The 288,358-nt window shown below is 37.2% G+C and overlaps 1 protein-coding gene and 1 non-coding gene across 12 annotated transcripts; both read left to right on the top strand.

Moving 5' to 3' along the window:
- Positions 1–95,604: 95,604 nt before the first annotated feature.
- Positions 95,605–263,152, top strand: TBL1XR1 (TBL1X/Y related 1). 11 transcript variants are annotated; one of them, XM_054700379.1, is made up of 19 exons: positions 95,605–95,782; positions 179,073–179,147; positions 192,639–192,760; positions 199,648–199,800; positions 208,625–208,748; positions 220,204–220,306; positions 230,020–230,165; positions 231,741–231,963; positions 232,680–232,812; positions 233,454–233,595; positions 236,828–236,891; positions 236,981–237,078; positions 238,065–238,125; positions 246,155–246,276; positions 246,422–246,496; positions 249,799–249,926; positions 250,495–250,660; positions 257,461–257,562; positions 258,405–263,152. In XM_054700379.1, the coding sequence occupies exons 6-19, from the start codon at positions 220,249–220,251 to the stop codon at positions 258,429–258,431; spliced, it is 1,545 nt and encodes a 514-aa protein (XP_054556354.1). In that variant the 5' UTR covers positions 95,605–95,782; positions 179,073–179,147; positions 192,639–192,760; positions 199,648–199,800; positions 208,625–208,748; positions 220,204–220,248; the 3' UTR covers positions 258,432–263,152. The 11 variants fall into 11 exon arrangements, with proteins under 11 accessions (XP_054556354.1, XP_054556356.1, XP_037381019.1 ...); XM_054700381.1 differs by lacking the exon at positions 192,639–192,760; XM_037525122.2 differs by lacking the exon at positions 199,648–199,800.
- LOC119258378 (U1 spliceosomal RNA) lies at positions 234,790–234,949 on the top strand. Its single transcript, XR_005128239.1, has one exon. It is a non-coding gene; the product is annotated as a U1 spliceosomal RNA (small nuclear RNA).
- Positions 263,153–288,358: the final 25,206 nt, after the last annotated feature.

The following is a 288,358-nucleotide window of genomic DNA, read 5'->3' as shown; positions in this document are numbered from 1 at the left end:
TGGGGGGAGAGGCCACAATTAGACAAATTTCAGTATGGTGGAGAAAGTATCACTAGAATAATATGATTAAGTAAGCTCTAAGTCAAAACAGGAATATAATTTATAATCTTGATGCTTCCTCGGTACTCTCTCCATTCTTCTACAATGCTACTGTATTTCTATTTAGGTCAAACGCCACACTAATTCGAAAGTTCTTCCTCCACTCAAAAATACAAATATCATTTCCTCTATGTGTTAAGCTTTGTACTCAGCATAGCAAGCATTGTCTGGGTTTTGATCCCAACATTACCTATGCTATTATGTGTGCAGAGTCCAACACAAGTCCAACAAACATATAATAGGAGTTTTATGAACTCTTGTTGATTAAAGAAATAATGAATTACTGAATGAACTCAGATTAGCTAAGTGAAAAGTCTTTGTAAAGTGAAATACAAAACATACATGTTTAGGATTAATTAGGCATACTTCAGGAAGTTAACATTAATGAATAACTGGGTGCAGGACATCTGCTTTTTTATTTTGTCTTTCTCAGTGCTGTAGCAATATAGCACTTATCAGTCACTTGGAAAATTTTAACTTTTTAAACTCCTGAGTATTGGCAGCAATTGAAAAAAATCAAATCAAAGTGAAGAAACTGGGAAAGAGTTTGTAGGAGTTATTGTACAAAAACTTTTTTTCTGGTCCCAGAATTTTAGCATCAAAATAAGAATTTAAACATGAATTTTAGTAATTCATGTTAGTAATTCATGTAAGTAATTCATGTTAGTAATTCATGTTTCAGAAAATATTTGTAGCATTCTTAGTCATATAGTTGAAAACAAGAAACAACCCAAATACCCATCAACATGATGAAGGACAAAACAAATTAGAATAAATTCTTACCAAAATAAAAAGGAATAACATAGTACAATGTGACAACATGAAGAAGTCTCAAAAAACATTAAGTTGAGTGGGACATGTCAGAGACAAAATAATACATATTGAGTGTTTACATCTATAGAAGTTTAAAAAAAGAGAAAACTAATCTATGTTATTGTAACAATGGTAATCTGGGGAGAAGAAACTGACTGGGAAAGAATAGAACTTTCTAGAAAGATGTAAATGTTGTATATTTTATTTAGAGAGGTGATTGCATGGAAGTATACAATCATCAAAATTCATTGAGCTTGGGCCTCCCCTGGTGGAACAGCAGTTGAGCGCTGGGCTGCGAAGCTGCCAGCAGCCTCTGCAGTGGCGGTTCGATCCCCGGCTGCTGGGCAAGGGTCCCACATGGCACACAGACCTCTCCTGCCACCCACTGCTCCCCTCAGCAGTATATTTCGTCATTCTGCCTATTCTGTTCCCTGCTCTGGCTCTGGTAAATTCTCTCACCCTCCCGTGCTTCTGACTGTACCCAGTGCTTGTATAAACAAATAAATAAATCTTTAAAAAAAAAAAATTCATTGAGCTTAAGGTCAGTCAGTGCTGTATATGAAAATTATACCACAATAAAATGAAAAAAAAAAAACTTACGTTCTAATTATTGTATCTCTTTCAGAATTTTTATTTAAAATATTATCTTGGAATTCTCATCTTCATTTTGCAGAATTTTAAATATGTTTAAAATCTGTATTTTTTTATAACTTATACCACAATACGTTTATACACATGAGTAAAATGTTTAATGCAGATTAGATATGGCATTAAACCAACTAATGTAGAGTTTTTGGCTATGTCAGGCTCTATTCAGAAATTAAAGTGACTCGGCTTGTTATATCTCTTTTTTGTGAATTAGTTCATATGGCAGCACTGGGTTCTCTCTTTCATAAGCACTCAAACAGATTACTGGGATATCAACAGGACATCTGTTCTGAGTTTTTGCCCTTGGAGGTGGTAAGACTTTGTGCTGACTCATTCACACCCTCTCACTCGGCCGCCCATAACCCAACACACATATTTGTAAGGCAGTTGGTACAGGTTAGGGAATTATTCTGTGGTGACTAGAGCTGAAGTTCTCTCTCACTAAGTGTGCTTGGCAGTATGGAAATGAGAACCCTGACCTTGGCCTCGTTAGCACTGTCTTCCAAACAGCTCAGTGAATCAGCCGCTGGCACATATCACAAATAAACTGAAAACATGTTGGGATGATAGTAATACTAAGGTACCTATCCAGCCTTTTCTTTCCCTTTAAGGCAAATTCTCGAACTCTCTAAAACCCAGAACGGCAAGCCTAACATCATGGTTAACCTGCTTTTCCCTTCCGTGCCCAAAAGCAAATATATAAGATGGAAGTATGACTTTTACTCCACAAACAAGTATTTTGAGAATGTCACAATACTTCATCTTGTTCCAAAATCAAAATGCATTTAAGTGTAAGTCCTCATCTTACCGGGCCACCCAGTGTTGTGCAAAAGCCCCCAGGAAATTACCTAGATCATGACATTTGGATTAACTCTCCTTTCTTCAGTTTGTACCAGTCTCCAACCAAGTGTTCATCATCACTGCTCTCACATTCCCTTAAGTTCAGAAAACTCTGTAGATTCCTGCCAAATTTGGCACAGAACTCCCTGCCAGGGTTCAAAGCCCCAGTGTCTAATGTACATCCTCTCTACATACAGCACACAGTCATTCCCCTCCAAGTTCTCCCCCAGGGTGCTTCAAGGGAGCTGGACATGGATTCTGCTATTTGAAGAACAAACTCAAGAGTGCCACTCTTTCTTAGTCTTGGGGTAGAGTTGGGGGGTTGGGGGGAGAAATAAAACAAGAATTTATAAATTAATATCTTTATGCAAACATATGTATATGTTCTAAAAATATTACCAATGTCAATCAATATAACAGGCTTTGATTTAATCAGGTTGGAAACTCAGACAAGGTACATGAATTCAGTTAACCTCATTTTTTCATCAATACAGTGGAATAAACTTTAACTTGACAATTTTGTAAGTCTATTATGAGGACTAAAGTTAATAATAATCTTGAGCCATTTATAGAATCTAAGTGGTTTTGTTATTAATTCATCTATCTTTTGTATAATCTTTAAAAGATGTGGTAGTGTTTTATAATGGCAAAGTGGCACAAAAATATAATGTGTTTTTCTGTTTACAATAGCTAAGCTTTGGAAACAACTCAAATGCCCAAAAATAGATGACTGGATCAAGAAGATGTGGTACATATACACCATGGAATATTACTCAGCATTCAAAAAAGATAAACACATGTAATTTGCAGCAACATGGATGGTGCTGGAAGGGATCATGCTCAGCGAAATAAGCCAAAGAGAAAAAGAAAAATACCGGATGGTCTCACTCATAGCAGGAATCTAGAAAACTTAAATAAGGGACCAGGAAAATGAATAACTATAAGAAAGTGAAAATCAAAATCAACAAACAACTATGAACCAGAGACACTCTATGGGGGTTGGGGGGCAGGGAGGGGAGGGATTGGGGTCAAAATAAGGGGGTTGCAATTGTATGGGAAATATTAAAATAACATTTATTTTTAAAAAAAACTTTAAAATAAAAGGAGGCATGTTGTAAAAATAAAAAATATATATATAATGTGTTTTTAAATAAAGACCCAGCAATTATATCTTGATATAGTTTTAAATTTCCTCCATGCCCACCCTAACTGTCACCTTACAAGTCATACATTTCTTCATTCTTAATTGTGAACAACTTTATTCTGAGTATTTTCCCATTACCCAAGTCCAGCCTTCTATTTGATGGTCCTATATTTGAGCAGCTATTGATCTAACAAATGTTTGGGTTTATATGTCAATTTAAAATTTAAAAGGAAGGCTTCCCTGGTAGCACATGGGGTTAAATCTCAGCAGTATGATGCTATCAGCAGCACTGCAGCACAAGTTTAATCCCTGGCCAGTGAGCAACCCACATGGTGTAGCAGACCTCTCCTTCCCTGCTGCTGCTCCCCTCAGCAGTGTATTTCAGTAGATCTGCTTGTTCTGCTCCCCACTCTGTCTCTGGTGAATCCTCTCACTGCCCTGCCTCTCCCCTTGACCCCACACCTCTGGCCTAGACCCCAGTTTTTATATGCATAAATAAATAAAATAAATACTTAGAAAAAATTTAAAGGACTGCAATCATACACCTTTACCATCTTGTCTTAGGGCTATGTCAAGTCTCATCATAATCTAGTCTGTGGGGACCTTGATCCCACAAGAGATCAAACTGGTCCAGAGCATATAGGATATTATGATGTTGGAATGTGATCAGCAATAGGAGACATGTACATTCAATGCCTAAGACACATACTTGTTAGAGGGTAAAATTTACAACCTGCTAAATCCAAAATTCAGCCACCTAGATGAGATTTCTAGGGACTCATATTCAAAATATAATATTATTCTGAAAAATAATAAGATTCCCTGCAATGTGAAAGACACTTTGTTGTACCTTATACTGACTATAACCAAAACAGTTTTCACTGTTTGGTGAGCCTCTGAGTTTTTAAGCCAACACATGACACATTTGAGTGTGCTCCTCTGATTTATTCAGTATACAACCCATAATGCAGCCAGTTTGAGTGGTGACCAAATAAAAGAAGGGGGTAGACTAAAAAATAATTCAGAGCAAGCTATGCTGCTACACAGGCCTTGTGATCCAGTAGATCCAGCAACTCTTTATGTTTCTGTGATTAAAAGAAATGCTCTATGGAACCCATGGCAAACCCAAAAGGATGACTTGGTGCATATCCTGAGAATTTGAAGGAAAGTGGTAACCTCTTTTCCAGATAATTGTTCTGCTTTTTAAAAAAAAGCAGTCTCTTATTTGCTATTGGCCCATGCAGAGAATGAACATTGCAAATTGAGCTACCCCTCACTGACTGGGTTTTGCGTAATTCAACAGAACACATAATTAGGCACATATAACAATGCTTCATCACCAGAGAAAATAAGTGCACAACTAACTTTATATGGATACCTCTCTGTGAACAAGTAACTGAGGAAGGGTCTAGATTTTCAGGATTTTCTCAATATATGTTATCTTGGAATAGAGCACATAACCACAATCAGGAATATGCTAAAACAAAACAAAAAACACTGGAAATCCACCCAGTGGATAGAACTCTAAGCAATGAATATTATAATTCACTTCAACCAAACTGAATGATACCCAAAGATATGGATGGGCCCACAGTTTCATGGGCATGGCTAATGGGCTGGCTAGATCATCAGGGATTTGCAAAGAAAGGATCAGAAGATTATTTATAAAGTTGTATGTAGATGTGCCTCTAAAACTGGCACAGAATATGAACCCTCCTGCCCATTTATGTGACTGTTACATTATCAATGCTCACAGCGACGTCTGCTACAACAAAGCTCACAATAATCAAGTAAAAGGTTATGTTTCTCCAAACACCCAGGTACTTGCTCAATAGGTTAGTGTATACAAGACATGGCCACAGGAGTGGACACTGTATGTGGGCCCACAACATGGACTTACCACCACCAGTCATGATCTGGTGCCACTACTAAGTGCTCAAGCTGAGACAGCAGAGGCCAAGACTGAGTGTGTGTCATGGTGTCACTGGTGGGGGAGGGGACAATCCAGATGCTGGCTATATTGGACCCTTTCCATCATGGAGGGGCTGCAGTTGTCTTCATTGGAATAGCACATATACTGGACATTGATTTGTCCTCTCTGCTTGCAATGTATTTGTGAACACACCATTTCTGGACTTAGGGATTACCTTATTCACCTTCCTGGTAACTTAACAAATCGTCTCAAACTAAGCAACTGATTTCATAGCAAAAAAAAAACCTACTATAGCAATGGGCTTATCCCTATGGAACTCACTGATCTTACCACCAATACCTAGAAACAGCTTGTCTGAGAGAAAGTTGGCATGGCCGCCTAAAGATCCAGTTTTGGTTCTAGTTAAGAGACTATCCTATGACATGGAATCATTATCCTACGGGAATAGCCAGAATTCAGAATCCATATCTGAAAAAAAGAGGAGAAAATGATAGTATTTCCCCCCCCTATTGCACCCAATAGCCACTCACATCATTTTTGCTTCCTACTCTCACAACTGTGTTAAGAGCACCTTTTAGAGAGGTTAGAAAGAAAGAATCATTTTACCAGGGAAACAGCAATTGTTTTATTGAATTGCCATCTGGCAATTTGATTTCCTCATGTCACTGAACCAACAGACGAAGGAAGTGGTTACAGTGCTTGGTTAGGGCCATTGATTCTGTTTACCTGTGCTGGTTGCTACACAACGCTGGCTGAGAAAACCAGGTCTAATGCTAAAGGGATTCTCAAGGCATCTTAGTAATTTATTGCGTCTAAAAAGACAGGACTGAAAAAGAATTCAGACTTTTCAAGAATTGGTCACCCAACCATTGACCGGCTGGCTGAAGGCAAGGGGAATGTAGAATCCAAGGTAGATAAGGCTCTTATAACTGTGACTTTGTGACCAGTTCCAGAGATAAAGTAGCAGTTATAGATCGCCTCTTCCTTATTTGTTTCCATTCTTCTTTGATTTTACAGAAAGAATGTTGGGGACAACTGACTTAGTGAATAAACTAAAAAAGATAAGTAACATCACTTGGAAATAGCAATAAAGAGTGGCAGAGATTGTGTCTCCATTTTAGGTGGAGAAGATGAAAGCTTTTCACAAAAGGAAGTTACAACTTGCTAGACAGAAGCCTCAAGTTGTTACAATTGTAGTACAGAAGCTTAAAATTGGAAAGCAGAGAGTTTGTGGATAGAGGGTAGCTTTGTTAGCCAAAGGGGGGATTTGTGATAGTTTATTCACCTATTGTCCCTTACCTGTCTATGTTGTATTCTGTGACTCTGGGCCTGGGGATGTGAGAAAGACATTTTTAGAAGCCTTAGCCAGCTTGTTTTAGTAAGATTCTACCAAGAAGGGAGGCGAGAAATTTCTCTTGCCTCTAGCAGCAAGCAGTGTCACTCCAGCACAAATAGACTACTAGGGCTCTAGCATTTTTTGGCATCCCAGGACAGCTTTTCTGGTCCCCCTCAGGGGTCTGTACAACCTTCTCAGAAGCCCCAGCAGCCCAGAATTAGCCAGAAGGCATCCCTCAGAGGTTTTGCCCACAGAGGTCTGAGCAAGAAGAGGTATGGTGCCCTGCTATGAGGCTCAGGACAATTAGGTGTTGGTGTCTTCTGTATCTTCACCTCTTTCAGGATCCTAATTCCTTTTATTGAATGTCTTCTCTTTAAGACACCTAGTATGGTTTCTGTGTTACTTAACGGAAATTTTAAAAGTTGATAATAAAGAAATTTGAACATACGGACCAAATGAAAATAGTTCGTATTTATGAACATCTCTTATTATTCAGAGTTTTAAAGACACAAACCTCCTCCAGAAGTCAACCTCTTCGGTCCTTGAATAGTGTGAAACCTCCATTTCCTGTGGGGTCACAAAACATACGTCCCTTGACCAAGAGGCATTTTGTGTCCAGCCATGCATCTTCTTTCCCTAAGCACGAGCACTGTATATATAGCCCATCCTAGCGCGCTAAGTGCATTCATTAAAGCCATCAGTTTTGAGTGTTGAGAAGCCAAAGCAATGATTTTTCAAAAAAAATTGCGATCTCAGCATGTGCCCATTACACAGAACGCTTTCCACTTCTCAGTTTTTGTGGTATTACAGCAGTGATCCACTTCCTGTCTTCAGGCGGAGGGTTCATGAGGGTCAATCTGTAGACTTACATGTGAGTTTCCTAAGTCTACCAAACGTGGTGATGAGGTGTAACCTGACATGTGTGCCAGTGCTACTTGAGAGAAGTTTTTTTAAAACACGAAGGCTCCTAACAAAGACTACCCTCCCCTGGGAATGTGACATTTACAAGCTTTTTAAAAGCTCCGGAGAATTGAGGTGGTTTCAAGATGAGACAGTGAGCAGAGCAATAACATACTGATATTCTTCCTTTGCTTTTCATTCAATTTCTGTTACCCCTCCCCCTCTCAGTAAGTATCTGTACATTAGGACAAGAAGTTTTCCATCTGGAGGTTTATTTGCTGGCTGAGGTAAACAAAAGCCCCTATAATAAATGGAAGGCTCCCACTACCACTGGTATTTGAATTCTTATTGCAGATAATAATGGTGAACTTTGCTCTCATTTATTCAATTCACCCCCCAGAGATAAAGGCCGCACCTCACAGTTAGTCTTCTCACTGCAGCACCTTGGATTCGGGGTCACCCTGTTACTGCAGACCAGCCATAAGCAAATGCAAGGCAACCCCATCTATCACCTGGCCATGTGGGCCTCCTCTTAGGATATTTCCAACAGGTTCTCATTTTAAGAGACCCTGCCCTCCTCTAATTTGGGTCATCTTACTAAATTATGTTAGTTTTAGGACTTGTCAGGCCACAAGAATCAGAGCATATGAGCAGAGTAAAATCTAGCCATTTTTAAATATTTTGAAATGCAAAAGAGGGGAGACTATGGTATCATTTGAACGTGAATTGCTGCTTCTTATAACAGTTATTTAGTCCATTACCCTATAGATGAGGTAGAAGAGGGAACATTTTCTTTTTGTGGAAACAGCACAAGAATATTGAGAAAGACTTCTGCTGTTTCTTAGGGGTATAAAGGCACTTTGCCTAGATCTTGCCCCAAATGATAAGGACAGAATAAATTGCTCTACTGAGAGTGGTGATTCAAGATTTAGGGGGACTGAAAGGGTCACTGGAGCCCAATAGAAATATCACTCCAAATAGATTTAGTTTCTCCTACTCTCTACTCCCACATTCACATTTGTTATAATTATGTGCTTACATTTGTCTCTTTGCTTGAAGGCAGGAAACATGTCTTATTCATCTTGGTGTGGGCCCAGCATTAGCCAGTGCCTGGCACAAGAGGATTCAATAAGTGTTTATCGAGTAATGATTGAACAAGGGAGGCGTGCTTGGAAACTAAATCTTAAATTAACAACAGTAGTGAACCTGTCTGGATATTCAGAATGAAATTCTTGGCAGAAGTTGGTTCAGAACATTCTTTAGCAATATGATGAGGAATGATAAAGAATCTGAAGGTCCCAGATGAAGAAGGAAAAGGAAAAGGAAGGAAATTAGAAAGGCTTCTTGCTGACTGTATATGCCCCATACCCCCAGAGACCTTACCTGTGAAAGCCATCTCCCAGCAACCTTTGGACCTTAGGGATCCTGGAGCCTTAGGATGTCAACCTAAGTTCACGACTATTTGCACATATGCACATTTGTGCAAAATACAATGTCTTTCCTATCAAGGAGTCAGGTTTTGGCAATAAGAAACATAGCTTAAATACCTACCAGCAGAGAAAAACAAAAACAAAACAAAACTCCAGGTAGCAAACAGTGAGGAAAAAATGAACAGTTGAAATCCCAAAACAACACGCATTTAAAATGCTTGACTATTTGTTATCTAGAAAGAAAAAAAATGCTCTTTTATTTGGGGGCATGCAGGGAAGGCTGTGAGAGCCAGGCTGGAGGCACTTCAGTCTCCTGATACTAACTGGATCTGGAAATGAAGAACCCAGCTATTAGCAGCAGACTGAAGTGCTGTCTAACATTTGAGATCTCTCCAAGTTATGTTCCTTTTCTCAGGATAGGCATCTGCTTTGGATCTGATCATATTCTTGCCAGCTCCTCCCTGAGGCACTGGAGTTCTGTGCCTGTCTCAGACAAGTGATCATGACTTTCAGAAATGGTAACCAGGTTGCCTGACATCAAAGTACCATTGTCTTTGGATCCCCTAATCTTTCATTTGGTTGCCTGTACTGATTAAGGATAATGCACTGGAAGAAATCAAGAGAACTAACTGATGATCTATAGATCTCTTATTCTTTTTTTTTTTTTTTTTAATAGAGGCATGTTTTTTATTATTTATTTATTTATATACATGCACTGTACAGTCAGAAGCGCGGGAGGGTGAGAGAATTCACCAGAGCCAGAGCGGGGAGCAGAGCAGGCAGAAGGACCGAAGTACACTGCTGAGGGGAGCAGCGGGCGGCAGGAGAGGTCTGCGCGCCATGTGGGAAGTGGCTCGAATTGCGGGCAACTTTGCAACCCAGTGCTCAACCGCTGCGCCACCGGGGAGGCCCTAGATCTCTTATTCTTAAGCCTAAATAAATTTGTGGCTAAATACACAAATGATGGGAAACTTTATTATGGGTGGATCAGACTACAGTATCTTAAATCACCGATCAGTCCTGACATCACTAGAGGCAGAACAACTGGATTTTATGTGCCCCCAAATGAGGAACAAAATCAAAGATACCATAATATCACCAGTGTGATATTCTTGCCTATAATTTGACCTTTAGTCTAATCAAGCCTCTAGGTGTAACTGCCAGATAATAAGAAATGCAAGGGAAAGAAGACTGTCTTTATAACCATAAGGATGAAGCCAATTGATTCTTGAATGCAGGAGATTAAATAAATGATCTCATTTCTTCAACAAATCTCAAAATAAAAAATAAAGAGAGGGAGAAACACTGTAGATTAAGAGACTACTTCACACAAATCAACAATTTTTAAAAAAATATTTGAAGCAACTGAAGAAATTGAACATAGATATTAAATGACTCTAAGAAATGTATATTAACTCGTAGTGAGTTTAGATACCCTAAAGGCATTGTGTTTGTGTTTTAAAAGGTTTTACCTGTTAGAAAGCCATTTTTAAGTATTTATGGGTAAAATTATAGCTTATCCTAGGATTTGCATTAAAACATTTCCACCAAAAAGGGGAGGAGGGAAGAATAGATGAAATAAGAAAAGTGGGAATTACGGACTTTGGGTATAGATTATATGAGGATTCATTTGGAGTTTTTTTGAAATTTTCCATACCTAAAGTAAAATAAAAGTAAACATTAATACCAAATAAGGAGATCCTCAGAAATGCAAAAATAATATGACACCAAAAACACCTCACCATGATAAAAAGCTAAAGGAAAATCATTCAAGCAACTTATTAGATGCTCAAAAGGTCTTTGAAATGTTCAATATATAATTCTGACTTTAATAACAAAAATATTGAAAAACATAACATAGCATTTTTGTTGAATGCATTACAGTATCTCCACCTGATAAGATACTATGCATTTGCTAAAACTGATGTTGTGGAAGAATGACTAGCGACATGGAAATATGTTTGTGATGTACTAAGCCAAAAAAATTTTTCCCAAAACAGGGCCTCCCCGGTGGTGCAGCGGTTGAGCACTGGGTTGCGAAGCTGCCAGCAGCCTCTGCAGCACTGGTTTGATCCCCACCTGCTCCCCGGCCACCAGAGGAGGGTCCCACAGGGCCACCAGAGGAGGGTCCCACATGGCACGCAGACCTCTCCTGCCACCCGCTGCTCCCCTCAGCAGTGTATTTTGTCACTCTGCCTGTTCGGTTCCCCGCTCTGGCTCTGGTGAATTCTCTCACCCTCCCGCACCTCTGACTGTACCCAGTGCTTGTATAAATAAATAAAAATATATTTTAAAAAAATTTTCCTACAAAAGTATGATTTCATTTTTACTAATATACATACCAAAATATGAAGTGTAGTTAGATGTGGGTTTGGGTTTGGGTTTGTTTGAGATTTTCATTTTCTTCTTTGTACTAGCTGTATTTTCCAAAATGTCTACAGATAACACATATTACTTTTTTAATAAGGGGAAAGCACACAATGTTATTTTCATTTCAAACCCTTGTGGTTGTTTCTTCAGTTACAAATACACATAAGTGAACTCTCATCTTGCCAACATATCTCCATTTTGTCCAAAAGAAAGTCTAAGAGATGTATCAAATGCCTTGATGGAATTAAAACCCATTATGCTTGCAGTAGTCCTGATGTAATAATGTTATCAGAATAAAAATCAGAGGCTTACTGAGAAGCAGTGTTCATGTTAAATACATTGAACTACCCTAAGATAATTAAAGCATGAGTTGTATTTTAAAACTCTCTTTTATAACTCTGTATGCATATGGCACAAAGTCTGAAAAAATACAAAAATGGAATCAGTTTTTATATGGCAGGAGATTCACGAATTTATTCCTTTTCTCTTTTTTTAATGATGCTATAAAGGACAAGAAACTATGTAGCACATTTTAAGTAATTTGTATCCAAAGTGAATTAAATTGTTAAAGAGATGGTTTTAGTAATCACACCAAAAAATAGTACTTTATGAGATACTGCTTTGCTGCCTGAGTATGAAAAATAAACCTATAATTTCCTTGACCAAATAATAAATTAGTTATTAGAGAATAGAATTAAGCTTTATAATGAGCTATAATTGGCAAAAATCTAATTGTTATTTGTACCATATGCTGATAATGAAGTAAACTAAAAGGAAATCAACCATGCTCCTAAATTGCATGTTTTCCAAAATTCTGTCATTGAGTCTGACACTTTAGTTTCATTCAAAAATCAAATTGAGCTTTTCTTCATAAGTGAATTTAGTTTACTTTCAGCCTAATTATTAAATTTGATGATAGATATAAAACTAATTACAAAAAGGCATTCCACAAGAAAAGTTAGTTTCATAAAATTAACCTTTAAAAACAAGCTCCAGGTGCACTATTGAGCTGAAGGAACAATATTCAGACTTGTTTGAGTCAAGTTTTGAGTAATACCATAAGACTTGTATTAATAAGTATACTTGATTCATTTAATTCCAGTGAATTCAAGTACTTCATGATATAGCCTATTCAATGACTAACCAGCAGCACCACTCCCCTCCACAACAAGTGCAAGCATTGGGACTTTAAAGGGTGCTTGTCCTAATGAGGATGAGTTGAATTACATGCTAATGAAATGCCAGAATAATATTGAGCATTGAATATTGACTTTCCTCCTATATTTAGTTTTTTGCATCCCTGAATATATAAAACTATCTTTAAATGCTCATTATCCAAATGACCAGATTAGACTTGCTATGAGACAAAATTTGACAGCTTATGATATTATGTTCTGTATTTTCTGCTAACAGAAATACACTGGTTCAATTTAAATGTATCTAATTTCTGCATAAATTGTTGAACTGCTCTTTTATATGAATACGTTTTACCCTTTGTTTTCTCATCCTTTTGACAAGGGTTCCAAACCACTGACTGGGGAAAACATATAATACTGAAAGTAAAAATTTATAATACTGAAAGTTTCAACTTGAGCCAAGTTTTGAGTAATACCATAAGGCTTGTATTAATAAGTATGCTTGATTCATTTAATTACAGTGAATTCAAGTACTTCATGATATACCAAAGAATCTAACAAACTGCCATTTTTTCCAGTATTCTTATAAAATTCATCTATGTTCTATTGGCATACAAACATGCAGCTTTGGAGACTAGCAGGAAGGCAGAACATTTAAATCTACTCTTTTTTTCTTAATTGTAATTCTAAAATAGAGTTAGAGATGCTAGTCTAGATGATAGTGTATTATAAAACTTTATTCTTTAGATTTTTTGTTCCCTGCTAAATGGACACACAAACACACACATACACAAACTGCAGTGAATAGAACCCAGTGTTAACATCAATACATTCTTCTAGAGTAATGGATAGTGTCCATTATAAAGTTTTTCACATATAGAATCCATTCACAAATCTTATAAGAAATACTTCTTTTTAATTGGTTGCTAAATTTTCTATGAAAAATTCTCCAGAATCTGTATTTCAATCCATGCTCTCTCTTACCTGAAATTCAGATATTTCTACCTGCCTTCTGGTCATCTTCATCTATGTTATTTCCTACCTGACACTCAAACTATTTCTTTACCCAGAACTCCTAAACTCAGGAAAGTCTATGAAACAATCCTCCAATTTTGTTTATAGTAAGTCCTCATTTAACATTTTTGGTAGGTTCTTGGAAAATGCAACTTCAAACAATGTATAATGAAACCAGCCTATGAGCTAATTGATCTAAATAAGAATTAAGTTCACAAAGCGTATTTCTGGTCACAAAAACATTAACTTCTAAATAAAAATTCAAAACACTTCTAATATTAAACAATAATGCATATTCATTCATTCCTTTCCCAGCCCACACTTATTCCAGTTGGGGGAGGGAGCTCATGTGGGACCCCCCCTGCTGCTTAGGGTGCGAGATGGGAACCGTGGACAGGTTGCCTTTCCATCCCCCGTCGCACTCACACCCACACCCTGCACTGGCTGGGAAAACAGAGAGATGTACCCACGAACCAGTGTGCACAACTCTGGGATAGTGACCGAAACTGGTGCACTGGAGAAAACTCTCACACACATGTGGAGAACTTGCAGACTCCACACAGACAGTAGCCCTGGTCAGGAACTGATTATTTTTTCCTCACCAACATTATAACAAAACAATAAAAAGACTTAAGTACTTACTGTATTCTATTATCAATGGCTTTTTCCTACTCAGATCATTCTTTCCTCTCAAACGTAATATTTTAAAGGACTCCAAACAGACCTCTGTTCTGACCAACATGAAAGATCAGTAACTTAATTTGACCTCCCTCCTGAAACAATGAAAAAACTGAACAAATATGTAAAACAATGGCTCACAAAACCTTGAGCATCAAGCAACAAAGACAGTGATTGATCCCTGAAAGATGGAAGTAAATAAAGTGAACTTCGTGACTGCCTGGCTTTCAGCCTAGAAAAACCTTGCTGTCTTAGCCCAGGGAGGGGATAACCAAGTAGAGCCTGAAGGGCTCCCGGAGAAGGAGACCAAAGTGTGAGGAGACAGAAGTGTGAGTAGGGAAAGTCAAAGACTCTAGAATCATAGAGCACATTATCAGAGAGAAAAGAGCTGGGCATGTGCAAAAGGAAGCCTTGGTGTTCATCTGAGTAACTGATCACCTCAAGCAGGTAAGGAAACTACCTTAGGCCAGTTTAAAAAAAAAAAAAAAAAAAAAACCTGATAACATTGACAGGAAAAGTACTGTACTCTCACCTGAGCTGAAGAAATTAGAAACCTCTTCATTCACAGGGACATCAGTTAGGGTATTCAAAAATACTTTGCACCAGTAGTAGTCAAAAAAAACCAGTCCTAGACTAACTGGTGGTTTGTTGCTGCTTAACAGAGTTTTAAAATAGGCACAATTGAGAACAAAGCTTAAGAATATTTACAGAAATATAAAAATATCCAGGATAGTAAAAATCATGTCTGGTATCCAACCAAAATCTTCAAGACAAGAAAAGAAGCAGGAAAAAATAACCCACGATGGGTAGAAAATCAATCAATCTAAAATGACCCACAATTCACATAAATGAAAGATTTATTAGATAAAGATATTAAAGCAGCTATTATAACTGTATTCCATGTGTTCCAGTAGTTAGCAGAAAGATGGAACACGTTGACTAGAGATGTGGAATATATACAGATTAAAATTGAATTTCTAGAGATGAAAACTACAATGTCTAAAATGAAAAATGTACTAGATGGAATAAATGGCATATTAGACCATTGCAGAAAAAACGCTAATACATACATAGCAATAGAAACCATCTAATGAAGCACAGTCGGATTTTTTTAAAGTATGGAAAAATAATGACAATGGCTTCAGTGAACTATGGGACAACCTCAGGAGAGTTAAATATACATGCAACTGGGATTCCCAAAGGAAAGAGGAAAGGGAAGAAAAATATTTGCAGTAACAATGGCAAGAAATTTTCCCAAATTTAGTGAAAATTATTAATCCGCATTTCCAAAAAACTGATGGAAAAAACCTTAAGTACAAGTCAGATGAATAAAACTACACCGATACCTCATAACCAAATTAATTAAAGTCAGTGATAACTAGAAAATTACATATCTATATAGTTATAGATATGTGAAAGGAGATTTCTTTTTGGAAACAACACAACCTTTAAAGCACTAAAAGAAGAAAAAGTGCATCTAGAATACTCTACCAGTCTCTTTATCTTTCAAAAGTAAAGTCAAAATAAAGACTTTTTCAAACACAAAAGAGTTAAAAAATTTATCATCAGCACACATGCACTATAATCAATGTTAAAAGAGGTATTTTAAGGAGAAGGAAAATTATATTATATGGAAATCTATATCTACACAGAGAATAAAAAGCAGCAGCAAAGGAAACTGCAATAGTAAATATGAAGAATTTTTGTTATTTTTTAACTCTCTTTAAGAGATAATAGATCTCTTTACACAAAAATAATAATGCATCATAGCTATACAATACATTAAGACCTTAAAAGTATGCATATTAATAGCACAAAGCCTGGGAGAGGAAAATGGAAGTAAACTGTGTTAAGGTGTGTGTACTATATGTGAAGTGGAATAGCATCCCATGAAGGTGCATGGAGATAAGTTAAAGATTTTTACTGTAAACCATAAAGAAAACATTTAAACAGTATAATATGGAGAGGCAACTAATATGCCAATAAAGGAGATAAAATTAAATCATAAAAAAATACTTTAAAAAGGCATTGAAAAGGATACTATAAACAGATTGAACAAATAGGTAGAAAAACTGTGGATTTGAAAATATAATCATATCAAATGTAAATAGTTGGAATATGTCAATTCAAAGGGAGAGATTGTCAAACTGAATAAAAAGTAAAATTAAGCTCTCTAAAGACACAGGTGAAAAGTAAATCTGTAAAGAGTAGATCATGCAAATAGTAGTTACAAAGAAAACTGTATTATTTTATTAGTAATATTAATGTTAGACAAAACAGAATTCTGGGTTAGGAACATACCTCAGGAAACAGAGAATTATTTCCTAATATGAAAGGAGTAAATTAATCAAAAGGACATACCAGTCATAAATGTTTATGCAGCTGAAAACAGAGCTTCAAAAATACATAAAGCAGAACTGCAAAGAGAAAAGAACAAATCCACAATTATAAGTAGAGATTTCAACACACTCTCTATATTAGAGAAGTTATTGAAAGTAAATAAAAATGTAAAGGATATAGAACACTTAAATAAAACTACTGGTTAGATTGACCTAATTGACACTTATAGAATGTTCCACCCAATAATAAAAAAAAAATTCTTTACAAATGCATATGATTTTTGCCAACATAAGTCATATTCTGAGCCATTAAATAAGTCTCACCAAATTAAAATTAATTCAGGTCATACAAAGTATGTTCTCTAATCACAGTGGAATTAAATTAGAAAGCAACAAAAACAAATGGAAATCTCCAAATATTTAAGACTGGTGGTAAAATAAAAAATAAAGATAATATTTTATTATGATAATATTTTATTATTCAATTATTAATGATAATAAAATGCAGGGGTAAAAGAAGAAATCAAAGGGAAATAAATTATTTTGAATGAGAAAATGAAAGCATTTTTTAATGAATCAATGAAAATGCAACATTGAGAATACATGAGATGGGGCTAAAGTAGTACTTAGAGGAAAATACACAGCATCAAATATGTATACTTTTCAACCAAATGACCTCAGCTTCCCCCTATGAAACTAGGAACAATGAAGAGTGAACTAAACCCAAAGTCAGCAGAAAAAAAATGATGAATATCAAAAAATAAAAACAATTAAGAGGGGAAAAAAGAGGGAGAAAATCATGAAACTAAAAGTGGTTCTTTTAGAACATCAATAAAATTAATAAATGTGTAGCAGTGCCAATCAGAAAACAGAGAATGAAAATTACTAATATCAGGAATAAGAGAAATGGTATCACTAAATAAAGAGTTTTTTTTTAAATATTTGAAGAATTATATCCAATAAATTTGACAGTTTATTTTTTTAAAGATTTGTTTATTTATGCATACAAAAACTGGGGCTTGGGTCAGAGGTGCAGGGGGAGAAGAGGATTCACCTGAGACAGAGTGGGGAGCAGAGCAGGCAGATCTACTGAAATACACTGCTGACGGGAGCAGCGGGAGAGACAGGAGAGGTCTGCTGCGCCATGTGGGCAGCTCCCTGGCCGAGTATTGAACTCCTGCTGCAGAGGTTGCTGATAGCTTCATAGGTTGCATCTTAACCCCTTGTGCCACCAGGGAGGCTCTAGCAACTTTATTTGTAATAGCAAAAAACTGGAAACAACCCAAATGTCTATCAATAGATAATTAATAAACAAATCGTGGTATGTCCATATAATGGAATACTACTTGACAAGCGCTGTTGACACATGCAATAAAATGGATGAATCTTAAGATAATTATTCTGGGTAAAGCAACTGAGACCAAAAAAAGAGTACTTACTCTGTGATTCCATTTATAGAAAATACAGTCTAATCACTAGTAACAGAAAGCAGATCAGTGGTTGCCTGGGCATTGAGGGGAAGATGGAGCGGGAGGGAATGAAAGGGAAAATGATGGGGAAAGAAAAAGGAGGTTTTACAAAAGAGCATACGGAAACTTTGGAGTGGATGGATATAATCATTTTCTTGATTGTGATGATGGTTACATGCGTATAACATACACAAAACATGAAAACATGCACTTTAAGTATGTGCAAGTTATTGTATTGTACATCAATTTACCTATTGTACATCTCAATTTTAAAAAGGCAGGGTTTTTAAAAATGGCTTTAAATTGATCTTTAAACTGATTTTTTTTAAGATTTATTTTTTATGCATACAAAAACTGGGGTACAGACATAAGAGGATTCACCAGAGACAGAGTGGGGAATAGAACAGGCAGACTGACTGAAATACACTGCTGAGGGGAGCAGCAGGCGAGACAGAAGAGGTCGGCTGCACCATGTGGGTAACTCCCTGGCCGGGGATCCAACTCGGGCTAGTGGCTGTGGATAGATTCATAGTGCTGCGTCTTAACCACATGCACCACCAGGGAGGCCCTAAACTAATTTTTAAACTGATCTCCAATGTCTTGAACTGCCAAAGTCCCAAACTTGTGAGGAAATTAGTATCTTGGAAGTTGAACACCACTGAGCCTTCAGCCGTCTCCAGCCTCAGTCACTCTGGATTGCAGCTGCATGAGGCACCCAAAGTGAGACCCAGCTGAACTCCATCAACTGCAGAACTATGAGCCATGTGTTTCTTTTTAATTCATTAAATATTAGGGTGATTTGTCACACTGCAATAGATAATAGGTGAAAACAACAGGCTTTAAGTTTTCTTAAATCTTTTTTTCTCAGCAAACTCTCTTTCATATACAGAATCTTATAGTTAAGCTGAATACACTGAACAGATATAAGTAAAACTGCTCTGGTTAAAGTGGGGGTGGGAGAGGCAGACTCCCACCTGCTCAGTGGTTCCAGAGGCTCTGAGAGTCCCCTCCAGTGGTTCCGCAAGCACCTTGGTGTGACACATTCCCACGCTTTCTCTTTCCCAGATGGGGAACTGAGGACCCAAAGGCTAAGTGACACGCACAAGTGACTGACCTGTGACTGAACTCTAGATTTCTTTACTCATAATTAACTCTACCATGCTGCTGAGAACACAAAAATATGGGAAGCAGACACAAAATGTCAATTGTTAAGTCAGAAGAAAAGAGCAAAGTAAGTCAGGAAAGCATAATGTGTATATCTTGACAAACCTAACCACAAATTCAATTTTTTTTTTTTTGCCCAAGATGAAAGTAAATATTGGGTATTTGCTGTAATGTTTCCACTAATTGTTTTTCTCAATCTGTATTGGCTATGGGGGGGGAGGGGAAGTTGTAATACATGAAGACAGCCCAGAGAATAAAGTTCAGATATGCTGAATCTGAAATAAAAAGCAATTTCGTAGTTTCAGCAGTTAAATACTGTCCCCTGCGTGTTGTGCCAAGCGAACTGAAGGCCGAGAGAATAGCTAATTCTTCTGATGAGGCCTCTTTCTCTGTTTTTTTTTGCTCCTGGTGCAAAGATGGTACAACAGATTCTGTGATAATGACCTTCATTACAGTATACTGGAAAAAAATGCCCGTTTTCAATTTCTATTTCAGATTTGAAATGATTATGCTCACAAGTAGCACAGAAAACAGATTATAAGGGATACACTTCCAAATAATACAGAGACTTCATTTCAATATAATGTGAGTCCTGAAAACACAGTCGAAATACATTGCAGAATTTGGTTGTAATTTTCAGTGGTTGATTCCCTGAATGATAACAGCAAGAATAATGCTTCCACAGTAAATATTTAAGTGTTGAATTGAGAAGACCTTTTCATTAACACAGGTATGACTTAGGATGGCAGCAGAGCCAAGCCTGTACAGTGAGGCCACCATTCTCCAAATACAAGAGCAATTTTTAGTTCTGACCATCTTCAACATTTTATCACAAGTCGATAGTACTTAGAAATGTTCAGTCGCCTACTGGGTATCTTACCACATTTTTGGGACTGCCATTGAGTTCCAAACTTACAGAGAAAAAATTGGTTTATAGATTTTTCTTTTAAGAGTAGAATAGAGGCCTCCCTGGTGGCATAGCAGGTTGAATTCAGCACTGTGAAGCTGTCTGCAGCCTCTGCAGCGCGGGTTCGATTCCCGGCCGGCCAGGGAAAAACCCACATGACACGACAGACCTCTCCTGCTTCACCCGTTGCTCCCCTCAGCAGTGTATTTTGGTCATCTGGCTGTTCTGCTCCCCGCTCTGTCTCTGGTGAATCCTCTCACCCTCCTGTGCCTCTGGCCTGTACCCCAGCTCTTGTATAAAAATAAATAAATCTTTTAAAAAAATAGTAGAATAAAAGGGGCCTTCCTGGTAGCAAAGGGTTAAGTCTCAGCACTATGAAGCTATCTACAGCACTGCAGCACAAGTTCAATCCCCAGACAGGGAGTTAACCCACATATGGCGCAGCAAACCTCTCCTGTTTCGCCCGCTACTACCCTCAGCAGTGTATTTCAGTCAATCTGCCTGCTCTGCTCCTTACTCTTTCTCTGGTGAACCCTCTCACAACCTCTCCCCAGCCCCCGCACCTCTGGCCTACACCCCAGCTCTTGTATGCATAAATAAATTAATCTTTTTAAAAAAAGAATAGAGTAAATGAATTTAAAGGAATACTTTCAACTTTTAAAACTAAAATTAAAAATCACGCTTCTGGGGCCTCCCCTGGTGATGCAGGCGGTTAAGCGTCGCACTGTGAAGCTGTCCACAGCCTCGGCAGTGCCAGTTCAATCCCAGCCGGCCAGCAAGGGTCCCACATGGCAAGGCAGACGTCTCCTGTCTCGACCGCTGCTCCCCTCAGCAGTGTATTTCATCAGTCTGCCTGTTCTGTTCCCCGCTCTGTCTCTGGTGAATCCTCTCACCCTCCCACGCATCTGGCCTGTACCCCAGTTCTTGTATAAATAAATAAATCTTTTTAAAAAAATCACAGTTTCTGGGGAGGCATGTGAAGAAGGACATGCTTGCTTCTCGGCTCTGAACTTGCACCAGGGACTTACAGGAGACACATGAAGGAGAGACATGTAGAGAAACTTGGAAGAGACATGTGGGGAGGCTGACAATGGCAACCTTTATGTTGATTTGCACTGTTATTTTGCTCTTTTTCCCCCTTCCTATGTTCCCTGACAGAAGTTGCCTTAGATTCATGTTAAACTTTTGGGCCTTAAAGGCCCTGCTTCAGGCCAAGCTTTTTGGCTGGATATTACGCACAGGTAACTTGGGGTGCTTTACTTGGAATCTAAAATCTTTTCTTTCTCTCTTAAAGTTCTACTACACTAAAAAAAAAGTACAACTATTATATAAAAGGTTTCCTTTCAATTCTTCCATCTAATACTGCTTCTACCCAAACCAAGATTATTACGATATCTTGAGTATGAGTTGAGGAAAGTGGAATGCAACATCAATGATGTGAATGACATTATTTTACATTCCAGTATGTGTGATGACATAAAACACAATCCTCTGTTTTAAATTGCTTTTGAAGAATATACATATTAGAAAGGAAATTTTTAAAAAGTTAATAGTTCTATAGATTGAATGAATGAATATTTCATTTTCAAAATAAAATGTATAAGGAAATAAATCATCTGGTTTACATGCATCAGGTGTGGTATTATCACAAATGAGATTTATTACCTAGTCTTTGATTTGTGGTCAAAGCTTCCACCACACTTCTTCAAGTCAATAGAAAATATATTTGTCATACTTACATTTTGAAAAAAAAATCTTAATCAAAATTAAAAGCAACAATGCAAGCTTCTTGACATCCAAAAGAGCCATAAAAGTTTTAAACTACAATTAATACTATGAACTCTTTATGCAAGGGTTGCTTGAGCGTTTTATCAATATTTATGGAAACATAGCCCTATAAAAGAAATTTAGTCACTTGTCTTCAGGTAAGCTAATGTTTAAATCTTTTCATTCTCAGTGGAGATGAGAGATGGAAAATAGAATATGCTAAAGACACACTTCAAACTATGCTCTTTCCCAGTCCCTTCCCTAACAGAAATGTAAATGCTTGGGAAAACTCATTAGTTTTATTAGATAGTCCCCCTCATCTCAAATCCCTGTCCTAAAAACCTCTCATCTAACCATCTTTATGATGATCACCACAAACAAATAATTCAATAATGAAAATTTTTACATGACAACATTTACATGACAACCACTCCTCAGCTAAGACTTTTAAAAATATATGAAATGAAACACAAAAAGGAATTTCTTTCCCATAACACATAAAATAGGAGCACAATACAGATTTTAGATCAACGCATATGCACAGATTCACCAAAGAAACCAAACAGGAAAAGAAGTAAAACCTGAGGGCCTCCCCAGGTGGTACAGTGGTTGAGCACTGGGTTGCGAAGCTGCCCGCAACCTCTGCAGCGCCGGTTCGATCCCCAGCCACCAGCAAGGGCACCACATGGCACAGCAGACCCCTCCTGCCACGCCCACTGCTCCCCTCAGCAGTGTATTTTGTCCAGTCTGCCTGTTCTCTTTCCTGCTCTGGCTCTGGTGAATTCTCTCACCCTCCTGCGCTTCTGACTGTACCCAGTGCTTGTATAAATAAATAAATAAGTCTTAAAAAAAAAAAAAAAAAAAAGAGGTACAACCTGATGCCATATTTCTCAAATTAGTGGCTCAGGAAAGCGAGAGGATTCTGAAAGAAACAAGAGAGAGCTGGTTCAACTCAGCTATTAGCCCTAAGAGCAGGCCCCCAAATCATATTAGTTTCAAAAAATAAATAAAAGCAATCTTCAACCTTGCTCAGAGAAGAAATCACATTGGGTTCAGTAGGAATCAAATCAAGGCATCTTCCACACCACAACAGAGACAAGCCTGAACAGAAATGCCCAAGCAAGAATCAAATGAAAGTGTATGTAATGGGGGCCTCCCTGGTGGCTCAGCGGTTGAGCGCTGGGTTGCGAAGCTGCCCGCGGCCTCTGCGGCGCCGGTTCGATCCCCGGCTGCTCCCCGGCCACCGGAGGAGGGTCCCGCATGGCGCGCAGACCTCTCCTGCCGCCCGCTGCTCCCCTCAGCAGTGTACTTCGGTCCTTCTGCCTGCTCTGCTCCCCGCTCTGGCTCTGGTGAATTCTCTCACCCTCCCGCGCTTCTGACTGTACCCAGTGCATGTATAAACAAACAAACAAACAAATAAATAAATAAATAAAACATGCCTCTATTTAAAAAAAAAAAAAATAGTTTAAAAAAAAAAAAAAAAAAGAAAGTGTATGTAATGGAAGCTGCAAAAACACGCATGAGGAAGGAAGGGGAGAGAGAAGGACAGAATAGATCTAAAACACTTCATTAGCATTTCCTTCATGCCATAGCATCAATGAATGAGAGTAGGAATTCAATTATGTATGAGTTTAAAGATAAAATGATAACAGAATGAAATTAAAAGGAAGATGTAACCAAAACTATATCATCACAGAGCTAGTTGACAAATGAGTGATGGCAAGGAAAAATAACTACCATTGAATATGAAATTTTTTAAGACAAAATATAGATTCAATTCAAAGTGCACTAATAAGAAGCTATTAATCCCAAATAATGGTAGTTGTTGTCTGTGCTGGAGGAACTACAAATGGAGCAGCAGCTATGGTGAAAAATATAATGGCAAAAATCTCCCCTGCACCTGAATCCCAAGTGTACCAAAAACTGATTATGCAAATCAGTTCCAAGAACATTTAATTCAGATGGTTCAGTATAGATCCTACCTTGATTAGCTACTGACCACCAAGGACAAAGAATGAATTTTCTAAAAGTCCAGGAAATCATATTATTCCTGCAATAGTTAAACGTATGTGTCCAGTTGACGGGGCCACATGGTGCCCAGATATTGAGAGAAGCATTATTCTGGGTGTGTCTGTGAGGGTATTTCTGGATGAGATTAACACTTGAATTGGTGGGCTGAATAAAGCAGATTGTCTTCTCTCATGTGGGTGGTCTTTCACCAATTAGTTCAAGACCCAAAGGGAACAAAAATGCTGAGTAAGAGGGAAATCTTCCTGCCTGCCTGTTTGAGCTGGGATTCTTCTTTTCCCAGTCATTGAATTAAAATTGAGACAGTGGCTTCTTGGATCTTGAATTTGCTGGTTTTCAGATTGGAACTTAAGCCATCAGCTTTCCCAGTTATTAGACTGGAAAGAGTTTCATATTGGCTCCTCTGGGTCCAGCTGGCCAACTGCAGATCTTGGGTCTTCTTAACCTCTAGAATCATGTAAACCAAATCATTATCAGACAGACAGACAGACAGACAGACAGACAGACAGACAGACAGACAGATAGATAGATAGATAGATAGATAGATAGATAGATAGATAGATAGAACACTTGTAAGGATCAGAAAAACAAAAAATTCAGACTGTCCTCATCTCATACAGTGGCAGGAGACTAGAAAGTAATAGCCACAAAATTCTAGTAAAAGGAGACTATTACTCAGAAGCATTGATTTAATAAGCATGGTATCTTTCTACTATAAAGACAATGGCAAATATTTTCAAACATAATAAAACTGGGGGAAATGGTGCCAATATTTAACTGTTGAAAAAATGTCTGACAATTAAATCCAAATAAGGGATGAAGCAGAGGTGATGGGGAATATTTCCATTTAAACAAAGAAGTTTATACTAAAACTATGGAAATAGTAAAGAATAGAATCATAAATTTAAATACTTGAAAATAGAAATAGATATAGGTAATAATAACCAACAGCAATTGATAGAAGACATGGAAGAATGACAATATTAATATTTTCATTTTATATCATATAAAATTGGAGGAAAATACCTTTAAATTGTCTTCACAACCTCTTTTATATCTTTAAAGGGATATTTTAGGAAATATGCCTAGAGGAGAAGAAATGTTAACTTGAAGTTCAACAATTTCTCCACTTATGTTTCATTTAATTTTTTTCATATCAAATTCACAGCTTTTTGTTGAGAAACAGCATTTACATCACGAAGCATTTTTACAGTGTCTATTTGTGTGCAAAGAAAGATACATGTCCATCTACTGCAAACTGTGGCAAATTCTGATAGTATTTTGGATGATTCACTCTTGCTTTTCATTTTTTCCTAGAGTTTGATTTATTCTTAAAACAGTAAAGCAGTTTTCTCCTAAAAAAAAAAACAAAGAAACTACTTAATGCTAGTATGCAAAGATCTTAGAGAAATGGAAATATACCCAACTATTCTTTACTTGTTATTTTATAATTTTTCATTTTTAAAAATATCATGTCATTCCCAAGCTATTGTCCTGGTATTAAAAATTTGACTCAGTGCTTGAAAAGGATGACTCAAAATTCTTTCATGTACTTTTCCCTGAACTCTCTCTAAATAAAGAGACTTAGAGAATCTTTAGCGATTAAACAAGCTAGAGCATTTACTCCCTTCCACTGAAAAGACACATGGCTGCAGAGCCTGCATTTTACCTCCACAGTAAATAAGTAATAATGATTGCAACATTTTCTTTAAATAATATAGAATTCATGTAAGTGTGGGCAGTGGCAGTGGGTAGATCCAGGTTTTTGTACAAACTCCTTCGTTGGCTAGACAGGTGACATGTTCTCGCAGGGAACATGATAGGTGATAGGAAGCAGTAATTAGACAACATGTGTAAGTAAATTAGCACATAGTAGGTCCTCAGTAAATGGTAGTTGTTATTACTTTCCAAATAATTAATTCGTTTCACTAGAAGGAATGGCTGGAGGAAGGACAAAATTGAGGCACACTCTAAAACCTCTCAAAAGGGAAGCATTTCCTACTTTCACATATCTATTTTTTTTAAGATTTATTTTTATTTATTTACACATATGAGAACTAGGGAGTAAGGCAGAGGTGCAGGGGGTGAGAAGATTCACCAGAGACAGAGTGGGGAGCAGAACAGGCGGATCCACTGAAATACACTACTGAGGCAAGACAAGACAGGTCTGCTGTGCCGTATGTGGGTTAGCTCCCTAGCCGGAGATGGAACTCAGGCCCCACTGGCAGGCTATAGTGCTGAGACTTTAACCCCTGTGCAACCTGGGAGGCCCTCACATATCTATTAAGTAATTTTTGTCTGTGTGGAACATGAAGGCCTTTCTCAGGGGAGTTGGGCATGGTCAGTTGCAACAAGGAAAAGTAGAAGAAGTCTCTTTCCTTCTGAGCACCACAAACAGCTTGGTCCTGGACTCAAGTAGAAAGGAAGCCTCTTGTTCTTTTATTTCATGGTACCAGATTCGTAGCATGTGTCTAGATTAATTTTTATGAGCCCTTAAAATATTTCATTTACTGAGTTATAAAATACATTCAGTTGCCCAACTTCTCAGAAACCAAGTTCGTGAGATAGTGTGGAGATTTTCCGGGTGAATGAATTACTGAAATGAAAACCCTCTTAGCCCTTCACTGAACCATGGCACTCCAGGACTAACTGCTTCTATCCTGGGCAGCAGAAATGCTCTCCGCGCCATTCCTCACAGCCTGTGCCTCCCTTCAGACCTGTCTCCTTCTCCAGAGACCCTTCCACAGAGGAATCATTCCCTAATAAAATAGAGCATCTAAAGTTTGGATTTTGTGACAGCAGAATGAACATAGGCTTAGTGGAGATTAAATATAAGAAAATACCATGTTCAGGCTACAGGCCCAATCTCCTCTGTTGACAGAGGCATCCTCTGAATCATCAGCACTGAGGCAACAGGCATGAGGGCAGTAAGAGGGCACATTCCTTCTTAGCCTAGGGAGCAAACTCTCCCTTTCTCAGGAGCTGATGGGATGGAGACACATATTATCCCATGATTACTTGGATTATCTTTCCCCTTCGATTTTGATCTTTGTCTTTTAGTATCATTTTGAGAACAAGGTAAAAAAAATCACTTTTTATCACTCTATTGGGCTCCCTGAAAAGAATATGAACTTTCAGTTATATTTCAAATATGACGTGGTCCATCTTCAGGTATAAGTACTAAAGGTCAGGAAATATTTCTACAGGCATTTTGCTTATATTTCTAATACCAGACACATCTCCCTACAGAAGAGTGGACTCTTCTGAGGAACAAGGTGCCGTTTATTTCTTTTTAAGCTATGGAGTTGATTACAACTTTCCAAATGAATTTCTTACCCCCAGTCTTTTTCCTCCAAATCATTCAATGCTCCATTGCCAGTTTCCTCCTCTCTAAATATTTCACTCCGTCATTCAAAAGTCTTCACTGGCTTCTATTGCCTTTACACAAAAGTCCTAAATCTTAAACTGGTAATCAGGACCATACAAATCTTTTCCGATAAAATATTCCTGTAACTTTTTTCGTGTATCTTAGTCATCTACCAAACTCATCCACTCCCTCCTCACATCCCTGCACCCTCATAAATGTTCCTACTACAAATTGTTCCAAAAGTCTGGAACCTCTATTCACTTCTATCTCAACACATCCAAAATCTACCTCACTGATTTTTAAATGAGGGTCTTCCTCACTGGGTTTTAAAACCTAGCAGAAAGAGATCTTAACAGATGGTAAACAGTCCTGATATTTGGGGAATTAACTTCATGTCTCTTGTTATACTCCTCAAGTATGGGCCTAAGTATAGCAACAGTCGCCATGATTTAAGAAGAGCTCTGACTCTCAGCAAAAATGGAACCAACAAGATGTGTGTAGGCCTCCCTGGTGGCACAAGGGGTTAAGACGCAACCTATGAAGCTGTCCACAGCCACTGCAGCATGAGTTCGATCCCCAGTCAGGGAGCTACCCCCATGGCGCAACAGACCTATCCTGACTTGCCCGCTGCTACCCTCAGCAGTGTATTTCAGTCGATCTGCCAGTTCTGTTCCCCACTCTGTCTCTGGTGAATCCTCTCACCCCCCCACCTCTGGCCTGAACCCCAGTTCTTATATGCATAAATAAATAAATCTTTTTTAAAAATCCTTCCCATAAGCTGCCCCTCTTGCATATGGCAGTTTCTAAAATCCAGTTAATGTGGCACTCTTTAATGCCCAATTTGTATTCTGATAACAATATAATTTGACTGCTGGAGGGATTAAATGAGATGATGATGACTATAGAGGTGCTTCATCACTTGTAAGCCACGATACCTGAGTTTGATTCTTCTGAAGTTCCTATATTCACTTAACTGGAAATAAAATTTTCTACTTAAAGACAAAAACTTTTGTCATATTCTACAATTTTCTTACTTTTTTAATACTTTTCATAATGCTTTTTCACAAAAAGGAAAAAAGATTTATTTAATATGAAGTCATCTTTAGAGTAATAGAGCTTTGAACACAAAAGTGAGGTATATGGTGCAAGGGGTTAAGTCTCAGCACTATGAAGCTTTGGGCAGCCACTGCAGCACAAGTTCAATGCCCAGCCACATAGTGCACCAGACCCACATGACACAGCAGAGCTCTCCAGTCTTGCCCCCTGGTTCCCTCAGCAGTGTACTTCAGTAGATCTGCCTTTTCTGCTCCCCACTCTGTTTCTGGTGAATTCTCTCATCACCACCCCCCCACACACACACCTTTGGCCTATACCCCAGATCTTGTATGCATAAATAAGTAAAATAAATCTTAAAAAAGTGAGGTATATCATTTAGGCACAACAATATTTGTAGAATGGCCTATTGTGATATTTTGCAGTCTACGATACCTGGGTGTTTAGAAATCAGTAAGTGAGCAAGACATACTGGGGCTATTTTCAATACTTTTGAACTTCTAAAGATAAGTGTACCAGCACCATATATTAACTTATACACATTAATTACATTGTATCTCTTTGCTTTGGGCTAGAATTATGTCCATTCAGTCTGGCAACTGAATAGCTCATGTTGTTCAAAAGTCATGATTGGCTGTAGATGATACCATAGGCATTCCTCTAACAAAATTAGGCAAGGGGACAGGGGTGTGGTGGGAGTGTCAGACTCTTATCAGGCTGTATTTGCTAAAACCAATAGCCAGAGAAGAACAGACCTCAGGACAAGTTTAGGTTAACAGACAAGGTGAAGGTGGTACATATTGCTTCTACAGTTCTATGCTTACATTACTTCATGTGACACAATTGTGAGTAAGGTATGTATAGTTTTATTTGCTAAGAAAATGGTTCAGAACATATAAAGAAGGTAAACAAAAAGGGGTGTCCTGAGTGATGAAGATTAGTAACTTCTGATTGAAAAACAATCAGTGTGGTGTTTTCCCAGGCATGTTCACAAATACACTAATTCTGACATATTATAATAGAGTTATGAAAAGTTATATAGATATAGATTTTTAAAGGATCTATTGCATTGAGGTTACACTAGGTTTAACAAACTTACTTGTTTTGTTACACGATTTCTGGGACCTGTTTACATACTTGTGCTTTATAAACCTTCAAGGGGGAGGTTAAAGCATATCTCAAATTTATCTTACCAGGGGATTCTCTTTTGAAGCATTTTATTAGGCTAGTCTTCTATGAAACAAACTTTGAGAAAAATTGGTATGGTAAATTCTCATGTAAAGCTTCCTCTTTTTCATTACCTGACACACATAGAAACCTATAAACTGAGCTAGCCCTGTTAGTTGGCAGAATATGTGAAATTACAGTTGCTTTACACACCCACCAAAAGATCTCTTCTACTTCCCGTCAAACCACCTTCTCTCATCAAAGCACCCTTTCTTGGGTTCTTGAATGCTTCTTGCTGTTCCAGAGCCCAACACAGAGGAAACAATTAAGCCAAATGTCCTCAAACACGTTCAGAAAAAGACACTGCTAATAGCAGAGCAGGATGGGCAAATCACCCTGGGAATCTGAAAACCTAAGCAGAAGCAGCTGACAGACAGCTAAACATTTACATTAACTCTCCTGTTGCATTTAATATCCATCCATCTTTTACATGCTACTCCATAATAAGCCCAAGTTTGCTTTCATACAAAATGGTTTAAGTTTCTTGGCAGTAAATAAAATCAACACTGTAAGAAGAAGCACCAACAAAGCTTGGCTGTCCATGCTGCGTGGTTGTCCAGCTGGATGAGACCCCAGCCTTGGGGAGAGGAGATCAGTGAGGTCCCAAGAGGAAGTCAGAGAAGAGAGGGGCTGACAGGGTGGTAGGGCAGCGCCAAAGCCAATGGGACAGACGTGTCAGAGATCAAGCTTGTAATTGTGGGAGGGCTCTTTCAAATCGGGTTTCGCCACATCCCCAGGAAGGGGACCAGCCCTAGGGAAGTAGCACTGCAGGACGAGGTCACCAAAGAGGGTATCCATGCTTCCTCTGGATACTCCATTTCCCTTTCCCACTTCTTGTCAGGCTGCTCTATGCCCACAGTAACCTTTCCCTCTGCTTCCTCTTTTCTTTTCTGTTCCTCAACCTCACTGCTGTTACCCCCTCCACTCTGCCGCTCGCCGGAATGTTGGACTTATCATTGGCTTTGTGTTCCGAGATGGGTGAGTGAGGAGGACCTGGACCAAAATTGTGTCATCTCTTCACAGAGAAGGAAACAAGTTGAGCTCCTTTAATTTCAGGTCAAAAAAGCTAAATGGATGTAAACTTTAATGGGAAGGGGCAAAAAGAATGTTCTATGCCTTTTTTTCTCAGTCTGTACTGATGCCAATTTTCCCCCACTCTGAACTAACAGGTATTGATGCCAGTGTTGAAAATGGCTTCTGGCATGGAGTTTTAGAGATTTTCAAGCTTTTGAAATTGAAGGACTCTTTCAAATCAACTTGTCAGGAACTAAGAAAAATAGTGTTTTTAAGTACACAGATGCAACTATGATGTTCACTATTCAACATCCATGAAAGGATGAAAATAACCTTATTCCTTTCTCCTCACTGCCCCTGAGTGTCCATTCTTTGGGGCTGATGCTCCCTTTCCTTTGGATGTAATTCAGTGACAGTCTCTTTTGGTCCCTTTCAGACTTAAACAGGAAAAAAGGAAATATTTCAATGACTGAATTCCCCCCAACAAGTACATATGTGTTATTAGCCTGACAAGTCGATATAACCGAAACTCTGAGCTCCTGCCAAAGTTTATGCTTCTCCCCTCCCAGATGAGGACAGTTTGGGGCTGGACCCAAGCTGTAGGGAAGGGCTGAGGACTGGTTTGTTTTTACCTTCCCATCTTTTTCTTCTACGTGCTTTGCCAATGGAGTTTAATGGAGTTTCTGACACTCCAGGATTAAAGGATCAGGAGAAAAGGGGAAGACAAATGCACACGAAAAACCTTGCCAAATAGGTGGCACTGTGCTTTCTGTGCTTGGGAATGCTATAAAGTTGACCTCCTCCTGGGCTCATAGGTTGTCACAGTTTCTGGGGACATGCACTCATTTCTATGGACGTTAATTTGCTATTCCTATAACAAAGGTAAGTGAGTGTCTTCACAATGATGACTAATGAGTCTTCCATCACTCCCTACTTTTTCCTACTGAGGTCTTCTTAGCCTCGGTAGCTCTCAGGTAGGACCTAAAGCAACTCCAAGCTAGCTCATCCTAGTCACGGTCCTCCCTCCGCGTGGAGTGCTTCAACCAACCTTTGTTCTAGGTCTCAGGGTGAAGTAAGATACAGGTTCACTAGATCGCCTCAAATTTCAGGAGACACAAATTAAATTCTCCAAGTGGTCTCCCTAAAGCCTGTTCTCTGACCAGCGAGTAAGGAGAAAGTATCCCCTATCCCCTTTCCTTTCTCCTTGGATAAAAGCTACTAACAGCACGCTGACAGTTCTCTCTAAAGAAATCCTCCGGTTTCCATCTACTCTTGGCCTCTTCAACACTAATCCTTTTAAATTCCAAAGTGGGTAAGGGGTCAAGATTGCAAAACTAGTTTTCAACATCTCTGTGTTGGTTCCATGCAGTGATCTAGTTTCTCCTACAGTACATTTAAAGTTCACCTTTGTAACATTCAAACGAGGAAACTATTTAGATGAACTCAGGAATTTGAAAACAGGAGTTAAAAATGGTCAAAGTTTAGCCTCTACCTCCATGAAGTCAGTCAAGCATTTGCAGGAACTTTAAAATGTGTGTCAAGTTGTTCCCACTGACAAGCACTCGTCTGTCCAAGCTCTTCCTATTAGAAATGAGGAACCTGAAGTCTGGGTGAGTTAAAAGAGATTTACTCAGGGTCACAGAATTACAGGTCAAGATGACTTAACACTGACCCTTGATGCCTGCTCCTATAAGCTTACCACCATGTGGCCGTGGCCAGCTCCCATGAATTTCAGAGAAATGTAGAAAATTTGCAAGGATCTGGCAGTGAGAAATCTGGCTTCAAATCTTTGTTCCTCCTCTACCCCCTGAGTGATCCTCAGCAAATCTCTTGGCCTCACAGAGCCTCTGGTTCCTACTTAAAAAATGATATTGATAATAGTATGAGGGTATAATGGGTGATTTATAGGAAAGTACTTTCTGAGCTGTTATTTAGGCAATAGCTGGTTGTTGTTGTTGTTATTATTATTATTATTATTATGGTATGGTGGGGGATCTTGTTTTGTTCAAAATAACCTTAGTCTTGGGATTACTATAAGATTATTAATGTGTGTAGGTGTTTGGTCAGAAGAAATACAAGACCCAAACAAGTTCTAATTTTTTTCATATAATCTTTATGCCACTGTAAGGATACCTACTCACAAGCAAATTTAAAAATATGTATTTTAATGTTGTATTTATGTTATACTAATGCTACAGTATTAAAGAAGAGCAGGGCCTCCCTGGTGGCACAGGTGGTTGAGCACCACACTGTGAAGATGTCAGAAGCCTCTGCAGTGCGGGTTCAATCCCGGTCCGCCAGGGAGAATCCCACATGGTGCAGCAGACCTCTCCAGTCTCGCCCATTGCTCCCCTCAGCAGTGTATTTCAGTCAGTCTGCCTGTTCTGTTCCCCACTCTGTCTCTGTGAATCCTCTCACTCTCCCGCGCATCTAGCCTGTACCCCAGTTCTTGTATAAAAATAAATAAATCTTTAAAAAAACAGCAAAGAACATATATTTCCTCTATATCCAAGAGCCATAAAAACAACTAGATAAACCAACAAATGAAGATTACAAAGCACCATGGGAGGTTACCAGAGGCCCCTGCAAAACAGTGTCCAGAATAAAAGGACTTTCACCTCCCAAGAGGTTGTGGAAGAGGAAGTAACCTTTCTTCAAGGAATCATTCCCAAACAGACCCACTGAAACACCATATGGTGTCTGAACGTCTAACGCAGAGAGGAAAAATCCACACCAGGTGCACCCCCACAGAAGTCACTGGACCTAATTAAAGTCAGAGGCACAGAGAATGGTAGGGTCACATGCCAAGGAGGCTCACAGAGGCTCAGAGGGCAGGTTGCTTGCATCAGAGGGTTCCCCAAGCAGGAAACCCCGCCCTTTATCCTTGTTTGATCTCTTTGGATTGCAAAATATGTGCAATGTTCTGGTCTGACCTAAAAGCCCTTCAGAAAGAGGGAAAGGGGGAGGCTAGAAGAGCCCTGGGGGCTGGGGGGCAGAACCTTTAATCTTCATTGTCTATATTTTTTGAGAGAAGTGAGAGAGATCAAAGGAAAGAACTTCACTTAAACTGGAAAACTCCAGCAGTTACCATCCACTTTCAACTTTGCTGAAGGGGATTATATGACCAAGCTTACATTTGTTTTTATTTACATTTGTTAAGAGCAAGCAAAGCAAGTTTGTAATTAGCTGTGTGTAAGTATAAATCATCAGTGTGTAGAAGACTAATGCTTGGGTGTAGCATAATATAATATAACATAGGTATCAAAGGGTGTGGGGAGTCAGTTAACTCTCTAACAGGCACCCTGGGTCCATTTATTTCTCCTATTTAAAGATATTTCCTCACAGGGCCTCCCTGGTAGCACAAGGGGTTAAGTCTCAGTGCTATGAAGCTATCAGCAGCCACTGCAGCACAAGTTGATCCCTGGCCTGAATGCCAACCCACATGGCACAGCAGACCTCTCCTGTCTCACCCACTGCTCCCCTCAGCAGTGTATTTCAGTCAATCTGCCTGTCCTGCTCCCCACTCTGTCTCTGGTGAATCTTCTCACCACCCATCCCCCCACATATACCTCTGGCTCTTGTATGCATAAATCTTCTTTTTTTTTTAAATAAAGATATTTCCTCACAGCACTGATAGTACCTCTCAACTGGTGTCAAATTCTGACAGGGACAATATGGAAGCCCTTGATGGTCTAGCAGTCTCCATGCCCATGACACCCATAGTGAAAGCTCCACCACAATCACCCTCATTTTGCCATGCGCAAGTCTCCCCAGTATACTTCTCCATGGCACTGGAGTTAGGCCAATTAGTCTTTGGCAACTGGAGAATCCAGGCAAGATGTGAATGAATGTTGTTAAATGGGGGGTGGAGGGAGCAATGAACATTCTGGAAAGTAGCCTTGGCCGATTAAGTCTGTAGTCAGCATCCACTTGCCAAGTTGGGGGCCACCTCCAACAGCCTTCTGGATTAATCAGACTTACTGAGTCACTCCATCCTTCTGGGACCATGAGCCCCTACAAAGGAAAAATAGAGTCTGAACGATCTGTTTCCACAGGGAGGAACCTAGTTCCTGGAACAAAGTACTGGCTCAGTAGACATTGAACTATATAATCAAACAAACCCTAGATGTATTTTTTTAATCCATCCATTCCCCGTCATTTACTTCTTATCTCACACAGGGACTGGTGTTGTACAGACAGGAACTAGTGAGTGAGTGAATGAACAAATGGATGTGTTAATAAATGCATTTGTCTGATTATATATAAAAGCATTTGTATAGCTTGTGAATGTAACAGTGTTTTTTTCCCCTAATGTTGTTTGCTTGAATACGGTGCCATTATTCATTATGATAAATGCACCTTTATATTTGTAAGACTTTGTGCTATTTACAAAATGCTTTCATATGCATTATCTTATTTAATCCTCACAGCAGTGCTGCAAAGTGATATTATTATCCCCACTTTAGATAAGATAGGTGATTTGTCCAAAGAGCACAGTAAACACAGAACTGAACTTGAACCCAAGTTTTGCCACATATACTTAGCAGTCTTTTTCCCTGGGTTGAAGGGTGAGTGGGAGGGCAAAGGTTATATTAATTTGTAAACAGATGCTTGCTCCTAAAGATGTACTAGTGTGCAGCATCCAAGTAGGAGAAGTGGCATCTCTAAACTTTGACAAGTTCTCCCACCAGGCACCTGGCTTGCCGCTGGCTACATCTGGTTTTAAATGTACAGCTGGTCTTATGCCAGGTCAGTCAACATGACTCACATGTGATTATAGCTACTTGATACTAAAATAATCAGTGAAAAGAGGGGAAATTCAGAGAATTAACCGGTTATTATTTTGCCTACACTATGACAATCTTTGCGATTGATTTTCGTCTTTGAGTTGAGTTGCTATATTAATGGGGATACCACAATTATTTCCTTTCCAGTTAAATGTCAGCCCACAACAAGGAAACCAGAAGTTTGAACAGCAGGACAATATTAGAAAAAAACTAGGCCTCGAAATGTGGTATGTTTCCTAAGGTCCCTGGTGCTGTTTTCCGTGCTAATGATCTGTCTTGTTGGCATTGCTGCTGCAGACACACTTAATATCCAAGAACTAGAAGGACATGAGAAATCACTTCAGTAGTTTTCAAACTTTGAAAAAGTGGTACTGAGCACTTTATTGAAATGAAATCTAATATAGAAACCAAATAAACAAAGCAAACCCAAGCAGGTTTGCTTTGGTTGAAAAGGAGAATGTGATAGACCTAAGGGGGTCTTCCCCTCAGAGATACCCAACAGGGATCTAAAACTAGATTAATCCATCATTTCACATGTCAGGAAGCAGAGACCCAGAGGGCAAAATAACTAGGGTAAAGTACTAGGAAATCCACCAACATGGGTCTGCTACTCTGAGTTTCTATGTGGTTCACGTCAGTTTAACTTTTCCTTTCTGCTCGGATTTCAGTTCCCTATATCCTGTCCTAAGTCTATGCACTCACACCTGCTTACTGCATACAGAACCTACTGGCAAGCCTAACATTGCCACCATTGCTTAAAGGGCCCCATATTTTCCAAATGTGCCTGGTCAAGAGTTACGGGCAGATTCTGAGATTCTCTTCTTTTCAGGTTCTGATTCAGTTGGCTTGGGGGTGAAACCCAGATGTTCTTTTCATTAGTGAAGCTTGGGAGATAATTGCTGAAGGGAATGAGCCAAGGAAGCTCTCTTGCAGGGACAGGAATGAGCATACCTACGTGGGTCATGTGGCAACTATATACCAGAGAAGAATTGTTTGTTGTCAGAAAAGTGTTCTCTTTCCTCCATCATCAAGGAGTATCAGTTCAACACAATGAAAAAATGTCAACCAAAAAACTTTCACTTTTGATACCATGAGGTTTTCAAGGTACCTCGCCCTAATAATGTCATGTTTGTCTAGCTGCGGTAGGAAGCTTCATAATGTGATCTCTGCTCCCTCCATGACCACTACCTACTGCTCACCCATTTCTGTCCTAGAAGTCCCAGCATGTCTTTCCTCCTCTTCAGCCTGGGATCCAGGTTAAGCTCCATCCACAGTGCCAAGTACTCCAGACTTAGCATCATGTCTTCTTTATTTGTGCAACACAGGTGTCTACTCCCTGGAAAGAGACCAGCCTCCAATCTACCTTCTAACATGTAAACTTACCCTCCCCACTTACACGTGAGATTTGCCTCCCCCATTTTGTTTTAGGAAAAACAAATACTTAAATGTTTCTCTTTCCAAATCTGGGCCTTGTTTCATTTCCCTTTCAAAAACCACATGGCTGTAACCATCTTTCCACAGAACCTGACTCCACACCCTTCTGCCTTAGTCTCTGATTGCTTTGCTGCTAGGATCCTAGCGTCCTTGAGTCCTAGGGTTCTAGTCTAGACAGCCCTTTGGAATAATGCTGTCTTGGCGATGATGCTGGCCTCAAGAGAGCGGGGTCACAGAGAATATTTGGCTTCTCAGTATCCCATCATCCTTTAATTCCCTACATCATGCCACACAAGGTTACTCTGAGAACAAACTGTCATGAAGATTGGGAGATAATTAAAGGGAATATATCAACAATTGGAGGCTGAATATGATTGTTTCCAGAGACAAAGGAAAGGGGATTTTAAATCTCTATTAGGAATTTCCTTGTGAGCAAACTTTAGATACTAGCCTTACTCTTGAGATCTTCAGAGAGCCCCCCTCCACCATCCTTCACTGCATGAATAGCTACCTTTTACCCATAGAAGAATTGAATTCTTTTTACTCTAAAATTTGTTCCAACAACACCATGTGGCTCCTCACTACACGCGCAAACACACACACACACACACACACACACATGCATGCACATGGAGGACATTCCATAGTACAAGTAATCCATGACAACACTGTGAGACCACCACACATACTGGGGAGTGGGGCACTTGACAGTTCGGGGTAGCCTGCAGGACTCTATATCCTGTTTATTTCAGGGTCACCCTACAAGTGTATGGAGAAGCTATTCCTTTTTTCCCTCTCTCCTGCTCCTCCTTCTGGGTATATTTGGGCCACTTTTAAACAATAGCACATACACAGAACAATAGCACATACCACATGCACACAAAGTCCCAAGAAGAACAAAAATTCTCTTTCCTAAAACCAACCCAATGCCACCACAAAAAAAAAAAATACCCTTTTATACAATTATACAAAGGAATTATAGATTCCTTGAGTCCAATACCCTTGCTATAATCCATGCCTTCTCACTCACAACAACCAGGCTGACTGAGTTGCTCACAAAGTATATTGGTGGCACCATGAAAATGGGATCAAAACCAGTCCTGTGCTTTTTCTATTGGGTTGTGATTTTAATCTCTCCTGAATACTGTGATGTGGGTACAGCACATAAGTCATATTGCTAATTACCTCCCCACTTCCACTCTCCCCTTCCATAGTGATAGAGTATAACTGGGCATATGGCAACTTAAGTAAAGACTATTATATCATCTAGCCACCCTGGCAGCTAGAGGAGGTCATGTGGTCATTGGCTCTGGTCATTGGACTAGAGCAAGTGATATGTGACCATTTTAAGGAACTGCTCTGAGTCTTTTACTTGCTTCCTGCTGGCTACAGAACAGCAAAAACAAAAGCAAGCACCTTAAACCCAGAGATGAACTACCTATCTCTGCATGTCAGCAGAGAAAGAAATAGCACCTGCTTGGTTTATTTCTTTTTTCTTTTTTTTTTTAAATTTTTTACATCATTGTTCATTTTTAAACAATATTTGCTTCCCCCCACCCCCTCAGGTATTTATTTTTTTAAAGATTTATTTTTATTTATTTATGCATACAAGAAATAAAGTGTAGGCGAGAGGTGCAGGGGGTGAGAGGATTCACCAGAGACAAAGTGGGGAGCAGAACAGGTGGATCTACTGAAATACACTGTTGAGGGGAGCAGTGAGTAAGCCAGGAGAATTCTGCTGTACTATATGTGGGTTGACTCCTTGGCTAGGGTTTGAATCATGCCACCATGGCTGGCAATAGCTTGATAGTGCTAGACTTTAACCCCTGTGCCACCAAGGAGGCCCTGCACCCACTTTGTTTAAGTCCATGTATTTTGGGGACTCTTTGTTACAGAAGTTTGGGTGGACCCCTGTCAAACACAGTGATCATGATTGTAGATGCCAGCTTCCTTGAAGGAGACATAACCAATAAGAGGCACAGCTAAGCTATGGATCCAGCAACCCACCATTTAAAGAAGTCTTTGTCAGACATGTGTATTTATAACAGACTAGTGATATCATATTATGAAATGTGACATTTTATTCCATGTCCTTTGGCAGCTTCCTTGTTTAGAATAGTTACTATTTCATCTCCTGTTAAGACATTGCTGTCCTGTCCAATCATCTCAGTTTCTCTCTCTACAGTGGCCTCAACCTAGCCTAAGAGCTTGAGTATGGCACATTTTCTGTGGAAGCAACAATTTCTTTCTCTTTAATAGGTTCAGCAGGGAATGTATAGTCTTGAAACTTAAAGGCAAAAATTTATAATCAACAGGATGAAAGAGGCTTTGCAAATAAGTAGAGAACATAGAGAAAATAGATAATGAATGTTAATTCCTATCCACTCTGGGAATGCAACCAGCTCACTCATCCTTTTCCAACAGTTCAGCTAAGACCCACAAGTGAATAAAAGTGAACTGACCTTATCATTGCCAACAAAAACACTGGGAGGCACAAATTTAATTTTAAACCACCATTTCCATTCCCAACAGAAAGAATAAATCACCTTTTGACAATCCTACACTAACTACTTCCAAAGAATTGATGTTATTCACCCTATTTTTGTATTTGTTTTAATAACTAATAACAAATTCACATAGCCTTTACTATGTACCACTGCCATCCTACATGGTTTTCACATATTAACTCTTCCAATTCTTACAACTCCATGAAGAAGGTAAATTACTTTTCTCATTTTATAGACAAAGAAACCCAAGGCGCAAATGTATTTTACATACTTGTTAGCGGGCTAAGTATACATTAGCAGGCATGAAAAATGCCTTCTTCTAGAGATGTTTCTGTTGAGGGTATGTTCAGTGACAGTTGTTGATGAAGTGTTAGTATTCATATCTTCACTCACCATTTCCCTCCCACCCAAAATTGCACTACAATGAAACAACTTGCTTCCTCAGAGGGAAAAATAAATTATCCAACTGCACTGAGCCTGTACCTGAAAGTCAGATTTCTCCCCGCTGATCAACTGTCTTGTCTGCAAGACAATGGTATCGTCACTTTTTTTTTTTTTAAGATTTATTTATTTATATAAGCACTGGGGTACAAAGCAGAGGTGCGGGAGATGATTCGCCAGAGACAGACCGGATGCAGAACAGGCAGACTGACTGAGATACACTGCTGAGGGGAGCAGCGGTCGAGGCAGGAGAGGTCTGCCACGCCATTGGGAATCTCCCTGGCCAGCTGGGATTGAACCTGCACTGCAGAGGCTGGGGACATCTTCACAGTGCTTCATGCAACACGCCGCGCCACTGGGAAGGCCCGGTATCTCACTTTTAAAGACCAAATCTTAGTGCTGAAAATTTTCTCTTATTCTTTTTAATAAATCTTATTTTTCAACAATAGTTTTAGGTAACACAGTTACCATGTGTTCCCTATCTCCCCACCCCCAACCCCACCCCACCACACACACACACACACACACACACACACACACACACACCCTCTCCCACTGTCGATATCCTGAACTAAAATGCTACATTTGTAACATGGAAATTTTCATAATGTCATTCATCTATTATTATAGTTTTTCCTTACAAACATCTGTTTTATTGCTATATAAATATCCACATGAAGTAGAAAACTAATATTAACCTTTTTTTAAGGAAAAAAAGAGTATTGAAATACTTATCTACCAAATCTGTACTTAATGAGAGTTGACGGTTAACAAAGAACCCACAAAAGTTACATTGGATTTTAGCCATCCCTTCCAATGGAACTTATTTATAACTCCCTGTTTTCTTTGAATAATTCCAAAGATTTTTATAACTTCTTACTGCCAAAACAATACTATTGTGCTGTAGTGTCACATTGTTTTTACAGTATCAAATTCTACCACTGAAATGTTGAAATAGTTTTGCTGCTTATGAATTCAGAGTTGGATAGTCCAAATTGCTTTTCTTTTTCAAATGATACTAATCATTGTCTATGTTCTACATGGCAAAAATTCATGACTTCTTCCATTCTCACCTTCTTCCATATTGGAACAGCAAAGTGATTGATTAAAAAGCAAAAGCTAATTCTATTTCTTAGCAATATCCCCTTGCAGACAGCAATATCCCCTTTTGCCATGTGTTTTGACAAGCAAAATATAAGTGAATGTCATGGGTGGGTCTTTTAAGAAAACTTTTCAAAAGCAGTATAGGTTCACTTAACATATATTTTCTTTTGCCTTTTCTCTTCTTTCTCCCTAGAGAGTGGATGTGATGCCTGAAATCATGCCGTGAACTTGGGCTTGTGGAGCAATAAGCACACACTCAAGATGGTTGAATAGAAGCAGCACAGAAGGTATATGGATTATACTGGTAGCAGGGAGCCACTAAACCAATCTGATAAAGCCCCATTCCAGACATCACACAATATGAAGAAAATCAAAGACTTAGTTTGTTCCAGCTTCTGTTTTGCTGGGCTCTTCTACTCAGAACCAAGTACAATTTCTAACTTAAAAATTGATCAGTTGCAATAGCAGAGGATATAGAGTTTTTCAATGTCTTGAAACTTAAAAATTGGGATAGGTCTACAAAGCATGGTTAAGCAATCTGGTATATAGTCATTAGGTATTTTTAAACAATATTTGAAATCAAACCATCTGCTGATCAATCATTTGAGAATATAATCCAGTTATCAAGATAGACAAAAATAATAAAGCTATCATCTACGCTCTCCACTTTCAGTAAAATTAATTTGGGGGCCTCCCTGGTGGCGCAGCAGGCTGAGCACAGCGCTGTGAAGCTTTCCTGCAGCCTCTGAAGCACTGGTTCGATTCCCAGCCGGCCAGGGAGATTCCCACAAGGCACAGCAAACCTCTCCTGCCTCACCGGCTGCTCCCCTCAGCAGTGTGTTTCAGTCCTTCTGCCTGTTCTGCTCCCTGTTCTGTGTCTAGTGGATTCTCTCACCCTCCCGCGCCTCTGGCGTGTACCCCAGTGCTTTTATAAATAAATAAAATCTTTTAAAAAATTTAATTTGGACATGGAAAAGACATACCCAATGATTTTTTTCTTTGGAAATTGACAGGAAGTACATAAAGTTTTGGGCTTTTTAACATGAAGAATTATTGTGCTCAGGAATGTGTGTGTTATAGTTCACACAGTGAATGGACTTTTAGATTTAATAAAGGGAGCAGTAGGAACCACTGAATTATAGAATAGAAAAAAGTATGAAAAGTATTAAGAATGATGAGGTTTTTTTAATCTATATGTGTAATAGTTACTACTTAAAATGTGTTAATAATGGGCCAAGTTCTGTAGTAGGTATTGGGACTTGAAAGTAGGCCTTTTGACTAATCCCCAAACCTGGATTTTATATCTCTAAATCACTGATCAGAGCATTAGAATCCTATACCAGAAGAGAGGTATTCAGTGGGTTCTTAGATGAATTGTTGACTTTATTCTTTTCTTGTCCCATATCTCTGAGAAATTCTCCATTTCCAACGCATATCCAAAGTAAAGAGATTTGGTGAGGCATTTTATGGGATTAAAATTCTCTCAATGACAGCTCCTCAGCTAAATTGTTTTCATTGCTTTATAACAAATCATCGCACATTTAGTGACTGAAACTATGCCATCTCTCCCCCTCACACTCTCAGCAGGTCAGAGGTTTAGTTTGCACACTAGCTTGTCTGCGAGGGTCTCTCGCAAGCTAGGACCCTCTTCTTAGCTCGCTCAGATTGTTGATAGAATTTAGTTTTTTATGGTATAAGACTAAGGGATAGGACTTGAGGTCTCTCCCCACCTTACACTGTCAAATTAACCCTGAAGTAGACACCTTGTTGGCTGTTAGCCAAGGGCCTTTGGAATCCAACTGTGTCCTCTTTCTCTCACTTGGCAGTTTGATAGCTTCAAGGCTGGTAGAAAAACATTTCACTGACACTTTACCTTAAAGACCTTATTTGATTAAGCCAGGCCCAGCCAGGACAATTTCCCTTGCGACTAAGTCAAGGTCAATTAGTCATCTAATCATGGGCATGATCCCATCACACTCACTGTTCCCACCCACACAGGGGAGGGGATTTCAGAGGATAAATGTACCAAGGGCCAGAATCCTGGGGCCACCTCAGAAACCTTTCTACCACAACAATCCAGAGCATTTTGTTGCTGAAAGGAGTAGTTATAATGGTTACCTTTAATTCACAGTTCTGAAGAGTGAGGCCCATATTCTCACCTAATTATCTATAAATCATTGTCAACTCTTCACTGTCCCAGCCATTTTAAATGTAGGTATTCAACACTTAGGGATGACCATTCCTTCAAACTAGAATAAAGAAGGTGCAAGTATGTCTAATCCTTTCTTTTGGGTATACCATCTGGGGTACACTGCCACCCATGGGGTTGGCACCCAGGAATTTTCTCCTCAGGCAGGTTCTGCCACATGGTTCTGTAACTGACAATAATTGTGGCACCTCATTCATCTGGCTGGTTCTTCAGTGTGGCTCTGGACTTGACTGATGGAATCTTATCCTTTTCTCCAGTCTTCCCAATTATTCCCTGAGTTACCTGATAGTTTTTATTAAATCTATTTCAACAAAAACTAGCCAGAGTGGATGCTATTATTTGCAAACAAGAACTTTGACCAATAAGGTAGTTAACATCAGTTGTGGTAATGGACAACAAACCTTTCAGGAAATGAGAATGTGCTGTTGCTTACTTGAAGTGGTTAAAAGACAGTGCGAACACAGACCATGGCAACAGCAGAAAGAGCAAGTCACATTATCACGTGGTCCTATAGCATGGGAGGGCTATTCACAGCAGGACTCTGAGGACCTAGGTGATTGCACTTGTGCAAGTAGGAAGGCATGTGGAAGAAAAAACAGAAGATCCCTCTGCAGGCTTCTCACTGTTATAAGAATAAAAAGACAGCATAATGTTTTTTTATGTGTCAGCATGGCAAGGCCATGGTACTCAGATATTTGGTCAATATAAACACAAACACACACACACACACACACACACTTTGGTTTTTTTTCTCTGGAGAATTATGACTAATATAGTGATATAAACAGGTTCAAATTTGACCATGACCCGAAATAAGTTACAGCAATAGAACTATACATGCTCTAAAAAGAGTGCCTCATGTGGTCAGGGCTGTTCTGACTGCATACAGTATTATCCTGTGAGTTAGAGCTGAGTTAGAGCAGATGATTTCAGTCTCATTGCTTCTGTTATATGAAAATGAAGTTGTCATTTAGGGGAAAGTAGTACTCCTCGTATCCCTAATAATTAAAATGGAATATATGGGAGGAGTCTGATGATTCATGTTACTCCAGACTCTCAAATTTCACCACCTCCCCATACCTGCTGAAGCAGCTCTTCCTGATCTGCCTGATGAGGCTGTTCCTGCCTTTCTTGAATTCCAGGTAATGGCCTAGACAGAGGCAATTACATTTAAAGGAAATCTACTTCTCATCATTCCCCTCCCCTGAGAATCCTCATTGCCTACAGGCTTATAATTAGAAATTTCCAGAGGCCTACTACAAAATCAACCCAGGAAGAAGAAAGCTGACATAGACAAATGTATACATGCATGCATGCTTTTAAGAAGCAAGATTTTGCTAGTTTACAACAGTGAAAATCTAGGGAAGATATGTGGGGATATATTTGGAAGGAGCTTGTTGCAGATAAATGTTTCAAAAATGCCAGACATCTACCATTCCATATAGAGTTAAATTCGAACATGAATTCAAGTAGTATTGTGACAGGTAGAGTGACATTACATGGTTTTCAAGCTAGGTCATAAAAGGCAATGATTCCCAGCTGCTGTCTTTGGGATCTTTACCCCTAGAATCCAGACTCCATACTTCATGGAAGCGCAAGCACCCACATGAAGAGGCTACATGCGGGTCTCTTAATCTGTGACCTCGACTGAGGTCCCAGGTGGCAGCTAGTACCAGTCACCAGATATGTGAAAAAGTAGGCCTTTACTCAGCAACTACCCACTCAGCTATCAAATCTTTCCAGCTGCGGCCTCCAAAATCATGGAACAAAGATAAGCTGTCTCCACTATACTCTTTCTAAATTCCTGATTTTCAGATTCCATGAGCTTATTAACAAGAAGAAATGTTTTTGGTCACTGAATTTGGGATAGCTGGTTACACAGCATTAGTAAATGAAAGTGTACGTGGGCCAGTTATGGAAAAACATGAATTTAGATTGGGCTGAATTATTGATATGTGTATACTTATTAAATATTCTGGAGTCAAAGTGCTAAGTTGAGTAGTTGGAGGTTAAAATTTTGCTCAATTAGTTCACTCAAACCTGAACTCAGAGGCGGTCTTCCCTAAATGAAGATGTGTTAAGATATTATCTGATATTATGAAGATGAAAAAACACAAAGATTTAGGATAAATAAGAATGTTTGTATTTAAAAATCCTGGAGGGCCTCTCTGGTGGCACGGGGTTAAAGACACACAATGCTATCACACTGTTGCCAACCACTGCAGCATGAGTTCCATCCCCAGAAGGCCAGGGAGCTACCCACATGGCACAGCAGACCTCTCCTGTCTTGCCTGCTGCTCCCCTCAGCAGTGTATTTCAGGACATCCACCTGTTCTGCTCCCCACACACCTCTGGCCTATGCTCCAGTTCTTGTATAAATAAATAAACTTTTAATAAAATAAAACAAATTCTAGAAATATGACTGTATAATTAAGGCTACTAGAAGAGAAGGGGGAAGAACAAAAAGAATATAGTGAAGGACGATGGATGCCTTGATGGTGGGTGTGTCATATCTGAAGAGGAGTGAACCTTTACCTCCTCATCATAGACAGTGCTGTATACCACTGTTACTATAATAAAAAATTAATTAATTGGTGGACATTTATAATTTTCAAACTGCACACACACACACACACACACACACACACACACGGCCCTCAATAGATCCCAGAAGAAACTTCTTTCTGCATACCATTTAAAAACACAATGTTGATCTAAAAATGGAGCTCCCATATAATCCAGCAATTCCACTCCTAGGTATTTACCCAGAGGACACAGAATCATTAATTCAAAAGGGCACCTGCACCCCCATGTTTATAGCAGCACAATTTACAATAGCTAAGCTATGGAAACAACCCAAATACCCAAAAATAGATGACTTGGTCAAGAAGATGTGGTCTATATACACAATTGAATATTACTCAGCAATCAAAAAAGATAATAAACTCATGCCATTTGCAGCAACATGGATGGAGCTGGAAGGGATCATGCTCAGCGAAATAAGCCAGAAAGAAAAAGAAAAGTGCCAGGTGGTCTCACTCATAGCAGGAATTTAGAAAACCTAAATAAGGAACCAGGAAAAAGACTAATTATAATAAAGTAAAAATCAAAATCAACAAGCAACTATAAACCAGAGACACACTAAGGGGAGGTAAGGAGGAAAGGAGGGAGGGATAAGGGTCAAAATAAGGGGGGGGATTGTATGGGGACTATAACCAAGATGAAAATGCACACATTGTGCAAAAATGAAAAATGATGTAAAAAATACATAAAATAAAATTAAATAAATAAGTCAACATCTTTGAAAAGTGTTATTCTCTGGCAAGAGGCACTATCTTGAAAATGGACTCTCTCTGAGGAAGAGATATTTAGTTGACAGAAGTCTAGTAGATGTGCTTAACTTCCAGAAATAAAGTGAACATGACTATGCTAATAGACAATGAGGCCAACAAAATCATCATATAAATAATAGGTGATCTTTGACAGTGCTAACTGGTCATGGAATTCCCAGCACAAAGCATAAGATCTTTTTGATGTAAAATCAAAACAAACAGGGCCTTCCCGGTGGCGCAGCAGTTGAGCACTGGGTTGCGAAGCTGCCCGCAGCCACTGCGGCGCAGGTTTGATCCCCGTCTGCTCCCCGGCCACCAAAGGAGAGTCCCACATGGCACGCAGACCTCTCCTGCCGCCCGCTGCTCCCCTCAGCAGTGTACTTCGGTCCTTCTGCCTGCTCTGCTCCCCGCTCTGGCTCTGGTGAATTCTCTCACCCTCCCGCGCTTCTGACTGTACCCAGTGCATGTATAAACAAAACAAACAAACAAACAAACAAATAAAACATGCCTCTATAAAAAAAAATCAAAATAAACAACAACGAAATAAAAAAGCCTCTAATTGTAAAGAACTAAAGTAAACCATGGGCAGCCATGATAGTCTAATCCAACATTTAGGTTTGTTCCAGATTTGTGTTGTTACAGCCTTGAAGCCCAATGAAGGAGGGAGCCTATAAAACCCGTGAAAAAAGACACTAAGATGACATCACATGTAAGTGATATATAAAACTCTCTTCTGGCCTTCCCTAATGGAATCTTGTAGCGTCAGGAAGGGCACAGTGCAGGTTCTCTATGACCTGAGTAGACGGGTGAAGGAGGAGAGTCCTGGAGCCCTCAGTGGCTTTTCAGGCTTTTATTAGGATTTACCAGGTACACAGCAGGCAGGGGTTCCGGGGGGCCGGGAGGCTGGCAGGCCTCCCAGCCCCCAGCAAGTCTTCACTCCACCTGGGCTCTCTGGCATTTTCTCCTGGCCTTTTCTCTCCTGTTTTGTTCTCTCTGCTTCTCTGCTCCTTTGCTGGCATCCCCATGACACCACCCTTATAGGCCTAGCCTTAGCCCAGGTGTACCCACTTATGCATGCCCACACCCTACTCCAGGTGCCCACCATCAGGCATGCATTCAGGACCGCAGGGTTCCGTCATCTATCCTAATGGCGAGAGGGCAGAAAAGCCTGATACTTTTTTACCTTACCCTACAAATCTGCAGCCATTTTGCAATAATATCTGTGCACTACTAGTGAGAGGAAAACAATTTGGGGGACTATTAGACACTGGCTCTGGGCAACAGGTAATCCATGGGAATATAGGCAAGTTAAGGACTAAGTTCAAGTGGACCCTGTACTTCCACAAAGTGATCTTGTTAGTATTTTCCCAAATTGAATGCAGATCTCAGCAACTGGCAAAAATCCCTGTAGAGTAAGTGATTATCAGGCTTTTCTGCCCTCCCGCCATTAGCATTAATGATGGATCCCTGTGCTCCTGAATGCATGCCTGATGTCGGGCACCTGCAGTAGGGTGTGGGCATTCGTAGGTGGGTACACCTGGGCTGAGACTGGGCTTATAAGGGCAGTGTCACAGAGATGCCAGTAGAGAGAAAAGAGAGACAGGAGAAAGAGAAGAGCAACAGAATGAGAGACCAACAAGAATGCCAGAGAGCCCAGAAAGACTGAAGATTCGCCCCAGGCTGGGATGCCTGCAAGCCTCCTGCCCCCAGCCCCACCCCCAGCACCCCTGCCTGCTGTGTACCTGGTAAAAGCCTGAAAATCCAACGAGGGCTCCAGGACTCTCTACCCATCTGCTTGGGTCATTGAGATCCTGCACTGTGTTTTCTTGCCTCTATAATCCCCATACTTGCCTTTGACCCACAGAATAAAAGCTTAAAGTATGATATAAATGGCTGAATGTAAGTCACTAGAGCTCCCTGCCTTCCCAAAATATTAAATCATAAGCAGTACCACACAGCTGAGGTAATCCTAGAGACTCCTGCCATCATTACAGACTTAAAAAACACACAGGCGGCGACTCTTGCTTCCTCATCTCACTTACCTACTTGGCCTTTGCAGAAGAGAGATGGGTCTTGCAAATGACAAAGGATTATTTTACACTAATGGTGTCATTGTATCATAAGGATACGATCTTGTGGTAGAGAAATCAATCCAGCCCTTGGGTTGTAACTGGAATGTAGTCCTTGATCAGAACCTACACCTTTTCCTTTAAATAGAGAACACTGGGTGCTTTAAATAGAAAACACTAGGTGCAGATTCACTGGCTTCACAGCCTAAGAGTAATATGAACTTTTTCTATGCCTAATTTAGCCCACTGAACATCATAGTGGTCTGTAAACAGACGACTTCATGCTAATGAAATCCAGCATCAAGGAAGAATACATTCATAAAACATATGTGTCAAAAGAGATGATCTGAAAAATACAGATTCATTACTTCAGTAAAATTTCTGGGAAACCAGCGGTCCCAGGCTTCTCAAAATGTCTCCTCTGACATGAAAGGAAAGTATTACATTATGCAACTCCTGTCACTAAGGTAGGACAGCCATACTTGCTCAAATTTTTTTATTTTGAACGAAATATATATGACATTTGGTTGTGCTTCTCCAAATAATTAGGAGCTCCTCTGAAAGTCTTCCAACTTTAATTGCAGCAGAAAGCAATAGAAGACCTTCTAGAACATCTAAAATGTATCCTCAAATTTCAATATACAGGCAACTTTTTTCAGTAAGCAGTAATAACAGCATTCTCTCTTTTTTTAATTTTTATATAAATTATTTATTTTATTTTTTTATTTTATATATTTTTTACATCATTTTTCATTTTTGCACAATGTGTGCATTTTCATCTTGGTTATAGTCCCCATATTATTCCCACTCTCCTTATTTTGACCCCAAACCCTTCTCTCCTCTTTTCCACCCTGTAGTGTATCTCTGGTTTATAGTTGCTTGTTCATTTTGATTTTTACTTTATTATAATTAGTTTTTTTCTTGGTTCCTTATTGAGGTTTTCTAAATTCCTGCTATGAGACCACCTGGTATTTTCCTTTTTCTTTCTGACTTATTTCACTGAGCATGATCCTTTTCAGCTCCATCCATGTTGCTGCAAATGGCATGAGTTTATCTTTTTTGATTGCTGGGTAATATTCCATGGTGTCTATGTACCACATCTTCTTGACCCAGTCATCTATTTTTGGGTATTTGGGTTGTTTCCACAGCTTATTTATTGTTAATAGTGCTGCTATAAACATAGGGGTGTAGGTGCCCTTTTGAATTAATGATTCTGTGTCCTCTGGGTAAATACCTAGGAGTGAAATTGCTGGATCATATGGAAGCTCCATCTTTAGCAGGTTGAGGAATCTCCACACAGCTTTCCACAGTGGTTGGACCAGTTTGCACTCCCACCAGCAGTGCAGGAGAGCTCCTTTTTCTCTATTACCTCATACCATGCACAAAAAACAACTGAAAATGGATTAAAGAACTAGACAAAAGACCTGAAACTATAAAATATATAGAAGGAAATGTAGGCAAAACTCTATATGAGATACACCTCAGCAACATTTTTAAAGACTCATCACCCAAAGCAGTGATAGTGAAGGCAAAGATATACAGCTGGGACTACATCAAACTAAAGAGCTTCTGTACAGGGCCTCCCCGGTGGCGCAACGGTTGAGCGCTGGGTTGCGAAGCTGCCCGCAGCCTCTGCGGCGCCGGTTCGATCCCCGGCTGCTCCCCGGCCACCGGAGGAGGGTCCCGCATGGCGCGCAGACCTCTCCTGCCGCCCGCTGCTCCCCTCAGCAGTGTACTTCGGTCCTTCTGCCTGCTCTGCTCCCCGCTCTGGCTCTGGTGAATTCTCTCACCCTCCCGCACTTCTGACTGTACCCAGTGCTTGTATAAATAAATAAATATATAAATCTTAAAAAAAATAAATAGGAAATTCTTAAAAAAAAAAAAAAAAAAAAAATAAAGAGCTTCTGTACAGCAAAAGAAACAGTAACCAGAACAAAGAGACACCCCACTGACTGGGAGAACATTTTTGCACACAACACTAATGATAAAGGACTGATCACAAAAATCTACAAAGAGCTGAAGAGACTCAACAAAAACAAAGTAAATAATCCAGTCAAAAAATGGGCAGAAGAGCTAAAAAGAACCTTCTCTGAAGAAGAAATGCAAATCGCCAACAGGCATATGAAAAAATGTTCAATATCACTTGTAATCAGGGAAATACAAATCAAAACTACCATGAGATACCATCTTACACCAGTGAGAATGGCACATATTAAAAAAACTAGCAACAACAAATGTTGGCGAGGATGTGGAGAAAAAGCATTCTCTTTTTAAGAAACCCTTGACTATCAATTGAACCCTGGTGGAGACTGGATGTTTGAGAGTGTATACCATGTGGCCATGGAAATTAAGCTACCCACCATGAACTCATCTACCAAGCTATAAAATCAGATATTTCTTGTGTTATTCCATTATCCCTGGGAAATCACTTACGTTTTGAACTGGCCAAGTAGGTCCTGACAGCACAAGTTCAAAGAGCAGGAGACTCATGCTCTCAGTGCATTGACCAATGCCTTGCTGTCTTTGGTCACTCCTATAGGCTCACAAAGAGATTCCTGTGTTTAGATGACTGAGAGGGAAAATATCCCAGGTTAGTGTCAGCTCTGGTGAACATGGCAATATCAAGAAGCACTTATGGGAACACCTATGTTATCGAAGTAGTCTTCTGGCCCACATTGTGCAGTGGTATGTCCATGTCCCTTTCAATGCAGTTCAATCACCCCACCTACATATGTGGACTGCTACATCACAACACCCCACTCAGTGTAGAATAATAAATATTATCAAGGGAAGAAATTCAGAGTACACTAATGAGACTTTTATGTTGAAAGAGATGTAAGCTACAGGCTTACAATAATTTATGGATAGCAGCCAATAATTTAATCATATGGTCAGGAACTCCAGAAGAATAAGACTGGAGGAATGGTGATAAAGACTAATGCAAAATGCAATCTAGACTTTTAGACTATATTAGACTTTGAGAACACTGGTGTCTGCATATATGAATGCTCAAAAAGACTCTATGAATTTCAGGATTCTATGTGAAACTATGGAGAAGTTTTGAGTAGATGTTAGGATGAGATGACCTATGATGTGAATTTGTTCATCTCTTTCCACAGTCACCCAGTAGTTATTGCAGAGTCTCATGAAAATATGATAGTGACTTGAGGGAGTGTTGATGCCTGGTATTAACAATCTACACTTCCTCTCCCCCAGATGTCTGGATATTACTTCTACTGAGTGCCTAGTTTGAAAGTAGTAGTGAATAAACATGAGCCCTGCCATATGGTACCATACCCTGAAAGGGATAACCAGCTAGCTGGTGGCAGGTTAATTACATAGGTGAATATTGGAATCTGTCCTCTTTGAAATTCACTGATACATGCTAGACATGGATTTGTCTATCTTGTCTAACAAGCTTCTGCCAACAATACCATCTGTGGACTTACCAAATACCTCACTTACTGTCACTATAATTCACATAGCACTGGTTTTGAACAGGGATGTTATTTTATAGCAATATGATTAGGACATTACATTGATGCATTTAGGATGCATTAGGATTTCCAACCAGAAGCAGTTAGCTTTGTAAAGCAGTGAAAAGGCTTATTAAAGATTTAGTTTGGGAGATAACTTACAAGGTTAGTATGACATTTTGTAGAACACAGTAGATTCTATAAAATAGGAACCAATGCATAGTGTTATTTCAGTCATGACAGAACAGATAAACCTAGCAAACTAGAACTGAAAATAAGAATGACACTTCCCACTAGTCCCATCATGGTCCACTAAAGTAAATTTGACTTCACATCCTTGCCACTTTCAACTGCATTGGCCTAAGCATCTCAAGGGAAGAGTACTTCCACCAAGAGGCACAACTGTGTCCAAATCACCTGACAAAGCAGACAAAGGGGTTGTTACCATATTAGCTGTGGAACTGAGCATAATTTAAAAGGGATAACTACTGCTCTATGCAGTGGAAACATAGAAGAATATTTCTTTAACATAAACATTTCTAAGTATTTCTATATCCATTAATAAATGTTGATGGAAAACTAGAGCACCCTCATATATAGGCAAAGACTCAAATCCCCGGGAATGGGTTGGATGTTTGAGCTACTCCACAGTAGGTGAAGAACTCCAGATAACTGCGTCAAAACTGATTTAAAAGTGAAAGTTATATGGATGAAGAATGTTACTAACATTGTCTAAAGACCATTTGAAGAGAATGTAACTGATTTTCTGTTTTACCCTTGTTTTATTTGAAATGTTTTTATTGCATTTACTTTATAGTTTAATATTCACATTAAAAATATCAAGGCAGAACTGAAGAAACATAATCATATATATACATATGTAGCACTATATATAAGAATATATATTAGATTTATGTGTGTGTGATATATACATTTGAATATACATGTATATTAAACCTAGAGAAGATTGTTCTAAAAAAAGAGTCTTAGAGTCTCTCCTCATCAGGGAAGAATGTGTATTTTTTCTTGTAAGACAGATGATCATCTTGTTAGGCAAGAACATGGTTTTGGTTTTAAGTTTGGAAAATGGATTTAAGTCCTGACAAAGAGTGGACTCCACTATGCATCTGTCTTTTGTGACTGCTCGAAATATTACCCTTACCTAATGGTTCTTTCCTGTTTTCAAAATTTGATTTTCCCCAAGTGCAATCCACCAAACTACATCTTTACAGACTCTTTTCCAAATAATTCAAGCAGCTACCTGGTTTCTGCCATGTGGCAAAATAGCATCTGCACAGGAAATTCTTCTTTTGATAAAGTGAGTGGCACCAGGGATGGAGATCGTAATGGAGGTTTCCTCCTCATTCCATGAAATGTTCTTGGAACCAGAGGACTAGCAGCAGCCTCCACCTCAGGACAGAACAACTCCCTTATTAGTCCAGTTTTATGGGCTCAGTTATTACTGTTTCTAGAAGTTAATCTGTTTCTCCAATGTTCCCAATAATTCCAAGTAGGAGACCATAAACCTTATCATTTGAACTAAGACACAGTTGGAAGTGAAAGGGAATGCTATTCATTTCAGGGGTAAACTAGCACTACACCGAACAGTAGGAACACACAGTAACTCTAATACTGTGATTTACTATATGTACTTTTAAATTAGTCAAAGTTGACTTGTTCATTTACTAAGAACCCTAACCAAAATACCACTGAATTTTTAGGAGTATAAATCTAGTTTAAAATATAAGTGGAACCTATATGCTATATTGTGTTTACAACATGGTAAAGAATATTCTATTCTACATATTAATAAAGCAAATTTAGATTAATTCAAATTTATGGGATCTGTTATATCAATATTAATTGACTTAATGTAGCCATATCTTGTTGCCTTATAAATCATGACTTACACTGATGTCATATGTTGTTAATAAAGCTACAGAGTGGAAACAAGTATCTTACGATATTTTCATAAATCATGACTCACTGACATATAGGTGTATTGAGTTTAAATTAAATGCTAAATGTAGTATTATCAGAACAGAGTATATAATTTAAGAAGTCTATAAATTAGTGTCCATGTTAAAAATTATCATCATCTATTTAAGTTATTTTATGCTATGTATACAGATATAAAGATATTGTGCTATGCTATAATTACCTGAACTGTATTACTACTGTCAGAAATCCAAGAAGAAATAAATATAAGTTCATTCATCATTGCAGTGTCTTCATTCAAACAATATTACTGAACACTTACTGGCACTTTACTTACTCATTTAACAATTCATATAGACATTGGACTAATAGCTGGGAATACAAAAATGAGTAAAACAAACAATTCTAGGGACACGACTGTAAGTCTAGTAGTCTTAAAAAGGAAATACATTTATCAAAATATAGTACAACATTTTAAACATATATGGCTATAATTAGTGCTGTGAAGAAAAAATGTGTATATCCCCTTAAATGTACTCTGGGACCCAGGTTATGGGGGAGCTAGGGAAGATTGGTTGAGCAAGTGGTATTTGAATGGAGGCCTGAAAATGATAAAACAATAACTAACTGTGGGAGAAAGGGCTTCCCTAGGCAAAGAGAAAAGCCAGTGAAAAGCTGTGAAGCAGAACTGAGCATGAATTTCAGTTCAGAGCCCTGAGAGGAAACCTGTGCAGCTGAAGCTGAGAGTAATGGGTCGTGGGACCAGCTTCACCTAGAGTCTAGTGGGGGGGGCTCCACTCCCCTCCTCCTCTCTCCCCTTATCCCCAGGGCCAGGCACTGATGGTGGGCACAGGAAGGAGGTCTTCCTGAGCCCTCTCCCCCATCCTGGAGAATTGGGAAGGTTGGTAACAACCTTAAACAAAATACCAGGAACAGAAATTGGGTTCTAAGAGGTTGGCTAGTTCAGAAAATCTACCTGAAATAGTAAAAAAAACAAAAACAAAAACAGGGAGAGAGAGGAACACCAAAGGCAAAAGTCCTCATGGGAAAACCAAAAATTGAGTCCGGACATGGAGCACATGAAAGATAGTAATCAAAGATAAAAATGAAGTTTAGATCAAGATGACAGATTGAACACGTGTATCTGCCCATCCTGTCTCTCCTCCTTAGTCTACAGCTTTTTTTAAAAATTTTCACTTATGAAGGATAATTGTGCTGAAGCAACAAAACAAAACAAAAAATTGTCATCATCTGAACAGAAACTTAAGAAGAAACAAAGTGGATGAGAAATGGAAGGGATACCAGTCAATAAAAACAAAGAGAACTCCACCCAGCCTAAAACACAAACAGGAGAAAAGTGCTTAAGTAAATTTGTTTTATAAGCAAAAATTGTTTATCATCAAAATTATCATCCAAAGGGCCTTTGTTTTCACTGTACTCTTGTATATTTGAAATGTGGTGGTTCTGCCTCTATTACAAGGGAATAGTTTCAGAAGCCCAAGGCCTGCTAGGGGGCTGGTACACCTGCATAAACAGCCCTGGGCAATTGATCTCCAATCTGTTCATTCTTACAGTAAGCACTCAGGAATGTGCTGGTGGTCACGAGTTAGTTTGCATCTGGTGAACATTAGAAACTAAAGCAAAGTCTCCAGAACAGTTGAGAGGGATCAAGAGAGAGTAGAAACTTCTGAGCGAATGACAAAAAGGGCTCTTCAGAATCCCGAAAAGTTCTCTCTGTTAACAGGTAATGCTCCCAGCAGCAAGACACTCTCACGGGAGTCAAGTAAGGTTCTCCAACGGGAAGCAGCGGGTGTGCCCTTTGCCTGCAAAACTATTTGAATATAACAACTTCTATCTTTTCTACTTACATTTAACAAAGTAGTGCCATTTACTGAAGTTTTTTGCCTTTCAGTCCACACAATTATATTTATGAAAATGACTTTCTTTAATATTCCTTTAATTAATAAATAAAAATTACTCCTGAGTTGCTGTTGGGAAGGCGTCACAATGCAGTCAAATGAAATACCTCCTAAGCATCCAGCACAAGTATTGGAACAGAACATTTTTTGGTTAAGCATGTGAAAAAATGCTTGGCTTACATTAGGAGTCATGCTGTAGGGATAATACTAAATCTTTAATCACTATCGTCATACTAAATGTGGTGAGTGCTTTTACTACAAGAGGCCTGTGGATGCCAAATACGATGGAAAGAACAGCAGACTTACATCTCCATCTGAGATTTGCTCACCCTGGGACAGAACGTATTGAACAGACTAACATACAAAATCATCTGCCATATTAAATTTTGGGCTTTTTTGTTTCCCCTTTAATGTAATCAAATTCTGGAACATTAAATATGAATACAACTCTCCACTGGAAAAACAAGAGTCGCTCCAGTTATACTCTAAGCTTAGAGGCAACAAATGAAAAGTAGAGTAGTTTTGGTGCAATTGCCAGAGTAATTCACTAAATTGCAGCCTTTGGATAAGCTACATGATTCAGAGCTTTTCCTCTTTCCCTAAAAGTAGTAAAAGGGAGCTACTGCCATTTGCCCCCTGAAAAATGAACAATCTTCCTGGTGCCTGTGTGTGATGAGTGCTCAAGCTTGGAAAGAAGAAAAGCAATGAAGTAGCTCTGATGCTCCATTTTGACAGGAGAGAAAAAGAAAGTGGGATAAGGGAATAAATGAATCAGGCGCTTGTCTCCAGAACTACCTCCCTGGTAGCTAAACACTGCTATTTTATTGTATCTTACCATCTTGTGGATCAGGGAAGTGGGCAGGTCTCACTTGGGTGATTTTACCATTTCTGTACTTCTGCAGAGGTTACTTGATTCTACACACCTGATGCAAACTGGCTTAGAGATTCCAGGACAGACTTACTCACTTATCTGGTGCCTTGATGGGGATGGCTAGAATATTAAACTTAGCTGAAACTGTCATCCAGAGCACCCGCAATTTGCCACCCAGTATAGCCTTCTCCCGGTAGTCAAACTTCTTGCATGGAAACTGGCTTCCAGAGCAAAGAATCCAAGTGAAAGCTATTTAGAGTCTTAAGACCTAGAGCAATGGGAGGAATAGCAAAGAATTTGTGTCCAAGCTGAATCTATCTCAGAGAGTTTCCCCTTAAGGTCATGATGAAATGACTGATACCAGACATACCCTTCTGCAGAGACAACTAGAAGACTAGAAAAATGCATGCAACTATTTTCAGGCATTAGACAAAAGGATGGCAGGTTAAGTTTGTAATCGGGCAGAGAAAGACATAGTCTATAATGGAGGTCAAACAACCCCATGAGGAGTTCTAGTATCTCTGCCTAGATCTAGGCATTGGGTCCCAGCTGAGGGGCATAATCTCTATGAGGCAGCTCACCTGCCACTAAAGCAGTCCCAGAAGGGCTAAAAACTAAGTATACCTTACTGATAGCACTCCTGGAGTTGGGACAACTCCACTGAAGGTGGATCTGAGTGGAGTATTTCCACGTGTAAAATACTTGATGTGATTTTCTTTTTTTTTTAAGACTTATTTATTTATGCATACAAGAGCTGGGTGTAGGCCAGAGGTGCATATGGTAAGAGGATTCACCAGAGTCAGAGTGGGGAGCAGAACAGGCAGATCTACTGCAATACACTGCTGAGGGGAGCAGCAAGCAAGACAGGAGAGGTCTACTTACTGGCTGGCTGGGATCGAACTTGTGCTGCAGAGGCTGTGGATAGCTTCACAGTACTGTGCTTAACCCCTTGCACCACCAGGGAGCCCCCTCTTCATGTGATTTTCTATGTGTCATCCTGCATGGTGTTTATGGAACATCTTGGATATGAGTTTCTCAAATTTTGGGGGGAAATTTGGCCAATATTTTTTTATTTACTTTTAACAGCTTTATTGGACTATAAATAGTCTTCAATAATATATATATATATATATATATTTAAGAGTACAATTCCTTAATTTTTCCCAGTAGGCAATAAGCTCTGCAAATATCGTTTCATTAACCTATCACTCTTGAGAATGCTGTCTGTCCTCAATATCTGTTTCCTGCTTCTCCAGTATGGTCTGGAGTCTGCACCACTTATCCTTCAGCCTCCTGTGCTATGACTGTGTCCTGGCTACGGCGTGTATGCAGAAACAGCAGGTGCTGCTGTTGAAGGAAAAAGTCTGATCTTCACTTCCCCATTTCACCTTCCTTCTAGCTAGTAAACTTGAGCAATATCAAAACCTTAGGAAAACCGGACCTCCCTGGTGGCACAAGGGGTTAGGACGCAATCTATGAAGCTATCCGCAGCCACTGCAGCATGAGCTTGATCCCCAGTCAGGGATGTGACCCACATGGTGCAGCAGACCTCTCCTGACTCGCCCGCTGCTCCCCTCAGCAGTGTATTTCAGTCAGTCTGCCTGTTCTGTTCCCCACTCTGGTGAATCCTCTCACCACCACCCCCAAACCTCTGCCCTGTACCCCAATTCTTGTATGCATAAACAAATAAATCTTAAAAAAAAAAAACCTTAGGAAAAAAAGGATCAGTGAGGCACGAGTTAGTATCCTTGACTCTAAGGGGTCACCTCACCAGTTCTGGAGTAACACTCTTAAACTATAACATGAATAAAAAAAAAAGAAAAAATACTCCAGATAAGACTTCCAGGCCCCAGCCTCCCTGATGAAAAATACTAGCCTACTCTTAAAAAGAAAAAAACTCCAGAATTACTTCTCATTTCACTTATTATTTCTCGTATGCTTTTTCCTACCACCATGGGTACCATAAATATTTATTATATTCAATGATCTATTTATAGAACCTTTCAATTTTTTATTATCCAGTTATCTAGATGCCCTCTATAAGACCTGCTGCTTCCACATTATCAATCTGAAATTATAATAGGGAGAGAGGATGTAACTGCAAAATACCTTTTTATGAGTTATATTTGGAGACCTACACATGTCCTCGCCTCAAGGAGAGATGGGTTAGCCGTCGGGAAAACAGCAAATTTCAAGTCCATATGGAAATCTCCAGTGGTGGTTTGAGTTTCAAGGGGACATGGGTGAGGAGCCCCTGGCACACAGTGGCCCTCAGTTGGAGGGTGTTGTGGATATTTGAGTAATTTTACTGATCCCCCTACTTCCACGATGAGCCCTTGAATCTGTCTGCCAAAACAATCATTTCTATGATGAAAATCTGAGCATGTCACTTTCCTGCTCAAAATCCTTTACCGGATTTCCACTGCTATTGGGATGAACATAAAAAATCCTTATTGTGTCTGCTAACCCTTTAAGGATCGCCTGCCTATTTCTCTAACTTTCTGGCTTCCAACTCCTCCTCACTCTCTGAGTGACCACCACACTTGCCTTCCTTTAGTTCCCTCAAGGCATATCTCCTTTCCCCCTAAAGAGCCTTTATGCAGATTGTACCTTTTCCTGCAAATATCCTTTCCCCTCATCCCTCCTTCAATATATTTAACACTTATCCAAATGCCACATTTTTAGGCAAGTTCCTTGCCTGGAACTTCAGATTTATTCACGTTTCCCATGCTACACACTTATACACATAATATTTCATTGAACGTGTCAAGCTGTAATTAATTACCTGTATATTTATAAACATATTTGACTCAAGAATAGCTCCCTTGTTGGCCACAGGCTCATAAGAGTCAAAGCCAAGTTTATTTCACACACCCTCTATCACATGGTTTATGGGGGGACTTAATAAATATTGGTTGAACAGAAATCATGAGGCATGGGGTATGATTTCTAAGACGAAGGTAAAAGGTGCTTTTACCTTTCTCCCTATCTTTCCCATTAGTCTGCTGTGAGGACCTGGAATCCTTTCCATTGTCTAATCTGATGAGCCGATATGGATTATCTTCTGGAATTTGATTGTTGAGCCTGAATTTCATGCTTATCAGGTTCTATTTCCATCTGTAACTTCCAGCTAGAAACAATGTGAGAGAGCAATGCCCCTATGTAAATTTTAGGCAAACCCCTACTTGTGCACATAATGTTCTGAGCTGCAGACTCCCTTGTGGAAAGGGGAGGAGAGGCCTGCTGGAGGAGAGGTGGCACCATGCAGTGGTTATGCACCCCGACTTTCAAGACCCCAGTCTCTGCTCTTAAATCTCGGTCCCCCACTTAGGAGCTATCACTCATGGCCAGCTTTCTGTCCTCTCTGTAGCCCAGTTTTCTTAACTATAAATGAGAGGTAAGTATTATGTCCCTTGTAGGCTTTTGAGGATTCAGTGAAATGCTTTTTTCACATTTCAACTTCATTTGGCCAATGTGTTCAGTTGTAGTATTGCGGTAGAAGTGGTTGAAGAACTGACAGCCCTTGATTGACTCAAGAATCCTTGGCCATCTTTCCATCTGGAAAAGGTGTCCTGGTTCTGCCTGGCTTAGATCTTGGGCCACACTTGTAACTGCGGAGCCTCAGAGGCCTAACTCCAGAAAGGAAGGAAATTCTGCAGGCCAGTCCTTGACCACAGAGGACAACCACCACCCCTTCTCCAGTTGTGGTGGGGCCCACTCTTGGACACCCTGGACATCTGTGTGAGAGAAGCACACGTAGTCATGGCAACACTGGCCTGAGATGAGAGTGACTGCATCCAGCCTGTCTCTCCAAATACTAGGACGGGAGTCTAGAGGGAAGCCCAGCTGAGGTGGAACAGACACTCTGACATCCACCTGACAGAGGACAAGTGTTTGTAGGTTAAACGTGTTACATGGAAAATGATAGTCCCAGAGAGGTACCTAGTCTCAGTAGTCAAGTCTATGTACCTGCAACATCAGAGAATATAAGTCAGGTCTACCCTCTTCTCACCATTTTTAACACATTGCTTTGGGCTAAAAAGTGTGCCACTTAGGAATGTCTTGTTCTCAATAGATGTCTTCCAGGAGCTGTAAACAGAGAGCTATTTTATCACCGCAAGTCTTCTCAGCAAGTTCCATGTGCAAGGCCTAGGATGGGTCATTTTAATAAATGAAATGGAGAGAAGCAGTTAATTTAATCTAGTGAATATTTACTGAGAATGATGGAGACCGCTGGCTATTCCCATTATCTGTGCTCTTGTCCTCCTCAGCAGGCCTTGAATCTAGGAAGGGTTACAAGCAGAGTGATGGGTGGCACTTTCAGTCCATGGCGATTCAAGACAAGCATTGCACTCTCTTACCCTTATCTGAGGTGATACTAGAGGACCCTGACATCCATCCTGAAGTAGAGTTTCCACCTCCCTTCTTCAATTCCAATCCAAGGTTTCTCTTTGTTATGTGAGTTTAAGTTGGAGCCCAGGCAAAAAGTTAGTGGGGCCTTATTACAGGGAAGTTTGCTGAATAGTTTTATGTTTAAAACTAGCTTTTGATATTGAAGCTGTCAAGTCATATTAGAGTGTTTTGTGAGCAAAAAATAAACTTTTATTGTATAAAGCCAGTGGGACATGGGGGTTACTTGTTATAGCAGTCAGCCTCCTCCAAATAACACCCAAGGACTGGACCAGCACTCTGAACAACTTAAGAAATTCATTTCATGGAAGAACGAATAAGTTCTCTTGAAGACACAGAAATAAAAAGAACCAAACAGAAAAGGAAAGAGAAGTACGAAGGAAAAAAAATGAAGAAAGACTTCGAGAACTATCTGACTCCATGAGGAAAGGAAATATAAGAGTTATAGGAATTCCAGAAGGAGAGGAGAGAGATGTAGGAACAGAGAAAATATTCCAGGAGATAATTGAAGAGAACTTCCCAAATGCGAAGAAGGAGCTGAAAATTGATATACAAGAAGCAAGAAGAACACCAAACTTCCACGACGAAAGGAAAAACACAGCAAGACACATAATTATAAAGCTCCCAAGAATCCAGGACAAGGAAAAAATAATGAAGCTGACAAGAGGGAAGAAACAGATAACATTCAAAGGAAAACCAATCAGGCTGACATCAGACTTCTCTGAAGAAACACTACGGGCAAGGAGAGAGTGGAGGGACATAGTCCACAGACTCCAAGAAAACAGATGCCAACCAAGAATACTCTATCCGCAAGCTCTCTTTCCTCCATGAAGAAAGAATATGGACCTTCCCAGACAAAGAGAAACTCCGGAATTTCATTACGAATAAACCCCCACTCAAAAAAATACTACAAGGAATCTAAAGCCAGAACTCAGAGGACGAATAACAAACGAAAGAAGACAAAAAAAAAAAGTTATTAAAAGAATAAATGAAATCAAAGGAAAGACAAACATAATGGCAAATACAGATGCTAACATATCAATTTAATCTAAATGTAAATGGACTAAACTCTTCAATAAAAAGACACAGAGTTGCAGCTGGATTAAGAAACAAAACCCAACCTTTTGCTGTCTCCAGGAAACACATTTAGCTACAAAAGATTAAAAATAGGCTCAAAGTCAAAGGATGGAAAACAATCCTACAAGCAAATGGGCAAAAAGAAAGCAGGAACAGCTATACTTATATCAGATAAAACAGACTTCAAACTCAAAAAAATAAAAAGAGACCCCAATGGTCACTACATTATGATTAAGGGGACAATACTTCAAGAAGAAATAACACTCATTAACATATACTCACCAAACGAAAGAGCACCAAAATATATCAGACAACTGTTGTCCTCTCTGAAAAGACATCAGAGAAACACATACGTAGTGGGAGACTTCAACACACCACTATCAACAATGGATAGATCAACAAGACAAAAAATAAGTAAAGAAACTAAAGCTCTAAATAAGGACCTAGAGCATTTGGGCTTAACAGACATCTATAGAACACTAAACCCAAAAAAACGGAGTACACATTTTTTCAAGCGCACACCGGATCATTCTCCAGGATCGATCACATACTGGGCACAAGACAAACATCAACAGATACACCAAGATTGAAATCATACCAACCATCTTTTCTGACCACGAAGGCATCAAACTAGAAATAATCATAAAAGAAGGCAAGGAACTATCCTACCTCATGGAGATTAAAAGCCACACTACTGGAAGACCACTGGACTAATGAGGAGATCAAAGAAGAAATTAAAAATTCTTTGAATTGAATGACAAGGAGGACACAATATCCTAAATGTATGGGATGCAGCAAAAGCAGTAATAAGAGGAAAATATATAGCAATAGAAGCTCACATCAAAAACAAGAAAGAACTCAAAGAAACAACCTAATCTCGAAGCTCAAAGATCTAGAAAAAGAACAAAAAACAACAAAAAAACCCAAATCCAGTAGAAGAAAAGAAATAATAAAAACCAAAGCAGAAATAAATGAAATTGAAACTAAAAAAACAATCCAAAAGATCAATGAAACCAAGAGCTGGTTCTTTGAAAAATAAATAAAATAGACAAACCCTAGCCAGGCTCACAAAGGAAAAAAGGGAGAAAGCACAAATACACAGGATCATAAATGAAAAGAGGAGAAATCACAACGGACACAGCAGAAATCAAAAGAATAATCAGTAACTACTATGAACAGTTATATGGAAACAAGTTCAACAATCTAGAGGAGATGGACAAATTCCTACAACTCTACAATCACCCAAAGCTAGATAAAGAAGAAATAGAACACCTAAACAGACCAATTACAAGCAGCGAAATTGAAATGGTAATCAAAAACCTCCCCAAAAACAAAAGCCCAGGACCTGATGGATTTACAATGAATTCTACCAAACATTCAGAGACGAATTAGTGCCTATCCTTCACAACTCTTCCAAAAAATTGAGAAGGAAGGGACAATACCAAACACGTTCTATGAAGCCAATATTACACTAATACCAAAACGAATAAGGACAACACAAAAAAGGAAAACTATAGGCCAATCTCCCTAATGAACACTGATGCAAAAATCCTCAATAAAATTTAGCTATCAGAATCCAACAATGTATCCATAAGATAATTCACCACGACCAAGTTGGATTCATTCCAGGGGCACAAGGATGGTTTAACATCCGAAAATCAATCAACGTTATCCAACACATCAACAAAAAGAAATATAAAAACATATGATAATATCAATAGATGCTGAGAAAGCTTTCGACAAAGTGCAACACCCATTCATGATAAAGCCCTTGAAATTCTTGGGATACAAGGAACATACCTCAACATCATAAAGGCCATCTATGACAAGCCAACAGCCAGTATCATTCTCAATGGTGAAAAGCTGAAAGCAATTCCATTAAGATCTGGAACAAGACAAGGATGTCCACTCTCACCACTGCTTTTCAATATAATACTGGAAGTCCTAGCCAGAGCAATAAGACAAGAGAAAGACATCCAAGGAATCCAATAGGAAAAGAAGAAGTCAAACTATCACTATTTGCAGATGATATGATAATATACATAGAGAACCCCAAAATCTCCACAGAAAAACTAATTCAACTCATCAGTCAATTCAGTAAAGTGGCAGGATACAAAATCAACACGCAAAAGTCAGTAGCCTTCCTATACACAAACAATAAATCTGAAGAAGAAGAAATCAAAAAAAACCACCCCTTTTATTATTGAAACAAAAAAAATCAAATATTTGGGAATAAATCTAACAAAAAGAGGTAAAGGACCTATACAAAGAAAACTATAAAACACTGTTAAAAGAAATAGAAGAAGACACAAAGAAATGGAAAGACATCCCCTGCTCATGGATTGGAAGAATAAACATTATTAAAATGGCCATCCTACCAAAAGCAATATACAGATTCAATGCTATTCCAATCAAAATCTCAATGGCATTCTTCAAAGAAATAGAACAATTATTGATGAAATTCATATGGAATCACCAAAACCCCCGAATAGCCAAAGCTCTACTGAAAAAAAAAGAAGGAAATGGAGGCATCACACTCCCAGACTTCAAACTATACTACAAAGCCATAATCATCAAAACTGCATGGTATTGGAACAAGAACAGACATACAGACCAATGGAATCGAATAGAAAATCCAGAAATAAACCCACAGATTTATGGTCAACTAATCTTTGACAAAGGAGCAAAGACTATGCATTGGAGCAAAGAAAGTTTGTTCAATAAATGGTGCTGGGAAAACTGGGTCGCTACATGCAAAAGAATGAAGCTTGACCACTACCTCACACCATACACAAAAATCAACTCAAAATGGATTAAAGAACTAGACATAAGACCTGAAACCATAAAATACATAGAAGGAAATATAGGCGAAACACTACGGGATTTGCACATCAAAGACATCTTTACAGACACATCACCCAAAGCAGTGATAGTGAAGAGAAAGATAAACAGCTGGGACTACATCAAATTAAAGAGCTTCTGCACAGCAAAAGAGACAATAACAAAAACAAAGAGAAACCCCACCAACTGGGAGAACATTTTTGCACCCAACACTAATGATAAAGGACTGATCACAAAAATCTGCAAAGAGCTGATGAGACTCAGCAACAACAAAGAAAATAATCCAGTCAAAAAATGGGCAGAAGAGCTAAAAAGAAACTTCTCTGAAGAGGAAATGCAAATGGCCAACAGACATATGAAAAAATGTTCAACATCACTTGTAATCAGGGAAATGCAAATCAAAACTACCATGAGATACCATCTCACACCAGTGAGAATGGCACATATTAAAAAAACTAGCAACAACAAATGTTGGCGAGGGTGTGGAGAAAAAGGAACTCTTCTGCACTGTTGGTGGGAGTGCAAACTGGTCCAACCACTATGGAGAGCTGTGTGGAGATTTCTGGACCTACTAAACATAGAGCTTCCATATGATCCAGCAATTCCACTCCTAGGTATTTTCCCAAAGGACACAGAAACATCAATTCCAAAGAGCACCTGCACCCCTATGTTTATAGCAGCACTGTTTACAATAGCTAAGCTTTGGAAACAACCCAAATGCCCAAAAGTAGATGACTGGATCAAGAAGATGTGGTACATATATACCATGGAATATTACTCAGCATTCAAAAAAGATAAACACATGCAATTTGCAGCAACATGGATGGAGCTGGAAGGGATCATGCTCAGCGAAATAAGCCAAAAAGAAAAAGAAAAATACCGGATGGTCTCACTCATAGCAGGAATCTAGAAAACTTAAATAAGGGACCAGGAAAATGAATATAAGAAAGTGAAAATCAAAATCAAAACAAAACTATGAACCAGAGACACTTTTTGGGGGTGGGGGGCGGGAGGGGAAGGATTGGGGTCAGAATGGGGCGTTTGCAATTGTATGGGGGAATATAAAATTAAAATTTAAGATTAAAAAAAAAAAAAGAAATGGAAAAAAAAAAAAAAAATAAATGTTATTGAGCACTTTAAAAAAAAAAAAAAAAAAAAAAAAAAAGAAAATTCATTTCAGACTGAGGTCACCCTGTCCATTGTAACCATAGCTGCTGTGCAAGTCTCAAATCCTCGCCCAAGATTACTGTGATGTCTGCAAAGTTGTATTCTTATGCTCCCCTCTGGCTCTGATTTCTTGGCTTTGCAAAATTAGAAGAGTTTATTCATATTTTTTTCTATTCCCAGCAGCATCAACTAACCATGAAATGCAACCTCTACTCAATTTCCACCTCCTTCTGCCTGCATTCTTCTCTCACATGCTTTTGTTATTTCATTGACTTTACTGAATGTGCCCGGTGCAGTGAGAAAGTGAAAGCATTTACTTTGTACCATCTATGGAACTTTAAAGAGAACCACAGTTTTTCCTCAATCTTTCAACTCTACTCCCAAAACACTAGAAGAGATAACCCTAGGCCTCACTTTCTTCTTCCTAACCCTCTCCTTACAATTGCCCTAATTTGAGTACACCAAATTTTCCTCCCTACAGTGTGTAAGTCATCAGTTTTAATTTAATGAAATCACTTCTAAACCCAAACTCACTTCCAGATCCACCTTTGCAATGCCAAACCATTAAAGTCATTTTGGGTGCAAGGAGGCTCTCCTTGTTTCAAGATCCTTTTAATAAAGACACAAAAAATAAGGTTTCCCTGGTGGCATAGGGATTAAGTCTCAGCACCATTAAGCTATCTCTAGCCTTGGGGCTTGTCTCACCCACCGCTTTCCTCAGCAGTGTATTTCAGTAGATCCGCCTGTTCTGCTCCCCACTCTGTCTCTGGTGAATCCTCTCACCCCTCCCTCACACACCTCTGGCCCACACCCCAGTTCTTGTATGCATAAATAAATAAAAAAAGTTATTCTTTTTCTTTTTTAAATTTTTTTATTGTTTATTCTTTTTCAAATCTTTTTTTAAAAGACACAAAAAATACAAATCGCTCCCATAGGAGATGGATAGTCCCGTGGAAAAAATAAGACAAATACACAAATTACTACAAACCAGAGTAGATTATTACACCTCACCAACCAGCTACTCCTTTCACACCCTGTGGGATTCTGGGGAAATAGATGATGGAATGGTCCCTCTCCACTACATTTACTAACAAAGATCTCTAAGTTCTGGGAAAATTAAAAATCATTTTCCCTTACAAAAAAAGGGAAAGATCCTTGATCTATGGCTTTTTAATTTCATGACAATCTTCTCTGTCCCCAAGGAGAGAGAAATTCCCTAACTCTCTCCTCCAAGTCTAGAAATAGTAAATTGAGGCTATACAACAATTCTAATTCAAAGTTTCTTTTTGTTTTGTGAACTTAAGTTGGAGCCCTGGGGTTATTTTAATGATATTTTCTTTGTTGTATGGTATTATGAAGGTTTTATATTTAATACTAGTTTTGTTATCGAAGCAAGATAAATGACTCCCAGTAACAGTAATCTATGGTACTTTGGTTCTGCAATATTACATTCTAAGTAAAGTACAATGCAGAAAACAACTCACCATTTTAAATGTCTTCAACAATAGTTTTATTTGATCATATTACTGATTCTGGGCCAAATGGTTTATTACATCAGATGATATAAATTAGAATGCAGAAGTGAATATTATGCAATTATAATAATCCATTATGGGATTGATATTTGATAGAAAGTGTTAATTCACTTTGTTAAGTATCCATTGAAAATGCAGATGCTATCATAGAGTATGATCTCTGAATAAAAAGTTCATATTTTTATTATAATCTCATCGTTACACGTGTCTGTGTCTTAATTGATAAATTAAAATAGCAAAGCTTTTTTATGCTTAAGATGATACATTTTAGGTCTCAAAATCCTCATGTTCTCTTTTGTCTTTTTAGCACTCCGAGAGATAATCTTCATTTTACAGCAGTCATAAAGAAAAGTTAAATGTAGTTACTATTTACTTTCAAAATATGTATGTTTCCTCTCTGAATCACTGACTTTATTCCTCTTATGGGCAAGATGTAAATTTTTTTTTTTTAATAGAGGCATGTTTTATTTATTTATTTGTTTGTTTGTTTGTTTATACATGCACTGGGTACAGTCAGAAGCGCGGGAGGGTGAGAGAATTCACCAGAGCCAGAGCGGGGAGCAGAGCAGACAGAAGGACCGAAGTACACTGCTGAGGGGAGCAGCGGGCGGCAGGAGAGGTCTGCACGCCATGTGGGACCCTCCTCTGGTGGCCGGGGAGCAGCCGGGGATCGAACCAGCGCCGCAGAGGCCGCGGGCAGCTTCGCAACCCAGCGCTCAACCGCTGCGCCACCGGGGAGGCCCAAGATGTAAATACTAATAAGAAACCGAGGCGCGTTAGAAATGTTTTACCTGCATTTATTTAAGAATGAGAACTGAAAACACTAATCTGATTTCAAAGTCTTCTCTATTAGCTTCATTGAAATGATATTCAGCAACAAGCTGAAAACAGATTTTCGTTGAACCCTGTTTTTCTACCTTTGAATCAGTATATTTTTACTCTCCCAGAAACAGCTGCATTTCAAAAAACAACTTATGTTAGTATATTCCTTGCAGAGTTGGGCATGCTTTGTAGAGTTAGACGTGCCAACTGGACATGTAGAGTTGATTGTGTGTTTTCCTAGCATCTATAAAACCATCTGAAATAAAATCATCAATTTTAGAACTACGAGTGACTTTGGAGTCTTCCATTGTAATCCCATAAGCTCACTTGTCACTTGCCACATGACATCTATTTGAACATCAAGAAAAATTTTAATTGGGCTTTGAAACAAAAGTACAAATTTTTAAGCCAAATTAATAGAACAATTGGTAAACTAATAAGAAACAGAAATTAACTTCTTTTATTATGTCAGTTTCAATTTGCTTTTTTTAAAGATTGAAGAATTTTGCTTTTTAACTACCTTCAACTACCTTTGTTCTCCCAGTGCTATTACACACAAACTTGGGGGTTGTAAGGAAAACTGCCTGGGGCCCAGGGTGATGGGAAGGGAAGTACAAAGGCTGAAGGAGCCACAGCAGGAGAGGGCCTTGAGGGCAAACTGGTCCAGTGGGTCCCAGCCTACAGCACATCAGAAGCACTCAGGGAGTTTGTGAAGACACAGATTCCCAAGACTTGCTGACAAGATCTACATTCAACAGTGAAATATCAAACCCAGAAATATTGATTTTCTTGGGTAATCCAAATGATCAACTGATCTGTTGTCCCTCCATTTTAATCTAGTTCCCCCATTTTACAGATTATCTAAAATGGCTTAATCAAAATTACTCAGTAATTAGAATGGAGATTTACATCCAGTTATCCCATGGATGATAAGTAATTATTTTAATTAGTAATCAGAATTGAGATTGGGATCCACTGTCCATGGATTACCATATCCTTGTTTCCTCCATGTGCTTGCTTGGGAAAGAGAAGGATGAAGGGGCTGTGCACTGACCATGGTGAACAGGGGCCTAGCCACGTACTATTACTTGAATAGTCCTGGGATCTGTTCTGAAGAATTTGTGTCAGCACAATGGAATATTACTCAGCAATCAAAAAAGATAAACTCATGCCATCCGCAGCAACATGGATGGAGCTAGAAGGAATTATGTGAAATAAGTCAGAAGGAAAAAGAAAAATATCAGATGGTTTCACTTATAGCAGGAATATAAGGGAACCAAATTAGACATCAGTTTTAAAAAAAAAAACCCAATAACAATACAAAACACAACAAAACAAAAACAGACAATTATAAACCAGTAAAATCCTGCAGGGGAGGAAGAGGGAGAGGGATCAGGGGGAGGGAAGGAGGAGCACAAGGGACCGTGGTGATGGTGCATGGGTGCATACCAGCCAGTGAGGGTCCCACATGGCGCAGCAGACCTCTCCTTTTGCACCCGCTGCTCCCCTCAGCAGTGCATTTCGTCAGTCTGCCTGTTCTGTTCTCCACTCTGTCTCTGGCGAATCCTATCACCCTCCCATGCATCTGGCCTGTACCCCAGTTCTTATATAAATAAATAAAACAAATCTTTAAAAAAAAGAAAAGAATTTATGTCAGCGATATCCCTAGGATAAGTCATTGTTTGGGAAAATTGGAAACAAATTAATTAACCAACAACATGCTATTTGATACATAAATTATACACAGGTGTATGGAAAAAGTGAAAAGATGGTGTCTTTAACACAGAAAATGTAGTTATATTTTGGATGTGTCATTTGGGAAGTGAATTTCACAATATATAGACACACAGGAAAAAAATCTGAAGGATATACATCAATTCATTGACTCTGGTTTTCTCAGGGAGTGCTTTTCTCATTCAGTAGTAGAGAGATATAAGAATCTTCTAAAAAATTTGCTGATCATATTTCACATATTTTGACAACAGTTACATATTGATTGCAATCAACATATAAACACAAGACACTCATGTACAAATCCAGAGGTTATATGGTACTAGAGGCAATATTCAACCTCAGCAAAATTATGATGATGAAATGATCATAGTTTTTTAACCCTGATACAGTTTTCTGTGGGTTCTTTTTTCTGTGACCTGTAAAACTGGAAAAAAAAAAAAAAGCATAATATATATATTTAACTTAATTGTGTATTTCCTAAATGACTGTATTTATGTAAAGTCTCTCTTTCATAATTCCTAGCTTATAAACATTAGGACTACAATAGATATTGGTTTCCCTTTCCCTAAGGGATTTGATTGGTGGTTTAGAAGAGATCATAATATAAATGTATAGTATATTTTTATAGGGTGAAAAAAATAAGCGCCTGTAATTGACCTAATATTAGATCTACAATCCACCAAAGACCTTGCCTTCTACTGATCTATTAATAATTTAGCTATCGTGGTGTACAAAGGAAGTGGTGTGTATTTACATAGAAAATATTGAAACCTCCTTTGAAGACAAGGTTATATGGTCTAGCAATAAAAATGTGTGCATATGTAATGTATTACTATCTTTTCCGTGTTGACTGCAGCTCTAGTAAGTCAAAGGTGGTTATTTCTTCTTGGAGACAAGGTTATGATAAGAACATTTGTTGATTTCATGTTTCTGAAATTGTCGCTGACTAGTTCTGTGATCTTGGGTAACAGAAAAATGTTAAGTTCAGGGTTCAAAACAAATCTGGTACCCTCTATAGAAAGTGGCTCCACTTAAATGTCTGTGTATCTATACAATTTTAAGTATATGTATAAACATGCAATATATGTTCATAAGCTAAATATACACAGTTCTTATAATGTCTTCATAAGCTAAGAATTTCAGAGTTCGAAAACTAAACTTATCACTCTTTTATAGGCCATCTAAAAATAGAGTATTGTTTTTTGTTAAGTCAGACGCCCTGGAACATTAAAAATTAAACATTAAAAATAAAAGATGACAGCACAAGTTATATTTTTCATATTCCCGGCTTCTTACTGCCTAGGATTTTTCTGCTAATTTTCTAACGGTAAGCACCCATGCTTACCCCATGCACCTGCATGTCATTCAGGTGATGGCCCCAATAGTGATAATAACTAATATTAGTCGAGTATCATTTGTCAAGCCCTGTGCTAAATATTTTACAAGTATTAACTCATTAATTCTTGATTTTATTGATGAGGAAATGAGGCACCAAAAGGTTAAGATACTTACCTAAGGCAACTCAGCCAGATAAAGGCAAAGCCAGGACTTAAACAGTGTATTTAACTCCAGAACTATACCCTTAATGATTCCCTGCACGGCCACCTCTTCTTGGGATTGCTGCCAAGCCATGAGGAGAGAGACCAGGAAGTTCTCTTGTATTCTCATTTTATTCACAGAGCCTGGTTCTGAGTATGTATTCAATAAATATCCTTAAATAATGAATAAATGATATTGGTGTTTCTCACATCACTTGCAAGGTATTTTGCAAGAGATTTGTTACAAATGATAAAATACCAAAGTTTGCAATCTGTCAGCTTTGAAAAATAAAATAGAACAGAGTCAAGTGGGAATTAAGGCCATTCATTCATTTGCCCTTTGATGTCGTAATAAAATGCAAGCCCAATTATCTCAGTGGCTTAACACATAGGAGTTTATTTATTGGTTACAACATGTCTTTTGTAGGTTGAGCAAGTCAGCAGAGCAGTTGTCCTCCAGTCCACAGGCTGCTCCCATGTGGCCCCACTATCTCAAGCAAGGGCTCAGAATATAACTACATGGTCAAGCAGGTTCTTACACCCTAGTCTGAAGTGACATGCAAATCACAATCCACTTCTACTCAGAAGTTTTCTGCCGGGACTGGTGCATAGCATGAACTAACTGCATAGGAGCTGCAAAGTTCAGTCTTCTTTTTATAAAGGAGAGAACTGCATATAGCTGAACCCCAGCATAGCCTTCGAGAGAAAGAAAAGAATAGGAATTTAGTTGGTGCTGGAATTGCTCATAACATTAGAAAGGCCTGTTGAAGTATGTCACATGGACCAGTGTTGCCTCAGGAGTAGGAGAGAAATAAATAGGGAGCTGTGATTAAAATGGCACAGGGGGCAGATGTTATTATGTCTCCTTTCTGCTCATGAGTTGGAGAATTTGTACAGTCTGTCAAACACACATACAGAATGAAGAAAATTATCTCTACTATATATAAACAAAACACTTTTGATGGGTTAAAGAGCTAAATGTAAAGAAAAATCTATAAAAGTATTTTCAGACATACAAGAGGATATAATTATCCCCCTAGGCTAAGGAAGTCCATCTTAAGCAAGACAGTATAAAACCCATAAGGGAGAAAGGGTGATTTTTAACTACATAAAAATTAAAACTTGTCTTTGAGAAAAGACACAGCAAAACTAAAGAAAAGTTGATATATTTGGAGAATATAATTGTAATCTGTTCAACAGGAAAAAAAAGGAATTAACATACAAAATAGATAAAGAATCCTAAACATAACAAAGAGGAGGGAAATAATGCAGCACAGAAGAAATACCAAGTGCCAATAAATAATATAATGATGCTTTTTACCCCAGTATTAAACAAGAAAAAGCAAATGAAAATGAGATACTTTTAACTTCTCAATTTGGCCAAATGATCAACATGATTAATAAAAGTCTGAGAAATGCTATACAGAATTATAATTTCTTGTGGAATGTTGGTAGGAATATAGATAGCGATACCTTTCTTCAGGCTATTAGGCAGTAGTTATTAAAATGCACATTCCCTTCAACCCAGCAATTCCACCTCTAGATTTTTATCCTACAGAAATTTGTATGTGCATAATGATGCATGAGCAACATGTTCATAGTGGGAAAATGAAAACAACTTAAATGCTCAACAATGGTGGAGTAGGAAGTAAATTATAGCACTTCGATGCCTAGACTGTTACATGTAGCAGGGGAAAAAGGCATGCAATCAATGTAATTAGAAAAATCAGGGGAAAAACATAAAAACAAAACTCCATGAGAGAAGGTATGATGCTGATATTTTTTAAGTGTTATGTGAACTTAGCAATTGGTAGACTGGAATAAGAAGAATTCATTATAATATTTTTTGCCTCTTACTAGTGTTGTGACATTGGAACAATAGAGAAGAAAACACATCACATTGTTTATCTCTGTAGTGAACAGTATTTACCCAGTCATGATAATGTAAGTGCTGTTTATTACTTTTCATCTTTTAGAGTCAACCTACAAAGCATTAAAGACTTAATTAAAGTTATAAAAATTCAAAATGTTACCAACAAAAATTGTTACCAACCATAACAATATAACAATAAAAGTAACTGGAGTTATATGGTTGCCGGAAGGATCTGGGAAGCAAGATGTCTGCCAGGGTCAGTGGGCTAACAGCCTCATCTCTCAGGGTGGAGAAACGCTGTCAGTTTTGTTTTGTTTAAAATGTTTGTAATGTGAACATATTCTTTGTGTACTTAATAATAAATTTAAATTTTGTTAATTTCTAATTTTTAAAAAGAAAACAAAGTGTGAGGATAATTTTTATAAACATTCAAATATCTATTTAAATATCTAGGTACACTCATGGATATATTTTTATTTGAATATCTGGAAAACTCTATTTTCCACTTTAGAGTAGAATCATTTTTGAGTCCAATATATTTTAAAAATATTTCCTAGTAAAATTCTATGGGGCGGGGGGAGCAGGGAGACAATCATTGTTTAAAAATGAACAATGATGCAAAAAATAAAAATAAATAAATAAAATATTTCCTAGTATATCCACATAAAGAAGCCAAAATATCCCTCTTTAATTTTCCCATCCAGAACAATGCATATTAAGTGACATGTTTGAAATTCTTATAATACTATAATATTAGTATAATGTCAAATAAGAGAAACAGAACAGAAATATCCCCCTAAGATGATCTAAAAAGCATTTAATTATCCAATATAATTATTTCTTATATTATTATGTTAACAGAAATGCCAGCTATCTTGGTTCACAGATAAAAGTGGAGTCATTATAAAAAGAACTCTTGACTTGATGATCAACTATTTATTTATTTACTATGGAAAAACTCCTTCATGTCTTCCACTAAGTTTCTGTGATATGTATATTCCAATTTCAAATAAATGAAGGGGAAAGTTTTCTGATAGAAGTGTGTTAATGAGAGCTTATTCCTACTCTGACTTATTATTTGTTCCCTTTGTATCTTCCCTGGGGAGCAGGGTGGTGCCTGGCATATCCTCACACAAAGCATCAAAGAGCTTCTGCCTCCTAGAGTCTGGAGGCCACTGGAAACCCTGCTGACTTCACAGTCTTGAGCCCTGGGGGGTGAAATGACAAAGGCTGCCTATCTCCATCAACAAAGGGAAAAGCCAAAGGCAGTTACCTTCTTCTTCTGCCTTCCAAATCTCTCACCAATATGTGAGGTACTAAGGCCCAATTGTATCTGGCAATGGAATATAAGAAATGTTCCCAGGTTTCTAGTCCCTGCAAAATAAGGGAGCAATAAGTATAAAAGTGGTCAAATACTTATAGACAACATCTGGCCCATTTGTGTTAATAATAAGTTCATACAAGTAGACTTGTTTGACAGAAGTAGCATTAAATACTTATCCGGAACACTACTAGTTGGAGATAGCTGGAGAGGGGAAAAGGAGAGGATGAGAAAGCTTGACCTAAACTGGATGAAATGGGCTTATGGGGTATTTATTATTGATCTGGTATGGTCCATAAACAGGAATATTAAATCATTAAAACAGTCCCTTAGGACACCACTAATCCCAATTAGCACAATGCTTCCTTCAACCAGGGCATTCCTCTGTTCAACCATTTATTCATTCATTCATTCACTCATATGCTCTTCATTTTAAAAGTTGGTTTTTTGTTACTTGCAACTGAAAGCATTTCTAACTGAATCAAAGAAAAAGTGGACTAAAGAACTCAGGCCTGAAATGAGAAAAGACCACTTGTCTTTAGAAATATGCATGCCTGAAAGGATAAGCTCATTTTCTCATTAGGGGATGGATGAGGACCTGAGTGCAAAGAAACTGAACCTAGATTCTGAGTCAAGGGAGAGTCCCAGAAAAGAAATAGAAGAGAGAAACTTGATATTTTAGGTCTGCACTGTCATAATAATAGTATACTTGACCAAGATAAGATAAAATTAATTTGTCTTGACTGGATGTATGTTGTAATCAACCTGCTATCAACAGATGCAAAATGGGCACAAGAAAGGTTTAGCAGTAAAGGGGGCTTCTGTTATCAGGGCATCTCATTGTACTAAAAATAAAGTATCTGATAAATTAGTGATTTGCTTTTCTGACAGTGTTACCTCTCAGAGAGTAAAGGAAACAATCAGATGAAAGTACTGCTTTGTTTTCAATTCTTATGAGAGCGAGAGAGAGCACCCAGGTCACCTTCCATTGTGTGATATCGAACGATGTCAAATATGCTTCAAGACACCTGGAAATTAAATTTTAGGAAGTTGAAGAGAAAGATAAGTCAGGTACAGAGGCTTAAATTCTAAGGAAAAGATTATTTTAAAATACTTCTGAAAAATGAGATTTCAACTCAACAGGTCTGTACTGGTCATCAGCAACACAGGACAATCGGTACCAGGAGCTGTAGTTCTCACTCTCAAGGAATTGATAGTGTGGAGGGAGGAAAACAAACAGCACTCAACGGCACAACTACCATTCATTGAACATCTATGTGAAAAACAATATAATTAATAATTTACATATAATATTTAAAATATTTACAAATGCTCTTCTAGGTAGATATCCTCAGTTAACAAAGATTTAAATGTTTAGACTGGTTAAGCAAATAGCTCAAAGCCTCACAGGTCATGAGGAAATAAGCTACAACCCTATTCCTCTTGATGTATTGAATCAGCTTGATCCCAGGGGCCTACTATGGCAAAGGGAAGCTTTGCTCTCTCCTACTCTCTGCCAGGTATAGTCGAGAACACCAAGTGTTCATTTGCATGGATTTGGCCTTTGAAACTACCAGCTTTTAATAGGTAATTACAAACGAATAAAACTATTTCCATCTTGGAAACTGGAGTACCTGCTAAACATCTGGTTGGAAAATTTATTACTTGAATGAAAGATGAACCATTATCAATCTTCTCTGTTTAAAACCCTTTTTTCTGAACTGTCAGGAATTTGGGCAAATCATCACTTAGGATACCACTGTTTAACGACAAAAGTGTAAAAAAGATTTATCATTGTATTCTAGGAGAAGTTATATAAGTTTTAAAAATAGATCAACTCTTTAATGTTGAAAACAACTTAGTGGGCTAGTGTTTATTAGCCTAAAATGTTAAGATGTAGACAAAATTATAACCTAAGAGTTTTCCTTTAAACACTTAGTAAAGGCCTCCCTGGTGGCGCAGCAGTTGAGCGCTGGGTTGCGAAGCTGCCCGCAGCCTCTACAGTGCTGATTCGATCCCCAGCACGGGCAAGGGTCCCACATGGCGCTCAGCCCTCTCCTGCTGCCGGCTGCTCCCCTCAGCAGTGTACTTCGTCATTCTGCCTGCTCTGCTCTACCCTCTAGCTCTGGTGAATTCTCTCACCCTCCTGCGCTTCTGACTGTACCCAGTGCTTGTACAAATAAATATATCTTTAAAAAATAAAAAATAACTTCTTTAAAAAAATAAATATTTAGTAAAATAACTAGACTCACTAAATATGGTGAAAACTTGCCAATGACATACCAATTTTGTGTGTGTGTGTGTGTGTAATTTGAGTGAAACAAGCTAAATACTTTCTTCTCAAAGGCAGTTAATTCTTGACTGAATTATTAGAAAATTTAAATTATACTACACATGTATTTACCTATGTAAATTCAACTTACATGTTTTACTTAATGGAGCAGCAGACCTCTCCTGTTTGTCCCACTGCTCCCCTTAGCAATGTATTTCAGTAGATCTGCCTGTTCTGCTCCTTCTCTGGTGAATCCTCTCACTCCCTGCACCTCTGGCCTACACCCCAGATCTTCTATGCATAAATAAATAAAAATCTTTAAAAAATAATTAAACCAATGTTGTCAGTAGCTGTGGGTAGTCTAGAAATTATGTCTTCAGCTATTCACTGAGTTATATTAAGATAGCAGAAACAAGAAGTAGTTTTAGCCAAAGGATTTCACTGAATTGAAAAGCAGCATAGTTACATACTCCCTGTTTCCTATAAATTCCTAGAAGGGGAAAAATAGCCAATGAACTGTACATGAATATTACATTATAACAATACCAGTTTTCCTGAAAGTTAAAGGGAAAATTATCCACCTTTTCTTTCAGTGGGAAAAAAAAAAGGGATTATGTTTAGAAGTCAATAATGATGAGACTTGGTCCATTTGCATCTCTTTATATGCAGAAAAATTAGAGAAAATCGTAAGTTACATGTAATTAGTTATTTGATTCAGACAGAGAAATAAACATATAGAATTTTTCAAAATTCTCTCATTACATACCAGACTACTGTGCTATTAGGTTAGGCACAGCACCAGTGGCATGATTTGAGGGTAGCTTCCATCACACCCCTTTGGGCAAGCCCTGCACCTTGGCACAGCACTAGGTCCCAGAGGAAAAAGGTGTATCTAGGTCTTATTGGTCCAATCAGAAGAGACACAAAGGACCTGGGTGTGCTGACTGAGGTTCTCAATGGTCCTATCATTATGTGTGAGAAGGACAAAGGAAGTAGCCCAGAAAGAAACTTTGTTGGGGATGTGGGAGTGAACATAAATGCAACTTCAACTTGGCCTTCTGGGCTTTGTGCAATCTAGACAGCACAGATCTGAGGCTGCATAGTGCACGGCCACATCTTCAGTGCTTTACAGAGGGAGTAAGATGGTGCTTCTCCTGCACAAAATGTGGCATAGGGCTACTCCTGCACTCAGCCAGAGAGCATTTAGATGATCTTGCTGGCTTTCCAGGAACATAACCTTATTTGTCTGCCAAAAATCTGGCCTCAAATAGACCCCTGGATAATACTACTTTGCGGTTCTGATAAGAAAAATATTCAATAATTTGCTCTCTTCCCACCCCCTTATATTCCTTTTTTCTACCTTGACCCTAATTACTCCTTGACTTTGAATCTCAGGATGTTAGAAAGTCAAGGATCCTTTGAGATCAAATCTAGCAGCTTCTTGCTTTCTGCATGATAGAACTGAGACCATTTTGTGATTTCTGCCCCACTTAATTCTTCTGTTATTTGCTCACATTTTTCAGCAGTCATAGCTCCTGGAAAATAGAGCTAGAAAAATTTGCTCATTGGAAATCTTGCTCTGTGTAGCCCCATACTAAAACTAAGAGGTTTACAAAGAGAATGAAAGAAAATGAGAAACCTGCATGTCATGAAAATTTAAAGCCTGTAGGCATTCATTATATCCTTTTTTACCCCCATATAAAGCTTTTATTTCATTAGTTAAAAACTTCTCTGAGAATAGGAACTGTGTCTTTAAAAATATTTTTTAACATATAGGGAATCTAGCATAGTATCATGAATGCCCAGGAGTTTAATAAATATCACGTATTGATGATGAGCTGGTGTATCCTCTGGCCTACCAGCAGTATCCCACATAATCATCCCAGACAGGTGAGAATCCATCCTGCGTTTAAAGACCTCCAGGGAGTGAGAATCTAAAACTTCTTCCATAACTCATTTTGGTGTCTAATAAGCCTTAGCATCTGCTGGAAGATTCTTCCCAAGAAGTCGGCATTTAGGACTATTGCAGAGTTAACTGGAGTCCCCCCTTAGGCACTGGAGCCAGTCACTTGATATACTAGTAACCATCCAGGGGGCATGCTGGGTACTAGTGGGGAAGGTAGTCATATGAGGAAGAAAAAAATGACCGAGATTAGATTTCTTTCCTGTTCAGAGGAAATACCATTGTTACAAGTGATCTGAATACTTCACTCCCTTTGCAATGTGTGTGTGTGTATGTGGTTGTGTTCATGTGCACATGTGTGTATGCATACATGCGTGTGAAAGGGCTTGTCGGGGTGCAGAGCTAGAATGACAAGAGGTGAAGGAAGGAAGAGTTAGCAGAAACCTAGCAACCTTTCAGATCAAATCAGACTTAGGCCAAGGATCCAAATCAGGGCTGGAAATCAAAGCTGATGGTTGAAGAGAGGAACTGCAAATTTGGTATAAGCCTAGGGGAGGAAGTGGGTGTGCAGAGTTGGAAGGAAAATAAGGACTGAGGAGGTGAAGGTCAGAGGAGGTAGGCCATTGAAATACCTGGACTAGAAGGAATGCCACCAAGTTTTGCCTCCAGGAAAATGGTGTGGCAAGATCCATTTGAAAGGTTACTTTCAGCCTCATGGTTGGGATACAGGCGTGGGTTTCTCTCCACCCCATACCCATGTGCTGGACCAGGGGAAGGGCAATAGTATACTATGATCAGAGGGGAGGCAGTTTGGTGTCCTGGCCTCCCTAGTGGCACCGGGATTGAGATCCAACTGGCTAAAGTATGTGCAGTCAGATAGATCTGAGGATTCTGGTATTCATTTCAGGTCAGATCAGGAATATCCAAGATAAGTTTCAAATTCTATTGTTTTCTGACTGGAGGAGAGAACATAACCTGCACTTAGCTAGCGGCTACCCTTGTGGCTACTAAGACAAGGTAGGATGAGGATGAGCACAAGAGGAGGGAACTGGTACCTTAACCACTACCTAGTAATGTGTCACATAGATTGAATGTAGGTTGGTTTGGGTGAAAAACACCCTGTGTCATCATGCGTTAGCCACTCTTTCTTTGAGTCCCTACAAACAGAGAAGTTGGTTGATTGGAGAATGGTGGGAAGCAGTGGATTTAAAACCCAGCGGTTGAGCGCTGGGTTGCAAAGCTGCCAGCAGCCTATGCAGCGCTGGTTCGATCCCCGGCTGCTCCCCGGCCACCAGAGGAGGGTCCCACATGGCGCGCAGACCTCTCCCGCCGCCTGCTGCTCCCCTCAGCAGTGTACTTTGGTCGTTTTGCCTGCTCTGCTCCCCGCTCTGGCTCTGGTGAATTCTCTCACCCTCCCGCGCTTCTGACTGTACCCAGTGCTTGTATAAATAAATCTTTAATAAACAAACAAACAAATAAATAAATCTTTAGAAAATAAATAAATAAAATAAAACCACAGGAGAGCTTAAGAAGCCCTCATGGTATTGAGAGTTTGGCGAGGAAGAGTGGGTAGAAGGGAGTATGAATCATAAACAGTGGTTTGTAAGCCTTTCTACCGACTGTCAGCCCCTTAGAATAGAACAAACTCCAAACACGTGTTCTATCCCTCGTTTCATATTAGCCCCCACAAGACATTTTCTATAGCTATGTAGGCATGTGATGTTATTTTGCTTAAATTATAAATGATTTATTTTATGAATGTGGAATCACAGGATCATTGTTGAAGAAAATAATCTCCAGATAAAAGAAACAAATCTTTAACCTGTCCCCTAAACTCCTCTTGACCTTCTTCATTCATGTGTGTTTGTGTTTGTATGTATTTACCGGGATGTCTGTTTCTGATAACAGCATTGTCTCTAAAGCAAAAATTTTGGGCCTCTCTGGTGGCCTAGGGGTTAAGTCTCATCCTTATCACCCCAGGGGCCTGAGTTTGAGCCCCTGCCAGAGAGCTAACCTACTTAGGGCGTAGCAGACCTCTCCTGTCTCACCCACTGCTCCCTTCAGCAGTGTATTTCAGTAAATCTAAATCTACCTGCTCTGCTCCCCACTGTCTCTCTGGTGAATCCTCTCACCCCATGCAGCTCTGGACTATATACCCCAGTTCTTCTACACAAAAATAAATAAATAAAATCTTAAAAAAAAAATAAAGCACAAGTTTTGAGGAAATTTCATTTCAAAAACTTAAATTTAAATCCAAAGTTGACCAGTTCCCTAAATACCATCACTACTTTTCTTGACATTTTCAAGTTTATCTGGAATATAGCTGTGGAAAACAATTAAATAACATTTATTAAACTTTGTGGGTAGAGTGGGTCTTTTATAAACTTTCATTTTTTGTTTTTGTGTTATATGTGCCTCTTACATTAAATCAAGTTGGGGCAGCACATTTAAGGGGTTCACCAAATGCAAGTCTGATCTGCCTATGACAATACTGAGATTTCCATAACACTCTATTCATTCAAATATTTTCTCTATAAATCATAGGGATATATATTTTTTAATGTTGAGATTATGTAATTTAGGAAAGAATGTTCTCTCACATACTGATTTAGGTCTGAGAAAATGCTAGAGGGAGGGCATGGGTGTTACCTATTACTAATATTCTAATCTCACATTTAAAATAGATTAGAGAAAAAAAGGACTTCTTCCTAATTTAGGGGGTGTCTTATAATCCTCTTTTAAAAGCATATCTCAGGGCCTCCCTGGTGGCACAGGTGGTTGAGCACAGAGCTGTGAAGCTGTCCGTAGCCTCTTCAGTGCTGGTTCAATCCCCGCCAGCCTCGGAGCAACCCAAATGGCGCAGCAGACCTCTCCTGTCTTGTCCACTGCTCCCCGCAGCAGCGTATTTCGTCAGTCTGCCTGCCTGTTCTGTTCCCCGCTCTGTCTCTGGTGACTCCTCTCACCCTCCCGCACATCTGGCCTGTACCCCAGTTCTTGAATAAATAAAATAAATCTTAAAAAAATAAATAAAAGCATATTTCAATGTTTCCACCATAATACTATTAATGGTGAAGCTCATGTCCCTGCCGGCTGACTAGGGTAAGAATTGGGGGTGGGGGAAATCTTAGGAGCATGCCTTAAATGCTCTGCCCACAGCTCAAAAGATCTCTAAAATTTCTTTTTTATCTTAAAATTCCAAAATATCTCTTAGTTATGCTATAAAAATACCTCCTACACACACAAACTACCCATGAATAAGTTGACCCTTTAGAACAATATACCAAATATATCCAATAGCTTTGTTTCTCATACTTCTATGAATTTATCAGAGAATAGGTTTACATCATGTTTGTACAGTGTTTCATTTTTTTTTATCACTTTTATAAGTAGTAAACTTCTTAAAGATCCCAAACAAAAAGTTGGTCTATTATTCCAGATGTGTATCATAAAATTGTGCTCACCTTGAATGCTAACTCTGTGTCCTGTTCATTAATAAAAAAAACAAGGATAATCTTTGTCATAAAGAAGCTCAAGGTCTAGTGAATAAGTAGACTATAAATCAAATAATAAGACAAATACAAACAAAATGACCACCATGATAAGCACTATGAAGGAACAGAGTCCTGTTATAACAAAATTATATGAATAATAGGATTTGATCTTGTCCAGGGATCAGGAAAGTCTTCCCAAAGAGGTGATGTTTGAAATAAGACTTGCAGTAAGAGAAAAGTGTAGACTTAACCAGGGAGAGGGATGGTGTGGGTGCTGGCAGAAGAGAGAGGAGAGTGTTCAGGCTTTATGGTGGGAAGAAGTGTGGCAGCTGTGATGAATTGGAAGAAACTCGGTGTGGCCGCAACACTAAGTCTAGTTTAGGGTAGATGAAAGATACTGCTGCGGCCTCCCTGGTGGTGCAGTCGGTTGAGTGCAGCACTGTGAAGCTGTCTGCAGCCTCTGCGGTGCCGGTTCGATCCCCACCAGCCTTGGAGCAACCTACATGGCGAGCAGACCTCTCCTGTCTCACCCGTTGCTCTCCTCAAAGGTGTATTTCAGTCAGTCTGCCTGTTCTGTTCTCCACTCTGTCTCTGGTGAGTCCTCTCACCCTCCCATGCATCTGGCCTGTACCCCGGTTCTTGTATAAATAAAATAAATCTTAAAAAAAAAAAAAAAGATACTGCTGCTTGGTCTAACCTCCAAATATATACATGTTAATAGGGTTTAAAGAGATCTTTAAGATAAACTTTATTTTAGAACTTCCAAGTAGTAATTGACCTAGACTACTACAAGTAGATAATTATTTATAATTTAACCCCCCACAGAGCAAGTTCCTAAAGTTTATTGTGGGGCAATTCTCTAATTAGTGTTTCTTGGTTAATATGTAGTCTAGTTGGCCTGCCTTGGTCAACACAGGAATGCTTATCAACAAGATTTCAGTGAGCTGCCCAGGTAAGGAGCAATGCAATGAGTTCAGGAGGTGTTTAAGCAGACCCTAGGCAGGATTTGTGGAAGAGATGAAATTGTCTCCAAGAAAATGTTTCCCATTTCTGTCCCAGCCAGTAGCCACTTTGAAGTCACTATGCACCAGAATTCAACGGGGTGTTTATCTCTGTCTCTCCTTTCTTTATTATTTTCTTCCCAAACTTGATGTTCCTATTGAAATTTTTTCTGTCCTTGTCTTATATCAATAACCTTCCCCTGTATTCCATTATAAATAGTCTCTCTGAAACATTAATTCATGCTAAATGTGTTGGAAAGTTCTAATAATTATTTGGAAATCATGGCTTTCCGCCAGTTCTTAGGTTAAAAAGAAATGTTTCATAAGTCCCTCCCCTCTCCCCACCTCCTGGCTTTAAAACCACACTCTGGTGTTTTTTGTTTTTGTTTTTTTTTTTAATAGTTAAGTGGTTAGCAGTTCAAGGTCAAGGTGGGAAGAGGAGACTGTTTTGTGTCGGGCTATGAGACAGATACTTTTGGGTAGACGGTAGGACAATTAGTTATTCCTCTAACAAATATATATAGTTGCTTGTTTCCACAGCTGAACTTCCTTATTACATGGCTGTTCTCCTTAAAGGAGAGATTATAAATGAGAGTCAAATTTACTAAAATGTTTGCTATCTTCCTGTTGAGGTACACTCTTCCCAAAGGTGCTGAAACATTCCATTTCAGGGTACTGAGAAAGAAAGGTTGCTCTCTGTTTCTCTTCATTGCTCTGCAATATTGTCTTGGGCATCAGTTCCTAAATGGAATGTGGCATGAAACATAATTCTTGCAGAGCTGCTCACGGGTGCAGCTGTGCGTGGCATAAAAATCCCCAGAGCGCACCTTCCGGGAGCCAAACAGAGTTAGACCCGAGCACCTCAGGGGAGCATACCTCAGATTTCACGAAGCATCTCCTGAATCAGAATTCCGTGCCCCTTTCCTCATCAGAGTGCCCCTCCAAACCCTAAATCAAGTTCAGTGGCCAAAAGACTGGAGGAGGACAGGAGCAGACTCAGGGAAATAGGAGAAGTTTCAGGTTATTGTTTTTAGAGCAGAAGTTGGCAAACTGTAACCCACAAACCAAATCCAGCCACAGACTGGAACTGCAAATGTTTAGACAGTTTAAAAGAGTTGGGGGTAGTGGAGTGGTGGTGTACGACACAGAAGAACATGGCCTGTAAAACCTAAAATAGGATCTAGCCCTTTATAGTATGAGCATGTCCACCTAGCTTCAGACTCCTCCAATCTCCCTTTCTCTGCCCTCATTCCTCTCTTGCTTGGCTCCTCTGTAGAAAGAAACCTGGGCTCAGGCCTAGGCTCCTGGTTTGTTGACTCAACAATTAAAGGTTAATCCATGTATCAAAGGCAAACCCATTGAAGTGGTTACCTTTTCCCAGTGGAGGAGGGTCACATTTCCCCATCCACCTTCCCAAGACTTCCACCGTGTGCTGAGGCACTGCCCAACCTCAAGCTGTGGGTAACCCCGTGTAGGGTAATGTAAAAGTGTCAGGCTTTTCTGGCCTCCCGCAGGATAGATGATGGAACCCTGAGGTCCTGAATGCATGCCTGATGGTGGGCACCTGGATTAGGGTGTGGGCATGTGTAGATGGGATTCACTTGGGCTAAGACTGGGCTCTTAAGGGCAGCGTCACGGGGATGCCAGCAAAAGAGAAGCCGAGAACCAAGCAGAAGCAGAGAGAACGCGAGAGAACGCTGGAGAGCCCAGAAAGAGTGAAGACTTGCTGGGGGCTGGGAGGCCTGCCAGCTTCCCGGCCCACCTGCACCCCTGCCTGTTGTATACCTGGTAAATCCCAATAAAAGCCTGAAAAGCCACTGAGGTCTCCAGGACTCACTTCTCCTTTACCCTGTCTGCTCGAGTCATAGAAAACCTGCACTATGTGCCCATTCCTGCCCCTGACACCCCGTTCTTTATGTCTGGGAGCAAGCAAGGGTTCCTGTTGGCCACCTGCCAGCCAGGAGCTTCTGGAGATCCGGGGTCTTGTGTATCCTCTGCAAGGGCAGCAGAGAGATCTGCTCCTTGGGGAGGCTTTGCGTTATGACACCTGTACTTCTCTGGCAGGCATCACCCAGCCTCCAGGCTCAGCTTGTGACCCAAAATGCTCTTGGTTGCCAGTCCTTCAGCAACATTTCTCCCAACTCCACTCCCAGGTTCCCCACCAGGCTTGGGTGTGCTTGGGACTACTAGTGAAGAACATGGACTCATTCACCTGGACAAAAAGCCAGTTGACATTTACCAGCTAGGGAAGCTGCACAAGTTACTTCATCAGTCTATGTGATTTGGTTTTTTCATCTGTGGACAGAGGATAATAATAGTTCTTCCCTCATCTTCAGCAGTGAGGATTAAATGAGTTAATCTGCATAAAATCTTTCCGAACAAGGACTAACCTTGTTAAAGCACTCAGTACTAAAGTACTCAGTGCTAGCTCTTACTACTATTTGATATTCTGAGGTTAAGCTGTGTTCTGTGCTGGTCTTGGCTCAGATCTCCACTTCCTCACGTTACTGCTTAAGGTGACATCTGCTCTAAAACTTGGGACAGGCCACTCCTAGAAGGTAGGGAAGATAGTGAAACAGGTGCAATTGGCGTCTCACCTCCCTTTCCTTCATATCTTTTATTATATACCATCATAAAGACTAAAAATACCTTGCTTTTGTGTAGAGTTTGTGGTCTGCTTTCACAAACATTATTTAATTCGATGCACACAACAGCCCTGTGAAATAGCTGGCACATGGTAAGTACGTGTAAATGTTGACAGAGTCAGACTGCCAGCAGAATTATCTTGCATGACTGATCGGTTAGTGGCCTTGTAGAACTGATTGATAAGTATTTTGAATATCTACTTTGGAGCAGTGGAGTTAATGAGGTCCTTACTGAGGGCACTCGGTTTCTGAGCTGTTCAATGCCTTGTCTTGAGATCATACACACTGAAGGTAGAGCTGCATATGGAACCCAATTCTTCTGACCTCTACACTAGTTCTGTAGCTGTTAAACCTATCACTACACATGGTTAATATCAAGGTGGCTTCATTTGATTCCAATAATAGTCTTGGTGCAGATATGCACAGTCTTCCAGGCTGATCACAATATTAGTAGGTTGTATAGAACCAGATAAGGCCCCATACCCTGGAGTTCTCTGCAATCATTGCTAGCACCTTTTTCCCTAAAGCACAAGAGACTTAAAAGGGTGTGGGAAGGAAGTGAATGCGCACAAGATGCTCGGGGAATTCCCCTCTTTTTCCGGAGGGGATTTGCCACAGGACACAGTTTTTGTTGCCCTTTGTGCCTGCAAGAGCAGTTTCGGTTCTGCTTTGGGGGAGGGTGGCAACTGTGGAGTTCTGCCTGTGGCGGGTGGAATAAATCAGGGTAAGGGGAAATACAAGGAAGCCAATTTGGTTTGCGTTGCCTATATAGGTTTTGATCTCCAAAAGCTACAAGTACAAAAAAATAAAATAAAATCATTTACCGAATACAGTTTGCTAAATGATGTTCCACAGATTTCTAGCTTTTGCAGTATTTTTGAAAGGTGTCTTTAAAAAGGAGTTTCAATGAGTTTATAAGACTTTGCTCCTGCAAGGTTTCTTAGTCTTTAATATGCTAATGAGCATTTCAAATCTCTAGAAAGTGGACATAAAATGCGAGATTTCCCAAGTTTCTTTAATGTTGGAAACTTCTACTGTGTGCCCACTATGACTGGAACAGTTTGAGAAATCTTGATATAAGGAAATGAGTGCAGTTGTGAAAAGAAAATGGCAGTTACCTACCAAAGGGGAGAATTTGGAGCACTCTTCTTATAGTCTGCTCACTACCCAGTAGCTATAATCGGGTGTGTGTGTGTTTGTGTGTTAAAATTACAGTCAGCCACCTATACAAGAGAATATACAAGTAATTTGTGAGAAATGTATCCTATCAGAGAAAATGAAAACAATTCAGAATAAAATGTAGTATATACATTAGTCAAGTCCAGCTATGTGTCTCAGCACTCAGTAGTCATTTCAAAGAAATAAGGTGCTGCCAGAATCTGTGGACATGTACTGTGGCAAGGCCCCCTATTTGAAGGTGAGCACATAGGGTTCTTGGCATTATGGGGGTTTGGCATTAAAAGTTGGTGCTGACACGGTGGAGGGCTCAGCATGTCTCACCAGCTGTAAGAAATGCTGTTCTGATAACCATATCTCCAGCCAGAACTTCTCAGGACAACAAGCCACTCAGCATTCTAAAAAGACAGTCCAACTCCCCTGCAAGGTAGAATTATTTATTTAAAGCCACAGCTTCCTATAGCCACAGAAAAGCCTACGGTTAAGCAAAGAGATAAGGTAAACCCATCATTCTATTATTTTAATTTTATGTTTCAAAATAATATGCATATTTGTAAGATAATTCGACATTTTAGAATGCCTAACAGGTTATCTGTATGATGCCAATTAAAAACATCTAAATTAGATCTGTGATTGATTTAAATTTGTGATTTCAGCTGAAAAGATAAGAGAATCTTATTAAATCAGTAAACATTTTAGTGATGTTCAAGAGAACTTAAGATTCATCATATTTTATAATTAGTTTATCAAATTTATGAGCATTATTTAACCACTTGTGATTCTTTTGTTTGTTGATCAACTGAAGTATTTAAAAAAGAAGATTGAATATATTAAAGATATAAATGCAGTTTAATAATTCAAGGGAATATAATTAACCAAATTGTAAATATTCTCATCAAAGAAAGAGATATATAATTTGAAATTCCAAACTTAAGAGAAAACTACATTTCCAAATGTGTAACAAATGAGACTAAATTAATGTACATTGTCTTCGTTGCCTACAAGATCTGTCTACAAGAACAATCTATACCAAAATGACATGTGGTGGCAGAGGAGGTGGTGGTGACAGGTAGGAGTGTGTGTGACAAAGATCTTCCTTATGTAAACAGTAGATACACTAATAGTATCAGAGGACAACCTAGTGACTCCAACTCTGATTGCAACCAAGTCTGCATTAACAAACATTTTTTGTGATTCTGATCTAGAAAGTGTGGTACAAGTTGATGTGACTAAGAAATGGTTCCTCCTTCAAGCAGTTTCTCCTTTTATCTACTTTGCATTTCTCTGTTCTCCTCATTCACCTGAAGACTTTTCGGAAAGCACTTTCTTGCTTGGACCTGCTTAGTTTCACTCAGTGGAAAAGCAGACACTGCACTCAGTCTAGAGCTGAAATTTTTATTTTGTCATTTGCAGCATGTTCTTAGATGAGCTCTTTGGTCTTATTACTTTAGTTTACTCATTTATCAAAAATGGAGATAATTAAATTATTTACCCCTTTAGGTTGTTGAGAAAATGAGAGCCAGCAACTTAAAAATGCTTGGCAACATGCTCAATAAATAATAATAATTAATACTATCTATGGTTTCCATCAATGTGCCTGCACAGTTAGAATGTCACCTTATGTCAACCTATGATGAAAAATGTTTGACCTAATGATGGCATCAAGTACAGAGGAGAATTAACTTTTGGGTCAGGAGCAAGTCGAGATAATAAAGAACTCCCTCCCCCCCCCCCACTTTTTTTTAAACCTATACTCACTCTCCCGGTCAATTGTATCTAGGCATAAGATTTCAAATATAGGGCCTCCCCAGTGGCCTAGAGGTTAAGTCTCGTGCTATCACCAAACAGCCTCCTATCTTGCCCGCTGCAATATACTTCATTAAATCTGCTTATTCTGGGCCTCCCCGGTGGTGCAGCGGTTGAGCGCTGGGTTGTGATGCTGACCACGGCCTCTGCGGCGCCCGTTCAATCCCCGGCTGCTCCCCGGCCACCGGAGGAAGGTCCCACATGGTGCGCGCAGACCTCTCCTGCCGCCGCTGCTCCCCTCAGCAGTGTACTTCGGTCCTTCTGCCTGCTCTGCTCCCTGCTCTGGCTCTGGTGAGTTCTCTCACCCTCCCGCGCTTCTGAATGTACCCAGTGCATGTATAAACAGAACAAACAAACAAACAAATAAATAAAAAAAAACATGCCTCTATTAAAAAAAGAAAATCTGCTTATTCTCCTCACTGTATCTCTGGTGACTGATCTTACCCTCCCTCCGCACTTCTGGCCTACACTCCAATTCTTCTACCCCTCAAAGATTTCAAGTATCATTATATTTCTAATTTTGATATCTCTTCTGCAACCCAGATTTGTATAGGTAGCTCTCTATTCAACATCTTCATGTGGAGAGTTGTGAGAGACATCAAACCCTGAAATAAGACTTGATTTTTTTTCCTCAAATTTTATTGTCTTGCAGTATTTCCCAACTTATAGCAACTCCATTCTTCCTCTTGTTTGATCTAAAATCTTGGAATCACCTTTGATTCTTTCTCTAATATACCTTATAATTTATCCTGATTTTCTCACTTAAAATGTACATAGAGCTTAGTTTTTTAGCATCCGGCCACTATCAACCATGCTACTATCTCTCGTTGGGCTTCCCCCTCCCCCCCAAAGATTTATTTATTTATTTATACAAGCACTGGGTACAATCAGAAGCGCGGGAAGGTGAGAGAATTCACCAGAGCTGAGAGCAGAACAGGTAGATTGATGAAGTACACTGATGAGGGGAGCAGCGGGTGGCAGGAGAGGTCTGAGAGCCATGTGGGACCCTCGCTGGAGGCCTGGGATCGAACCGTTGCTGCAGAGGCTGCGGGCAGCTTCACAACCCAGCGCTCAACCACTGTGCCACCGGGGAGGCCCTCTCGTTAGGCTTGTTGCACTGGCCCCTAGCTAGTCAAACACCTTCCCTGGTACACTATTGCAGTTGATTCTCTACAGTGGTCCCTTTAAAACAGAAGTTGAATCGAGTCACTTCTCTGCTCAAAACCTTCTATTGACTTTTCATGTCCTGACGAGAAAAAGGTTTTGCACATCAGACCCTTTCTTCCACCTCCTATGCTTACTTCATATCAGTCAAATCACATCACTTTTATTCCTAGAATACAACACACTTGCTTTTGCATCTGTTCATTTGAACTTGACAGTCCCTCTGCCTGGAACACTTTCTGACATTTGCACACCCCTAGACTGCCCCCTCCATTTTCAGCATAACAGAGCAGATTCTCTAAATGCCCTATCAAAAATAACACACACCCATTTCCCATCTGATTTTTCTTGTTTGGTACTTCTATCTACCTGATTTTCTAGAAGCCAGCAGGTATGGTCATGTGCCCAAGTTCTGGTCAGTAGAGTATGAATGGAATCGATAGTATAACTGTCCCCAAAGAGGGAACCACATGCTCAATAAATAGTAATCAATACTATCTTCTATTCTTCTTTCTGACCCCCAGTGGCTGGAATTTGAATGTGATGGCAGGAGCTATAATAAGTCATCTTAGATTACCAGCTAGAAGATGTGTTTTGAAACAGTAGAGCAACCTGGGTCCTTGATATCTCACCAGCTCTGAAAAGCTTACATTTGAATGGCTGCCCAAGAGACTTAACACTTTATCTTGTCTAAGCCATTTTTATGTAGCCTTTGTTATAGAAGTCATACTATAGCCTAACACAGACAATTATATTTTTGAAAGTCTGTCTGCCCTCCCAACCTGACACAGGACTGACACAGGACTGGAATGTAAATTCCAAGATAGTAGGGGCTGTGTTTGGTTCACTGTAAATAGCCTTTTGAACAGTGCCTGGCACACTACGCATTCAAATAAATATTTGCTGAATGAATGAAGAGTGAAACCATCACTATAATGAAAGGCTGTGAGTGAAGCTCTGGGGAAGTACATGGTTGGTCAGTATAAGTGATTGGTATAGCAATGTGTCTCTGTGAGGTTGGTTTTTTGTTCTGCCTGAATCACAAAGGCAGGATACAACCTGCTATTTCCATCATCTGAGAGGCATAAATACTTGTAAGATGGTTGTATGTTTCTTTTGTAATTTAAATGAGGACTCTCAAGTAAAGTTCATTATAATGAAATCAGGTCACAGAGTCATGGAAAACTGTGACAAGGTTCACACTGATGAGGAAAGGTCACAAGTCGAATGCTAAGCACAGATGGAGAAAAGGAGCTTGTGTGCTGAGATCTTGCAATGTGTGGCCAAGATGTGCATCAGTCCGGATGGCAAAAGCTGATAGCTGGAAGAACCACAGAATTGCACATGTTGAGTCAAAATGAAACAGAAACATAGCACAGGGTATCAGCAAGACCCTGCGGGGTGAATGCTGCAGATAATAAAGCCACTGAGTTCCTGGGTGAGTAAAGAATATAAAGAGTCACACCAGCATAATATTTTTGGTATCACATACCTTCTTCACGTTATTAAGCTTGTTTTACACACTTTAATTACATAGATCAGCTAATATAAACAGCTTAAAACATTGAGGTGGCTTTAAAAATACATACAGTAATAGGATTCTATAGGCCTGGGATTAAACCACCTTAACTTTAAAATGTTCTATCTCCTAAGTGATGAAAGTTGCAAAGGTGTAGGCTATCTTGCCATACCACACCCTTGGGTGTAATATTACTGAAATGAAACAAGTCAAGATTTGTTTAGTCATTTTATAATATATATGTAACTTCTGGTAACAGTTACTGGTGTGAGGTTTCTCTTTGTTGAGCAATGAGCTAGAAAGTTCAAGAGAACTTTCTTAATAATGTGGTTCTTTGCTTTAAAACTTTTTAGTAACATAAATTTCTCCTCTCTAGAAACATATTAACATTTATATTCAAAGCATGAGGGCAGTTTTTAGATTAGAACAAAGCACTAGAAATTAGTAACAATAGTTACTTCTTTCCCCTTACATTACTCTGTCTAAATTATTGCTTGAATTTCTCTGAGTCCTGTGATCTTGTAATATGTTGGAATGGCTAGAGGGTGAGGTGGCCGGAGGGTGAGGTGATAGTACCTGTGACCTTTGTATGGTAGCTCATTTACTGGAGTATTCCATGGTGAAGCCACACTGTCATCTCAGATAGGTTTCAGAATATAGAAATCAAAATGATCAAAATTATGGTTTCATTTAAAAACCCCTTCGCTGAGAGAATTGAAGCTTTCTCACATTGGGTACTTTTTATGGTCCAAAAGTACTTAAAGTTTCTCTTCAGTGAGCGGGGTGGATGTACACTTCACTGGAACTAGCTGAAGCACAGGTCCCACCTTTGGAGAGTTTTACCATGACATTCAAATAAAGTAAGTCATGCACAGAAATACCTTGTAAACTACAAGGATGTAAATAAATGCATGAATTATTATGATCATTATGGTAATATCAACTCCTGTGAGGAGAGGAGGCAGCTTGGTGTAGCGTGGAAGAACTTTGGGCCTTCCCTTGAGACGGGAGGGACAGAGGTCATTTTGAGGTAGGATAAGTCTGGCGTCCCAGGTTTGGAGATGGCCTTGTTCAGATCAGTGGTTACGTTTTTTAAGAAGCCGCTGCTTGGAGAGGACCCATACATTCTGGCACAATGTGAAACTTCAAAAACTAGGTCAATAGATTTGTTTCCTTGGGTGGTTCGGATAATGAATCCTAATTGTACTGAATGAGTTTACCGAAGAGAAGATTCTATTTAGTGAAATACATGCCATTAATCAACTATTAAAAATATTTTATAAAGTAGGAAGATAGACTCTCATTGCTCCTGAAATACAGAGATTTTACACAGGTTGCAGTCCGGCAGTAAATAAGCCTAAGCTTTCGAATCTTACTGAAATGCAAAACTCTCTGTCTTTGTGCTGTTTCCCTGTACACTCAACACAGTGTTTTGGAAACCTGCAGTTATCTAAATTCCCATCGGGTGACATTGTTTAATCTAACATTCCCTCTTTTATATATGAAAATAGCTCTAAGGACAAACCACGGAGATGTTTTGAACTCTTTCTGGTGGTTGGGAGGGAGTTTCCAATCCCACTCCCTTTTCTCAGATAGTTTTCACGTGCTCCCTACCCCCCAAGTTTGTCAGGGAAGGTCTCAGGCTGCTCCCCTCCCCCATAAGCCAGGGCTCCTCTGGGGAAAGAGCCTTTGACCTTGGCCAAAAGCACCTGTCTAACCACTGAGCTTATCAGTCCCCCCACCCCAAGTCCACATGTGCAAAAGTCACTTTAAATCAACTTTTCTTCTCCCCCCACCCCCCTCTGGTGTGAACATTCAGCTCTCTGATACAGAGGGGAAAAGGTTCTTGCATTAAAATAGTCATTACACCTATTTCCAAATATGATGATGAAAGCATGGACACAGAGCCCCCCACCTTTTAAAAAAGGCTTCAACAATGTTATTTTACTGTGAAAACAATAACTGAAAATGACAACAAAAACATTTTTTCAGGTCACCTCTTCAAATGCTAACTGCTTTGTACGGTCTAGGCACATGCACAGGTTTGAACGACCCCCACTCCCGCCTTTTGAGGGCTTTAGAAAGATTAACAGTTGTTTCGAAAACTGAGAGGAGCTTCCCCTTTTGAAAACAATCGGCTGGCCGCCCTTCCTCCATCAGCTCGTCACGTTCCTCTCGCCCAAGTCCTCCATGCCCTGCCTGCTGGTGCCACCCCCATGCAAAAAGTATACAAAGTGGATAAACTTCTCCTGTCGCTGCTGCCGTAGAGGTCTAGTTGGTAAACATGGAGTTCCATTATTTTATTTCCCGAAAGGAGAACCGATCGACCAAACCTTTCCAACAGACCCACCAGACGATAAATACCACCATATGTTTAATTCACAGTACATTTGGGCACAAACACTTCAACTGCAGCTTTGTGTTTCGTATCAAAACCCTTGCCTGGTGCGCCTGTGTTTTCTCTGCGGCTCCCGTGCTCGGGATTACATGCTGAAAACCGCTTATGACAGAGAAAAGCACCTTTCCAGGTACGCTGCCGCGAGACAGATGTGTTTATGCACACAAAGGTGTGTGCAAGCTTCGCACAAACAAACGTCCCTGTGATGCCTGCGCCGCGCCCGCCACAAACCCCCCTCAGCCCCCCCTCCAGAACCCCCCCTCAGTGTGCGCGTCGGGACCCCCCCAACCCCCCTTCAGTGTGCGCGTCGGGACCCCACGACCCCCCCAACCCCCCCTCAGTGTGCGCGTCGGGACCCCCCAACCCCCCCTCAGTGTGCGCGTCGGGACCCCCCAACCCCCCCTCAGTGTGCGCGTCAGGGTGCCCCCAACTCCCCTCAGTGTGCGCGTCGGGGTGTCCCCGAGCACGCGGGAGCCCCGCCGGCCTAGTCAGGAAAGTTAACCGGCGCGGCCCCCAACCCCCGCCACCCCGGGCCGCGGCGCGCCTCCCCGCCCCCACCGGGCCAGGCCGCGCGGCCCACCCCCAGGCGCCCGCACCGGCGGCCGCGGCAGCGGGGGCGGGGCAGGCCCGGGCCCCGGCGGCGCCTGGGAGCGCCCGCGGGTCTTTCTTTATTTTTAAAAGCCAGCGCCGCACACGCCCAGCCCCCAGCGCGGCCGCGGCGGGCGGGAGCGCGAGCAGCGAGCGAGGCCGGCGAGCCCCCCCCACCCCCCCCCCGCGGCGCGCCGCCTCCTCCCCGCGTCCGCGCGCCCCTCCCCCCGCCCCTCCCCGCGCGCCCGCCCGGCGCAGGCCGCTCGGGTTTGTTTTGCTGCGCGGCCGCCGCCGCCGCGGGCCTCGCGAGCTCATTTGTGCCTGGCTGGTCCCCATTCCTCTCTCCCCAGTGTTGAGTGTCTGAGCCGTTGGCTGCTCCGAACCGTTTGGCTCTTTCCCTTAGTAACAGCTTTTACCTTCTGCCTCAATTCCTCTCCTCGCTCGCGCCCTTCCCCCGCGCGCGCCTCCCCCCGCCGCCGGCCGCGTGCGCCCCCGCCCTCCCCCGCGGCGGGAGCACCTCCGCTCGCCACCTGGGGACCCGCGCCGCGCCCGCCCCCGCCCGCGCGCCCGCGCCCATCCCCCGCGCCCTCCGCTCGCCGGGGTTATAATTGCCTCTCACCCCCCGGAGGGGTTATTTTGGGGGTGGTTGGAGGCGGCGGCGGCGGCGGCGAGGAGGGGAATTTCCTTGTGCCTCCATTCCCGGGAGGGGGGAGCGGCGTCGGAGGCCACCGTTTCCAGGTAAGCGCCGGGGGCCGGACCCCGGGGTGGGGGCGGCCGCGGCCTGGGCCGGGGGCGCGGGCGGAGGCGGCCCTGGGGGGGCGCCGGGCCGCGGGGGGGATGGGCTGGAGGGGAGCCTGCATTTTTCAACTTGACCCTTTGGGGAGCTGGGGCCTGGGTGGGGGAGGGGAGGGAGGGAAGGCGTTTAGGGTGCCCCATCCCCCCCTTATGCCTCTCTCGGGCTGCTTTGAAACGCTCACGTGCCTGCCCACCCCCTCCCCTTCCCCGGCCTCGGGGGATCCTCACCCTGAATATGTTGCCCCCGAAAATGTGCACCTCGGCCTTCTCCCCCTGTCCCACCCCTCGTGCATGTACACCCCCTTTTGTGTGTGTGTGCGTGTGTGTGTGCGCGCGCGCGTGTGTGTGTGTGTGTATGGGGGGGGGGAGGCTTTCAGGAACGAATTTGCAGCAAATTGAATCAAGGAGCCATCATGAGGCCGACTCCTTTATCGCCTATTTTTAGCAGAGGAGAGGGAGCTCTTCGGTGCATGTTATTTTGTGAAATCGCGGGCAGCAATGGCCATCTGCGGCCCGGCCCCGGCGCGGCGACCCCGCCGGCCGGCTTTCGGGGGGCCCCTGGCTGCTGTCGGGGTGGCGCGTCCCGGGCGGGGGCGCCGGGCGGGGGAGGGGCGCGCGGTGTCGGGGCCGCACTCTGGACGAGCGTGTTTGCAACTTGGTGCTTCCCTCCGCCGGAGGGGGCTGGCGGGGCGCCTCCTTGGAGTTGGGCTGGGGCGCGTGGAGTGGGGAAAGTTGCCGCCGGCTTCCTGGTAAGTTTTGGGTGACCCGGACTCACGGGCGTTCCTGACAGTGCAGAGGCCACGTTGTGAGCTCGGCTCCTCGGTAACTTCCTCTTCGCAGTCCGTGTCACTTTCGCGAACCTAAGCGGACTTTTCCAGGAGTGGAGTGTTCATCTTGCACAGCAGCTCGAGGGAGCCAGGCGTGTGCTCACATGCTCAGTGTCGGTGGAAGTTGCTAGTTGCCGAAACAGGCAGCATCGCTTTGCAGTGGCCACCGAGATGAAATTAAATGGAGGTGGTGAAAATGGGGTGTTTCATGGGAAATCTGGGTGGTCTTGGTTCCCAAAAAATGCTCCCGTCGTCGTCTGCTGACACTCTCTCAAATAATTTGGTTATTACCAATGACAAGCGTCGGGACCTAGTTGCAACTCAGTTTCCGCAGTGTCTGAAGTTTACTTACAACCTTGGACTCTGCAGGCTCCAAGATGAAGAGTTTCCGTGCCTTTGTGATTTACATTTACAGTTGACTTAGAAAGTTTGCTGTTGGTTTTCTTGTTGTCCAAACAAGAATCTTAGTCCGGTCTAAACTTGTTAATAAAATATAGTGGGTGAAGCGATGGTTCTTTATAGTCTGAGTGGTTATTCCCCCTTCCCCCACCTATAATTAAGGGATCCACCTTCCTTCCCCCCCCCCTCCTTTTTCCCCTCCCTTAAAGACTCCTTTATCAGATGGAATAATAGAAAAGGCCGTCCTGGTGTTTTAGCCAAATTGCCATAAATATCCTGGTTGCACATGGAAGATGACACAAGTCGGTGACTTCTCGCCTTTCCCAGTGTGGTTTTCATTTTTGTTAAGTAAGATTCATGCGACATTGGTGTATTTCAGTAATCCTGACTTCCTGGGACTGTGTGTATTCACCGTTTTGATAAGTTTATGGTCTAGGGAAATAGAGCAGCTTTGTCTCCATGAAAACGGTGTGTATGTTGAGTTGTATCATGGGAGTTTTCATGGCAAGCAAGCTTCAGACATTGAGGGTTCTAGAAATAGCATTCACCTGTAGAGGAAGGGTGGCAGAAAGAAATACATCTGAGAGTGGCCAGGCTTGTGATTCATGTTTATACATTTTGCTTTTAAATTGAGGTTTTCCTGTTTGCTTGAAATATATTTTTCCCCTCCTATTCTGCTGTCCTGCACTGTGTATTGTATGTAATCATAACCATTAAATCTGTAAATAACTACTATTTTCTGCTATTTGAGTGGTTAGAATCAAACCTATGGGTTACACTGCTAATCTGTATGGGGGATGAAAACTATGTGCATGGAAAAAGTTTTTCTTTCATTTAAGGAACTTAAGAGATCTGTAAATGGCATAAAATCGTTGCAAAGCTCACCGTCAGTTTAGGAGATGTTTTTCTTCCAACATAGACCAGTTTGGGATACTAATATGGGAGACACCTGTGGTCAGTGGAGTGGCCCCTTGTGGAGGTTGTAGTTTTGCTTTAAAAGAAATGTTAGCTATTTTAATAACTTTTTAAGTGTGTCCAGGAATGTTTTTGTTACTTGTGTTCTCAACATCTAATTAAGGATTTTCATGATTACCATAATACATACCTAACAAGAGAATAAAAAGTAACTGCTTCCTGTGTATTGGGAACCTTTCAAGCCAGTATGCAGAAAGGGCAGAAGCTTCATGTAAATAAATATAGGGGTTACTGATACAGAGATGAGACTAATGGACCCTTTGGATGACTACTTGTTGAATAAATACATCTGTTGTGTATGGAAATTAAATATAAGTGCAAGCTTGTCAAAGGAACAGCAGACAAAGGAGCCCTCCAGTTGACTACAGCAGTATTACTTCGGAGAGTTTGACTTGCTACATCTTGGTGAAGTTAGTGGAAATAACTTGTTGGGTTTAATTTCTGTTATTTATATAAGAAAGAACGGAGAGGAATGTGAGTGGCAGTAGGTCAGAGAAGTGAGATGGCAGAAGTGTTGGCACAGCCTGGGGCTTTGTATTTTTCTAGTACAAGAGTTTGACTCATTTTATAAATACTTACAATATAAGTTACTGAAATGCAGAAAAGGAAAGTAGTTAACATGGAGACATTGATACAAATCCAAGAATTGGCAGGAGTTGGGTCTGTTTTGTACAATACCCTGATGGTATCTCCAGGTTGATCTACAACAGAAATTTGAATCAAAATAAATGAAAAATGAGTGAGAGAGATGCTGAAGAGGTTTGCTGCTCCACTTCCTCTGGGATTGAACTCTGGAAGCCTGCAATTAACTGCCCCATTACCAAGAGCCAGGAGAAAGGGACTCTGCTGGGGCTATGCTTTACAAAAGGTGTGAGATGTTTTCTAAGTCATAGAAGTGGGTAGTATTGGACTTTGTGAATAATGGAACAGAGACATGTGGAGATGTTACATCACTTGTTCAAGGTGACACATGATTGATTAAATGATGCGCTAGGATTGAAACTTTGGTCTTTCTGGGCCCTTATTCATGTTTTTTCTAGGTGACTGTGGTGGTACCATATTTTCCCTCTTGTATTGTCAGTCTTGTATGTGCATGGTCTTGCAAAACTAGTGTTTCTCATCAAGTTTATGATTCTGTCGTTGTGCGCTTCCACTCAATGGGTCAAGTTATAGCATGGACAGATGAAATTCATAGGGCTCAAACATTTTTGTGCTTTACCCTCTAGAACTGTTTAATAAGATGTAATCTGCCTGTCAACTGCTCTATTTCCGACTTCAGGATTGACAGTGGTGAAGCAGCCTGAGTACTCCTGGCAGAAATAGGAAAATGTGGTTCCATATCTACAGCTAAGAAGAAAAAGCAAATAAGTTTTATGCCTAATTATCCTCAGAGTACGTACTTCTGAAAATATGAAGAAAAATCTTTTAAGTCCTTTTGTCTAGCATAGTGATTTGGTTAGTGGTCCTTGAAGTCAACTACCCAGGTTCAATTTCAGGCACCCCCACTTACTGGATAAGGGGTGTTATTCTGTGTTTCACTTTTCTCTGTGTATTGGGGACAGTCAGCTTCCTAGAGTTCAGAGGATTGAGAGACTCGTATGTGTATGGCACTTAGAAGAGTGCTCAACATACATGTAGGATCATGCAAAAATGTGAACGGTTTACTGATGTTGATGAATTTGGTTTTCAAGTTTGTGTCTTTGTATTACATTTTAAATGCTTGTTATAATGGAGGGATAATGTCTTAGAAAGAATTTGGCAGTTTTACTTCCTGAGTTCCAGGGCATAATACTTGAAATAAATGTTTAATTTTGAAGTTGTGATTTAAGGCTTACCACATATCTTTAAGCATTTGATTGGATTTTAATACTAAATTGGAATACTATCAAGTTATACATGGTTAGCATAGGGTACAGTAGTGGATCTTTTGTATGCCTTTGTTGCTGTTTTTTAGTCACCTGGACTTGGACTTTCAAAAATCTCTCCCACCACTTGAAATATCATAGAGCTCTTTTTAAATAAAAAGGGAATTTTGTTTCTTGAGGTAGGATCCTACAGTACCTGGGATCTGCTTTTTCAGATTTCCGTGCTTACTTCAAGTAGGTTATTGTTTTCTCTGGCCTTGACCTTTCTTTCATCTGTGTTCTTGTTTCATATTTTCAGTTGCTGTCAAGACAGTTCTGCTTGGAAGTTGTAGATCTCTGAAATATCTGTGAGCTTTGTCTTATTTCCACTTGCCCTTTTTTTTTTTCTTAGCATTCTTATTTTAGCAGTAATTTTAACTACTAATAGAATTCTATGTGTCAGAACCTGCATAGATGCTTTGACAGGTAACAGTGACAGTCTGAATTGCTGATATCCTGATTTTAATGATGAGGAAATGAAGGCTCAGGTAGTAAGGGGCACACAGAGAGGTTTTGGCCCAGTGTCCCTGAGTTGTAGGCCGGTGTTCTTTACTAGCAGTTTACTGTCTGTCTTCTCAGTGAATGACTAAAAGAATAAACGGTTTTAGGTGTGGGTTGTTGCAATAATTTTCTAGTTGGTTGCCTTCAGTAGTCTGTTTTCTCCATCCTATCTTTTGTAACAACTGACAGTGTCATTTATTAAAAATACTGGTTTCCTCATGTCTCTTCCCTGCTGGAGGAGAACCCATAATGGCTTCGCTTTGCCCACTGGATTGAGTTCATTGCTTTAGTTTGGCTTTTAAGGCTCCTGTTCAGCTTTATTTCCCGCTCTTCCCCGACTGGAATTTTTTTTTTTTTTAAATTTTTTATTTTTTTATTTTTTTTATAGAGGCATGTTTTTATTTATTTGTTTGTTTGTCTGTTTGTTTTGTTTATACATGCACTGGGTACAGTCAGAAGCGCGGGAGGGTGAGAGAATTCACCAGAGCCAGAGCGGGGAGCAGAGCAGGCAGAAGGACCGAAGTACACTGCTGAGGGGAGCAGCGGGCGGCAGGAGAGGTCTGCGCGCCATGTGGGACCCTCCTCTGGTGGCCGGGGAGCAGCCGGGAACTGAACCGGCACCGCAGAGGTCGCGGGCAGCTTCGCAACCCAGCACTCTACCACTGCACCACCGGGGAGGCCCCCCCCCGACTGGAATTTTTAACTGCCCATCAGACACTGCAGTTTTGCCATGCGCTTTTCACCTCCACTTCTGTACAGGCTGCTCCTTCTCTTTGTCCTTTAGTTTCAGTCCCACTTTTTCCATGAAGTCTTTTTTGGCTTCCTGACTTGAGTATATTTCTTTTATTGCTTATAATGAATATCATAGGCGGCATAATCATTGACTGTTCCATAGAGAAGTAGATATAGTTGTCATGGTATCTATTATCAGTTTATCTGTTCCCCTGCAGTAGATTTTAATGGTAAAGCTGTGAGGTATTCCAAATAACCCAGGGAAATTTACTCTGAAGGCAAATAAGTTGGTATTTATTTCCATTTATTCATTGTCTGTCCCATTAGCCCAACTACATACCACATTTCTTGAAGGAAAGAACCTTGTTCCTTATAGTGTTTACCAGAATTCTTGATTTTTGTACCATATCATCTTCATGTTAAACTGGATTGTTTCTACAAGGGCCCCTGTTAAAATAAGAATGGTGACTGCTGATGTGGGGGAAGCTTCTCTTTCACTTGGGCCTTCAAAATTTTAGGTGTACTGTAATCAGCCAAATGTAATTGTTAATTTGAATTTTAGTACTTATAGTGTTGACAAGGAAGGGGAAAAAACCTAGATCCAACTTAGTGTGAAATGGAATGGATAGTTTTGTCCTCTTAATCCTGGCATAGTAGCCACAATATTGGTGAAAAACCTTGTTTAGTTGGGAATCAGTGTCACACTGTTAAATTTGTTTATTTTTTTGCCAGATACAATGCAAGTTAAGATTTTGTCCTTTATTTTTTTAATCTCTCAGACTTTTTTGCTCATTACTTTCTCATTAAGTGTGCCTAAGTAAGATTGTATCCTAATTCTCAGTATGTGCGACGGTATTGTGACCACAGTGGAGTTTCATTTGAGTCATTGCTGTGAATGTATTAGCAGTCCATATAGAGTTTATTATTTAGTCTAAGTGAATTTGATCTACCAGAACAATGTCATCGTATCTATTTCCTCAGTAGGTTTTAATGGTAATGTTGTGATGTATTAGTGATGTATTAGTTCCAAACAACCCGGGGTAATTTACTCTGAAGGCAACTAATTTGGTATTTATATCCATTTAAAAGTTTCAAGTTTTAAAATATAGTATGAATTTTATATATTTTTTCCAGTATGATTGTATTTGCAACTAGCAGTGAGTTGGATGTTACCCTGCTTTCTTAACTCAGAATTAATACAAACTGTAAGGATCATGCTGAAAGAGCAGCAATTTTCATTAAACATGGAAAGAGAATCCAGATTAAGGAAGAAGTTTGGGAGAATTCAAATACTGTACAAAAACGAACAACACCGTAAGAAAATTGATAAAAGAAAAATTAACGGAAAAAATTTTCAGAAATCGTTTTGAAATTGTGGATCCTGTCTCACTGTTACAGACTGAATGTTTGTGTTCCCGCCAAAATTCACACGCTGAACCCCTAACCCCATCTTCCCATGTGATGGTATATGGAGGTGAGGGGTTAGAAGGTAACTAGGGTTACATGAACTAATGAGGGTACAGGTCCTGGTCTAACAGCGTTAGTGCCCTTAGAAGACAAGACAACCCGAGAGCTTCTTGCTCCCTTTGATCCCACAAAGAAATCATTTGATCATACAGCCAAGAGAAGAGACCTCAAAATAAAACATCCCTGCAAGCACCTTGATTTTGCAGTTCCCAGCCTCCAGAACTATGAGAAGTAAATTTGTTTAATCAAAAAAAAAAAGGGGAGGGGGAAGAAAAGGTTTATGTGAAATGAATAGTTTGAAGAGTAAAAAAAAGACTGGATAATGAATGTCTTTAAGTTGGGGATTTGCCACCTATTTCCTCTATCTATTGAAAATTTCTTTTGGGAAGTAAAATTTAAACAGAAATTGGGAGAAGTCATTACAGATGGTCATTCCAGTATCTGAATATAATAGCTTTTCTGTATAGGATATTGTGTTCTGAACTCCCCAATTTTTTTTTTTTTTATAAGGGGAGGTGATTTGAATAAGTATACATGTTTTGTTTGGTTTTTTTAAAGATTTATTTATTTATTTATACATGCACTGGGTATAGTCAGAAGCACGGGAGGGTGAGAGAACTCACCAGAGCCAGAGCGGGGAGCAGAGCAGGCAGAAGGACCGAAGTACACTGCTGAGGGGAGCAGCGAGCGGCAGGGGAGGTCTGCACACCATGTGGGACCCTCCTCCGGTGGCTGGGGAGCAGCCGGGGATCGAACCTCGAACCGGCGCTGCAGAGGCCGCGGGCAGCTTCGCAACCCAGCACTCAACTGCTGCGCCACCGGGGAGGCCCTCCCCAATTTTTTTTTAAGTAAAAGGAGATGTTTAAAATTTTAATTACCTTTTAAGAGTGAAGAAGTTTTGCTTTTCAGGAACTAAAATAATCAACTTCTGTATCATATTTTATCTGAGATCAGAGGTAGTGTCAGTGCCTTTCCTTATTTGTTCTGCATTGTGTCCTTTTCAGCACACTAAATGATAGGACACTGTAATGAGGTAATCAATGATTCAGTTAAGTGAGTGTATTTTTGTTCTTACTACATATCTTCTTGATGGTAGGTAGTATTTTAATATAGATTCCATATTAAGCAAATGAATTTTTACTTCTTTGTAAAGCCATAATTACATAGATAAAGCATTTTAGTTTCTAGAAATTTATTTCTAAGAGGAGCAGAGAAAATGTTACCTGAACTTGCTTATCCATTCAGTCAGTACTTATATAATTATTTCTGTATTAAAGCACTGCAATTTTGTCATTTACTTTTACTTTTTTTTTTTTTTTTTTTTGAGGGAGCACTACTTGGGGAAATTTGCTCAGATTTAAAAGATAACGGCCATGTAACAGTCAGAAAGTACTTGATATGCACATAATCAAACACTGCCAGACAAGTTACAGTGAGCATATTTTGATGGCTACCTTTGATGGAATACAGCTTATGGGTTAGAAAGAGACATGTTTTATGCATTCCTGTTATTCCTGTTAATTTGAACAGGCTAATTGGGTAGAGTGTATATACTAATTTTGTTCTATTCCTATTTTGTGATTATCAGATTTCATTAACTCACAGTATAAGGCAATTGGGTCATCTACTTTGGGTTTCTGAATCAGGTAGTGGGAATAGATAATGAATGAATTTCCTTAATAGCTTTCCCCCCTTTCTGTAAAATTATCCTTTTATGGTATAGTATTTATCATATATGTCTGAATTTTTCAGTGCTATTTGTAGCTGTAGCAAAATTCTTGGCTACCTTTTTATATACAAATTTAATATGCTTTGGGCTTGCAAAAATTTCTCCAACTAAAGTGATGTGTTTCCTGTAAATCATCCTTCCTTTTCTTAGTAAACAAAATATTTTTCTGAGGTCCTAGACTGAGGCTTGAAGTGTTAACTGTTGCCCTATCAAGGGGATAGGTTTTCTATTTTTTTTTCAAAGATTTATTTTATTTATTTATACAAGAGTTGGGGTATAGGCTAGAGGTGTGGGGGGCAGTGTGAGGATTCACCAGAGACAGTGGGGAGCAGAACAGGACTGACTAAAATACACTGCTGAGGGGAGCAGCTGAAGAGACAAGGAGAGGTCTGCTGTGCCATGTAGGTTAGCTCCCTGGCCAGGGATGGAACTGAGGCTGAAGTGGCTGCTGATAGCTTCATATTGCGGAGACTTGAACCCCTTGTGCCACCAAGGGAGGCCCAGGTTTTCTATTCTTGTACAAAAACTGACTCTCACACGGATTTCTTTGATCTTAGACTTCATTATGGCCTGCCAATAGAGATCACTAGTTTTAACACCTGGTGAAGGATGTTTTGTGTGAATTGTTCCTTTGCAGCTTTGTTTAGATTTGATGTTTATGTCTTGTTAGCATTTAAAGGGTCTTCTCAAAGTTACAGTTAGTTGAGAAAAATGAGGAGGCAGAATATTTTGTATAGTCTGCTGCCATGGTAGCTTGAAGAAAGGGAGAAGAGTGAAAAGGAGGACACACAAAGTGGAATATATGAGAGTGTTTGTGTTTTGTATGTTTTGGGTGATTTCAGAATGATACACAAGAGAGAGTAACAGTGATTTTTGGGGATGGAGAAATCAAGTGGTTATATATGTGGGAGAGTTTTATTTTTATGTATAATTTTAAACTGCTTGAATCTTAGTTAACATTACCATTTCAAAAAATGATTTTGAAAAATCAAGGTGTTCAGTTAAGAATTCTTAATTTTACTATTTCTTTCATTTTGAACAGTAAGAAAATTGTGTTAATTTCCAGCCCATTTTTAAAGTGCTGGAACTGTGTATATTTGTACAATCTTTTTTCCGCAGAATTAGTCACTTGGAATGATTAAAAAATACTGGTTTTGGGTGTCCCCGGTGGCTCAGCGGGTTGAGCACAGCGCTGTGAAGCTGTCCGCAGCCTCTGCAGCTCGGGTTCGATTTCCGGCTGGCCAAGGGGATTCCCACATGGCACAGCAGACCTCTCCTGTCCTGCTCGCTGCAACCTTCAGCAGTGTATTTCGCTCATCTGCCTGTTCTGCTCGCCACTCTGTCTCTGCAGGGTCTTCTCACCCTCCCACGCCTCTGGCCTGTACTCCTGCTCGTGTGTGTGTGTGTGTGTGTGTGTGTGTGTGTGTGTATATATATATATAAATCTTAAAAAAAAATTAAGTTCGCGGGCCTCCCCTGGTGGCACAGTGGTTGAGCGCTGGGCTGCGAAGCTGCCTGCAGCCTCTGCGGCACCGGTTCGATCCCTGGCCACCAGCGAGGGTCCCACATGGCGCGACAGACTTCTCCTGCCGCTCCACTGCTCCCGCTGCTCCCCTCAGCATTGTATTTCAGTACATCTGCCTGTTCTGTTCCCTGCTCTGGCTCTGGTGAATTCTCTCACCCTCCTGTGCTTCTGACTGTACCCAGTGCTTGTATAAATAAATAAATCTTTAAAAAAAATTAAGTTCGCTAAAAAAAATTACTGGTTTTGTTATATGTGTGCGTTATCAGATTCAATGTGTTTTGTGATAGTGAACTGCTGCTTTTCAATTTTTTTCTTTTCAATTTTATCTAAAGTTGATAACTAGAAATTAATTCAGTGTAAATTTTAAAAGGAATTTTTTGTTGTCCAGATATATGTAGGATTTGATTTTAGAAGTGTTGTTTTGTCTCAGGGTTTTGGAAATCCTGGTGAGAATTGGTGTTCTCACCTCTTAGGAGTAGATTTTAATAATTTTTGATCATCTTTGATGTAGTAGGACTTGTGAAACTATAGATTCTGATATTGGCATGGATTTTGTCTTGTATATAGTATTGATTCCAAGGAATCACATATATTAGGTTCTGATTCCACTTTTGGTTGCAGTTGATATCACTTGTAATTGTTCATTAGTTTAGTTTGCTGGTAAAAAAATCTTGCCTTCCAGTTGTGCTCATCATTTTCAACTGAAGCTGAAGTAAACTCAGCGCAAGCACCTGTTTTTGTGCATTTGATTTTGCTGTACTGTGACCTGACCCTCGTCTTCGTGAGCTCTCTCTTGACAGCAGGACTAGGTGAGCTAAGGTGAAGAGCTTAGCCTCTGGAACCAGGAATACCTGGTTTGAATCCTCTCATCCCTACTTACTAGTTGTATGGCTTTGGGAAATAATGTAGTCATTCCAGGTCATTTCCACTGTGAAAAATGGGAATAAAATAGGATAATATTTTCTTCACAGAGCTGTTGTGAGGATTGAAATGAGAATACGTGTAAAGCAGTTGTCACAGAACCTGGTACATAGGAAGCGCCTAATCCTAACTACTTGCAGCATCAACAGCTGTAGAGAGGCAGAAAAGTGACACCCTCTTGTAAACTTGTCATGGCTTCCTGTGGCAGCAGAAGAGAACAGGATAGCTAGAATTTCCAGTTCAGAGGGCTGCGACTGGCTTTAGTAACTAAACTTTTGTATTGCTCACTCTCAAATGAGAACATGTACTATGGAGTTTCGTTATGATTCTGATGCATATGTTGTCTTACAAGTAATATTTTATATCGAATCTGACCTGGCCTTGATATTTCAAGCAAAAAGTTATCCTGGTTTTCTTTAAAAATAAACGTCTTTTTGCCCCTTGGAATGGAATCGCTAATCTTTTTCTCCAATCTCTGGGAGATCAAGCTGTCGGTGGATACTGCTTGAATGGCTCAGTCATTTTCAAGTATGTGTTATATATTATGAGAACTTTGACATGGACGCCAAGAAATACATAGCACAATAAGGGATATGCATATGTCCAGAAAATACCGAAGTCAAGTTTTCAGGAAATATTTGCTTTAATATCTTGTACATACTCATTTTATGAGTGTACCTTGCTTTTGTTAACCTCTAAGATAATTTTGTAAGTAGTAATGATTTTATTATTTACTAAATTTAGAAAGTACTGGTTCAAAGGAGTGTAGAATTGTAACTCAACATTTGTGGACAGAATTAGGACTTACAGATGTTGTTATTCTGAATGATAGAGTTGGGTAAGTCGTATTTATTGGTATTAATGTCTGAAGGTAGTAGTATGAGGCTCTATTAGAATTTTGAAATTCTAAAGCCACTATACTAAGTTTCTTAACATTTCTTTAGAGATGTTTGGATAGATTGTTTTATACTATTTAAAATTGAGCATACCATGTTTTGTTGACTGTATGAAGTTATACTTTTTGAAGATTAAGGTGCTTATGACTGTCTTAAATTGACATCTTGGCTTATGACCACTGGTTGTCTGTTTCTAGCACAGACCTCTCTCCTTGAGTGTTATTTGTAGACTCCTATAACATTAGGTAGGTCATTTCTGAAGGACAGTTGTGTGTTTCTTCCATAATCAGTGTTGGGCACATCGTAGATTTCCATTCATGTTGAGTTGAATCCATGAGGTTCTCTGACAGACTGAGGTACAGGTTTCCTAGTACAATAATGCTTGCTTATTTTGAGGGTGATTCACATATACCCAATTAAAAAGTATCCATTCATTTTTCACAATTTCCTTAATTCTTGGATTTTACTGTGTTCATATTGTAAGAATTATGAGGCTCTGTTTGATAATCTAACATCCTAAAGTTTTTGGCATCTGCAGAGATGATATGCTCAGAACCTGGGGAAGTCCTTGACCAGATGTTAGTAGTTAAGCTTGAATTTGGGGTGTTGCGTTGACTTGTCCACGTGTTCCTGATGGTCATATATATTAGTTCTCCCCTTTCCTCCTTGTTCTTTTCCTTGATTTTAACCCTGCCCTGTACCTTACAGTTTTATGCCATTCTAGCCTGACTTCTTTCTGCTTTTTGATATTAGATGTGTGCATAGCACACCTGCCAATTCCTTCCATTTTGACCATGACCTTTTGTCTGGGCTCTGAGGCCGTGCACACTTCATACCCTTTGTGTCTTTATATTATCCATTGCTATACAAGTGATTGTGCCCAGATTGGTTTTTAATTCTTACCTCTTCTCCTGATTTACTACTACCCACATTCTAACATGGGAACATCCTGTATTTTCTGTGTCTAGGTTCAAATTGGTGCAGGCTGGCAGTGGCATTATTATTTTCATTTAATGTTAAATGGTAAGAAGACTTAGTTGAAAGATAGAAGGGTGTCCTACATGGAAGAATAGGAGTAGATGATAACACCAAATTGTCAGCATGAACTGGGGCAACATCCTCAAATTTTAGCTACTGAGGTAAACATATCCAGAATATTGTGAGATATTGGCTATTTGGAATGGAGATTGGAGATAAGAAGTCATGGTAGATGTAATTTTGTTATAATAATTTGGACACTGAAAAATTGAAGATGGCACTATTCTCCCTCTGCCCCTGCACTTTTTTGAGATATAAAGATAACATCTGTTTTTATCCATGGGAGATAATGGAGTGATTTTCTGGAAACCAGACTTTGCTGGAAGGGAAGATAAGGGCTTCAGTTTTAGGGTTTCAGTTTTAGGGCCTCCTGGTGGCTCAGGGGTTAAGTCTCAGTGCTATCAAGCTATCTCCAGCTGTGGAGTCTGCCTCTGTCCTGCTCCCCTCAGTAGTGTATTTCAGTAGATCTGCCTCTTCTGCTTCCCAGTCTGTCTCCGGTGAATCTTCTTACCCCCTGCACCTCTGACCTACACCCCAGTTCTTGTATGCATAAAAACATAAAATACTTAAAAGTTTCAGTTTAAAAAGTTTTTTTTTTTTGAGATTTGTTTTATTTATACAAGAGCTGGGGTACAGGCCAGATGCGTGGGAGGGTGAGAGGATTCACCAGAGACAGAGCGGGGAGCAGAACAGTCAGACTGATGAAATACACTGCTGAGGGGAGCAGCGGGCGAGACAGGAGAGGTCTGCTCGCCATGTGGGTTGCTCTGAGGCTGGGGATCGAACTGGCACTGCAGAGGCTGCGGACAGCTTCACAGCGCGGTGCTCAACCGCCTGCGCCACCAGGGAGGCCCTTCAGTTTAAAAATTTTAAACTAAAGTAATTGCCACACAATATCTGTGATGTTTTAAGAAATATTTATACTTACAAATAATAGTTTTAAAATTTATCAACAGATTAGAAAAACTACGGAGGCTAGAAAATTTAAAATATTAATATTTTTCCTTTGCCCTTAGATTATTGAAACAGGTAAGAGACAATTGGAGATAGGAACAGACTTTTTCTTTGAAAAAAATTTTTTTTTAACCTCTGTTTACTTGTCTTCAAGAGATGCCTTTTGCTTAAGTGGATAATTTAATGTTTTGTCCCCTAGGCTGTTTGAGTTTTGTGTCTGGGTATAGTTTCTAATTTGTTGCTTCTCTATTTGGTTTATTCTCTTTTTGGGTCATACACTCTCATGAATAGTTGGATTTATTTCATCTAGTCTCATTTATGTTTCTTGCATTTTCTTCCGGATGACTCATATATGTTTTGCTAGTAGATAACATTAATTGGTTGGTTGTTTTGGTCTGACAAATCAACATAGAATTGACTTCTTACAAGTGAGAACTGGTAGTAGCAGGAAAAGTGGCTTTTTTTTTTGAGATGTGCGTACAGGCATACTAATGATCTTTTGATAAATATTATGATAATGCACATGGTATAATTACATGAATGAGTATATTGCTTTATAGAATGCACAGTAGAAATATTTATACATGCTGTTTTGTCAGGTACTGCAATAAGATGCTCAATAAATAATCAGTTTCCTTCCTTTTTCCCTTCCTCCTGTGGGTTTTCCCTCTTAGTATAAAATCCAAACATTCTTCCATAGTGTCCACCCCTCCCCCCGTGTGATTTGGCCCTTGGCCACCCCACAAACCTTATCCTGTTTCACAGTACCCTTCTTTTTGCTCCCTGTGCTCAGCCATACCAGCTCCACGCCCACTGAACAAGCTTGTTCCTGTCTCAATGCCTTAATTGCTTTGCTCTCTGCCTCAGGCTCTGCCCTGAGATTGTCAGATGGCTAATTCTTTTGTGTCATTTAGATTTCATTTCCAATGACACCACCTCAGAGAGGTCACACTTGAAGTAGCTGCTTCTCCCTAGCCACTTTTCTGTAGTCATCAGACCCTTCTTATGTTCCTCATAGTGTTAATCTCTCTAAAATAGTACTGATTATTGATTTTTTTTTTAAATTTACCTGTAGGACTTAAACTTCATGAGAACAGGGATGGGCTCTGTCTTTTTCACTCCAGAACTTAAAATAGAACCTAGCACTTGTTCAGTAAATATTTGAGTGCAAGTGTTCACTCAGGAATGTTTTTGTGACCAACTGATAACTTTAAACTAGCTTCATTCTTAGAATACAATACTGGAAATAATTTATTGAGAGGTCAGCAAATTGGAAGAGTCTTTACTATATTGATAATTTACATTAAGAAGTGCAGGACCATAAGTGAGTGCTGTCTGCTTTTCTCTGGGGAATGCACTTACAGGTGATATTTGACTCAATCTGGAAAACCAAGTAAGTGGATATTTTTGAGCCAGTTTGAAAATGTATTTGTGCTAATCATACATGTTGAGATTTGAAGAGGTTAATGATTCATTTTTTAAAAAAGAATGAATGTTTTATACAAGTTCATTAATGTTTTATACAAGTTCATGAGATTAATGTTTTATACAAGTTCATGAGATTTTGTAAATTTCCTTTTTGTTACTTGCGTTAATGGCCTGATGAATAATGGCCAACTTTCCAAAGTTGGTGTGAGCCAGAACCCTTTTAGTTTTGCTATAGAAGATCATTTCAGATAAACTTAAGCCAAAAAGGTGAATTCATTGACAATATGAAATCCAAAAATGAATTGAATACTCAACTATGGGAAGAGCATTGAATCATCTGTGCCTGAATCATCTCAGTCTGGAACCGGATCATTTGAATGCTACCAGAAATCTTTTACAGGTGTTTTCTTTTGTAGGTCAGTTTCTTTCTCTCATAGGAAGTTGACTTTCTTCACATTGCTGAAAATATAACTTGTATGTCAGTTTTTATTTTGTTTTTCCCTTCTATAGATACGGTTAATCTCTGTCTCTCTTTCATTTGGAAAATTTTTGATTGACTGGCTAGTTTGGTTTGGGAAGGTGCCCACCAGTCAGTGGCCATATGAAAACAGTAGCTGCTCCTGAGTGTAGTTAGTGGGAGTATGGAGAGAGCTGGGGGAATGACAGTTGAGTAAACAAGGGAACAGCTGGCCAGAAAGCCTCTCTTCCCCCAAATGTGTGTCTATTTTTAGCTGGGAAGGTTGCACCTTTTTTCCATGACTGTTTGTCACTTTAAATTCTCTTTTAACCATAACTGACACATAATTTGCCCTATGGTTTTAAAACTTTTCAAATGTAGACCCATTTCTAAAATGAGAAGAAACTGAAGTCCCTTATGTGCTCGTCTATAGCTAATGTGATGTTCATATGAATTCCTTCTCAAAATGAGTTGCATGGTATAAAAAAAGATACTATTTGTTTTGGTTTTGTTTTTAACATTCTGCTAATTTAACAGCTAATGGAAGCTGGTATTTGAGGGCAGCTGTTAGAAAATTATCAACAGGTTAATTATACATTTAGGGGATATTTTAATCACTGGGGAAGATAACCCACCCTCACCCTAAGCAGATACTTAATATAACAAAATTAACAAGTTACATACTTTGAGCAATTACTATTTTGAGCCTTATTTCATCAGTCCACTAAAATAAGAAAATGGTCAACCATGTGTAAAAAGCTTACAGTGACTAAAGAGATACTTATCTTTTCGTATTTCAGTTGCTTCATCTATAAAAACACTGAGCTGGGTTTTCGGAAGACTTCTGGATTTAATGCTTTTGACCCTATGATTGCACATAGAATTTAAAAATTAAGTCATTGTTCAACCAAATTAAATGGAAAATGTACAGTACTGATTTCAGGTTAATTATTACCTGAACTGGTTTTTCCTAAAGAAAATATTTGCGTTTCTTTGACATCTTCTCAATTTTGAGTAGACTAGCCTTAAAATTATTTTTTAGGTATGTGTAGATGAATCTTGTTCAATACATTAGCCTTTGGGTTCAGGTACATTTGTTACGTAGCATTTCACTGTAGAGAAAATTAAAATAGCTTCAGTTACACTTTTGAGAATGATTTTTTTTTTAATGTCTTTAATTGTATGATTGTTGAATGTAAAGGTCAGTTTACTAGCCTTTTTTCCCTTTTGCTTACTACACATTTTAGAAATTATACTAAACATTTAAATCTCAGTACTATAAAAAATGCTGTTCATAGTCATATTTTTTAAACACCAACGTAAGTCTCAAATATGTGCATGTTAATGTCTTTTTTTTTTAAAGATTTTTTTACACAAGAACTGGGGTACAGGCCAGATGTGCCAGATGTGTGGGAGGGTGAGAGGATTCACCAGAGACAGAGAGGGGGAACAAAACAGGCAGACTGATGAAATACACTGCTGAGGGGAGCAGCGGGCGTGATAGGAGAGGTCTGCTTCGCCATGTGGGATTCTCACCGGCTGGCTGGGATGGAACCCGCGCTGCAGAGGCTGCAGCATCTTCACAGCGCTGCGCTCAACTGCCTGCGTCACTGGAGAGGCCCTGTGCATGTTAATTTCTAATCGACACTATTATAATCTACAATATAAAGTCATCTACAATAAAAAAGAAACATGAGTAGTATAACAGTAGGTTGAGAGAGGGCAGGGCATATGTTAAGGCAAAAAGATGCCAAACAGGTTAGCCTTTTGTGGCAAACAGCTTTGTTTATATGTGTAGCCTGTAGTTTGTAAGTTGGAGAGTGATGAGAAATGACAGGAAAGGTAAGCAAGGATAAATGTAAGTTGTGATAAGGAGTTTGGGCATTCTTCTGTGATGGGCAACTAGTGAAGGATTTTGAGTCAGAATAGCAGAATTATTCAACCCTTGATGTATAGTGTGTGATAGATGAGGTGATGGTTTGGGAGGAAAGGGCTTAGCTCTGCATAGAGAGGGGAGAAGTTGAACTGGTAACAATGACTCAACATACTTCTGAGATTATTGCAAAGCGTCCCCCCCCCCTTTTTTTTTAAGATTAGTTTGTTTATACAAGCACTGGGTACAGTCAGAAGTGAGGGAGGACGAGAGAATTCACCAGAGCCAGAGCAGGGAGCAGAGCAGGCAGACTGACGAAGTACACTGCTGAGGGGAGCAGCGGGTGGCAGGAGATGTCTGCGCGCCATGTAGGACCCTCGCTTGGCGGCCGGGGGTCGAACCAGCGCTGCAGAAGCTGCGGGCAGCTTCGCAACCCAGCGCTCAACCGCTGCGCCACCGGGGAGGCCCAAAGTGTTCCATTTTTTTCGTTTCTGAAAAAAAAAAAAAAAATGGGGAATTCAGTAGAGAATGGTACTGAAAAGAACTAAGTACTGGTTTTCTTCTCTGACTTCGTACTGTTCCTTTTGTGATGAAACCAGGGTTATGAAAAATGAAGGTTTGTGAGGCATGGGGGATTAATTTGCTATCGAAATACTAATGGACAAAAGCAGGGAGGGCAGGGCATGAAGGGGAAATTATATGGGAAGGAGAAATTCCCTTACAATGCCTTAACCAAGGAATAATGAAATTAAGTGCTTATTTGAGAATAGACACAAAGAAATGGATTGGTGTAGTATAACTAGTTTAGAAAGTTTTCTCGTGGGTGTTAATTTTTACTGAATTCTACATTAGTCACTTGATGTAGTTTGAAAAGTTTTCTAAAAGATTTTACTGTAACAAAAGTTGTTAAAATCTCTGATGCCATTAGTATTAATCTTAAATTTAAGTACTCTTTCAGTTAATTTAAAATTGTGTAAATAATGCTTTAAAAATTTACTATTTTGGGCCTCCCTGGTGGTGCAAGGGGTTAAGCACTGCACTATGAAGCAATCCACAGCCTCTGCAGCATGAGTTCGATCTCCAGCTGACCAGGGAGAAATCCACATGGTGGGGCAGACCTCTCCTGTTTGCCCACTGCCCCTCTCGCAAGTGTATTTCATCAGTCAGCCTGTTCTGTTCCCTACCCTGTCTCTGGTGGATCCTCTCACCCCCGCATCTCTGGCCTATACTCCAGCCAGCTCTTGTATGCATAAATAAATGATAAAATAAAAATTACTATCTTGAAATTATTTTCAATACAGGAAAAATGCGAAAATAGTACAAAATTCCTTTGTAACCTCTATCCAACTTCCCCACTGTTAAATCTTATACACCATAATATATTTAACAAATTTAAGAATTTGCCATTGACAGAGTACTAAACTATAGACTTTATTTGAATAGCTCTGATTTTTTCCACTAATGACTTTTTTGTGATCTAGGCTCCTACAGTGTATTTAGTTGCTTTCTTAGTCTCTTCTGATTTGTGACAATTCCTCAATCTTGTTTCTCATGACCCTGAATGATATTGGTTTATCCAGTATTTAGTGATTGGATTGATGTTATGAGTACTTGGAGAAGATTGCCGCAGAGGTGATGTGCCTAACTTTTATCATATTGGGTACAAATCAATATTTATGTAGATTGATGATAATACTGGCTGTTGGTACTGATGATACTAACCTTATTCACTTGGTTAGGGTAACGTGTGGATTTCTTCACTATGAAATTACTGTTTTTTTGTTTTCTATATCTCCTCACTATAAGTGAGTCAGTAAGTCACCGATTCAAACCAAGGGATATCTTCTAGAGAGGAAAGTTAACAAGGAATTGGCATTAAGTTAAAGTCTTACTGCACTGCTCAAGAAATATTTTGGGGTTATACTCTGAGACTGTATGGATAACATTTTTTTCTTTAAAGCTTTGGCCAGTATTTTTAGCATTAATCTTGTAGCATTTTGTTTGCAGCAGTGGTTACTGTGGTCTCTGGTGACTTTTTTAGTATCCTCTTAACTGATACATGTATGTATTGGATTTTTTTCCTTTATGGATTTATCCTATCCCCCCTGATTTAATTATTCAATCATTTATGGCAATGTGGATTGGATATTTTTAGGGGGGAGGCTTTAATTTGATGTAATTTGATATTATGACTATGTATGTTGCTGTGCAAGTTGTTCCAGCTTTGGCCAACCAGAGCCTTTTGAATGTGGCAAATCCTTTGTTTTTTAATTCTTTCTTTCTTTTTGACACACAAGCTGCTCCAGACTCATGTTGTGTCTTCCCTGTCCTAGCCCTAGGTTCAGCCATCTCTCCAAAAAAGTCCTGGCTTTCTATTCACTGGAATCACAACAAAAGTTTTTGCTAATTCGGGAAGTAATGTCTTTATATGGATTTATAGAGTGTCAATATTGGCTCATAAGTTTTTTTACAACAAACTTTTCTTAAGGCTTCTGAATCACATTTACTCAGCAAACTTTTAATAGGTTTATGTGCCAGCATTCATAGACATTGGGAATCCAGGGACAATTAAGACAATGACCGTTGATCCTAAGGCGTCTCAGTATGAGAGCTTTTCTCTCCCCCTCTGCCTTCCTTCCCCCCTTTTTTATTGAGGGTCTGTTATGTGCCAGGCACTGTACTGTACTACGTGTGAACAGGAAATAAGGACTTGATAAGAACAGCACAGTTTGCTTTTAGGAACACCTGGCAGGTGGGTGGGTTCTGCCCCCAGTGTTGGGCCAGGGGATTGTGGAGCAAATCTTGAAAGACAGCTTGATTTTAGCTAGATGTGGGCTTAAGTGTGGAGGTTGGGCAAGGTACCAAGAAGGAAGCCACTCTAAGAAGAGGAAACCTAGTGGAAAGACCACAGGGGTGATAATTATGAACTGGGTCTAGAGATAAATGTTCTTGTCTGTGGGGTAATAGTGTTGGGGAAGATGGGAGGAAATGGTGGCAGAATCCACATTAGGAAGGTCTTGTGGGTAAGCCAAGGCTTTGCAAAGTTGAGGGACTCTTAAAGAAGTTGGAAGGTAATGTAATCAGGTTATGCTGATAGCCTCTTGAAAGGTATATTGGTTGTGTTTTTTTTTTTACATTTATTTATGCATACAAGAACTGAGGTACAGGCCAGAGGTGTGGGGGGTGAGAGGATTCACCAGTGGCAGAGTGGGGAACAGAGCAGACAGACTGACTGAAATACACTGCTGAGGGGAGCAGTAGGCGAGTCAGGAGAGGTCTGCTGAACCCTGTGGGTATCTCCCTGGCACTGGTACTGTAGTGGCTCGGCGATAACTTTAGCACTGTCTTCAACGCCTGCACCACCAGGGAGGCCCTGGTTTTTATTTTCTTTAAATTTATTTATGCATATGAGAGCTGGGGTATAGGCCAGAGGTGTGGGTGGGAGGTGAGATGATTCACCAGAGACAAAGTGGGGAGCAAAACAGAGGGATCTACTGAAATACACTGCTGAGGAGAGCAGCAGGAGAGGTCTTTATGCCATGTGGGTCAGCTCCCTGGCTGAAGATTGAATTCATGCCACGGTGGCTGTTGATAGCTTCATGGTGGTGAGACTTAACTCCTTGCGCTACCAGGGAGGCCACTGAATGTACATTGGCTACCAAGGATTTATTGCTATGGTATAAGTGAGAAGTGAGCTTCTCAGATTTTAATCTCTTACCTGGAGAGCTTTAAAAAGTCTGTATTTTAACATTGTTGAGTTCAATTCCTAGCATTTAATTGGTTTAAGGTGGGGTCAGAGAATTTGTATTTCTAGCTGGTTTCCAGTAGCGTTTGATGCTGTAATTGTTAGTTTGGGACCAAACTTTTGTATCCACCGTACTGTGATAAAGAGAATGAAGAGAAGGGGCTAGGTGGAGGTAATTAAGGCAGTTGGTCATTGTGGAGGTGTACACCTGATCTGTTTGCCCCTCTATCCCCCCTTCCCCCCCCCCCCAGCCCTACCCCCAGGTGCTGATTCTATGCTGTCTTGGTCTTGGCTTTGGCCTCTCGGGTTCTCTGAAACTACTGGCTCTTTTTGCATTAGTGAAGAAAGGGTGGGAATTAGGGAAACAAATTGTGCAAATTGTTCTGTGTATTGTCTGCTGAAAAATTGTGCCACCACACCATTGCTGGAATTTTTTTATTTTCTGTATTGAGTAACAGTTATAATAGTTACTGATTCGATGTTGCTATTGTCCAGTATATGTCCAACTATGTAGTGCATAGTTTACAAAATGTTTATGTGGTAGAATTATTTTGGATAGTTGTTTATTCAGCATATCTGCCACAGCCATGGTTTTCTTAGCTTTGACTCTTTAATAAATGTGTCCTAGAGAAATTCGACAGACTGAAAGTGAATGTAACTTAACAAATAATAATCTGAACATGTTGAAATAGTTTTTAAGAAAGTATGAACAGGGCCTCCCCGGTGGTGCAGCGGTTGAGTGCTGGGTTGCGAAGCTGCCCGCAGCCTCTGCAGCGCCGGTTCGATCCCCGGCTGCTCCCTGGCCACCCGAGGAGGGTCCCACATGGCGCGCAGACCTCCCCTGCCGCCCGCTGCTCCCCTCAGCAGTATACTTCGGTCCCTCTGCCTGCTCTGCTCCCCGCTCTGGCTCTGGTGAATTCTCTCACCCTCCCGCGCTTCTGACTGTACCCAGTGCTTGTATAAATAATAAATAAATAAATCTTTAAAAAAAAAAAAAAAGAAGTATGAACAGCGGTCAAGTTCGGGGATTTTTTTTTTTTTTTTGTGGCTGCAAGATGGTTCTGGTTATTATTTTTACTTCAGATAAACATTCACAGTTATAGGTAAGATATAACTTTAAAGTCTTTAAAATTGATATTCATGTGATTCAGTCTTTACTGACATGGAGACATACTGAAATGATAAATTCTCACTTTTCACAATTGGTTAATGAATATTATCCAAGGAAATAATAAAACAACCCTACTGCATTAACAACTGAAACAGTTTTCATTTTGTTACATTATATGTAGTGTGTGTATGTAAACATGGAATCTAGTTCTAGAGATTCAGGTATAAGGGAAAATAAATTTTGTGGGCGGTTAGGGGACAAAATGATTTAAAAAAGTGAATTGCTGGGCCTCCCCGGTGGCGCAGCGGTTGAGCGCTGGGTTGCGAAGCTAACCGGCCTCTGCAGCGCCGGTTCGATCCCCGGCTGCTCCCCGGCCACTGGAGGAGGGTCCCACATGGCGCGCAGACCTCTCCTGCCGCCCGCTGCTCCCCTCAGCAGTGTACTTCAGTCCTTCTGCCTGCTCTGCTCCCCGCTCTGGCTCTGGTGAATTCTCTCACCCTCCCGCGCTTCTGACTGTACCCAGTGCATGTATAAACAAAACAAACAAACAAACAAATAAATAAATAACATGCCTCTATTAAAAAAAAAAAAAAAGTGAATTGCTTAGTTTAAGACGATTAGTTACATGGATGATTGAATTGCTAAGGCATAGGCAAGAGAAAGAGGGTATATTAATACTTGCCCCTCTGCCCCATATATTTATTTTTCTTCTAGAGAAAACAAAGTGGATAAAGATTGCAATAGAGTGAATACTTCAAGTTTTAAATCGTAGTAAAATAATGAGTTTTTAGGTTTAATATGTAAATGTAATTCAAAAGTAATTGGTTTTTTATTCTACAGTATATACTTAGATATTTTTGAATAATGTTGGCATTTTAGGATGCATAACTATGTAGAAGAAAATTTTGTTATATTCATGTCTCTTGTCAGGATGAACACCAACTAGAGCAGTAGCAACTGATTATAAGAAAATGTTGCATTTGGAGCATTTAGAAACTAGTTTGTAATTATGTAGTTTCTTTTTCACCTGAAGTAGTAACATGTTTTAAAACTGTGTAGCCAAGGGAATAATTTTTAAATGCAATTAGAGATTGATAAATTATTTTCAATTTACCCTTGTCAGAAACCTGGTTTTTGTTGTATAACGGGTTTGTATCTGATGCATTGATAGATTTGTTGTTACATGTAAGAATTTAACTTAACTGTAAAGGTATTGAAAGTTGGTGGATTATTTCCTACTTTCTGATGTGAAAGCCCAAACTTGTCATTACAAAATTTGCTGTTTTTGTCTCATTACGTATTTTTAGATGCTAAGAGAAAGGAATGTAATAAGGGTAAGGAAAATTATAATGCTATTATAATGCATTTATTAGCCATTATAAAAATAACTGACAAATTCCAACATGTTTGAAATATTTAAAAGTTAAAAAGTTAAAAATACACATTATAGTAGAATATGTATTCTATATAATGCTATAAAGTAGTTAAACGTTAGGGATACTGTAGTAGATTTTTTAATGTAATTTTGTGTGTGTGGGTGGGGGGCAAGAGGATTCGCCAGAGACACAGTGGAGACTAGAATAGGCAGATCTACTGAAATACACTGCTGAGGGCAGCATATGAGAGTTGGAGGGAGGGAAGGGGGAAGGGGAAGATGAGGGGGTGGAGAGGAGAGAGAAAAGAGAGAGATCTCTGCGGTGCCATGTGGGGTGGTCCAACATAGAGGTGATAGCTCTGAGACTGAACCCTTGGCCACCAGGGAGACCCATGTGGGCAGATTTTTAATGTCAGGTCAGAGTGCCATAATTAACCAAGTTGCAATGAATGATGAATTTTATTCAGCTCAAACAGGATTTTAGAAATGTTACTTCGGTTATTTTTAAGGCATAAGGTTGGTGTTGGGAGTGAAGATATAGTCAATGTACTTGTTTTTTTCTATAGTCATTTCTCATCGCAGAATAATAACTGCTTTTCAGGAATATACTGGGAATATATGAGGCAAGGAGAGGGAGGAATATATTTTGGGTTTGCTCAAAGTAATGTTGAATATTTACTGTTTAATTGTAATTAAATTAAGCCTACTGATACTTTTTAAGGGTTACAAATAAAATCATTTGTTAATTGAAAAAATAACAGGAAGGCACTTTGTGGGAAAATCCGTCATCATAGTGCATTTTACGTATTTATAAAAGTATACTGAAGTGATGTGTGTAAAGTATAGTAAGTGATGTATAGGACAACTGTTTAAAAAAATGATTTGACTGGGTAATATGTTCATTCGCATTGTTTAAAATGAGTGTTTATTTCCCTCCTGGAACCAAACAGTGTTACCAGTTTTCTCTCTATCCTTTCAGAGAAACACTATGTATCTAAAAAAAGTCACTAAGTATATACTTTTTACTCCTACCTAGTACTGTTTTAAACACAAATGGTAGTATACTTGGTCTGTGTGTCTCCCCCCCCCCCCAGTCTTGGTTTTGGTCACAAATGTATTTTAGATTTTACATTAACAAATAAAGTGCTTTCCTGATGTTTGTTTTTTAAGGTATCATTTTGTATGGATATATTATAATTTATTTACTTGTTTTCCTCAGTTGATGAATATTTAGGTGCTGCTTATGTTGCTATTACAAACAGTGTTGCAGTGAATAACTGGTACATGTCATTTCTTTATGCATGCAAGGATAACTAACTAATAAATTACTAGAATTGGAACTACCTTTGTAAGTACGATAGCTGCTGCCAGACTCGTTTCATATAGCTACCTCAGTTTATATTATTGCTCCCATTTCCAGTCTCTGCCACATCCTTGCCAACATAGTGTGACCAAATGTTTTGCTTTTTGCAAATCAGATAGTAAAGATGGAGTTTTATTAAAAAAAAAAAAACAAAAAACTGTGAAACTGAGCATCTTTTACATATGAGTCATTTATTTTAGTAAATTTTTATATTTTAGACTCTTCCGTCATTTACCTTACGTAAGGTCAAGTACACACATTTTAAATGTGTAATAGTAAACTTTCTTGTAGTTGAGGTGTGACTTATTTCCAATAAAACGAACAGCTCTTAAGTACAGTTTTGCTACTCACAGCTTTCTATAACCATACATTGCTCCCTGCTGTGATTTAGAGTATTCCCATTACCTAGAAAGTTAGTTCCTTCAGGCCCTTTTTCTTTCAGTTCTTCACCCCACTGCAGGTAACCATGTTTTAGATTTCTGTTGCCACAAATAGTGTACATGAGTTTTTAATGTATGATACACCCATAACTAGCAACCAAGTCAAGATTTAGAACATTTCCTGTGATCCTGAAGATTCTGTTGTATACTTCCCTGTCAGTCTCTCTCCTACTACAGGTAACGACTATACTGACCAGTATCCACTATAGATTAGTTTAATATCTGTGAGTCATCTATATTGTATCAGGTAGTATTTTCTTTTTTGCTGCTCTGTATATAAATACAACATTTGTTTTACTGTGGATGGACAGACATTTGGGGTTTTCAACTTTGGGCTGTTCTGTAACCTTTGTTGAGGTAATAACGTGGGTTTACAACACTATGATTTGAGGGAATAGCTTCATACCTCTTAAAGTGTATGTTACCACTGCATACCCACCACCATATATAGACCATTGGATCTCCTACCTTCTTAGGTCCTCTCCCCTAGACTCCCCACTCTAGTAGCCTCAATTCTGTCATCATATTTCTAGGATTTCCTTTGGTTTAGTTTTGTCTGTTCCTTTGTTTCTTTATATGCCACGAGTGAAATCATCCAGTTTTTGTCTTTTTCATTCTGACTTACTTTGCTTAGCATGATCTCCTCCAGTTCCATCCATGTTGTTGCAATAATAGTTTATCTCCTATTACAGTTGAGTAGTATCCCATTCTGTCTTGCTGGATGCTGGGGATTGAACTGGCACTGCAGAGGCTGTGGGCAGCCCTGCAACCCAGTGCTCAACCGCTGCACCACCATGGGAGGCCCCTTTTTACTGCATCTTTTTAATCCACTTACCTGTCTTTGGACACTTAGCTTTCCATAAATTGGAAATAGTGCTGTCAGGAACATAGGCGTTCATATATACCTTTGAAATAGTTTTTTTTTTTTTTTTTTTTTTGCAATGAGCCATTCTAAGGAGTGTGAGGTGACATTTCATCATGGGTTTATTTTCCGTATCCCTGATAAGTGATGTTGAACATTTTCTTCATGTGCTTGTTGGCCATCTGTATGCTTTCTTTGAAAAATTGTCTATACCTTTTGTTCATTTCTTTGATCTGAATCTTTTTTTTTGTTGTTGTTGTTGTTGTTCTTTGCACTTTTTTTGGGATATATAATGTGCAGATATTTAATGTGCAGATATTTTCTCCATTCAGTAGGGTGGTTTCATTTTTTTTTTTTAAGATTTATTTATTTTTCAAGCACTGGGTACAGTCAGAAGCGTGGGAGGGTGAGAGGATTCACTGGTCAGAGCGGGAAGCAGAACAGGCAGACTGACGAAATACACTGCTGAGGGGAGCAGCGGGCGGCAGGAGAGGTCTGCGGGCCATGTGGGACCCTCGCCGCAGGCTGGGGATCCAAAGGGGGGGGCACTTCACAGCCCAGCGCTCAACCGCTGTGCCACCAGGGGAGGCCCAGGGTAGTTTCATTTTAATGATGGTTTATTTTGCTGTGCAGCACTTTTTTAGTTTGATGTAGTTCCATTTGTTTATTTTTATTTTTGTTTCCTTTGCCATTTTGCCATTGGAGTTGAGTCCCAAAGACATTCCTGAAGCTAGTATTGTGAGTGTTTTGCTTTTGTTTTCTTATGTGTATTTAATGGTTCAGGTTTTATATCTAAGTCTTTTTGAGAGTGGTCTATTTTATTAATTTGCTGATAGCTGTCCAGTTTTCAACCATGTGCTCTTTTGGGAAGAACGACAACAAAACTATGGTGAATATTCTTAGGTTTTTTTGGCAGCCCTAAGTAGTTGCATCTTTTTGGTATATTGGAATTGGAGTTGGTGGGTCATAGGATGTACTTATATTTCTGTGTAACTTAGTTACGGCCAGCAGTTTCTCCAAGTGATTTTATCAAGTTGCACTTCATTAGCAATGTTTGAGAATACTACAATAGTTGCTCCATATCTTTGCTAATAATACTTGGTATTTGTCAGTCCTTTTATTTTTAGCCATTCCATTGATTATAATTTGAACTTCCTTGATGACATGATATTAGATATCATGTACTTAAATTAAGGTTGACACGTTTTTAAATCAGTATTGGGTCTTAGGATTATTTGTAGAAGTTTTAAAATACATTGTGATATGCCTATTGAGATATGAATTAGCAAATGTGTTTTTTACTGGGTTGTAATATTTTACTTTTGATTGCCTGGCTAAAAAAAAAAAATTCAGTGAGCAGATTTTAAGGATTTTTTTGATTAAAAATTTTTATAATTTCCAACTTCTGAATTTTATAGTGTACTTTTTGAAGATCTTCATTGTGAGGTTAACATGTTTTAATGAATCAAACATTTTGTCAAAATGTAAGCTTTTTTGTGTATCATCAAAGAGGAAGTGTTAAAGTGACACTTCTGCAAACCACTTACAATCTTTATTTTATATTTTTATATTTGTTTCTATTACAGCAGCTCTTCCAGATAAAGGGAAAATGTAAGTGAATAGGTTGGTTAAGTATTCCTCCAAATATTTTACATTTAGAATAGGGTTCCTTTCGCCTTTTGATTTATTAATATGTTTTCTCCATTGTCTTCTGTACCATGAAGAGTATTGGTAGTTTGGTGTGTCTTTTTTTTTTTTTTAAAGATTTATTTATTTATTTATAAAAGCACTGGGTACAGTCAGAAGTGCCGGGGGTGCAGGCGGTGAGAGAATTCACCAGAGCCAGAGTGGAGAGCAGAACAGGCAGACTGATGAAATGCACCGCTGAGGGGAGCAGCGGGCGGCAGGAGAGGTCTGTTGCTCCATGCGGGACCCTCGCCCCACGGCTGGGGATTGAACTGATGCTGTAGAGGCTGCGGGCAGCTTCACAACCCAGTGCTCAACCACTGCGCTACCACGGGGAGGCCCAGTTTAGTGTATCTTAAAAGATTCCAGAGAAGAACTGAAAGTTTTGATACTGTGGTCTGGTGACTTTGCAGTGGGTGGGTCGTCTTAGCTTATTTATTTATTTATTCCAGCTTTATGAATCTTGGTAAAGTTTGCTGATTCTTAACTTTTACTGCTTAACTATTTGATAGGTAGATTTTGAAAGAATGACAAACTCTTGTTTCAGGATTTTTCTCTAAGGTCACTGATATGGAATTAAAAGAATAGCCAACTGTTGTTTCAGAGTTTTCCTCCCAAGTTGCTGATCACAACTGCAAATGCCGTTACTGGTTGAATACTTAAAAGCAAGAAATGTAGATGATTTTAGTTTACCCGCACTTATTATAAGAATCCTGAATTCACAGTGTTAACAAATCAGTATGATTAGAGGAATTTTTTTTTTTCTTAGATTGATCTATTAGAATTGTTATTTCCTTAGCTAAGTTAAAGGAGTCATAGAATGTTTTTTATTTTTTTGGTATATACGTATATATAAAATGTAGTCCAGGGATCTAAAAAAAAAAATACCCTACCATGTATGTTACTGAGCTATTTACTGTCTTGTGAGTATTCATAATGCTGGCTCATGCTACTTGGAGGAATCAGTGTGGTTATTTTGCAGTAATAATCTTTTTCATAGAATTGTACTGGTACTGCTGAGTTCAGCATCTTTGACTTAGGTTTTATTAACTGAAAATTGAATTGAGGGTCTTCCTGGTGGCACAAGGGGTTAAGACGCAGCACTAGGAAGCTATCTGCAGCCACTGCAGCACAAGTTTGATCCCGGCCAGGGAGGTGACCCACACGGCAGACCTCTCCTGTCTTTCCTGCTCTTCCCCTCAGCAGTGTATTTCAGTACATCTGTGTGTTCTGCTCCCCATTCTGTCTCTGGTGAGTCCTCTCACCCACCACATCTTTGGCCTATATCACAGCTCTTGAATGCATAAATAAATAAATCTTTTTTTTTTTTTTAAGAAAATTGAATTGACCTTGCAGATTCATAAGATGTACATGATAGTGTAAGGTAGATGCAGGGAATGTTTGTCTTCTTATAAAAATTTTTTTTCTTCAGTTAGGGTTTTGGAAAAAAGAAGCGTTAAAAGGGGCGTATAGACAACTTAAAATACCGGAAAGGTCAGAAAGGCAAGAACTGACTCAAGTTATCTAAGATAATATGTAGGCAAAACTATCAAAAAGTAACAAAGTGCTAACTTAAAATATAATAGAAATGGACAGTTACATGATGTTAAACATTTACCAACCGAGGTATCTTTGTATACATTTATTTGTATAATATTGATATATAACTCACTTTATTTACTTTATTTAATTGAACACAACTTCTTTAAGCATATAGATCCCTATGGGTATTTAGACTTGTTTTATGGTTTAGGACTCTGAGTTTTAAATAACAAGCCTCGATAATTGAGTCTGATGAAAAAGGAGAATTTAATTGGAAATGTCTCATGAAATTTGGTGCAGGGGTACACCCTGGAATTGGGAACAGAATGGAAATTAGGGACTCAGTGGAGACTGTTGTACATATTTTTTTTCTTTCTCTGGAATTCAGATATTCTTATCTGATCTACAAATCAGGAAAAAAAGACTACCAGAAGCTCTTAAATTTTTATATTTTGTGTATGCTTCCAGAGAAAAGCAGTCTTAACTTTCCCCTTCCCTCCCCATAGTTTTTCTTTCTCAGATTAAGTAATTGTATGCAGGATCAAATACAAATGTGGCTGTGTTGTCATGCTTCTTGACCACTCCTTAATGTATTTAAGTTAAGCGTTAACTTTAAGTGGTATGGATGACTTTGACACATCAGTTAAGTCTTTTTGGATTGTTAAATATGCTAAATTTTACTGAAAAATAGCATATTAAATCCTTATGAGATGAATAACTTGTGTCTTTGAAAGTTAGCAGCATACCCCTTACCAGTGTGTATCAGTAGATCTGCCTGTTCTGCTCTGACCTGTACCCCACTTCTTCTACACGAAAATAAATAAAATCTTAAAAAAAATGTTAGCAGCGTAGCAGTTGAGTTTGGGGCCAGCATAATTTATCTTAGAAGCATGAACTGTCGTCAGTCTTTGCCAAAGCCATATACACTAGGTGGACACTAATGTTGCTTAGAGGGGACTTTTGTGGGATCATAGGAGCTGGTATTTAAAAAAAAGAAAATTTACCATTGATTATAATTATACATTTACTTGACAGCCCCCTCCCCCAGCTTTTCTCACTAGAATGTTAAGGATTTAATGTACCTTTAGTGTTTGTAAAAGGGGTATTACAAATACTTTAAGACAGAAGAAAGACTTTATAAGAACTCATACTGTTAAAAAAAGTTATTTTGACCAGACTTGTTACATTATGTGTAAATTACATATGCAGACTTCTGTGTAGTTTTTCTTTTTAATAAGTCATGCATTTCTCATAATAGCATTGAATATGCTGTATTTTAAAATGAAGGGCCCTTAATTTCATAAAGTGATGCTTTACATCTTGCCACAAGTGGTAATTTACTTACCATTTTTGAGGGAATATTTTAACATTAGAGCGAAAACTGATATAATTTCAAGAAGCTTGTTCATTCAGTTTTGGAAGTGAGCTATTTACTTTCCTTAACAGCAGGAATAAGACCCAGCATTTTAAACCCATGATGGAAATTGATTACTCCTTTTTGCCCATTGAGAAAATCTAACCAGGTGACACATAAGTAAGTAACATCCGTGTCACTACAGGAATTTAAAAATAAATCTTCCTGTTCATTTTGCATTTTAGAACAGGAGATCTGAAACTAATGAGAAACTCTACCTTTAAGTTTTTTGATTGCTAGTGATATTAGAGAACTATTGTATTTATGTAGTTTTAACTTTGAAGGTGGGAAGATGTGTCCTTTTAGTCGCGTTAGTAAAATGTGGTCCATATGATGGGTGTTTCTGTTCTTGATTTGTATTGTGTGTAGAAGAATTTTTTAGGTTTACCACAGGGAGATTATGCTACCTTTCTGGGTTTGTAGTAGTTTTCCAACTTTTTTAAAGGTAGCAGTACTTGACCAAATTGCTTCAAGTGCCAGAGATGATTTCCTGACCATGCACACACACAGACCAGTTTCTTAGTTCTTAGTTAATGACTCTCAAGTGTCTCCTAGAAGCAATATCAAAGGGACGGACGGGTAGGAAATTTTAGCCCTTAATATGCAATGTGGAGTTTAGGAAGTATCACTCCCAGAATTATGGCTTTGTTATAAATTCAATTGGCTAGGGCCTCTAGTGCAATGTTCAATGATGTGTTAGTAATACAGGACATAGATACTCTATGGCAATGAGGATTTTTTTTCTGTTCATTTGCCAAGAATTTTGTGAATGGATGTATTTTTGTGCTTTTGCTGTACCTTTTTAGATGATCATGTGTGTTGTCTTCTTTATTTTGGCTAGAATTAATGGATTATGTTGTCTCACTTAACATTGTTAAACGTTAAATCACTTTGCTTGCGTTCCACAATCATCTTTTTATATATTGTTGGTTTGATTTCTTAATATTTAAAGATTTTTCCATCTATGTTCATGAGGAACATTACTTTATATTTTTTATTTTTAGTAGTCTTTGTTTGGTTTGGTATTAGGGTAATGATAATTTCAGAAAATAAATGTATCCCTTTTAGTTTTTCATTAAGTTTGTGTAGGTTTGGGGTTCTTTAACTCTTTGATACGGTTCATCAGAAAAGTCATTTAGGCCTGGACGTTTCCTTTGTGGGAAGATTTTTAATATAAGATAGTACATTTTTTTTTAATAGAAGGCAATGTAGATTTTTTGACACCTTGAGTCTTATCTTTCAAAAAATTCTTTACTTGTAAATTGCAGACTTTGTTTACTAATTCTTTTAAGTGTGGTTCTGTGGGAAGGTTATATTACCTTTTTTAGTCTTTATAATTAGCAGTATTTGTTGTTTTTTTTTTTTTTTAAAGATTTATTTATTTATTTATACAAGCACTGGGTACAGTCAGAAGCACGGGAGGGTGAGAGAATTCACCAGAGCCAGAGCGGGGAGCAGAGCAGGCAGAAGGACCGAAGTACACTGCTGAGGGGAGCAGCGGGCGGCAAGAGAGGTCTGCGTGCCATGTGGGACCCTCCTCTGGTAGCCGGGGAGCAGCCAGGGACCCAACCGGTACTGCAGAAGCTGCTGGCAGCTTTGCAACCCAGTGGTCAACTGCTGCGCCACCGGGGAGGCCCAGTATTTGTTTTTCTTGATCAGTTTCTGAGATATAATCAAAGACAGGCTTTTGAAATACTGTTATGTATAGAGCTATAAATTTTCCTTTTCAGTGTTGTTTTAGCTGCATCCCACAAGTTTTGATATGCTTCTTTCATTTTCATTTAGTTGAAAATGATTTCTAATTTACCTTGTGATTTCTTCTTTAACCCTTTGGTCTTTTAGGTGTGTGTGGTCTTATTTCTAAATATTTTGTGACAGACTTTTCTTTAGCGATGGTGCTATAAAAATTACTTAGTTCTCCAGTGGTAAATACTGTTTCCTTTATAGTCACGTAGATTGTTTTATCGAAAACTAGCCATAGGGGGAACATAACACACAGAGAAGGATAACTTCGAGAATTGAGGTTATAAGCAAACCTAAGGGAACAACCTAGCTAAAATAAGACACCACCTAGAGATTATGACAAATAAACTATTGAGGAATACTTTACATACAGTAAAATGTGCTAATTTGAATGGTATCATTCACTGTTACTTGACAAATACCTGTATAACCACTGTAATTCAAGGATAATGTTCATTACAGGAAAAAAAATCCTCTGTTCCAAGTTGTGGTTCTACTCTTTATTCCCATCCCAGCAGCTACTAATCTGACACTACATATTAGTTTTGCTTTAAAAATTGAAAAATTTCATACAAGGGAATTCTATTCCACTTAACAGTAGGCAGAATAAAGACCCATCAAGTATGTCCTTACTCTAATTCTTAGAAACTGCAAATCTATTACCTTACATGGCAGAAGGTATTTTGCAGATGTGATAGGTTAAAGGACTTTGGGGGCGATTGCAGCAATGGGACATATCTAAGGAGTCCTTAAAATTTGTAGGAGCCAGGAGAGAGAGGGAGGCAGGTAGGGAGGTGTGTATGTGTGACTGTTGAATGGTCAGATTCCTTTGTGGTCATGAAAATGCTCTATGGGATTTTAAGTCTTACTGATTTATGTATTTTTTATAGCTTGGTATGGGTTCTCTTTTGCTGATGTTTTATTGTTTTTGTATTTAGATTGCCTGTATTATGTTTTTAGTGTATTATTGATAGAAAGTGAAGTGTTATTTTTTTATTCTTGCAGTTTTTAAATTTTTTTTAACATTTTATTTTATATAATTCTTACATCATTTTTCATCTTTGTACAATGTATGCATTTTCATTTTGGTTATATTCCCCATACAATTTCACCCCCCCCCCTTATTTTGACTCTAGTTCTTCCTCTTCCCACCCCGCCCTAATCCCCCCCCCTCCCCCCCGTAGTGTGTCTCTGGTTTATAGTTGCTTGTTGATTTTGATTATTACTTTGCATTGATTAGTCTTTTTCCTGGTCACTTATTTAGGTTTTCTAAATTCCTGCTATGAGTGAGACCATCCGGTATTTTTCTTTTTCTTTCTGACTTATTTCGCTGAGCATGATCCCTTCCAGCTCCATCCATGTTGCTGCAAACTGCATGTGTTTATCTTTTTTGATTGCTAAGTAATATTCCATTGTGTATATGTACCACATCTTGATCCAGTCATCTATTTTTGGGCATTTGGGTTGTTTCCATATCTTAGCTATTGTAAATAGTGCTACTATAAACATAGCTGTGCAGGTGCCCTTTGGAATTATTGTTTCTGTGTCATTTGGGTAAATATGTATCTAGGAGTGGAATTGCTGGATAATATGGAAGCTTTATGTTCAGTAGGTCAAGAAATCTCTACACAGCTCTCCATAGTGGTTGGACCAGTTTGCATTCCCACCAGCAGTGCAGGAGAGTTCCTTTTTCTCCACAACCTCGCCAAAGACCTATACAAAGAAAACTATAGAACACTGTTAAGAAATAGAAGAAGACACAAAGAAATGGAAAGACATCCCCTGCTCATGGATTGGAAGAATAAACATTATAAAAATGGCCATCCTACCAAAAGCAATATACAGATTCAATGCTATTCCAATAAAAATTTCAATGATATTCTTCAAAGAAATAGAAAAAATACTGATGAAATTCATATGGAATCACCAAAAACCCTGAATAGCCAAAGCTCTCCTGAAAAAAAAAAAAGAAGGGAATGGAGGCATCACACTCAGAGACTTCAAACTGTACTACAAAGCCATGATCATCAAAACTGCCTGGTATTGGAACAAGAACAGACACACAGGCTAATGGAATCGAATAGAAAATCCAGAAATAAACCCACAGATTTATGGTCAACTAATCTTTGACAAAGGAAAGCAAAGTGTTAATAGCCATGTCTGATTTATTTCATTTTACTTTAAGTTCGGTCAGCTTTCATGTAAAGTTCTGTCAGCTTTCATTAATGTATTTCCAAGTTTTGTTGTTAAGTGCACACATTTAGATTTTTATGTCTTTGTGATAGATTAAACATTTTCTCATGAAATGTTCCTTTCAGTCCTTGTCATAAAGATCTTATTTGATATTAATGTATCCTCTATAAGTTCCTGGTGCCTAATTTTTGCATAGTATGTTTTCCATTGTCTTTTAATCTCTGTGTATTTTTAGTTAGATATTTTTCACATGATAAAGTTGGGTCTTTTTGAAAAATCTGGGCTGACAATTTTTGCATTTGCCCTGGATTTAGATGTACTTTTAGTATAATTAATGTAGTCGAATTTGAGTATACTTTTTTCCTACTTGCATTGTTAATTCAGTAATTTTTAGCATTTTTTCCCATTATTGGTTTATTACCTATGTCTTTATTTTTTTAGTTGTTCTCCTACAGTATTCTTTTTGTGTGCTTTTGCAGTGTATTTTGAAGTAAAATCACAGCACTTCACCTATAATGTTATTCATGGTCTATTTCTCCTCCCTTTTTGTACTGCTTTAGCAAAAGCAGTACATTTTATTTCCAAACGTATTGTAAACTTAAGCTATATTATTATTTTTGTTTTACTTAGTTATCTTTTTGAGGAGTTTAAAAAAGGAAAAGCACTTTATGTTTGCATGCATATTTAGCAAATTTGGCATATAGATTAAAGTTTTCAGTTTTCACCTGTGTTGTTTTCTTTCTGCAATAAGAACTTCATTTGAACTTTCTGCAAGTCAGGTCTACATTTGAAGACTTTTGTCAGCTTTAGTTTGTCTGATGATGTATTTCATCTTCACTTCTTAAAGTATATTTTCACTGGATTTAGAATTAGACATTTTCATCTTTTCATTTGTGTACTTTTTTACATATACATATATTTTAAAAATTTTTATATTTTTTACATCATTGTTTAGTTTTAAACCCTATTTGCTTCCCTCCAACCCCCTCAGGTATAGTCCCCATAGAGTTTCCTTCACCAGTGCATCCGTGCACCATCACCTCAGTCCCCTGTGCTCCTCCATCCCTCCCTCTGATCCCTCTCCCTCCTCCCCCACCCCCCGCAGTATATCTCTGATTTATAGTTGTCCATTTTTGCTTTGTTGTGACTTGTATTGTTATTTTTTTTTTTTTACACCGATGTCTTTTTTTTTTTTTTTTTTTTAAAGATTTATTTACTTATACAAGCACTGGGTACAGTCAGAAGCGTGGGAGGGTGAGAGAATTCACCAGAGCCAGAGCAGGAAGCAGAGCAGGCAAACTGAGAAGTACACTGCTGAGGGGAGCAGCGGGCGGCAGGAGAGGTCTGCATGCCATGAGGGACCCTCCTCCGGTTGCCGGGGAGCAGCCGGGGATCGAACTGGTGCTGCAGAGGCTGCGGGCAGCTTCGCAACCCAGCACTCAACCGCTGCGCCACCGGGGAGGCCCTACACTGATGTCTTATTTGATTCCCCTATATTCCTGCTATAAGTGAAGCCATCCAATATTTTTCTTTTTCTTTCTGACTTATTTTACTTAGTGTAATTCTTTCTAGCTCCATCCACATTGCTGCAAATGACATGAATTTATCTTTTTTGATTGCTGAATAATAGTCCATTGTGCATATATCTTCTTGAGATCTACCAAAAGGACACAGAAACATTGATTCAAAGGAACAGCTGTACCCCTGTGTTTATTGCAGCACTATTTACAATAGGTAAAACCTGGAAACAACCCAGCTTGTGTGCTTTCAAGAAGTATTTCCATGATCTTGTGTTGTTTCTGATGAGAACTCTACAGCTCTTCTGTATTTATTTTTTTTCTGTTTATGCTTTCTTCAGTATTGATTTTTAGCAATTTGAGTGTGGCTTGTGTAGTTTTCTATTTATTTCACTTGATTTTGTTGCGCTGCTTAGATCTGTTGATTTATACTTAAATTATTTTATTTATTTTTTTTTTTAAGAAAAGACTTATTTATTTATTTATACAAGCACTGGGTACGGTCAGAAGCACGGGAGGGTGAGAGAATTCACCAGAGCCAGAGCCGGGAGCAGAGCAGGCAGAAGGACCGAAGTACACTGCACTGCACTCCCCGGTGACCGGGGAGCAGCTGGGGATCGAACTGGCGCTGCAGAGGCCGTGGGCAGCTTTGCAACCCAGCACTCAACCGCTGCACCACCGGGGAGGCCCTGATTTATACTTAAATTTTTAAGAATATTTCTGTTTTCCACCCCCCACAACTCCAGTTACATGAATGTTTGACAGCTTGTTACTGTCATACAGATCACTCTGACTTTTTTCCTTAAAAAACAAAAAGACCTAAGTTGTTTTAAAACTGAATTTAAATCTTACACAATAGTTGTGGCTTATGGTGGATGCCTCAACTGTTATCTCCTCAAATTTGGAATATTTTGAGTTGACTTTGTGCGTTCATTCTAGTACTTTGAAGTGTCTCAGTGTCTTACTTGGGAACTGTGGGTTTGTAGCTATATTCAGAAATTGATAAAATCTTGAGATGCATTCCTCATTTGTTCTACAGTTTGTTTTAGTGGAATTTTGCATCGTTGAACATGTTTTTCATTTTATACCTGTCCTATCCTTTTCATAAGTCTTAGGATAGAAATGTCTTTGTGGTTTCAGGAACAGGAATTGATGTGCAGCCTTTTAGCAGATTTATTTTCTTCTTTTAATATTTATTTGCTGCTAGAAAGCGGCATTGATTTTTGTGCTAAAAAGTTCAGAATATAAAATTTACAATTTTTACCAGTTAAAAATGGTGAAATGGCACTAACTACATTCACAGTGCTGTGTACCATCACCATTAAGCACTTCCAGAACTTTTAATTATCCCAAACAGAAACTCTACCCATTAAACAATAACTCATTTCCCTCTCCCTTCAGCTATGGTCACCTTAATTTTACTTTAAGAATTTGCCTATGTAAATGAAATCACAGAATATTTATCCTTTTGTATCTGGTTTGCTTCACTTAATATAATGGTTTACTTAGAATAAGGTCATCCTATATGATGTAGCATGTATTAGAATTGAAAAAAATTTTTCCAGTAGTTTTGTAAACCAACACTACTCAGTAATCTTAGAAATAAATAGCATTTGCTTCAAATTTAAGAAAAATTGCCTCCAGTTTTGTTATACAAATTTATGTTGTACAACATAATGATTTGACATATATATACATTGTGAAATGATTACTACAAAAGCTTAGTTTAACATCTTAAATAATAACAGCATTTTTCCTTGTGATAAGCAATTTTAAGGTCTTTTCCCGGCAGCTTTGAAATAATGAAATACAGTATTCTTAACTATAGTCATGTTGTATGTTATCTCCAGAACTTATCTGACAACTGGAAATATGTACCTTTGACCCCAGTGAAAAAGAATAGATCACATTTCTCACATATAAGCTATTTATTGCTGCATAATGTATTACTCCCAAACTTAGTGTGCTAAACAAGCATTTATGACAGTTTATGAGAGTCAGACCTCCAGGATTGAGTAAGTTGCATAGTTGTCGACTCCTTCCTCAGATGTTGGCAGAGTCTTTATTATTCCAGAGGTGGAAAGGGTGGGTGCCAGCCCTGGTGGGTGGGTTCATCAGTGTGCCCCAAGCAAGGCAATAACTGGAGGGTTTGAAGCGAGGACTGGAAGCTACTAGAAGCTGAGAGCTGTTCCAGGGATGCTGCAGCCCTAAACTTGGCGCCAGGTGTGGGGTGCCAGGGGCTGAATGAGCTCGGGATCCCTAGTCCTGGAGGGCTAGTGATTGGATGGACAGGAGAGAAACCCGAGTCCCTTGGCTGAAGTCCTCATCTGTGCTTGTCCCATTTTGGCTCTGGTGGGCCCAGGTCTTTCTGCTGTCTCCCTCTCTTTTCTTGCTCCTCCTCTGACAGGCAATTCAGGTCCTTTAGCTCCTGTATGTTCTATAGAACCTCCACTCTTTCGTGGGGTCCTTGTTTTGGTTTTTAGCACCTTCAAAGGGTTGTTTATCTTCTTTTCCTTCTGCTTCTGCACTCTTCCCCTCCTCTTTCAGAAACTTATGGTAGTTCTGCATCTTGAGATGCACTCTCATTTGACACCACATGATTTGGTGCTCCATGTTGTAATCTGTGCTTTCAGGGTCTGTTTTGAAGAGATCTCTCCATGCAGTGCTTGCACTTGACGTAGCAGCAGATGAGCCCAATCAGGTAGGCCTTATTCTGCACTCTGTGTGTGTTGAGATTCTTGCCCTTGTAGACATATTTAGCAGTGTTTAGGACAATAATAGTAAGGTGTTTAATAGGAAAATAACTTTTATTCTTGGGTGGTATAAAAGACAGATTTCATGCAGGTGAATCAAATGTAGTAAATATTGCTTTTCTTAGCACTCTGATAAAGTAACCTGTATTGGGACATAATACACTTAAATTATTAAGTATAGAAGATATATTCTGAAAATGTGTGACTTTGAGAGTTGTAAGTCTGACTTTTCCCCAAGCTTTGATTTTACATACTAGGTTGCACTAATAATTGATCCAACATTCTGTTCACCAGAACTGCATTATCTATAAAATGAAGAAGTGGAAAAGCTTCTTTCCCAGGACCACATTTGATTATGTGATCGTGTATTTTGTTTGTTTACTATTAGCTTTTTTGAGCTACCTAAGAAACAAGTAATTATGTATAACCTTATTTCTGTAAAACAAGGGTTTTGAGTTCTGAACAACCAACACACATTTTAACCCTCTCATCAGTGGTGAATTGTATTATTTGGTGAGATCAGGGCTCAGAGATTCTCACAAATTGTTCCAATTTGAACCTAATTTTAAAATGAAGGTCAAATAATGTTGTGACTATTTCTCCTTATGAATACCCTCCTTTACGCCATTCCCAGTCTACCTTAATTGGGATTATGTAAAGAGAATCCTTAGATCATTACTTTGTGTTAGTTGTCTTCTTCATGGCATTTGAACAAAGCCTTATTTATGGTTTATGTTTTTCCAGAAGGAAAAGTCATTTTGGGTATTGGAGATAAAAACTGAAAATACTGTCAACAAATGGGAAAACCGCTTCCTGAAACATTTATTAAACTACATGTCAGGGGAAAACTGTCTGAATCTGAGTTTAAAAGGGACATATGCATTTTTTTAAATGAATAAACTGAGAGGGAGGGGTTAGGTTACTTAGCCGGTAGATGCTGAAAGAAGAATGAATCAGGGACTGGTCAAATTTCATTTTTAGTGATCTTGTGGGTTTTGGCTCTGGATTTTGGCATGCAGAGAACGCACGCTTTATGAGCCTTTCTTTAACTGCTGCTTGGTCCAGTCATTTATCTGTGGTTCTTGTGCTTTTGGATCATTTTGTGTAGTTTTAAGAAATTGCCAACCCATTTCACACTGTACTTGTTTGTCCCTCTTCTGTATTCTTGAATCCAGATCTTAACCTCATCCCCTTAAAAATTCAATGTCAGTTTAAAAAAAATCCCTCTGAGCTGGCTTCTGCAGTTCTAGAAAAGATAAATACTTAGTATTTTGTTCTTGGTTATCAGCATCCTTGAAAATAGTCTTTTTTGACACTGACTTCTACCTAGCTGTATCTGCCCTTGCTGTGGTAGTAGGTACAGGAGTTGAAAAAAGAAACTTTTCTGGTTTAGCTTTAATTATAGGGTGAATTGGACAGGGTGATAGAGTTTTGTGTTCTCAAAGTAGATAATAAAGGACGTTAGAAATAATATGTACACCAAATTTAAAATTTGTTTACATTGGTGTTTCATATTGTAGAAAATCTTGGAGCACAGGTCCACATGCTGTTTCTGGAAAGGTTTAAATAAATATTTTAGGTAGTAAGATAGTATGTAAATGATTGCGCTTGTCTTTGTCTGATAGAGACAGAAGTTTGAAGTTTATATAAATTTTACACTATACCCGTACTCTCTTACCTACTTAAACATGAAAAAACTATTCTTAGCTTGTGGACTGTACGAAAACAGTTTGGACTTTGTCCATGGGCCATAGTTTGTCAACTCCTATTTTAGAAAGATGATAAATTTGTTTTACCTACTTTCCTGTACTATTTATGTACTTCATTGTAGAATTAGTATAATTTAAAATTAGTAAGTAAGCTTTTACCTTTAAGAAATATTACCCAGCTAGTTTAAGCCTCAGTTTTCCTACATGTAAAACAGGAATAATGTAAATATTCTGAATTATCATTCTATATTATAAACAGTAGTATAAATGACCTACCCCGACTGTTGTAAACAGAGTAGGGGATTATTGAAGAATATTAGGTAGTACATAGACTCAATGGGAGGAAGTCCTAATGGTACATTCTTAAATTCTAAGCTTCTGGGAACTTTCCCCAAACCCATACTGCAGAACTAGGTTTAAGAGAGCCATTGATGCTAAACATTAAATGCCAGGTACTCAACTTGATTGCAGATGCTGCTACCGTTGGCTTTGGTGTTTTTCAGTGATTGAAACTGTATATTGTAATCACTAAAAATGGCTAACATTGCTGCTGCCATCAAAAGCCCTATATGAGTGTTGCCTTGGGTATGCTCTATGCATTGCTTACTTCCAAATCAAAATCTCTTGGAGCTCTGTATGTTAGAGATAGAATGATGTACTATGTCTTTAGCTATAAAATAGGCTGGGAATTTTAGGTTCTAATTTCTATTTTAGTAATTACATTAGTAATTTAGATATCAGGTCAATGAATGTAGAAATAATCCACACATTAAAAAGTCTGTTGGCACTTGTAGCAGTGACATATATGATGCCAAGAGGCACTTAATTATCCCCTTTTAGTATACATGTTTCCTTTTGTAATCTTTAAACATTTGTAACAAGCAGTCACTGAAAAACTGTAATTTATGAAAGGTTTGTATCTTAAATTGGTATGTGATTTGGTTATTTTGAACCTAAAACTCATTCTCCCTTCAACTCAAGAAGGTTCTACATAATGGACTTGTTTCCAAGGTAGCCAGAATAAGGTTGTTTATAAAAGTCAAGTCTTATTTCATGGACTAGGTTCATTCATAATGGAAAGATCCTGAGTGTTGGCAGCTTGGGATCCCCTGCCTGTTTGTTTATTGTGTAACAGGTATGTTAGGTATGGAGGTGATATGTACATCATATCTAAGTGGAACTTTAAGGGACCATTGTGGTTTTTTTTTTTTTTTAAATATGGTGATTTTTGCTCATTTTCCTTTGATAGAGAAAAAATGGTGTGAGATTGACTGTGACTTTTGGCAGGATCCCAATATATCTGTACATTTTCAGCCCAACCCAAAGTCAACATAATAAAAAAGAGAAACAGAATTTTTTCTAGTAACAGTAATTTTCAAAGTGTGCTTGTTGAATCCAAGATCTTTTCAGAGTTAAAGCTATTTTAATAATAATTGTGTCATTTTCACTGTGTTAATACTGCACTATGGTTTAGAAGTGATGGGGGAAAACTATGGGTGCTTTAGGAAAAATAAGTGCAGTTGCTTCAAACTATACTTTTTCACCATTTATTTATAGTAAATAAATTTTACTTACTGTTCTTGATGAAGTAGTTAAAGTTATTAATTAAAAAATTTTTGATCCTGAGTATGTATCTTTTTGAGAATATGATTAAAAAGGTCGTGCTCATGAAACATTGTTAGGTACTGAAGTATGAGGGCTGCACAGGGAAAAAGCATTTGGTTATGAGTTCAACTAGCCTCTATGAAATAACATTTTCACTTGAAAAATAGATTCATTAGGTTTGACCAATATTTATGGTTGATGAATCATGTAACTAAATTATGGATGAAGCAAAGATCCAGTCGCATTACCACACCAATGGATTTTAATGTAACAGTATGAAGATATCATTAATAGGGTTTAAGATTCTGCATTTCAGTGAATCTTTAATATACTAGCACTTACTTAGTTTTGGTATAGAATCACAGAATAATATTCCTATCTGTTTGAAAAGACTTTGAAACATTCCTCCCCCTTTGAGTTACATATATATGAGAGATTGGATTTGCTTTATATATTTCAACCAAAACAACATTGCAGCTGATTAGATACAAAAGTAGATATGATAATTGATAATTCAGTATCTTCTAGTAAAGTATGAACCACTCTTAAAATTTTATTGTTTGTTTTTGGGAAAATGTTTCAAATTAAAAGTTTTAGTTGTGTTACCATGTAATAAATTTATTTTTAAAATGAATTAATAAGTGCATTTTAAAGATTGCTCATCTTAATTTTTAACATAGTAAATATAGTTGTAACTCAAAAGTTCCTTGAGATCCTCAGTTTTTAAGAGTTTAAAGGGGCTCTAAGCCAAAAATGTTTAAAAACTGTTGTAAACTTTTACGATTTTTAGAGGTGTTTGTTACCACATGAAATTTAGAGAAAGATGGCATACTGGCTGCTTCAGTCTTGTGGAGCAGTTCAAATTGATACATTTAATTGAGGTTCTGTTTTGTTATAGTTGTTATTTCTTGTGAAGCCATTAATTAGGCATTGAGTTTTCTGTGGAAAGATGTTGATTAATTTCCAATGAATGGATTATTTTGTCACATGATTGTGAAAGTCTCTGCAGCTGGAAATTTTTAATATGGGACAAATATTTTGTCACATGGTCAATTTTAATGGGTCCAGCCATATATCTCTCAAATTATTCTTCGTACATGTTCTTTTGAGGTCCTAACTTGAAAATCTAGTTATGTGATTACTCCCCATTCAAAAATTGGTATGTCTGGGCTCTTGACTTCCTCTATCAATATGTACATTAATCTTCTATTTCAACAATAGGGAATATTTCTTTATTCCTGGACCCCAGAGATAAACCCACAAGTATGCTGACACTTAGTTGACAACAAAGGGAGCAATGACTGTATAGTGGGAAAACAGAATTTCTTCATTGGGTCACATTGGCTGGGTTGGGCTGCCACATAGCGGAGAGTGAGACTGGATCACCCTCTGATTCTGTATGCAATGAATGAAGATTTAGATGTGGGGCCCAAAGCTGTGGAATGCAGGGAGCAGACTGTGGATGATACATTCCATCATCACAGTGTTGGAGATGTTTTGGGGGACTTGACACCAAACAAAACGAGAAATGACAGAAGTAAACAGGTGGGATGGCATCAAATTGAAAGTCTTCGCAACAAAAGAAAATACCAGCAGAATGAGAGGCAGGCAGTATTCTGAATAGGAGAGGATGTTTGCACATCATGCATTTGATAGGGGGATTAATAGCTAAGGTATGTGGGGAACTCATGCAGCTCAAAAAATGGAAAGACAGATGGTCCAGATCATCTGCAGATCAGAACCATGTGGGGTGTCATTTCACATCTGTGAGAATGAGTTACATCATGGAGACTGGTAACAGTTGGCAAAGTTGTAGAGAAGAGAAGCCCTGTTCACTCTTGGTAATATTGGTACAATCAATTTGGAAGCTAATATGCAGCTTCCTCAAAAAACTAAAAATGAAACATATCATGTGATCCAGCAGTACTTCGTTGCGTTATTTGAAGAATATGAGGTCATTAGCTCAAAGACTTATGTGCACCTCAGTGTTTATTGAAGCTTTATTCACAAGACCTAAGATATAGAAACACTCCTAAGTGCCTAATTATAGATAGGTAGATGGGAAATAGGTGGTGTGTGTGTGTGTTTGTCTATCTATATCTACCTTCCTACCTACCTACCTATTTATAATTGAAATACTATCCAGATGTAAAAAGTGAAATTTTGTCATATGCATCAAGATGGAGGAACTTGAAGAAATTATGTGACGTGAAATGAGTTAGGAGGAAAAGTTGTATTGAATAGTTTTCTCTGTATATGGATTGTAGGGAAACTAAGTAGATGGACAAAACAAAAATAAACTTCTAGAGGCAGGCATTGCTTATTTTCTTTAAGAAATTCTACTTAAGACTCTTAGTTCTTACTAGGCACATATAAAACCAAAAGTTGTGAGAAAATTATTGCATTTATTCTTTCTTATACCTCCTCTTACAAGTTTTAAACTGTTTTCTACAGAGTAAAGATTTGAGCCTGCAATTACTTACTTCAGTAAGTACCTCATTTTTTTCTATGGGATGATTTTAAAAATGAAAAATAACTATTGATAGCTATTCTTCACTATTTATTTTTAAAGATTTATTTTTATTTATGCATACAACTGTGGTGTAGGCCCCGGGGTGGGGGTGAGAGGATTCACCAGAGACAGAGTGGGGAGCAGAACAGACAGATTACTGAAATACACGGCTGCCAGGAGCAGCAGGTGTGACAGGAGAGGTCTGCTGTGCCCTGTGGGTTGGCTCCAGCAGGGAGCGAACTCATGGGGCAGTGACTGGCCATAGCTTGATAGCGCTGAGGCTTTAACCCCTGCGCCACCAGGGAGGCCTTGTTCTTTACTATTTAATGTAAGGAAGAAAATCTTATGTCTTTAAACCTTTGTTATTAAAGGAGAATCTGGCATTGACAGTGGTTAATGTATCCTCTTGTTTTCTTTTTGTTTCTATATCATTCACTTGCCACTCTTTTTTCTTTAGGCTGTTGTGTTTTATCAGATTCCTTTTTCTGTTGTGCCACTTTACCTTTTCAGTTCTTCCTGTGAGTAAAATTTAAGTTCTTGGATGTCTGAAAAAACTTTTATTTTGATTCTTGATGGCAAATTTGATTTGTGAGAGTGATCCTTTTCATGTCATGATATGTATACCGAAAATTATATTTGTGCAATGGCTTCTGTATGCTTGGCAATCCATTTATAGCACACATTTTGATGAAGCTTTAGTTATGCATCCTGTTTTTTTGATTAGTAGATGCCTTATGTGCATGATTATTGGACCCCCTAGATCTTTTTTTTTAAAATATTGATTTATTTGTTTTATACAAGAACCAGGGTACAGGCCAGATGTGAGGGTGGGTGAGAGGATTCACCAGAGACAAAGTGGGGAACAGAACAGGCAGAGTGACGAAATACACTGCTGAGGGGAGCAGTGGGCGAGACAGGAGAGGTCTGTTGCGCCATGTGGGACCTTCACTGGTGGCCGGGGACCAAACTGGTGCTGCAGAGACTGCAGGCAGCTTTGCAGCCCAGCGTTCAACTGCTGCGCGACAGGGGAGGCCCCCTACCTAGATCTTAAATCATATTTTAATTTTCTCTTACAGTTTCCATCTTTGTGTTTTCTTGTCTGACCTTTTATTTTCTCTTTATTTTGAAGGGAAATTGCCTCAACCTTATATTTGCCTTCTGATTTCTGTTCTTTTTTAACAGTTCTTTGTTCCTCTTCAGTGTTGTTAGCTTCCCCCAGATGTTTGATGGATCTTGGTTAGTATTGGCAGGTGAAATATGTCTGTTGCAGTATGTGGTTCCTTCTATACCAGGCTTCTATTTTGAATCATAGTTTTTGTGTGATGGGTTCTTTAAAGTGGTATTAGGTGTGGACCAGCTGACTGACATTCTAGGAAAGGAGTGGATTAGGAATGGCAGAGTGACCCACATTTCTCTCACTTGGATAACTGTGTTTCTTTACTTGCCCACCCTCTTTCCCACTTTATTTCATCTCTCATTGTGTTAGCAGTCTGGTTCACCCATTCCTCGGGCCTGACTGCTCTCACAGGAAATCTTCCCCAGGAAGAAATGCCTGTTTTATAGAGACCAGCTTCCTAGTTTTTTCCTAAAGGTGAAAGCTGCCACCACTAGCATCTCTGTTCACTAGAGGAGGAGGGACCCCCCCCCCCACCTTACTTGTTTCCTCTTCTTTGTAGTAGTTGTGATTGGTTTGGGTATAACTTGAAAATAGTCTTGCATGTCCTTGAAGAGACATTGGTATCTTTTATGTGGTTTCTTTCCCTCCCTCTGTTATTGCAACCTTTTCTACTTCCTATATGTCCAGATTTCTTTGAAATTTATAGTCATCCAGTGACATCTTTTCATGTTTTGCAATAATGCTATCATTTTATTTTAATTAAAATATTTCCCCTGGCATTTTAGTGCATACTTAGGAAGGAGAGATAGAAAATATCCATTCAATCTGTGGCTTTTAACTGTAATTTGCTAATTTGTGGCTAATTTTTAAAGGTAGATAAGTTCCCAAATATAATCTCATTTAATGTATATGACTTCTTTTGTGCCTTACAAGAATTACCATATCATCTTTTCTCCCTACTACCAAAAAATATTTTAATTTTCAGCCTATCCCATAATGCTCACTGCTGGGCATATGGCCTTTTACAGAAGACACATAATCATACTGATATTTGCTTGCCATCACTTTCTGAGTGCCCCCCTCCCTTTTAATTTTTGTTATATAAGATTATACACGTGAGTGAATCATCTTTTTTAAAGAGACTATATTGGAGATTATCCAATCACCTGTAAATGGTCAGAAAACTGGTCAAATTGGATTGTTACCTCTAGTGAAGCATATCACAATGTGGAAACATTTTTGAAAATGATGGTAAAAGCCTGGGGGAACACTCTTGAAGGAACAGCTAGATCATTTTTGTTCTTTGCTATCTTACATGGATGTGCAATATAGTTTGACACTATGCTTTGCTGGAGAGATAAAATAATAGTATTTATGTCCCAAATATCTTTTCACTTAACACCTTTTAAACCTTTAGGTTTAAAAGCTTTTATTTTGATTCTCGATGGCAAATTTGATTTGCCTTTAGGATATTAGATGAAGAATTTTACTGCCCAAATGTTTTTAAATGTCGTGTCTTTGATTAAAAATTAAGAAGCTATATCAGTGCATACAGTTGTAATAAAGACAATACTTATGTTCATGACTTTCAGATTTTTTGATCTGAAGTCCAGAGTAAGCAATATAGTTACATTGCTGCTTTTGCCTGTGTGTATATTAAACTGACTAGAATTTCATAAAACATTATTTGTCCTTCATGTGATGCACTCATATTGTCTGTTTTAACACAAAGGTGTGACCCACTGACTTTGCATCAGGATCCACTAATAAGTTATGACATGCAGTTTTGAATATCCTTCAAATCATGAACTATTAAAACAATGGGAAGGTGGAGGGATTTGGATTCAAGTGGACATAGCTTCTTATAGCTTAATCATGGATAATTTACTTCTGATTGTGTTTTTGCAGCTGTAAACTGGGAATAATAAAATCTAGTTAGCTAGATTGTGAGGATTAGAAATAAATCCAAAGTGCCTAGTAGTGCTGGGAGTCATACAGATATAACTGGAAGATTTTTTATTACCTTCATTAATGTTTACTATATCCACCTGTCATTAGGTAGGTACTAAGGTTCAGATATTCTTACCTTTAGTAAGATAGGTAATATTTTATTAATACAGAGATACAGATTTAAGATTCCTACAGGGTGAAAAGGGTGTTAGTAGTGTATATAAGAGATATAGATAGTAATGTAAAGGAGGAAGTCTGAGTTGAAAAGTCACAGGTGTGCCCTTTTTCTTTTCAAAGAATTTCAAGGAACAGGGTCTCTCAAAGTCGCTCCAGTTTACGTGGATTTTACTTAAAGGTTTTACAATAAGAAGGTAAGAAAAAATAACACTCATTTTAAAGCTGCAAAGCCTTATATTTCCGATCAGAGATTTGCAGTGCTTTTTTGTCCATATATGATCATTTTCATTTTCTGACTTCGTGGGTATTTGGCACATCTTCTAGACTATAACAATCTTAGAGACTGATCCCCGCCCGCCCCCTCGCTTCAGTAGTAGCAGTACAAGACCTCCAATTTCAGTGTCATAACTCAGTTCTGTCTCCCACTAGATCAGACTACTTCTCTGTGTTGCAGTGTGATTTTTGCTGATCTCTGTCATATTCTTGATTTCTTGATGCCTTTTTGGTTGTAAGCAATAGAAGCAGATCTGGATAACTGAAGTTAAGAAGAGGAAAGTTAGTGGTAATTCATAGAAGTAAAGGAAAAAAAAAAAAACCAGAATTTGAGATCTAGGTCACAGGAATCATTGAGCTGGCTTGTCAATGGTTATCAAACGAATTATTTTCCTTTTCAAGTTTTTGTTCTTTACATTCAGATATCTAGGAGAGCTCCTAAATGATAGGTTATATTATGTTTTCATGCTTTGGTTGGGGAGGACACAGTGATGATCTAAGTCCAAGTAAAACTGCAGTGGAAGCTGGGTAGTTCCTCTAAATGATGCTGCTCCAGAAGGTAGAATTGATAGCCACCAAAACAACAGATGTCCAGTATAGTGTTGCTGTGTGTGTGGAGAGTGTATATATTCAAACTCTAGAGAGAAGCAATGCCTGATTCTTAATTATTTTCCAATATAGAGAATGTTTACCAAACACAAGCCTGGTGTAAAAAGTGAACAGAATTTTGGAGCAGTATGTGACTTGGGCCTAGGGCATATATTTTGAAACTGTGATGTGTGAGAGAAGAGAGATAATAAGCGATGATAATATCCCAAGAGTTTTGGGTTCATTTATTTTAAGCTGTCAAATTATATGTTCATTTTTATCTTTTAGAAAGTTTACTCTGGAAGCATTGTAAATTGAGGGCAAAGAACTGTGTGAGCAGATAGGCAGTAAGACCGGTTTACAAAGCTATTGGATTGGTTGCAATCCAAATTTATGAGGCCCTCTGCGATCTGGCCCTACCTAACTCTAGTGATTTATTTTCTTCCATGTGTCCCTTATTGGTCTCTAGACACATTTGTCTTGAGTTAAACTGTTCTCTCTTCAGATCCTATGCATATGCTTGGAATTCTTTTACCTCTGGTTGTCACTTGCTTGGATTTTTCTCAGTTGTACCTCAGCTCCTATGTGTCTTCCTCTTTTCCTGTCTATGTTTTACTATTTTCACTGCTTTGGCTTTTCACTATCAGATTTTTCTATTTTATTTTTTTTGCAGGTATTGCAATCTGTTGCTTTTTGGTGGTGGTTGTTCCACTAGTAGTGTCAGGTAGGCAGGATTTGATTGTTAAAGAAGACTCAGAGGATCCAAAATGACGTTACTAATCAGTCTATGGTTTATTGCTGAAAAAGGATCAGGATAGTAACTACAGTGAGATAAGGTTATGTTTCATAGCTAAAGGTTGCCTCAGCATATATGTGAAGAGGCTTAGTTTCTCATAACAATGCTGGCCACATAGGCATAGTTGTTTGGTGTAACCAGCCCCAGGGACAGAGCTCTTTGTGAGAGTCACCAGATCCAGGTGCAAACCATTAACTGTATTAACGATAAACAGCGCTGACAAACTGAAATAAACAGGCCAAAGTTATTGGGACCCATGGTTTCAAAGGAAAATTATTACGTGTTTTGTGCTTTGACCAAGCATCTGTTCCATGCAACTTACTCCTCTTATTTCAAGAATATTCTCAGACCAATACCAATTCTGTAATTTATCCTCAGAGTGCTTTTTGTTTACATGTTTATTTATCTTTTTCTTCCAATAGAATTTATTTTATTTATTTATTTTTTTAAAGATTTATTTTTATTTATTTATTTATACAAGCACTGGGTACAGTCAGAAGCGCGGGACAGTGAGAGAACTCACCAGAGCCAGAGCGGGGAGCAGAGCAGGCAGAAGGACCGAAGTACACTGCTGAGGGGAGCAGCGGGCGGCAGGAGAGGTCTGCGTGTCATGTGGGACCCTCCTCCGGTGGCCGGGGAGCAGCCGGGGATCGAACCGGCACTGCAGAGGCTGCAGGCAGCTTCGCAACTCAGCGCTCAACCGCTGCACCACCGGGGAGGCCCCCAATAGAATTTAAATGCCATCAGAGAAGGAATCTTGTCTGTGTTGTAAGATGTCAGTGATTTTGTTAATGTATTTAGGATTCAACAGTGGATATTCAGAATGAGTAAAAGTGTCTTTTCCATTCAGGTTACATCCCCCCCCCCCCCCCCCAACTTTTAGGTTTGGAAACTAAGTATCTGGGTAAGGACCAGAAGCTGTAAACATTGTTGGTCAGGAGGGATGTGAGTGATAGGGAATGGTGTGAAAGTGAGTGCATTCTGTTCTTGTTGTTCTTCCTTCCCAGATTCCCCTTGTGTTTTTATGATTAGGCAAATAATGTAGTTTCCCTTTTTTGAGTGTTGCCATGTGTCTTTGAGAAAGGGTTATACATACAAGTATTTTTTTGAACTGTTTTTAATTAAAAAAAATTAATTTTTTTTAGACAGGTGCGGTAATAATAGCTACCTTTTGGGCCTCCCCAGTGGCACAGGGGTTGAGCGCTGGGTTGCGAAGCCGCCCGCAGCCACTGCAGCTCCAGTTTGATCCCCGGCTGCTCCCTGGCCACCGGAGGAGGGTCCCACATGGCGCGCAGACCTCTCCTGCCGCCCGCTGCTCCCCTCAGCAGTGTCCTTTGGTCCTTCTGCCTGCTCTGCTCCCTGCTCTGGCTCTGGTGAATTCTCTCACCCTCCCGCGCTTCTGACTGTACCCAGTGCTTGTATAAATAAATAATAAATAAATAAATCTTAAAAAAAATTAAAATAATAATAGCTACCTTTTATTCATTAAACATTGTGCTCCGTTAAGCGTAAACCTAGGTACTGTGTTCAGAAGTAGATTTGGACCTTTGTCATTAGGGTGCCCAAACCAGAGTTCTCATCTTGTAGTAGAAGTTGAAGATGGAAAGAATCTTACAGGGAATGCTAGTTACTAACATAGCCTTCCAGTGAAAGTTTTGTCCCTTACAGCTTGCTAATTCCATGACTTCTGGGGCCTCTGTCTTGTCTGTTACTCTCTGTTTCCTTCGGTATTTACACATTTAGAACTCTCTCGCCTCCACTGTAGTCATATGAAGTAGTCAAATGGTATCCCTAATTTACTAAATAAATTTGAAATGTAGATTCTTGTGTTACTGACCTCACAATAAGCCTCAGTAAAATTGACCTGATTTCACAGTACATTTAAGTTACAAATACTCTGCCTTTTCTTTTAAAACATTTCTACATAATTCTCTGAGGAGTTGTCAGCAATTATTTTAATCTAGGCTCTGACGATCCCTTTATGAGCTTCTGTTTTTTGCTTCCTTTTCAGGTAATTATTTTTTAACTTCAGTTTTTTGGGCATTTGAATGTTTTATATGACTCAAAATTGAAAATGTACATAAGGTATATACTTTGAAGAATCTTCCCATATCAGTTCCCAGACACTCACCTCTGGCACAACCAGTGTTAAACTTTTTAGTGCCTTTTCAGAGATGATATTATTATATATCAATATGTAATATGTTGTCTCTCAACTCTCCCCCTTCCCCTGATTTTTATATATTATACAGTTTATCCTGCTCATGGCTTTACAAGTACCTGAAAAGTTTCTTCATTCTTTTTTTTTTTTTTGACTGAATATTTTGTTATTACCCTATTGATAGACAGTAGGTTGATTGCTTCATTTTGCTAATGCTGAAATGAGTAACTTTGTACATAAGTTATTTTGCACATATGGCAACATTTTGAAGGATAGATTACCCTAGTATAATTTTAGGGTCAAAGGATATGTGCATTTTAAAATTTCACTGTCATATTTTGTCCGTGGAAAAAAAGGTAATAGACTCTCCTGTCAGTATTGTTTGTGTATAACACTATACTACATGGTGTGTGTGTGTATACGCATGTGTGTACACACATACACGCACATACACACCCCTTAAAAAAAAATCTTTACCAAACTGGCAGATAAAAAATAGTTATTGAATATTTTTTAAAGATATGCCTTGGGCATCCCTGGTGGTGCAAAGGGTCAAGTTATACACATCCCCAGCCAGCCAGGGAGCTACCCACTGTCTTGCCCGCTGCCCCCCTCAGCAGAATATTTCAGTCAGTCTGCCTGTTCTGCTCCCCACTCTGTCTCTGGTGAATCCTCTCACCCCCCACACCTCTGGCCTGTACCCCAGTTCTTGTATGCACAAATAAATAAATTGTTAAAAAAAAGATATGCCTTTAAAAAGTCATAAGAAAATTAAAAAAGCACTAAGAATACCTTGATAATTTTCACAAATTGAATACACCTGTGTAACCACATCACCCGCTGGAAAGATAACATCTGTCTTAACTTATATCATCGATTCATTATTTCTGTACTTCATGTAAATCATGTAATTTATGTCCTTATTTATGACCTTTTTTCTGCTGAGCATTATATCTGAAGTCATCAAGGTTGTATATGAAGTCTCAGTGAAATCTTAATTTGCATTTCTTTTATAAGGAAAAAATATTTTCATGTTTTAAGTTTTAAATTTTTATGAAAATCCTTTCATTTTTCAAATTTTATTTTCTGTAAGCTGTTTATTTCCTGTATCCATGAGTAGAGAATCATTTTCTTAAGGTTCTCTTTACCTATAAAGAAAATTATCTTCTATCTTGGATATGAATTATAACTGTTAAGTCATCATAGCTTTTGATTCAGCGTAAGATAGCTATGTAAAGACATAGGAGATAATTTTTTTCATAAGAAATAATTTTTATGACCATTAAAATTTTTTGTCTTATTACTTGTTTTCCTCAATAAGGACTGTTGTCTGTCTTCTGAGCATGCCATACCTTTTGTTAAATCACACTTCAGTGTTGTTAAAGATGAAAGTACAGTAAAGAAATGGAAAGTGATATTGCTGGGGTATAAATTTGAATCAAATGTCGGTGTGGGGCCTCCCCCGTGGCGCAGCGGTTGAGCTCTGGGTTGGAAAGCTCCCCGCGGCCTCTGCGGTGCCGGTGCCGGTTTGATCCCCGGCTGCTCCTGAGGAGGGTCCCACATGGCGCGCAGACCTCTCCTGCCGCCCTCTGCTCCCCTCAGCAGTGTACTTAGGTCCTTATGCCTGCTCTGCTCCCCACTCTGGCTCTGGTGAATTCTCTCACCCTCCCGCGCTTCTGACTGTACCCAGTGCATGTATAAACAAACAAATAAATAAAACAAACAAATAAATAAAAAATACATGCCTCAAAAAAAAAAAAAACACAAATGTCGGTGTGATAGAAGAATAAATAGAACATTGCTACCTCCGCTATTCAAGAGATTAGATGTGCCTGCCATCAAACTTAACTGAAGGCAAATTTACAGACAAATGAGGGGAGTGTTTGTGATAATAAGGGTGATATTCCAGAGCAAGTGACTGGCAAAAACTCAACACTAAGGACCTCATAGATCTTTCATGACATTGAAATTAAAAGGGATACAATATTAGAAGCTCATTCAAATTTAGAAAGAAGTATGACAATTCCTGAAGCATAAAATATTATAGATGGTTGCTCCGTATGGTAAGTTATATCATGTAAAAAGACAAGGACTGTTCATACTACTCAGTAGTTATTTATAAGAAAACAAGGCATGCTTATTCACAGTGGTTCTTATTTTTTAAATTACAGTGTACCAAATGAATATTAAACCAAATTTTAGTTACACATTCATAACTGACATTTTTAATGTCTCTAGCAATTTCAAGCTGATTAAGGTAACTTTGCTTGTTTTCATTTCACGTGGTCTCACATTACTAGACAAAATGAGGATTGCTTGTGTTTATTTAAACAGGAAAAATCTGAACTCCATAAATTGACCCTAATATGTTTTAGAAAGTGATCTATCCTTCGTAGTCTCTTCTGACCTTGGAGTCCATCATACATTAAACAGAGCTCCAGATATGGTATATTTTTCTAGTAATTAGGACTTGAATTCCTAGAACTGCTTTGGCCTCATTGCTTCCCCCAAATACCAAATGCTTTGCTTTTCAGCCTTTTCTAAGATCAAGTGTATATTGCCAAACATAGATACTAGTAATCTCTTGAGCTATGTGAAGAGGAGTAATAAGAAAGTTAAGAAAACAACAATTTGTGCATTTCTGGAGCAACTGATATATACTAAGAGTGTTTGTAAGACTAGATTCCTTTTTTCCTTGATGGAGCTCACAAAAAAAGGTGAAAAGATAGTTGAAGGCCAATACAATGGCGTTATGTGGAAATTTCAGATAACTTAAACATTTTTACACCTGAAGGGAGAGCAATGATGTAAGAGAATAAATATATAAATGGAAAAAAAAAATACCTGCTAGCTTCCTAACATGTTTTTCAAAGTAGAAGCTGGAAGGCATAATAAAAGGCACGTAGGGACATGCTTTTTGAATAGAGAGGAATAATGAATGTAAGAATGCTTCTGTTTGCGCATTTTTTTAATGAAGTAAAAGACATTATTTTTCTTTTAAAATGGAGGCAATTTGTTACACAAAAGGGTGTTTTCTTTAAACTGAAAACTACTAATTATAACACTATTTGAAGTTGGGGAAAAAAACATTTTTAAAGTGTTGCTGAATTCTTTGCTAACTTGTTGGAGATACCACCAGAAGTATTATTCTTGTTTTCATGGAATTTGGTAGCAACTATGTATACAAGTTGGGCCTCTTTAGGTCAGGTGGCGGAATGTCTCGTACATTCCATAACAACTTTTTTTTCTTTTCTACTCAAATTTTATTGATTTGCCAATTGCTTGCATGACTGGGGAGTACAACTTTACACCTCCTTACGTGCACATGCTTCCCTCACCCTCCACCAAAGCTCCAGTGCCAGTATCCTCTTCTTCCCTCACCCATCCTCTCCATACTCTCCCCCCTCCAGTAGCCTGTATATTTTCCAGAGTCTGAGAATTATTTTGTTGTGTACTGCCAGTTTGCATAACAGATATTTTTAATGTAAATAATACATTACAGATATAATAACATTTAGGCAGCAGGTCCTTGACTCATTTTAATCTGTGGCAGATCAATCTTTAAAACAAATAACCTAATTTAAAATTATTAATGCATTTTATGACCAGAGTAGGTTAATTGGTCTACTTGATGGTTATATTATGATTATTGAAACAGGTTTCAATAAGAATTTGGTTTTGATTTCATTTCTCTATAAAAGCTTTACTGTTTGTTGTGCCTTCCTTTTTCAGGAATGCAAAGATAGTGACTCCAATTATCTACTGAACACATTTTTATTCATTATTTTTGAAGAACCTGTTCTGAGAACGCTGAAGAATATGAAAATTCCTTGCTGTTGGCTACCATGAAACAGTTTAATGAGCGAGAGAAGAATTGAGTACAAGTAGCTAAACAAATAATACAAGTTGGCAATCATAGCCTTGTGGGTAGTGCTAGTGAAGACCTAAGTTTTGAGGGATAAACAGTTTTTTCCAGCTACAAGTATCAGAAAAGATTTCATGGATATTGATCAAAGGCTTTTAAAAGATACCTCTTGGACTTAGAAATAGAAGCATGTACCAGTTGGAGCAAACAATACTGGGAATGTCTGGGAGATTAAAAAAAAAGCTATTAATTGTCTTTTATATAATCTGTGCTTAGTAAATGATGTTTAACATATTGTTGTATGATTCTATATCCTTAATATAATAGGTCTCCAAGTATCATCCCTAGCATTATCATCAACATCTTTTTTTTTCTTTTTAAAAGAGGCATGTATTTTTATTCATTTGTTTGTTTGTTTGTTTATACAAGCACTGGGTATAGTCAGAAGCGTGGGAGGGTGAGATAATTCACCAGATCCAGAGTGGGGAGCAGAGCAGGCAGAAGGACCGAAGTACACTGCTGAGGGGAGCAGTGGGCGGCAGGAGAGGTCTGCACGCCATGTGGGACCCTCCTTGGTGGCCGGGGAGCAGCTGGGGATTGAACTGGTGCTGCAGAGGCTGCGGGCAGCTTCGCAACCCAGTGCTCAACCGCTGCGCCACCAGGGAGGCCCTCAACATCTTGTCATTTGTTGGAAATTAAAATCTTTGGTCCTACTTCACACCTAGCATTAATCAGAAAGCCTAGGGAGGCTAGGATTTAGCAATCTGTATCTTGACAGGTGTTCCCCCCCCCACCCCCCTTGTTTTGAGAGGCCCAGGCATTTATAGTACATTATTACCTTTAAAAAAAGATGAGGTAGCTGTGTCTACTTTGATAACTCCTCCCCTCCCCCCCTTTGGTACATGAGCTTTCTCTGGAAACTTAATGATTATCCCATCCCATAACTTTGATTTAAGTCATTGCTGTCTAGCATACTATTTAATTATAAGATATTTGCCAATTTGAAGGATGATTTTTTTTTTATTTGAAAATCTCGAAGTTAAGACTTTAATGAAATATTTTATAATTGTGGTAATTATAAATAAAACTTCAAGCATATCTCCTTGGCCCATTAATTATATTGGCTGCTTTATTTCCACCTAGAATTTAAACAGAATTTAAAAATGTTACTGTAGTCACTGAAGATATATGAAATATGCTCTGATGTAGTTTTCAATTTTTGTGAAATAGTTTAGTGAGACCTGTAGGTTTCACACTGTATTTTTTCAAATTCAAATAATTCACTATTAATAATGAAACTAGTAATTGTGGAACTGCCGGGACTTTTCCAAGTGACTATATTTTCCATTCCATGATATATGCAGGTTTAAATTTTCTACATCCTCAACAACCATTATTATGACCTTTGTTGCTGGCCTTCCTGGCATGATGAAGTGGTATCTCTTGGTGATTTTGATATTCTTTTTCTCTAATGGTAGATTATGCTGATCGTATTTTCATTTCCTTATTCACTATTTGTAAATCTTCTCTGGTGGAATATCTAATGAATATTCCATGGAAGGGTTTCAGGTTTTCTAGTTTGCTTTCACATTTGTGAACAGTTTTCTCTAGGGGATTCATCCTTTTCCAGACTTTTATCAAGTAGCTCACATAGAATGGGTGTGAGTAAAAATATTATTGTCCTGTAGCATTTAATGATAGAAGTAACTCCATGTTTAGAATTGAATTCTAATCTGTATTTGCTGTATTTTTAGGCAATTGATGAAATGTTACTGACTACCTAAGAGTAAATTTACTACGTGAATAAAAAATGCTGTTAATTGTGTTCTATTTTAGAAATCATATTTTTAGAAGGACACAAACTGGAGTAGGATTTTTAATTGTTATGTCACAGTTTTTTAAATGGCAAATAGAACACTTGGGAATGAGACACTGGGACAAAGTCCTTCTGGTAGCTAAAAGTTTTCATTTAGAGCTGTTAAGCTTCTTTTGTGCAGTCCTAAGTAGAAGTAAAGGTAGATACATTTGAATCCTAGAGAAGAAAGAACTTTCAATTAGCCTGTCTGATAATTTAGTAAAATGGGCACTTTCACATGTAAACACTGATATCTGGAGGAGCTCAAGCAGAGGTTGAATCATTCTGTCATTAAAATTACAGAATGGATTGCTGCATGGAACAAAGTTTGTTGAAGGGTTTCTGTTTTTCTAGTTTGCTTTCACATTTGTGAAGGATTTTCTCTTGAGAATTCATCCTTTTCCAGACTTTTATCAAGTAGCAGAATGGGTGTGAGTGAAAATAGGTTATTGTTTTGTAGCATTTAATGATAGCAGTAACTCCATGTTTTGATTAGCTAAGGTCATTAAGCATCATCCTGGAAACTGGGTTCTTTGAGCTAGTTTTCTTTTTTACTTTTTCTACCGTTGTTGGAAAAACAGTGAACATGGGCATGAGGCACTGTAGAAAGCGTGAATATTGGTATGAGAACTAAAAACGAAGTTATTAGTCTAACATCACATTTGTGCATGGTTGTGACTTGTAGATTAATTGAAATCTTGTATAAATTAAAGGAAAATGTAAATTGTGATAGCGTAAATTTAATTGTATGCTTTGAAGAAAATCTAAAATGCTCCTGATTCAGGAAATTATGCTCTTTATAGATGATACAATGTAAGAGTAAATGTTATTAAAAGTAGAAAATATAGGGCCTCCCTGGTGGCTCAGGTTGTGGAGCGCCACCCTGTGAAGCTGTCTGCAGCCTCTGCAGTGTGGGTTCTATCCCGGCCTGCTGGCGAGGGTCCCACATGGCGAAGTAGACCTCTCCTGTCTTGCCTGCTGCTCCCCTCAGCAGTGTATTTTGTCAGTCTGCTTGTTCTGTTCCCCACTCTGTCTCTGATGAACCCTCTCACCCTCCCGCACATCTGGCCTGTACCCCGGCTCTTGTATAAATGAAATAAATATTTTAAAAAATTGTTAAAAAGAAAAGTAGAAAATATACTAGTGTGTATTTATACTTTTGTGATAAGGTTCTGTTTTGTTTTAAAGTTTAGATGAAACCTGAGTTATTTAAAGTGATTGAGGCAAATGAATTTAAATACCAGACTTTTATGCAGAATAATTTAAGGGCGTTTTCATGGTTAGGCTCTCAAGCTATACTACTCAAAATAGAATTGGAAACATGAAAGATTAGATGTCTTTTTTTTTTAAATTTCTTTAAAGTGGGATTTTGAAATGGTGTTTAAAACAGGGAAACACTTTTCAGCTTTAGCATGTTCCATGTTTTAAGTATTTATCTTGTTTGCTCAATTTTAGGGCCTTTACTGTATTTTGAAGAGTATTCTAAAATCACTCTTCTTTTTAAAAAAGATTTATTTATTTATGCATACAAGAGCTGGGGTGCAGGCCAGAGATGCAGTGTGTGAGAGGATTCACCAGAGACAGAGTGGGGAACAGAACAGGCAGATTGACTGAAATACACTGCTGAGGGGAACGGCAGGCAAGACAGGAGAAGTCTGCTGCGCCATGTGGGTCACCTCCCTGACCTGGAATTGAACTCATGCTGCAGTGACTGCAGTGATAGCTTCATAGTGCTGCTTCTTAACCCCTTGCACCGCCAGGGAGGCCCCTAAAATCACTCTTTTAATAGGTTGGATCTTTGTAGGAACAATCTTTTTCAAATAGTTTTCTGTGATATTGGCATAGGTATGTCTCCTTGAGCAATTGGTGCAAATGGATTAAAGTGGAGATGTCTGTATAATTGTTACTTTTTACGGCTTAACTTGAAATTTGCTGTTTGTGGTTTTTTGTGCTTCAGAAGGTTAAAATTTTGCTTGTTGTGTATATGAGTTTTTCTCTGAAGTTACTATGTGTTTGAAGTGACCTACTAAAGTGTACTGTCAAGATTTTCTTTTCCTATGCCTTCTCCCACCACCCCCCCTTTTTTTAAAAAAATTGTGATTATGGTTTTACTGGAGATCATCAGGTAGGACTGGACAGGGACCTTGTTAGGGAATTGCCAGAACCTTACAGTTGAACTCTACTGGCAGGGGGTGCAGCTGGGCACTGTAAGGCAGAAACAACCACTGAAGGAAGAGGATGATCTGCTTGGCTTAGTGTGAGAAGGATACCGCTGGGGCAATATTGCTGAGTAAAGTGAAATAAGTCAGGGATGTAGGAGGTTCTAGCTCTTTGGGATGCCCCATTGTAACACCATAGAGCTTATTTCTTACTCCCATCTCCTAGCCTTGCAGGGCCTGATTGTTGCCCAACACAGCAGACTTTAGAAACAGCTGGTGTAGGAGCTAGTAGATTGTCTCCACAGAGTAGGTTCTTCTTCAGGTCCTCAGAGTGGGCCATGAAGTCCATTAGGTTTGGGAATGCATCTGGGCGCTTGGGCTCAAACATGGAATTTGTCGAGAATGTCATAAGTTATGAAATCCACATAGGTGGTCTTGTCCCCTGCAAATCAAGTCCTGTCCCCAGAAACTTGGCGTAGTGTCAGGAAGTCCTTTCAATCAGTCAGACATATATGTGAAGTATGGGACAGAAAGTGGTGGAAAACTTGCAAACATCATGTTTCCTTATGGTTGACTTTTGTTTGTAATGTTTAATAGTAACCCTGTTACTTAGATTTAGAGCGGGATTTACTGTATTAAATAGTACCTCACATTCAGCTAGATTCTGCTGCATTGTTATTTAAATAATGCTGTTGGAGTTGGAAGATGAAAACATCAATGCCAGTTGTTTGGTATTTGTGAATGAACATGAAAAGACACATCTGACCACTTGTCCTTTCTGTGCATACATGATGGTATGTGCTTTGATTTGTAGCTGTTAGCATGATTTAAGGAACTTCTTGTTCTTTGCGTCTGCCTTATTTAGCTCTGTCTTCCTGCCTTATTTAGCTAGAAGTCATTGACCCAAGAGCTCTGCTTTTTCCTCAACCTTGACTGTAATCCTTGTATGCAGACTAGCAAAGTACAATTAAATTTCCAACAATGTGGTTTCACTATTGGTAGACTTGAAAATCTTAGCTTCTAACATCTCAGGTCAGAAACCTTGTCTTCAAGTACACAAGAGTTCAGATTAGTATGCATAGAGCCAAACTTAACATCCGTTAAGAGTCAGATCTCACGGCAATACTAAGGGCTTTGGGCTAGTACTTTACAATTTTCAGGGAACATGCTAAACTTTTTGATGCTATTCTTTCTATTCTGTCATATTACTTCTTCTGTTGCCCTCATCTTGAGTAATAATATTATGAGCTACTTTCCCAGATTCTTTGACATAGGCTAAGAGTTTTTACCACATCTGTTAGTATGGCAGTAATATATATGACTATGTATCTTGATGTAAGGAGGAAATATTTGAATTCTGTATTCCCCCTAGCATCTTACTGTGTATTTCATTTAGTACATGTAAGTAGTATGCAGAAGCAGAATTTTGATAAATTTGCTGATATTTTACAGAATACCATAATTTATATTGTCTATTAGAATCTTTGCTTAGTAATACTCTTTTTATTTTTCCAGCACACTTCACAATTTTGACTTCACATTGATAAATTGGAATGCTGGGAACACCTTTATTTCTAGCAGTAGGACTGGAAATGAGGGTTGTTTTTATGATTTCTTCAATCTGTATCATTCTAGGTTTCCAGTAATCCATGCCTAGTTAGCTATAACTTCCATGGATTTCAATTTTTTTAGCTAAGAAAAATCTTGTGAAGTGCCGAGATAGGTAACATAGGAAGGCAGCTTTACCAGAAACTGGCTTGACTTCTTTACACCTCACAAAAATCGGGCTTAGTGGCATTGTAAGTTTCCCTTGCCATGTGCTAAGGGAGAATTTAGTTTCCAGTCGATGAAAAATTTAGATACAAAATTTATATTAGTCACCACATAAGATCTTGCCCTTGGGGACGTTAGACTTTAAAGAGAAAGTTAATACATGTAGTATTAACATACCAAACATAACATACATGACCAAATGCATAGTTAGTTTGGTCGAGAAAATTGCACATTGTTTGGAAGGGAAGATAACAATTGAAAGAAATTGTGTAAAGTCAAATCGGTTTTTGTTTTTTTTTTTCTTGGAGTTCATAGGCTGTGGAAGGAAAGAAATAGACATACGCAGGAGGGTTTCTCAGCAGAGGCTTTTATTTTCAAACTTATATTATGAAAAATGTCAAAATATACAAAAGAAGATAATAATGAATTCTCAAGTTCCCATTGCTTAACTTTCAGCAGTTTTCAACACTTGGTCAGTCTTTTTTGTCCATACTAAGGGTTAGCCAACTAAGCTTTTTTTTTTTTTTTTTTTTTTTTTTTTTTTAATAGAGGCATGTTTGTTCATTTATTTATTTGGTCTTTTTTGTTTATACATGCACTGGGTACAGTCAGAAGTGCGGGAGGGTGAGAGAATTCACCAGAGCCAGAGCGGGGAGCAGAGCAGGCAGAAGGACTGAAGTACACTGCTGAGGGGAGCAGCGGGCCTCAGGAGAGGTCTGCACGCCATGTGGGACCCCCCTCCGGTGGCCGGGGAGCAGCCGGGGATCGAACCGGCGCCGCAGAGGCTGCCGGCAGCTTCGCAACCCAGCGCTCAACCGCTGCGCCACCGGGGAGGCCCTAGCCAACTAAGCTTTATTTTTTGTAAATAAATCTTTATTGGAACACACCAACCCCATTTGTTTGTTATTGTGTGTAGCTGTTTTTGTGCTGTATTGGCAGTACTGAGTAGTCATGACAAAGTCTGTATGGCCCCCAAGCCTAAACTGTTTACTGTCTGGCCCTATGCACAAAAAGTTTGCCCAGTCCCAGGTCGGTATGCCTAATCATTCCTGTCTCCACAATGTATATTTTCACCTTTTAAATAAATTTGAACTCTTGCATATGTTTCACATAGATTTATCAATATTTGACATTTTTGCAATGTTAAGCAAATATTATTAATCATTAATCATTACTTCTCATCATCATTATTTCAGCTAAGCCAGTTTAGATTAAGTTGTATGTCTCAATCCTTTTCCTTTAAATACTTCTATCTCTTCAGAACAGGGCATTTTCCTGTATATTCTCGTGGAATGATAAAGTTTAGGGATATTTAACATTAATACAATATTGATAAAATACTGTTATTTAATATAGTCCACATTCAAGTTGTGCAAGTTGTCTTAATAATCTTGCTAGCTACTTTGCCCTGATTTAGGATCTAATCCAAGATAACACATGTAGTGTTCTCTAATCTTTAATCTGGTATAGTTTCTGAGTCTTCCTTTGTGTTTTATTATACTGAAACTCACATTTTTGAAGAATGCGCCTCAGTTTGGTTTTGTTTGAACAGGTACAGTTTTAAATTATGCTTTTTAAAAAAGTATTTATGCATATAAGAGCTGGGGTACAGGCCAGAGGTGTGTGGAGGGGAGAGGATTCACCAGAGACGGAGTGGGGAACAGAAACAGGCAGATTGACTGAAATACACTGCTGAGGGGAGCAGTGGGTGTCAGGAGAGGTCTGCTGCACCCTGAGGGTGGTCACCTCCCTGGCCGGGGATTGAACTCATGCTGCAGTGGCTGGGGATAGCTTCAGGTTGCATCTTAACCCCTTGTGCCACCAGGGAGGTCCTTAAACTATGCTGATGGTTTTAAAGGAATGGAAAAGATGGAATCCTATAATAAGAACAAGAAGTTACAGGATTCTGGGTCGAGAGTCAAGAATAAGTTCTGAATTCTAATTATTAAAAAGGAATTGCTTTTGGGGGGGGAGTAATTGCTTTTGGGGAGTAAATGAGATAACATGCAAAGTACAAGTATGCTGCACTGATATTGATTAAAATATAGTACCTTTGGAAAAGAGGAAAATCAGTGATGGAACTGTCAAAAAGAAATTTGAGTGGAGAAGATTGCATATAACCTGTGATTTGAAGAATAGGTTGAATTTGGATAAAATATCTATGTATGAAGAATCTATTGGGAAATTTTAAGTGTGAGGAGAGATATAGCCAGGTTAGCTTGAGGAATAAGGTTAGTGTGAGGAAAGTAAGAAAACAGATAAATTTTGAAGTACGAATTTATAGATCTAGATTGTGCCATTGACTAGTTATATGGTTTTGACTAGTTATAATAGACTAGTTAAACCTGTCTTTAACAAGTGTTTTCCATAACAATATATGGTTGTGTAGATATAAACTAAAGATTGGTAATCAGTTGTTGCTTCCTGCCTGGGATCCTGCAGTGTATCACAATGTAACAACTGTCTATTTAGAGGAGATTTCAGTAGTCTTATGAGACAGTAAAGAAAAAGTAGCTATTCTTTTTGTAGCTCTCTGCCTTAGGACCAATAATGTTTATTTCTGCCAATCATTTATATTTTTTATTTAGTAATCTATAAATAAAATCAAGGGAAGTCCCAACTACATAATGAATCTGGCTGTTTGGCGAGATGGGAACACGTTTGACTACAGTTTGTTGAAATAGGTTTCAGGAATTTGGATAGATTCCATATATTTGTGTTTTATTGAATTGCTGTAGTTTCTTTTCCTCCAAACCTGTGTATTTAGGGTTTTGTAGCAAATGTTTTCAGTAAATTCTGTTTTCTGGATTTGCTTTATGTATTTGCAGTTAATGAACCTGAATGGTTATAGGGCTAAAACATAAATATCTTTTTGATTTATGAAAGGCGAGAAGTTGACACACCAATGGTCAATTATTACAGTATTCTCTCCTTTCTTGGTCTGTCCTTCCCCACTAGACTATGCAATTCAAAGAGTTTCTATATTGCCCTGTCCTTTGCATTTGAAATGATAAGCTCTCCATAAATAAAGGTGATTTTTTTCCCACAAAATGCCATTCATTTAAGTCTAATATGAATATTCACCAATGTATTCAGGTCTTCCTAAAGTCTTTCTCCATACTTTCTCCTTTTCCTTTGTTTAGGTCTTTGCTTTGGTCAGTGAAAGGGTGTGACAATGACAAGTCACATTTTAATTTTGTCTCAGGAATCTAGCTTCATCTTTGAATAAAAATGCCATGGTCAGCTTTCTAGTCTTAATTTAAAAGGGTACTTAACATTCCTTAACAGAAATACAGTAATTAAAAGTTTTTTGCTTTACACTAATGATTATATAAAATTCAGACCTTACTAGGTAAAGTCTTGTACTTTTAAAATTGGTATCTCCAAGTTGTATTAAATCTTGCTAAATTACCAAAGATATACTCAGTATGTAGGGTGTGCAGAAGGCAAGTGTAGTTAATGTTTGTTATCTCCATAATGGAAGTTTATTTCCTGGTCTTGGGTGAACTTAGAAAGTCAGAAATTTCAATACTTCAAAAAAAAAAAAAAAAGCCATGGAAATAAAGAATGCATACAATAAAATGGAAAAAATGCGGTTTCTTTGCTAGCCTTATTCTCAGGAGACAAAGATACTAAGAATTTATGTTTTGGTTATTTTGGTGGCTAGGTATTTATGTCCATTTTGTTCTCTTACTTTTGTAGCTTTAGTCACAATGTATTGTCTCCCTTTAACTTGTAAGTGGACTATCCTTAATAATGTCTTAATAAAATACGTGGTTTTTGAATAATGCCTCAGAAGAAAAAAAATGTTGCATATTGACATAAAGAAATGTGAGAATGCAGTACCAGGTTCATTGGCCAGAGGAAATGCTGGGAACTGTCAAGAAAAAACACTTGTGTGTTTTCCTTTACTCAGTAACACATACGATAGTAGCCAGTTAATTCCCTTCAACACCGGCTAGATGTCTTACAGTTCAGTTCAGTCTGCCTTAGATTAGTTAGCATCCCATGAGTTAAGGACTCAATACCACAAAACTAGCCCCACTTCAGATGACAACTGCAAGTCTCAGGTTGTCACCTGTGCTTCTGATTTATTGGCTGTTAACCAGGGTTCCCATAATCCCCTCCTTGGGTTTGAAAATAACCCACAGAACTCAGAGAACCATTTATATTTATCAGTTTATTATAAAAGGTTTTATGATACATGATACAGTGGAATAGAGAGAGATGCATAGGACAAAATATGGGGGAGAGGCATGCCCTAACCAACTATGCCACTCTCTCAGTGTCTGCGTGTATTCAACAACCTGGAAATTCTGAATTCCCATCCTTTTGCCATTTTTATGGAAGTTCCATCATGTAGGCATGATTTGACACTTAGTCACAAGCCCCCTCTCCCAGAGGAAGCAGGGATGAGGTTCAAAATTCTAATCATGGCTTGGTCTTTTTTGCAACCAGTTCCACCTAAAGTTATCCAGAAGACCACTAAGAGTCCCGTCATTAGAACAAAAGACACTTACCACCCAGCACATTGCAAGGGTTATAGGGACTCTGTGTGAGAAACCAAGATCAGAGAGTAAGTATTAGAACAAAAGATGTTCCTAGTGTCCCTTTTAGGAACCTAGAAAGATTTTAGGAGCTCTGTGCCTGTGCCAGCAACTGGGGCCAGGCAGACAGACAGACAGACAGACAGACAGACAGACACACACACACACACACACACACACACACACACTATTTTATAGCAACAAATGCATCAAATAGCAACAGGTCATCCTACATATACTTTAAACAAAATTCTGATATTTTTTGTCCTCTCTGTACAATTTCCTCTTAGCCTAGGAATGTATATCCAAGTAGAGACAGAATTCAGGGAGATCCAACAACTGCCAAGTAATGTTCCAGAGTTTGTCTTTGGAGATTTAAAATTTGAACCAATTTCTGACTTCTAGTTTTTGCATGGGTAGTATGGTTAGAAAATGCTGTTCTATCATTTGGAATGAAGTAAACTCTGTGATTCTTAAATGAGCACTGAATGAATGATTTTTAAAAAAAAATATTTATTTATTTATTTATACCACCACTGGGTACAGTCAGAAGCATGGGAGGGTGAGAGAATTCACCAGAGCCAGAGCTGGGAACAGAACAGGCAGACTGATGAAATACACTCTGAGGGAGCAGTGAGCGTGGCAGGAGAGGTCTGCGCGCCATGTGGGGGATCCAACTGGGCAGCTTCGCAGCCTAGCACTCAACTGCTGCGCCACCAGGGGAAGCCCCTGAATGAATGAATGTTTTAAGGACACTTGAAGAGTTTGAAGAGATCAAATGATTTTGAAGGAACATGACCTATGTTGGCCTGGAATGGAACCAGTTCATTGGAATGTAACTTACTAGTAGTCATTGCTTGTGCATTCTACAACTGTGTCACGAATTTATGGTTGAGAACAATGAAGTAGAAAAATATCAGACTTTTAAAATGGTGTCATTTTAAAATATTTTAAAAATGATATTAAATGACTCCTGATTTCTGATTGCTTTTACTGCCTTGCACAGTGTGAAAAATGGCAAATTGATGGGGTCAGAATGTTCAGTGGTTACTGATTGATACTTCACTTCCACTAAATCCATTCTACTCTTCACTACTGTTTTTCTACCCTTTGAATGAAATAACCAGTTTTCCTTTCTATTTCTTGCAATCAATGATGTGGAAATAAAGTGGAATTCATTAATTGCCAAATGAAATTTGCTGACTTAAATTAGAAAATTAGTCACTAGTAAATTTCAAAATTAAGAGTGAATCAAACTGTTAGTCTTTATTACACATTGGAGAAGATGCATGTTAGTAGAATTTTTAGAGCACATTAAATTGTCTAGGATAATAAACACCAGGGAAAACTGAGAGCTTACATGGCCTATAGGAAACTTCCTGGAATGGAAACTACAAGTTTTCTTTTTTTTTAAGATTTATTTTATTTATGCATACAAGAGCTGGGGTGCAGGCCAGAGGTACGGGGAGGAGGTGAGCGTGAGAGGATTCACCAGAGACAGAATGGGGAGCAGAACAGGCAGATGTGCTGAAATACATTGCTGAGGGGAGCAGCAGGTGAGACAGGAGAGGTCTGCTGTGCCATGTGGATCAGCTCCCTGACCAGGGATCGAACTTGTGAGCAGTGGCTGCTGATAGCTTCATCGTGCTGAGACTTAACCCCTTGCGCCACCAGGAAGGCCCAATGTAAGTTATTTCTTATTAAAGTTTTAAAATCATTGTGATGCTGTATCTAGAAGGAAAATAATTCCAGGTTATATAGGTAGTAATCTATATGACTTTCAAAACCAAAATAAAGGCACTATTTTTAAATCTGTATATTTTGGAGAAAGCTTAATGGAAACTTTATTAAATTTACTAATTATTTGCTATCACTGCAAATATTTTTCCTAGGAATTCAAGTGTTGCTTGCTTAAGCAGTAGTTTAATTGCCTCTCAGCTATTATTTGGGTGTTAGGAACAGGAATGATAGACTAATAGTTCTTTAAAACATGGACACTTGATTAATCCATATCTTGCTGTGATATTAAAAATGGGTATTTCCCATTTTGGGAATGCCAATACAGGTCTATTTAGGAAAAAAATGTATTCTTTTTTGTTAAAAAGGAACTCTAATGTTCATAAAGCACACAGAATATAGTAGACTAATAGTTACCATTTTTTATATTAAATTATTATTACATATTTGATAATACATTCTCTTGTTTTTGTAACACCACCCTTCTGTTGATAGTGTTAAGATTCATATATTACAATTGAGGAGACAGGTTTAGAGAGGTTAAATAACCAGTATATAATTTATGTCTCATGCTTGGTATGTGGTAGGGTCACAATATTCTGGCAGTTCTTTGTGTAGTTTCTATCTAAATCCTTAGAATTTAATCAAGAACAGATGAAGCTTCGAAATGGCAGACAATGTAAATGTTTGAGTGTGTGTGCTAATATGGTTGAATCATAAAGAACTAGACATTTGTTTTGGAAGTTGTATTTTTGTAATGTAGTGTCCTGGCATATGATTGTTAAATGAATGTGGAAGGATTAGGGAATTTGGTATGGTTAGAGAGAGCAAATGTAGAGGAAAGCGAGAAATAAAAGTGATGGGCAGTATGAGTTAGGGATATACTTTTATAGTAGTCACCAATAAACCTAGATTTGAAAAATTATACGCACCTTTATTATAGTAAATAACCTAAAAGACATCCATATTCTTTGAGATATTATTTCCTGCAGTGTTAGAATGTCAGTAAAGCAAATTTGTCTTTTCTTCCCTGGTTCTTTTTATCTAGAACCTTGGGATTAGAAACTGATGATGAAAGGTGTCACTGCTTATTGTAAACTGTTTGATTTCATGGAATAGGCTCCCCAGTTTTTGTCTGTAGGAGAATATTGGAAAAATACCAAACCTTAAACCTCAGTGAACTGACTTCAGATTGTTGGTACTTTCTCTCGATGCATTTCTCCTTTGCTTCCCAGTTCTTCTACTCTGGCCTAAATCACAAGATCAACATCAACCCATATCCTAAAGGAGCAAAACTTAGGAAATGGCCTTCAGAAGCAGTGGTTATGTTTTTAGATTTGTATCTGTATTTGTAACAGACTGGAACTGCTGTTAAAAATGCTTTAAAAATGTTTTATCACTGTGCTATGTTATGAAAAGGTGTGGTTATTAAATAATTGGTCATGGTTCTTATATTTTGCTTTTGGTACAAATATATTTCCAGTGTTCTCAATTTCAGATTATTTATTTTTGTTTTTCATTAAATTGATTTTGTGAGGTAGTAAAAAATTCCCAACAATTTTATTGTAATTGATAATTATAATACCTGGGTAGATGAAGTCTTCATTTTAACCTCTTTATTTTGTGAGAAGTGTACATTTTAATATGATTGTCATACTTTGTTCTAGGTATGTAGAATTAGAAAGCTGAGTAAGACATGGTTCAAGATACATACCTTCTAGTGAAGGGGGAAACAAGCATATAAAATAAATATCCACATCGGTGATAGTGCTTACGTGGGATATAGGTGATCTAAAATTTAGCCAGAGGATACAACATACCCAAAGTTGTAGATATGGTTAATTTGGGAAACTTTTAAAAACACAGTTGTCAAGTAATGCTCCAGAGATAGCAAACAGTGGTGTTTAGTGGCTAGATGTAGATGAGGAAGGTGAAGGAACCATACTTATAGCTTGAATGACACTGGGAGGATGGAGCTATGCACAGAGAATATGGGAAGAGGAACAAATTTGGGGTGGGATATGAAGTAAATTGTTACAAAGTTTGAAATACTTTAGGTGGCATATCTTTGGGGAGAAAGATGTATACTGGGCTTCAAGCAACTTTTAACAACTGTTTTCAACAAATTGAAAGGCAGGAAGTTGCTATTTTTCCTCCTTTTCATTGTGAGGTTATTCCATCACGCCATTGAAAAATGGCCATTGCTGCAGGGTGTCCTGTTTAAGAAGGAAGGAGTGCCACATCTGGTCTCTATTTTAAGGAAACCAAAAGGTTCCCTAGTGTTCTCTTGTGGCCTGCTTCCCCTCACCCCTCATTAGCCAGGCTGTTTTGTATAGCTATTTCTAGCTGCAGGAAAGGCTAAGAAAGTGAGTGTTTAATCTGGGTATGGTGCCTTTTTTTTTTTTTTTAAGTTTTTTTTCAATCGAGGTAATGTTGGTTTACAACACTCTATATGACTAAAGATACAGCTTTGTACCTCTTTGTATGTATGTTACCATATTGCACTCACCACCAAGAACCCATAGTCCTCCTCTATAGACCACTGGGCAACCTTGCCTCGTTGCTCCCTCCCACCTTCATTTGGAAAATGAAGATGAATGTCATGCTAAGTATGCAAATAAACCTTTTAAAATGTCTCGTAGGAATTATAGCTTTACAATACAGGAAGATGTAAGCACGAAGAAATATTTCACAGAAAGAGTAATGGAAACATAAATGACCTAGTTTGGGAATACTGATGGTCTGGCTATGGCTCCCAACACTGGAATTACACTACTGAGATAAGGCATCTTCACATTTGATTACTGCATATGGAGCATAGAACAGACTATAGCTTCCTAAGTATCTTGCCAGCTCTCAACTGAAATAACAAACCAGTTCTGACCATCTACTTATTTCTGCAACTTGAGGACACCACCTCCTCCCTTCCCGCCAAAAACATCCAGTCCCTTTACCCTACTTGGGTTTTTAGTTTTTCATCGCACTTAGTATATTCTGCATAGCCAGTAAGTAGGTTTAATTCTAAACTGCTGTAATTCAAAATCTGTGAGGGCAAGGGCATTTATTTACTGATGTATTTTAATAAGTTTTGTTTCATTGTTGGTCAAGTGCTAACATTTCTGTTAGCAGTGTCTAGGAGAGAGGTTTGCAAAATCTCCCCCTTCCCCCTTCCCTTCCTTTTCTCCAGAGTTCTGTTTATTGCCGGATAAATGGTATAGTCAGTAAACAAACAAGCACCCTACCATTTCCCTTGCCTTTTACACATAAACATAGGCTTTACATAACATAGCTCCCTGGTCTCCTGAAGGAGAATCTGGTTTTCTTCTTGGTTTGCCTTTTCTTAACTAATGCATCACTAATGGAAAAGTTCATTTATAGCTTTCGGGTCTTTTGTTGTTGATGGCATCTTTGGTTGTTCGATATTAAAGAACTGTTTTAAGTGTAATTCTTTTTATAGTTTTGGGAACTAGGGTTTTTTTTTTTTTTAAGATTTATTTATACATACAAAAACTGGGATATAGGTCAGAGGGGCGGGTTGGGGCGGGGAGGGTAGGGAGGATTCACCAGAGACAGTGGGGAGCAGAACAAGGTGGATCTCCTGAGATACACTGCTGAGGGGAGCAGCAGGCAAGGCAGGAGAGGTCTTCTGTGCTATGTGGGTAGCTTCCTGGCAGAAAGGGCACTCAGGCCGCAGTGGCTGGCGATAGCTTGATAGTGCTCAGACTTTAACCCCTATGCCACTAGGGAGGCCCGGGAACTAGTTTAAAAAAAAACAGCTATACTATTTTCTTGCTACTTTCCCAGGTTCATTTGTGAATTCTATTATGATTTAAGATTGTTAGAAAATATGAATACCTTTTTTTTGCAATAACATTTTAGTGCATATTATAGAAGTGATTTTTGGTGTTTAGTTGTCATTGACATGAGTACACTAAAATACAAATTCATTTCTCTTTATTTTAAAAATAGGTGTAATGCCTCTCTTCTCACTGCCTTGCTGAACATTATTTAGTAATGGCAAAACTATGGCCAATATTTTTTCTTGCTTCCATTTTGTCTGGCCAAGGGGTTCATTTCCAGGACCATTCTGTTATTTTTATGCCTTCATTAATTTTTTCGTTGTTTATGTATTTTTAAAAATACTTCTCATTGCTGTTTTTATAATCTTGTGTTAGGTCATAGTTTTTTTTTTTTTTTTTTTCTTCTTCTTCAGCATCATACTGTTTTTTTGTCACTAAATTTTTTCTTACATTGTTGTAGTCCCCATAGTTCTCCTGCCACTATATCACCTGTGAACCATCACCATATTCCCTTGTGTTCATCCCTCTCTGTTTTGCACCCCTATCCCTCCTCCTTTGCCGTATGTCTCAGTTCTATGGTCAATATGCTAGTTTTGATTTTTTTCTTAACCTTTTGTTTGGTTTCTCTATATTCCACATATAAGTGAGACCATCATGTATTTATCTTTTTCCTTCTGACTAATTTCAGCTAGCATAATCCCTTCCAGCTCTAACCATGTTGCTGCAAATAGCATGAGTTTGTCTGTTTAGATTGCTGAATAGTATTTCACTGTGTAAATATACCACATTTTTTTTTTTTTGATTCATCTATTTTGGGATATGTGGTTTGTTTCTATACCTTGGCTATTGTAAATAGAGCTACTATAAACTTAGGTGTGTGGGTTTCCATTCAAATTAGTGTTTTTTTTTTTTTTTTGTTTTTTTTTTTTTTAAACGTGTTGTACTGCAAATATAGTTTTTCTTTATGCTTTTCTTTTTTTTTTTTTTTAAGATTTATTTATTTGTTTATACAAGCACTGGGTACAGTCAGAAGCGCGGGAGGGTGAGAGAATTCACCAGAGGCAGAGCGGGGAGCAGAGCAGGCAGAAGGACCGAAGTACACTGCTGAGGGGAGCAGCGGGCGGCAGGAGAGGTCTGCGCGCCATGTGGGACCCTCCTCCGGTGGCCGGGGAGCAGCCGGGGATCGAACCGGCGCTGCGGAGGCTGCGGGCAGCTTCGCAACCCAGCGCTCAACCGCTGCGCCACCGGGGAAGCCCTCAAATTAGTGTTTTTGTGTCCTTTGGGCAGATTCCTAAGAGGGGAATCTCATTAGATTATATGGTAGATGCAGTTTTAGTAATTTGAGGAACCTCTGCACAGCTTTCCATAGTGTCTGGACCAGTTTACGTTCCCAACAGCAGTGTAAGAGGGTTCCTTTATCTCACATCTTCTCATCTTCTCCAGCATTTGTTCTTTCTGGTGTGTGTTTTTTTTTTTTTTTTTTTTTTTTTTTAATGTGGGGCCATTGTTGCCAGAGTGAGGTGGTATCATTGGGGTTTTGATTTACATTTCCCTGGTAACTAGTGAGGATGACTGCTTTTTTTTTTTTTTCCATATGCCTTTTGGCTATTTGCCTTGCTTTGGAGAAGTGTCTTTTTAGTTTTGTGACCCATTCTTTTTGACTGTGTGGTTTGCTTTGTTCTTGTTGTGTTGTTTAAGTTCTTTTTAGATCTTTGATATCAATGATACCTGTTGTATGGTGTGCAAATATTTTTTCTCCCATTCATTAGGTTATCTCTTTGTTTTGATTATTGTCTTGTTGTACAGAAAATTTTTAGATTGACATAGTCCCAGCTGTTCATCTTCTCCTTCGTTTTCCTTGCTTCTGGAGAATTCTCAAAAGATGCTTGAGAGGGTGTCTGTCTTGGAGTGTTTTGCCTGTGTTTTCTTCTGTATTTTATGGTGTCAGGTCTTGCATTCAAGTTTTTTTATCCATTTTGAGTTGATTTTTGTATATGGTATGAGGTAGTAGGTTTTTTTTTAATTTTTTTTTTTTATTTTTGCATGTTGCAGTGTAGTTTTCCCAACACCATTTATTGAAGAGGCTTTCCTTGTTCCACTGTATGTTCTTTGCTCCTTTGTCATTGTTTAGTTGACCATATATATGTGGGCATTATATTCTTCTTAACTCTTTTCTTCCCTTGAAAGCTATATAAGCAGTTAAAATTAGTTAATATTTATTAGTATTAATATTGTGTGAAAACATCTTTAGGGATTTAATAAGATACTCTCTAGCTTTTAAATCAGGATTTATTTTTTATACTAAGCCCAATTCTCTCTTCATATACTTAATCAAACTAAACACCATTCCCGAAGAGTATAGTATTTTATAATACTCTCATTTTACAGAATGAGGTCTTAGGGTTATATGGGTCATGATATGAAAGAGGTGGGTTTTTAAGAAAAGAATAGAAAGCTTTCGCTTTTATTTCTTCCCTTATTAATGTGTTTGAAATGCGTGAAGATGGCAAAGAATTATTCAAGTTTTCATAGTCTTTTCTGGCTGGACTTTACTTTTACATATCTAAAATGTCACATAAAATTAATAGCTTGAATACCTTTGACAATTTCCTTCTCATAGAATGGTTGTATAGTTTGTAGGGAATCATTTGAGTAATTTCCAGTTTATTTTTTACTGTTAATGGCCTCTCTGCCTGTGTGTGTGTGTGTTTGTGTGTGTGTGTGAGAGAAAGAGAGAGAGAGTTTTATTGGAAACAGTGGTGCCCTGTCATTTATGTATTGTCTGACTGGTTTGCATTATATAATAGCAGAGTTGACTTGTGTCCCTGACCATGTGACCTGCAAAACCAAAAATAGTAACTTTTTTGGCCACACCCTAGAGCATGTCATAGCAATGAATGAAAATAAGTTGGAGCTGTTGTATTTATATAGACTCAGTCAGTGCTTTATTATAATTACCTATTATAATAGGTAGGGAGAGGAGGAGTAGTGTTTTGTATTAAAGTAAATAAATAAGAGTTACTGAAGAAAAGGCAGTTGTCTTTTTGTTATCCACGGGGAAAGGGGAGAGAGAGAGCAGTTTCCCTAGTAAAAGGACTGTCTTCTCAGAGGAGAGTGGTCTTTTTATTTATAGATCTTGTTTAAAATGATTGCATTTGAATCCTATGATCGGTAGTGTTTAGAATTTTATAAACAAGAAGTTATTCAATTCTGGTAACTGTTTTGCAGGTGAGAAAACTGAGGTTAAGTAACTTGTCTTATGTAACCCGCTCAGTTTCAGAGCCTGAGGAATCTACTACCCATGTACCATAATATGGCTTCTCTTTTTCCTGATTTGCCCTGATGGGCTCTAATTTGTACAAAGGTGCAGTATTAGTTTTTTGGTGGTCCGGGTCGTGCACACCTGGATGCTGAGTAAATTGAACAGGGCAAGCAAACAAACCCATATCATATTCCCGTATGCTAACTTGTTGACTGATGTATCCAGGTTTTCTTTGAGCATTTTCACGTTTTTTTTTTTTTTTTTTTTTTTGGTGACAAATTTCTGTTACAGTCAGCAGGAAAAAAAAATCTTTCTTAAGCTTTTACCTATTAAAATTTTGTCATACATAGTCAAGTCTCATTTGTTCATTCTGTTTATGTAAATATGTATATTAGTAGTGCTCCTTTTTAATGCTCTGTCCTTTATTTTGCTGTCTTTTGGGTTTATTACTGTTTTAAGATGTCCTCATAATTGTCCTTTTCTTTTGAAATTTTTCATTCTTATTGTTAATCTTAAAATCAAATTTAAGTTTTAATTATTCTTGATGTAGAATGTTTCCCACTCTGGTTTTGAGAACAACTTTTGTAATGCTAAAAGAAATGATCTTTCTGTGTTCCCTTCCCCCTAATAGAGTAACAATTAGAATTTGACTTGTAAAATTTCCCATCATGCATTTTCCTGCCATATAGTCTTAGTGGTTTTCAAATCCTATTATTAATAGAATCACCTGGGGGAGTTTTTAAATTCAACTGATAATATAGATTCTATCTGAGACCTATTAAATCTGAGAGAGGAATCCATTGTGTCACAGATTAGAATCTAGAAAGGGAGTTCTGTAAGACAGAGTTAATCAAAGACCCCCTCATCGCTGGCTGTGTTCAATTTCTATTGGGACTGTATTGTTCAACAGAATGATTTTTGTTGTACTGGCCTAGTACTCAAATTTCTGATCTCTTGACTCATTCAATCTTTGGGAAGAGGGTGATAAACCTAATTAGATCTAGGGATTATATCAGTACTCTCACCTCCTCCCAGTGTATTAAGTGCTAAGGTAACTGTGTGGTTTTAGGCAAATTTGGAGCAGGGAAAGTTTATTTTTCCACATACAGTTGTTTCATAAATCCTTAAGTTACTACTGTTGTCTCCTGACACCCTTCTACTTGTTTCTTCCTCCCAAACTACTTAAGAAAAAACGGTTAGCTGTTAACAGTAATGTTGTTAAAAAGAAAACAATTTCAAATTTGCCATATTTCTATAACATTATGAATTATAAATTGCATCATTAATTTAATGACAGTTTTTTGGAAGGGAAAAAGAAATAAGCTGTAGTTAAACATTTTTGATATATATTCACTATTTTTGGTAAAGGAACTGACAATGCATATTTATTTATTTTTTTGGGTATGACAGGTAAAGTTGAGCATAAGCCTCTTCTCATGTTCAAATTCTTTATCACTGAAGGCAAGTGAACTGGAAACTTTTGGGTAGATGTTGTGTCTAAAAATTAAATCTGACTTTGAGTAACACTAGAAACTGATGAAACCAAACTTTAATTTAAAAAGCTTAGTGGCTGAGTATATGAGTTTGTGGGTTTTATTGTCTTTAATTACACTGCTTATTCTCTGACAAGCAAATTTTGTGGTGCTTGATAGTATTTTGTTTTATTTCTCTACTGTAGGTTTTTTTGATGTACATTTATTATAAAATTCAACCACATGTGATATACTACCATAAATACTAACTCAACTGAAGAATTAGACACCAGTGCATGTTTTAAAATCGTCATTTTTGTGAGCTTGTGTTCTTCCACATTTTATTTTTAGAAAATTGGGATTGTAATATGCAACATTTGAAACTCCTTTCCTTAAGTTACTTAAATAACAAAGGGACCTGAAATTCATAGGTAGTGATGGCAAAACTGTTAGGTCTGACTACTTTGCCTTTAGCTCTTTGAGTTTGATTTCAGGTCAGTTTAATTAAGATATCCCGTAGTAGTCCAGTTTTCCCTTCTGTTAAAGTGTCTTCCTTTCTTTCTGATTGTTTCTCTCATCCTCTCTATCTCTCCCTCCCCGCTCCCTTCTCTCCCGCCTTCCTTCTGCCCTCCTGGCATCCCCTTCTCTCTCTTTCATTGATTGTTTTTATTTTCTTACATTGTTGTTCATTTTTGTACAATATTTGATTTCTCCCACTGCAGAGGCTGCGGACAGCTTCACAGCACTGCGCTCAACCACCTGCGCCAGCAGGGAGGTCCTTTCTTTCCTTTTTTAACCCTTTGTTCAATTTCCCTGTAATACTCCTGTAGGGGACCCTATATTACTCCTATAAATGAAACCATCTGGTATTTTTTTCCTTTTGACTTATTTCACTCATCATAATCCTTCCAGCTCCATCCATGTTGCTGTGAATGACATGAATTTATCTTTTTTGATTGCTGAATAGTATTCCATTATGTATCTATACCACATCATCATGCACTCATAAGTTTTTGGGCAATTAGGTTGTTTCCATATCTTAGCTATTGTAAATAGTGCTGCAATAAGCATAGGAGTTTAATTCCTTTTGAATTAATGTTTTTTGTGTCCGTTGGGTAAATTCCTAGGAGTGGAATATCTGGATCATATGGTAGATTTACCATTTTTAATAATTTGAGGAACTTTTTAATGTAGGCCATTCTTACTTCAGTGAGGTGGTATCACATTGTGGTTTTGATTTGCATTTCCCTGACAAAAAGTGTTGAGCAGTTTTTCATATGACTGTGATTCATTTACATTTCCTCTTTGGAGAATTGTCTTTTCGTTCTGGCCATTTTTTTTTTCTTTTTTAAGATTTTATTTATTTATTTATACAAGCACTGGGTACAGTCAGAAGTGCAGGACGGTGACGGAATTCACCAAAGTCAGAGGGGAGAGCAGAGCAGGCAGAATGACGAAGTACACTGCTGAGGGGAGCAGCGGGCGGCAGGAGAGGTCTGCACGCCATGTGGGACCCTCGCCCGGTGGCCAGGGATCGAACTGGCGCTGCAGAGGCTGCGGGCAGCTTGGCAACCCAGAGCTCAACCGCTGCGCCACCGGGGAGGCCCTTTCTGGCCATTTTTTGATTGGGTTGTCTGCTTTGTTTTACTTGCGTTGTGTAAGCTCTTTGTAGATCTTTGATCTCAGTCCCTTATTGATTGTATGGAGTGAAAATATTTTCTCCCAATCTGTGGATTAGCTCTTTGTTTTGCTTATTGTCTCTTTCACTGTATAGAAGCTTTTTAGTTTGATGTATTAGCAGCTGTTTACCCTTTCATTCATATTCTTTGCTTTTGGGGATGAGTCCTCAAAGATGTTTCTGAGATGTGTGTCATGGAGTGTTCTGCCTGTGTTTTCTTTTATATGTTTTAAGGTTTCAGGTCTTACATCAAAATCTTTTATCCATTTTGAGTTGGTTTTTGTGTATGGTGTGAGGTAGTACTCTCGTTTCATTCTTTTGCATGTAGTAGTCCAGTTTTCCCAGCACCATTTATTGAAGAGTCTTTCCTATTCCCAGTGTTCATTCTATGCTCCTTTGTCATAGATTGATTGACCATATATGTTTGGCTTTATTTCTGGGTCTTCAATTCAATTCCATTGGTTTGTGTATCTCTTTTTGTACTGTTAGAGTACCATTCTGTTTTATTATGGCTTTGTACTATTGTTTGAAGCCTGGGAGTGTAATGCCTCCATTCTTTTCCCTTTTAGTCAGGAAAGCTTTGGCTACTTGAGGGTTTTTGTGATTCCATATGAGTTTCATTAATATTTCCTCTCTTTGTTTGAAGAATGCCATTGAGCTTTTTATTGGAATTTGTAAATTGCTTTAGGTAGGGATGGCCATTTTGGTAATGTTTATTTTCTGATCATGAGCAGGGGCTATCTTTCCATTTCTTTTTGTCTGCTATTTAACCAGGTTTTGTAATTTTCTTTGTATAAGTCTCTCATCTCCTTTGTTAGTTGTATTCCCAGGTATTTAGTTTTTTTTTGGGTACAATTGTAAATAGGATGGTTTATTTGATTTCATGTTCATACTGATTGTTTGCATATGAGAGGACTGCTGATTTTTGTGTGTTAATTTTATAACCTGCTACTTTACTGAATTGGTTTATTGTTTTAATTAGTTTTTCTGTAGAGTTTTTATGTATTATCACATCATCCGCAAGTAGTGTAGTTTTACTACTTCTTTCCCTTTTTGGATTCCTTGTCTGTCTTTTGCCTAATTGCTCTAGGACTTCTAGTATTATATTGAAAAACAATGGTGAGAGTGGACATCCTTGTCTTGTTCCAAATCTTAAAGGGAGTAGCTTTCCCTTTTCAACTCTATCTTATTGCCGTGTAGACCATTATGTGTGTGTGATTCTATGTGAAATGAGAATGGGGTGAGGACAGCACAGGATATAATGCTTTAAGACTTCAGTCCAAATACAGTATGTCAGTAGAGATTGCCAGGTTGAAGAAGGCAACTAACTAGTCATTACTGTGAAATGGGTCCCTGGAATTGAGACGATTCAGATGAAACTCATGATTCACAAATATATTCCTTTTTAATTTGTTCTAATATGAGATAATTTGTTTATTGTGCTTTCAAGAATGTGCCAGTTTAATTTTGACTTTATTTGTGACTTTTTTTGCCCAGTTTATTTAATAAAATCTTTCTAAGCAGATTAATTATGGCAAAATTGTTACATTTTTCTCTTGATTCTTTGGGATATTTTCCCAAATTCTCCAGCTTATAAGAACTTTTTAAAAACTTACCTTTGTTTTAAAGTGGATTCCAGGGCACTTTCTGATTTCTTACTGGTCACTAGGTTCTAGTTTAGCTGTTGCTACTTACTTTAAATTATTAGTGAGCTTGCAATTTGATTTTACTTTTTCCTGGAAAAATCCCATAATCCATTAGCTTTCTAAAGAAATCTTTAAATCAAGTAAATTTACTTCTAAAGATAGCAGAATAATATTTTTAAAGATCAGTCAAAACATAAAGTTGTGCCTTTTTAAAAAAAAAAAAAAAAGATTTATTTATTTATTTATACAAGCACTGGGTACAGTCAGAAGAGCAGGAAGGTGAGAGAATCCACCAGAGCCAGAGCGGAGAGCAGAACAGGCAGACTGATGAAGTACACTGCTGAGGGGAGCAGCGGGCGGCAGGAGAAGTCTGCGTGCCACGTGAGACCCTCTTTCGGTGGCTGGGGATTGAACCGGCGCTGCAGAGGCTGTGGGCAGCATCGCAGCCCAGCGCTCAACCGCTGCGCCATCGGGGAGGCCCCAGTTGTGCTGTTTTATAGAATTTTACATCTTAAAAATAATCCTCCTAATTTTGTGAAAGTGGTGAATTTTAGATGTCTGCTAAGTCAGCAGTGTTTTGCTTGTATGCTGAGATTCCATTCTAAAATTGATACTCCATTTATTTTAGCTAAAGTGTTCTAAAATACAGATTCCAAAATGAAAGCTTTTTGTTTAGAGACAAAACCAAATTCTGCAAGCATTTATTTCATTACAAAAGTAAGGAAAAAATGTGTTTAGTTTATATAGTACACAAAGTAGATAGTTTTATGTTCATTTCATCTGATGGATCACTTATACTTCAGTCTTTTTAATGCTAAAAGTCAACCTTTATTGTCCATTTCCTGGAAGTGGCACTAAAATTATTAGTATAAGCAGGCTCACCTAAGCATTTTTAAAATAAAAATTTGCTGTTGAGCTATTCCTTACCAATGTGACTTTTGCTGTGTTTTACTTACTACTGTCCTATTATCAAACACATATGTACTTATTCCTACACATGTAGATATTATATCAACATGTATATTTTCAGAACTGTCAGGTTAAAGGCACTATTTTTAGTTCTGTGGTGTGGAGGACAAGAGGAACAAATCGGTTGCTGTTCTCAGTGTCTGAAAGGGGAGGTATAAAAGAAAAGTCACTACACAGTTGTGGTTAGAGAGGTGTGTGGTAAGAGAGGCTCATATTTCTCACTTTAAATTGTGGGGTGAATAATCCAGGGAGGAAGTTAAATTGGGCTGAATCTTGAAAGAAGAGACAGACTAGATTTGTGGGCAGAATTTAGTAAGGACATTCTGGCAGAGGAATGAGCAATGTCATGGCAGTCAGAGTACAGAGAACAGTGAGGCAGGGTCACCTGGTATTAGGAGTAGAGGATGTTTAGCAGATGAAATTATAAAGGCAGATGTAAAGGATACATACGATTTTGTTATTTATTTTTTTTTGGCAACTTTAATTACTTCAGTACAAATAGTTTTAATACACATTCTGTCAGATTATCTTAACTATATTTTAGAGTTTTGTAACTACATAGATACATGGATTATATTATCTCGTTTTAGTCAACCCCTGCAAAGTTTTCTGCAGAGAAACAGAATGTAAAGAACATGACTAATAAGAGGAAACAAGAAAATGGTAGAGCTGTTTTAAACTATTAGAATGAGCTTTTCACCTGCCATGATCTTATCGTTTAGGAGACGGTGGAAAAACACGAAACAAAATAGAGATGATTAGCAAGAAAGATACTAGAAATATAGGCGTATATTCACTATTGGGACTGATGAGCCTTGCTCTTAGAGTAAATTATGTCTTGAGCTATAAGTTAATAGTGACATAAAACCATTGTGATTGAGAAGATAATTCAAATTTAAGGATCTAAAATATTGTAGATAAGATTGTAGTACTGTAGATATTTATTTTTCTTTTAATTTGGTTTTGTTTTAAAATGTATATAATTCATTAGCACATGTTAATTTAAATAAATCAAATGAACAATTTTCTTTGATAAGGATGTTCTGCAGGTTTTTGGATAACAGGTAGCCTGATAAAGCTTATAGTTCAGAAGTTTTCAGAAACTTTATATAGTAAAATGATTGAGACTTATAACATGACCCTGATGTAAACAGAATCTAACAGTAATTTAGTTTCTCTTTGCACTTAATCATGATGTCTATAGAACATTTCCCCAATGGGTGCTTTAAAAGATCTATCAACTAGCTAGAAAGTATCTGCTGCCAAAATGCCTTCAGGCTGACTCTCCTGGCTAGAAGCATCAGAGACTGGTGGGATAGTGTTTGTTGATGTAACCATCTATAATTTCATTAATTGTGTTGCTTGTTTAATAAATGTTATTTTAAGTTCCTAGATCTTTTTAGAACTTAACTACCAGCTAGCTACATAGTAGCACTACCACTTAGTTGTCCGTCAGCACAAATGACAGTTCCAGTCAATTAAAAATGAAATCAGAGGGAAGGTTAAAGGCATTAAAATCTTTCTACAGTTATTCAGTGTATATGCTTACTTTTCCCCCTACTGTTTCTGACTTAATTTACCATTTTGGTGTTTGAGGTAAAATTCCTGTCTTCCTTTCTGTGCCATCAGCTTGTGCTCTTTATAGAAAATTGTACCCAATTCTAGCATGTGGTGGAATCTGTGCTGGTCACTATATCACTTTAGAAACATCATTTTGACAGGGGTATGAAAAACAACTTGTTCAAAGATTCATGGAATATATTTTCTGTGAATTAACACTAAGACAGTAAAATGTAAATTGATAGATCAAAACAGGTTTTAGGTGAAATTATTTCAAAACCAGCCATGTATTTCTCTTACTAAACAACATATCTAGAATATACTATTCTTTCTTTGTGGCTCATGATCACTGATTGCAAACAAACATCACTGGACCTTATTGTAGAAATATTTGCATGAGTTGAATAGGGGCAAAGGTACCCTGTGTGCTTATTCTTTGGTTTGAGTCTCATTTTATTCATTGTCATCACTGTTTTAGATTCACTGTCTGCCACATGCTGTATTTTCAAAAGTTGTTACTGTTTTTAACAATAGTTGCTTGAGGGAGAAACATAATACTGGGGACATGAAAGAGCAGTATATATATCTAAATTTTAGAAAATCTTTTACACTGAATTTTAGCATATACTGAATTTATTTTCCTTTTTCTCAGCCTCAGCAATAACAACTTGTGATTGGTGGTACCGGATATTCAGTTGCACATCCCTACATCAATGCACTGCCAATGGTAAGAATTCCTCCTACTCTGAATGTCACAGTGTTTTAATTGCATTTTTAATTTATCTTTTATCTTTAAGAACCTATGAGAAAATTGGAAAGTTGTATAATTTTACAAAATGCATGTGTTCTCAGACTAAAGACTTTTTTTAAAAACATGTAATTTAAGATACTTAAAATAATTTTTCATTATTTGCCAAAAATCACCTATTACTTTGAAGATGTACATTCACAAGTTTATAACCTTTTGGTTATGGTTATCAATATGAAAAGTACTATTTTATAGTTATCTTGAATTTTAGTAAGTGGACTATATTTTGTGAATAGAATTTTCTTGTTAAATTATAGTGATAGTTGTATTTTTTTCCATTTTACTAAAATAGTATAAGTGTAATGCATTTATCCTAATATTTACAGTTAATGGGGAGTTAAATGTCTAAAATTCTGCCTGTTTTTTGTTATTGAATACTTTTCAGGAGAATCATTCTTGCCTTTTGTAAAAGATCATTTAGAAATCTTTCTTTGTGGAATAACAACCTGTCAGCTGTGTTATGCGGCAAGAAAGACCACTGGGCTCTATCTCTGCTGTCTCTTGGATGCCCTCCCCCCTCCCCACCCCTCCCCTCCCTCTCCCCTCCCCCTCCCTTTCCCCTCCCCTCCCTTTCTCCTCCTTTTTCCCATCAGTTAATGAGGAATATGATGGGAATAGCATCATTACCCCCCCACCCCTGCTTTACCTAACTTGAATGATGACATGGTTCTTCATTAATTCATGAAGGGTTTTTTTTAGGGTGTTTATTTCACTCGTTAACCATTGCTAAATCTGCTGTTTCCTCCTGGAGCACTACAGAGTTGCTCATGAGAAGCAGCTCCGCAGTAAATCAGCTTTGGCATTTGTACTGTCCACTCTTGGCTTTTTATTTGAAGATCACATTTGAAACCTGATGCTCTTCTTGGTTATTGGAGTCTTGACTCTTTGTGCCATGCCTCCCCTGAGAGTCTGTTGCACAGACCTGTTGGGAATCTTGAGGATGCAGGTGCTATGCAACTGGCTATCCCTTCTAAGTACTGTCTTCCAGTGATTTTTTTTAAGTGTCACTCACATATCACATATGTTGTTTCATTTCTTACTTGGAGCAGCTTGTAAACTGTATCTTAAGGTTATCTCAGACACTTGTCCATTTTATTGACAAATAAATTGTTTTTAACAATTGTTAAAATTGTTTTTAACTCATTAAAAGCACAAAAATTTGTTAGAGATGAAGGTCAAAATTAAAACAAATTGATTAAAGTCTGTCTTAGGCCATTGAAGCCATTTCTACAGATTTGTATATGTGCTAGTAAAATTATAGATATTGATTCAAAATAGTGGATTTCCTTTGAACTTGTGACATGTCATATTGTTTTGGGTTAAACCTGTGCTATATAGCATCTCATATTTTTTTCCTCTCAAAATGCCATGAAGGAATGGTTTATGGAACACTCTGTAGTAGTTACCTCTGTCACTCCAATACCTACCCTCAGTTTTGTTCTTGACATAATTATGAGGGATTTATACTGTTCTTTTTTTGCCTCACTCTTGTTGCATAGATACGTTATTTTAACTATAATTTGTATCTTAAATCATTATGACCTACAGCTACTTTTCCATATAAGTGTTTCATATCATTTTTTTGTAAGTTTCTCATTGCGTTAATAGGATCCATTGGCCAACTGGTATATATTATTAGTTTCAATTTTTATTGTAAAAATTTTCATAGAAAAAAAAGAAAAACATAACTCTCATCCAGCTGTAATAGTCACCTGTTTTGTTTCATCTTTAATCACTGTGTTCCCATGTACATCTTTATTCCTTATTTCCTCGATTATTTTAGAACCAATCCATATAATCACATAATTTCATTTATAAATATATTAGTATTTATGAAAGATAGGGCATATTTAAAAATATATACTACAGGGCCTCCCCTGGTGGCGCAGGCGGTTGAGCGCCGCACTGTGAAGCTGTCTGCAGTCTCTGCAGCATGGGTTTGATCCCAGCCGGCCGGCGAGGATCCCACATGGTGCGGTAGACCGCTCCTGTCGCGCCCACTGCTTCCCTCAGCAGTGTATTTCGTCAGTCTGCTTGTTCTGTTTCCCGCTGTCTCTGGTGAATCCTCTCACCCTCCCGCGCATCTGGCCTGTACCCTGGTACTTGTATAAATAAATAAATAAATCTTAAAAAAAAAAATACATACTACAATATCATCACACTTTAAAAATGACTACTTTTTTACTTGAAAAGGTTAATAATACTTTTAATAAACATAACATTTACTATTTTAACCATTTCAAAAATATAGTATGCTTAAAAGTAGAATTAAAATACATTCACATTGTTGTATAACAGATCTACAACTTTTTCGTCTTGTGAAATTGAAATGTGTTGTTATATGTGACAGAATTTCCTTATTTTAAAAATTTGCTAAATTTCTTCCTGCGTGCATTATGCATTATGAATGATACTCCATTGCATGTATGTACTATCTTTTCTTTATTCAAATGTCAGTGTACATTTGGATTGCTTCCGCCTTTGGCTATTATGAATAGCTTAATATGGGTGTGCAGATATCTCTTTAAGATCCTGCTTAGAATTCTATTTTTAACTTTTTGTGGAATCTCCATTCTGTTTTCCTAAATGGCTGCATCATTGTATTTTTCTCACAAAAGTACACAGGAGTTCTGGTTTCTCTACATTTTTACCACACGTCTTATTTTCTTCATTAAAGTTTTTTTTTATTTTTCTGATAGTGGTCATCCTAATAGCTATGAGGTGTTAACAGTAATTTTTTAATATCACCAAATAACCAGTTTTTCTCGTCTACTCAATGCTGTTATAGAATCACAACAAAACCAATACATAAAATTCTGTTAATGAATAAAATTATGATTCTACCACCTTATATTTTTTCCCTTTCTATTTTTTTGAAATGTTTCCATATTGTGTATTTTGTTAATTGTATTCTTGCAGTAAAATGTCTCTCTTTCTCTGCATATTTTGATAAATTAGTACTTAGATGTAAAAGCTTAGCCTAAATCAAGTTATTTGGCATTTTTGTTTGTTTTAAATGGGTAAGGGTAGCATAGTATTTCAGAGGTGGTGAAAAGAAAAATATACTATTTAGTTGTCTCTATTTGTGATATTAGGTGCCCATTTGATAATCATTGCCTAGATCTGTCATTATTATAGATGTGCCAACACTGATACTCTAATTTCATCAAGTCTTTACTATCAATAATTCTACAAAGAGAAACTTCCTTCTTTAGATATTTGGTTATTCTATGGATTAGTTTGCACAGGAACGTCATCTTAAAGTCTTCATTCTTTCGTATCTCAATTTTGAAAGTACTATTTCCCTAGAATGCTTTTTTAAACAGTGTGAGGTTGTGAATTTAGAGATTTGATATATCTATTGCACTTCTTTTTTTAACTTCTTGTGAATGGTCAAATTGTCTTGACCAAAGTAATTTTTTTAAGTTGACTTTTGCGTCTTTTAGACATGACTTTATTAGTTGTTTTTGATAAAGGCTTCCTTGCTTTCTAACATAACAAGATGCTCCTAAGCTCATTGTGTACATGTTCTTCCTCATTTCCAAGAAGTTTCCTTTTAGTGAGAAGCAGTATTTTGAACCATACATAGTGCCGAGGGCATATGTTCTTTCTGGTTGTAGGAAACAATGTGTGATGTGTATGACATTTTTAATACAGTTTTAAGATTTTATTTTTTCAAATTTAAAGTGATTTCAATATTTTCACCTTAAGCAGGAAAAATGTGTTTTGTAATGGTATATAATTTGTTTCTTCTATATTTTATATGATTATATACTGTCATTTAATATATAAATATAAATATTAGAGCTAGGAAACAGAATATGTAAGTGAAATATATGATACTAATATGTAAATATATAAAATAAATATAAAATTATCACACATGGTGATATTTTTGCAAGTAATATTTTTTATATTTAAGCATGTACTGACATTATGGTTACTGAAAACAGCTTGTTTTTGGGGGCATGTCCCACTGACATAGTTGGGCCCAGGCCCATTTGTTTCATTTTATTTTTAGTATTTTCAAAAAATTGTTTAATTCTGTTTTATAGCTACATAAAAGACATACTACTTCAAAGTGACATGTGTTCTTATTTTTCCTCCTTATAGATTATTGGATTTAACTATATTGCTTTTATAGGAAAAATGCAAACATATTTATACTGTACTTAATATTCTGGAGATCCTGTTATAGCAGTATATAGATAGTATTAGTCCTTATTTTTAAAAATAGCCATGCAGTAGTCCATTACATGGATGTAACATTACTATTTCAAGAATGGAACTTTTAGTTGTGAACATAGATGAGCATGTAATTTTGAGGAAATTTGCTAAATTTCTTCCTGTGTGCATTATGCCATTTTCTTTCCAGCATTGAATGTGTGCATTTTTGTGTGTATTTTGATCTGATGTGAGAAATGACATTTCACTATATTCTAGTTTGCATCAATTCATATTTTATTACTGTTGTCTTTTTCTGTCTTCATTCTAATGGCAAGGTTTTTTTTTTTTAAAGAAAAGTTTACCAACTTTTTGACCATTCCTTCAGACTCTGTTTTCTCTTGTTCTGACTTGATAGCTATCCCACAACTTACAGAAATTCATTTGGTTTAGAAAACAAGCTTTACCTACTAAGAATCAACCCTGCTTCAGTTGTTTTAGGTTTAATTGCCATGAACTCAGACCCTTGATTATAGCCATTATTTGAAAGGTGAATGCAGAAAACTCTCATTGGGGTAGTGGGGAAGTAAGAAAAGGAAAATAAGGAGTCCATTATAGTGTGCTTTAAAGAGTAGGTTGCTGTTACAAGCAGTTGGGTCTCCTTTTAAGGGGGCTTATGAGAGTCATTATAGAACATATCTCTGAGTTGTTCTACCCAAGAGACAAGTATTTGAGGTGATTTGTCCAACTCCCAGTCCTTATTGGTGGAGTTATGCTTTGGGACAGCACAACACCTACTCTTCAGCTTCCCCTCCTGCATCTTACCTGTGGTTAGATGTGGCCCTTAGGTGTTTATAGTAAGAAACTTAAAGCTAACAATTGCTAAGAAATATTCCTTGATGAGGAAATATGGGCTCTGCACTGCCAGCCTGTGTTGCATCAATGAATATTCCAGTGTGTATTAGATTTATCTGTCTAAATAGTAGATCATTCATATTCATAAATTTTTCTAATATTTTGTTAACATCTATTCTCCCAGAACTTGACCATCCTAAGAGACCTGATAGATGTGAAATTATGCTTCGTAGACTAAAAGTAAACCCCCCATACCCCTCCCTCCCCCGAGTTGTGACTATCAAGATGGAGTTCCCAAGAAGCTGTATGGTACATATTGAGGAGCCAATGATCTGTTTCTTTTGCCTGACCACTTCTTAAGCATGTCATCTATAAATTATTTTGTTCTGTTCACTGTAGAAAAGTTCATTGTCATTCACTATTTTCCACTGACATGATTTTGAAGTATTTTTTATGTAAAGTATTAATAGCACTGCCACATAGCATTGTGTGAACTACATTGGGTTGAAAATTATGCTTATGGAGGACACATTTCAAATCATTATTAAAGGGTTATAATGGAAAAACTCTGTTGGTCGTTACTGTTTTTTCTCCCTCCCCTTTAATCAATGCAACAGAAAACAGCTACAGGATGAAATTCTTTAGGTGACTCTTTGATATTGTATGTTTCTTTTTCCTATTGAAAGCAAATAGGAAAACACAAAAAAGCATAAACACAAAAAAGCAGTGCGTGCGCGCGTGCACACACACACACATACACATAAGAGTTGTATTTAAACTGATGCCCTGTATCTTTACCCATTGGGCGATTGTTATGTGACGTGATGTAACTATCTGAAATGGAACCTGAGAAACTATGGTATCATTTGAAAAGCAAAGAAATTTTGGATTCTTACATGGACTTAACCTTTATATTAAATGTAACAGTAAAACTTGTTATGGTGAGTGGTATTGTTACATAAAAGTTGATCTTCACACTTCAAATGCTATTTGTGTCTGATTTGTACATTCTTATTATAGGCACCAGAAATAAAATCTATGCGGTTCTCTTCTTAAGGAATACAGAATAGAGATGCCCACTTAGAGGGATGAATATTTAAGAGAATAATGCTAAAACAAAAAGTGTCCTATCACTGATTATTTTCTGGTTTAATTTTTAAGTTTTTCCATCTTCTCAAACTATGATTACCATGTTAAATTCAGTCTTACTGAATTGAGACATTTAAGATTGGGCCACATGTTTTGATATTAGCAATATAATCATAAAATTAAAAACTATAGGCCTGCTCTTAATTCAGTGTATTCCACATATATTGACCCATTCATTCAATTGAAGTCAAATGATTTTAATGGGATCATTTTGAGTTCATTATAATAAAAAAATGACCGCTTACAGTTTACAAATTTAGAGCAGTTTACTCAGAATTCTTTTAAATGTGTAGGAGACACCAGAAGATTTTTGATTAGTTTAAAAGTTTTGATGAAAAAAAAAGTGTTTTGATGAATGAGAAAATAAATAAAAATCAGACCAAAAGTAGATAAATGAATGTTCTGTAGAAGATACTAGGCATCTTATTTAAAATGTCTTTGAAACTCTGAGGTTGTTAATGTTTTATGGATGAAGAAACCATTTTCCTGTTTATAATCTTCCTGCATAATAAACTGGAATCTGTACTCAGTGTTTGTTTTCACATTTCTGCTCTTTCTCCTGAGCTTGGGCCTGTATTTCTGTTTTAATATAGAGAAGATATGAACTGTGGCATGATGGAACTGGAGTGGGACCCCTGTTATCATAAAGATCAGTTGCTGCTATTTATTTTTCATGAGGACCAATTAAATAAGATGATGTAGAGTTCATGAAAAACATAAAAGAAATACCTATTTAAAAAAATCTAGAGGTTTCAGTATTTACTTAAACTTTTTGGCCATTTTCATTCTAACATTTAATATTTTGGCTGAGATTTCAGGACCCAAGTTACAACAAAGCATCTCTATTCCCACTTGCAGATAAAATAGAATGAATTTTCTTTCACAGAAACCAATACTTGTTAATTCATTTTATTTAAATGCGATATAAGCCATTTTTCTACCCTTTTGTTTTTAATTTTTCTTTTTAAAAAATGTTACTGATTCTACCCATGTAGAGATAGAAAATTATTTCTAAAACAACCTTCTCTGATTTGTGACCCCATGCCATGTAAAAGGGCAGACCTTACTACTGACAACAACATAATAATGTGGGTGTGTGTGTGTGTGTGTGTGTGTGTGTATGTATGTAGCAAGCAGATCATTGAAACACCTTGATCCCTCTTTGCCTTTGCTTTTCCTTCCCTTTGCCTCCTCCCCTCACCTCTGGCCCCCACTCCCAATCTACTCCTGCTATCTATCTATCTATCTATCTATCTATCTATCTATCTATAATCTATCTATCTATCTATATGCATATATATACGTATATACATATATGCATATATATATGCTTTAAATGTGAAATGCATGTTGGATTTTAAATATTAAAAATGGACTTAAAAATGTTGATTATAAGAAATGGCAATATGTGGATATATTGGTTATATTACTAGTTAATTGCCACTTGTTTCTTTTTAAATTTTTCATGTGACTTTTAGATAATTTAATATTACTTCTGTGGCTTGCAGCACATCTGTCTATTGATAGTCTTGTTTCAGATCTTGTTTGTGAGAGCTATTTGACCTATAGATTCTCCTTGTCTGCCAGATTTTAGTAATTAGAGCAATGAAGATTGGGTAATGCTAAGATCTGGGGAAACTGGAATGACCTTTGGATGATTCCTAAAATTAGATCATGGGATTACATTACAAAGCTAAGTAAGTTGTCATTACTCACTGAGTGGGTTCTCATTTTGTAAATGAGGAATTAAGGTTAGAGAAGGGATGCCTTATCGCATACTTTGCCATCTTTAACAAAATCAAGTCTTAAACTAGATCTTCTCATTTGCAGTCTGACTTTCCTTTAAATTCCTTTAAATTATGTGTCATATAAACGACAGAACATCTAAATAGTCTTCAAAGATGAATCATGAGAGCTTTCACAGTTCTTTGGGAGAGATAAAAGGATTTCAAGTATCCTGACTAGGAGAGCTCTAGGTTTTTTTTTTGTTGTTGTTGTTGTTGGGGCACATTGCTGTTAAGAATTAAAGATACAAATCAGTAGGGAAAAAGTTCTTTTTTTAACATTTTTTCTCATCTATTTGTATTGTTGCTCTTATTTATGAAGATCATTTATTTATTGTTTGCTCTCCTTTGTCTACACTTATTATCTTGTCAAATTTTATTTCCCCCCAGATTTTTCAGTTCTAAAGTTTCCAGTTGACTGTATATACTTTAAACTTCTGAAAACAACTGTCCTCATTGCCATTTCAAGTGCTTACCTTTATTCTTTGTAGGATGGATAAAATAGCTACTTTAACATCTTTATTTAATATTCTTACATCTGGATCATCTGAATGTTGGCATCTGTTACTGTCCTTTTCTTTGAGAATTGGTCACATTTCCCAATTCTTTATATATGTTGAGTAATTTTGGATTATGTCCTCTTGGGAGAATGTTGAAGTCTTATTTAGCTTGGCTCTTGATTGAAAATCATTAGCTTAGTTAGGCTCTTAAAGGGGAAAAAATACACACAAAAGAAGTATGTAAGCTACAGTTTTAACTAATGTGTTGGAAGAATAGTAGGGAGCTATAAATAAATAAATAAATAAATAAACAAATAAACAAATAAATAAATAAGGAGTACTCCTATAGGACAAATCTTCTTCCATAAATTGTGACTATAATTTCTGAAAAACAAATGAAAAAATATTATGAGAACCAGTTGAAACTGGCCTTGAGGGACTTCTTAAAAGAAAGGGTGGCCTTGGATGAGTTCCTAGCTTCCTGACTTTTTAAACCTGAGGACAGGCTTTTTTTGTTTTTAACTTATTTGCAGTCTTAACTAGCTTAAGGAGTCAGAGACCAGAGTTCAGAAGTACCACAGCAACGGTAGAGTGAGTCCAGCAGCATCAGGAAGACAAAGGAAATCCCAGGCAGGAAAGAACCACGAAAGGAGGAGCCTCAAATTCTATGTATTAACTTTGAACAATATGAGGCTGACCCTGACCCTAAGTTGGTAGTAGTACTGATTGTGCAGGTGTCTTGTCAACAAGAAAACCAATTGTGCTGTGTTTGTTCAACCAGAATACTACTCAACAAAAGAAAGGAACAAACTATTGATACCTTTAGCATCTTGGATAAATCTCTGAAGCATTATACTGAGGGCACTTAGCCTTATGAAAATAGGATATAATGTATGATTCCATTTACATGGTGTCCTAAAAACAGACAAATCTAATCTGTGTTGAGGTTGGAGAAAATTAATTTATACTGGAAAAATAAAATCTGCAGGATTTAGAAGTAGATGTATATATATTGGGGAGCAAGAATGAAGTAGAAAAAAAGGGCATGAGGGAACTCTCTAGAGTAATGGTGATGGACTATTCATTGAGGTATTTGGGTTACTTGAGTTCATGCATTTGTCAGAATTCATCCAGTGGCATACCTTAATGTTTTCATTGTATTTTGTGTAAATTTTTTCTGTTAAGGTAAAACTACTGAATATTTAACTATAATTAATGATATGTAAGCTAAAGTATATATAGAGGTCATATACTGGTATCTGCAAATTCTTTTAAAATGCATAAAAAATTAAGACCAGTTTTAGATAAATGTGGTAAAGCAAAGAAAAGGAAATGCTAATCTTAAAGTCTTGGTAGCTATGTAATTTATGATTTCAGCTTTTCATTGTTGGGAAAAATTTCATAATAAAAATACTAGTAAGTAATTTTCTAAATCAGTGTCCTGTTAATTTGTTTTTAGTGACTTTCATAAAAATTCTTATTATTTCTTTAAGCTTGAAACGAGTTTTATTATTGATATTTTTCTGCCTGTGCATTGAGTTCTCAACTGGGATGCAGAAAGATATAGAAATTATGAATAAACAATAACAAGATAAAACATCCAGTTTAATCATTTCAAAATGATATAATAAAAACTAATGAAGGTTATTTGTAAAACAAATTCTGATGGAATGGGTACGTAATTAAGAGTATACTCAGAGTCAAGTATGCTTAATCAGAGATGGAATCCCCAGGTTTGCTTATTTTGAATAAGCATTTGAGAAATGGCATTTGGGAAATAGATTTTCTTTTCAGTGTTTTAATTAACCAATTTTCATTTATGACTTAGGACACATAATTAACTGTGTTGTATTCATTTTTAAAAAATGGCTAATCTGATTTTTATGCTGGAATTGTTATCCAGATGGAATGATTAAATTTGTTTGAAAAATAATCTTTGGGGGACCTCCTTGGTAGCCCTAGGGGTTAACTGTCAGTGCTACCACCTCTATGGCCTGAGTTTGAGCCCCAGCCAGGGGGTTAACCCTGCAGACCTCTCCTATCTCACCCCTATTCCCCTTAGCAGTTCATTTCAGTAAAGCCCACCGTTCTGCGCCCCACCCGTCTTTGGTGAATTCTCTCACCCCCCTGAACCTCTGGCCTACACCTCAGATCTTCTACACCAAAAAAAGAGGAGGGGAGGGGAGAAAAAAAATCTTTTAATGAATATGTAATGATAGGTTAATGTACTGTTGGGTTACAACAAAGGATCATTGTGTGGTTCTCATAGGGAGTTTTGAGAGACACGCATAGTGCTATTAAAATAAAATGACATAATACCTAATGTTAAGTATAACTTTTTAAAAAAGATTTATTTATTTATGCATACAAGAACCGGGGGTACAGGCCAGAGGTGCGGGGGGGCTGGGTGAGAGGATTCACCAGAGACAGAGTTGGGAACACAACAGGCAGACTGACTGAAATACACTGCTGAAGGGAGCAGTGGGCGAGTCAGGAGAGGTCTGCTGTGCCATGTGGGTTGCTCCCTGGCTGGAAATCAACCTTGTGCTGCAGTAGCTGCTGCAGTGGTTGCGGATTGCTTCATAGCAACGTCTTAACCCGTGCGCCACCAGGGAGGCCCTAACTTTTATAATTTATTATACCAATTCATTTATTATCTTCAATTAATTTACTCTTAGGAAATCTTTTCATAGAGCAGATTTTTTTAAATATATCAGAATAGGTTGTATGTGAGGATAAGAGAAAAATGATAACATTAAAATCTAAATTGTAAAAAATATAAATTGTAATTATGAAATGTGACTATTTTAACCATTAATTTGATCACCTCAGTTTCTTTTTGTTGGTAATGTGTTCTTTTCCCTTTGTGATACAAAGGCGTTCAACAACACTAAGCAGTTTTAAAATTTATTGTAGAAAATGGAAGCTTCCGTGGAATTACTTGATGTAATAAGAGCCTGATACTTTTCTAGTGACCAAAACCCGTTCAATTTGGACTTCTGTTTTAGTCTTTTGTCTTTTTTTAAATATATCTCCAATTGTAATGCAGTAATTAGAATAATAACTTTCTGGTTATTACAACTTTTTCAAAGTGAATATGCTGCTTTGTTGTGTAGCTCAAGCCATATATTTAGTCCAAGAATTTTGCATTATTGCTATCTAGATGAAGTATTTTGGTCTTGGAGATAGTGGAACTGTATGCTGACTTATGTAAATGGTGTAAAAAAAATTCACATGTGTTTATGTCCTACACGTAGAAATTTAGTGAGGAACAATCAATTGGACTTTATGCTATATAGCAGCCAGTTACCAAAACATCAAATTCTCTGTTAATTGCTGATATTGTTAAGAGTGCTTTTCCTAGAGAATAGTTTATTTACCAGAGAGTAGTTTAGTCAGTCCTAGTTTTTGTGGGAACTGGTTTGCACCTTTATAATATTGGCTAAAAACAGTACTACTTATAGTAACTTATTAATAATAATATTTTTGTCATGTTAAGTCTCTCTGAAAAACACCTGAGGGCAGTAAAGTAGTTGGAGAAAATTATTGAAAACAGCTCATGTTCATAATAGGACCCTAGAGTTTGTTTTGAATATCCATCCTGGTTTCTGTTGGTTTTTTTCCCCCCCATTTTATATAAGTGGTTGTAAATCAAAATACCTGAATTAAAATGGAAAATGTATACACAGTAAAAGTAAATTTTGTTTCACAGATACATGGTTATCAGAACCATTTTAAGACTAGCCAAGAAAAATTTCATTATCCGAACTGCTTTTTCCTCTTTGTTTCTTCCAACCAGAGAGAAATTTTGAATTTCTGAATAACATATTAGGTATATTGCCAAGGTGAAATGTTCAAATGAATAAATTAATGGAATTATGTATATTCCAAGTTATTTTAAATTCACTTTATCTAGTTTGCATAAAATGAGCTTTAAATTAACAATTCTTTTTCATTGAATGTTTCATTGTATCTTTATAGCTTTAAAAAGATATAGATTACATCTTTTAAAAGAGTAATCTTTGAAGGATTCTTTATTTTAAAGATATATTTAATGCTTTTATATTCCTACCGGGTAAGAACCATAACATCAACATAAGCAGGAAAATGATTATAAAGTAGGATATCAGCTGATCTATGAGCTTGAAAACTTAAAATTCAATATATTAGACCCTGGAGGATTAGCTGGGACCATGCAGTTGATTATATTTGAGAAATTCCTGTTAGAAAACACCAGTATTTGAGGCACCAGAGCCTATCTTTTGATTGATTTCTTTCAGTATAGAAAACTGAAACACAGACACCTTTCTTTTTTCATATTTCTGTGTATAATTGGGGGAAAAGTAATTTATTTCAATTAGTCTTGTCAGAAAGAGAAACCAGGCTCTATTTTGAAGGCTAACCAGGAAGAAATTATTATGCACAGAAAAAATACACTTATTAATAAAGGATATCACAAACATAATTGTTTTATTGCATATTAAAATTAAATAATTATTTAATTTACTCTAATCCTATTTTTCTTGTCATTTTATTCTCCTTCAGTATTTACTTGGGGACATTCAAGAGCCACCTATCACTTGAAGTAATTACTAGCCCAAGGTGTTTCTGTACTGTTTTCTAGACTTACTTGATCAGTCTGCATGACTACAAGTGATTAGGTTTTTTCAGGTCATAATTTCGTCACTCATTTTTAATCTAGTTTAGATTATATTTCTACTAAGGATTTTATATTGTAAAAATCTTTTTAGCAGTTAAAAATAAATGCTCTTTGCAACTCAAAATCTGTGAAAATTGTTTTCCCTTTTCTCACCTGTTTCCAATGTTAACAGTAAAACTTCACTGTTAACAAAAATCCTACATGTTATTGTTTCTTCCTAATATATCCATAGAATTCCTCAGTATTAAAAGTAGAGGAGTCCTTCCAGATTATCTAATTCAACACCCTCATTTTACAGATGAGGAAACTGAGGCCTTGGTCTAAAACAGAGGTCTTCTGACTCTGTCCAGTACTCTCTTTCTGTTACATCATGCTGCCTGATGTTTGTCTTTTGTGGAACTCAGCAACATCACATACAGGGTGAGCTTTTATTGTTCTGTTTTGTTTAAATGAAGACAAAGTGATTTACTACCGTCACAACTGCTGTTCATCATTCCTATCTAACTTCATTTTCCTTTTTAGTCCATACTATAGCCTAGTTACTAATGACACTCTTTAAATTTTGCTGCTACTTCTTGGCATCTGACCTTTATTTTTAAGAAGTAACCTCATAGTAAGGTTTTTTAACCACTGTATCCTTATCAGACACAATAGCAGAAGTAGATTAAAATTTATAATATGGATAATTTGTAGATTTAGATTTAAAGTGAATTATAAATAAGTGTAAAAGTATGGATAGAAGGCCAAGAGGAGATATAATACCAGATCTGGTAGCAATTTTTGTGAAATAATAATGTCAAAAATATTAGCCAACATTATAACATAAATGTTATAAAAAATGGCTTATCCTTTTATCATACGGATTTAAATGTTTGTGTTTTAGATTGTTTTTTTGTATTTATTTTCTAGTCCCATTTTTTGACTAATGAAAGCCTCTTCAAATTGCTTCCTGTGTCCTTTATAAAAGACTATAGTAGTTTTAGGTAGCCTTCTTTTCTGGTTTGACAAGATAATTGGCCTTATGTGGTTTTCAAGGATAATTCAAGAACTTTAAAGTTCTCATATAGTAAGTTTAGGATTTATAAGTTTCTATGACACAGAAGTGTCATTTTCACACTCTCCCCATCCCTCTAATTTTGCTTATGTAAAACATAATAAAAAACAAAACTTATGAAAATTAACGTGCTTTTCTTGTATATTCTTTAAAAAAAAAATCTGTTGTTTCATGTCACTGAAATAACCATGATATCAACCTTTAGTATTTGAGGGTAAACTAAAGCACTAATAATGAATACTCATCTGTGAGTGCTGGATACATTTGTTGGATGGGACAGGAATACCACCATCTCTCACACACACACACACACACACACACACACACACACACACACACACAGACATACACACACACGTGTATGTTTATAAACATGTTTTGTAAAGTTGTTTATCAATCATTTAAAAGGGTCCCTATCCACCAGCTAGCTAACTAGCCATGTTGTCAGGTGAACTAGAGTAGACATCTAGAAATACTATGTGACAGTAATTTTCCTGAAAAGATATGTGGAGGGAGAAGGCTGTAGATTTTTTTCTTTTAATCAAGGAAGAAATACATATAAATTTCCTGCATATATTTCTTATCTGGAGCAGGAAAGCTTTATTTTATAACTGAGAAAGGTTTCTGAAGAAGTATTTGAATAGCTACTATGTATTGGGCGCTAGAATATAAGATAGAGGCTGCTTTTTAAATGCTTACAATTTGGTAGTGGTTGAAAATGCAAATATGTGCATAATTAAAGGGGACAGGATAACAGTGTTAAGCCTTACATTATCAGTTGCTTTTCTGTGTATTCCTACCTACTTGTGAGGTTTGTAAGTTAGATGTTACTTCTATTTTACACAATAAACTTAAGCCCAGAGAAAGTTAAAATTACTTGATTGAATGTCTTGACAAAAGCAGCAGCATTTGAAAATCTTATTTCTAATCTAATAATCATTTTACTGTTGCCCAGTTTTGAGAAGATTAATAAAACTATACTTTGGGTTATACGATGGAAGTACCCAGACAGCTTCAATGTTGGTATTTGTGTAGACTTCATAAGGAGATATTTGAATTCAGCACTTGCAATTGGAACATTGAGCTAAAAAAACAGGAATGTGAGAATTTGTGGTATGTCATGATAAAAATATATTCACCTGAAGGATAGAGTACACTCAAGGAAGGTGCTGAACTTCTAAATATATACCTGAGACCGTAGAATGGAGAACTTAAATACTTGTCTAAACAGTATAGAGTGATTGTGGGAATTAATGGGTACTGATAAATACATTATTAATGTTTTATGTCTAGGTTGTGGAAGATAATAGGAAGAGATTTAGGAAACTCTGAGGCTATTGTTATGAAACAGGTAACAAGTCCTGTAGGAAGGAAGATAAGTGGTATTATATAAGAAGTAGAAGATAACAATCTCAGAGCTTGCAGGTAAAAGTTGACAATCGAAAGTAAAAATCCAACATGATGCTGAATCTTGAAGTGTGATGAATGATGGAATCACTCATAGTTAAGGGCAAGAGGAAAGCAGTTTGGGGGTATAGAAGCATGAGTGAACGCCATAATGCTGAATTATGAGTGTGAAAGGAAATATAAATATAGTTATAGTATTTCATCTGTCAGTTGGAATTTGAATGTTGGCTTGGGAAGATCAGCGTTTGTGTTATAGACCAGCACATAATGGGCAAGTTGTTTCTCTAATTCCTCAGAGTGAGTGGGATTCCTAAGTGGGGAGAGTAAAGAGTAAAAATCTAAGAACTCAAAAGTAAGCTATAATTTAGGTCAGTAAGAAAAATAAGTGAAAGAGATAGGAAAGAAGGCATAGTCAGGAAGCCCAATATTGGAGTTTAAAGACTTCTTGTATTCCTTTTTCTCAAATACTGAAAATGGCAAAGGGTAGGGTTTAAGGGGTCTCAAAACCAGCTGAATTTTTGAAGGTGGTTAGTAATGAAGTTATTTCGAGTCTGTAAGTTAAAAAGTATAACAATAACAAATATTTTTGTTCTTTTGTGTATGTACACATGTTCTTTTACTTAAATGCATAAGTGTACTTAACACGTTTTGTAGTGGACTCTTTTTTCTTTGTCCTCATCATATTGATTTACTGGTTTTCATGATGTACTCCGTGTCCTCCATAGGTTTTCCCCCTTTGAGTGACCATTACTTTCTCTTTTTGGATTTTCATTCTTTTTTATTTTGGTGCCACTAACAACAATATTCCTACAATAAGCATTCTTTAGGAACTTGTGTTTTTATTTCTCTTGGTGGTAAAGTGTATGTATTAGTTGAACCAGTTGGCTTTGTAACTGTTTGACTATTTTAAATCCCCAATACCCTTAGCAAATTCTTCGTTTCTAATATTTTTACTTTTGACAGAGGTTGCCAGATTGTTTTCCAGAATAACTATAACTTACCCAACATCCTGCCAGAAATAGGCATTCTAGATTTCTTAAATTTTTACCTATTTTATGAATGTAATTTTACTTTGTTACTTTAATAACATATTTCATTGATAAGTAGCTAATCTATATAAAATGTGTATATCTTTATGTAAGGTATAACTATCTTTTCATATGTAGTTTTTGAATTTCTAGTCTTGGTTAAAAAGATTATTTCTGCTCTCTAGATTGGACATGCAAGCTTGGTTTTTTGTTAACTTCTGTAGATGAAGTTTATGTGTATATGTACATGCATATATCCCATTTATTTAAAATACTTCAATATTAGATCCATCTGGAATTTCTCTGTAGTAAAACATTTCTCTGTAGTAAAACTACCCTTACTTCCTTTCAGAGATGGACAATCACTTGTGGTAATACAGGTCTGCACAGCATTCCATTATTTGTTAGATCTTTGTAACTTTAGAATATTTTTGGTTTTTAGTCAAAAAAATTCTGTGCCTTTTTTGTTAATATTTTTGTAAGTATTGAATTGTTTTTGGTTCTGTAAATGGAGTATTTTCTTATTTCTATTTTAGGCACTTGCTAATGTTTATATAAGTTATGGTTTAAATTTCCTTATAAGGGACTAGTAATTTTGTTAATGACGGTATATCTAGAAGATCCAAAAGATTCTGTGCTGGAGATCATTTTTACTCTTTTGTACTACTACAGAGGATTAGCACAAAATAACAGGATAAATAAAAATATTTTTGAATTGAGCAAAAGTCAAGGAAGTTTTAATAATGACTTCTACTAATGAAGCGAGGTCACCTGAGTGTAAGTTTTTGGTGAGCTGGTGTTCTTTAGGGCATTTAAAGGTTTTGAAAACCAGTAATGGAAAATTTAGTAATAAAGTTTAAAACATAATATGAGTGCCAAATGGCTCAGAGGGGCAAAATGATCTTAAACACCATTATGGATTGGGGATTACATGAGTTACTGTGCTAGAGTGAGAGTTGGGCAAGATGGTTGAAGCTGAATGTCAAGATCATAGCATTTATTATTGAACTGTCTGATCAGTAAATCTGCATAAAAATGCAAGAACAGAAGGATGATTTTTGGATCGGAGGGTATTGAGTAAGGTGAGATGATCCCCAAAACCTATTAAATTAGGAACAGAGTAAATCTGATTTAAGGAATTTACAGTAAGAGGTAGCTAGAGGTGTATGTATGTGTTTGTCTTGTTTTATAGTTATAGATTTAAAGATAGAGAAGTATGATGCAAGTCATAGTTCGCATGATCTGAGAAATGATTAGAATAATATACTGCCTGGACTGTACTTCTGACTTGTTGAACTTGACTTTTTTTGGTTGCCACAAAGTTTATGACATCTCTTTAAAAACATTGCCAGGTGACTTACCTCCACTACATGAAGAAAGGACCACTGGTAAGTAGAAACTAGACTGTGGATCTTTTTCTTCATATCCAGTGTTTTGTCAGAAAGAAATAGAGATACAAGTTATTGAAATTGAGAGGTAGTAGAGGTTAATGCAGGAATAATTAGAAGGAACATTGAGTTTTTGGCAACAGTCAAGATTAGTTTTTGGTTTTAAAGACTATTGATTGGTTAAAAACAAAGAACTTAATTTTTTCCAAAAAACGGTAATTGAGTGCTTTTTGTGAATTGTGCTATGTATTTCATGAACAAGTACAGTCGTAAATAGGATTGTCTACTCCCAAGTAGCTTGCTTTTTTAAATGAACATGAATAAGTAGTCATTCCTAGAATATTGAGTCACCGTGGTGTTTGAAAAATCTCACCTATCTTATATATAGTACAACCCAGTGTTTCCTTAGAATAGTAGTTTATATAAATAATAAGTTTTGAAGAATGTTTCATTAATTTTCAGTAGATAGTAGTCTATCTACCTATTGATCATGATTAACTTAAACCCTGTCCTATATAATTCAATAATGACTCATCAAGTAACCAGAAACATAGAGGAAAATGATTATACATTTATATGTAAATGCTTTGGGTTTTAATTAATCTGCGCAAACAAGAACAGGATGTCATTGTTCATTTTCGCTCTGAAGCCTGTGGCTCTTAATATTTTATATATTATAGGTTGTATCAATTAATGGTTATTTTCTCTTAGCAGGCCAAAATTAAAATAGCACTTTCCTCCTGATTTGTGTTGTACTTACTGTAATTCATATTTTGGGTTTTGGGTAGCAAAATACATATAAAAGGCTGAGAGACTTTGAAGTAGAGTGAAAACAGGTGTTACTTGTGGGGACACTTTTAGTCTTACAAATTTATATAATGGGTGAAATGATTCTTTAATACATCTTCTTTTTCATCATAGCATTTTTGTTAATAGTAATGACTTTTATGATAACATTAAGCATTGTAATTTAGACTGAATGCTTTGAGATCAGTGACTCAAACAGAATTTAAATTTTTTGAAAAGACAATTTTTGCCCTTATAGTTCCTCAGAGAATTATACAAAAGGGGATTTTTAGTTATATAATTTGGCTTAAAAAAATTGAGTATCTGTTACCATATGATTTCACTATTTAGAAAGGATTATGACTAAATTCTTAGTATTTTTATAGTAAACCAAATTGATTCTGAAGTTGATATCTTTGGGTATAAACAGTGTCCTTTTTTCCCTCTACATACCTTTTGAGCTTCTACAAGAAAAAGGTTTATGGTTTTGTTTCTTTAAAACTTCATTTTGAGCACCTAGGATGTATTTGCATTATGATGAAGGAAGAATATTTGTACTTGTACTTGAGAAACAGTAAATTGATCATCAATTTAATAGTAAATGCTGTGTATATGATGAAAACCTTTGGAATATGTCTAGATGAACTGAGACCTAATCATTTTCTCTGGAGTGGTTTGCTTTCTAGAGAAAAAAATCAAACCCAGAATTTCATATTCAAATCAGAATCTTTAAGCTAAGTAAGGATTTGGAATACTAGGATACAAGTTGAGTATGAAGTAGCCTTGTGTCTGTACTCACTACCTCATACTTAACCTATTTTCCCACCTTTCATATAATAAAGAGGAAAGGTTAATAAATTTCATATGTTACAGTTGTCCAGGAAAGAGAGGAGTCTTAGGAGAAACTAGAAGATGTTAAGGGAGTTAATATTTCTTTAATCTCTCAAATGATATTTTTAGATAGTTTTAATCAGAATCCAAGTAAGGCTTACACATTGCATTTAGTTGCTAAATAAATCTTTTCCTTGTTATTGGAAGAAATAGGTTCATTTACCCTGTTGAACCTCCCCTGTTCTGGATGTGGCTAATAGCATCCTTATTGCTTCAGTCCTGAAAAACTGTCCATTCCTCCTAGGAATTCTGATTCTTTTCATTGATTCAGAAACTATGATCTCACTTTGATATTTTTGAATTTGGTAACTTACCATCAAAGTATTGAGTGTTCATTGCTATGGGTTGTCATTGATTGCTTCTAGACATTATTAGAACTAGAAAATTTGTATTCTAGTAATCAAAGATAGTTTATGAATTCCTATATAATATTTCAATTTAAATTAAATATTATAAGGCTTTAAAGCTTGATTTATTGTGTGAATTTTATTGAAATATGTCATCAGTGTTACATATGTTAAAATAATTTTAACATTTTGCATTCAATTCCATCAAATGAATTTTTAAATAAAAGTAGAATTATTAAACTTATTTGCCATCAAGAAAAATTGTCCTCTAGAATGTGTGACACATTCATCCTCTCACTTCTCATATTCCCTACATGTTGTTGTACGTCCTCTAGTTGTAGCCAGCCAATGGAGTGCAGTACCATGAAAATAAAGATGAGGTTTTCACTCTCTATTTATATTGCAGATAATGCGGGTTGGCTGTGTCTCTGTTCTGAGTCTTCTCATTTGGAGGTCCAGAAACTTGGAGCAGACCTCATGGAAACATGTTCATTCTTTGGAAAGAGAAATTAGAGTTTGCAGATGCTTAGAATACCTCTTAAAGCTATCATTGGACCTGGTGGGTATCATAACTACTCAGTCCACTGGTCAAAGCATGTCGCATAGGTATTCCAACGGTGGAGATTGATAACTTGGCAAGAAAACAAAACAGTGATTATATTTTAACAGTAGTACATTTAGCCACATAAAGTCCCGTAACTTGTTCCCTGTGTATTGATGCCCATCACAGCGACTGTAATTAATGTTGCTTTGAACTTTGATTTAATGGGCTTATCTGACAACTAAGCTAAACAAAAATGGGAAAAAGGCTTTGTTAGACCATGTCTATACCCGCTATCTACACTTTTGAGAGGTAAAATAATGGCATCTGTTTTTACTAATCCTGGGCTTTCTCAGCTTAGCAGCGGTTAACTGTTGAATTGTGTCCTTCAAAATTCATTTGATGTTCAGACCATCTCTTCTCTCCTCCGTCTGCCCAACCTTATTTGGAAATAGGATTTTTATAGAGGTCTTTAAATTAAAATGAGATCCTTAGGGTGGGTCCTTATCTGTTTTGGTATCCTTGCAAAAAGGAAATTTGGACACAGAGGGAAAAGAGTATCAAAAGGTATTAGAGGTAATGTGTCCTCAAGCTAAGGAAGCTAGGAGAGAGAACCTGGAAACACATCCTTCCACAACTCTTTGGGAGTATTGCCTGTCAGTACCTTGATTTTTGGACTTCTGACTTCCTAACTATGAGACAATAGATTTCTGTTGTAGGCCACTTAATTTGTGGTACTTTGTTTGGGTAGCCCTAGGAAGTCAGTATAGTGAAATAGTTTGACAGTTCACTCCGTTTGGCTTTATTATTATTTCAAGAGCCCTGGAAGAAATGTGAGCCATAACTAGTTATTGCTATATTAGAATGGACTTAATTGCCAGGCTAAGGAATTTTCTACTTTGCGAAAGGAGTACTTTCAAATAGAAATTTGGCAGCTAAAGTAAGAAGAAACTAGCTTCAGAGTAGTTTATTATATTAACCTTTATTGTTTAACAATGGATCAGTTTAGCTGTTGAGGAGATAGATACAAGACGATGGATGCGCTGTTTCAATACCTTCAGATCCATTTTTCAGACTCTGAAAATGTGCAGCATACTTGAGTTCTGTCTAATCTGGGATTCTACATTAAACCACAGAATACTAAATTTTATGGTGGACCAGTAGGAAAATTTTGAAAGTTCAGTGTATGGATTGAAGTATGTTAATCCTTAGTATTTGTGAATGTGAATATGTAAATTAAAGTTTGTAATCCCTAGTATTTGTGAATGTGACATTACTTGTAAATAAGGTCTTTGGTGATATAATTAAGATAAAGTTATTATGCTGGGCTCTATTCCAATATGCCTGGTATCCTTATTAAAAAAAAAAGCCTTAGCGTGGACACACACGCAAAGAATGCCATGTGAAGATATAGACCCAGTGGGAAAGACAGCCAGCCATGTGAGGGTGGAGGCAATGCTGGAGTTAAACCATCACTAGCTAAGTAGCCTGGGGCTACCAGAATCTGGAAGAGGGAAATAATAAGGATCCTTTTCTAGAGGCACTGGAAGGACCATGGCCCTGTCAACTGCTTGATTTCAGACTTCAAACTTCTAGAACTGTCATAAATTTCTGTTATTTTTAAACCACCTGGTTTGTTACTGCAAATCTGGGAAATGGATGCAAGCAGGGCATACAGATTTTGAAATTACTTTATGATCTGAAATCATCACATTTTTTGCATAAATTGTCCAGAATACTTATAGTTGGCTAAACAAGGGAGGTACCAAAATTTGCCATTCTTTGTATTCAGCGGGGAATCTTTAAACAATACTAATGTCTGACTCCTGCCTCCAGAGATTCTGGTTTAATTAGTATGAAATTTGACATGGACATCAAGACTTTTCACATTTCCCCAGACATTTTAATGTGCATCAAATTTTGAAGAACCGCTAAGCTAAATGTAGCTTAGTCATATATTTTCCTGCCTCCCCCTAGACGTAATTTTGTGTTTATTTATCTTTTATTAGCTCTAGGTAATACCCACCTCCCCCAGCCCATTTATGCCTTTGCCTATCATGATTTTTTTCATTTGTTAAATTTTATTATATTCTGTTCTTGCTAGCCTAACTATTCATCTTCATATAGTAAATTATTTATAAAGTTGCTCTAAGATGTCTGTATTAAAACACCAAATCTTAAAATTTTCTAATTCATGTGCATGTAGGTCCTTGAAAGTTATATTAGTGTTACATAGGTTGCAAGTAAGTGAAAATCTTATTTACCTTTGTGTTGAAGTAGATTTGCATTTTGTGAGGTATACAAGTCATAATCAAATCATTGTCTATTTTCCTGCACAATTGTATTAGAAATGATAAATTGAAGGATTGAAACATTGTGTTCTTCAGGTGCCCCACTTTATATCTTTTTTTAATATCACAAAGTTAATGAAGTTTTTTTGTGTGTGTGGGGGGGAGGGGTATATAATGGTCTAAAAATAAAGTAATACAAACAGCACATTTAAAATCATCTGGGGCCTCCCCGGTGGCGCAGCGGTTGAGTGCTGGGTTGCGAAGCTGCCCTCAGCCTCTGTAGCACCGGTTCGATCCCCGGGCTGCTCCCCAGCCACCGGAGGAGGGTCCCACATGGCGTGCAGACCTCTTCTGCCGCCCGCTGCTCCCCTCAGCAGTGTACTTCGGTCCTTCTGCCTGCTCTGCTCCCCGCTCTGGCTCTGGTGAATTCTCTCACCCTCCCGCGCTTCTGACTGTACCCAGTGCTTGTTTGTATGTATGTATGTATAAATCAATCAATCAATTGGTAAAAATAAATCTTTAAAAAAAAATAAAATCATCTGGTCCCTCTTTGTAGCAATATAAAACTATTTGTCTCATTAGATATTAGTAGGTAAATTTTTCCTTTCTATAGTTAAGGTGTTATATAAAAACTAAGCCTAATTTTACACTTATATCAAATTTAGTATTGTAATAAAATAACACTAATCATCTGTTGACAATGGTTATTTTCTTTAAGGTACTTGATAATTTACTCAAATATGGGAAGTTCTGTCATAAGGAAGTATATTTCTGGTTTGTAATATATGTTCCCTGCAAAGTGCAAAGTTAAGCCATTATTATTTATTAATATTTTGTTCTATCAGATTTTTAAGCTTGTTATCTACCTTTATAAGAAAGACCCTTCTAGAAAAGACTTAATTTGTTTTTGGTGGTGGTAGGGACCAGTGTAGAAACCTAGAGCACAGGTGCTGTATGACAGGGCCAATGGGCTCACTTGGTTTTGACTGTGAAGTCCCAGGTGCATTTCAGGGCAGGTGGGGTAAGTTGTTAAGGCAAAGAGTTTCATTGGTAGGACAGTGCTAAGTAATAGAGAGTGTGGTAAGGGGACTAGTCTGGGAAAAGGAATGCTAGAGATATGATAGAGGTGCATAGGGAAAGTTGTATTTCCTCAGCAATTTTGCCCAGACCTAGGTTTTCATACCTAAATAAAGGATAATGGCTTATATACAATGATTAAAAAAAAAAAAAGGAACCCTATCATCTTATGTTTGAATTTCTTCTAATATATCATCATAGCAATTATTGATAAGTAAGTAGCAAAATGAGTGTGAGCTAGTTTTTATTATTAAATATAGATGTGCTTCTGTTTCCCTCGATTTCCTCCATACATCCTATATCTCATCCATTCTTTTATGTTGTCAGAGTCTACAGGGGTAGATTTCGAAAATAATCTAGGGATAGTCTGGAAATTTGACTGAAGAATTTTAAATTTGTTGTTGAGGTATCCACCACCATTTATTTCTCATGTAGCTGGCAGATTGACTATATATGATTGCATTGATTTTTCTAGTGCCAAAGCCCCTGCACTGTGTTGATTGTGTGTGTGTTTATGTAAGGAAGGCTACCCTTGCTTATAGCCCTGAGTGTATTCTCTTTGGGAAATAAAAACTACAAGACAGAGACCAACTTCATGTTTTATCTCATGGAAAATTAACCATATTACAGTTCTGTGGAAACTTATCACTTAACACAAGTGACAAAATGGGGTAAGCATACGGGACAGTCCGAATCCTCACCAATAAGAGGGGAAATGTATGTGGTGGTAGTATTTCCTTACTATAGCCTCCACACCCTTTTTGTAGCTTTTTATAGTAGAATTTGATAAGAAATGGGATACAGTCTGGAATTTGGCTATGAAAGTCTGTTCTTTACAATACCATTTTTATCAATGTTATGCATCCAATAAATTTTAAATGTTGATAATTTATTTGTAAATTATAAAATTTCATGTTATAGTAAATTAAACATTTGTAAACTTATGAAATTGGATGCTGAATATACAGTAAATGTGTGTGACATTGGGGAAATTAATTTTATTAAAAAAACATTTTTATGTTAACGGAATTCTATTTTCTTAGCGTTCAGGACTTAGACTAGTGCTAGGCATATATTTGTTGAATGAATGACAAGCTGAATTTCAGCAAAATTATTGAATGTAGTGGATATACAGGTTTACTATCCAAAAGTAGAGAATTCCTATGATAATTTTCCTAAGTGAAATGGTTAAAGCAAAGAATACCATTCATTTATGTGGGAAACATTTTGTGTGTCCTCAGAGTTCAAATATAACCTACCAAATGACACATAAAACTTGAAATAATACTAACATATAGAGCAAAGGCAAGAATGATATAAAAAATTCACAACTGTATAAAATAGTTTCCAGGGAAGGAGCTTGACCACCCCAGATCCTGGGAGTGCATGCTGTCTCTAGGTTGAAACTAACTCTTGGCTTTTCACATAATGCCAGCTCTAGAAATTTGGGAAAATATCTGTATCTGGAAAGAAGTCCCATTTACAGAGATGTAGTCACAGATGATTGGTAGTTTTCACTCCCTGTGTTTTAATTGGTAGATTGCATATATTTTATTAAAACTAAAAGTTTGCATAAGGATATATATGACTTTTAAAAGAATACTTTTTTGTGTTTATTACTTATAAATTTACTGGTAACCTAATTTTAATCCAACATGACTCTAACAAAGCAAATTAAAAATTTAGATCCTATTGCAGATTGAACAGTATTGTGGCCTAAATGGTCTGTTTTCTCAGGAAACTCTTGAATATTGCCCAAAAAATTCACACCAATATTGCCAGGAGGGAGTTTTTATGTTAGCAGATCGCAAACATTTTGGTTTTAGTAGTCTGTTACATTCTTAATTTATTAATTACCCCAAAGGACTTTTATTTTTGTGGGTTATAATCTATCTATACTTGCTGCATCAGAAATTGGAACTGTGAATTTTATATTACTAATGCATTTTAACCTAATAAGCCCATTCGTTATATAAACACAAGCAACTTTTTATGAAAAATAGGCATTTTCTAAGACAAAAAAGTTTTCATGGAAATGGTGTTGTTTTGTGATTTTGTAAATTTTTAGTAATCTCTGGCTTAGTAGAAGATAGTTGCGTTCTCGCATCTGTTCCTCAGTCACATTGAGAAATGCTGTAGATGAAATATATGAAAAAAAATCTGTTCTTACAAAGATTTAATTGCAGATTTTTCAAATCAAAACAAAACTTTATTTTTGAAGTGAATTTCCATAACTCTTTTGATACTTCACTAAATAAGAGTGGATAGTTTCAATGCAAAATCTAAAATGCATCAGTGAACTCTTTGTATTGTTAAAATAAAAACCATTGGTCTCTCTTGAACTTTGGATCATTTCCTAATAGATAATTTTGTCTTGATCATTGGGAAAATACTTATTCAGTGAGTTATTCACATCATCCATATGTTTATTAGACAGTATAAAAATCAGAATCATTAATAGCACTGTTGAGCTCATTAGAGAAGCTTTTGAGTATTGGGAAGCTCTCATACTCATGGTGAGTTTTCTCCTTAAAGCTTCCCTACAAATGCTGTTTGTTTTCTTTAAAGTCACATCCTCGGTTCATTTGCAAGAAAATGCCTGCCAAATTGTCAATCTGAAAAACCATAATTTTTCAGTTCTTTGAAGTAAAAATGGTGATCCATGAAAAGTAGCTAGTTCAGTTTGGAATTCAAACAGTTGCTCACTGCTTTCTTTGAGACAGCTATTATTTTAGTATTCAACAGAAGTACTTTATGTGTACTTAATGTTTTTATACAACGTGTATTTAACAGGTGGTTAAGATTTTAATAAAATAAGATTTTTTGCTGCTTTATCAAGGAAATTCTACAGTAAAGAATATTTGTGGGGGAGTTTTGAGTTCAGATTTATGAAGAATGTAAGAACTAATACAATAAGGTGTCAGTCCACTGTTGCTATGTAACAGTGTAAGTATAAATTCAGTGAAAAAGTTAAGAAATATCTCAGTAATGCTATAAAAATAATTTTGACTTTAAAGACTTTTAAAACTGGGAACCCCAAAGACCCACAGACCTCAATTTAAGACCCAATTTCTATGTTCAAATAAAAGTTGATCAAACCTTGTTATCAATCTGACAAAGATAACTTTGTTTTTTTGTTTTCAGCAATTTGAACAACCTAAGCAGTGAAGGATATTCACTATGAAATGAAGTATCTTTTAAAAGATGCTATTAAAACTCTTTCTTTGCAGTTACAGAGTATATATAACTAACTTGGTAGAGTATTTACAAAAGAGGAACACAGTAGTGTGATTGTGGAGTGGTACACATGAGTTATTCATATGTGTACTTTTCTGTTTTTTTTTTTTTTTTTTTTTAAACAGAAAAATTTGTATGTCAGTACTGTCAACTGTTTTTCTCATCCCCCAGTTTTCAGTAAAATTTGTAAATCTACTTCATTTATAACTACCATCAGTTTTTACTCCATCTTCTTTTGACTTTTATCTTTTACATTACTAATAGCTGAGTTGCGCGATGTGTATATACATGTATTTATTAGTCTTATTTGAGTATTAAAATTGATGTAAGCCATCTTCACTTTATTTGAACAAGCACTTGTTGCCCAATTGGTATGAATGTTAATTTTTTTTATAATTTATTTTTTTCATACTTGGACAGTTAGCCCATGCTTCTGTTGCCCGAACAACCTTATGTACATTTTTACTTTTGACTTCTAGAAAAGAAATTGGAGTATAACTTAATCATCCACATGTTTTGATTTACTTAGGGCTCAGTAGTCAGTTCTCTTTACTTTTTTTACCCCTTCAAGGAACCAAGGAATACCTTTTTATCAGATAAACTTTCATAAATGCTATTATAGGTAGTGTTTACATATAACAGCACAAATTTGTTGTACCTTGCCCTCATCTTATTTTGCCTGTAGTATCTCATTTTAAAGCCTAGCTTCCCTCTATTCAGGCAGTTATTATACTTTTAATGTTTTAACTGTGTTCCAGTCTCATAACATGTCAGTTCCAAAACCAGACTAAGTTTGAGAAAATTTTGTTACATTGCTATACTGGTTTCTCTTAGAGCAAATGTGGAATTTCTCTTGTTGGTGAAGGAGAATTAGCTTCTTTATTTTTATTTTTATTAATTTTATTTACCTTATATTCATTTCCAGTTTTCTCTTTCTCAGACTGACAGTGGTTTACCTTACGTCCTGTGACTAATTTCTGGTCAGTTGAAAAGTTATCCCAGGAATATACCCTATCATCTGTTTTCTTTTTTTTTTCTTTTTAAGGATTTATTTATTTATGCATACAAGAGATGGGGTACAGGTCAGAGGTGCGGGGGTCGGGGTGAGAGGATTCACCAGAGACAGAGTGGGAAACAGAACAGGCAGACTGACCTAAGTACACTGCTGAGGGGAGCATTAGGCTAGTCAGGAGAGGTCTGCTGCGCCATGTGGGTTGCTCCCTGGTCAGCTGGGGATTGAACTTGTTCTGCAGAGGCTGTGGACAGCTTCATAGGTTGCATCTTAACCCTTGTGCCACCAGGGAGGCTCCTCATCTGTTTCCTTAGTGTTTTAATTTCTTGTCCTTATTATGTGTCAGTATACTTTGGCTATAATTTATTCAATATCTCACCACATGTTTATTGAGTGCCCCTTTGAATTATGTAGTTTTACATTTTAAACAGATCTTAGAAAACCTCTGTGTAAGTAACCAACTCATATCTTTGGGAAAATGAAGTTCAATTTACACGAAGTAGATTATGAGACAGCTCATTTAGAGACCTTTTTGGGTTTAAAAAGAAAATGGACTATCACTGGTGTTGGTTCAATTTAAATCAAAGTTGACTCATAGTATATTGAATGCTACTTTACTGTCCCTGATCTAGAGTATTTTGCTGAAGCTCTTAAAATTTCCTAATTGGGATTTAAACTTAGTGCTTTCTGCCAGAAAATCATTGGCAAATGTTTTGTAGAATCATTCTGTGTTTGGTTAAAACCACACGGTATTACAGGCTGTTCAAAAAAGTAGGTGATGTGTTGGATTTGACACACGGGTTGTAGATTACAGTCAAACTACCCCTCCACCCCCCACCTCTGGTACATTTCACAGTTGAAACAAGTATCTGATATTAGATGTTTCAGTTACTACTGAGTCATTAGTTTGGTATACCATTTGCCTATTTCTTTATATAAGTCAATGTTTTATAAAGGATAGTTTGTCCTAGTGAGCATCATTAGTATATATTTTAATATAGCTTAATGACGTGGCCTCCTTATTTGTCCCTTTTATTTCCTGGAGATGTCCATCTGAGAGCTGACAGCTTTTTAAATTTTCTAACACATGTTTTTAACCCTATTAAAAATGATCATATGATCTGGTTTTCTCTTTCAATTTGTGTAATACCTTATTTGTACTGACTCAAATCATTAAAGTTTAGAAGTCAAAGAGACCATCTAGTTCAGTTTTCTTGTTTTATAGATGAAGAAAACAGAGACCTAGAAGACTCACATCATTTGTATACATCATATAGACTACCTGAGATCTTATTTCTCTGTCATGTTATCTGTAATTCACCTGAGTGCTCTGGATTCCAATGAAAAGGGTAAGGAAAAGAAATTTAGAAGTTTATCCATTTTATGTTATAATCATACTTTAATTTTGTAAGATTAACCAACTTTTGAATGTTGGTAACCATTAATCTGAAAATAAAACAATAACCAAAAGAAGAATTTATCACAGCACAAAAACTGTCTATCTCTGTTAAAAAGAAATATATTAGCCTTTATGTACATTGTACACATTGCTGGGCAGAGTCTATTAAGAAAACTACTCAAAGTGTTCACATGCCAAATTTGGAAGGTAAAAAATCAATGCCAGTACATGCTACTTTCTCATAACAAGCTATCTTATTCACCTCTTTTTTTCCCCTCCCAATTTCTTCTTGGGATGAGAAATGATGTAGACATTTTACTGGGACACATTACATTTGAATTATTAAATATACCCTTAAAAATACCTATATAAAACAAATTACGCATAAAGCTAGTCATTTCTTTTAAAAGGATATTTTCTCTTTTTTTAATGGTGTGAATAAATTATTGCATGAGATAGGGTTTTTTAAAAATAGAACTTATGGGCCTCCCTGGTGGCGCAGCAGTTGAGTGCTGGGTTGCGAAGCTGCCCTCAGCCTCTGCAGCGCCGGTTCGATCCCCGGCCACCGGGTGAGGGTCCCACATGGTGCGGTGCGCACACCTCTCCTGCCGCCCGCTGCTCCCCTCAGCAGTGTATTTCGTCTGTCTGCCTGCTCTTCTCTCCACTCTGGCTCTGGTGAATTCTCTCACCCTCCCACACTTCTGACTATACCCAGTGCTTGTATAAATAAATAAATAAATCTTTAAAAAAAAAATAGAGCTTAAACTTACTTTATAATGTTTAGAGGTAGAATTTTTGTTTATTGTAAGGAAACAGATTGCTTTACTTCTTTTTGGGCTTAACTACTATAGGCAACCATGAAAACATATTCTTAAAATGTTTGACAAACTGTAGTTGAAGGCTAATGCATATAAAGTAAATATGCTTTTGTTTGCCATTAAAGCTTTAAGAAATCAGCTAGGTAATTTGATTTTGTTGTGTAGTTTTCTTTATAGTTTGATTAGTATTACACTAAAATAAGCTAAAATATGTGTTTAATTTAAAGCTTATTGTTCCTCCTTGAGATTGATTCTGAATCATAACATTGTACTTTACAGCTTATAAAACTAATGGTAAACAGATTTCATTTAGTATAATAAAGTTTTGTGAAACCTCTTAAGATGTAGCATTATAAAAGTTGGGAATGTATATTATACATGTTTTATGCTATAGTACCAAAAACTTCAAAGCTAAGTCTTGAAATATATGGTCTGTATTTTACCAAATTTTGTACGCACAAAAGTGTTTATACATACCATGGGTAGGATTTTAATGATTATTTTTAATAAAGTGGGAAAATTATGAGTAATGCTGTTCCTGAGAGTATTTCATGGGTGAACTGGAGAGAATAGACATTGGCGGGATGGGCAGATTATAGAACAGGTGTGTTAAGTTGCTTTATTTCCTCCCACTTTTGGAAGCCCAAGATCAAGATACTAGCAGGTTTAGTTTCTCCTTGTACTATTCTACTGACCTCATTTTAACTAAGTCACCTACGTAAAGGCCCTCTCTCCAAATAAATTTACATTCTGAGTCCTGAGGTTAGGGCTTCAACATGTGAATTCTAGAGGGACACAGTTCAACCAATGAAATGGTAGAACCACCATGACTTGGCTAATAGTACATTGATTTAACTTCTCTCCTGTTTTATTCCTCCTCCTCCTCCTCCTTCTCTCTCTCTCTCTCTCTCTCTCTCTCTCTCTCTCTCTCTCTCTCTCTCTCTCTCTCTCTCTCGTTATTGTTGCTGTTGCTATAGTTAGGTATTTTGGCAGTTTGTTTGGGATTTAGATGAATAATTTGACATTTCCTATGATCACCTAGTGGAGGTAGCATGGCTGCTGCTGTTTGCTTCATAGCAGATTAAGAACTCGAGCCCAACAAAAAATAATTTTGATACATTATTTTAATGACTTCAGAATCTTATTTTATTAGCATGGTATTGTAGTGTCTGTAGAAGGCTGGCTGATCATTTAGGACTACCATTCACAACACAGTCCATGTAAAACAGTTCAGTGACAGCCTGCACTGTATGTGGATGCTTGGCAACACGTGATGGCTCAGAAGTAGCAATTTCCTAGGATCTTTCAGTACTAAGAATTTTTTATAATCATATTATTTTACTTTGTATATTTCATACTGTATTTTTTTGTGGAGTTTTTCTACATGAGACAAAGTCCACTTAATTCCTTAATAACATTTCTGAATAGATAGATCTACATGTTGAAATGTTGTTCTCATATTTCAGTGCTCTTAAATTAAAGGGATAGAAATTAATACTGAAGAGGAAATAAAATCATGTATACAAGGCTTAGCGCTTGGCTAGTGTATGCTCACACATTCTCCCCCCCCCCACTGTGTGTGTGTGTCTGTGTGTGTGTGTGTGTGTGTCTGTACATACAGCATGTAGCAGTTACCCAATAAATGAGAATATACTTCTGCTTCATTTTCCGTAACATTTAAATTTATGGGAAACTGTGTGTATACAGATAGTAACCAAAGTGACTTGATTTACTTTAGAAATTTTGAGTTAAAAGGAAAATTAGCTCTTGCCTATGATCGAACTCTGTAAGCCATGTGCATTTTATGTCCTTCACCTACCTGGACCCTTAGTTTCAGGATATATTTTCTTACAAGATTCTGGTTTTTTTTTTGTTTTTCCTTATCTGAGTTGGAATTCGTTGTCTTTTTCCTGACAGCCTGTAAAGTTACAAGGTCTGAGTCTGGTTTACTTCGTTTAGCTATGTCTCTAACACCTGTCATAGTGCCTAGCACTTTGGAAGTGCTCAACCAAAGTTTTGATTGAGTAAATAAATAGGTCAGAAAAATTTTGGCTTAGTGCATTTTTCTCTTAATAGGCTTTGTCAATTGCATGTCCATGGTAGGGGTTTATTTTTTTTTAAGATGTATTGATTGATTGATTTATACATACATTCATATAAGCACTGGGTACAGTCAGAAGCGCGGGAGGGTGAGAGAATTCACCAGAGTCAGAGCGGGGAGCAGAGCAGGCAGAAGGACCGAAGTACACTGCTGAGGGGAGCAGTGGGCGGCAGGAGAGGTCTGCGCGCCATGTGGGACCCTCCTCCGGTGGCCTGGGAGCAGCCGGGGATCGAACCAGCGCTTCAGAGGCTGCGGGCAGCTTTGCAACCCAGCGCTCAACCGCTGCGCCACCGGGGAGGCCTGGTAGGGGTTTATTTTTTATTGATGACTCTTTTCCCCTAGACTCAATGGTACCTTATCAGCATTTGTATGGTTTATCACTCCAGAATAATATAAGAAACTGAAAATTTGACCTTCCTAAATGAGGGAAACAGAACGCGATATACCCACTTTTCATGAACTGTGAATATTATAACTACTATGAAATGTTCCTGCTGAGATGTCTTTCCCTTTTTACCTCTAGTTCAGAATATATAAAGTACAGTTACTGAGAGGACCAGACTCTCTTGACATACACCATTCCTGTGGGCAGTTTTTTATTTTGTCCAGTCTGGAAACAACTGGAAAATAATTTGTCTCCTCCCTCCTCCATTGTTTTTCCAACTATATAGTACTAACATTTCAGTTATTTTCTAGTTTTAAAGTATTTCTTGGATTAGTTCCCCTACTTGTTGACCCTCTCCTGGTCACACAGAATATCCAAGGTTACATTTGAAATTTGACAAATTTCAAAAAGTTAGACATTTTAAACTAAATTACAGTAATAAACTAGCTTAAGATAAAACTTGATGTAGTTGCTCAATAAATATTTGATGCAGTAAGGATGTAATTTTTTCTGTCTCTGTAATTTGATCTTTGTTTCTCTAATATCTCTGCCCTAACCTCAGTGATACATATTGCATCCCAGGCTTCACATAGTGTCCTTATTGCGTATGCATTCTTTTCTGGATGGAGGAGATTGTCTTTCATAGAAAGCATCAAATGACTACTGGTATTTCACTTGCTGGTAGTGATTGAGTTGGGGCAGAGGAGTGAGATGTGTAATGTGGGGTGGAGTGATCCTGTGTAGCCAAGGTGTGTAGGCTATACCATCTAGATTTGTTTAATTGTACTCTACAATGTTCATACAACTATGAACTCACCTAAGGACCCATTTCCCAGAAGATAACACCATTTGGTAAGGGGCCAATGACAGTAATTTGCTGGTTGGCTTAAGCATATTCCTTTGAACTAAGAGGTCCAGAGTATCATAAACTACAAGATGAGAATGGAATAATTCTTCAAATGGAAGATAGTGATATCTTTTTTCAGACTGGGAGTGGATGCTGCAAGAAGCAAGCCAGTTTTCTGCATCTTGTTAATTAGTCTGTGTATGAGTTGCAGATTTCAGAGCAACCCAAGTCATCCTCTGTTCTAGATGGAGTCCCAACCAACAATATACCAGTGCTAATAATATCAGTCAGCTTGGGCCCCTGTCACTCACTAATATTTATTTAGAAACATCACACAAAATGTCCAAGGTTGCATTATTTGGCAATAATTAGCCTACATAAAAACAATAGTTCTGGCTCTGGTGAATTCTCTCACCCTCCTGCACTTCTGACTGTACCCAGTGCTTGTATAAAAAAAAAATAATAATAATAAATAATAAATTAAAAAAAAAAACAAAAAACAATAGTTACAAATCCCTATTAGCAGCTTTTGATATTGTTCTTTTTAAAAACTTTTAAACAGCTATGGTTATATTTGTAGATATATTTGAAGAAACATTTCCTATTTTGTTACAGTGTTAATATACTTAACAATCTTACAAATCTTTGCAGATGTTATGGCCAGAATGTTTTGATTGTTAATGAAGTTGACCTTTTCCTAATGTTTGAGCTGCAAGGGTCATAAATTCAGTCCTTTTAGTATTTCCAGTTACTTTCATCCAGTTATTTACTTATAGGGACTTTTCCTGATCCTGAGAAATACTCATAAATGCACACCTATTAAAAAAAAACAACTTTAAGCGTATTTTTTAGGAGTCCTAAAACAATGAAAATTAAGAGTCATCTAATTGTTGAAACAAACTAAAATTGAATTAATATATCTATTATGGGATAATGTAATATCAATATACATTTGGACAAAATTATTTTTGTAAAAAAAATAATTTCAGTTATGCATTTGACTTGGGATTATGCAGGAGAGTTCCAGATCTCTTAAGAGTGTATTGTAGGCAGATTGAAATTGAAGAAAATTTGTTTCTGTGAGTCTCTAACTTTTGCTGTGTCCTGTGCCCTCCCCACCCCCCCATTTAAATTTAAAGCAGTGTGATATCCAGGATCATAGTTAGACCTAGCATGCTCCCAGGAATGAGATCATTAAAAAATGTTATCTGTTCTGTTTGAGTCCAAATTAAAAATAGTGCTGACATGTGTTGAAGAAACTGCAGGGATTATTAAATATTTGGAAGTTATTGTCCAGTGCATATATGTTGAACTCAATTTTGTGATGCTAAAAATGGTGTACATGTTCCATTAAATGTCACTGAATTGCTTCTGCAATCCTGTTTTATAGTATTTGCTTAATTATTTTCTATAAAGTCTTGAAGTGAAATACTTCATATGAACATTTGAAATATTAAATGCACTTTTAAATATAAACACTTGGCTAAATAGTAAGATAAATTTTGTATTTACTTTGGGTTACTTTAATATAGCTGAATTAAGTAGTTGATTGCCTGTAATTGATGGGATTACAGGCAAAAAGCTCAAATAAAGCTCTGGAGTTTACCAGCTGTTTCTGAGAGGGTAAGAAAAGGACAGTTATTAAATTTTTTTTAGAATTTAAGAATAAATATGATCTGACAGTGTAGCAGCAGGAATGGACACAGTGCAGGTTTTCTATGATCCAGCAGACCGGGTAAAGGAGGAGTCAGAGTCCTTTGTGGCTTTTGCAGGTCTTTTATTGGGGTTCACCAGGCATATGGCAGGCAGGGGTGCTGGGGGGCCGGGAGGCTGGCAGGCCTCCCAACCCCCAGCAAGTCTTCACTCTATCCGGGCTCTCTCTGCTTCTCTCTCTGCTTCTGCTGCTTTCTTGGCTTCTCTTTCGGCTTCTGCTGGCGTCCCCGTGACGCCGCCTTTAAAAGCCCAGTCTCAGCCCAGTTAAATCACATCTACCTAGGCCCACACCCTATTCCAGGTGCCCGCCATCAGGCATGCATTCAGGATCACAAGGATCCATCATCTATCCTGATGGCGGGAGGGCAGAAAAGCCTGATATCTTTTACCTTACCCTACAGTCCACCCCCTCAGGGTTTTCTGCCATACAATCTACATATATACAATTTTTCTTAGCGAACAAACAATGCAGCCATGGCCCACAAAAACAAATACATCACAATATAACAACAAAATATAACAGAACACAAGTAAGTCCAGGCAGGGCCCAACCTAGTGGCAAAAGACAATTATTGGTACCAGCAGACGAGTCACCAAATCTGCTGCCGAAGGCACTGCTCATACGAGGGAGGGGAACCACTCACGGCATCTACTGTAACACACCAGGAGCTGTCAGGCTTCCTGGCCTTCTCTGGCTGTAGTCTCGGCTACAAGGCACACACAGCATCCACCCCCAGGAGGCACTCACTCTGGGATTGACTTTTCTATTCTGTTGGGGGTAATCGCCAACCCTCAGGGTTTCTGTCTGCAGTCGCTCCAACATTCGGCCTTCATGGCCACCCATGCGACTCGCAGACCCCTGCACTCAGGTCAACCCACTGCACAAGCACGTGGGTCGGGAATCCAAACTCTACTACATTCGGCTTGGGCTCCACCCCAAGCCACGTTCCCCACCCATCCCCCAAGGACCGGGTTCCTCAGCTCCTCACCCTCACTCGACAACGAGCAGGGCATCACCTACAGGTGATTTTACAAGACTCACTGGCCTTCCTCAGCTTACTTAGTGCTTAGCAGCCACTCAGGGCTTCCCAAACTCAGCATCAGCACCAGCTTTTGCCTTCTCAGTTGGCTTTTCTCCTCTGCCTAGCTGCTGGACATACACAGGCTGCTTTTGGCCATCAAGGCCCGCTGGACACTCCCAGATTCTCAAAAAAACATAACCTGCCAAGGTCCTCCGCCTTCTGGCGGGATTGTCAGTCCAAGTTCATCAGTCCAAGTCCATTAGGCCTTTCCATCAGCACTGGCGAGCTCCGAATCACGGTCCTCTCTTCCCCGACAATTCTTGCTGCCTTGGGGGTCGTTGGCTGGTCCTCTCGGGGGTCGTTCATTGGCTGGTCCTCTCAGGCATCTCCTTCACGCCAGGTCTCGTCCTGTAGCTCCTGGACCTTGTCTATCTCCTGTGCCACCATGATGCCTCCAGCGTCATCACAGGCAAACACAGTCTGTTACTCCTTAGTCCCTCCAGGTCTTCGGAGGGCTCCATACCCGTCTGCATGGATCATCTTGCCGACTTACGCCAATTGTTCAAATGGAAGTTGTGAGGAGCAGGAATGGTCACTGAGCAGGTTTTCTAGGATCCCATGCAGACCGGGTAAAGAGGAGTTCTGGAGTCCTCAGGGGTTTTGCAGGTCTTTTATTGGGGTTCACCAGGCATATGGCAGGCAGAGGTGCTGGGGGACCGGGAGGCTGGCAGGCCTCCCAACCCCCAGCAAGTCTTCACTCTATCCGGGCTCTCCAGCATTCTCTGCTTCTCTCTCTGCTTCTGCTGCTTCTTTCTTGGCTTCTCTTTTGGCTTCTGCTGGTGTCCCCGTGACGCCGCCCTTAAAAACCCAGTCTCAGCCCAGGTGAATCCCATCTACCTAGGCCCACACCATATTCCAGGTGCCCGCCATCAGGCATGCATTCAGGACCACAGGGATCCATTATCTATCCTGATGGTGGGAGGGCAGAAAAGCCTGATGTCTTTTACCCTACAGAGTATGCATATAAATCCTTTGTTTTTTAGTGTGTTAACTTATTTTGAATATCTTGTTCATTTTAATAGTTCATCAGTTCCTTGAAGGCAGGCCTTGTTTCATACATAGTGACCTTCACCTGGCCTGAAACCTGGATGGTGTAGAGTGGATACATGTGTCGTCGTTTTGTGATCTTATTTAAAGATTGTTGTTTTGAATGATTGGGAGGGCAGGGGGTATGAGTTGGGGTGAGATGGAGGATTTAAGTGGCAAGGCTTCTGAAAACGGATTTTCTAGATTTTGAGTATCTGGTCTTCTTTCCATGACATTAAAGAGAACCCACCTTGACTGATTCTATAAATAAACCAAAATGGACCAGTTCTTCAACACCATAGGAACCCCTAGTGACAGTGTTTCCTCTCTTTTTGCTCATTGACACTGGGACTTTTAAGGTTTTTTGAAAGTAAACAGTGAGGTTTTCAAATAAGAAGGCCCTTAATATTACCCCCTTTCCCCCCAACCCTATTCTTTTTTAGGTGTCTTTGATGTTAGAATTAAATGGATTAATTTCATGCCAGTCCTTTTCCAAAATTAAGTATCTTTGATCATTGATAAAACTCAGACTCTGTGTGGTTTTATTGTATCTGTACTGAAACCTCTAGTGTAGGATTACATTATATTTACCTTTTTTTTTTTTTTCCTTTTTTTTAACCCAAAGGCACATTTGTTTGTATGTTTCTCTTCTCTGGAAAACTGAATTCTGCAGGACTTGGGACATCCTTCTTTACTCTGTCTTCTCCTAACTCTCAACATAGTGCTTTGCCCATCTTGGGAGTATATTTGGTGGAAGGGAAATCAGTAAGGTTCTTTCCAAGAATGTAAAGGCTACATTAAGTAGGATTGGCACTGGAATAATACTTAGAAAATTTGAACAACTTAAACTTTTCCCTTAAAAACTTTATTTTTTTAATTGCTTGACTGTTATAGCACTTATGGTGAGTAGAATACATCAGTTCATGACTATTTGAGCAGGTAAGACCTTTGCTGCTCCTGCTCTGTTTGGTATTTTTTTGCTACAACTTAAAAAGTAGTAGCAATATGTAGTAATTACAGGAATTTTTATAAACAATAATTTATATCATTTTGGTTTGTCTTTTTCTTTGTCCTAGAATTCATTTAAGTGATGCTGAAGCTTTACTTATCATTGCTTTATCTTGGACATGTTGGGACCTTTCCATAGCAGCACCAGGTGTTGTTGAAACCTTTGTATCTTAGGCGCTTTAGTACCAGAGTTCTTGATTTGAGAGATGGACTGAATGATATATTAGAGGAGAAAAGAATACTAGTTCTGTTTTCTTTGTCACTCTGTTCGCTTGGATTCCATCTAGCCTGTCTCATTTTGAGAAGTCCTGTTAGTCAAATAGTGACTAGTAGTTCAAACATACCCATGATTGGTCAAATTATGATTTGCTCTCTTTTAATATTATAATGGATAGAATTAATTGTTTTTTAAATTCTTCAGTTCAACACTTCCAAAACTGACTGTTGAGTACTTACACATTACCATGAGTCGCTATAAAATTGAGCAAAATATCCTCCAAAGTTTGCATGCATCAGTTTATATCTAGACAAGTTGTCTTGAATCAAAATCATCAAAGGAATAGTTACCTTTCTCATTTTGTTAAGTGTATATCATATATTCAGATGATTTATTGTACTCTTTGAGTTAATTTTTGGGGTTGGTGCTTTTTGTTTTATATGAAGATAGTTGTTACTTTAATCCCATCATTTTCCAGTACCATCTTTCCAGATGTACTGAAAGAAACCTTTGATTCGTCCCTTTCCCTCAATTCTGTGTCCAGTCACCCTCTACTTTACTTCCTCAGTGTCTTTGGAATCCTAGTACTTCTATCCTCCAATGCCATAGTCCAGATTTTATCCTACTGCAACATCCTAATAACTTGTCTCCTTTATTCCTGTCTAGTTTCCTCCTAGGCTAGTCTTCAAATTAGAGCCAGAATGAAGTTTTTTGAATGTAAATTTGGTCATTTTCTATACCCTCCTCTGAACCTTTCAGTGTGTTTGTTTCTTTTATGTGGTGCTTTAAAGGTCCCCTCAGAATATGGTTTTTGCCTATGTTTCAAGCCTTACTTCTTGATTCTCTCCTGACTCAACCCTTCCAGTAACACTCAACTGCTCACTGACTTAGTTCTGTTCCCTTTTCCTCCCCCTAACATTTATATTTTCACTCTCCTGTCTATCTTCAAGTCCAGACACCAGCAAAACTTTCTCTAATATAATGTATTCCTAGATTACCGAATTTAGTTTGGGTTCCTCTGTGTGTGTGTTCATTGGGAAATTGTTACTACTTCCTTTGTCTTCCTTTCTTAGAAGGTTGAATGCCTAGTCAAATCTTTTCCTCCAACTTAGGGCATTAACGTTCTTGTCACATAGCAGCCTAATCACATGCTTGTTAATTTGTCATTTTAAAATATACTGTTAACTCTGCATCATAAAGAGTCCCATGAAGTGTCAGGACAATCATCATAAACCTGTTACTGTTACATACCTTTTTGTGCTGAATAGATGGCAGTATGCACATTCTTAAATAAGGGACCAGCAAACTAGTCTTTGGGTCAAATCCTGCCCACTAATCTTTTATACAGATCACAGCTAAGCACGAATTATTATTATTATTTTTTTAAGTGCATCAAAAGAAATGTATTTTATGAGACAATAATACATGAAATTTAGATTTCATTGTCTATAAATGAAGTTTTATCGGAACACAGTCACATTTGTTTACATACTGTTGCTGCTGCAAGTACAGATTGGTTGTGACAGGTGAAGACTAGTAAAGCCTAATATATTTACTGCTTGACTCCTTACAGAAGTTTGCTGACTTCTTTAATTTATTTCTGTAATGTGAGAATGGATAAATATAAATTTGATATATTTATGTTTTATCTGTTTCATCTCCTGCCCTCCCAGCCCTTTTTCAAGGTGTAAGTATATCCAGTAAGAGTATCATTTGAGTTTTGAAAACCTGTGTTCCAACCTTATACAGGACTTTTTGAACACTGCAGACTAGGTACTGAGAAAATACAAATACTGCCGTATCATGCAGATAAAACCAATGTAGTTGGGTCATACCGATCCATTCTAAAACCAGTCATTTCCTAAATAAATAATATCCTAATAAAATGTATCATGTTTCAATAAAGAGAAAAAAGGGAACAACTTTTTCTGCTATTTGATATAATCACTAAAATATGATGCTAAAATCCTTCTATAAATTTTGCCAAAATGTTATCTTGCAGAAAAAAAAACCCAGCCTTGTTTTGGTTGTATACTCTATTACTAACAGTTGGGAAGTAACTTTATTTGTTAGGGCTTTTTATTAGACAGTAAAGAACCTTCATTTTACATCATTTAATACAATCAAATGGTTTTTACAACATTGTTTACATTTTGTATTAAAATATTTTATTGAGAAAATACTTAATTGACTTTGTTTTATTTTTAGGGTTATATCCTGTGTTGTGACCTCATGGTTTAAGTGGGAATAAAGATGAGTATAAGCAGTGATGAGGTCAACTTCTTGGTATATAGATACTTGCAAGAGTCAGGTGAGTACTTTTATAAAGTAAATAGGCCTCAAATTATTTTAATATTCTCAAAATAACCTTTTTTGCACTTGAAATTTGTACCAGTCCAAACTGTTGAACTTTGTATGTTTCTTTAATGTCTGGACTGCCATTTTAAAGCTATGTGTTTCTGCATGGTTTAACTCTCTGACTCTTTCAAATATGTTGGAATCATCTCAGGAAAATATTTGTAAGAAATGGTTTGACTTCCACTGTTCAAAGATCATTTTTATAATTTGTTATGAAGTGAGATTATTGCGCATGGCTTGTAGGAACATATAAAATTTCAGATGCCATCAGTTTGATAATGTATATTCAGAATCTTCAGCTACATGTTTACTGTTTTTGATTGCAGTTAACATTTCAGTAGCTAAGTCAACTTTTTTTTTTCCAGAATGCATTTATAAGTATTATCCCAGTTGATTTAAATGTGTCTTTGACTTGAGTTATATTACAGTATTTATTGTGGGGTGATCAATAAATGTAAACCACTGAAAGTCTTTTGTAATAAATAAATCATTGTTCATCCAAGTTTTCTGAACAGATTAAGAGATAGAGGCATAAAACTGAAGGGAAACTACAAGAGAAAATGTTAAAGGTAGAAGAGGGAAAACTTAAGTGGGGCAAAGGATGGTGGAAAAGGGTTGACTATAATGGTAAATGCAGATTCACATGGAATAATTTGGTGGTTAAAAAATTAACGTGCTGAAGAGGTTGAATTCCAGAAATTATGCCTTAAAGTTATTGGAATGTTTCAACAATAAGGTAAGGTATAAAGAGGATTCATTTTATATAAAGAGTATAAAGAGGATTCATTTTGTTAGTTACTTGTGAAAGTGGAGGGAAGAAATGTTAGATCTCACTGTCTTCCAAGATGTTTCCAGTTGGTGTCTTGGACAGGGGTTTTCTATTCCCAAGCATCATCATTGCTTCTCTGACCTGGAACAACTCAAAAAATGATGATGTCAAACAAGGGCAGGGAGGGAAAAAGGAATAAACTAAAGTATCCAGCCAATACTGAATAACTTGTTATAAAGCTTTGAAAGTAATGTATCTTTTTGTTTTGTTTTGTTTTGTTTTAAACTGTAAACTGATATCGAAGATAGATCCCAAAGAGGACTTTCATAGAATATTTCAAATGAGATATAAAATTACTAGTAAAGTGAAAAGACTGGTGATCAATTCATTTATAACATGTAAACTCATGATTAGTAGATACTGTTCTGTTGTACCTTTGGCCAAAATGTAAAGAAATTGTTGAGTCAAAACAAACTTTACTTTCTGCTTTTGAATCTGAGCTCCATTTAAGCCAGAACTCAGAGGCTTTGGACACTAAACCAAAGTATCAGTGGTAATACATTGTAATGATTTGTAGGTCTATTGTAAAGGCAACCCTTGGGTTGTCGGAAAAGTCTTGCCATATTTTTCCTATGTGTTTTCAAGCAAAAATGAGTCATGACCTTTCCAATAACCCAATATTCAGATTGTATCATGTGAAATTACTGTTTGTGGAGGTCAGAAGCCTTTGAATAACTCAGCAGTATCCTGTAGTTCTGCCCATGCTGAGGCAAAACAGCACATAGTGAAGTTAGAGATGGTAACACTCAAATTTTCTTGTTTTCAGACAGAAGTCCGCAAAGTAATGTTTTATGTTGCTACATGAAAACAATGAGAATAAGGGGCAATAAAGTGATTTTCTAGATTAATGTTTGAAAGCGTATCCAGTGATTAAATATTATCAAAAGTCTTCTTAAAATTGCTTATGTTCTCAGAGAAAAGCCTTCTGTATTCTGTTTTAAGTTGCTGTGAAAATAAAGAATTTTTTTTTACATTTTTTAAAAAAAGATTTGCTTGTTAGACTGATATTTATCATCTTAATTTTGTTATTTACTGTGTTCTTAGTTGTGCTTGTTTAGTATTTAGAAAGCTTTATACTTCACAGTGGTACTGGCGATATAATACATTGTTAAGCCACATCTCTTAAAATATGAATGCCAACCCCATGTAAAATTTGTAACTTCCTATTTATGGTATGATTTATAGGGGAAAATGAAACTTAACTGATGACATTTTGATTTATGGCAGTTTTTCTAGGAATGCAACTTGCCGTAACTTTTAGAGCTGTGTATCGCAGTGTTCTGTAGTTATACCCTCTAACCACTAGTGTCATAATCACTTAGTGGTGAGTGGGACCAAGGAATCTGCATTTTTAAATGCCCCAGGTGATTTTTAGGCGTAATATCATTTGAGAGCCACTGGTCTCTGTTAGTTGTAGGACAATTAGAACTGAACAAGAAAGTTGACAGCAGTTATGTAGCATGTTCACAGTATCTGGAATGAAAATGGTGTTTAGTAACTATTTGAAATAAAGTGGAAAACATGGTATGTACATCTATATTGAGATTTAAAGTGTGAGAATATCTGTTAAAGAGGGAGCTGCCACTAACAGTGGTATATTTGTACTTACGGGCAAGATTGAACAAGAATGTATGAGACGTGTTTATGTCATGAAGAGGATACCATGAGACATGGTAATTTGAAATTAGTTCTGGAAATAGGAGATGGAAAAGAGTTTAAGAAATATTTAGTTTTGTCAGCTCTGGACAGATTTCATATAGAGCTCAGAATCTAATCTATCTCAGCACTTGCCATTTATCCCAAAAACTCTTTCTTGGTTCTAACCTTCAGTTATACATAAAAATGGCTATTTTCACTACTGATTTTCTTGTTGTCATTCTCTCTTTTTAAATCACATAGTCCAGTGATTCCTTCTTTGGCCTTCTTTGGGTTCTTTTGGGGAATCGGCATATTTGTCACATTACAAGAGAAATTTAATGAAAATTAGTTGTTAAATATCTTAAGAAATACTGTGTAACTTACCTTCAGGCCATACATATTCATCTTAAAAGATTTGAAAGCAATACAGAAGAGACCATAATCTTAACATTGCTACTTTGATTCTCAGAGGATACTGAATTTGATTTGGAGATAGGAATAAAAGAAATAATGGCAAAGATGGGATCTTTGCAAAGACATCAAGTGCTGCTTTGCACAGTTTCTACCACAAAAGAAAACAAAATTTTACTTACTTGTTTCTGTAAACCTCAGTCAGGGAAAAACAAAACAAAAGCACCTGTGAAAGTTTTGTTCTGTGATAAATGTGTGATTTAGGAGTGATGTTTTTCAGTAAGAGCTTAAAATATTTGCTTCCTACAAGTAGGGTTTAATGTTGACTGGACTGTAGTACCCATTTCCAGAGGAAATAAACTCACATTGTTTTAATCTTAAATGCTTTTTACCATATGGCAATCATCCTATTTATGACTTTATCAGCACTAGAAGGTATTATCTGTTAACAGTTCCTTTCCTACCCCCAATTTATATAATCAGAGCCTCAGTTTCTTCATGAAATTTGTTCCTTGTTGAAAAGGATTACAGCATAATATTCACCTGCAAATGTTTTATAAATTTCCAAGCCATCTATTTCTACTCGTTAAAGGTAATTAAAAGAAAAGAATACTTACTGTAGCGTATTTTTAAGTGTTGTAACTTTCAATTTGGTAAATTTTATCTTTAGACAGCTTACCCTAAGCCTATTGCTTTGACCATCACCATTCTAAACTTTTGTGAACTAGACTTTATATAGTCAAAAAATATTTCCTAGGGAATAAATTTATGTTGTTTCTTTGCTTTTTGACATGACTTGAAAATTAAGTGTATTTGACATATAGTATTGTCAGTAATGATTGGCTTGATTCAGTATCCTTTCATATGTAGCAACCATATGCAGAATTGTCCTACAGTTCTGTCCTGTGTTGTATGTAACAGAATCTGATATTGTGTTAATTTTAAAAGAGCTAAAATGGTTTGACCTTTTAATTTTCCTTTTCCCTCCTTCCTCCATTTTGCATCACTTTTATTTTCGTAGCTATTTCAGTTTTAGTTTGTTTTTTCTAGAGAAATTGTTCCTGAAGGTTATGGGAGAAACTCTGTTGCACAGGTTTTTATTGTTGCTTTGTATAAAATTTTGCTTAAATTGTATATCTGCTCTGGGAATATTCTTGATTCTTTTTTTCACTGTCATGTGTGTTTTAAGAACTCAGTAACATTTCTGTTTATAATGTATCAATACTTTAATGCTGTTAAACAGTTGCTCTTACAATTGAAGACTAATGGAAAATAAGGATGCTTATTATTACTGAGTTATTTTCTACATTCTGATTCTGAATACTATTTTATTTTAATCCTCCTGTTTTCAGAACTGAGGTTCATCTTACCATATAGTTTCCAATTTTGAGAAGGTGATGACATATGTAAGCTCAAAGCATTTGGCTCATGAAAGATGATCTTGTCTTTTCTGTACACCTCTCTTCAGTGTTTTGTAAACTTCTCGAAGGGTAGCATATCTCACTGGATATAGGTCTTGTACCACACCAGTTTTTTGAGGTGGTGCTTATTTCAAATGTGAGATCACCTGTCTGATACACCAAACAGGCACACATGTGCATAATTTTTAGAAATCTAAACTTAGTCCTTGTTAGTCACAAACTAACCTTTTTATGATAACATTAAGCTTCCGACCTGTCACACGAAATGACCCATTCATTCTTTTTTTTCCCTCTTCCATTTAATGGTTTTGTATTAATCCCTGCAATGAACTGATAAATTGTCAGCAATGTGACAGCTAATGTAGTTTCTTTGGACTCAGATAAAGGTAGCTTTCTATACCCCCTGCTGGTATTATTTGTAAACAGATTCACAATGGTCTGAATAGAGTCAGGTTAAATTGACTATCAATAATGTGCCTCTCACTGTGAAAACTGTTGTGAGGAGAGTGCAGGATCTTCATTTTTTAATTTTTTTTGCTTTATGATCAAATAAATTATGCAATATTGGTTTGACACTTGACTGACATGTGAGTAATTAGCCATAAACAAAAATTTCAGAAATGCTGGTAATTACTATACTTTTATACTTCTAAATCCATTTTTCTTTTCTTTTGTAAGCTGAATGAACTGAATTTTGGCCGATAGAGGAAATTCCTATTACACATTCTTGCTGACATACTTGTTAACAGACAATGGTTCTGTAAGAGTTGCAAAATAGAGAACTTGTTCAATCCTAATAGTAATCTTTTTGTTTTTTTAGGAGTAGCCAGTGTAGCAAGGGTGTAAGGAAACATAAATTGCTGATGGCATTATAATTTGCACAGTTTTTAGGAAAGCAGTTTGGCAATCATGAAAACTTCCTTTAAAATGCTCATGTCCCCTTCAGCTTTTGAGGGACCCTTTCCTCAGGAGAAAAAAGTATGTACAAAAGGCTATACACATAGATATTTGAGGTAAGAGTCTGTTACAATGATGAACCAAGGGAAACATTTCTGCTATGGATGAATAATGTGCTAACTGAATGGATTTACTGACTATATCATATTAATATTTTAATTATTGCGGAAAATATAATTCAAATAAAATGTTCATAGTTACAAATTTTTAAAGTTAAAATTTGGCTACAAAATTATATGCATAGTCAGTGTGTTTTATATTGTTTGACCCCTTATAGCACTCTCCCCATACTTTTTAACATTTTCTAAAATGTTTTAAGTGCTTAATGTGCAGCCTTTAACATTTTTGCAACTTTTTAGAGTAAACCCAACTCTAGGTCTGTAAGAGCATTAAAAGTACAATTGAGAGCAAAGGAAGTATGTGATGATGGAGCAGGGATATAACTTCCTAGGTTTTTCTGACCCAAAGCTTAAATAGAACCTTAAGTTTTTCTGGCCTTGGATAAATCAGACTTTACTGTATTGTAATAATAATTAAACTTTGCCTTTTTTCCCCCCTTAGACCTATGTTATAAATGCCAGTAAATGCTATCCTTTTGTACCTCGGTGATGTTGAATGCCATTTTTTTGGTCCTGTATTCTCTGCAGGGTAGAGTTAGCTGTCTCTAGAGGGTAACTCCCCTTTGAGAACACAAATTCAGTTATCCCGAGAGATAGCATTTTCAAACAGGCAACATGGAAAAAATGGTTGTTTTGTGATTTTGTGTCTTATGTGGCAGTGGTGCACATCTCATGAGAACCTCCCCTCCCTTCCCCTGCACCGGCTACTGCTTGTCTCTGTCACTGAATTATTCTCTCCTGAACTAGTTTTTAAAAAGCCTTGTTCTCTGTAATCTTCTTTAACTTCCAAATCTAAATTGCCCTAGTAAATAGGTAGAATAATTGATCACAGAATTATGATTTATATCAAATTTGTTCTTACCCTGGAAAGAAGGGATGCTATTTTTAGGCAGTCAGACTAGACTCGACATTTCACACATTTAGTCCTTTTTCCCTACAATATAAATCAAAAACTGACACTGAAAAAGTATTTCATGCACATATATTTACACGTAAGTGGAAATATTCTCTGATATTTTGAGTTAGTTTTGTTTTTCAAGTGAGATTTAAGTCATATGTTTTTCTGGATTCATAGATTTTTCTGATGTGCCAAGTGATACTTTATAGTAGAATTGCATTCTGATTTAGCAAATGTCTGTTGAGTACTTGCAAATTAGGTACTGTTTTAATTTTCCAGAATTAAAAGATTGCTAGAGAGAAACCCTTTTCTCAGGCTCCTTAGTCTAGTCAGGCACACATAAGTACAACAATACAAGCAAACACATATGTGATAACCATTCATTGTGGTGAATGCCATACATACACAAACTATAGGATTAGCATAGTAAGACTGAGTAGCTTTGGGGCAGTGAAGAGAAGGATTTAATTCCTATTCAGATAGGAGAAAAGAGCATAGATACATTTAAGACCCTAGAAACCTGAGATTGCACAGCATGGTGTTAAATATGATTGGCAGTCACTTAAGTGTGCAGTGGGAAGAACAGTGGGGATGTGGAATCAGGGAGATGAGCCTGGAGAGAGAGGTAGGATAATGCAAAAGTGACCATGTAATATAGGAGTTGGGATTTCATTAAGAAAGGAATCATCGTTGATAGTTCCCAAGTAAGGGAGGGATATGAACAGTTTTTAGTTTTACAAGTGGTGTTCTAGTGTCATGTGACAAATGTACTGACCTGGGGATGAGAGGAATCTTGTGGCAATTATAGTCCAGACAGATAATCATGGGACCAAACTCCAGGTTCTGGTAAAAAAGGAAAACTTAGAGATCCAGAGAGGTAAGATTGATAGGATATGGCAAATGGTAGAACTCCAGGGGCTGTAGTGGAAGTTAGTGTTACTTTCAGGTTTAACAAAAGTCAAGGTCAGAAATTTTGAAGGAGAACGTAATTTTAGGAAGAAGAAGAGGAAAATAATTTTGAAAATACTGAGTTTAAGCTGGCATGTAAAACTTTAAAAATAAAGAAAAAAATAGAGTTGAATTTAACGTTTATGCATAGTGCTTAAGTATGGACCTTAGTTAGGGTAAACATGAATGAGAAGTGTCAAAACAATGCTCATGGCCACTTAAGGGTTCTTTTGCTATTTGAGAACATTCCAAGTGCATTGCCAAGTATATTGAGATGGATGCAGGCACCTGTGATCACTTCTCTCCTGTTAGGACAGAACAAATTCCAGGATAATGCAACATTCCAGCCAAAAATTGATAGTACTCCACCTGCAAATCTTAGGGTGTTCTTGGACAGAAGCTTAAACTCTTATGTAGTTAAATAGGGTTGAAATGTAATAGTTTTGATTATTTCAGTTATACTCATTTACTAGAGAGTACGAAAATCTTAAACTTTGTTGCAATTTGTGAGACTCATGGAAATTAAAACACTTGGAAAACCTTAACTAATAAATTTCTTAATGTTTCGTGTACTGCTGACACTACTTTCTAACACCCTGACTTGCAACAGAATAACAGTGCTTACTACAGTCTTTCATTTTCTGTTAACAAATAGGTGCTCCCTCTGCCTTAGTTTTTACCCTTGACTGTATTCTAACTGCAATGAGGAGCAATGGAGTGTAATAATTATGGTCATGTCCTGTGAATGAATTTGAATTCTTCTTTTAGTGACTGTTTTCCCTTTTGCTAATTAATATGTGTGTGCATGGTGTAATCCCTCTTTAAATGATACTGTTTATCTTAAAGTTGTCTTAAGTCACTTGTCTATCTTTTTTCCTGTTTATGATTTACTGCAAAATTTACGTAGGGGGGATTTGTAGTTGGAAACAGAAATCTTCAGCTTCATTTCTTAAACATTTCAGTGCCATATCTCTTAGCTTTCTCCCCCTTCTTCCCAGTCTCTATTCTCAACTTCCTCTGGCAATCTGAAATCTACTTAAAATCAAGTAGTTTACGACTTTCCTCTTAGGTATAATGCAAAATGTTGCTTTATTCATTGATGTCTTCCTTAACCATCTCTGTGAGCTCAGATTAAGCTGAAAACTGAATGTTTTTAATAATGATCTTGCCTACGGGAAAAATTATGAGGTTAAAATCCAGGTGTTAAAGGTGACGTCTTTGATTTCTCACTATAGGTAGTTGATTGGAATGGCTGGGTATTCTTCCGAAGAGCAAAGGAAAGCCATGGGGAAAATCAGTTTAAGTGCCTTTATTAACCAATTTAAATACTTCCTCCCCACATCTATTTTGTGATCCCTCAGTTTTTATTCCAGACTGTAAGTCCCATAAGCAGAAACCTAAGCATGAAACAAAACAAAACAAAACAGACTTAAACTAAGGACAAAGTAGAACAGATCAACTAAAGAGTTATTATATAGAAGAAATCAATTTAGCCAAGACCACAATAAGCCCATATTCATTTTCTTTATGTAGTGTGAAAATTTCTTAATAGTCTATTTTACACATGTAATTTGAATTAAAATATTAATGAACTGTTGAGCAGTAAGCTCTAATGGGTATTTTTGTAAAGAAAACAACAACATGTGTCTGTCAGGCTACCAGAATTTTACTTTTGTATTTGGACATGACCTTCATACTAGAATTTTACTTTTGTATTTGGACATGACCTTCATGTTGCAAGGGCAACATGAGATTTTTGTTATGTTAGTGTTTTGGTTTTAAATATTTCAAATTAAAATTAATTGCTGATGGACACATGGAGCTGGGTTTTCACTTGCTAACTCTTTATTCCCTAAAACTTTCATTTAGATGGTTATTACTAAGTGACAAAAATTCAACAATTTTTTAAGGCACTAAACTAATAATACAGTAAGACGGGATTTAGGCATAAACATTTTTTATTAAATTTTCATTTTTTACATTAGCTTTAGTTTGACTTAACTTTCTAGGTAATTTTTTAAAAGCCTATGAAGGACTGAATTTTACGGTGTTTGACAATTTGTATGTAGAAATTTAGATATACAACAAAAATATTAAATATCATTTCATTTATCGTGGCCTAAATTAAGTGAAGCTTTTTAGTTACATGATTGCTGAAGACTTTTCCAGCTTTAAAGTTTGATGATACATGTTGAAGAAAATTGTGCCGCTGCTAAATTTCATATACAGAAGAAATTTAATACATTATATAAAGCGAACAGGAAGATATATAAAGGTTAATGTGTTTGGATTTTTATATTTCTTTTGATTTTTTAAAAATATATTTGACCTTAGTCTGTAATTTCAGATGGATAGAATGTGATTTTGCAAGATTATGGGAGTGTTTTATTTGTGTTGTATACATAGTACTACTAGGTGAATAAATTCTTTTGCTTTTGCTTTTAGGATTTTCTCATTCAGCATTTACCTTTGGTATAGAAAGCCATATCAGTCAGTCTAACATAAATGGTGCCCTTGTCCCGCCTGCTGCATTGATTTCTATCATCCAGAAGGGGCTACAGTATGTAGAGGCAGAAGTTAGTATTAATGAGGTAAGATTTGTATATGGTTTTTATTTTTTTTTAATTTTTATTACATATGGTATATTTATAGATGATTTTGGAATACAGCTTTATAATTAAAGGAACTCTTGATTTCTGTTGCCTAAGATCCACACTTATTTAGGTAGTTTAACTTAGGGGTCAGTCATAGGAGCAAAATCCTGCCTTCTGCCTGTTTTTGTACATCAAGTTTTGTACGTAAAGTTCTGGGTCTGCATGGCCTAAAATAATTTCCTATCTGTTCTTTTACCAGATAAAAGAAAGAGCTTGCAATCTCTGTCTAGCTGAAAGTTTCCATATGGTCATATATCATATTTATGTTATGGAGCTTTTTACCTTATTTGGATTTCATGTTCCACTTTCCAAAATTTTTCAAAGCTGCAGAATACATGAACCAATATTTACTATTCTAATTATATATTATACTAAAATTGGTTTCACTGTTTGTGTTTCATCATCTCTGTAACTAAGAAATACACGAACAGTGATTTAAATATGTGCTCATTGTCTCTTAGCCCTTTCATTCCCGACGTATCTTTTATTGCAGAGGGTAATAACCTATCAGGGGCCAGAGATGAGTTCTCATTTTATCCGAAAAATTTTTTTATAGATATTAATATAGTATTCCAGTGTATCCATGTTGGTTTTAACGTTTTTTAGTTATTTTTTAAGTGAAAATACTTTCTCCTGCCTCTCAAATACTCCATTATAATTAATTCTGAAAGATACAGTGTTTTTTTTTGTTTTTTTTTAAGGAGGAGCACCCCATCATACCACTGTAGATTGTCCCTAGTGCACATTCACCAGCCTAAGTGAGTCAGGCATATATATGCATATTCCTCGCTAATTTGCACTGCTTCTGTTTCACTTGCTCTGTTTCTCTGTGTCTTTCTGTGCTTGCTGGAGAACTTTTCATTAATTGTGAACATCCTAGTATCAAGGAGAGAAATGTAGGAAAATTGTAGCGTTAGTCTGTGAGTTATGAATGATGGTGCTTCTCAAATGTTAGTGCACATAATACTTCCCCAGAGAACTTGTCTTTCACCCTTCATAGATTTTGATTTGGTAGGTTTGAGTCTACATTTCTTACATGTTACCAGGTGGTACTGTTGTGTGTTTAATATTTCAATCAAGTCACTAGAAACTTTGAGTCCAACAAATCTATTTTAAAAGTTTAAGTTTAAAGATAAATTTAATGAAACCATAGTGTGGAACTGAATCTTATTGTTGAGATGAACTATTTCATATTGGTTATTATTGCTTTGACTAACATGAATTTGCAAACTAATTAAATCTCCCTGTGGTCTGGACCTACTTTTTATTATTCCTTTTAATATTATGACTTATCCTTTACAACATTTAGCAATATGAACTAAGGGGAAAATTTTAATAGTCATTAGCAATTACCTCTTGAAGTTTATTTCTTAGCTCCTTGCATCAGTCAGAAAATTATCTAAGTGTTTTTTCTTGGAGTGAGGATTTTCATTTCTACTGTTCATTGGTATGAATACAAATTACCTAGATGTTACCTTTGATTTTTCTTCCTACATAATGTTCCATATCCAGGATGGTACCTTGTTTGATGGCCGACCAATAGAGTCTCTGTCACTGATAGATGCCGTAATGCCTGATGTAGTACAAACAAGACAACAAGCTTACAGAGATAAGCTTGCACAGCAACAAGCAGCAGCAGCTGCAGCTGCCGCAGCTGCCACAAACCAACAAGGATCTGCAAAAAATGGAGAAAACACAGCAAATGGGGAAGAGAATGGAGCACATACTATAGCAAGTGAGAATTTTTTTAAATTCCATTTCAGAAGAAATGGAATATTTTGCATCATGCATAGTGGCATTGTCTAAGCTGAAATTACATCTTCTATTTCATATATGTCAGCTTGTTCTCTTAACTTGTATCACACAATTCAGTTTTATTCCTAGAACTTCAAAAAGCTAGATTTACTTTTGTGGATTTTGCGTTCTTTTAAAGATATTTAGAAACAATTTTTCTGCTGTTAAATGAACTTTTGCATGTGTGTTTGATTTTTATGTAAAATTTATAGTACTGTTCATTAACAAATAACAAGGAAACTCTGACATGGAGCTATGAAGGCGACTCTCATGTTATAGAAATGATGTCAGCAACCCCTACTGGCCAGAACTCAGAATACTATTGACATGGATATATTAGCAGTTTAGCCATGTTTGGTTCTAACTTTTGGTAGTCCTCTCACCCCATACCCTCTGCCCATCTTAAAAATAGTATGGTCTTACTTAGCTGAAGATACAAATTTATTTTTCATGTGTTAAGTACTGCATAGTCATGTTCACCATAACTTAACATTAAAAAGGTGTTACACTGTATACTATAAAGGAGGTATATTATAAAGGAGGTATTCCTTTATAATATATTATAAAGGAGGTATTCACCAGTTAAGGGTTCTTTTTTTCTGCTGAGGTTGTGTTTATTACCTAACTGAAATTTTTCACTTGTTTCTCATGACACAGATAATCATACTGACATGATGGAGGTCGATGGGGATGTTGAAATTCCTCCTAATAAAGCAGTTGTGTTACGGGGCCATGAATCTGAAGTTTTCATCTGTGCCTGGAACCCTGTTAGTGATCTCTTGGCATCTGGGTATGTTTCTTAAAGTGAATCTAAAATGGATTTTTAAAGCTATGCCACTGAACTCTTACACATTTTTAATATATATTATTTGCGTCTTCGGTTTTTTGTTGCTCATTTGTGGTCATTTTACTTCTATAAAAATGTATTACTTCATAAAGTAATCTTAAAGGCTTTAATCCAACATACTGCTTTAGGAGTACCTATAGCCCTTAGAGTGGAGACTGAGAAAAGTACGCAAAGTGGAAATCCCTAATGGTCTACTTTTTTTTTTTTTTTTAAGATTTATTTATTTATACGAACCAGAGCTGGGGTACAGGCCAGAGATGTGAGGGGTGAGAGGATTCACCAGAGACAGAGCAGGGAACAGAATAGGCAGATTGACTGAAATACACTGCTGAGGGGAGTAGCAGGCGAGACAGGAGAGGTCTGCTGCCACCATGTGGGATTCTCTCTGGCCAGCCGGGGATCGAACTTGTGCTGTAGAGGCTGTGGATTGCTTCATAGTGCGGTGCTTAACCCCTTGTGCCACTAGGGAGGCCCTGATAGTCTATTTTTTTATTTGCCTTAATGATAAGATGTAAATATGTTGCTTTGATTCTGGAATATATGAGTATATCACAATGATTTAAAATACATTGCATACTTTATAGGTCTGGAGACTCAACAGCAAGAATATGGAATCTTAGTGAAAATAGCACTAGTGGCTCCACACAGTTAGTACTTAGACATTGTATACGAGAAGGAGGGCAAGATGTCCCCAGCAACAAGGATGTGACATCTCTAGATTGGAATGTGAGTATGTCTGTATTGTCTGTGATGTGGGTGCAATTACTGATATACTTCAACTTCTCTGAGCTGCAAACTGAAGGCAGGACTTGTCCATTTGTTCAGATATTTTCAAATTTTACGAACTAATAAGAACAACAAAGTAGGAGTCCCTATTCCCAAGTGCAGTATTAAAACAAAGACAGACCCTTGCTCTATCTATCAGACTACTGTCCAAATTCTCGTTCTTCAGTTTAGCAGTATAAGCTTATATCACACTGGTGGCCTATCATGCTGTGCCTCATTTTCTTCACATGTGAACTAGAAGTGTGATACAACGGTGCCTACATAAATGAGGTTATAGATGAAATTCAGTAATAGCTTTATACTGAGTCCTTAACGTAGTATGTCCTTTGGATGATAAAAGAAGTACATATAATTAAAAGCATGTTCTTGTTTTTCTCACTTTGATGTGAACTGTACAAACTTTTCCTACTACCTTTCAAGGGTAGTAGTGTATTATTAGTGTATATTATGCCCAAGCTTTATTCTGGCTGTAGGATTCTTATAATCCCCTGAGTCTACATGTGATTCAAAATCTTACAAGGATGACTTGACTACTTTGGAAGTTAGATTTCATTGTTAATAAAATTTTACCCTTTCAGTTTTAAATACATGATTGACAGCTCTGTTTGTTTCTATTCCTAAGATTAACTTGTGCAAAATTAGCATTTTTAAAGCTGCCTTATTACCTTCTTACTTTCTTACAGCTTTGCATCCTCTTCTTCCTCCCCATCCAATTTTCCTTCCCATCTACTTTATGCTAAGAATCCTTCTGACATGTTTCAGTATAGCAAGAACTTTTAAGACTCTGTTTTCCTTTTCTGAGCAAATGAACAAACATCCTTTCCTCATCTGACCTCTGTCTGGTTAACTATTTTTTTGTGGGACTTTCCAGAGGATCTTTCAAGTCTCATTCCAAGGAATAAGATCTATCCTTTAAAACAGTTACTCCACTCCATTTTTATGAAAGTTTTCTAGAAGTCATAACTAGGGTTTTTGTTTTGTTTTGTTTTGTTTTGTTTTGTTTTTAGCATTTTCTTCCAAAATTTCTAGCATTGTATTTCCCCCTTTTATATAGTTGATGATTCTCAAAATGAAAAGAAGTTTAGTACATTGCACTATTGTTTGCTTATGGTGTAAGGACTAAGAATTAATCTTATCCTTACTGGGAAAGGAAGATAATATGATCACAAAGGTGATTATCCCAGAGTGAGGCTCATCCATTGCACTCTGCATATGACACCTATGATTTCTCCAAATGTGGTAAGCTGGCAGCATAATTTGTGGTAGTGGGGGACTGTGTTAGTGCTTTTCCCTAAGGAGGAATGTGGATTTTCTTCATAATATGGGGCCATATTTCTTGAATCTAAGACCTTCCAGCCTTATTATGCTACCTGGATCAGAGACCATGTTAGTTTAATGATATTTATAGTTTATACTGAGAAGGATGGTTTAATGAATGTTGATTGGTTGAGCTTGATGATTCTGAACTGTAAGTTATAATTTTAAAAAGTGAACTTTTCAAGAATATGTTATTCACAATGAACTTGACTCTTCTACTAAAATAGGGGAAAACATTATCCTGGACTAGTGGTTCTTTTTCCATTGCTTAAGTAAGAACCTGTGGGATATCTGATCAGTAAAATACTCTTTTCCTAATTTTGTGGTCTATGAACTAAAACATTTGGAGATCATTAGTTTAAAAAAACTTCTCGTGCTGTGTCTGGAAATAGGCTTTTGCTATTAATTTCAGCATGATTCTTCAGATAGAGCTACAGCGAATTTCCAGATTCTGGGACAGCTGAGTCTACAAGCCCTTGAACCAACATTTGTCACTTACCTGTTGTACACCTAAGTGGTTTGAGAGGTCAGAAAAAGATAATCTTGTTTACAGGGCCCTTACTGAAAGCATCAAGGAAGCGCTGAATATGACAAAATTTCTTTCTGTGTCTTCAGTAATGTTTACTCACCCCACCCAAAGACTGTTTAATGTACCTATTAACTTGTATTTCCATAGAATATGTTATATCTGTGCTACTTTTGTATCATGATTAAGGTCAGACACAGCGGGGAATATAAGACTAGATAAATTGGTATAGATTTCTCCTTACAGTAAAGTAGTGCCAGGCAGTTTGTCCTTACTTCATTTTTGTAACATCATCCATAGTCTTCTCTGGCTCTTTTTTGTTTGTTTGCTTTTGGTAAGGATTTCATAGTGGGAAAGAACCAGAGAAAGAGATTTAGTGAAATTTAAGAATTTGATCAACTGAAATGGCAGTTTTTCGGGTGTGTGTGTGTGTGTAATTCTTTTATCATATTTAGAATAAAAATATCCTTTGATATATTTATGTTTTACAGTAAAAAAGGATAGCAAAACACAAGATCAGCATGTACAAGCTTTAAGAATTCAAATTTCAGAAATGAAGCCACAGTTTTGTTTGGATTGTTATGCAAATGCGTTTTTTTACACATACATACACTTCACTTCGATGGAGAAACATATAGAAACTTTTTTTTAAATTAATTTATTTATACTAGTACTTGGTACAGTCAGAAGCGTGGGAGGGTGAGAGAATTCACCAGAGCCAGAGCGGGGAACAGAACAGGCAGACTGATGAAACACATTGCTGTGGGGAGCAGCGGGCGGCAGGAGAGGTCTGCACACCATGTGGAACCCTCACCGGCAGCTGGAGATTGAACCTACGCTGCAGAGGCTGCAGGCAGCCTCACAGCCCAGCGCTCAACTGCTGCGCCACCAGGGGAGGCCCCTGTAGAAACTTCTAATAGTGAAATCTTTTGGAAGAATTTGCTTTTTACTTTTATTAAATCGCTGTAAGATTTTGATTTTGATGTCTTTCACAGTCCATCACCCTTCTACCCCCCATCTTTAGTCATGAGTGTCAGACTGTATCACCATGAGAATACAGTAAACGTGAGCTTGCATAAGGATCATGTTGCAGTTCCTGCCATTTTTTACGATTGCAAGCTAAGTGTTGCCATAAGGTTAGCTTTGCAACCATTAGGGGTATTTGTGATATAAGCCTTTGGTGACTTACACAAATAGGTAAAACTGAAAAAATTCAAAACAGAATGTCAAAAATTCAAAACAAAATGTATGTAGGACTTACACAATGAAATACTTCAAAACAAATACCTTTTCTGAATTGTATAATTGAAAAAAATGTTTCTCTTACAGAGTGAAGGTACACTTCTAGCAACTGGTTCATACGATGGATTTGCCAGGATATGGACTAAAGATGGTAAATGAAGCATTTTTCTTTTCATTTGTTGATTTGATTTAAGTTATAAACCATGTAGTAACTTTGTTTTTTTTCTTTTGGAATATTAGGTAACCTTGCTAGCACCTTGGGCCAACATAAAGGCCCTATATTTGCATTAAAATGGAATAAGAAAGGAAATTTCATCTTAAGTGCTGGAGTAGACAAGGTAAAATGTTAAATTATCCTCTGTAAAGCTTAATGTGTTAGTTACACAGTATAATTGGAAGTCTGTGACCACTCCCCATTTTGGCTGTAATTTGAGCCATAATGAATGTCATACCTACCATACGCCTTGCTTCCTCTCTACAGTTTCCGATTTATTTCATCAGTAACTTTGTCTCCTGACATGGTCTGACTAACAGTCTTGACATATGAGAAATCATGGCTAGTCTGTTAGCTGAACTCCTGGTGCTTAATTAAAAATGTAAGAAAATGCAGGATCTTTCCAGCTTTTTCTATCTAACTAGTCTAGTAAATGTGGATAGGTTGAATATATGACTGCCTTTCACCTTCTTAGGTCATTCCCTTTACCACATCTCCCAGAATGAATATAAGTTTAAGATTATTTTAATCCAAAAAGTACCCATGCTCATAGTTTACTGAGTGTGATGTTACACATTCTCACAAAAAGAGATGTAGAAAGAAAAATGAAGAAAGCCAGGAATGAGGAAAAACCCCATTAATAGTCACTGCCACAATATAATACTTTATATCCAAAGTTATTAAATTAGTGATGGGTAGGAAAGTATTAAAAATAATTATGAATATATGCATTCAGATTTACGTATCACATGTATAGTAGATACTAAGTATTATCAAAATTCAAGTTGCCTTTTTATGTAAATTTAAGCTCTACACTAATGTAATAGTGTTTCTTAATGCAATTTAATATAATGCCCAGTTCCTTGTAGACAACCAGTAATTGTTATATGAAGTAATTTGTCTGTAAAAGCACCAGGGAAAAATTTAAAATGCTTTATAGTAATTTTTCCTCAAAATAGAATATTGCCTTGTTTTGTACTACTTGAGATAAAGTGTTAAAAGGTAAATCCAAGCTGACATTTCCTGTTGCTTTAATAGAGCTAGGTATCTAACTTGTGTATCTTTGATAAACTCCTTAGCAACATGATTTTCTTTTCTCTTTAATATCAGACTACAATTATTTGGGATGCACATACTGGTGAAGCCAAACAACAGTTTCCTTTTCATTCAGGTAAATCTTCACAGTTTACATGGGGACTGGAGCTTTCTTCTTTTTTCTTAAAATTAAACTGTTAACCATGTAATTCATTTAAAATGTCATTAGTAGATCTTTCAGTGATTGACATTGCAAGATTTGTAGATTGTTCAGAGGATCATCAAGCGTTTCCTTTAAATGTTAAAAAAGCATTTGCAGCCTCATGAAGTTAGGATTGGTATTATTTAATAAGAACATACCTGTTTTTAATCAGGAAGTTAGATTTGAATGTCAGTTCCACCCCACTTAAATTTTAAACATGTTATTTAACTTTTCTGAACCTCATTTACTGTTTGTAAATGAGGAATAATTATACCTATTTGTTGTAAGGATAAAACTAAATAATATATATGAAAAGACTCCTATACATTTAGATACTGTCATTTCTCATTTTGGATTAATGTATCTAAATTAGACCTCCTTTGTATGTTGTAAAAAAAAAATTTAGACTTTCCCCGTATTATCGGAACTTCGGTGCATTAGATGGGTTTCTCTTTTAAGAAGTGATCTGATGCTTAAATCTCCAAGATAATGTGCTCCTTTTCTTCCTTCATGGTATACAGCCATGTATCAGTGCATACAAACCTGATAAGCAGAGACAACTGAATTTCAGTACCTGGCTCCCTTGAAACCTTTGTGTCTTCTTTCAGTGAGTTTTCTGAGTTCAGTAACTGATATTAAGATGAAACAAAATACCTAATAACTTAGAATAGTAGTTTTGGCATTATTTGATTGAACTGCTTCTTTCAAGATCTTCTTGTGTTAAGGTAGAGTTTTGATCTAAGGCTATTTTCAAATTTTTGGTAACATCCTTTTCATAAACACTCCATGGTATTAAATTGAAATTTATACTTCTGGCATTCTACTTTTTTGTCTTTATTTAATAAGAATAAACAAACCAAATAAAGTACAAAACTATTTTTCTGTGGTACCTTCTTAACATAATTTTTGAGGCATTCTATTAAACACTTGAGTTGATTAAAGCATGCCACATTAATAGGTATTTACAGATTAGTTTCTTTACTTGTTTTACTTTCCTTTTCACCTTTGCTTCTAGTCTTTATCCTAATAGAATTCTGTTAGGCCTTTAGCTATTCTGCCTAAAAGTTTTCTTCTATCTCTTAGTTGTAAGGGAAAACTGTAATCAATTCTGTGTAAAGAAAATAAATGTTCCAATGTACTGGTTATAAAATAAATTGCCAAAGAAAAAAAAATTGTGTGTGGTACTGTTATTAGCCACCACACAATATAATCTCTATTACCTTTTGACTAGAGATGGTGCTTTTTGTTTACATGACCCCATTTAGTCCTGACTACAACCAGATGAAATAGATGGTATTGAAGTCATTTTGCAAATAAGTTTTATACTGTACCATGCTTTTGATGTTTCAGAAAATGTTTATTGAGATATAATTGTTATAAAATGAACTACACATACTTAAATGGTATAATTTGATAGTTTTGACATTTGTATATACCATTGAAACTATTACCACAATCAGGACAATGAGTATTTTAAAATTGTTGCTTCATAAGTTTCCTCCTTGATCAATTATGATCTCTCCCCTTCATCCCAGTCAGCTGTTACTAGTCTTTCTGTCTGCTGCATTGCTTTCAGTTGATGAGTAGTACTCCATTATGTGGAGTAGTTTATCCATTCTCTGTTAAAGCAAATTTGGGTTGTTTCAGATTGGGGCTATTACAGGTAAAACTTACATCAACATTCATGTAAAAGTCTTAGTAATGGACTTGTAATTCCATTTCTCCTGCATAAAAAGACAGAGGTAAAATGGTTGGTCATATGGTAGGTGTACGTTTAATATATCAATAAGTTATGAAATAGTTTTCCACAGTTTACATTTTCCATATTGGTTTATGTTTTCACCAGCAGTGGGTCAATCCAGTCCCTCCATATCCTTGTCAGCACTTATTTGATCAGTCTTTTGAATTGTAGCCGCTCTATACTCAGTGTGTAGTGATAGCTCACTGTTTTAATTTGCATTTCTTAGTGACAAAGGATGTTAAGCATCTTGTCAAATTTATCATCTGCACGTCTTCTGTGATGAAGCTTCTGTTCAAATCTTTGTACAATTTAGTTTTGTTATTGAGTTTTGTGAGTTCTTTATATATTCTGGATACCAGTCCTTTATCAGTTATTTGTAAATACTGTCTTGCAGTCTGTGACTTGTCTCTGGTTTTAACAGTATCCCTTGAAGTTAATAAATAAGGTCAATGAGTTCCACAATTGATTAATCTCTTCTTTTAGGGTCAAGCTCTTAGTGTCAATCTAATTAGCTTTTTTTCTCTTTGTTTAATGTGAGAGTTGAGGTCATTGATTTCAGACCTTTTTTTCTAATATGGATATTTAGTCCCATAAGTTCACCTTTTATTAGTGACATCCTAAAATTTTTTTTTATATATTGTGTTTTCATTCAGTTCAAAATACTTTATAATTTAACTTTGATTTCTTCTTTGACCTACCAGTTATTTAGAAGTTTACAAGTTTATGAATGTTTGGAAATATTTCAGAGATCTTTGTAATACTGATTTTCTAATTTAAATCTGTTATCTCTACAAATGTCATTTTGGTCAAACTGCTTAATGTTGGATTAATCAACACTGTTGTTTATACCCTGATGGATTTTTCTGTGTATCCGTACCATCTGTTATTGAGATGGAGTAGTGAAATTGTCAACAATAATTAGAAACAGTAATTTCTGTTTCCTTCAAAGATGTCAGTTTATCCTTCGTGTATTATAAAATAATGTTAACTGGAAGCATGAGCATTTAGGAATGTTGTTCCACTTTTAGTTAATAGCCCCTTTTTTTCCCTTTCCAATTTTCTGTGGTCTATTTTGTCTGTTATTAACATAGCCTTTCCAACCTTCCTTTAATTAGTGTTGGCATGTTTTTTTTCTCCTTTTTACATTCAAATTGTGCTTGAATTAATTAAATCTAATCCAGTTGTATTTTTTCCCCTTCTTTGGTGGGTTATGGACTTTTATTTTAATGGTTACTTTAGGATTTGTAGTACACATCTTTGTTGCCATCTATCTCTGTGATATTTTAGAGGAATTAAGTAAGTAATAATTTTTAGTTCTGTAGCTAACATTTCTGATACTTTTCCTTTCCATGAATTCATCTTTTCATCTGGTATTTTTTTTTTCCTCTGTCAGAAACTTTAACATTTTTATATCGCAAGTTTGATCATAATGATGAATTTTGGCTTTGTATATTTAAACAAATGCTTTATTTAGTTCATCTTTTTTGTTTTCATCTATGACATCACATATTAGGGATTCATACCATGTTTTTGTCATACCTGAGAAGTTGTGCCACATCTTCTTTACCCATTTGTTACTTCATGGGTAATTAGACTGTTTTCCCATTCTGTACGATGTCTTTCATCTTGATGCAAGTTCCTTTCGCTATGCAGAAGCCAATAATTGTGCATTGTCCCATTTGTTTATTTTTGTTGCCACTGGAGGTAAGTCCCTAAACACATCTCTAAGGCTGATGTTTCAGGAGTATTATAGCCTGTGCTTTCTTCTTTGTAGTTTTTGGCTCCAGGTCTTAATATCTAAGTCTCTGCTCCATTTTGAATTGATTTCGTGTGTGTGTGTGTGTGTGTTGTTAGAGAGTGGTGTAGTTTCATTGTTTTGCATCTTTGTGCTGTTTTCCTAGCACTATTTTTTGTTTTTTAAAGATTTATTTATTTATGCATACAAGAACTGGGTTACAGGCCAGAGGTGCAAGGGGTGAGAGGATTCACCTGAGACACAGTGGGGAACAGAACAGGCAGACTGACTGAAATACCTGCTGAGGGGCAGTGGGCGAGTCAGGAGAGGTCTGCTGTGCCATGTGGGTCACCTCCCTGGCCAGGGATTGAACTCATGCTCAGTGGCTGTGGACAGCTTCATAGTGCTGCGTTTTAACCCCTTGTGCCACTAGGGAGGCCCAACCCCTAGCACTATTTATGTATTTATTTAGAAGATTTATTTATTTATTTATACAAGCACTGGGTACAGTCAGAAGCGCAGGAGGGTGAGAGAATTCACCAGAGACAGAACAGAGAGCAGAACAGGCAGACTGATGAAGTGCACTGCTGAGGGGAGCAGTGGGTGGCAGGAGAGGTCTGTGTACCATGTGGGACCCTCACCCGGTGGCTGGGGATCGAACCGGCGCTGCAGAGGCTGTGGGCAACTTCACAACCCAGCACTCAACTGCTGTGCCACCGGGGAGGCCCCCTAGCACTATTTATTGAAGAAACTTTCTCTGCTCCTTTCAGCTCTTGTTTCAAATTAGTTGTCTGTATCCAATGGATTTTTATTCAGGAATAAAAAGGAAGAAAGTTCTGACACGTGCTGCATTAGTGAACCGGTACACATTATGCTAAGTGAAACAAACCACAGATAAAAAGACTAATAGTATGATTCTACTTACATGAAATATTGAAAACAGGCAAATTCATAGAAACAAAAAGTCATTGGGACTAGGATGAGTGGGAAGTGGGGAGTTAATGCTTAATGGTTACAGAGTTTCTAAATTGGAACAATGAAAAAAGTCTGGAAATAAATAGTGGTAAAAACAGTGGTGACAGTTACACAACATTTTGAATGTAATACCACTGAGTTGTGCATTTAATACAATAACATGTTATATATGACCATATCATTTAAATCAGTAATTGTCCCAGACTATTGAATTTATTTTTTAATTGGGTGAATTTTATGGTATGTGAAATACATCTCAATAAAGCTTTTTTATTTTAAGGAAATGGATAATTAATATGCCTTTCCACCTTTCCCTTGTGGGTTTGTGTGTTTTCTTGTTACATTATGAAGGATCCATCCATGGGGTAACAAACAATCAGAAATTAGAGCACACAGAAATTTGTACCACCTTGGGCAAAGTAATTGACTCTTTAGTTTCTTTTTCTGTATGTGAAATGAAAATGGTGGTGAATACACTTCTCATATGCTATCTACATAAAAATAATTTTATGTTAGAGATAGCTCTCTATCCTTAAAAATGTGTATTGCCTGGACTTAATTTAGGAATAAATACAGGTTACAAAGTGGTATGTGTTCTTAAGATTTCACCAGTGTGTAACTATTTTATCTTAAAGCCAGGGATGTCATAGAAACATTAATCATACATATCAGGTTACAGCATTTCCTAGGCACCACCAATTATCTTTACCTGGTTATACAGTTTGTTTTGCTTTATTCTGAACCTAAAGGTATATTTGTGTGCTTATGCTTATTTTCTCAGCCTCCTATCTAATATTTTGCCAGTAGCTAATAGCTCTGTACCACATTAACACCTTGGTGTATCATGACAGATGCTTGGGTTTCTTCATAACATTTTACTGTAACTTTGTCTTCTAAATAGGTTTTTCAGGCCTTCCACCTCCCTTCACCTCTTAAACAGTCATTTACCAAAGGAACATTTTTTTTTTCCAAAGAAACATTTTTATTTAAATTGTTTTTGAATTGCTATCTTAAGCAATAGTATTTAATGTCATAGTGAAAGTAGTAGTTACTGAAATAGATTTCAGGCACAAAAACAAAATCTAAACTAGGTAATCCACAAAAGTGAATTTAATACCAGAAAATAGTTGCAGAGTTGTTGAAAGAGTGAAAAACAGAGGAATATGCGGTAACTCGGCGTTTCAACAACTGCAGGAAACCTGAAACTGTAGAGAAGAGGACAGGATCCAAATACCCTGTGAGAAATTTATAGGAATCTTATTGGAGAGATTGCCTGGCAATAACAGACCCAACCTGAAAGAGAGAGGAGGAAAGCAAAAATTGTGCCTTACTTAGTCTTCTGTTGTTTGAATTCTTTGGAAACCAGAAAACATAGGAACCTAGGATATATAATTTGCAAGAGTCAGCCCCCTGTGTTGAAGAGCAGAGCAGGGCATGGAAAGAATGAATCTGGGAGTAAACTGACAAATGAGGTGGATGGTTACCATCATTGCTGTAAAAAATTGTGATGGGCATAAACTGGAGCAGATATCATATAATGCTGACCAAAATTGGCCTCTATATATGTCTACTGACTGATTTAAGTTGACTTCTCCCATGATCAGACCTTGAGCCCAACATTTGAGTGACGTGATTGATTAGAAAATCTGTACCAGGAGAAGAATGTCCAGGCTTGTGGGAAGCAGGTTGGGAAAGAGCGAAGGAATGAAGGAAGAGAACAGTTCCTGGTGATAACCCAGTCTCATCCTGATCTGGAGGAGACTCTGGAATATCTGTTACACCTCAGCATTTTCTCACCTTGAGTCAAAGGTGCTAGGTATTTTAATCTCTTCTGTTTGCCCCTTCTCCCTTCTACCCCCACCAACTGCGTACCACCAGCCAGTGGATGCTGGCCGCCTTAGAGGGGCCATAGACAGAGCGGGGACAGTTCTCTGAAAAAGTTGTCACTGGTAGTCTTTAACACCAAAGTACTCACAAGCTGGAAATTGAACACTCAACAAAGGCTCTACAAGGGAAGAAGGAAACAAGGAACTACCTCAAGTGTCTGCCTTGTGACAGTAATAGAAACTCTAGTGTGTAGTAGTGTGCTCAACTTGTCAGCTCTAAATTTATGTGAATCTTGATTATTTTTTAAAATTTAGTGAAAATTCATAACTCAAATTTTTTGTGTAAAAGGTGGATTTATGTTGATATTTTTATTAACAACTATTTTCATGCTTTGGGAGACAATTCAAATGTGGTATTATGTATAGTTTTAAAGTTCATTCCCTATTCATGGTAAGTTTCTGTTAAACATTTCTTTTCTCATCTTGTGTTACTTTCTTTTACTGACTCAGTCCAGGTAGAGTCCTGATTTGTGCTTTTTTAACCATAGAAATATACCAAAACTAATCCTGTAATGTCTGATCATGCACTACCATTTGTTGCCTTGGGCTGTATACTATAGGTTTCAGTTTTTTATGTCATTTGTCTTTAGTTAATGAGACAAGTTTCATTGTTGCCTGTTAACCCTTTATCTTTTAAAAAAAACCTCATCATTGTTCTGAAAATCCTAATTAAATTTTCATTTGGGGGGTCAAAGATGCCTTATTTTTCCCCCTTCTCCTCCCCCTTTCGATTGTTGCTTCTTTCTATAGTTGAAAGTTCTCCCACATAACATTCCTTGGCTTATCAAGTCTAAGAGTGCTTAAAGTACTCACTTATAACACATTTAATACCAACATAGCTAGTTAGTACTATACTTACATACACACAGTGGAGTGGCTTTGTTTTTCTTGCCCATAGACATCAGTTCTAACCTTTATCTAAAAATGCTAATATGGAGATGCCTATCTCAAATCTATGCATGTCTCTAATCTTTAACCTTCCTGTTTTTCTCCTTCTTTTCTAAGTTTTTGCTCTAAATGATACATTTATTTTTTAACAGCTGGAAAGTAACTATTTTAGGCTTTACAGGTGGTGTGAACTCTGTTGCACTTAGGTCTGCCCTAACAGTACAAAAGCAGTCATAGATGATGTGTAGTCTAATGAGCTTGGCGGGTTTTAATAAAATTTATATGTGGACTCTCAAATTTGAATTTCATGTGATTTTCATTTTTGTATGTAATCTTTTGATGACAAATTGTCTTTTTGACTTTCTCCCCCCTCCCCTCCCCCACCAGTTGAAATGTAAAAACAATTTTGGACCCCTTTAAATCTAGTGTTTTGGTGTACTCCAGTTGTTTGCTATCATTACCTTAGTCTGCATTGCTAGTTGTAAAGAGCCTTTGGAAAATGAAAGAATCTTTAAATTTGTATTAAGTGCTGGTCAACTTTTGGGCTTTTGAGGTTTTCAGTTTCAGTGATGTAGATTTTAACCGGTATTTGACAAAAATCATTTAGAAGAAAATCTATTTGCAAGTCTTATGTCAGTATTTTATCAGTTAAGTAGATAATGGGAATGATACTTATTCACTGTAACACTTGTCTGACTTGTCACTTAAAAAGTACTTTCTATGCTTTTGTCTTTTTAGCACCAGCATTGGATGTTGATTGGCAGAGCAACAACACCTTTGCTTCTTGTAGTACAGATATGTGCATTCATGTCTGTAAATTAGGACAAGACAGACCTATTAAAACATTCCAGGGACACACGGTGAGAAATCCTTCCCCGCCTCCCCCTTTAAAGTAATTGTAATGAATAAATAACTTTTCAGAGTGGTTTTGAGGTATGTATGTTTAATATCCAAAGAGTATCCCATCTTTAAAATGAAAATGTGAATATTTGCTGTTATTTTTAGAATGAAGTAAATGCTATCAAATGGGACCCAACTGGCAATCTCCTGGCCTCCTGTTCTGATGACATGACTTTAAAGGTAATTCAGATAGTAGAGAGAAATGGGATGGAAGTATCATATAGTGTGATTGTGCTGGCCATTTAAGATTTAGAAAGTGGTCTTTTAGAGTTAATTGATGTTTAAACCTGGGTGAGGACTTACTCCTTTTTTCAGTAGTTTATCATTGTTGGTTAACTATTGATGGGGATTATACTAAGTTGGTTGTTAATTATAAATAACTATAGATAACTATAAATAATTGTAAATAACTATAAATAACATTGATGATTAACTGTCGATGGGAGTTATATACTAAGAAATATGCTGTTATAAATTGTCTTCAGTATTGGAAAGTCATATGTTGGTGTAGTAAAGTTTATTTTTACATGTAAATAGTTTATTTTTACATGTAAAGAGTTTTACATGTAAATAATGAAATTCTTTGTGGCAGTTAGTGGATTTGATTCAAATTCCATGAATTGTATTAATGTGATTTTTACACTAATGTGAGTATATAACAGCCTAACAACCTTTATGGGAGACTGATAGCAGAGAATCACTTAGTGAGTCTGGTTAGTTGACATGACATTCACATACCAACATGAATTTTTTTCTTGTCGCATGTCTAAAAACAAAATAATACTTTGAACTTATGCATATCACATACCACTGTAAGAAATACAGGCATTTTGAGATAAAGAACAACCTAATACTGGTCTCAAATTAACAAAGCTTTCAGCCCTTTCCAGCAACATGCTAACTACTGAAAATAATTTTATCCTTGACTTTGCAATGCCAGTGACTGCAGATGTGATGACCCTTACACATAAGATAATCTTTAGGGAAACTGCATTTCCTCTTCCCATGAACAGACCAAATGGAACCTTGGTAACCTGGAAGGTTTTTTCCCTTAAATACTTGCTATGCTTTTAGTTAAACAGTTTTTCTCAAGCTTGGACTCCTTATAAGTATTACTAGTAAAAGTATTTTTTTTTTTTAATACTCTTGTCTCTGACTTTATTTTGCATGCCTTATTCATTATGGTTATGAAAAAGTTCTGCAGCGGAGTATGGCACAAATGAGGAAATAAAGGAGAGCCTACTGTCATGGATTGAGTTGCAGCTAGTGAGATACGTTTGAACTAGAAATTGTTAACACAGAGCCTTTCTTTGTCTGCAGAATAATAAAAGGCCATATAATTTTAAAGCAGAAACTAGATGAATGGAGATTATATAGTGAGGTCATTTTCTGAGAACAAAGAACACCAGATGAGTGAGACAATCTTGTCAGATTTGAATATAGTAACTTTGAGTCATGCCAGTGCTTGTGCCAGGTGAGACAGATGCTGAGAAAATGCTAAGCTTGGCATAAAATGGAGAATTCTCAGCGATGGGTGGTCATTTAAAGCTTTGGGTATATAAATGAAACTGTGTAGATAGCAAGTGTAGAGTAAGAAGGGAACCTAAAAGAAAAAAAAATCCTTAAGAAACTACAACAATTACTACCTCAAGAGAAATGAGCTTCCAAAAGGAAACTGAGAAGGAATTATCCAAGTGGAAAGAAAGAATGTGTGGAGAAAATCTCAAGGGAGGTGATAGGCAACACTATCAATAATATTAAAACATCAAATGAAGTAAGTTTTGGAAATAGTCTTTTTTAGTTTACTAGGGATATTAAAATCTCCATGATAATAGTTTTATTATCTTTCATTAGGTAACATTGCAAAAGTTTAAGACCTAGCTCATTTTTATTTCTTTGTTGGCAATTGGCTTTGGTGTTTATTATTGTTTTGACAAGATAATTGCAAGATTTTTTCCCTGCCTGTCTTCACAGAATTGATTTTTTCAGACATGCTCTTGATGTCTGTTTCTCTTAATTTTTGATCAGTAATAATAGACATTTTTAATCTATATAAATATTTTCAATTTAGGAAAGACTACTTAAACATTTTGCTTTAATTTTTCCTTTGCCCTTTTTCATGGTTCGGAATGAGTCATTTATGTTAAAAAAAGTTAATTATGGTAAGAATATAACATGGCATTTCCTTTTAACAGATTCTTAAGTGTACAATACAGAATTGTTATCAACAAGCACAATGTTGTTTAGCAGATTTTTGGACTGAAATTTTTATACTCACTGATTAGTAACTCCCTCTTACCCACTCCTGGCAATGACTGTTCTTTTCTTTATTTCTATGAATATGATGATTTTACATGCCTCATATGAATGGAACCATGTAGTATTTGTCTTTAAGATTCATCCATGTTGTTGCTTATTGCAGGATTTCCTTTTGTGTGCTGAATAATGATCCATTGTATGTATATACTACATTTTCTTCATTTATCTGTGATGGATATTTAGGTTTTCATGTCTTGGTTTTGTGAATGCTGCAGTGAACATGGGAGTGAAGATATCTCCTTGAGATTCCGGTTTCAGTATTTTTGAATAATTACCCAGAAGTGGGATTGCTGGATCATGTTATTTCATTCTATTTCTAGAATATGTAGGGTTCCAGTGTCCCCCATAACTCTTACTTTGTGTGTGTGTGTGTGTGTGTGTGTGTGTGTGTGTGTGTGTGTAGCCATCCTAACAGATGTAATGTGATATCTCATTGTAGTTTTGATTTGCGTTTCTTGGTGACTAGTGACATTGAGCATCTTTTCATATACCTGTTGGCCATTTGCATATCTTCTTTGGAGAAATGTCTACTGAAATCATTTGCCTGTTTTTAAAATTAGCTTTAAGTTTTTGCTGGTGAGTTGTCAGAGTTCCTTATATATTTTGGAAATTAAGTCTTTATTGGTACATACAGTGTGCACATATGTTCTCCCATTCTGTAAGTTATTTTTTAACTTTATTGTTTGTTTTGTAGAAGTTTTAAATTTTATTTAGTCCCACTTGGATTATTTATATATTCTATTTATTTTGCTTTTGTTGCCCATGCTTTGGTGTATCTCACATACCTCATTATATATTATTTTTAAGTTGCTTGTCTCTTTCCCTTCTCCATCCAAAATATTTCCTGATTCTGAATTCTGGTAGGATTTTTAATGTAAGGGACAACACAAAAATTAATGCCTTCAGTGTTTTTGGAACATTACCCAAAGGATACATTGAATGTGCCAAATGAAGTCATCAAAAGTAATCTTAGAACTATAGTTTTTTTCAGTCCTCAAACCTAAAACAGTGATATTTGGGAAGGGCTTTAAACTGATTTGTCATTTTTAAAAGAGAGATAACTGTGAAAAATATCTGACTTACATTTTGGACTGGTAAGATAGTATTTTGAATATAACCTTTGTATGGAAAAATAATTACATATGTTTTTCTTTTTTGCTTAGATATGGAGTATGAAACAAGACAATTGTGTCCATGATTTGCAAGCACATAATAAAGAAATTTATACTATCAAATGGAGTCCAACAGGGCCAGGGACAAATAATCCAAACGCCAACCTTATGTTAGCAAGGTAATATTTCTGTTTTACTCTCCCTCTTTTAAATATTCTATAAATAAAACATAAACATGGCCAAAAAATTAGGGAAGATTCCATGTAATGGACATGTATTTTTTTTAAATTTCTTCTTTTAATGGAACTTTTAAGCACAGACTTTATTAGTATTTAAGTCACAGTGGATTTTATGTCTGGAGCTATCCCTTTACTGATACCAATTATTGATTCAGACCCACATAATAGAGGCATAGTGCAATAAAGTTTCTTCAGCATTTTAAAAAAAGATTAAAAATATCAATACAGTGTTCAAGAACCATGGATCAATATATGGAAAATACTTAATAACAAAGGAATAGAGTGAATTAGCTCATTTATGTTTTCCAATACATGGATGTGGAGATGCGTCTAAGCTGCCTTTTCTTATAGGGCTTTATTTCATACCCTTTCTTCTTAATATCCCAATGTGTTTCTCATAAGGAATTCGTAGAGCGCTATTTAAGAATGACTAAATATTGTATGTTGTGGGTAGGGCTGAGAGTGTTTACTTACTTATAAAATCATTTTTTTCCCTCTCCCTTCTCAGTGCATCCTTTGATTCTACTGTTAGATTATGGGATGTAGACCGAGGAATTTGCATCCATACTTTGACAAAACACCAAGAACCTGTATACAGTGTAGCTTTCAGTCCTGATGGCAGGTATCTGGCCAGTGGTTCTTTTGACAAATGCGTGCACATCTGGAACACACAGGTATGTCTGAGTTCTATAGTCAAGTGTTCTTATATTTAGTAAAAAGTATTTCTCTGTACAGATATTCCTTTCCTTTTCACTTACCATTCTTTTTGTAGCATTAATGCAATTCTTAGTTTTTAAGGAATATGTTTAAGCTAAATATACATTGAAACTAATTGAAGTTGTTTTCAGAATGCAGACCAGAATTTAGAAATAAATTTAGATTCTTTGTTTCATTTTTCCAAAAGTTTTACAGACAGAAAGTGAGTTTAAGGTGCATTTATTTAGACAGATAGTATAATATCTTGATTTTCTAAAAAAAAAAAAAATTGTCTTTGAACAGTAAAAACATATTAAAGGTAAGATTTTATGACTGGACACAATTATCAGATACTACCTTTTTAGGGCTAATGCTATAGAGATTCTTCTCTAAAAGTGGGGGAAAGAGCCTGTTGCTTTAATTTTATTTTTTCAGTGTTTTATTTTTTTATTTTGCCCCATATACTGTTTCTTTAATAACAGTTATTTGACTCTTCCCCACCCTCCCATTAGTGATCATATCTTTGCTGGTTGTAGAAGGCACGTAACAAGTTATTATGGATTATTTCTATTCAGGTAGCTGACCACATAGTGATTTAAATCGTCCTTTTTAAGTGCTACTTTTTCTTACACATTCAAGTTGTCCCGTAAAACACTCCAAAGCATAAGAAAGGTATACACTAAAAAGTCTTGCTCCCCAGGCCTCCCTGGTAGCGCAAGGGGTTAAGCACTGCACTGTGAAGCTGTCCGCAACCTCTGAAGCACCAGTTCAATCCCTGGCTGGCCAGGAAGCTACCCACATGGCACAGCAGACCTCTCATGACTCACCCGCTGCTCCCCTGAGCAGTGTATTTCAGTCAGTCTGCCTGTTCTGTTCCCCACTCTGTCTGTGGTGAATTCTCTCACCCCACCCCCTGCACCTCTGTCCTGTACCCCAGTTCTTGTATGCGTAAATAAATAAATAAATCTTTAAAAAAAAAAAAAAAAAGTCTTGCTCCCATTTCCTTCTGGATCCCCTGCAAGTATTTTTTTTTTTTTTTTAAGTTTCTCTTTCAGAATTCTGAGTTATTTTGGTAAATAAAAGTATTGTGGTTCTTATATTTTACACTCCTGCTGGCAACGTAGGAAAATGTTTCCCACAGTCCAGTCAATGGGTGATACGGTATTTCAATGTCGTTTTACATTTGCGTTTCTGTTTTGAGTGAAATTGAGAATCGTTACATGTGTCGGCATTACTGTTAATTTTTCTGTGAAGTATGGTGATTATGCCCTTCCCTTGTTTTTCTACTGGGTTATTGGTCTTCTTGATCCCTTCTTAAGCCCTTCATGCTCTGAATTGCAAAATACTTTTTCATAACTGAATTAATGATTATTAAGCCAGAATCTTCAAGTTATATTTTGAATTAAATTTTGAAGTACAAATATTCTGCCTAATATTATTTTCTTGGCTCTACTCCATTGTTTCTTTTTATGAGTATATGCCTATGCTAGATATAGTCTGTAACAGTAATATATGTTTAAAATACTCATTTTTGAAATTTATTTTAATTCTGATTTTGGGAAAAGACTGGTTTATAAGCCAATTCAACTTTTAATAACTGAACAACAGTTGAAGTGAATCTAAATCTAATTAATAATATAAATCTGCATGTATATTCAAGGTAGTCTTTGTTAATTTTAATTTTTAATGATAATTCAGAAGAATTATATGAAACACCCATGTACTTAAAAACCTGATTAAATTGACAGGACCATTTAGTTTTACCTATTTTAGATCTCTTCTACTTTACATAGAGTAAGATTTTCTATAGCTGGATTATTCCTTTTGTGCTCCTTACAGGATACAACAATCCTGAAATACCTGGGATAAGTAATATATATACTCTAATTTCATCTTAAAATTGTATATGAGTTGTATAGTGTTGCATTTTTAAACAAATTGTATTGAAGTGAGTGGCATTGCATAATAAAATTATATGGATTTCCAGGTTATGCATCAATAGCAATCAACATCTGTATATAGTATATTATACTCACCACTGAAAGTAATTCCATTCTCCACCATATATTTGACCCTCTTTTCCCTATTTATCCAGCACCCTTCTACCTTTCTTCTGGTAACCACTAATTTGGTATTATAGTCTATAAATATTACATAGGAGTTAAATCATTCTTCATTTGTCTTTCTTCATTTGATTTATTTCACTAAGTATAGTCCTCTTAGGTACGTCCATGTTGTTGCAAATGTCAGGGTGTTTCACCTTGTGTTTTAGTAGTTGAAATACATCGTGTATATATATCACATCCTCATCTGTAGATGAGCAATTTGGTTATTTGCAACTCTTGGCTATTGTAAATAATGCTATGATGAAAATCAAGGTACATACCTCTTCAAAATAGTGCTTTTGTATTCTTCAGGTAAATTCCCAGAAGTGGAATCACAGAATCATATGGAATGTCTATATTTAATTTTATGAGAAATCACCATACCACTTTCTGTAATGGCCGCAGCAGATTGTTTACATTCCAGCCATCAATATGTATAAGAGTTCCCTTCTCTGATTCTTGTAGATACATATCCCAGGCTTCCATGCCCAGTTTTTAATGTTTTCTGTATTTTTTAATGTTGATTAGTTGGCATTCTTTATGAATTCTCAATGATAATCAGCCTTGGTTATGTGGATTATAATGATCTCCCATGTTATATTTTCATTTTCTCCATGAGGTATTGGTCATACAAAAGTTACTACTGTTAATGTGTTCAGGTTCAGTAATCTTTCCCCCTTTTTTGGTGCTTTTGTAGCTTAATAAATTCTTCCATACAGAGATAAGAAGTTTCTGGTATTTTTCTGTGAAGTTTGTTTTTTCATTTATATATTTAACTCCTTTGGAATTGGTTTTTGTATTTGTATCTGATATGAGGGTAGGGATCTAATTTTATATTTCTGTATGAATAGCCAGTTGTGTAGACACTCTGTTGTCCCTCTACTATTTCATAAAGCCACTTGTTTAATATATGGTATTCTTATGTGGTTTATTCATAGATTCTCTTGTATCCTACTGTTATATATGTGTCTACCTGCATGATTAATACAGGTTTTTTGTTTTTTTTTTTTTTTTTGGTGGGACCCTTGCCCGCGGCCGGGGAACGAACCGGTGCTGCAGAGGCTGCGGGCAGACTCGCAGCCCAGCACTCAACTGCTGCACCACCAGGGGAGGCCCTAATATAGTTTTATTTTTTTAATATAATTTTTTATTTTTATATTACCCATACAATTGCAACCCCTTATTTTGACCCCAATACCTCCCCTACCCACCCCCCACCCCCCTTAGAGTGTCTCTGGTTCATAGTTGTTTGTTGATTTTGATATTTTCTTTCTTATAGTTATTCTTTTTGCTGGTCCCTTATTTAAGTTTTCTAGATTCCTGCTATGAGTGAGACCATCCGGTATTTTTCTTTTTCTTTCTGGCTTATTTCGCTGAGCATGATCCCTTCCAGCGCCATCCATGTTGCTGCAAATTGCATGTGTTTATCTTTTTTGAATGCTGAGTAATATTCCCTGGTGTATATGTACCACATCTTCTTGATCCAGTCATCTATTTTTGGGCATCTGGGCTGTTTCCAAAGCTTAGCTATTGTAAACAGTGCTGCTATAAACATAGGGGTGCAGGTGCTCTTTGGAATTGATGTTTCTGTGTCCTTTGGGTAAATACCTAGGAGTGGAATTGCTGGATCATATGGAAGCTCTATGTTTAGTAGGTCCAGAAATCTCCACACAGCTCTCCATAGTGGTTGGACCAGTTTTCATTCCCTCCAACAGTTCAGGAGAGTTCCTTTTTCTCCACAACCTCGCCAACATTTGTTGTTGCTAGTTTTTTTAATATGTGCCATTCTCACTGGTGTAAGATGGTATCTCATGGTAGTTTTGATTTGCATTTCCCTGATTACAAGTGATGTTGAACATTTTTTCATATGCCTGTTGGCCATTTGCATTTCCTCTTCAGAAAAGTTTCTTTTTAGCTCTTCTGCCCATTTTTTGACTGGATTATTTTCTTTGTTTTTGTTGAGTCTCATCAGCTCTTTGTAAATTTTTGTGATCAGTCCTTTATTATTAGTGTTGTGTGCAAAAATGTTCTCCCAGTCGGTGGGGTTTCTCTTTGTTTTTGTTATTGCCTCTTTTGCTGTGCAGAAGCTCTTTAATATGATGTAGTCCCAGCTGTTGATCTTTGCCTTCACTATCACTGCTTTGGGTGATGTGTCTGTTAAAGATGTCTTTGATGTGCATATCATGTAGTGTTTTGCCTATATTTCCTTCTATGTATTTTATAGTTTCAGGTCTCATGTCTAGTTCTTTAATCCATTTTGAGTTGGTTTTTGTGTATGGTGTGAGGTAGTAGTCAAGTTTCATTCTTTTGCATGTAGCGACCCAGTTTTCCCAGCACCATTTATTGAACAAACTTTCTTTGCTCCAATGCATATTCTTTGCTCCTTTGTCAAAGATTAGTTGACCATAAATCTGTGGGTTTATTTCTGGATTTTCTATTCGATTCCATTGGTCTGTGTGTCTATTCTTGTTCCAGTACCATGCAGTTTTGATGATTATGGCTTTGTAGTATAGTTTGAAGTCTGGGAATGTGATGCCTCCATTCCCTTCTTTTTTTTTTTTCAGGAGAGCTTTGGCTATTCAGGGTTTTTGGTGATTCCATATGAATTTCATCAATAATTGTTCTATTTCTTTGAAGAATGACATTATTTTAATTGTAACTTTTACACTCCTCTTCATTATGTCTTTATTTCCCTTTTGTAAACTTTATAATTTCTTCATAAAACTTTTTGTCTTTATTCTTATGGTCTGTGTATTTTGTTACCATGAGTGACATCTTTCAAAAAATGTATTCTTTTACTTATGAGGCTGTTGTTCATATTTGGAACATTATGAATTTTAGCATCTTATTGAATCCATTAACCTTACTAAACTCTTTTGTCCTAATAGTTTATATTTCCCTTTGGCGTCCCTAATCTTTCTGTTGTGATTGAATGGCCAAGGCTTTTTTGATATAATCCATAAATAATTTCCCTACTATATACATTTTCAGTCATTTATTCCATTATGAGAAAATCAATTTAAATGAAATTTGGGTATAGAACTGTAAAGGTCTAATGGAGGATACTACTTAGACTGTTAAGAGTATTTGCGCAACTAACCATACTATTATGTATTGGTATATTACTATTTGTATCAAAAATACCATTTTGTTGTTAGAAGTTTGAAAATAATAAAGTGCATCTAGTGAGTTTTTAGTGCAGGAGAAAATCATTTTATTTTTTGTTGTATGTACATTTAGCTTTTCTTTCATTACTTGGGTGATTTGTTACCTTAATGAGCATTTGACAAGTAAAGTTATTGACAAGTAAATTGTTGAAATCTGGTTTGAACATATATACAGATTTGAGGTGATCTGCTGGCCATTTGTTAATGTCATAGCTGTGACTTGTTGATCATGCTTTCTGGTTCGATTATAGCCTACTGCATACTTAAGGATTCCTAAGTGCTTTGAAAGAAAGCTTACACCAGAGTTAACTGTCCTGTCGATACCATCAGGTTTTAGATTGTATTGGTGCCAGTCCTTTCTCTCCTAATTAGCCATAGATAATGGAGACCCACTGTATTCACACTTCTTAATCTCTTAAATTATGAGGAATTTTAGGTTGGAAAATAAAAACGAGTTGAGTGTTTCCTTCTGTGGTAAGCATTAGCAGTCTGTCTATCATTTCTGCATATTACCAGTCTGGCTTTGAAGAGGAAAGCAGTTTCTCATCTTAGTGATTAACCTGTGGGTTGACTGTCTGGGAGATAATTACAAGATACATGTCTTGCTGTCATGTTTTTAAATCAATCTGCTACCTCTTCGTTTGACCTTTTTAGATCACCCTAAAACCAAGAGATAACTTTTCTGGTTTGTTTGTGCAGAACACCAGCAGCATTGTTTTTCATAATTTTCCTCTATTTCATAGAACAACCTCTGGCCTTTGCCCTGTTTAATGACTAGTTTACTAGGAAAATACCCTTTTGCAGTGAGTTTTAATTATTCAGTGACAGCTGAATAGTTTTGGTTTCTACTGCTCAAGGAATAATATAACATATATATATATATATATATATATATATATATATATATGAATGATTCAGCTGTATTGATGATGAAATTGTTTTTCTGGTTGTACTTTTAAGTTATAACACCTTTTAAGAATAATAAAGAAACATATATTCCCTTAGCTTCTTTTCTAACTCCCCTAGTTTTAGGGATGATGACTCAGTAAATAGTGTATTACTAATAAACTTAACACTAAAATTGTCTTTACTAGTTTATTATACTTTCTTTTAGGAGGTTTTGTCAAGTTCTTAATTGTGTTTTTCTACATGTCTAAACTCATGCCTCCAACAGCAACAAAATATATTTCAAGTCATACACTGATACAATCTATATATAATGGCTAGAATGTATATTGCTAGCCATTGTTAACTGTCAAAGACACCAATGATATTTTAGCTCAGAATGGTTGTCAATACTGGATAAACAATGTATATGCGTGATCTCTTGAAAACTATATATTATCTTTTATAAAAGGAATATAGCACATTTCTAGTATTTCAGAACGTGTACTTTGGAGTTGAAGCAAAATCCTGCTTCTGATTACTAGAAGTAAAGTCATGTAATATTTTAGCCTCAATATTTAGACTTATGTTATTTTTAAGATTTGGTTTTTGTTTCTTTAGACAGGTGCTCTAGTTCACAGTTATAGGGGAACAGGTGGAATTTTTGAAGTTTGCTGGAATGCAGCGGGAGACAAAGTTGGAGCCAGTGCATCAGATGGTTCGGTAAGTATAATAATCAGTTTTTAAAAGGGAAGGGGGGTGTGTGTGTGTGTGTGTAAACATAATGAATAAAAGTGGCTTATTGTGATAGTGACCACAAAAGGGTTCCTTTTAAAATAAATTTTATGAGTGTTATGTTGTTGACCTTTTTTTATTGAATACTTTTCATGTTTGTATCATTCAAATAATATAAACCAAATTTAGGCTAATTTTTAAAGAGTGCCTTCATTATCAAGAAATGAACAGTTATTTTTAATATAAACCTTCATTGGTAAATACAGGTATAGCAGAATTCTACTCTGAGAGAAATTTGAATTTTTAATCCCTGTTTTCTACCTTATCTTCCCTTCAGAAGTGTTTTTGTGGCTCAGAGAAAGGGAGGATAGAGGTAGTTGAGTCCTGCATTGAGGGATATGTGAGACTGAGAATGAGGTTGGCCAACTTTTTAGAGAAATACTAGTTATGGCTTCCAATGTTCTAAAAGCAAAGGGAAGGTGCTAAACCATTAGCTGTTTACTAAAGCTATAGCTTTGAGTGATCTGTAGTAGCTTTTACTGAGGACCAAGAGATAGGCAGGTAGTCTATTTTTTCTTTTTAATTAACCAAAAGTAATTCAGAATTCTAGCTTTGGTTCTTCCTCTGTAGTATTAGACCATTGTTATTTCCTCCATCTGCTTAGGAGACTTAATCTGTTCATTAACTGCCTGTTGCCATGATTAGGTTACTTTACCAGTTACGTGAACTTGGAATTAAGAAATAGACTCTAAACTGTATTATAGAAAAGTTGAACTAAAATGTATAATGAAATTCTTAACACCATTGTTGATTATTTTAATTTCTTACAGGTATGTGTATTAGACCTTCGGAAATAGCGCTACTAGTTGGAAGCCATGGACCGACTATGAATGTGTACATAGCCAAAATGACTGTCCCTGACCCATGTACTGCTATAGTCCCACTTGAACCATGGCCAGTCCACTACAGCCAAATCTAAAAGAAATATATACATACAGTGTATATAAACAAAATTGCACCCTGAAGATGACAGAATTTTATCACAGCTTGTGAATTCTGTTCACCAAGTGCTGGAATCTAATCTGCTGTGCCCCTAAAATAGCATTTAGAAGTTTTGGATATGAAAAACAGAAGAGAGAAAGAAATAATGCGTTATTAAAACAGCCCATACATGTACCAGTTTTTGGATATTAATAACAGCCTTCTTTCTTCCCTTTGAATCAGCAGACACCATTCTTTTTTTCCTGTCAGTAGTTGAGCAATTTGTATGTACAGAGAAAATGGACTTACAAAATCTTGCAGCTAGTTTGTTCTTGCTTTTAACTTTTGTTTTTGTTTAGTTTATGAATGCATGATGTAAGGAAGTGAAATCATTTGGTTTTTTGATTTTTTTTTCACCTTTTAAACAAAAAATTCTTAAAAATATTTTAATGCATTCTTTTGAAGCGATAGATGTTTGGTACATTTTATGGCTCCCAGAGCATATATTCAGTTGGTGCATGTTATTGAAGGGTAATTGGAAGTTAAATGAAAATATATGACTTTGGTCATGTCAATCTGTAAGACACATCAGTAAAAGGGTATTATGCTCTGTTTTGTTTTTAGATTTTGTTTTTAGTGATGTGGCTTAAATGCAATAGTTTCTTTATGAGGGAAATAATTTCTGCCAATTAAAGATGAGGAGGGCACAAATTTTTTTTTAATACCATAGAGAAGATGCATTAAAAAAAAAAATCTTCTGATGTTTTGTAGCCATAACTAAATTATGGTTAAAAATGTGCACTATTGTAAAAAGGAGCAAAGTAGTTTGGGATTTTTTTTTGTTGTTGTTATTGTTATTTGTTTTGCTTTGTTTTTTAAGAGATTAAAATGTTTCTGGATAAGGATTAGCTTCTCAAAGTGTCCATCATTCTGTGTAGAAGCTTAAATGTGTAATGTAACCAAACTCCAGTATTAAAAATCTCTCATGTTACTTTTCTTTATACAAAGCAAGATAACGGCATATAACACTGCCATTACATGGCAAAATGTTTGCTACCTTAGTTTAAAAAACAATCTTTAAAACAAAAGACTTGCTTCAAGGTGTTTTTAAATAGCAGTGATTCAGAATTTTTAAAAAGTATAATTGCACTAACCTCCCTGCTGCTCTGATTTTGCATTTGTGGTACTAGTGACTACATTGTTTCAAATATAGATAGATTTAAGCTGCTATTTTTTTTTAATTTAGTAATCACTACTATATCATGTCTTTTACTCTGTTTATAATATCAAGTATTTTCTTACAGATATAGGTATCAGGTCAAACTTGTGCTCATGCAATGAAAGCTAAAATATACAGAAATTACCAATTATAGCATGGGGCTGTGTTTATATGTGTGATTAACAAGGTTTGTCATAATTAATCTAAGATTCAGAAATGTCAATTCTGAAGAGAATAGTTATCAAATTCATGTCTCAAAGATTTTAATTAAAGAATTGCTTACATCAAGCATAGCAAATTTATAACACTATTTCTGTCACTAATAATTTTGAGGCCTTTGCTACTAAAATTTTAACCTGTATTTTAAGTAGAAACTGATTTAACCCTTCAAGTAATGCAGCTTTGATTTTCAGCATTTGTTTTGCTATTTTTACAAAACAGCTTTGATTGAAGCAAGTCTTGGTTTTACTGCTAAGGTAGGATAGCATTTGCTATTGGTAAAGAAAATAAATACACTTAATTTCACAATACATTGTTACATGTATCCCAGTTGTTGTTAGTGGGGACTATGATACTGTAATAATATTTTTAAAATTTACATCCAGAGAGGCAGTCATTCATGATGGTTTTGTGCCAGCTGTTTTTAGGGTTTTGGATCACATTATAGATATTTAGAACTATTACCCTGTGACTTATGTAGGAAACCTAATATGCTGAGTATCTGGCACTTGAAATCCTGCTTTTATTGCTGGAGGTCCACATCTGTGGTTGACCTCTGTTGTTGTTTTAAAAAAAATAAATAAAAATAAAAAAATCTGTGCAATAATTTTTAAATGTGCTCCCAGGAATAGACACAAATGTTTTGAATATGTTTAAGCTGCATTTTCCTTTAGCGATGCATTTGTCAATTGCACTGAATTTAAATCTGAAAGTCAGAGGTGATTATTGATAGTACTTTTGTATTTTGATATGGACAATTTATTCATTTGCATACAGTTATTGACTTTTTTCCAGCTGATTAAAAGATAGTCAAGAGTTCTGCAATATAGCTGCCAAAATAGACAGCTACATTTTTATGGTATTGTCATTTTTTTTTTTAATCTGTAGCTATTTTACTTAAGCATAATAGCCACAATAGAACATAAAAAAGATTATAAATACAGAGCTTTATTATCCTGAAGTTTTGGGTCTTTTTAAGTATAAACTTCATCTGAAAGGTTTCCATTTTGTAGGCTTGGGTTCTTTATGAGCATATGATTGTTTTGCTGCTGTTCTCAACATCATCATTGCCTGCTGATGTGCCACGATGCTGCTCCAATAGACAAAAATAAGATTGCCTCTAATTGAGCAGTAATATGATTGTAAGAGACTAAGTTTCACAACCTGTAAAGTTCTATATTTGAGGTTCTTGCTTATTTTCCTTTTTTTTTTTTTTTTCTGAGAACTTATTCCTGAAGATCAACTGGTTCCAGTAGATTTTCTGTGGTATTCGTTATATATCATTGTATAAGCTACTGTAATACACTTATCATAGGGAAAAATAGAAAGGAAAACTTGAATGAATACTCACTGATTAAAATAGAATAAAGAAGTAGCAGTTGTCATTCTTAAATATCATAAAGGAATATCCTTTCTAATCCATGTAGGAAATCTTTTAAGTTCTTAAATTAGTTCTGCTCCCCCATTTTCTGTTGCTGATCAGGTACCATCATTGACATTCACATAACTTTTAGAAGTAGTAACTTTTAGTTTCCTAATAGGTCTTAGGATATATAAAAGTCTGTTTTAATTACTCATTCTCTAGCTATGTTTTAAGATTAAACACCTTTTACAGATACTGAAAGTGCCTCCTTTTGTGGTGTAAAAAAATTATGGTGCAAAAAGTAATCATTAGATTGAATTACATGAAGGTTTTTTGATTTTTGACATAAAAATGTCAAGAGAAAGGCCAAAGATTTGTACTTTTTCACGTAACTTATAAAGCACTCCTTTTTTCCTTAAACTTTCTGTCAAATTAGATTTAATGAGAGAGTACTATTTTTAAGGAGCTGTTTATGTAGAATGATTTTGTTAAGAGTAATGTAAACTATTGAGTAGAGGACTAAAGAGGAGTATACATTTTTGCTATTTGAAGGTATCACATATGACCATCCTTATGTGAGCAAAAGGTTGTTTTGCTAGTTATCTAAGCAGAAAAAAATAAATCTCACATGTAGTGCTATTTACTCCTTTCAAAACAGTTTTTATTTTTTAACACACATTGTACATTTCTATAGAATCTGCATTTATCCTTGCATGCTAAGGATGGTACTTACTTACATTTGGTGAATTACTGTTGACAGTTTTCACAGAAGTCCTATTTCATGGACCAACATTGTGGCATGGCAGCAAATGCCAACATTTTGAGGGAATAGCAGCAAACTTACAAGAGACCCTGGTTGGTTTTGTTTTGTTTGTTTGGTTGGTTGTTTTTATTTCTTCCTTCCAAATCTGCAGGGATGGAAGGAGAGTACAGAAGTTATGAATTACTCCTTCTGATAGTAGCTCTGAAGTGTCACATTCAATATCAATTTTTTAAAACATGATTCTAGTTAAATGTAGAAGTGAGAGCAAAGAGAAAGTGTTCACTTTTTTGATACACTGATTTAGAAATTTGATGTCTTATATCGTAGTTCTGAAATATTAATAGCTATCTTTATTTCTGCCTTTACGTTGACAGTGTTGAAGCAGGGTGAATAACTAGGGCATATATATTTTTTTTCTAGTAAACTGTTTCACTATGTTTTCTTTGGAGTTTCTGGATAAGTTCAAGCAAACATTCTGCATGTTGTATCTAGTCTGATGTACTTATCCATCTCATTTAAAACAAAAACACACAGACTGCATTTTGTAGCTCTGAATCCCTAATACAGAAATGGTTTCCTTCTTTGCTGACTTTGACATTGTAGCTATAATGTTCTAATTTTGATTTTTACAAATCCTTTGGGTCTAATTCTGTGAGCCTACCTATAGCACTGGATTAAAATGTCTGCATCATTTCTTTAGTTATCCAGTTAACTTTAAAACTGTTGTAAAAGTGTAAACCAGCCCATGACAGTTTTTGTACTTGTTAAAGAACTTTATTGTTCAGTTTTCATGATTATTGTGTAAGGAAGACTGATATAGATGTTCTATGCTGTCCTGGACCATGTTAATTACACTTAACAATGTATTTTGGTTCTACATCACAATGATTTGTCCCCAATAACCCTTTTATCCTTTCTAGGCACATTTTTTTTGTTGTTGTTGTTGCAGTTTCCCTTTGCATTGTATTGCTTTGACAACTGTAATTTGAATCAGATCTGAAAGAGGTCCAGAATAAAATATATTTTGATATTATGTTGGTTGTGTACATATATAAAACCTTTGATACCTATGTAGTTTGTATAGGCTGTTTATTAGTCAAGTAAAGAGAGAGGGATGCTATTTCTTGTTTACAATTTCTTGTTTACATTTTAATTGCATTTACTCCTTTAATGTTCTATTGTAGAATAAACTTTTTTGCTCTGAGTTAGCCTTAAGTAACCTATATACATTCTCTCCCATATTGACATTACCAATTATAACTGCCATGAGAATCCAAGCCACTGTTTTTCATAAATAATTGTTTCGCAAGATACATAAGTAAACCCATAGATAAAATTGCAAAGTTTACTATTTTATTACTTTCCACGGGGCATGAGGTTTTTTAAATCAAGGGACTATTTACTTATTTTTATTACAGACCAACAGAGCATTTAAGAAATAATAACTTGTGAATTAATTTGAAAAGTCAGTATTGTATTTAAGAGACATTTCACATAAACTAAAAGGGAAATCAAATTGCTCAGCATGTAGTTGAGCACAACACAATGTAAGTGTGTAAGTGGGAGTTTTAGGGTGGAATGCTCAACTTCCTTAAAGACATTTTCTTCATAATAGACCTACTATAACTTAATAATTTTCTTCATTAGTTGCTAATGTCTCTATAGAACTTTATAATCTATGAGGAGAGATACTAGGCCCCTTCTAGTTTTGATTAATCCCAATTAGTTTATAATGAGAGATTTCTAAAAAAATCACTGGTCATTTTTTTGTTTGTTTGTTTGTTTACTAAAAACCTGTATTTTCCAGGTCTTCTGCCATTTCCTTCCATTTTCTTAATGAAAAACTAAGGCATAGCCTTGTCATGTGTTACTAAATGACAAGCAACTGCAGTTGCTAAAATCTTCTGGTAGCCTTTTATTTTCAAAGGGTTAACTTTGTTTGCATGGCATAGATTGTTAATAATATTCTGCATTTTACATTTTTCCCAAAAATGTTAGACTACTAAGGATTAGAATCCATATAAGCTTTAGGTAAAATAAATCAATTTGCTTAGTCATAGAGAGGATTATTTTTAATTTCATAGTAATTATGCTTTACAGTAGATTAGCGTTGTTACCTATTCTAATACATAGCAGATCAAATTAAAGTTTACAGTTTCCCTGATATATTCTATTGCAAAATGCAGCGGAGGAAACGACACTATGGACAGTAGTTTTACGGTGCTTTTCTCTGCTGTACCAAAGTGCTGTCAACAATGAAATGTTAACCCTATGCTACTTTTTTTGAATGTTTCTTCTCAAATGTCATATCTCAATGCTTGATGTCCTAACTTGTAATATTTTTGTATTAAATTTTTTAGGAGTACCTTATAATTTCTTTATCATTCAAAATATATTAAACACTAAGTGTTTAGTAAAGTACAGAAGACAATTATTAATGTTTCTTGGTTGTTGGGTTTGTATGGTCAATAGTACAAACAGTTCACATTTTAATAATTAGGGCCTATGGGGTAAAGTCTATACAAAAGAAGTTGCTCTGCACCCATCTCTTGCTTGTTTCTTTACCTGGTAATGAAAGGGTATTACTGACTTAAAGGACAAAAATAATACAATTTTATTTAAAAGAAAGAAAGAAACTTAAGATGTTATTCTAATCCATTGTGAAAATAGATGCTTTAAGAAAGATTTTGCACTCCTGGAACATGCCAAAATCATAGATTGGAGGGCTGGTGCTGGGCAGGACTGCTGTGGAGGAATCAAGCTCTGAATGACACCTTGAGTGAGCAAACACTTGAATTAAAAACCCAATTATACTGGACTTAGTTGAAATCAGACATTTGAAAAAATCAGCTTCCAGATTCGCACGCATTCAAATTAGGGTATTTTGGAAAATCTACAATGTCATTAGATCCTTTTTCACATTAGCTTTTACTGACCTAATTTAGATCTACTACCTGACCTGGTTGGTTATCTGATTTTCCAGCTTGACTATCTGAGGAGCAATATACCTCAATAGGGGGCCAGGAATGTAGCTAAAACTCCTAGCAGAAATGAAGAACTGTACATCTGACATGGGTATAGTGAAGGCTGAGTCATCAAATAATATGAGAAATGAAGCTGTATCAGGTTTTAAAACATTTCTAGTGAAGTGGTTGAAATATATTAGCATATGGAAATGTGAAGTTGGACAAATGTGTTGAAGTCTTATAAGACCCTAGAGGTAAGTAAATGTTTTGCATTTTGGGGAAAGATTTTATTTATGCATACAAGACCTGGGTGGGGTATAGGCCAGAGGTGGGAGGGGTGAGAGGATTCACCAGATACAGAGTGGGGAGCACAACAGGTGAACCTTCTGAAATACACTGCTGAGGGGAGCAGCAGTGAGATAGGAGAGGTTTGTTGTGCCATGTGGGTTAGCTTCCTGGCTAGGGACAATGGCAGTGACTAGTGAGAGCTTCATAGTGCTGAGATTATAACCCCTGCACCACGAGGAAGGCCCCAAATTTTACTATTTTAACCATGCTAATCTAGTGTGTTAAAAGCCTTTTTAAGATTATATGTCTGGCTCTACTCTTAATCTAGCTAGTGTCACTAGGTGTGAACTTTATATGCTTGTTTGTCATAGATTTTGGTGGGAGAAAGGGGGTGGAGGGGGAGTATGTCATTGGCATACTGAGTATTTGTTACAAAGCACATGCTTGTAATAAAAAAAAAAAAAATACCTATTTCCAAACTAGTTTCTCAGTGGTGACCACTGTTAATTCTTTGGCATTTGTCCTTCCAAATATTTTTAGTATATATTTTTAAAAATTTATGTTTAATGTTTTTCTGTAAATTTAAACATTCATTGATTTCACAAACTCATTCTCTGAAAATATCAGGGATTTCCCCTCCCCGCCCCCCCATATCAGTATAGGAACAATCCTATGCTGTAGATGAATACAGTATATCATAAGTGATTAAGAGCATGAATACTGCCTGCATGATTGCATTGATGCCCAGCTCCACTAACTTACTAGCTATTTGACCTAAGGAGTTAATGTCCTGGTTTTCTCTATGAGATACTTAATAGATTGATTATGAGAATTAAAATTGTCAAGATTGCATAAAGTGTGCTGTAACTTTTGATGTTTAATGGTTGCATTCTGTTACCATTATTTTGTCCCCTATAATTCTTTACTGTTTGATATTACAATACTGCAATTAATGAATATTTGTATCCATAGGACAAATTCCACAGTTGATTTCTCAGCACATCTCTGGTTAACAGGCACTGTTAAAGAATTGCGCACCCACCCTTATTCTGGCATTTACTATCAATTACTTTAAAAGTAGTCATTTGGGAATTTATAGAAGGGAGATTCATTGGGAACAGTACTTTGTATATTGACTCAGTATGCTTACAGAAATGAGAGAATAATTTAGACCAATAAATGACAACTGTGTGGCAGAAGTAAGTAGAAAACTAATTTTTTAAATCTTTGTTAGTAACAATGTTTAAGATATGACTAAGATTTTGTTAAACATGAAAGAAAATGTTTATTCCATAGAATACAATAAGCGGGTTAAATCCAGTCATAAACTTGGGCTACTAAGACTATTTAAAATGTATATGCTAATATTTCTGGAATCTAAATTGTTCATTCTTGTGCTAAACTCGGATACTAATTTCTAGGTTTTGTTTTGAAATGTCATTTTTTTCATGTCTTCTTATTTTTGCCTTTAATTTAGGTAGATTCCAAAAGCAAATAGAGGGGCAATGATTTTATATCAGATCAAATACTGAGAACCTTCCTCCTCATCAATCATACAGTACCTCTGCTCATCTATTTCTGGCTCTACCAGAAATTTGTTTTCTTGCCATTCTTTCTCAGAAACCAATATGAATCTAGATCTGATTTAGAAACTAACTTCAAAAGAGCTACCTTTTGTAAGTTAGGATATATATGATTTCAGGTAACATTCTTTGTGTTAGCTGTGCACTTTTTGGCAAACTTTTTTGGGGAAAGGCTAGAAAATAGCCCCTCAAGGTGTATTTTCTCCTTTTCTAGGATATGCGGGGAAAACTTTATCTCCAGATGCCCCCCTGAGATGTTCTTCCATTTGATCTAGCATAACACTTTCTACAGTTTCAGATAGCTTTTCCAGTAGCTTAGGGAAACATTTCATTCAGGCCAGCCTGCAGTTTCAGAGAGCCCTGCAAGAGATGCGATATGACCACCTCCTCACTACCCCCTCAAAGTCCTGTCCTTGGCATCCGGTTACCTCTGAAACCAAGAACCCAGGCACCTGGGAGCTACAAAGGCAACTCAAGGTAACTGGTGGTAGGACAGGACACTTCTATTTTTATACATTTTTAACCTTGAGTTGTAGGGGTCCTCTTGTCACTTTCTTCAGCATGTAATTTTGTGAATTTTAGTGTGTCCCAAGAAGTGTGTTTACCACAGAATATATAATAGCAACAAAAAAAAAGGCCCTGCTCTTGTGAAGTCACCATAAAGGAAAATAGTACATTAAATGTTAAAACGATTAGGTTGAAACATGAAAATGCTGTTTTTCTAAGTCAAAACTGCCAATTTCAAAAGTTTCAATGATCTGGGTTACTGTGTTTGTGAATCGCAAGGGGTACCTAACAGTTTAAGGTATTGATCCCTTAGACTAGGAAAATTCATCTGTATGTCCTGGGACACCCAAAATGGGCCCTTCTGAGTCTTGCACCAAACACTAATGTTTCTCTGCTCAAACCTTACCCTGTTTTCTAAGGCTGTTACACAAGAAAAAAACAGAGTACTGCTTTATTAATATAACCTATGTAAGACTCCTGTCACCCAGTTCAGCTGTCTAGAGAGTCTGGTTTGGAATTTGTGTTTTTTTAAGGCTTTGTTTTTCAAAGTGTCACCCAATAACCTTACCTGAAAACTTGTTAGGAATCATTTCAAGTCCTACTCCAGGACATAGTGAGCCAGAAGTTGTAGTTTAACCAGATTCCCCAGGTAAAATGTATTCAGGTGACAGAAGAACTGATTCAGGGCCCAAGTCAAAATAGAGGACCCACTTCAACTTTCCTCAGGCCTATACTGAATTTCTTGAGACTGGAACACCCCGTGAGATGCCGTAGCAGTTACTGGTGGTGGTAGGTGTGGAGCAAAGGAGGAAGAGAGTTCCCCGTAAGAGACTGTCTTAGCTTACTGATTCAACATGCGGTGCGACAATATTAGGATACTAAAAGCTTCTCATAAAACACAGTAGTCCTCATTTTAATGAGGTCACAACATCTCAGGCTCTGACCGATCAAATTAACTGAGTGACCAGGAACTAGGTAGTCTGTCATTTTCTGTACACTGAGCAGTAACAGTTACCTGCCTCAGGTTATAAGGATTGCATGCGATGATGCCTGTGGTTTTTAGCACTGTGTCCTGCACATCGTAAGCATTAAAAACAATAACCATCACTGTCTCTGGTGATGCTTCTGTGAGAAAATGGATCGCGTCTTCGAATTGGGCTAGTACAATTTTCCTGAAATCCTAACATATTTGAAATTCTTGTGCTGTCTTGCATAAAAATGAACACCTGGTAGAGTGTTTTGTTCTTGGGTCACAATTTCTAATTTCTCAGTTGATCTGTAGTAAAGTATGAAAAATCCCGATATGAAAATAAATGGCATTCCATCCAAGACCTACCTATTAAACCAGAACATGCAAGGTGAGGCTGTGCAGTTTGCGTTTTCCAGAATCTCTCAGAAGGTCCTCATGTTCGTAAACAACTATTGCTGTCTGCGTCTGGCAGTCACCACTGCTATACCCAAGTCAAGGCCAAGAGAGTTTTTCTCCTATAAGAGTATGCCTAGATTGCCAGATTCTCTGCTCTTGAAATTCTGTAACTCCTCAGGAGGTGCCTGGGTATTGACCGGGTTTGCTTCTGTCCTGGAACACAGCAAACCTAGTAAAGAGTAGACCCACATTCACGTTTTCCTTCACTTAAAACAACATAAAAATTCTGAATTTTTCTTTTTTAAAATGGTATTTTACTGAGACTTGCTGCAAGCCCAGCTGAAGCTAGTCACGTGACTAGCCTAGCCCTTGGCAACATAATCCACACCATTGTGTGGTTTTTCTCCACCTGGGGAAGGTGAGTACCTTAGGTGAAAAACTAGTAGGAACTAGAGGTATTTAATAATCTACATCCATTTTCCTAGAGGATTAGCACTTCCAGGACATGGGCCTTCTAGTCAGTGAAGGATATACCTGGAACAGGTATTTGTGAGAAGGTCAGGTTTCTGTTGTCTGAGAATCTGCTTGACCTGGTTTAGAGTCCAGGGCAAGTGGCTGGCTTAAGTATGCTTGGCATATGGGCTTCCTGGGGGGATTCCTGCTGGGATGAGAGGGCTTGTCAGATTGGATATTGTTACCTTTGCTCAGGGCTGTCACTTGGGAGAGGGGAATGTGGCATAGTGGCTGAGTGACTGGTGGCAGGGTGTTGTTCTGATTAGTAATTGTGAATTTAAGTGGCCAAGGAAGTTTTGTCTTTTGCCTTCAGTCACATTGTTATCTAATCATACTGAAACAACATGTGCCTCCCAAAAGCTGCTTTCTTCCTCTTGTAATTGCTTCTTCCTGGAATGCCTTCTCCCTGCCTCATTTGCCTAATCCTAATTACTATATTAATTTAATCCTAGTGCTTGTAGGAAGGCAGGCCACATACCTACTCATTCATTGCTCACTGCCTCCCATCTGTGTGAGGGACCCCTTCCACACTGTCTTTGTTAGAGAACTGCTATTTACACTAGACTGAGTTCCTGAAGAGCAAGACTATGTGTCATACTTATCTCTGGATCTTCAGAGCTACAACAGTGCCTGGAAAAAAAAAAAAAAAGCTATTTGATTAATTTGAGGGCTTGACTAGAGTGGTAGGCCCTTGTAGAGAGATACAAGTGAGAAGGTGACCAACTGTGGTGAAAAACCAAGACATTTTTCCTATGGATGTGAGCTTGAACATCTGATCATCGATTTCTTATCGGTTGGAAATATTGCACAAAGTATTGTGCTTTTAAGGTTGTTTTCAGGATTAGCAGGCACATGGATAACTTAACATAGTGATGTGGCATAAATTAGATTTTTATACATGATATGATTATTGTTGCTATTTTTACGTTATAAACATGCCAGCAAAATACAGTTGCCAGACAGGATAATCAGGTGAAAATAATTTGCTCTAATTAGATTTATAAAGCACTATTATTATGGACATGAATGTGGAATAGTTACTAAACTTATAATCATTTTGTTAGGATGGGACACCTTAAAATACGTGATTATTTTTAATATAGTTGGACGATGATATCAGTTCACTTGTGTTTAACTTTATCTGTATTTTTTAATGTGCTTCTCTTAGTCTTACACTTTTTTAGCGTTGTCAAGAATTGGAAAATACACTTTAGAAAGTGACTCTGTTCCAAAATCTATTTTGTAATCTATTATTTATGGACAAACATCAGAAACCATATCAGTATTAAGAACTCATGTTCTAAAGTCATAGCATTTCACTTTCTTCTAGGTTCTACTTCAGTGATCTTACTTAGACTTCAATTGTGAAACATTAATCAAGGTCAAATCGCACTATATTTATTTATGAAGATTTATTTTTATTCATGCATACAAGAATTGGGGTGTGGGCCAGAGGAGTGTGGGGGGTGGTGAGAGGATTCACCAGAGACAAAGTGGGGAGCAGAACAGGTGGATCTACTAAAATACACTGCTGAGGGGAGCAGCGGGTGAGACAGGAGAGGTCTGCTGCTCCATGTGGGTCTAACTCATGTCATAGTGGCTGTGGCTGTTGATAGCTATCAACAGCTTGATTACACTGAGACTTAACCCCTGCGCCACCGGGGAGGCCCATAGCACTGTACTTTTGTGCTATTTGGTCATTTTGTCTTTCAGACATAAGACCTGTTGTTCTGTATCAGTCTTGTTCTCCTTATAGTGTTAATGCATGTTCACTTTAGAAAACTTCAAATTTAAGAAAATGTTTGAGTGTATGTTAGTACACAGAAAATCAGAGGCGTAAATTTATTTGACTTTGAACAGGATTCTTAGGTTCTGCTAACTATAGACCTATATATAAACCATTTTAGTGAGGACCAGGGCATTTTAGTGACCGACATGGGACATATAGAATGAGCAACAAGGAGAATATTGTTATATTACATCACCGAGATTTTGGAGTTGTTTTTGTAGTATACTCACAATCCACTCCTATATCTGACTCCCCCCAACCCATGCATTTCCTTTTCTAGTGGCATCTGTTACTACACAATATCTAGATGTTTGACTATGCCTTTATAAGCTTAAACTAGTAAGTTTGTTTTAATACAGAGCGATTATGCTGTACTCGTTTCTGTGTGACTTAATTTCATTTAATGTATTAAAACATCTTTCTCTGTCATTCTTTTTAAAAACAGTTCTTTTAAGCTCTATTTGACATACATATTTCAATTATGCAAGTTTATATGTTTGGCTGATGTATAAATCACATTTATAAATGTGATGAACTTTATGTACCCCACCTTCAAAATTTTCTTCTTGCCCTTTGGAGAACCCTCACTTGTGTCCCCTGCTCTTCTCTGCCAATCTCAGGCGACCACTGATTTGCTTGCTATTGGTTCTTTTTACATTTTCTAGAATTTTATGAAAGTGTAATCATTATTCATTTTGGTGTGTGTGTGAAGGGGAGAGTAGCTTCTTTAACTATAATTATTTGTAGAGTCATCTATGTTTATGAATAAATAGTTCATTGTTTTTTATTGATAAGTAATATTCTTTTTTTTATAATGTCTTTTTTAAAGATTTTTAAATTTTTTTTTATCTATACAATAGCTGCGGTACAGGCCAGAGGCACGGGAGGGTGAGAGGATTCACCAGAGACAGAGTAGGGAGCAGAACAGGCAGACAGACTGAAAGCTGAGGGGAGCAGCGGCCAAGACAGGAGAGGTCTGCCTCTCCATGTGAGCATCTCCCTGGCCGACTGGGAATCGAACCCGGGCTGCAGAGGCTACCGACAGCTTCACAGCACTGTGCTCAACCATGGAGGCCCGATAAGTAGTATCCTATAGTATGGATATACCATAAGTTACTTAACCAATAACCTGTTGATAAACATTTGATTCCACTTTGAGGCTACTGCTAAATAATGTTGCTATGAATATTCATGTGCAAGGCTTATTTGTGTGTTAGACATATGCTTTTATTTTTTCTGGGTAAATGCCTGGAAGTGGAATGGCAGGGAAGCATTGTTATGTATAAGTTTACTTTCCTGAGAAACCGCCAGACTGTAAAGTGATTGTATTCCTTATTTTATATTTCAACAAGCATTTTATGAAACTTCTAGTTGCTCCATTCCTCACCCACTTGGTATGGTCAATATTTCTTAAAAATCTTGAATAATTTTCATTTATTAAAGAGTTGCAAAAATAACACAGTAAGTCCTATATATCCTTTACCCAGCTTTCCCTGGGAATAGTACGTTTGTTATACTTATCAAAATTTAAAAAAATTTAATATTCCTTCTGATCATATTATTACAAGGGACACACCATGTCAACATTTTTTTGGGGGGGGGTCCTATTAACTTCGATCATTTGGCAAAGGTTGTGTCTGCAAGATTTTTCCTCTCTAGTGTTGCTAGTTTTCTCTTTACATTCTCTACTTTTTAGGAGCATGTTAATACTTTTAGCCCATATTTCAGGGGAGAAAGATTAAAAACCACCTCCTGAAGGAAAGAGTATCCGTTGTATGATGGACCTCAGTTTGTTTATTCATTCACCTATTTAAGAACAATGGTTGTGCCCAATTTTTAATGACTATGAATAAAACTAGTGTAAATACTCAAGTACAGGTTTTTATGTGAACAGTAGTTTTCAGTTCACCTGGGTAAATGCACAGGAGTGAGAAACAGCTTACTGTTTTGTACTTTTTTTAAAAAATTGAATGAGTGTTCTGAGTGCTCACATCATGTCAGCATTTGTAACTGTCAGGCTTTTTTAAAAGCCACTTTGTAGTAGTATCTCAACATGTTTTTTTTTTTTAATCTTTTTTTTTGTAAATTTATTTATTTATTTATACAAGCACTGGGTACAGTCAGAAGCACGGGAGGGTGAGAATTTACCAGAGCCAGAGAGGGGAACAGAACAGGCAGGGTGACAAAATACACTGCTGAGGGGAGCAGCGGGCACTGCAGGAGAGGTCTGTCGTGCCATGTGGGACCCTCCACGGTGGCTGGGGATTGAACCAGCACTGCAGAGGCTGCGCAGGCAGCTTCGCAGCTCACTGCTCAACCGCTGCACCACCAGGGGAGGCCCTCTCAATGTGTTTTAATTTGTATTTGCTAATGACTAATGATGTTGAGTATCTTTTCATGTGGTTATTATATGCCAAATTTTCTATGGCAGTGTCTGTTCAAAACTTTTGCCCATTTTTTAATTGGGACGTTTATTATTGAGTTTTGATAGCTTTTTCCGTTCTGGATATGACTCTTTTATCAGATACTTTTTTTCTTTTAATAGTGTCTTTATAAAAGCAGACATTCTTAATTTTGATGAAATCTAGTGTCTCATTTTAAAGCAATTATCATTTAATATCATATCTGAGAAATTTTTGCCTAACCTATGTTCACAAAAATTTTCTTTTATAGTTCTGGACATTTTATAAGTTTCAATTTTACATTTAGATATATGATTGATTTTGAGTTTATTTTTGCATATGGTGCAAAATACATATATCAAAGTTCATTTCTTTACACATACCCAATTTTTACCACATCAAGACATCTTCTATAGATATTTCCTAAGATAAAAAATGTATGCCAATTTAATTTGCTCAAGCCCGTATGCATGGGGAATAGGTATTCCTTTTTCATTATAGAATGTTGCTGTCTCATTTCTGTAATTTTCTCTCTTTGAGTGCTGTCCCATTTTTGTCAACACTTCAAATCAATCAACTAGCTGCTATTTTTCCAGGCACTGTTCTAGGCTCTGTGTATCCAGAAAAAAGTATGGTCTATTCCAACAGAACAAATTTCAGAACTGACATGACTTTGTGGTGTTTTCTGCCTAATATTTGTGGAAGGCAAAATATCAATTCTGTATAAACTTTTCCAAAAGATAGATGATTTCCCAGTCATTTTATGATGTAAACCTTATCTTGATGCCAAAAATATTTAAAAAAAATAATAAAACCACAGAAAAATATATCTGATGAACTCGGCATATATGTTAACAAATTAATCCACATATATAAAAATGATATTATATCATGACCTAGTGGGAATTTTCCCATGAATGTCAGATTGGTTCAACTTTTAAAAATCAATCCATATACTTTATTTCAACAAGCTTAAGAAGAAAAACCATGAACATCCTAATACATGTAGAAAAGCATTGATAATTCAACATTTATTCCCAATAAAATTTTCAAAAAATTACAAGCAGAAAAGAATTTCTTCTCTCTCATAAAAGTCATTTAAAAAGTATAGCTAGCACCATACTTTATGTTGAAAGACTGTCAGTCCCTTTAGGATCAGAAAAAAGAGGTTAATGATGTCTTTTCTGACTAATCCTTTTCAACATCATGCTAGAGGAACTAGTCACTGCAATATACATATTTTAAATCCATGTTTTAAATGGCATGCAGATTATAGATATAAAGCCTTGTCTATCAGCAGATTAAATTATTATTTAGGTAGGAATTTCCAAAGACTCCGAAAAGCTACTAGCACAAATAAGAACATTTAGCAAATTTCAGAATAGAAGGTTGATATAAAAATTAATTGTATATCTGTATTAGTAATAAACAATTGGAAACTGGAATTTAAAAATAGTTCTGTCTGCACCAAAACACATGAGATAATTTAAGTATAAATGTAACAATGTATTGCAAAGGCAGTTCAGTGGAGATGTACATTTTATGGCACTGGCTAAGTGCATTATGTCATGCATATATCAATATCATATCATACAGACTATTTTCACTGGCCTAAAATCCTCTGTGCTCTATCTATTCATCCTTCCATATCTCCTACCCCACTAACTATGGATTGCTTTACTGTCTTCATAGCTGGGCCTTTTCCAGAATGGCATATAGTTGGAATCATACAGTACACAGTCTTCTCAGATTGGCTTCTTTCATCAGTAAAATGTATCTAAGCTTCTTCCATGTCTCTTCCATAACTCATTTCTGTTTAGTACTGAATAATATTCCATTGTCTGGATGTACCACAGTTTATACATTTATATATTGAAAGCCATCTTGTTTGCTTCTGAGTCTTGGTAATTATGAATAAGGCCTCTGTAAATATCACTGTGTAGGTTTTTTGTATGTTCATATGTTCTCAGCTCCTTTAAATAAATACCAAGAAGTTTGCTTGGTAGGTTGTATGATAAAAATATGATAGTTTTATAAGAAACCACAAACTGTCTTCCAAAGTAGCTAGAATGTGTGAACATGAAGGAATGTTCATGAAGGAATATTTTGCTGTTGGATGAAAGTTTATAGGTGTCAATCATATCCGCTGATTAATATTACTGTTGAATTTAACTGTGTCCTTACAAATTTACTGCATTGCTGAATCTGCCCGTTTTTGATAGAATGGTATTATTGATGTGGATTCATCAATTTTTCCTTGCAGTTCTACTACTTTTGCCCCACACAGGTTGATTCTTTGCTGTTAGATGCACATACGCATCAAGGACTGTTATGTCTTCTAAGAGAATCGACCCCTTTATTTTTATATAATTCCCTTCTTTATCCCTGATAACTTTTCTTCCTGTGAAGTCTGGTTGGTCAGCAATTAATATAGATATCCCTGCTTTCTTTTGATTCGAATTAGCATGAATTTTATTCATGCATTTACTTTATTTTTTTTTCCTCATTAACATAAATTTTTATTTTTTATTTATTTTTAATTAATAAATTTTATTTTTATATTCCCCATACAATTGCAATCCCCCCATTCTGACCCCAATCCCTCCCCTCCCGCCCCCCACCCCCCAAAAGTGTCTCTGGTTCATAGTTTTTGTTGATTTTGATTTTCACTTTCTTATAGTTATTCATTTTCCTGGTCCCTTATTTAAGTATTCTAGATTCCTGCTATGAGTGCCTTTTTATTTAAAGTGGGTTTCTTGTGGACATTGTATACCTATAAGACATTGGTCTTATTATTTGATCCCTCTGACAATGTGTATATTTTTTCTTCTAGTTTTATTGCAATAGATTGACAAATACATGTTTTATATATCTAAGTTGTGTGTGATGTTTTGATATACTTGTGCATTGTAAAATTATTACTACAATCATACTAATCAAATTGTCCGTCACCTCACATAGTGTATGTGTATGTGGAGCAAACACTTGAGATTGGTTTTCTTATCAAATTTCAAATATACATTATTATTTAACATTATTATATTATATGTAATGTAATGTATTATATATAATGTAAATATACATTATTTACATTATTATTAGTCACCATGCTATACATGTCTCCAGAAGTTACTCATCTAAGGTTTTTATCCTTTGACCAACATTTCCCCTTTAGCCCCATTTTTCAGATCCTAGTAAACAACATTTTATTCACTTTTACTATGAATTTGACATTTTTTTAGACTTCTCATGTAAGTAAGATTTTGTCTTTCTGTGTCTAGTTTCTTTCACTGAGCACGATGTCTTCCAGGTTTATCCTTGTTGCAAAGGATTTTCTTTTTTTTAAGACTGAATAAATTATGTGTTTGTGTGTGAACCACATTTTCTTTATCCATTCATCTGTCAACAGACACAAGTTGTATCCATGTTTTTGGTTACTGTGACTAATGCTGCAGTGAGTATAGAGAGCAATTATCTTGTCAATAGTGATTTTATTTCCCTTGGATATATACACAGAGATGGGATTGCTGAATCGTATGATACTTCTATTTCTATTTTGAAAGGTCTCTACATCCTGTTTTCCACAATATACCAATTTACATTCCTCCAAGTGTTCCCTTTTCTGCCCTTGCCAATGCTTACCGTTTTAACATTTGATAACAGATGTCAGCCTATGTGGTATGAGGCAACAAATTCTTGTAGTATTCATAGGAACTCCCTGATAATGATGTTGTTGATGTTGACTTCTTTTCATACAGCTGTTGACCATTTGTTTGATTTTTTTAGAGAAATGTCAATTAGGTCCTCTGTCAATTTTTAAATTGGTTGAATTTTTTGTTGTTGTTGTTGTTGAGTTTTGTGAGTTCCTTAAATTCTTTGGATATTAATATGAATATGGGATATGTGACTTGCAATTATTTTCTCTCATTCCAGAGGTTGCCTTTTCATTTTATCAATTGTTTCATTTGCTCTATAAAGCCTGTTTAGTTTAATGTATTATCTCTTATTTTTGTTGCTTTTACAAAATCTCTGTCTTTTAATTGGGACATTTAGATTGTTGATATTTAAAGTGATTATTTACATAGTTGGATTATTATCTACCATATTCATTACTGTTTTCTATTTGTTACTCTTCTCTTTTCCTATTTTGGTCTTTTAGTCTTTTTTTCTATTTGTGGTTTTAGTTGAGCAATTATAAGATCTCATATTCTCTCCTTTCTAGCATACCAGTTACAACTCTTTTTCTTTAAACCTTTTCCAGTGGTTTCCCTAGAGTTTGTAGTGTATATTTACAACTAATCAAAGTATACCCCAAATAAAAATACACTGCTTGTTCAGTAGTGAGATTATTTTATAATAACAAAATAATTCTAATTCCTCCTCTTGTTGCTTGCATCATTGCTCTCCTTCATTTACTTATGCATAAGCATTCATAAATATGCAAAGAAGGTATAGAAATAATATGTTTACATATTTGAATATGTTGCTTTATTTTGAACAAATTGTTTTTCAATTAAAAATAAGAAAAATAATAATTTTTATTTTACCTTCACATTTCCTTCTCTGATGTCCTGTCTTTATGTAGATCCAAATTTCTGATATTGTATCATTTTTATTCACTCTGAAGAATTTCTTTTAACATTGCCTGCAAGGCCAATGACCTGGCAATAAATCCTCCCATTTTTGTTTGTCTGAAAAAGGTTTGATTTTTGTCTTCATTTTTAAGGATTTTCTAACAGATTATGGAATTCTGTGTTGGTGGACTTTTTCTCAACACTTTTTAATATTTACTCTGCTTTCTTCTTGCTTGCATAATTTCTGAGGAGAAATTGTATGTAATTATTATCTTTGTTTATAGGTAAGGTGTTTTTGCCTCTGGTTTCTTTCAGGAATTTTTCTTTACATCTTATTTTCTATTGTTTGAAAGTGATATGCCTTGAGATAGGGTTTCTTGACATTTGTCTTGCTTGGTGTTCTTTTTGCTTTTTGGATCTGAAGCTAACATTAATTTGGGGGAATTATTTTTGTTTCAACCTTTTGTTCCTTTCTCTTAATTCCTGATACTCCCATTAGATACATACTGCACCTTTTGCAGTTGTTCAGCAGTCTGTATATTCTGCCAGGCCCCCCTCCCCGACCCTAACCTTTCTTCTCTTTTTTTCCCCCCAGTTTTGGGAGTTCCTACTGAGACACCAAGATGAGATTCTTTCCTTAACTGTCTACAATCCACTAAAAAATGTAATAAATTCACCAAAGACATCCCTCATTTCTATTACAATTTTTTTGCTTGCCAGCATTTAAGTTCTTTTTTAGAATTTTCATCACCTCTGCTTACATTGCCTATTTGTTCTAGTATGCTAGCTACTTTTAAAACCCTTAGTGGGCCTCCCTGGTGGTGCAGTGGGTTGAGCACAGCGCTGTGAAGCTGTCCTCAGCCTCTGCAGTGCAGGTTCAATTCCTGGCCGGCCAGGGAGATACCCACATAGTGCAGCAGACCTCTCCTGTCTCACCCGCTGCTCCCCTCAGCAGTGTATTTCAGTCAGTCTGCCTGTTCTGTTCCCCACTCTGTCTCTGGTGGCCCCGCACATCTGGCCTGTACCTCAGCTCTTGTATAAATAAATAAATAAATAAATAACCCTAAGCATATTTAACTTCTCAGTATGGTAGTCCCAATATCTCTGTTATATCTGATTCTGATACTTGCGCTATCCCTTCAAATAGTGTTTTTTGCCTTTAAGTATACCTTGTAATTTTTTTCTTAATAACCAGACATGAGAAACTGGGTGAAAGGAACAGCTGTCAACAGGCCTTGCAGGAAGTGATAGCACGGTGTGTGAGGTGTGGGAGCATTCTACAGTCTTATGATTGGGTATCAGTCTCATAGGAAGCTTACTCCTAAATTCCATCTGAATGGCCATAAGTCTCTGGCATACTTCAAAATGGTTCATTCCCCACAACCCTCTTGCTGAAAGAATAAGGGAGTTTTACTCCAATATTTATTATATGAACCTAGTCAAATTCCTGAAGGTAAATCCCACAAAAGAGTGGGAACCCCCATGCCTGTGTCCTCCTGGAGTTTTTAACTCTCAGACTTGTCTTCACTGAGGCGTCAGCAGTTTGTCATTATCATCAGGTTTTCCTGCCATATCCCTGAATCTCATGACTATGCTTGCTTTTGCGTTTCTGCTTCTATAAGCTGTGTCTCCCTGAGTTCACCTGTCTGCCAGTCATGGAGGCAGAGGTTTCCTCTGTGTCCTTATCTCTTTTGTGGATCCTAGAAAAATTGTTGGTTTGCAGTCTTGTTTAGCTATTTACTTGTTTGGAACAGAGCAATATCTTCCAAGTTTCTTATATGTGGAATTAGAAACTGGAAGCTTTATATTTCACTTTTAAAGGACTCTATTTATTTTGAGCCTGTTTTGACTAATTCAGGACAATCTCCTTATTTTAAGGGCAGCTGATAAACAATCTTAATTCTGTCTGCAACCTTTGCCTCTCTTTGCTGTGTAGCATACCACTTTCACAAGTACTCGCTACTTGGATGTGGACATCTTTTGGGATGATCATGATTCTTCCTACCACACCCCACTAAATCTCCTTTTTTAAAAAATAAATATCAAAGATGAATTGGTGAGGAATATAGTGTTAGAAATCTCCTATTTCTGCTCCAAGCAGCTATTGTTATTGCTGGATCATATTTTTGAGATACTATACTATATCCACCTCTTCCTTTCATTCAAGCAAGTAGCTAGTTCTATGTTCATTGCCTTGGGGAAGGCATATGGCAGGACAGAAAATAGAAATTATTTCCAAGTCTTTCTCAGTTCTGTTACACAAAATCTCAAGTCCTTAGGAGAATGAGTAAAATTTCACTCATATTAAAGATGTAACAAAGAAGCATGGAGGAAGAGAGATTTTCTCCAGACTTCACAGCTTGTTACAAGGGGTTGGAGAGTACTTGGAGGGAGAGAGAGAGATATTAGAAGAGTGAAATGTCTCTGGGTTCCAAAAGTAGAGAAAGTCATTTCTTGCTTCCAGGAAAACACAATTGTGAGGCCCCTCAAACCTTGAGAGCACTGAGTTATGTTTAAGCAGAAGTGACATGTGCTGCCAGAGAAAGATTTTCCTTGTCTCAAGAAAAGCCTACAAATAGCAGAGAATCTTTAGTTCCAGAGAAGCCTTAACTTTGGGGAAATGTGCTAATTTCTTGCACAAATAAAGTATTACCTGAAAAACATAAACCTGCCTGTGGAGCTATAGAGCACCACCCAAGGAAGAGGATGGTGGGAATTTCATAAAATATGGGTATTTTTTTCTTTGGCTTCATAGAATGCTGGAAGCAGACAGGTGGCCCAGAGTCAGAAGTTAAGCTTTATATTTAAAAAATTCTATTTCTTTTAGCTTCACAAATGAATTCTACCAAACATTCAGCAGTGCATTAGTGCCTATCCTAAACAAGCTCTTTCAAAAAATTAAAAAAGAAGGAATACTACCAAATATGTTCTATGAAGCCAACATTACACTAATACCAAAACCAAACAAACAGCACAAAAAAAGAAAATTACAGGCCAATCTCCCTAATGAACACTGATGCAAAAATCCTCAACAAAATCCTTGCCAACAGAATCCAACAATGCATCAAAGGGATAACAAACCACGATCAAGGGAGAGTCTTCCCAGGGGCACAAGAATGGTTCAACATACAAAAATCAGTGTAATCCAACACATCAACAAAAAGAAAAATAAAAACCATACAATCATATCAATAGATGCTGAGAAAGCATTTGACAAAGTCCAACATCCATTTATGATGAAGGCCCTTGAAATTCTCAGGATAGAAGGAACATACCTTAGCATGATAAAAGCCATATATGACAAACACTGCCATCCTACCAAAAGCAACATACAGATTCACTGCTATTCCAATAAAAATCTCAATGACATTCTTCAAAGAAACAGAACAAATACTGATGAAATTCATAAGGAACCACAAAAAAACCACGAATAGCCAAAGCCCCACTGATGGAAACAAAGGAGAAAAGAGGTATCATGCTTCCAAACTTCAAGCTATAATACAAAGCCATAATTAAAACAGTTTGGTATTGGAACAAAAAACAGACACACAAACCAATGGAACCGAGTAGTGAGCCCAGAAATAAAACCACACTTATATGGACAACTGATTTTTGACAAAGGAGCAAAGAACATGCAATGGAACATGGACAGTTTGTTCAACAAATGGAGCGGGGAAAACTGGACCACCACAGGCAAAAAAATGAAACTAGACCACTACCTCTCACTATGCAAGAAAATCAACTCAAAATGGATAAGAGAACTGGACATAAGACCTGAAACCATAAAATATATAGAAGAAAATATAGGTAAAACACTACAAGACATGTATTGCAATAACATCTTTAAAGACTCATCACCCAAAGCAAAGATAATCAAGGAAAAGATAAACACCTGGGATTACATCAAACTGAAAAGCTTCTGTACAGCAAAAGAGACATTAACCAAAACAGAGAGACTCCCCATTGATTGGGAAAAATCTTTGCACTCCATTCAACTGATAAGGGACTGATCAAAAAGATATACAATGAACTCAAAAAAACAGAATTAAACAATCCAGTCAAGAAATGGGCAGAAGAACTTAAAAGACATTTCTCCAAAGAGGAAATGCAAATGGCCAACAGGCATATGAAAAAATGTTCAACATCCCTTATCATCAGGGAAATGCAAATTAAAACCACAGTGAGATACCAGCTCACACCATTGAGAATGGCACATATTAAAAAATATCAAGCAATAACAAATGCTGCTGAGGATGTGGTGAAAAGGAACTCTCTTAGATTGCTGGTGGGAGATCAAACTGATCCAACCACTATGGAAAGCTGTCTGGAGTGTCCTCAGTCTACTAAAAATGGAGCTATCATAATGACCTGGCAATTCCAGTCCTAGGGGTCTAACCAAAGGACAAAAAAACATTTATTCAAAAGAGCACCTGTACACCTATGTTTATTGCAGCACTATTTACAATAGGTAAAACCTGGAAACAACCCAAATGCCCAAATATAGATGACTGGATCAAGAAGATGTGGCATATATACACAATGGAATATTATTCAGCTATCAAAAAGATAAACTCATGCCATTCGCAGCAACATGGATCGAGCTACAAGGAATTATGCTCAGTGAAATAAGCCAGAAGAAAAAAGAAAAATATCGATGGTTTCACTTATAGCAGGAATATAGGGGAACCAAATAAGACATCAGTGTAAAAAAAATAATAACAGTACAAAACACAACAAAGCAAAAATGGACAATTATAAACCAGAGACATCCTGCAGGGGAGGAGGAGGGAAAGGAGTGAGAGGGAGGGAGGGAGGAGCACAGGGGACTGAGGTGATGGTGCACGGGTGCATTGGGGATGGAAATTCTATGGGGACTACACCTGAGGGGTGGTGGAAAGCAAATATTGTTTATTTATTTTTTTAAAAAAATTTTTTTTATGTAGTTATTTTTTTATAGAGGCATTTTTTTTATTTATTTATTTGTTTGTTTGTTTGTTTTGTTTGTTTATACAAGCACTGGGTACAGTCAGAAGCATGGGATGGTGAGAGAATTCACCAGAGCCAGAGCAGGGAGCAGAGCAGGCAGAAGGACCGAAGTACACTGCTGAGGGGAGCAGCGGGCGGCAGGAGAGGTCTGCGCGCCATGCGGGACCCTCCTCCGGTGGCCGGGGAGCAGCCGGGGATCGAACCGGCGCCGCAGAGGCCGCGGGCAGCTTCACAACCCAGTGTTCAACCGCTGCGTCACCGGGGAGGCCCCAAATATTGTTTAAAAATGAACAATGATGTAAAAAAAAATGAGTTCATAAAAAATAATTAAAAAAATAAAATAAAAATGGGTTTGATGGTAAAAAATATCAAATTCATTGTTTCTTCAGAATAGTTAAGTAGTCCAAAAATATTAGCTAGAAATTTCACATTTGTCTCATTTTCATTCAGTTCTTTAGTAGAAGTTTCACTCTGATTACTTTATACTGATTCATAGAAAATAAAAATAAATTATATTGCTAATTAATTTTAAATAGAGCAGTTTCTGGATTGACTTAAATTTAAAAATCACTGTGTACATTCTTTACTGTGAAGAAGATTCAAACGTAATAAAGTTAGAAAGAGTTGAAATTAGAAAAAAATTCTATTTCTTTAACATATTATCAGATGGCACTCTTGCCTCATGCTTTGTGATTAATTTACCTGGAAATCATTTATTCTGCCTCAGTTATCAAGTAAACTGTTCCTGTGTTCAACTGTGTTGAGGAAGAGTGAGAAAAAGAGAGTGTTTAAATGTGTAACGCTTCCTTAGCAGTCCGCTGACAAATGAAACTTAGAAATCATCAACTGGAGAAAGTAACAGAAGTCCAAATGTAAGTAATAATTGGCAATCAATGAGTTCTGATGCATTCTAGGTAGTCAAGACTTAGTCAGAAAGATTCAGGGTGAATTTAACCTCAACTTGCTTAAAGATCTTCCCTCTAAAATCTAATATTGTCACTTGCTAACATTTTTACAAATTCCTTACTTTCCTTTAAAAGAAATTCTCTAAAATTGCTTCTTGACAGGTAATGACAGCATTTTAGACAAATAGCCTGAAATGGTGTTGCTTCATTTTCAATACTGTATTCCAAAATGAAATTAGTGTTCTTTAGAGTGAAGATTAGTTCTTGAATACTCACATTTAACTGAGAGAAAATAGAAAACATCTCAGTAAATCTGAACAGAATGATTTGAGAACCCTTGCGTCATCACTCCGCAAGCTGACAAGGACAGTGCTCTCCAGAGGCAAGTGCTTTTAAATGAAATGTTTGCATGCCACATTCATTACAAATATTAAACTGACTACGGTAAAAGCAGCCAGTATAAAACCAAAAAGGCTTTCCTAGCAGGGACCATTCTTTTTCAATTACATTTGTTTCAAATTGTATTTTTCAGAACCTACCATGTAAGTGTTTTGAATGAATGACAACCTGAGTGACTGAATGAATAAAGTGGGCTGATGTATTTTGTATCCCTTATGTTTGAGTACCTGGCACATGGTCGGGACTCTTGAATGAAGGGAAGAACAAATAAATAAATGAATGCAACAAGGCAGGCAAGTCCTCATTCATCAACAAGTTCTGAATGGTGTAGAAAGGAAAGAGCTGCTAGGTTTGAGACAGTGAAGATTTTTGCATTTCACCTAAACCTTCAGAGAACTGTTCCCTCATTAGTAACCTGAGCAGCACAATGCAAACTAAACTGGGTTGCTCTGGGGATTAACAACTCTTACTCTGACATGACTTGCAGGTGTTAATATTGTTACGTGTTAGTGAAATGTAAAGGTTCTGGGACTGTTTATAAACAGACCTAATGGTTTTGTTCTTGCAAATGATATTTAATTAATTTGGTTCAGTTGATTATTCACTAGGTTATACTTTGTAAGGGTTACTGTTATCCAAATTCAGTAGAATTATCTGTCCCTATGTTATTGTCAGTTTCCCTTTAGAACCGTTGGCTATCTCTTATTCAGAGTCTTTTAGTCAGCTTCTTTAAAAACTTTGATAATGGAGAAAAATGAATCATTTTTATCATCAGCATAGGGTAACCTAATTGCTTATGGGACTTTAAACCAGTCTCCATTAGTAACTTCTCTGTACATATCTCTAAGACAATGAGAATAGTAAATTACAAAATAATGACAACACATTAAGGATGAAATTAAAAATACATTTTGTGTAAATATTTGAGATTATCAACCTAAATGAAACATCAAGCTTGTTAAGTTTAAAGATCTAAGAAGAGTTAATGTTAAAAAATTTGAAGCGTTTGATGTAAAGGCTAGATGACAGGCTATTTTCTAATGATCCTGACATAGCATTATAGAATTCGGAGGGACTATAGAGAAAACTTAAACCTAACTGCTGTGTGTGGTTTTGATTTTATTTTTAATAGATGGAAGACTGAAGCCAAGAGAAATTAAGTGACCCATGAATGTTTAGCAGGTGGAAGTAAATAAGTACTTGACAGCTAATAGTGAATGAATATTGAGGCAGTGGTACAGGACAAAACAGGGACTTTATCTATGGTACATTTATTAATGTTTTATTACCTCACATTAGTACCTATGTGAAAAAAGACATAGGTACTAATATTTTGTTCTGGTTAATATTTTCTCCAATTAATTACTCACTGAGCACCTGGTGGTATAGTAGAAATCTGGCTCTGAAAGTAACAACTTGGATAACCTTGAGAAGATCTTGTGGTCTCTAATTTTTTTTCTTTTAATCTGTAGAATGGGAATAAATGAATCAATCACCTATTTTGTGATCACAAGGTGTATATAGAATCACTTTGAAAAAAAATCTTACGTCCAAAATGTAATTTTTCCATTACTACCGCCCTACTGTAAAGGGTGTCAAGTGACCATGACATTGTGACCATGTGACCATGACATTGAGGTGACAGATACAGGCTGTGATGCACCTTGATGTTTGACTTCCTGGTGGTCGAAGTGCTGACCTAGTGACAGCTGTCTGGATTCTTTCTCATGCCCACAGTCCCCCCTTGTTGGGACACTGCTAGCATTTCTTTGTGGGCTCACCTCAGAAATCCAGCAGTGATGGTTAATTTAGTGACAGTTCAGTGACCACAAGGCTGAAGAAGATCTCTCTCAGTTGAATGATTATAAGGATGATCTACTTAAAAAGCAGATACTGATTTTGATACTTCAGCAGCTATAAACTCAGAACCGTTTTCTCTCCTTTTCACTCTTACTGGAGTTCTCAAGAGGGGGAGCGCCTGCTCTGCGCCCCTGGAGGCCAAGTGGGAAATGCAGGATGTTGTCGCTGTCAGTGGGTGATGCTGTCTTTAGTTACTACTAACATCTTGTGGCCAGAAATTCTTGCAGAGGGAAGAGCACCCCCTTCTGCCGCGGGGAACAGGTGCACTATGGCAGGCATCTTTCTCAGAAGAGCATAACAACCCTGAATCAAAAGCCCTGGACTTTTCAGAGTTCAGCTTTGCTGAGACACTGTGCTTCACTGCACAGAGATTGTCTGCAATTCCATCTGTTCCTGGCTGGGCAACCTTCAGTGAGTTACTGACTTCTTTTCATGCTCTGTTTTGTTCCATTTATAAAGTAGGGCTAAAAATACCGACCTTTTCAGAGCTATTGCAATGATAAAGTGGCGTGACATATATGTGAAGTTCTTTTTTTTTTTTTTAAAGATTTATTTATTGATTGATTGATATAAGCACTGGGTGTACAGTCAGAAGCGTGGGAGGATGAGAGAATTCACCAGAGCCAGAGCGGGGAGCAGAGCAGGCAGAAGGACCGAAGCACACTGCTGAGGGGAGCAGCGGGCGGCAGGAGAGGTCTGCGCGCCATGTGGGACCCTCCTCCGGTGGCCGGGGAGCAGCCGGGGATCGAACCGGTGCCGCAAAGGCTGCGGGCAGCTTCACAACCCAGCACTCAACCGCTGCGCCACCGGGGAGGCCCTATGTGAAGTTCTTAATGCACACAAGTCAGCTTGATAAATGCGAGTTTCCCTCTTTCTATGAAGAGAGATGCAAAGTTATTCCTCATGGATGCCTGCTCTAGAAAAGGTAGGGAAGTGCATCTACTGTGTCTGTATAGCTGCAGAGACACAATTATATTTCCAGTGGGCCTGCTTGGGTCTTCCTTGGAAGATTGGCTGAAATCCCATTGGCAATAGGATTTTGTTTGAGGGACAGAGGACAGGATCAAACTTTCAAGATCTGAGAGTGTTCTCCTGGGTGTGTATGATAGTAATTTGAAAGGGCCTCTCCCCACAACTGTGGCAGTACTATAACAGGTGTGGGGCTTCCTGGCTTTCCTTTTTGGGGGGATGATAGTGTCTATCCAAAAGTAGCAAGTTCAGAGACCAGAGCAAGTAAAGGACAGTGCCTTCACCTGAGGTTGGTTTGGGGGTGGGCGTGGGAGATGGCAGGTGGGGAGGGGAGGGCCAGGGTGGCTAACACAGGCACAGAGCGGGGCACATGAGGTCAGCAGTCAGTCTATCAATGACCCACATGTCCCAGCCAATGTGAGGGTGAGGCCCAACCTTACAAGTGCCACTTAATGGTAGGATACATTTTGAGAGATGTGAGCTAGTCACTCAGCAGCTGGACTCTTGGGGCTGCCCTTGTGTATGCCCATGGTCGACAGAAACATCATTATGGAGAGCATGAGTGTGACCTGAATTTCCCTTGAAATCTGAACTAGGTGGGGTCTAACTTAGAAGTGGAGCAGTTCAATGCCCCAAAATAATATCCAAGTTCCTTCAAATGGCTTTTATTTTTTTTTATTTTTATTTTTTTTAAATAATAAATTTTATTTTTATATTCCCCCATACAACTGCACATGCCCCATTCTGACCCCAATCCCTCCCCTCCCGGCCCCCACCCCCCAAAAAGTGTCTCTGGTTCATAGTTTTTTGTTGATTTTGATTTTCACTTTCTTATGGTTATTCATTTTCCTGGTCCCTTATTTAAGTTTTCTAGATTCCTGCTATGAGTGAGACCATCCGGTATTTTTCTTTTTCTTTCTGGCTTATTTCGCTGAGCATGATCCCTTCCAGCACCATCCATGTTGCTGCAAATTGCATGTGTTTATCTTTTTTGAATGCTGAGTAATATTCCATGGTATATATGTACCACATCTTCTTGATCCAGTCATCTATTTTTGGGCATTTGGGTTGTTTCCAAAGCTTAGCTATTGTAAACAGTGCTGCTATAAACATAGGGGTGCAGGTGCTCTTT

Source organism: Talpa occidentalis, unplaced genomic scaffold (assembly GCF_014898055.3).
Source record: "Talpa occidentalis isolate TD23 unplaced genomic scaffold, MPIMG_talOcc4v2.1 talOcc4.4, whole genome shotgun sequence".
NCBI classification, from domain to species: Eukaryota; Metazoa; Chordata; class Mammalia; order Eulipotyphla; family Talpidae; genus Talpa; species Talpa occidentalis.
Note: the sequence above shows the minus strand (reverse complement) of the source record. Positions and strands in the feature narration are given on the sequence as shown.

What these genes read in the sequence shown, in the direction of transcription:
- TBL1XR1 (XM_037525118.2), top strand. Translation starts at nt 220,249, where the DNA reads ATGAGTATAAGCAGTGATGAGGTCAACTTCTTGGTATATAGATACTTG. An exon ending in TGGAGCACATACTATAGCAA is followed by an intron (nt 231,964 to 232,679) that starts GTGAGAATTTTT and finishes CTCATGACACAG; the next exon opens with ATAATCATACTGACATGATG. An exon ending in GCCAACCTTATGTTAGCAAG is followed by an intron (nt 249,927 to 250,494) that starts GTAATATTTCTG and finishes CTCCCTTCTCAG; the next exon opens with TGCATCCTTTGATTCTACTG.